The sequence below is a fragment of the Thunnus albacares genome, chromosome 9 (genome assembly GCF_914725855.1).
Source record: "Thunnus albacares chromosome 9, fThuAlb1.1, whole genome shotgun sequence".
Taxonomy (NCBI): Eukaryota; Metazoa; Chordata; class Actinopteri; order Scombriformes; family Scombridae; genus Thunnus; species Thunnus albacares.
Genome location: NC_058114.1, coordinates 26,521,262 through 26,771,357, shown reverse-complemented (window position 1 = coordinate 26,771,357; position 250,096 = coordinate 26,521,262). Strand labels below are relative to the sequence as shown.

Genomic DNA, 250,096 nt, shown 5'->3' with positions numbered 1-250,096 from the left:
TCAACAATCTTTTTCCTACAAAACACAGGAAAGTTAGTTCTGTTTCTATATGAAAAACACATTTTATTGTCGTAATTTGTTGACAAGATTGCCATTATGAAATTTGAACGTGAATTTGTCATCTAACCATATATGGACATATTCATATTCTCTAACTCTCTCAATCATGGATCCTTGTACAGTGGAAATATGAAAGTTTTTATTTTATTGTTACCTCTAGCTCTAGAGAATAACATAAACCTGGTTTTATGAGCATTCAACACAAGTTTAAGATCGTTAAGTGCAGCTTGAAGAACGTCAAAAGAATGTTGATGAGATAACCTGACTCTTAGTCCCATCTATGGGTCAAGCTCCAACAACCCTGGATCCATTACTTTCCATGATGCAGCTAGATGGTGTCTTTCATTAGACCACCACTGCCTGGGGTCAGGGTTAACTCCATGTCGACAGTTTGTAATGTAAGCTTTCTGTTGTAGTCTCCAAGCCCAAGCCAAGATAAATGTAGATTTCACCAGGGTTACTTTTGCTTTTATTTGCAGGTATTCCACACTCCAACCACCACTTAGCCGACCATAACGAAGAGTGGGGGCCTTCAAAGGTAGATGTCCTCTCTGTAGAGCTCTGCAGGAGTCCAGGACCCTCCAGGACACTCTCATTCACCACCGGCTTTGTTTGTGCTTTCACAACAATCCCCTGACAATTATCTCCTTAACATTTACATCTGAACAAAAAGAAAGGAACACAACAAATAATTATGATTAACAGACTTCAAAAGAAATGGGAAAGGAGAGAGAATAATAAAAGTATTTACAGAAAAACAAATAACGGAATAATGTCGGGTTGCCAGTTTGAGCTGTGGAGGATGGGGGAGCCTCATTGTTGATCAGACTTTTGGTATGCACCATGGGCTTACTGGGAAAGTTGTTGATTGACATGTTCTCTTAGGTTTATTTATGAATGTCTTTGATTGACTGGGAAACAATTACATGTGGTGGTAGCTTGTGGGCTCTTGATACACAACGTTCCCAGACTTACTTTCTATTTCAGTCAAGTCAGTATTAATAGGACTGAGGGACGCTGTGGATGCAGCTGCCCTTTTCCTGACTCATACTGTTTTTATTGTCATTATTGCTGCTTTTCACTGGCTTACTGATGGATAATGTAGATATGAATAATGTGCTCGCTGTAAACACTAACAAACACATTCATTTACACCAAGAAACCAAAATAGGCATAAACACAACCCCGGTTCTGCGCATCTTATGATCTAGTCCCTGCCTTGTTGAGGAGATAAAATCACTTTTATCTTCCTTTTTTGCAGCTTGTGTGTTGACATGAAGCTTCAGATGAACAGTGAGGGTGCTCAGTCTGTGCTTCTGTGTTTATATGGAGTTTTAATCTTGTTCATACAGTCAGTGGTTGCCTCCTCGTGTTTGGATGGAGCTCACAGGACTTCTGTATCCACAACACGTTTTTTGGCAGGCGGCAGGTGAACCTCAGAGAACCTTCTCTGCTCACCTCGTTAAGATCAGAAGTGGGGCAGAATGTTTGGATTTTCACAGACAGACAGACATGCCGAAGAAGAAAAAATATTGTGAGCTCAGAAAATGTTTCCAGTAATCGAGGCTGGCTGTTCTACTGAAAGCATTGATGACCTTCCTGTTGTTCAGCCTCTACAATGAGAGGCAAATGAATTATGCATCATTTCCGCACCGCTGAGAAAATAATCCTCCAGTTGGGAATCTGTGATTCACTGCAGCCTGGTGACATTTGGCACATGCTTCTCAAACATCAAGGTTAGCTACAGGTCTATTAAGATTGTTTTATGCTGCAGTAGTTTACTTGCAACAGAAAAGCTATTCTTTCTGTACTTTCCTGGGTCGTACCTCAAATCTTAATACACATTTTGACATTTTGCATTTTTAAAATGTTTCAGTGATTCAGTTATGACTGATTACTGTGACATTTCTTTATCAAGTTGCCTTATTTGAAGTAGAATAAAAATTCATGCACCATTTGAACTTTTTACTTACTTTATCTTTACTTATTTTCTTTTGTTTTAAACAAAACTTTTCATTTTCAATCTTCTAATTTAAAAGTAATATTAATTTTGCGTATAAAACATGTAAACTAATAATTACAGTCCTTTTTGTGTGTATAAATCAAAACAATGTTTCAGTCAAGACCAATTTAGTCAAAGAAAACTTTTACTGTCATCTGCAGTAAGTTATATTTGGCAGTAGGCTCTATTTTTGGACATCCCTGCCCTTCCTCATGCTTACACGAACAGCAGCATCAAAGATCCCAGGTACAGAACAGAGCAGGCAACAATGTCAACAGAAATGACATTGATTAAGTCAGACACAGCAAGTAAAAGAGGAGCAGTGGTGGTGGCAGGTTGCAAGGCGGCTTGCAGAGGAAGCATCAAGGGAAGGCAGACTGAGGTAGATTAAATAATGAGATTTGCCAATTAAATGCATAGAAGGGAATCAGCTGAGCCATCAGCCTGGCTTTAAGATCAGCTGCTATCAGTTGATGTAGGCTGGGTTTGTGAGCTGAGCTTGATTTCGTAGCCTGCTTGAACTAACGCTATGCTCAATTTTTGTGAGGGTATATAGAAATAACATAGTGATATGCAAAGTTCACATTTTCATAGTTTCTAATCCATGCCTTTCAATATGCTGAGCACCTGCACAGTACCAGTAACAACAGGCCCAAAGTTGCTCCACTGAAAGATGCTGATGGTTTTACTGCCAATCTGATACAGTAGCCAAGGTTCAGTTGTTGTGACACTGTCACAGCACCACATTAATCACAGTGGTACTTTCTGCAGGTTGTCACAGCCTGAGGTGGTGTTAGAAATGAAGCAGGTCAGTGTCTTTGTGCCATTTCAGTTTGTGTGCATGATTTGGTCCCATGAGACTTTGATCTTATATCCCGTGTCAATAGAATGAGAAAGCCTTTGTCTAATTCATTATCTAGTGAGGTTTCTTAGGTGTCCTAGTTAGCAAACAGGAAGGAGCTGAAATGTTAGCACAGTTTGTGGTAGAGATACAATACCACTGTCAGGGAAATTCCATTGTATAAGATATGCACGTGCCCATTAAAGCAGATTTATTGAAAGCTTTCTCTGTAAAGAACTCTCAGAGAAGTCTGTTCATGTCAGAGTCATTACCACATACATTCAGCACACAAACGCTCAGCCTCATTAAGGTTTCTTGCCCTACAATCATGATTAACTCGACCAATCAGATAAGATCATCTTGTTCGAGTCAAGTTACTTTCCTAATACTGCACTCATGGGGCTCACTGAACAATAAAACCTAATATAATAAACATTTCCTGTGTTGTATTAAATGAGATGAGAAGAAAAACAATAAGAACTTGGACAAGAAAGAAAGAAAAGTGAAGGAGAAAGGGGGGAGTGAATTATTAAGCCAAGCTTTGGCACGCTTATTGCTTTTGGTACACAGTGTTCCAAACAGACACATCTGGACACTAGTTTACATTTACGGTATCCCTGTTTCTATAAACAGAGGAACAGGACATGTTGGGCACTGGCGTTGCTCTGTGGATTCGCATAAGCTCACAGCTGTATTAACACACTGGCATGTCGGATGAGTGTTTTCTGTGTCATCAACAGTCGATCTTGGAAAACAGAGAAATAATATGAGGAAAGGTATTTTATGGACGCATCTAATGTTCTAAATGACAAAAGTAAACATTCAGACACGAATACTTTTATTGATTAATCTATTATTTCTTAAGATTAGTCAATTCATCTTTAAATATATATTCAAAGCCCAATATAGTTTCCCAAAGCCCAAAGTGACGTCTTCACAGTGCTTATTTTGTTAAACCAACAGTCAAGAATTCAAAAGTTATTAACTTCCAATGATATAAAACAGAGGAAAACAGCAAATCCTCACATTTGAGATGGAACTAGTTACCATTTTTGCTTGATAAACAACTCAAACAATAGTAAATAAAGGTAGTATTTCTAGTCTTTTTTTACAAACATATCTAAGAGGACTTTACAGACTACCTGAATCACAAAATGCTAAAAATACTGTCTCCAAAAATGTTCACACAGGTGACGACCCCGATAACGGCCTCCTCCTTGGCTCGCCTCAACTACCCCAAAATGCACCTGTTCTGCTGCACGGCCACCTTCAGTCAGCGTTAGAGCGACGACAGCACAATAGCCGCATTGTTCTCATTACACAAAGCCGGGAGCAGAAGAGTTCACTGTGACCATCTAATACAGGCAGCCCTGGAAACTGTATCTGCATGTGGGCTTTCATACATGTGTGCAGCCGGTTGAATGCAAATGATCATGTTGAATGACTCAGTGCTCATAATGCAATCAAATGAAGGTGCAGCACTCAAATGGAAAGGGCCATAAATGATATTTATGTAACTTTTAGCCAACTGTTGATTTAAACACTGAGGTTTATGACAGGAGGTCAGAATGTCAGTGGATAATAGTGGCAGTAAGGCTATATAAAGCACTGGCCTAGTTTTTATGTATTTCACCCACATATACACACAGACTTGTTATGCTATCGGGTTGTGGGTGATTCTGGGTAGCCAAAGAGGTTCTGTGACTGTTTGAAATTTCACACAGTGAAAGGAGAATGAACAGTGGCTCTTAATTCAGAACTGAGAGAATCCAATTAAACGTGAGAGAACAATATCTCATTTTGCAGATGTATTAGCACAGTCCTGTTCCTCGAAATGGCCTAAAATGGGTAGTATATCAGACATCTGCTTGCCACACACACACACACACACACACACACACACACACACACACACACACATACTCATACACCATACTCCCTTGCATATTCTCATCTCATCTCTTTAGCAGCTCTAGATTCCTGTGCCGCCCTATTTCCCCTCTGGAGGCTCAGCAGCATCTTGTCCTGATCACGGTCAATAACAATAGATCTGTTTGTATAACTGGATGTCTACAGTGAGCTGGGTTCGTTGCAAAAAGCACTGGAGCTTGACCCACTTTCCAGTCCTGTGAACCGCATTAATTCACTCTGCCAGGTGCTTGAGAGGCTGGATGTCTGCTAAGTGAATGTACTGTACTGCTGCCTCCACACAGCACAGACTTGAACTTGAGATCTGGATAGAAGAGAGGAAACGACCTTCACACTGTTTGTGTTGGATTTGCTACAGTATGTCTGAAACTAAAATATAAAAATACTTGTATACTAATATACTGGCCCTAAATCCCCAAGTTAAAAAAAATCAGTTGTTGATGTTTTGAAACTCAACTGCAGTGGTGGAAAGTAACTAAGTACATTTACTCAAGTGCTGTACTTACGTACAATTTTGAGGTACTTGTACTTTACTTGAGTATTTCCATTTGTTGCTACTTTATACTTCCACTCCACTACATTTCAGAGGGAAATATTGTACTTTCTACTCCACTACATTTATTTGACAGCTTTAGTTACTTTTCAGATGAAGATTTGACACGATGGATAATATAACAAGCTTTTAAAATACAACACATTGTTGATAAAACCAGTGTTTTCCAACCTTTTTGGCTTTTGACGTCTTACTAAAAGCAGTGTGTAGTCGGGGTCACATTTCAGATGTCAATGAGTTGTTAACAGCTCCTCCAAATAGTGGTTTTTCCCTCTAAACTCCTCACATGGTTTCATTTCAATAAATGTTCAAATGATCCAAAGTTTCACCAAAAATCAAAGATTAGTGAAAAAGTCCAAAAATTGAAAACAGATTTCTGTATCAGAACTTTGTTTTTTCTTCTTTCCTCTCCTATTAATCATCTCACAACCCCTCAGATTTATCTGGTGACCCTTTGGAGGGGCATGACCCCTAGGTTGGGAAGCACTGGACTAAATGTATATAAAGTAGTTGAAACTAGCTCCACCTCCAGCAGCTACAACAGTAACATGCTGCTCTAACACTGATGCTCTAATAATCTAATGATGTCATATATAATAATAGTCAGAGGGACCAAACCACTACTTTTACTGCAATACTTTACATCTTGCTGCTAATACTTATGTACTTTTGATTAAGTAGAATTTTCTATACAGGAGTTTTACTTGTAATGGAGTATTTTTACACTTTTGTATTGGCACTTTTACTTAAGTAAAAGATCTGAATACTCCTTCCACCCCTGCTCAACTGTGAACATACATATATTGTTGATGACACATTACTTCTTGGAGTTCTACAGGGACCGAAACATTAGCTGAATGTACTGATTCCGTGAAGGTTTTGAATGCAAAATCATAGCGCAGGAATCTCCATCCTGACAAAATAGTGACGCACCTGCATAATAAATGTGCGAGTCTTTTCTTTTATCCGTGAGAGGCAAAGACATTCCTTAGAAAAAAATCACCTTGACTTTCTGTTGTGCGTCAAAGTATCGAATATATGAATATCTGATGACATTATGTATCTGCGGAAATATCTGCCGCTGAAAAGGAGACTAGCTGCACTGAGAATATTCATGCAGACTCTGCAACACATTGAGTGCATGTATGAACAATATTCCTACAATCATTTCCTGCTATGAAAGGACTTGAAGTCATTTTCAGTATGTGATGTGTGAAGCATTAGGAGGAGACAGCTCTCTCTGTCTCACATGATGCTGTGGTACTCCTTCCCTCAGGAGGTCTGACGCACATCTTTTTCTTTTTTTCATCGTCCCTGCCAATTTTTGCGTAGAGTACAGTGTGTACCCTTCAAGAACACCGACACGTATCCCCCATTATTGCCCCGAGCAGTTTGGCCCGTCAGTTTTCCTCTTCTCACTCTGTGGCGTCCTAATGGCCCAGCTACACCACAACTCCTCCCTGCAGCAGACATAATGTGTTTCTGAGGGCCACGCTGGGGGGAAAGTGTGTAACTGGCAGCCAAGGATTGTCTGCGGTGGGCTGAAGAGGCCGCAGAGAAGAAGAGGAGACATGAACCCTCACGGTTGGGGTAATAGGATGATCACATCAAGGGAAGCAACACCGAAACACAGCGCAGACTTAATGCTTTGATTAATTACCACATTAAAATCCTTAAAATGTCATCTACTCCTTCTCCGCTTCTCCTTTCTGCTTCCTACTAACATGAAATTTTGAACTTCCGTTAACACACACACAGATTAAAATGCCCAGCATCTGTTTTCTCACACGCTCTCTTCCTGTTGAGTGTCCTCACAAAGGACCGACACTGTGCAGAGAATGACCTTGAGAATCTAAAGGGAGATTCATCTCAGTCTGCCTCTGACTCAGGCTCACACATACACATTCATGCGGCGATGTTTTAATTCTTTGTGCAACAGCCTGTGAGCACGCTACGTAATCACTGAACGTACGCCAAAGCATGGGTGTCTGCGCGGGTGTGTATGTGCATATGAACGAACACTCAATCATGAGTGTATATTGTCACAATGAACGTGTTGGAGGATCTCTTTCAAACAACAGCATGTGTGAAGACTGAGGGGGCTTCGGAGAACAACTCATAATAAATTATCCAAAAATCTTCACCGTGAATACACACCATGACCTGAGCACGGATGTCACACTTAAAATAAAACAAAAACTAACTGTGCCGCAGAAAGGTACAGATCGATTATGGGTCATCGAGTGACAGACTTGGCAGAGCAACATCGGTGATTAAGTGTGAATCTCAGGAACAAGGTGAAGACACTCTGTGCAATTATGTTCCCGCTCTACTTTCCCCAAAATGACGGCTTCAAGGCTCCTCTGAGTCAGAGAGCTCACCAGAGGAAAGGAGAAGTAATTCATCAAAGGATTAATGAGCCTTAACACTCTAAAGAAGGAACAGAGCACTTCAGGCTCATAAAAGCACTTTCTGCACATGAAAAAATATTAAAAGAGCAAGCAGTTATTGTCATTTCACAACAGGGCTGTTGGTTTATTCGGTCATCAGTGTGGTATGCCCTTTTTTCACCTTATTTAACCTTATTTAACATCAAGTGACAGAACCTTTAACTACCTCTGTGTTTATTCAAATATGCTTCTCCTGTCATATCTGTCTTCAGTATGCTGATGGACAGTCCTTCAGGTCACACACTCAGATGCAAACACGCCCTTAACATCTTAATCTTGTAATGTTTTCTCATTTCTTTTCTATTGGTTTATGCATGTGTACTTGTGCCTTCACACGTGTGTTCACAGGTGTCTAATCCACCTGTATTCAGGACCATTCCTCCTGTGAAAGATGGTGACAGGAGTGAGCCCGTCTGTCAGTTTGCACACAAAACTTTATTTAGTCTTTAGGCCAGTGGAATGACAGAAAAGCTACCTTGGGGTCAGTTAAAGATGACAGATGCACGGGCAAAGTGTCAAAATAGCCAGATAATAAAGCTGTCAATAAAGCATGATGATAATGATGTGAGGCTGAAGATGTCAAATGAAGGTATTTGGACTGCAAATGAGAGTAAATATTTGGGAGGCTATTTTCTGTGCGCACATACTGTTCCTCTTCTCTTCGTGTTTACTTTTTAATATTCTACTCCAACCTGAATCAGGCTGCACGTGCACAGCAGTAATTTTTTTCAGCCCAGCTCCCTCATTCATCACTGGGCTCTTGTTACTTGCGAGCTGACAAGCTAAACGGGCCAATGTGTCCTGCTGCGGACTGTGAAGAGGGCAGAGAAGAGTGGTGATTACGACAAGTCACATCAGAGTCAGAATCATATCCGAGTCACACTTTTCATTTTTGTTAAGCATATAGACTGGAATTCCACTCCAAGCTATGGCACATTTTTACATGGTACACACAGTACTGCTGCTATAATTTTCAGTATGTGAAGCAAGACTTGGCAGCGGCTCCATCTTGGCCACTCAGTAACCACTTCCACAGAACGGAGCTCCAGCCCAGGCCCACAATCAGCCCTCAAGGAAGCTGTCTGTTTATATTAAACCGTAGAGGCCCGACTCTGAACCTCACTCTACCTCCAGTGTGAGCTCCAGCTCCGTTCAGACTGGGCAATAAAAGCAGGCTAGACAGACAGACAAGGCCCCCGGGGAGAGGGAGGGAGTCTAAATTACCGACAGAGGCCCAAAACCATAAATCTCAACCATTGAACCCCATGTCCTCAACACAATCTGTCCAGTGCAGACTGTCCCTGTCTGTCTGTGAGCCTCTGTCATGCTCGCAATGATTTTATCTCCTTACAGACAGGCTCCCGAGATTTCTTATACAGAAATTTCATTATAAATAAATGTGTGTGTGTTTGTCGCCATGGACGCCTGAGCAATAATGATTCATAAAAATGAGGCTGAAGCTGAAATTGCTTGTCTCAGATATCCAGAGATCCATCTGCCCACATCTCCTTCTCAGTTTGAACAATTATGTGAACTTCATGTTGTTTTAATACAAACAGATAACTTTCTATTCTCTATTGTGGCCCCCCCCCCAACCCAATTTTTATTGTTTAATGGGTGCACTGCTTGACTCATTACGGTTTAGCCTCCAAATGTGTGGTGATGACACAATTATTTACCTTTTGCATGAGGAAGATGCATCAAAATTAATAACTGTTATTACTGAATGTAGCTGTCTGCCTTTCCTTAAGCTGTTTCCATATTTTTCCAATCAGACTAAGAATCAGAATAAGAATAATCGATTCTTATGTAAATGTTGAAAGTAAGAAGCTAAAACCTATATTTACCAAAACACATTGGGATATTTTGGACCGAAAACAAATTACCTAAATTACCAGCATTGTAGAAACATATTTAAATATAATTAGATTTGTTTTGAAAATTGTATTTTTTCTAATGTAAGACTGGTAATTGAGATTAGTCACAGTTTGGCTCGACTGGCTTTATGATGTTGTTAAGCTGCAACCAGAAAAAGACTGTTCTTCCTTCCAACACTATAACACAAACAAATTAAAAAATGTCCTCCTTCCCTCTCGAATCAAAATGTTCCCACTGAAACATAACAAATGTGCATTCAAGTGCAATTTAGAATTTTTTTCACTCAAAAGTTTTGCACGTGAGTAGAAAAAAAACAACTTCTCATTCAGTGAAAACAGGATAATCTTGGAGTTTAAAGTCTTACCTTAAACACACACGTCTATGGTCACATGCACGCCAGACGAAAACACTTCTATCCTCTGTTATTACTGCAACACCTACTGCTGTTTTTCTACCTGTCCCTTATATGCACACATACTGTGCACATATGCACACAGCCATACATGTTAGCACACACACACTGTTTGTGGACTGGCATGTGCACGTCAATCCTCAGAAATGAGAGTGGAAACCAATTATCTAATGTTACGCTTGAGATCAGCACTGGAATGTAAACAAGGTGAACGGGGGGCATGAATGAGAGATGGAGAATCGAGATTTAAATATTTTCCATCATGTTCCCTGCAAACTATGACTACCTGGCTAACTTCACAGTCTAAGAGCGTATGACTGGCATTCCTTGAGGAGGAGGAGGTGGAAGGGGTGGACTGCTATTGTCATTCAGTGCCATAGTACACACCACCCCCCCCTCTCAAAACCACCACTGCACTGCCATCCCCCTACTACTGTTGACATTCAGAGGTATGCAAATGAATGAACATGTTGGAAGGTTTACATTTCAATAGGAAAAAACAACCTCTCTTCCTTTGTATGGGTCAAGAGCTGCTTGTGCCGACAGGCCAATACAATTTCCATCGGTCATTGGAGATGCAAATGTAATTGCAGATATACACAAATATGTGAAGAGATCTGTGAAAAGATCTGCAAATTGATCTGCTTTTCAGAGTTTGCACTGTTTTTGTGCATCTGCAATGAAGTCCAACAACCAGGCATTACACTCCATTGTTTCTTAATTTATGAATAAACATGTGGAGCTGCTACCATTTAAAACCCCACCTGCCAGCTGTTGAGTCCAACTTTGGAGTATTACATGAAGGTTTTTGTGGAGCAGCCACACAGCTTTGAAGTAAGTGCAAGATTAGTAAATCAAAGACAAGAGCTCAATGTAAAATAATTGGTTCCTTATAATCACCTTTGCAGACAATGATTAAAGGCAATGAGCATGATAAGTATCTATCATGATGCTGATAAACATATGACCGTGGGACCTGAGGGCAGCCCCAAACTGCCGCAGTTTCTCTGATATCCCAAATGACTGTCCTTTGTGGGATCAGGCCTGGGGGCAAGCGACGGCTGTATGCCTCTTCTCAGCTCCACTGTAAAAGGCGAGGCCACCTCGGGAAATCAGTCCTCACTTCTGTGTCAACAAGGACATCCTTCTGAGACACCCTCCTCCTCCAGATTTCACCTGCCCCTCGTCCCCTCCGCCATCCCCCAATTAACTCGACATTCCACTGTTTTCAGTGAATACCCTGAATTCTCTCTGACAATTGTCCACACCCCAGCTAAGGATTACCCCCCGTTTTACCCTCTCTAACCACCTATTGTCACCTCTGTGTGAGTGACACTCTGAACCCCAAGTCAGGCCTTGTTCTGCTCTGTTGTAGCTGTAATTGCAGGCCTTCACTCAAAGGTATTTTAATTCACCCCCAGCCCTCCCTCAGGAAAAGTGAAGGAAGCAGTGGCCTGAAGGCACAACTGCACAGACATCAGAGTGGAGTTCATACATAAACATTGTTATAAGACAAGTGATGTTGGATCCCATCTGTAAATATCTGGTGCTTTGACTGCTGCTGTGAGTCACTCAACATTTCTGGGTCTCTTATGTATCAAATGAGTGAATCCTAGCCCTTTATTACAGGTTCAAAACACCTCCACAAGCACCCCCCCTTCACCATTAGCTACCTCGCCTGGTTGCTAGAGGAGGGAATGATGCCTTTTATCTTTCTGTGTTACAAATATGCTGCAGCGTGGGTTTAGATTACAATGGTGACACCTCACTAACATCATTCATTAAAAAAAGCAGGAGCCAGAGCTTCATTTGCACTCAAAAAACGGTGAGCAGTATCAAGTTTAAATGTCATCAAACACAAGTATGCACAGTATTTACCCACTGTTATCAAGAAAACAGGCTATCCCATAATGTTGCTGGGGTGGAGTTCACTGTGGCGGCTGTGATGTGGTTAGAGGGACAGCTGTGTGTGTGTGCACACCTAGCAACCATGCCTGCTCACGAAACCTGGGCACTAATTTCATATTTCAGCGCAGCCGCCTGTCATCAGCACTCTTATCAAAAATACATACCAGAACATAATCACAGAAGGACTGGATGCCAAAATACCTCAGAGCACATGAGCACAAATGAAAGATGGGAGAGGGAGAAGGAGGCATGTGGGGGGTGTGACAGAGAAGGCAGAAAGAAAGTGGGACAAAGACATGATACAGGTTAAATCAGAGCGGTGGGGTGTTGAAAAAAAGCAGCCGCTGAACCAATTTGTCAAGTGAAATATCAGCAAATGTTTTCATCTTCTGCAGTTTCTTCTAAAAATAGATTTCACCGCCCTGTTGCCATTCATGCATTGCACACTGAAATATTGTGTGATTGAATGTATTTCAGAGGTCTCATCACTTCAGCATGTTGAGGACCGATAGCTCTGACATCCAGTCCTTTCTGCATGAGTTCTTGTGAGCTATGTGTGTGTTTGGGGAGGGGGAGGGGGGGGTGCATTTGTACAACATTAGCAGCCATTAACCCCCTGTGTGTGTGTGTGTGTGTGTGTTTGTGTGTGTGTGTGTGTGTGTGTGTGTGTGTGTGTGTGTGTGTGTGTGTGTGTGTGTGTGTGTGTGGACAATTCACAAGTTTAGGGACATGTCTGAGCAGGTCACCAGCTGTAACACAACACTGGGTGGTTGAACAGGATCCATGTGCATCCTATGATTCCACACAAAAAGATATGGTTGAGAAACGTGCAGAAAACATGCAACATGAGTGAGGAAGAAAAATGGGCTCTATTTTTAGGATGATTATGGCATCCATGAGTAATACTCAAGAGATAAAGGCAGACTATTTGTAGTTTATTTATGGGAAGCTAGCATTATAGTATAAGAATATTTTTGTTTTTATGGTGTTTTTTATTGCAATATTTTTTTTAATTTTTTTTTTTATTGTATGACAACAGTCAAGTTACTGTATAGAAAGAACTTCTTTTTTTCCCTCTTCTTCCTAAAAGAAAGTTTTGTCAGGACATCCAGGTAGGGGTCCCACCTGTTGCAGCAGCTTGTGTATAGCTTGCATATCCACGTGTAGGTGGAGGGGGGACACGAGGGAGGGGGGAGGCTGACCAGCGTCCAATCAGATCTGAACGCCTCTCCAGCCCTATAAAAGCCGCGTGCGCTCCTCCTCTGCAGCAGTGCCCGCGGATCCCTCTTCCTCCTCCTTCGTGTATTTTAACTCTACTGAGAGACACAGGACTCACTTCACCGATTTCATCTGAAGATATTGTTCACAAGCTTTAAAAGATTTGAGAAAAGAAGATAGTTTTGTCTTCATTTTGCTTTTTTTTGAACGGAATTGACAAACGGACAGTAAAAAAAAATGCGTCTGATCCAGAACATGACGACCATAGCGGAGTACGCAGCACCTGAATGCTCGGTCCCCAACCGGGTCATTAAAATAGCTGTGATAGGAGGCAGCGGAGTTGGGAAAACAGGTAAGAAAATGAACGGAAGCGTAGTGTCGTAGTTTATTCACAGCTCATCCATAGAGTGATTTATTTTGTTTAATTTTATGCCGTTTAACATCCGATATTTTGTCTTTATTTCAGCGCTCGTAGTGAGATTCTTAACGAGACGCTTCATCGGAGACTATGAGAGAAACGCTGGTGAGTTACGGAGCGATATATATATATATATATATATATTTGTTCAGTAATAAACCGGCTAATTTGTCTCTTCAAGACTGTGAAACTGTCGGTTTTAAAATGGTTTTATTTGGCTTTGTGTGTGCAGGTAACCTCTACTCCAGAGAAGTCCAGGTAGATGGAGAACAAGTGACCATCCAGGTTCAGGACACTCCTGGTGTTGAGGTAAGAGCTCTTTTTTTTTTTCCTTCTCCCCTGAACTCAGACAGAAACTAGACAGATTACAGTTTATGTTCCCACGGCTGACTGTAAGGTAACAGAGCTGACCGGGTTCAACACATGAAAATCTGTTTAAGAGCTGTGGATAATCCAATATAAAGTTAATATAATCTAATTCTCTGACTGTTAAAGTCATCTAAGCTTCTCTTGACTGGGCACCAGTCCAACACCAGTGTGTGTGTGTGTGTGTATACATATTTTTTTTTTGTCCTGCTAGTAGAGCCTTTCAGTCTGGCTGTCTAATCTCCTATTTAGGTTAATGGATGTCTGAGGCCAGGGTAAATGATACCCTGATCTACATCCAGACTCCTCAATCACCCACACCTCTCTGTTCTGGAGGAGTAACCCTATAGCTCTTGTCTGCCTCAGTCAGCATTCCAGTCATTACAAAAGATCAGTTGCATAAAGTTTGGGAATGTTTAATCTGGCATGAATTCACTTCCATTCAGTTTTAGGACAGAAAAGTCTGAATGTGTCTCAAAGGAAGTGCTGTATTTTAATCAGTTTTTCCCTTCTTTCCTTCCCAGATGGCAGATAATGGAATCAGTCTACCTGATCATGTGACCTGCTCCATCCAGTGGGCTGATGCAGTTGTGCTTGCATACTCTGTGACAGACCGCCGCAGCTTCGACCTCATCGATCAGTTGCACCAGCTGGTTGTTCGTGTCGGCGGCGCCAATATGCCCCCGGTCATCCTGCTGGCCAACAAGGCAGACCTGCTGCACCTGAGGCGTGTCGACTCCCAGCAGGGGCCTTTGCTGGCAGGAACGCTGGGCTGCTCTTTCTACGAAGTATCTGCTAGTGAGGACTACAGCCAGGTGCACGGGGCTTTCCACAGGCTGTGCTGCCAGCTAGCCAAGCAGCCGCCGCCCGCCCCCAACTCCTCGCACAACTCTGCCAGCGCTGCCACAGAGAAGAGGCGCTCGCCCCTCATCCCCAGGCCCAAGTCTCCCAACATGCAAGATCTGAAGAGGCGTTTCAAGCAAGCGCTGTCAGCAAAAGTCAGGACTGTCACCTCGGTGTGAGGAGGGTGAGAAAATGACAGTGGTCCAAGGTGGCCGCAGACAGAATGAAAGCATTGAAGGTGGAAGAGAAATGAGGACAGAGAAGATGCTTCTCAACTGATGTCCTGTACCAGTAAGGCTGAAGAAGGCGGCTGTGAGATGAACAGTGGTAGGTTCTGTAAAGCAGGAGGTAGATGAATCTTTACAGAGGTAATGACCTCTAGGTGGACAGGTATCTATCCTTGTCAGACACCATGTATGAGGAGAAGCCGTGAGGAGGTTCATCAACTGTTCAGGAGTAGAAAAGACACCAGAGAACACAGAGGCAGCCGTCTGAGGCCAACTGAATCCCAGACATCCTGCATATAAACTCTGAAACTGTTAATCAAGCTCTCCTGGCAACAGCAGCTCTGAAGGACTCTTCTACTTATTTTTAGCTGTGCTGCCTATTGTGGCTGTTCTTTTTCCAGACTGCCACAACATGGCACCACTAAATGCTGGTATTATTATACCAGACACTTGAGCCAGGGCTCTGTGCAGCAGCATATGTGTGTATGTGTGTACTCAGTCTCTTGTATGTCAATATTTGCAGTATATTTTTTACATGATCCAGAAATATTATTGTGCATGATGGAGTGATGAGTTGAGGGGGAAGGGGGAGGGGGTGGTAGCGGGGCAGCAGACACCGTATGTAGCATGTGGCGGTTATTATCACTGATGCACTTTAAACAGGAATAGTCCAAAAGGGCCTATTGTTATTTATTTGTTGGAAAAATCACATTTTGTTCACAATAAAATGATGATGAATTGGATTATGTCTCTGATTTTTTTTTTTTTTTTTTTTAAATCATTTTGCACGGGTGTATGCACTGCAGGAATGGCTAGAAGCACCATCAAACAAACAGTCAAAGTCTACATGGTGTCCTTGGCTCCTATGACAAACATCACTGCTGCTGTAAAGATGATGACGCACATAGAATAAGACATGAATAAACCATTTTCACTTAAAATGCTTTTATAACAGCAGCGATGATTAGCATGAAGACAACAGAAGCATGACTCTACAGTGGCTTCTCAGGTCTTGCTTCTAAAGCTAAAAACCTGGTGAAGTCCTTGACCCCAGAAAATCAATTTAACGAAAAAGTTGTTGAAATAACCTGAGTGGACAGTGACGGAGGAGTTCATGTTAGTTTTCTCAGAGCTGACCTTGTTTTATTAGGGACTCATCCGAGAATCGCAATCTCCCAGAAGATAAGGAGAAAATGATATTAAGCTCTTTTCCAATTAAGTCTGAACGTGTGTTATTACGTTCAAGATGTGTTTATTTACAATTCAGAACTTAATTAGTGAATTCTGAATATCCAATTTCTTTCTATCAGATATGATAGGGAGCCACAAAACCTGAGGATTTACTGAATTATTTCTCTTGTCTCTCTGTTTGACTAAACGTGGGAGACTCTTGTTACTCAGAAACGATGTAGGTGGCTGAAATTACTGAGCTCTTGCTGAGGTGATTCATGTCAGCGAGAATAAAGAGAGTCCATAGAGCGAGAAGGAAGGGGGAGGGGGGGAGTGCCGGGAAGGTGTAGGCAAGCTCTAGGTGTGACTGAATTATCGTCCGTAGCAGACAGTTATTCTGCTCTTATTTGCCACCATGTGACGTGGCGAGGTGAGAATGGATGCTAACAGAGAGTGTGTATTCTCTCCACCACAACAGCACACCTTCCTCTGTTCACACCTTCACTTGTAATGAGTTCACACATGCGCCCTGCTTTTAATCCTGGTCAAAACGGCTAACAACTGAGTCTGATGTTCTGAAAATGCAAAACAAAAACCACAATCACAAGCATGTGTTTGAAAAGTAGATGATTTTATTAAGATTTGATGCAAGCGTGCGTCGTAGTTCTACACCTGTTGCAAAAACTACAAAGTGGCTTTTGACAAACTTTGGCAGAATAAGAGGGACAATGTCAGTCACACATAAAAACATTAATTTTCTTTATGCTCTCCAAGAAAAATAAGCCCAATAGCGACTATTATATAATCATTTTACAGTTCCCTTCAGAATTAAATCTGACAAGACACATCCACATAAACACACAGGAATGTTTCATCAACATGTTTCTTAATTTGTATAAGGTCTCCATGATTTCCACTTGCAGCTTTTAACAGAGAATGTCATTAATCCAGCCTGACTCACACCTGATGAGGTGCTGAGATGTTTGCCGTGCATGTGTCCTTCCACGTGTGCATGCAAGCATTTCCATGTGATGGCCTCAGACACCGATATCGGGCACCAGTCTTTGGGAGGTGAAGAGCAGGTCGGGGATATCTGTTGGCCTCAGCAGTCTGGTGGACAGAACCAGCACCTGGAGCGGAGCACAAACACGCCCGTTAAGGTTAAAATAGGTCACCGTGTGTAACTCGACACCTCTAAGTGAAGAAGACATGTGAAAATTGGTAATCAGCAAGGTGCATGAATCAGGCGCCTTGGCAACTGCTAAATTTTTATTGGTTACATCTGATTACCTTCGCCAAGGGGACTATGCTTTGTTTTTGTGGCATAACATCTCAAAAACAACCTTTTAGTTGGGGATACATAACCTAAAATCTCTTTTTTGAGTATAAAATACACTTATAGAATGTTAAGAATGAGACAGAAGTTGTGTTTTTACCTAGTTTGGGGGAAAATTATGACTAATGAGTGATATGAGTAACTGTGAGCAGCAGTGAGTTAAAAAGTAATGATGTCAACAAAGAAAAGAGTTTTCATTTATGTCACAGATTGCATCAGTGATGGATTTTAAAACATATTTTGTGGTTGAAGGCTTAATTAATGACCATCATGAGGGCAAAGGGACACTCGCTGTTTCTCTTCTAGTGCATCGCCTGATAAATGTTCCCAGTAATTGCACCATTAGACAGAATTCTGCTGCCTATTTTTACTGCACTGACGGAGCACAAACGTTGAATAACTGGCCTAAATCCCTACTTTCTCACATGCTGCGTAGCAGTTGGCATGGCTGAAAATTAAAAATATAGGAAGGGCGAGCCTTCAAACATCACACTTTCACAAGTATACAGTTGTGAAAGTTTTCTGATCCTATACAGCTATGGTTGTGGTTTGATTAAATTTAGGATTTTAGAAAGAAAGAAAAAGATTAAAAACAACTTGGTTACTGTCACACCTTCATCTGGACTCATTCACAGTGTTTCTTGGTTTTCTTTTTTATTTGTTCATAAGAGATGAGAATTAAGTGATCAGTTTATTAAAATGCTCTTAGTTAATGTGGAACAAGATGTGCATTCAACCACTGTGTGCTGCTGTGATTGTCAATGTCACAGCGTTTAATACAGACTTGCGCCGTGTTGGACGTGCTGCCGAAATCTCACTAGATCCAACCTAAGATTGCTGTCGAGACTCTTACATAAAACGTGACTCAGGAGCTTATTCAGACATGAGGCCCGCATGTCAACGTTTATGCGATGTGATACACGTCTGAAAAGAGATGTTAGAATTCATTGTGACCTCTGTGAATCCCTTTGTTCTGCGCAAATAAGCAGACCTTCGGTACAAACTTTTTACATTCACAAGTCAGGAGGAAGTGAGAGTTTGACACTTAAAGGACAGATTTAAGGTAGAGTATCACCTGAGCTAATGTCAGTGACAATAGATGGAAAGTTAAACAATGGCTCAAGGAGCAAGTGACTGAATTTTGGTGTGGATCCAAGACTTCTTTAAGTGCTTTTTTAAAAACATGTTACAGATTTGAAGTACTTCACTTGAATGAGAAAAAAAAACAACCCATATAGACATACATACACCATGATTTTCTTTTGATAAGTGTATTTTGATGCAGATCTGGACCCAGATGTGGTTAAAAAAAACTTGAGCACTGTTTCACTGCTGTCTAGTTAGAATGAGAAGCACAGTCCTCTTATGTAGTAAAACAGAGCAGCTCTGTTTCTCTGCAGCAGTGTTGCTTTAACACTGGGTCAGCACCTAAAACTGGCGGTGAGTCTGTTTATAGTGGCAGAGGACGTACGTTTCCAAGGAATTCTGCCCAACTAAAATGTGCAGTTTGGTTTCAGTATGTTGTGCATGTACAGTACAAAAAAGTGCCAAAGTTTTAGGCACTAAAAGTGAGGATGCTAACAGAAATAATGCTATAAATGGTTTTTATTTACCCATTAACTTCATACAAAGTGCATAAATCAGAAGGAATGAAATCATTGTCATGCTGCAGAATAAATTTGGCATCAATCAGACACCTCTCTCATGGTATTGCATTAAGAAAAAGAATCTAAACATCTTCAGCAGCTACAACGTTTGCAAAGCACTGTATGTGCTGAGGTCAGTGTGTGTGTGGGCCAGCAGGATATTATATAAGCTTGTCTTTATTCAGTCTCCCTGATTACAGATGGAAGGCTTTGATCCTGACCGAGCCTTTCATTGCCTCTGGCCTCGTTCTCGAAGCCTTTTATTAAGACAAACCCATATTACTCAGCCTGATCTCCCTGTTTGTCCTCCTCTCACCCAGAGAAAACGTATTCATCTGCATGTTTTGCAGTTGGCAGTGTGGATTGCATATATAATCAGCACTTAAACTCCCCCCCCCCTAAACACAAAGGCAGAAAGACACAACATCTCATGTATGAAATTACGGTAATTAATACAAAGATCAGACTGCACCCTCACTTCTACACCTGATGTGAGCCACCTGTGTATGTAGGTCAGCGTTTATGTTCATTCACTCACATTCTTTGCCGCGCCCAGTAAGAAATCTGTCAGTATGAAATCTGTACCAGGCCCAGTATGAAACATGTAGGATTTATTTTAATTTGTAACCTGAATGTGTATTTTAATGATCATTTTACAGTTTGACACATCTACAGGGACAAACATGTTTTTGGAAAAAATTCTAATGAAACAGCAGCAGCAACATGTAGCTTCTGAAATGTATGTTGATGATTCATCCACACATCCACACGCAGTATCTACAATGTTTTCGGTGATAGAGATGGAGAGTCACGCTCCATCACTGTTTTATTGTATATTTTGTGTTTTCATTTGTCAGAATCGAACACTGAACTATCACACTTTGCTTGCTGCAAATTTCCTGCACTGGCTGATTCTAATAAAACAACAGCCTCACACACAACCTTCCACAAAAACTCCATCATCTTTTCTGTCTTTCTAACTCTGATTCACTTTCCTTATTTCCAGGTTGAGGACGTAATATTCTGATCTTTTACTTAAGTAGAAATAGCAAAACCAAGTAATATAATTAAAAGTACTCATGATGCAGGCAGAATGGCCCCTATCAGTGTTATATTATTAGAGATCATAATATATAATTATTACTGATGCATTAACCTGCAAAACAGAATTTGAATGCTGAAGATGGTTGGGGTAGAGCTAATTTGAAATATTTTACACACGTTTGGGTAGATGCATCATACGTTATGAGCTAGTCACATGTTTTGTTTGTCAAATCTTTGCTTATAACGCATAATGGCATAGAAATATAAAGTATCATATTTGAAAAAGCGAATTAAAATACTCAGCTAAGCATTTCCAAGTCAACACAGTACCTGCAAGTCTGGCCAGTATCAAAAGAAATCTAGTCTCAATACTTGTTAGCATGACATAACAAACAGTTAACACATGTAAAATGATCATATCATTTTAGAACCACAAGTTCCATTAAATTAAACGTACAAGTAAACTGAACTTCAATTAAGTTGTATCAAGATAACTTGATATTTTATTGTTTTAGCATTCATTTAAAACAAAGTGATTCTGTTGAGGAGATAACACACAGTAATACTACTTTTACTGCTTGTCTTTGGGCTGAGTAAACCCTGGTGTCTTGCTCCGTTTGGTTTGATCCTAAATGATCCTTTTACTGCTTTCAGAGGAACTTGAGACATGAAAGAACAGTTAAGTCCAGCTCAGACGCAGTGAAATTGTTCTTTTCCCCCCACAGGCCTTTTACTACACACAGTTAGCATTATCCACGAGGAGATCTGAAAGACTTCACCAGCCCCCTTAAAGGGACAGTTTGAGAGATGATCCCTGTGTTTAGGGATTTGATTTGCATTGGGAGAGTGAGAGAATGTGCCAAGATACAAATGAGTAGTTTGTGTTGTCAGATTTATAAATTGTGTACAAATGTTTTTCCTCTTCCATGAGGAGCTGAGCTTTGTACACAAGTAATTGTGAAGTAGGAAATGCAACCACGACTATGTCGACATTTGACATCTGTTGGTCACTTGGTAGTCGCCGCATGTAGTATTTTGTCTACTCACCTGGGTTCCTGGTTTGTGAGTGGTGACAATCTCCTTGATTAGACGAAGCTCTGAGGGCGTGACTCCACCGACCAGGAAGAGGAAGAGCAGAGGGTTGTCGCTGGGATGTGGACGACTCACCTGTGGAGTTGAGATAAGACATTGTGATTGGTCAGTGTATTTTTTAGGTCATGTGAGGTGTTGATTCTTTTTCCTATTATAAAACAGGTTTGTGATAAACAACACTTTGTCCAGGAACATTTAATCATTTCCTCTTCATATAACCATCTGCGGTTGAGTCTGTGTCTTGTGGCTGAGTCACTGCTCAGCTGGACACTTGTGATATTGTGGTGATGCTGATGAGAGTGAACTCCGCCGGGACACAGGTCGCTGCGACTACAAACAAAGCTCAGCAGATGATTCTCACCCTGGTGTTATGATGGCCGACACGTGGTCATGTAAGCAGGTGTACACACACACACACACACACACACACACACACACCTTCATACAACACAAGCAGACACATAAACAACAGCACCACATCACCTGCATGTGGAAGCTCTCACTAAAGATGTGTTTTAACAGCAGGGTGAGGTCTGGTGTATCTGCTGTGCGTGATTGGCTGTCCGGGGGAATAATGGCTGTGTGCTATTGGTTGGTCAGCTGCACTCAGGACACATCCGCAGCCGATGAATACTAACCAAGCAATCAGAGCGGCAGGGGGCGGACCCAAGGCGAGAGTGGCTGTACACGTGAAACACCAGCAGGCTGGGGTGAAGCGTGTCAGGCGTGATTCAACGTGGGTTTCTCGAAAAAATGTGTGAACAAACGTTTTCTCGTGTATTCTGCTCATGTTATGTTTTGTGTTTTCGAGATGGATTCGGCGGCACTTGGTGACTTCTCAGACACACCAGCACCATGTGCAAATAGACCACCACCTGCGTGTTGTTGAAGAGTCTGAACCATGTGCACTGCCATGGGACACACAGGGAAGGAGGGGCTTATGGAAGCGTGTGGAGAGGGGGTGTGAGGGGGTGTGTGCGAGATAAAGTGTAAGTGAGGAGAAGAAAACATTATTCCATGATGAAGTACATCCTCCGGCTTTTTTTAGAGGTGCAACCCACTCGTTTTTTTTGATACATATTATTTAGATTTAAGTGCCTCCGATAAATTTCCATGTTTGTAATGGAAATGGCGTGTTGCCAGTGTTGCTCACATTGTGTGAGAGGATCAGTATATCCTTTATGACTGCTGCCCTGTTCTCCTGATCCACTGTCAGACATCCCAGTCTTCTCACATGTACATTTACTTAAGTAAATACTTTTACTCCATTACATTATCTGACAGCTGTAGCAACTGATTACTTTTCAGATTAAAGTTTTACATAAAAAAACATAAAATATGTTTATACAAAAACAACTGATTGCTAAATATTAAACTAGTGGCTTTCAACCTTTTCGTCTTGTGAGCTTTTGTATAAAATGAGTGTGTAGTTGTGGCTCCTCGTTAAGTTTCCGATGTCTATCAGTTGTTTAGCAGTTCCACCAAAGAGACATTTCCTGCCTAAACTTCTCACATGGTTTCATTTCAATAACTCTTCAAATGAGCCAGTATTTCTCACGCACACACACACACACACACACACACACACACACACACACACACAAATCAAAGATTAGAAAAGAGTCCAAAAACTGAAAACATATTTGTGTAGCCAAACTTTTTTTTTCCTTTCCTCTCCCATTTATCATCTCACGACCCCTCAGATTTGTCTTGTGGTCCTATGGAGGGGCCTGACCCCTAGATTGGAGAACACTGGACTAAACTAGCTAACTGTATATAAAGTAGTTAAAAGTTTGCTCTTCCTCAAGCAGCTGCAACAGTGATATGCTGCGTATACTATATATATTGATGCAGCAGTAACAATCTAATTATGTCATATATAATAATATTTTGGTCACAGAGGCCTATTTTCTGCAAAGAAGTAACTCTACTTTTAATACTTTGAGTAAAATTAGCTGTTAATACTTCAATAATTGCACTTAACTAGGGTTTTCATTGCAGGACTTTGACTTGTAATGGAGTACATTGTTGTATCTGTGTACTTTTTCCAACACTGTGAAAAGGTCACTGCAAGAATTGTAGACAAAGTGGCCTCATCTGCTGAGCAAAATGTTAATGGTTGGATGAATCAGTAGTGCTAGTGAGCAAATAACAAATTGTGCTTCATAAAATGTGAGAAGTCCTGTAAACTTTGGACTTAAAATGTATGTATTAGGTGTAAGGTTGAGAAACTGTGGCTGAATTAACTTTTGAAGGAGCAGGGGTCAGACTGCTAAACAGAGACTAAAAATGGGGCACCAAGCACACACACGTACCCAATTAGTTACAAACAGTTATAGGTGACAGTTTAAGCAGCGGTGCACAAGCTCACAGTGGGTCATAACCCAGAATGCAGGGTCTGCAGAGTGTTTAATGATATAAAGTATGAAGTACACAGAAGGCCCTGTGGTTAAAAATAGATGTTTTATTGGCGTGTCTTATTGCATGACGGGTGTGCACTGTGCTCCTATAGAATACTCTAAATTCAGGTTTATAGGTTTAGTCTGTCTGAGTTGGTGGTTCGTGGGCCAAGTTTCTTAATTTGTGTAAAACCAGGTCATGGTTACACAACCGGTCTTATTCCCCCCCCTGGGTAATCATCAGTTTAAGCAGGCCCAGATGTTGGATAATCAGACTGTGGATAGTGATCTGCTCTGTGGTGGATATACATTACCCACAAGCCCCAAGCTACATGTCTGTTGCACAGAAACATTTGGCCAAAATATGAACATAACCCAAAGATTCAGGTTTCTGGTTTTTGACTCTGAAGATGCAGTGCACGTTGAAACGTTAGTTGTTTGCACCTCTGTAAATTGCTAAAGTGAACTGTGTGCTCCAGTATATTCTTTGGGTGCAGTCTTTGAGAAGTGGCACATTGAACTGTTTGTAACAATTTGTCCTATTCTGAGAGCACCGACCTCTGCCTGTGGAGAAGCTGAAGCGCAAGAGATTCATTCAACTCCAAAAGTTCAGGTCTTTGCATCTCCCCCTGAGGTATTCAAAACATTAAAAAAACAAAACTGTAAAATAATGAATGAATAACTAAATGAATGATTTCACACGTCATGGCAATGGCGGAATAGATGGGGAAGGCTGGATGTATGTGTATGCGGCGGAGGACGTCTCTTATTATTTTTAGGAACATGGCAGGTGAGGAGCTGTTTTTGTCCGGTGCCAATGTTCCTATAATGTATTTAATATTCAACAAGTTTGCAAGACAAATCACCCGTGAAAGCATTGGCAAGGCAACTGTAATCAAGTCACAGATTCAAATATGTCATCCATGGAGTCTTGTGATTGGTTGACTCACTCAACGTGAAAGCATCTTTTGTCAGATGGAGGTAACACTTTCCGTGCTTGTTCCTGCAATGTTACTGCTTTCATTCACAACACAGCCATACTGGCATTTTCCCTGAAATGTTACTAGGTCTTGAGGTGGGAAATTGGTGGTACAGATTTCCCTGAATATCGATCCCTGCTCCCATTCACACATGACCCCATGCAGGAAATGTTCCTGAACATTTCAGGGATAGACTGCATGTGTGAAAGGGGCTTTATACAACAGAAGGTACTGCAAATGTAAAAGTTGTGGTTACATCTTCTGTTGAGCTTAAGAATTTTTGTTCAACTTCTGGATGCCATGATTCTTGGTAAATGCACTGAAGACAGTTTGCAGTGATTGTAGGTGGAAAAACCAAGAAATAAAACATTTTTATTGCTGATCTTTGGCTCCTACTGGCTGGTTGGAGAAAGGGCAAAAGGGGGGCTGCGATCAGTTTAGGGGGGCAGCATGTTAAGCTGTCTCAGTGAAGAAAATTGAGATCCGTAAATGTGAAAAGAAGCAGCTGGCGACTCCATGTGGAGACACGTGGATGTTTGCCCTATAAAATGTGATCCTTGTGCAAAAGTATTGTGTTTTTCTTTCAGAATCAGTAACTGTGTAAACTGACAATGTTTGCTGTGCGTCAAAATCTCAAATGTGTGAGTGAGTGAATTGGCCCACTAAGGTAAACATAGTATACATGCAGACATGGGAAGCTTACTCAGCAAATTGTTAAATTAGGTCAAGTCCAAGCAATGGAAGAAGGCACTTCATTGTCCACAAAGGGTGGCTGGAAAAGGAAGGGTTAAGATGATGTGACAGAGTTGACCCCATTACATATAAAAATGTGTGTCTGAGTGTACATGTGTGTGTGAGCACTGTCTGACCTTCATGAACATGCTGAAGCCGGTCTTGAGCAGGTCGGTGAGGCCTCCGGACATGTGCTCGATGTCGGGGCATTCGTGTCTGTCAGGGTGGAAGACTTCCTCCAATATCTGCCGCAGGAAAGGACGATAGGTGGCCTGGAAAACACACATGAACACGAAAGTTAACACGCAAGACACCTGCACTGACAGGACTTAATTTATGTTTATATACAGGCATGTATCAATTTTACAGTGAAATAAATAATCTTTACATAAATATGTGTGTATGGATGTGATGGAGGAGCTGTTGGTATGTCCTCCTTTTAGTCCCTGCATGTTTGTGTGAATGGCCGTGGGTGTGAGAGACAGTCGAGCTATTAACAGCTCTGCTCGGCTAAACAGGCCGCTGACTTATGAGTCACTTCAGGAAGAGTGTTGCAATCAGGTTTAAAAAAAATTCCTGCATTGTTAGATGTGGCTGAAAACAGAACTTTGGCTCATCATGAGCAAGTGTTAAAGGGGAAAAATCAAATCAAAGTTTCTGGAAAGAGATGTTGCTGCTCAACTCATGGTCCCCAGATGATGAATCCTGATGACTTTGATGATCTCCTGACTTCTCGGACCACCATGTTGTTAACATTCTTGGCTTTTAGTGAGATGTGAAATTTTTATTTGTCCAATACTTATGACTAAATAACTGCAAAATTAATGCCATTCCCATCAGCCTCAGCTGTACTTTGTGTTTAGTGCTAATTAGCAAATGTTAGCATGCTAGCACGCAAAACTGCAGTGGTGAACATGGTAAATATTACACCTGCTAAACATCAGTAATTGTAAGCATGTTGGTATTTAGCTCAAAGCACCAGTGTGCTTAAATGCAGCCTCACAGAACGGCTAGCATGTCTGTCGACTCTTAGTTGTGTTTTCACAACATTGTTGATATTTGAGACATTTGAATACTGAAAGTCAGTCACATTTTGGCTTGTTTTCGATGTAGCTCAGTGTGTATGTGCGATGAAAAACAGTCATATTTTTCCTATGAACACGATCATATGACCTGCCCTGCTTCTCTAAAATGGTAAACAGCACCTGCTTCACTTCTCCATAGTTATGAGCTGCCAAGCTTTCACAATAGGCATAATATTTTATTACTTTGAAATATGCCCTTGAAGGAGATGAACTGCAGAGCTTCAAATAAAGCCTCATAAATGCCTTCTAATATTCTTAGCAGCAACGGGGAGTCAGCTTTTTCTGCCCAGCTACCCAGCACAGAATGAACCATTTATAGACCTCAAAGCTAGCAGATCAAGAATTCAGTTTTTTTTTTGGTTCATGGGAGTGAACTACGCTGTCGTAAAGAACAATAAAGAGTCAGATAGGACTCGGCAGAGCTTTACTTTGAGTCATCTGAATAGCAGAACTTTTAAAACAATCAGGCTGATTATCTTGGAATCATTTTACATGAGTTTACAATTTACTGAAAATGTGAGTGAGGTAAGAAACAAAACTTTTTCTTTTTTGGGATGTTGTCAAAAGATCATCTGAGAAAAGACTGTTGAGTCAGGCAATAAACACAAACACCTACACACACACGCAATGTTGTCCAAATGCTAATGCACCCAGGTGTTTCTGCCCACAAGTATCCTCTCACCTCAATATGGTGTATCAGTATGTATCATTCTTAACAGAAGACTCACAGCCTCCCACTCCTCTGGTCCCTGAGGAGCAGCCAAACTAGGCCTGGGGATATCCTGAATTACATAAACTAACATTTACAGCCAACAACAACACTTTGCTGCATGGGTCAGCCTGCACAAACTAAGCTCGGAGTAAACACATTAATGATTCACCTCCGGCTAAATAACATGTTCGTGCACGCACATACATGACCAACAATATCGCAAGTATAAACGACCGATCCTACCCACAGTCACGCGCACTCCATTTTCATCTGCTTCCCAAAAAGCTAAAAGCAATCCTATTAAATCACCACCACAAACACCCACATGATAAAAACAATATTAGAATTAGTCATATGATAATGCCAGTGCTTAAATATTCCTGTGCACACACACACACACACACACACACACACACGCACGCACACACACACACACACATACACACGTGGGTATCAGTTTCCCCACAGGTTTTCTTGGCATGAGGTGGATGAACAAATTAATTTTCCAAAACAACATGGTGACAACATCGAAAACACACACAGGACAGAGAACAGAACGGGCCGGAATATTTTACTGAGTCAAAATGATAACGAAGTTGTGCTGTGCATCTCATTTTAATCCCTTAAAACAATGTGCCAAGTTTTCATCAGCACAGGCTCTGTGCTTTTTTTCTTTTAAAGGGTGAGTTCACCCAAAATTCTCACTTACCTCTAATGGTATGTAGCCATACAGGTAGTTTTGATCACACACACGCACACACATATGTGAAAATATTAAAACTGCCACAGAAGACGCTGCCGGTAGTTTTCCAATAGGGACGATTTGTTTGGTAGAAAGTTGTTCCAGTGAAAATGGACAGTGCATTCTGTGGGTTATTCACAGTATCTGATTCTGTTAAATGTATTCATGTAATGTATTTTTTTAACAGTATGACTGAAATTCTTTTCACCTCCATTGTAAAAGATAAGGCAGAAATTTGTGACACATATCTCAAAACCTGGGCAAATAAAAACTACAGGCATGTACAGATTCCACTATAGTATATGAGGAAAAAAATATTCTTTTGTAATTTGGATGAACTACCCTTTAATTATTATTTTTTGAGTATTTTATGCCTTTAATTATGTAACACCAGTACAGAGAGGACAGGAAACGAGGAGGCGAGAGATGCAACAGGTCCCCTCCCTGAACTCAGTCTTTCAAAGGAAACAGTACTCACACAGAATGAAATTAAGTAGTTTTTTAAGGAATAGTTTTGGGAACTGCAATTATTGTGCTTGTTTGTGTAACTTGTGTTCTTGCTGAGAGTTAGATAAGAAGATTGGTACCACTCTCGTTTTTGTACATTTAAGGATATGTTGGTTTTCTTTTTAGCCTGGTGCAGTGTCTTTCTGGAGTCTCCGCTGGTTGCCGGGCAACCTCATGGTGATGACAAGACTCCAGTAAGTCACTGGCCTGGACAAGAAAATGACCAAGCAACTATTTCTTTGAATGATTTATAGATGCACAGTGATGCACAGTGCAACTTCTAGATATAGACATTATAGGGAAATATGAGAAAAGATGTTTTTGTAAATTAGGTGAAATTACCGTCTTATGTCATGTTATGTCATGTATGTCTTCCGAAATCATGTTAATGTATCACATGTATGACATTATGTTCCATAATCAGAAGACAAAAATGAACACAGCCAATACTTTACATAGCTTCTATCAAAATGCCAATAAAATGCACTTCTGTAGGTGGAAAATACATCTAGTCAAAGGTGTGTATGCTTTCTATGGTGCAATAATAAGTCAGTAATACATATGTACACTGTATACACAGTCAGACTCGGATGAATCATTTTCTTGTCTCTATGGCTGCATATTGGTTATGCAACTCTTGCCTTGCCTCGTTGTTCTTAACAAAGATTTTATATAAGGGTGAGAATTCTTGCAGCAATAAAATAGCTACCATTAAGTGTTCCTCAGACAAGCAGGAAATGAAGCCCCTCCCCTCCGTTGAGGTCAATACATAGCATTAGACTCCAGCTGTTACAGGCTCCATCACTCAGATTTCATTGATGTATTTTTTCCAAGAAATTTGTCAGCGCTCAGTTACTCACAGCTTGACATGTGCTCAGGAAATGTGCGATTTTCATGCAGCTCTACAGCGAGCACACATGTGACAGTGCAAGCATACAGGAGTGATGCTGTCTGCCGGTTTGATTAATTATGGTTGGAATAAACAGAGCGTGACTGGAGCCAACAGAGAAACTGTGCTGTTCTCATTTATATTACTAAACCCGTTTGCTATTTTCAAGACACTCCTTCACTTAAATGAACTGTGAAAGCTTGATTATTGAAGATAATAGTACTGTGCAAAGTGGTATTCATCCCACATTGACCCATCGCTGTGTTTGACAGGGTCTTATTTCAGGCTTTTTGAGGAACAAAATCAACAATTTACATGACATACAGTAAAAAACCTCTCATTTATGTTTGAACCCAGAGGAGGAGAGCTCGGCGTCGGGGGAAGACATCTTGACCGACAAGTATCGGCTTCATCAGTGGAAGGGGATGCGTGCTGAGTGCAGCTGATGGATTTTTGAGGTTTCTCAAGAACAGGCGGTAGCTGGAAGATATCACGCTGTTCTCCTTTTATATGAAATCATTTTCATAATTCAGCAGAAATGAGGACAGACAGTCCTGTCCTAACAGAAACACAGTGGCGCTCCTCACATGCGTGCACTCACACACCCCGCCTGTACAGTAACAAAGATGTCTACACATTTTGACAAAGCTGACTTTATATGGTGCTCTGCCACTCAATGAGATTGTGAAGTAATAAAAAAGCTGCAGGAAAGCTTTTTGACAATTAAGGGAAAGAACAACAGAAGTAAGTTTAATGCAATCAGTCTCACAGCTGCACAGAGTTCTGGATGATTTTATACTGCTGAAGAAAACTAGGAGGAAAATGGATGAAAGTTAAATGTTGTTATGCTCATATAACAACTTATCATAATACATTTTCAAACATTTCTTTTTATCAAACGTTCCTCCTGAACGCTGGACTCCTCCATTGAAAGCAAAGCTTTGTACCTCATTGCTTAAAGTATGGATCAATGACTTATGTAAGAAGTGGGGAGATGAAAACCCAAATCGACAAATCAACACAGCAATAAAACACAAAAAGGGAAGAAAACAGAGGTCCATCCAAACATCTGCTGTTGTAAAGCTTTTTTTTCAGGCTCGACTCTAGTTCCTAGAATATTTCTTTCACTCTGCTGTCTTCAAAATACTCAGCTAAGAAATAAGTACGACGTGTCTTAAACTTTCGTCGGCTAACCTTTATTTTCTTGCCCTATAATTCTCTGAAAAGCTACCCAATCAAAGTGAAGGACAGTGGGAGTGAAGTCTGTTGATTGTCTGTGAGAAAAGGTAAGAATCTTTCACAAGGACAAAGATGCACAGAGGGGCCCTCCTGAGTTACATAAGCTTCAAGACACAGACAGTTTATGAAGAGGCTCTCACAGTGAACTCCTTCTCTTGTGCTGTTTGCCTGTGTGACGCAAACAGGAAGGCGACAAAAAGAACGCGGGCCAAAGGTCCTCTGCTAAATCTCTGCCTGCCACATCCAGAGTACAGAAACAGGTAAACAGAACATCAGCCATGTGTGACAAACAATTATTCCAAATATTCAGCTTGTCTTAGGTGTGCTGGAGAATATACTCATGTCGTTTGAGCTGCTGTGGTGGTGGATAACAGTTGATGTGTGTGTGTGTGTGTGTGTGTTTTTTTTGATGTTGACACACTTGTCAAAAACTGTTTGTGTGTCTCTGACCTGGTGAACTCCATCGCTGGCGGTGTAGACAGAGCGTAGTTGCTTGAGGTGGTCTCTGGTATGGCTCAGACCTCGGAGGGTCTCGAACATCTCCTCCACTGCAGAGTGGGCTCGTTCTGTGGTCAGCTCTCCGGGATTTGCACAACCTAGCAAACACACACATGCAGGATTACTTAATGATTACTAAATGAAAATCCACTAAGTTTCTTTCTTTCTAACACATGCAAGAAAACATTCGTATCTGCAAAAAAATTGGGCTGTAAGATGAAACATGTTGGCTTTTGTGGGTAATTTTCTCAGCTGGGTGTGCGCTGAAACCAATTATTAAGGTAAACGCTTGGAAGCGAGAGGACAAGAGCTCCTTTATTCGAGGAGAAAACACTGCTGTCTAATCAAAAGCTAAGGTTCCCTCCTTTCTAAAGAAGTGCGGATGGAAGCAAAGAGACTCGCTGTGAAATAAACTTGAAATGGCAGAGCTTAAGATAAGGGGAGAGACACACAGGAGAGACAGTGACAAGAGAGTGGGGGGCTGGAGGGAACAGAGCATAGGAATGTGAGTGAGAGGTAAACAGAGAGAAAGTGAGAGGACAGAGAGATCCTGAAGGAGGATAGAGGATGGCAGCGCCGATGGCAAAGTAGGTCGACTGGCACCTCGCAATTCCCCCTCGAGCTGCTCAGGTATGTGGGAGCCTTCCGTTAACAAGAAGGTCAGCTGTGTTATAGAAGATATAAACACAAAGCTGAAAACTGCATCAGCATGTATATGCATCTTAAGAGGCTCATTACTAACGAGAACATTGATGACTCAACTGTTTATGCTGCAAAAACAGCAAATAAGAAGGCACTTTTTACAACATCGTAGCGTGTCTGTATTTTAAAGGAATAGTTCTATATTTTCAGATTTGATGACAGACTTTACGTGATGGGAACTTTAAGCTTCCTGGATGGAAGCTGGGAACTAGGTGCTGGGATAAGATTACGGGAGCCACTTCCTGTCTTCTGCCTCTCTGGGCTCTGTTGGACCACTTTGTGATATAAGAGGTGTATTACACCACCACAAACACTGCCTATAGGTGTGTTTATTCATTTATTTATTTATTTGTAAGGGACCACGAATGTTGCATTTCATGATTCTAAATTATCTGAAATTATCTGCAGTCCACTGATCACAGTTAAAGCACAAAAGACGTAAAACAATGAAACACATAAGGGTCATGCACAACTTAGCAAAACTTATACCATATTATAAATTAAATGGATGTTAAGCAAACTAACAAAACTACGGCTATACTAGCAGCATTTGGTTATAAACCAAAGTATTGGACAAACTAAAAATCTGTCGTGTTGGTGGTGCTACAGGAAAAGTTGGATCACTGAGGTCATTAGGTTTTATCGTCTTGGACCCATAAATATCTGTACAAAATGCCATGGAAATCCATTCAATAGCAGTTGAGATATTTCCGTCTGGACCAAAGTGTTGGTCTGACTTTGCCATCCATATATCCCTGCTGCTAGCATGGCTAAAAACAGCAAAAGCGGAAAAATATTGTAAAACGCAGAAAAATTGCTTTAAAGCACATTGATAAAAACTAAAATGCAGTGCATCTAAACGGTCTTATGGAATATGTTGCATGTAGAATATAGAATATATTAACAAACTGGGACACGCAGGTCTCTCAGTGACAGGATACTGTATGCCCTGCTCTCAGTAAAAGATAGCAAAAATTGGCGGGAACTCCTCATTAGTCTAATCAAAGACTAATGAGGCTAGACTCAAAAGGTTATGCATGACTTCTGCCACCATGGGGTTACCATCAATCCCTGGAAACTCAATTAAAGCTCTTACTTCGATATTATATAACCACGTATGAGCTCACATGTTACACAGACCTTACTTTGGAAAGAAGTCAAAGGCAGACATATATGTGAGTAATATGTGATTGTTGAAGATAAGATCAACATTCAGGAGACATGTGGTAAAAATCTCCCTTTATGCACACATATACATCACTGGCTTTGCCTGTAACTTGCTGTAAATTGATAGATTGTGAGGTCAGTTATGTCACTCCTAACTCTTCTCCCTCAGGACCGTAAAGACAAGATATGACTTCCACAAGGCTAAAAACTGACTTGCGTAAATACTTTGCTTCATTTGATTTGGCACAACATATATGCTTAGGAATACATCAATGTCAGTGCAGTAAGATGACGTACACTGAACAGCTTGACTTTGTCAGGCGTGTTGTTTGTTCTCTGATAGTTCCTTTTCCTTCTCATATAGATGATATCAAATTCAGCATGGCGAGTCTTTGTTTTGAGTCACTGCCTTCAGGAATGTAAAGTGTCTGGCTTGGTGGTTTGCTCTCCTGTGCTGCTCTGGCTGAGAGGTAAACTTTTGGGGAAAAAACAGCAGGGCTATTTGATGGTGCTGAGCGTGAAGACTCAGTCAGATGTGGGTCTTATCTTTCCAGACGCCCGCAGAGGAGAAAGGCATCCGAGAAAACAAACTAAAGCTGATGTTTGTCTCTGAGCATTTATACTGTCAAAAAATACAAAAAATAAAAGGTAAAATACAACATGCAAATGCGGGAGTAAATTTACATGTTGCATGATCTGACAGTAACCATCTGTTGGTGGGGATGTGTGAATATTCCATGTGTTCGCAGCAGGAGTGCACAGGAGGAGCTGTGCAATAGGAGTGGGTTGGAAATAAGGGCTAGGTAGGAGGAGAAGTGTAAATCTGTTCGAGTGCTTGCGTGTCTGCAGTGAGAGAGCCGGTTGACTTGTTGCCAAAGCATACAGTGCAGTCCAGGGGCTCGGTTTGGAGCTGTGGCAGGCTTGTTGGATGCAGGTCCCCCCACCCCCTCCCGAGGCAATCTGTGGTTGTGATGTTGATCGTGGCAGATCCTGAGCGGGAGCAGGACCAGGTGCTGATCCGGGAACATCCAACTTGGCTGTGAGACTGAACACCTGTGTCTAAAATTCATCTCACGCAACTCTACCACGCCACCACCCACCATATCTGCGCCGCACCACACTCACGCCGCTGTCTGATAGCTCTCACGCAAATATGTGAGCTGAATTCTGTTTTGTTCGAGTCAAGCACATAATAAACTTATTTAACTGCCACCTCACTGTCTCCTCGCATAATTTCTGGTCTTTGTATGATTACAACCTTTGTAAAACTGAAGCACATGATGGGAAATGATGAGTAAGTACATGGCATTTGAACAGCTCTGCATAATGCCATTTACGTCTATAAAAAAATGCATCTACTTCCTGAAACTACTCAGTTTAACAGTCACCAACTTGTTTAGAAAATTACAAAGTAATATCTGACTCAGCACTGCGCTGCCAAGAGAGAGAAAAGGAGGAGAGAGAAAGTACTTTGGTCCTTAAACAGAGAACAATAAGAATCCAGACAGGAAAAGGTTGATTGAGGGTTTTCTAACAGAGCCGGAGGTGAGCAATAGCTACTTAGAGGGGTGTGAGTGCAACTTGTGACGCAAAAAAAATCAACCTGAGAATCACAGACAAATGTGTCACTAATAAATGTAGATGAATAGAGATTAAAACAAAAAAACAACAAATAGTGATATTGACAGTTACTATCTCTCGCATATAACGTTACACAGCAATTGAGCAAACAGAGACTGGATGCACAATGTGTGGAAATAATTAATAAAAAAAAGAAGGAAATCTGGAAGTAAGAAGGCATTTGTCTCTATTACTACTGCCACACTGTTTCTGCTTACAGGAAATATGGCCTTTGCTAAAGAACACAGGGAACATTAAATTAGAAAAACGCAGTCTGTTTCCTCAACAACCCTCAAAACACTGCAACAACTCTCCATCTATGCCTGACCCCACAATCAAAACTAATCGCTCTGTACTTATCGGTGGAATGTAGACAACGAGACTACTTATAAATATCCTGGCGTATTTTGAAACCTGATCAAAAATTCTATTCTGGTCTGAGAAAAGAATGAGGGTCCGTGATTTTTAGAGAAGGAGAAACAGAGAGAGAGAGAGAGAGAGAGAGAGAGAGAGAGAGGGAGCAAAGCACTGATTTTTTTTTTTTTTTTTTTTACAGAGAGTTTATATCAGCCTCGGTAATCCTGTGTGGAATGTTGAGCAGGAAAATCTCACTGCTACTGTATCTCAGGATAAAAGAACAGAGACGGAAGTGGTGGGTTTTCAGTGTTTGTCATGACCCTTTTCCCTTAAATGATGCTAGTTGTCACCATGGCAACCGTGTGATCTCTAGGTCTGGAGGAAGTTACTTCCACGTGGTGCCATCATGAGACTGATATAAGAGGAGTTTAGCTGTACTGCGGAAACACGCACATTAAGGTTTAGAAGAAGCTACAATGAATTTACCTTCAGCTTTTCTTCTTGTCCTCAAGAGCCAAAGCAAACACACAAAGAAGGAAAAATGAAAAAGAAACATTTTGTGCTGCAATATTCAACCTTAAAGGGATAGTTTGCATTTTTTGAAGTGGGGTTGTAAGACTTACTGTATTGTACTTATCCATAGTCAGTGTATTACCTGCAGTAGATGGCAGTCTGCACACCCCAGTTTGGAGAAACAGGCAGAAGTACCGGCACAGAAGCTAAGCAATGTACTGCTGTGGTCAGGACCAGCAGCAAAACAAATTTTAGCCGCCTAAAAAAAGGCCCACTTAAAAAAATTAATATCAGTATAAGTGTACGCCATAAGTAGAATATTTTCTTTGCTTTACCCTGCAGTCAGACAGCCCTTTCTTTTGGCACTGAACTGTAGAACTTCTGTATTCCTACGCATACTGCGCACCGCATTACACCGCATATCAGCTGTTTGGATCAGAAAGTGCTGCTGCAGCGTAATAGAGTGTGCAGCATGCATAGGAATATGAAAGTTCTACGGTCTCTACCTCATACAACCCCACTCCAAAAAATGCAAACTATCACCTTTAACCTAAAATGGATTTGCAGATTAAAATGAACAATAACAGGAGGAAATAGTATAGATGCTTTTTCAGCAATTAGTATGCTCCTTATTGAAATACTCAGTGTGTAACCAGCATATGTGCTGAAAGGTACAGTATACTGAGGATGAGCTGTGGACAAGACGGCATAAATACATTCACATGCATTAAATCCAAACATGTACACAGTGAAGACTGTAAATCAATTCATAACAACAACACAAAGTAGCCTCTGTTCCCTCTTAATACACTCAACATGCAGAACTGTTGTCACTACTTTCATTCTTGCACCCAGTAGAACAACCCAGTAACATGCATCTTTTGCTCAAATCAGGCCAAAACTGTATCACAGAATATTTCATTTAAAAGTTTCCATCTATATACTTCTGCACACTAAATATAGCGTATACTCAAACATGCTTTATGTTTGTTTGCCCTTTTCACAGCTGTGATTTGATGAGTTTGAATGTAGAATTGTAAATTAGAGCATTTGCAGTATATGAATCTGATGACTATCCTGAGGAACCTGTTATGCCATGACGACTTCATACAGCAGGCAGTGACAAAGTTGGATCACGTAAGCACATAAGGTCTGCCATCAAATAATTAGTCAGAAGTCTGTATTCATATCCCAGAAAAACCAAAACATGTGCCTACTATTTTCTTGCCTGTGAATCTGATTAAATTGCCTCATATACTCGGAATGTGTCTATGAACTAAGAATGTCTCTGACGAAAAGCAGTAACACTTTAAGTCCCCCTCCTGTTTTGCTTGTTGTTACTTCACTTTATTTGATGCATTTTTGAGCTTCACTGTGCAGAATGATGTTTGTTTTCACATCCATCTGCTGAAAGTAGAAAGTTTCTCTGTGCTCATTGAAAATCTGAGGCATGTGCATACGAGCAGGATTTGTGACATCACAACTAGTTTGGAGCCAATTCTGATCTATTATTCAATTTACACAAGTGTGATGTGGAAACTTGAAACCTCCAGTGCACAAACACTGAGAATGGACTTAACAGTGAAGTAGGAGACATCTTGTGTCCAGCAGTTAAACTTTTGAAATGAAAAATATTTGCATATTTATACTTTCTGGAACTTTTGATAAAGGTGACGAAGTAGGTGTCATTTGAACAAGATAACTGAACTTTTTTTGTGGAAAAACCATGTCAGACACAATTTATTATTCAAAGTAGAGTATTTTATATACATCTTAAAACACGTCTGGGAGGATCTTTAAGCTTTGTGTCGCTTTGCACTGGTGTTGTCAGCTTGTGATCTCTGCTTCACCAGACTGTTAAACAGCTCCCTCACAGGCTGCTTATGACACCCGGGCAATTGGCCAAAATAACAGTAAACTAATAAGGGCCAGCTAGTGCCAAAGGTGCCGGCAAGGCAAAAAACAAAAGCTGACAGTAGGCCACAGATGATCAACGACAGGCAAGCCGCAGCTGACGGTTGGCTTGCTGTGTCAGCGCTCTAGAAGTTGGGCCCATAGTTTGTCTGAATTCTGGTGATAAGCCTTAATCCTCTCCAGAGTGGCCCGCTTGAGAGAAAACACAAGACCTGTTAATCTGGGCTGCTTCACAGACTCTTTACGAAGTGCAGAACAATACACACACACTAACTCACTTAATAGTTACAACATGCCAGTATCTTAAGCTTCAGTCTTCCGCCGCAGGACTCAGTGTATTCACAGTGGATGTGATTAATCACATGCTGAGGAGGGTGTGGTCTTATGGTGAAAGCTTTTCATGGTTGGAGCGGGCCACAAGTAGCATAACTGTGGAAAACAGAGGGATTTGCGTGTAAAACACTGTCTCCTGAGTGCTTTTATGTCAGCTGAGTGGTTTTGTTAGTGGATGGGCATGCGGGCTGCACAATGGCCTGGCAACAAGGTCCTCAGATGTTACGCTGTCTGCTAACAGGCGTGAGGAGATCAAACAGCAGGCACATAGGACTCACCCACTGAGGGGGAAACACCTTGTAGCCGCCAAAGGGAGTTTCTGTCCGTGTGCGTGGGTTTAATATAATGACTAACGAGAATGGGGGTACACGTGTGTGTTGCTATAAGGAGATCAGAGATCTCTATGTGTGTGTGTTTGCCCTGTGTGTGTGTGTGAAAAAAAGATGGATGAAAGTGGGGACAGTGGCTTAAATCAGAGGGTAATGATCTGCTCAATTAGAGAGTGGTGGCCGCTAATTCTCCCATCTGGAGATTAGGTGGTACGCTCACACACACAGAGATACTAATACGCACACACTCATTGGTGAAATCAAAGCTGCACACAAACCAAATACAAGGCTGTTTGAGAAAAATCTTGGCACTTGTGCAGATACTGTGTATGTGAAAGACAAACATCTTTTAAAAGATTTCACAGGACAACTAATCATCAAATACAGACATCTGATATCTCAATGAGACAAACTAACCTTGTGACTCAAAGGCAAATTATGGCTTTTCATATAAAAAAAAATATGACTCTCTAAGGACTCACATTTTTCCCTCTTTTAATTCAAATACCTCAATCCTCCCAGACAATGGTTGATTCATGACGGCAGTATTAGCTGCCGAAATGAAAACGTTCACTGAAAAAGAAACTCATGCGTCCTTATGCTAACCCAGTGTTGGCTCTTTGATATTGTTCCTCATGATTTGTGTTTCACCTCGCTGTCGTCTGCTATTAGCCGGACTATCAGACTCGCTGAATTTCACTTTGATCTTCTGTAATTACAGTGCGGTATGTTTGTGTGAGTGCGTACGAGTGGGTGACTGTGTGCGAGTGACGCTGTTGTATCATAATTGCGGTGGTTCCAGTGTTTCCAGCGTGGCTTCAAGGTAGATCAGTGAAATCAGGCAATGTGCGCAGAATGCCACCGACTCCAGACAAAGACAAAATTACAACGCTGCACGCAATGCAACATGAGTCCCCTCCTTCACATGAGATGACGAGGGGGGAGCAGGGGGAAAGGAGAGTGTGTGTGTGTGTGTGTGTAACAGTGTGTATTATACTGGGATGTTAAACAAACCCCTTTTCCACATCAGCCCTACTGTGGCTGTCTGGCTGAGTGGATATACAGTATGTTAGCTCTCCCGTTTCATAAATTTCCCTGTAGTTACATAACCACATCCCAGTGGATCACCAGGTGCTTATTCACACGTCTACTGCAAAAATACTCTTCAGTGGATTGATGGAATACATGCACACAGGCTATGCATACAAATGTTGCACTCATACTATTAGTTCATGCATACAAACAAATGTAATGTTCTTAATGCTGTCACCATGGAGATGCTTGTGCTGGATATGTGATACAAAGTAAGGCTCTTCCCAGAATTCCTGGTGACATCAATGAAAAAATGTTGATTTCCAACATATTTTGTACAGTGTTTGCTAAAATTGCATTAAAACACTCGATAATCACAATGGGCTGGATGAGAAACAGTAACGTTGCAGACCATAAAACCAAAACACAGAGCTGAAAGACACTATAAAGCTCCATGGATCAGGCAAACTGTGTAGTCGACTGAATATGTGGATTTGTCACTACCTTTCACTTTAGACAAAGTTGTTCCATATATTAGGTTTGGACATCAGAGGTGGTGACAGATTAAAACTCCTCAAACAACAAGAGTCTCAGAGCCAGTAGTAGCTATTAGGTGGAAGGTGTGGTCCATTAATCACTATTATATATATATATATCTAAATATCTATATTTAGTTGGTCATTTTTATGTTGATGTTCTGGTACCTTTCATGTTTCATGTTGTTTTTATGTCTTTTCTATTTTCAAGAGCCTTTCATATTGAGTTTAATCAGTTAAATCTGTGCATATGTGGCAGTTTAGGACTTCAAAAGCCGGATACATGTCACTTACAAACATGAATGTAAACCATCAACACATACTACTTTTATATATACTACACATACTAATTACTACTTACTGGTTTGGGTTCATTGTGTGTCGAGACATCTTGAAGACGGCAGATGTGCCGATACATGTTGGTGTACTTTTAATGTATTATCTATATATTGTTGATATAAAAATATTGATTAGAGCAGCTTTAAAGGGCCTTACTGGTTTTTCATGTTTTAGCCCATTTACCACAGATTCCATACATTTACATCACAGGTAACCCTTTTGCTAACCAAGCTGCTGTATTTTAGACGTTTATTGCATTTTTCTACCATCGTTTGGGCAACCATTGTTTTTTATTATTTTTTTGTAATGTATAAATCTCTGATCCTTCCATGAGTTGAGTAATCATCACAGTGAAATTCATGTTTCCATTATATTTTGCAAAAGCTACATTATCTTTCTCTGGTAATACAGTGTACACTTGAATTTGTGTCAGTGCGACTAAAATATGATGTAATGGCAGGAAAAATTCAGAAAAAAAAAAACTTGAGACTGTACAGCATGCACTCAATAATGCACATTATAGAGAGCACATGTTTTGTAGTTAAGGAACTAAAACTTGAATACACACTGGTCAAGTCCTTTAAGCAAAGCTCTGAGAAGTGTATGTGCTCTTGTGTACTTAGGGTGTCTGAGTTCACATAGTGTCACAAGGTGCTTATCTGGCCAGTCTGCAGGATTTATGTTTCTGTGGGTGAGAACGTAGTTGACATGGCAACCCGAGACCTTCTCACAGGCTGAAAAGGCTGCTTGCACTGAACGAGCACAGCGAAGCTAATAAAATCTGCTCTCATTGTGTCTGTGTGCATTAAAATGTGTGGAGTACCTGTGCATACACACACATGCATATGCGTATCAGGCATGTTTTGCATTACCAGCGGCAGCTTTTCCTTATATGTGAAATAAGAGAGATTGAACGTTCAGGGAGACGTGATTACATTTGAGGAGCCAATGTTATTTTTTCATGCTATTGGCTGGCTACGACAATGTTATGTAATGATTAAAAAAAAAACAACACCTCTTTATACAGTAACTCTTACGTGACTATGAAAGAATTCAGTGAAGCTGCTGAAAATCACCTTGTCTGCAAAAACAGAAAATTCTGATTTAAAAGATATTTTAGAAGATGTTTTTGAGAAACATATTGCATAATAAAAAGATGCCTCAGTTCCTTGATCTATAACATTACAATTTCAGAGAAAACTGCTAAGAAAACACATTTTCAGTATTGCATTTAAACCTGCTGTGAATCTTATAAAGTCATGTTGCTGAGTCTTCTATTTATACCGGTTGTAAATATTTAAAAACCATGTAAATGACCTTGCATTCAGGAAAGTCCTCTCTGTCCAGTAGGTCAGTCACTGAACTCCGCTGAACCTGGAGAGTGTTGCAACGCAATCATACCTGCATGCGTGTGAAAGAATGTCATTAGCACTGCGATGACTGAATGTGTGTATGCGCCATGCCAGGACAGAGAGAGTGTTTTTTAATTTGGTGAAATATGCTGCGGCTGTGTGCACATGCATGATTAAGCAGTGTGCACACTCCAACAAGTGTGAATGTGTGTGTTTGTGTGTGTCCGAACTGGTAAGGGACAGTTTTCAACACTCCTCAATTCAAGACCATTCCTGAGGCCCGGCGTCAGCCGTGCAGACATCAGGCCATTCCACAGAGAAAAGTGCTCACAGTGTTTCCTTTTTCTAATCTCCCAGCAGGAGCTGGCAGCATTTGAGCTCCTCAAACTGCTGACAAAGACCTTGACTGTAGGACTGTGCTGTGAGATTAGGCATCTCATTTAAACAAGTTACTGTGTACAGACATACCATGAGATAATCATGCTGAGCTGACCAGCTCCCCCTGCTACAGTATACAAAGAAAGATGCTGGGCCATCCAATAATTTTGATGAACTAAAGTAGAGACACTATAAGCAAAAGTAGGGTTATTCTGCCCCCTAAAGGACAACAGAGACAGAGCAGATAGAGAACTATGTACAGCACACAGGGGGTGCAGTAAATGGCAGCTTGCTGAATGAATAGTGTCTCGTCTAGTGTCTGCAACATTGCAATTCCTTCAACAGTTCAAACAGTATAAAACTTTATGACAGTGTATCTGTAATAGGCTAAACCTTTATTAGAGCAGAGAGTATTCTTCTGAGACTAGTAAACATTTTTTTTTTCCACTGACAGGGAGCCCTCTGTTGGTCAAATGCAGAGCAGCACAGAGCAACTGTCCTCTCTGCCTCTGTTCAAACATCCACCTAAACTTAATGGACAATGTAATGTATGTGCGGGGTTACTGTAGCTCAAGTTGTAGAGCCATTAATCGTAAGGTTGCTGGTTTGCTCCCTTGCTCCTCCTGTCCACATGTTTAAGTGTCCATGCAAGACACTGAACTGGGACGAGAGTAGCTTTGAACAAAAGTGTTTGCCAAATAAATGTAGTGTAGTAACGTAAACTAAGGTCCTCAGGTGAAGGAGAGTTTAAATCAGTGTAAATCAATGTGTACTGACAGCACAATCAACAGCACTGGTGTTAGAGGAGGAGGCTGTTTAATAGCGACTGGCTTGTCAGCTTGTACCTGTTTGACAAAGCCAATAAAGTTGGTTCCAGACAGCCAGAACACAAGCAGAAATATGCTTGACACTTTTTAAATTATGTGTCACTGCTGGAAGAAGTGATGACGTGCAGAAAGTTAAAGATAATGAATCAATTCCGCCAGCGTACGATGAGATCGAAGGGTTTTGAGGTTTGAGAGAAAATCTGCAGATACTCTTTGTTTGATAAAGGCCCTGACAATAGTATTTCTCAATCAGCTTCGATATATGAGTGATTGGGTCGTACATGGACAAACAGTTTTCAGCCAAAGTTAGAACGGTTTCGGTTATTTCAAATAAGAGATTTATATATTTGTGCTGTCTTGGTTTCTCCCCGCTGGCTGGAAGTGGGCGAGGCTCACTGGAAAAAAAGATGATGTCTTGGACTTCCGATCAGGATTTTACAACACTTAAATCCAAATCTGATGACATTTATAGTGTTGTTTACTGATGTTGCCAGGCCAATGTCAATCAAATCTAATCAGTACACACCCAAGCCACTGAACTGAGTTATTTAGTGTTGAACTCCTAATAAATAACACCCATTTTTCCCCTAACTTTCACTTTGATTGTTTATTTTGTCATGAATATCTACTATTATAAAGAAATATTTGGGATTTGAAACCAAATTTTCAGGAGCTTTAATTTTATTTACTGCACATTTAACAAATGGTTTTAAGTTACTGATTTTGTTCAGAACTCTCAACATTTACCACAAGTTTTATTTGACTACATATCTCATCTTTATCCTACCATGAGTTCCACACATTATGTAATCATTGAACAAAGAAAGGTTGCTGAAACATCTGCGCTAATGTCTTAACTGTATGTGTTGCAAAATTTTGATTTTTGGTTCTCTTTGAAACCCTATCTTGATTTCTGAACATGAGGTCATTTTCTTAGTAGTCTTTGTAGTTTTCATGGTTACCAGTGTGTCTGTTACATCAACGTCAGCGTTGGTATCTGGTTGACTATCTCAACCAGCGAGACTTCAATAGAACAATGTTTGTGGGGTCAAAAAAAAAGCCTAAAGAAAAGGGAGGTCAGAAACAAGGTTAAATATGAGTAAACAAGGACTTCCTCCCTGAGGGTAAAATCTGCACCTGGACTTCTCATTACTGCTGCGCTCTGAGTCTGCTCAGCACCACAGAGCACATGTGGCCCAGAGGAAACAAGCTCATAGTGCTGCTAGTTTCCAACATTGCATCAAAAACACACAGGCAGAGAGAGTTCTGGGAAAATTTGCTGGCCAGTGGGGGGTTCAATGGATCACCTCCCCAGTTTTCATGAGTAACCATGCCGGTATTGCATTCTGTTAAAGTATCGAGAGTGTTAACAAAAATATGAACACAGCTGCGCACATATACACTCACACTATAAGCTCAGAGAGAGCTGGTTGTATACTGATGCTCACAGAGCTGTTAGAATCAGATTAATACAACGTCCGCTCCATCTTTCCACAGGGAGGAACCAGGATTTATTTATGACTCACTGACACTTTGATCCTCTTCAATTTCACAGCTCAAACCGCTTGTTTGCTTCCCCTCTGCTCTACCTCTGTCACATTCATCTCTTACTATCAGCAAGGATACAAATGGCATGCCTTTTCTGTGCCAGTACATGCTTGTCTCATGTTAATCTTGTGTGCAAGACTAATGCATCTGTCAGATAGAATAACTTATGTTTTAAAGTCAAAAGATAAATGTTTTGGTCGATAACATGCAAAAAAGCAAATAGTCCAGAACTCTTTCTATATCTGCAGTCATGTCTTTCTGTTCTTTTCCTCCATTCCTGCCTCCCTTAGGTCTTCACCTGGGGCCCTAAGGCCCTGTGGAGTTCTGCTATACACTGTAGGGAGCAAGACATTAATCAAAGGGGGAGCACAAGGAGGAAAGCAGGAGAAGAGTGTGGCGGGGATGTCCTGCTCTCCCACCATGTTTTCTCCAACCTCTCCCTCCCTCTCAGGATTTTAAATCTCTCACAGTCTGAGGAATCATCACCCTTGAAGCCCCTCCCCAGTGCAAGTCCCCTAAACACATAAAAACAGCGTGTGTGTCTGAATGCAGACGAAACTCACGCATTTATGACGCAAAAGTTAATTTAGTGTATCCAAAAACATAGGTAAAAAACATTCTTAAAGAAAAAAAAAAAAAAAAAAAAAATCAAACGTGTTGACAGTGCATGTAGTGAGCTGCTTGTGAATAAGAGAGTCACTGTTGGAGGGGAGGTCCGAGGGGGCCAAGTCTTATTTTGACAGTCCCTATGTCCTGGAGAAAATGGCCTCTGTTCTGTTTGTTTTCCAAAGAGAAACATCTGAACATCTGTGGTTGTTCCTCGGAGCAACATGCTGGGCTAGAGTTACAAGCTGCACCGGTGCAAAAGAACGCATAAACACATGTGCTCAGTTGGACACTTAAAGACGCACACACACGCACACACACACACACACACACGTGCACACACACACAATTAAATGAAGGCAGTAATGGGTAAGGAGGAATATTCTCCCATCCACACACACACACACACATACACACACACACACACACACATAAGGAGGGATAATGTTAATCTGAAGATCATGTGCTGTCATATAACTGCTATTATTCTGATGTAATGCAAAATCTGTGTTTCATCATCAGATGGCGTGGAAATACCACTAAGCTTCAAAGGCAGACTGAGGAATGTCGCTTAACTGCACGACTGCTGGGGCACTCTGACCACTGTGAAAGTGTCTCTGGCAGATATAAGCTCCACTCAAGTCTACAGCAATAGCTGGACTGGTAACTTTATTGTCTTCTGGCTCTGGCTGGGGTTCATGTTGTATACGTGTATCGAACCAAGAAATCTGAGGCTCAACAACAACTCTTAAGCAAATATTGTGTAAGCACTAACATATTTCACTTGGCAAGAACATCTGGCCTTTGTCACAGCCCTGCTTCTCTTTCAAAAAAAAAAGAAGAAAAAAAGAGTAGTCTTCAAGAGTTTTGTGCTATGAGAAGTGATATAGTCCAGTAGTGATGGTGCTCTGAAGAATTTCATCTTAACGATGGGAGCAAATGTATTCTCAGAGAAATCCTTCGATCACAGAGAGGAGCTTAACTGGAGTCTGTTTCTATACGATCTTTACTGATGCAGTTCTCGACATGATCACAAGGGTGCACTGTTACACTGCTCACTATCCAGCCTTCACTAACACACACACACACACACACACAACCCCCACTCCTAAACACACTGCTGCCACGACTGAGCTGTTTTCTCTTGTTCTCCTGAGGGAGATCGTCATTTTTTTTTTTTTACTGTGTCCAACTTCTCCATCTCAGATAATACATGGAGGTTGTGAGGCCAGATGTGAGGCACCAACTCTTAACTTGCTAAAAAACACAGTCACTTTCCCTCCTCCTCTGCTCACTCTGTGTTTTCCAGTCCATTTTTAACTTCTACTATTTTGCTATGGTGATGTTTTGTTGTCTTTTGAACCTAATGACATAGTAAAACAAGCACAAAAACAGGAATTTAACTTTCTGTGGAGTTCAGTAATTTTACAGTTTAAATAAATGCTGCTCAAACACACAACATATGCAAGTGAGTATAAATAAGGAGGAGACATAGAACAGTTAAGCTGAGACAAATATATTTGATTCAAACAGAGAAATGTATCTGGTTAAAGCAGTTGTTACTCAGCAGTGCTAAGCTGCTTATCAAACTAACCCACTGACAACAGTTGTATCATTTCATAGCCAGTGTTTGACTTTGTTCTGTTTTATAACTGCAAATCGCATATTTCAGTTGAAGTGTAATAGGCAGTGACACTACCCTTACATGATGCAAGGATTGCTTTGGCTTCCTGGATCTTATTTTTTATTATTCTAGACTTTTATTTCAAAACCACTACTCAAAAGACAATTTACACGGGTCCAATACTTGGATGTGACATGAAAGATTGTTAAAAGTACAGCACTTTTGGCTGGACCGCAACAGTGGGGCCAGCCCTATAAACATGAATGTCCGTGACTGACTGACTGACCGTGTCGCTGAGTGATGAAGTTACATGATTGGTCAGCTGAATGCCGCCCCTTCCTATATCCCAGTGAAATGGAAGTTAGAGAGTCTTTAGCTTTTTTACTGTAACGTATTCCCCAGTGAAACAGAATATTTGAGCGGGGCACAGTTACAAGAGGGATTTAAATCAAATCCTTCGTATTTGATTGGACTGCTAGAAGTGCGCGGGGCTTAGCGAGTTTAGCACGATACGCGGCTGCAGAGAGAAACAGAGCTTCAGAGGACTGTTGGCTCCATACACGCCTAAACCTGTTGTTAGATCAGGAGGATGAAGGAGAGGTGAATGAATTAGACTTCAACCACATTGTTTTGGAAAGTTCTTGCCCACTGATATCTAAATACACATCTCTTCCCATCTCTGCTCATATTGCTCTGTTAGCTACTACGACCCACAAGCGGTCGAGTGTGGTTTTATATGATAGGTGCGGTTAGCTAGTCACATTTGATTGGATGAATTTTTGTAACGCCCCTGAGATCAAGATGAATCATCAAACATTTGAAACTGTTTTACAGAAAGAGGAAAAACAAGTATTTTGATGTAAAAATACTCAAAAATGATTTTTTTTGACATATCATTGGTAGATAACAAGAGATAACTGAACCATTAACAGGGAGACACAGGATTAGAAGTAGGAAAAACTATTTTTCATTACACTGGGTCTTTAAAAGCCCTTAGGCGTTTAATACAGGGTCCAGCCGTATACTAGGTTTTCACCTACTCTTGTTTAAACCACATCTGGGGAGGTGCTGTGCCTCATGCAGAAATTGGGACTTGTAAACTGGTAATGATGGTTGAAAATAGAGGCTTTGCAATCATACTGGACACAGGTTGACATTTGAGAGAGACACTGAGGCATAACAGCAGGACCCAGCCTTTTAACTAAAAAGACGAGGTAAATGGATGACATGAAGGTGGTTAAATCAAACCCCAATGCCACGTTGTTAACTGGTTCAAAATAAGAAACAAACTTCAGGACGTTTTCTAGTTTTTTTCCAGTGAGAAATGCAAATTAATACAACTTTTTAAAATAGACTGTATGCCTATGTTTTAGAAACATACTGCTTTTAATATAGTTAGCATACTTTAGTTCCTGAATCATGTGCATCGTATTGTTTGTCAAGTTATCAGTGTCAGATCAGCACAGACAGCCATGCAAATAGTAAGCATGCTACATGATGTGTCTATGAGACTGGAGTCAGAGGTATTCAGGTGAAAAGAAAGCAACTTTCTCAAGCATTTCAAAGCATCCGTATGCAGAAACTCAGCTCTGCGGTGGAGCAGGGAGTTTTGTTTACTGACAGGTTGGTGAACATGGAGAGATGCAGCATTACAGACTGATACTCTGAAGCTGCTGGTGAGCTACAGTATGTGAAACTCAGTCAGATAAAGATATTTTATCAAGGTGAAAAAAGTGGAACGTCACGTTAAAAAGTACCTTGTGGAGTTTTTGACCATCAGTAGCTCTAGCTAGCAAATATGGATGTAAAACAAACATCAAAACAAACATCAATCAACTGGTTTTTACAAATGTTTCATGAGGAAGTAAATGCATTCAACATGTTTTTCAGGCCTCATAGAAACACACAATGCATTGTGGTGAGTTAAGGGGCTAGTATACTTAGTCAGAACTGCTTGTCGGATGGTCAGATAGCTCTAGAAACCCCCTCACCCCACACCTTTCCAATATTGGATTGTTCTGTAACTTTCCGACATGGATGGTCTGACTTTCACAAACACTTGATGCTGTGACTGGATGGCTGTAAGGAGGTGAGAAAGGAGCCACCGTTTAAACTTCTCTCTTTCTATCACTTTTCACGTGAACAAGTGCAAGACTATAAATGCCTTCCAGGAGAGACTGTCTGAAAAAGTGCGCTATATATATAAATGATATCATGTAAACTATTTGTCTCCAGTATTTGTGCTAAGCTAAGGTAACCGGCTGCTATCTGTAGCTTCATATTTACCATACAGTCATGAGAGTGGTGCTAAACGCCAAATGCCAAACTACAACTTTAAGCATCTCCATGTTCAAAAAACAAACAAAACAAACAAAACAAAAAGTTAGTGTCCTCCAAATCTGCACAGTGATCCACCTCCACTGAATCACACTATCAAGGGACATAATTAAAACAATGCTGTAAAATCTACAAAGGAGCTGTTGGTATACTGCAGAAAGTACACATCAATTCTATTAGAACAAATGAGCAGCAATACACAGAAGAGTAGGACTGATAACATCCTCTGGGAAGAGGAAATGGAGAAAAACAGAATTATTAGATTCTATATATATGTATTGTCTGACTTGTTTGTAAAAAAACAAGTTAGTTACATAAATAGACGCTTTTAAAGGTGCAGTGTGTAGGGCTTAGTGGCATCTAGCAGTTAGGTTGCAGATTGAATCCACCTTCCTTGCCCCTCCCCTTCCGAGTGTGTAGGAGAACCTATAGTGGCCACGAAATTCGCAAAAATGTTAAAGGCCCTCTCTAGAGCCAGTGTTTGGTTTGTCTGTTCTGGGCTACTGTAGAAACATGGCTGGCATGGATGCAACATAGTGGGCTGCATGGACACACTCCCTATGTAGATATAAAGGGCTTGTTCTATGGTAACAAAAACACAACAATTCATATTTTCAGGTGATTATACACTAATTAAAACACACTTATGAATATTATATTCCATTTCTGCCGAGTCTGTTATGCTAGATGGAACTAAATTCTACACACTGCACCTTTGAGGGCCTGTTAATGTCTGTCTGGTGTCATTCTTTAAAGAAATATTTGTGTAGTAATTTCTAAAAGAAACAACCCATCTCTATTTAACTCACTGGATGTCAGTATTAGTAACAAATCACGATGACAGAAAATAAAATTTGTTGCAAATGTGCACTTAAAACTAACCGACCCATCGTGGCCACCTGAGAATATCTGACCCAATAAATTTAATTCTACAACATACTGTTTGCAGGTTTGTTCTTTTCCATTTGTTTATCCAATGAATAATGGAAACTGTTTCAATACTCAGCCAGACACACCATAATACGTCCAACACACCAGCCTCAAAGAGATACGTGCTGCTTGATTTACAAAACACTGCAATCATGTAGGTTCCAAAGAAATCAAAAGCACTTCAAGAGTCAAATCAGTGTGTGAAAGTGCTCAGAAGCCTGATGGCAAATGTTCAATCCCACACACTAAGAAGCATGATAATGTGATGATGTGCGTGGCAGCCCTTACAGCCCTGAGAGTAGCCCGGTTGCTCCGAGCCCACACCACCATGCTAATGAAGAACTGGAGGAGAGGCACAGCTGCAGGCCAACCTCACTGCTGGGGTTATCATTAATGAACTATGGAGCATGGGTGCTGTAATTCATGACAGAATATAAATTTCCTCTTCCAAGGTTATTTGATTTCATGATGAAATTCAGACACTCTAAGGAGCTGTCATATGTGGATGCTACTCCCTGAGATCTGAGCACAACATAAGAAAGGGCCAATCAGTGAGTTAGTATGGTTTAAGCGCAAGATGACTCTGCTAACAGAAATAACACATAAATGTAGCGTAAAATTCAGTTCCCTTTTAAGCTGAACATCAGTTTTGAATACATTACATTTTGATCATTTTAAACCACTTTTGATAAATGAATACATCTCTAAAAAAGAACTTGGTTGCATACCCTCAAGTTTGTCCCAGTTAATGCATAATTTATTGTCTATTTGTTCTACAATACACTGCAGTACACTGCCTGAAGTGATGATATGGAAACTCACTCACAGAGGAATATTTCTAAATATCTACTTTTGAATCGAAACAATTACGATGTTTGAAAATGACTGTCATGGGAGAATTACGGAAAGACAACACACGTGTAAAAAAGACTAACAAAGACTAACTCATGTTAACACGGTTGTTTAAAGGAGAGGTTCACAGTTTTCTGTCTTAAAACAACAGTCACATGCCCAAACGAACACTGAAGCAGGTTTTCTGTCATCATTCCTCCTGTTCATACTGACCATTGGAAGATCCTCTCCAAATGTGCTGACGATGTAAGCCATGAGAGATAAAATACACAGTCTTCGTTTTGAGCAAAATACTTTTAAAAGTTTATCTTTATCTTTTTAGTAAAAAAAAACTCCTTCTTCTCTCCTAAACAGACAGTGTTTTCCTATTCAGCTGCAGTGGAAGGATCATAACAAAAAGAGGGAATTTGGCACTAAAAAGACTTTGACTTGATTTGACTAATTTAGATGAATGACTATTGTTTTAAGACATAGCAGACTTGAAAAATTGTGAACCTTTCCTTTAAGAACAGGAGGACTTTTAAAGGTTCACTGCTCAGGCTGCAGGATCACGTCATTTTCAACAAGAGAATCATCATCTTTTACTTTACTTTAACTTTTTTTTTTTAAAAGCATATGGTCCTTGAATATCATATGCTGGCTTTTGCATTTTGAACGCTGCAGCACCTCACTGCCATTTCGTACCCCTGACCTATTTCAAAAAAAAATCTCCATTTGAGAGTGCAGAAGGTTTTCTGTAAACGTACACCTCCTGAATGAATAAGCACTTCCTGTTTCAGTCAGGGCTGGGGTTCACAGAGGGGGGGTATGACTCTAAAAGATCCCGTTCCTCTCCTTTGCCTTTTCTTTCTCAACTCTGAAAAGAAATAAAATAAATAAAGAACAAAACTACTCAAACAGCAGGATTTTCAGTTCACTTGCAGACTATAATCTCACATACTTATCAAATTATAGAATGGCTTGATTACACAGGCTTTATTGGAGCATACATCAAATTAATAGCCAATTTTACAAGTAGAACAAAAACACTTGGTTCCCGTTAAATCACCTAATGTAAACTATAAATTTCAGTTTCAGAGGAAAAACCTTCCTGGAGATGAAGAAAGATAGAAGAAAACAATGGAAAAAAGGAGGACAGTATGTTTATTTACTGTGCGCTAGCGAGAAGTGCCTCCAAAATGTCCACTGGTGAGGACAGAAACGCTCCCACAACCGCAGTCTGCTTGTACACATGTACACAACACGTCACGCACACACACACACACACACACACATATAAACACAACCATTAGGACGAGAGGAGGACAGATAGAGGAGAGGGTGGTGCAACTGATGAAAAGACATGATTAACCTTTGATCTTCACTCTGTTGTGCGTATGTGTGTGTGTGTATGTGTGCGCGCACATAGGCATGTCAAGGAGAGAGTGAGTGTATATGTGTCTGCTGAATGATAACTGTGCTATGTGCTCGGCTGCTCCCACGGGAGACAGAGATAGATAATGTTGACGATGTTCAGATCCTTTGATAATGACTGCAGGGGATGGAGCGGTGAGGAAGATGTGGAGATTGGTTGGTGGTGCTGTGTATGTTTGTGTTAGTGTTTGTGTGTGTGTGTGTGTGTGTGTGTGTGTGCCTCTGATGGGTTGGTGGTTGTGTAGCCTCTATCCTCTGGTGGTCCTTGGGTGCTGCTGGTCTGAATTACGCGCGTCAGATGAGGGGGTACGGAGGGTCGGACAGGAGAATGTTTGTTTGTGTCTGACCTCCGTAACCAAGCTGACCTGAGACAAAGCATGGGAACGTGCTAGCTTTGTATGTGTACGTATGTAATGTGTATGTCGAAGTGAGAGCGAGAGGAGCTGAGAAAGTGAGCTATGCGGGGAGAAAAAGAGAGAAAACGTGGTCTGTGGGAAAGCAGAAAAGAAGGATTAGTTTCTATACATGCTGGACAATGAGTTGTGTATTTGTGCAAACAAGTTCATGCACGACTGTTTGTTGACTCTACAAAGCTATTACTGCACGGTCAGACCGAGGGAATACACATGTGATTGTGAGAGAGTTGCGGGTTTTCATTTGATACCTGAAAGCCAAATAAACAACTCAGACCTGCCAGATCTGAACCTAGACCAATAAACTCCACTGATATCTGAGACGCTGGGTCTGCTTACTGGCTCATCAGTCAACACACCACAAGGGCATACACACACACACACACACACACACACACACACACACACACAAGACACATCTTAACCTGGATGCTCTTACGCTCACATGCACGGAATATCTATCTTAAACAACACTGTTCCATAAATTCTGTTTTGTTTGGGCGTTTTTTTTGGCTGTGAAGATATTCAGATGACATATTATATGTGAATTTCAGTAAGAAATGACTTGTTTTCAACCACAAAGACATCTTCAATGTCACAAGTCTGTGTGAAGGGTATAAGAGGGGTGGGACGCAACAGAAAGCAGAGATTGAAGCCACATGTTGAGGCACAGCGCTGATCACACAGATACACACACACACACACACACACACACACACACACACACACACACACACACAGATTGATTGATTGATTAATCTGAATGCACAGAAAAGCATGGACAAGTAGACAACAATGTACAGCTCACACTGTGGCACATTAATGGATCGTACACTTAATTTGTTCCCGCTTATCTCTTTGCTTCTTGTACACTCACACACTTAACCGTGACTCACGCTCATCTGCTCATTCAGACACACACTGCTGTGCTGTGGGATGACTCACATCTACACACAGGAGAGTGATGGGGTGTTGGGCTGAGCTCGCGAACTGCAGACTGATGCTGCGGAGAACAAAGAGAAAGAGACAAAGTCTTCATCTCCCAGTCCTAGTTTCTACAAGAGCCTTGTAGTGTAACACATAAAACCCCTTTTGATCTCCCCACTGACAGCTGCTTTTAGGAGTGGAGCAACTTTCTTATGTTGCTCTGAAGGGACAGTAGCAGGTAGAGGGAGGGAGAGGTTGTTTCAGTGTATAATCCCATAGCGAGGAGGAGGACGAGGCTGCAGAGGGATATGAAGAGTTCCACTGAGAAGTGGGTGAAAGCGAAAGATCTCACAGGTTGAGAGGGGGCATCAGGACAACTAAAAACACTGCAGTATACTCACTGCCACAGAACACATGGTGAACAGTTTTCATAGGGACTACTTCTTGGATAGAATGTAGTCCCAATGAACTATGAACTATACTTCCAATGAATAAAGAAATAAAGATTATAATGAAAATGTTCAGAAAAAGGTATGTGAGAGAGGTATGGGGCCACTCAGAGTGCTTGCATGCACTTCACTTTTGGTAATTTTGTGGCCAGACTCGGAAACTTATCATTGCTTGGGTCATGCAGAGTTTAAAATATGACTACACCAGCTCAGATATGCTGCCAACACTTTTTCGACTCTTTTTAAGTTGAATTCACTTCTCTGAACATGTTGAAAATCCAACAGTCATCATGTTGTCTGTGCATAATAGTGTACGATTTTATTTATCACAATGATCCATACATTAACCGTCTGCAGTAAAATATAGGCTAGTATGTAGCATGTTTTGTTTATCTGAAATTAGTTCAGTTCAGTTAGATTTCTGAAGTGAAACATATATTTGATTTTATATGCAAAAATAACTGCTGACAAATTAAATGTTTGCCTGTTTAATCTTCATATTGCATAAAAAGTTACTCTTTAAGTCACTGTTTCTCAAATGAACCTCGACGTCTACTGTTTATCAAATCATGTTGGTGATCAAAGCCACATGTCTACCTGTTTTGTAATTAAAATGTGGACCTCCAGGCGGTTCTTTGGCCAGACTCTCAAAAATGATGACACGGGCAGTCGTTGCCCCCAGTTACCTGGTGTACTGAATGGAGACACCAGGAGAGGTTTGCTTGTGAGGATGGTCTTAAGGGAGTTATTATCTGACAGAGAAGTTTTAATTGATCTGCGGTTTTTCTCTGTCTCCGACACGCCTTTCAGTAGAAACTGTGCAGAATAATGATTCATAACTGACAAGTTTTGTGGTGCATATAAGCACGAGGGGTTTCTGCACTTATTTGGCAACAGTCTGGTGCCGCGTTGACAAAATTTAACCAGTGGATCAGCCGTTTGGTTTGACAGTGCGCGACATCACTCAAATTAGAGACTGTAAATGGAACAGACACTTCCTGAGTTCAGATGGGTGTAAAAAGAGCTTCCAAGGTAAAGGAAAAGAAGTCAGTACAGGTTATCAGCTGTAGCGGATGGCAGAGCTGGCAAGAATTATTCATTAATTTATATGTTGTCATGCTGGCATTAATGACCTAATCAGAATAAAACTTTATTTTCTCTAAAGAACGTAAAATAAAAGTAGAAAGACAAGCAAAACATGAATAAAGGGCTTTGTGTGATTATAGAGGTTTATGAGGCTGTGCCTTAATCAAATAAAGTGATATTAATATATTATACAAATAAGTGATATTAGTAACGTTATAGAACATGTGTGCTGAGCTGTTGAGGCAGAAATCTCATGGATACAGATAACTCAAAACCTTTCCAGATAAAACTGTTTACCACTGAGGAACTGCCCTTTTAACCTGTGAATAAACACGTGTGACATAAACAGTCGGCATGCTCGGGAAACCGCGAGTGAGAGAGGAGTGAACTGTGAGACGAGGTAGTCATTGCAGATAGTGAGAGGGGGTCGAGATAAGGTGCTGAGTCCCACAGACACAGAGGAAGCCTCCTATCACAGGAAGCTCCCCTTTGCAAATGTCAGATCCTCGTAATCACTGCTCTACTTCCTGTTTCAGTCCCCTGAGCTGGACAACATCACACGAGTGCACACAGAGGCTCGTGCAGATACCCGCAACCAAACAAGCTCATACATATACTTACCCATCCAGGCAGGCATCCTACACAAACATCACATCCTGGTGGGGCTGAGGTCCACATCAAAGTGGATTATAGGGTGGGATGAGGCCGGCGCTATGGTGACCACTAGCAGACATACCACTTATTATTTCTGACCTCGATATGTTGACGCCACCCATGGTTTGAGGGAATGTCTAAAAACTATCTGGCTTCTCTCCCTCACTTTCTCACATCGGTCCATTGTCTTAATAATGTTGACATGACCCGTAATTGGAGAGTGTGTGTTTGCCCGCTTACAAAAAATGGGTTAGCATAACACAAATACTCTAACACACTGCGCTTGCTTCAATGTTCTGCCTCGACTCTTGATCGTGCACACTTTTCACACACCCCGGCTCTATGGAAACACACAAACTTAATAATCCTGTCGTTCAAAATACACAACGGGCTAATCCGCTCTCACACATCGCAACAGAGGGCTGTCACGGATGGGTCAGGAACTTCGGTACAGTGTATCACAACTAAAAACATTTATACTACAAGGCTTGCTAGTTTTAGAATTATTCAGATCAAGTTCAATAGAAAGTGTGAAGCAGCTGTACAAGTGTGTGTATAGTGTGAGTGTGTGTGTGTGTGTGTGTGTCAGCCTCTTGACTGGTGCAGTGATGCAAGGAGGCCTAACAGAGGGTGGCTGCTCCCACCTGAGAGACAGATGTTTGTATTATATGCGTGTGTGTGTGTGTGTGTGTCCATGTGTCCACACAGGCAGACAGGAGAGGGCTAAACCTGCCACCCCAGTGTTATAAAATGCACATTAAATGTGTCTAACAGCACTTCAGAATGAAATAACACTCTGTGAGCACTTATCCTGATTATATGATTCTTTTCAAATAATTGACTCATAATTCAACAGGTTGAGCTGTATTTCCTCATAAATTCTCACTGTGTACTACACAATGTGATCCACACCCCAGATATGAATCAGACATCACAGATGCAATGTCACTTTGTCAACACTTAGAGATAAATAAGTGAGTGTTTCATTAAAGGAGAGAGGTTGTGTACAACTGAGACACTGTGGAGTAACTGTGAACACTTCCAGCGGCAATATGTGAGGAGAAAGTCTTGAGAGGGGAGGGAGTCATGGAGGAGAGAACAGGATAAGCAGAAAATTAAAACCATACATCCCCATCCTGGAAATAACACATCCCCTACAGTGGATTTTCTTAGGATTTGCTATCGGAGAGGGAAATTATTGCGCGGCCAAAATAGTGAGTGTTTTTAATGTGAGAGACTTAAGTTTGTGTGTTCTGGGTCAAAGACTGTGGTGTCAAGGACCTGGTGGGTGTAATGGGCGTGGGGGTGCTCTCGCCTTAGGGTTAGGGGCAACAGTTATAAGGGAGGTGTGTGTGTAAATATATATGTGTGAGTTCTAATGTGTTTATTTTCTGGGGGGGGGCTGAATTCATACTAGCCTCACTGCAGCAATCCTTGCAGCAGAAAGTCATTATCACCGTATATACGCCCACACTCTGTGGATGACGGTGATAACGGCAGCGACGGTCCTCTCCGCCAAAACGTTTTTCGCCCCCGTGAGAAACTGCAGAGGAAATGTTAGAACAGACAGTTCATTCATTCCTCCAGCATCTCTCTATGCCCACCAGAGAGAGACATTTACCTGGACTGAAACTGGTCTGAGTCGGATGTGATAGTGCTAAATTCACAGACACAGTGCAGACGGCAAGCAGCTGTCAGCATCAAAGAACCGTTGAATGTGTGTATGTGTGTGTGTGTGCGCGTGAGAAAGAGAGTGTGTAAGAGGCAGCCTCAGAGGACCATGATGCAGACAAAGGTAACAGGAGATAAGATGAAATGATGGAGAGGCAGACAGAAAATGTGATGGGGAAATAGGTTCTACTGATAGCAGGATTTAAATGACAATCTTCTGCAGCAGTCTGTGCTTTATCAGACTGAGTCGACTCAGCACAGCAGGACCACTCATCCACCAGGAGTGGACAAAGTACCTGGAGCACCTTACATTTAGGGCTTGGTATCGAACCTCAATACGTCATGAGTACCGACCAAAATGAGCCTTTGACACTAAATGTCAAATACTGACAGCGGGCACTGAATGCCTGCACAGATTCTTAGTCTTGTTTACAATACTTTGATCAACTAGCAAAGTTCTTGTATGGCTGGTTCGTGTTAGGACAAAATGAAAGAATGAGGCATTCAGGAAGTGTGGTTTATTTGTAACAGATAGCAGAAGAATCTGTTTTGTAGAAAAACAAGTTTATATTTTTCCAAGTATAGCATTAGAAAAGTACCTTTTTGTTACCAAAACTCAAGTATCACATTGGCACTGATATAAAAAACTGTCAAATGAAATCATTGTAACAATCCAACACAATAGCCCTGAAAATCAACTCAGATGTAGTTTTTGGGGCTGTAGTTTGTATTGCAAGCGTTATCTGATTACATGACAAAACTTAATAAGTTACTTTAAAGTTGATAACACGAATCTATTGTGACCTGAACCCTGAACATTACGAACTTTACAAAGACTGTTTATTGCCAAGCGATTGTATTAAACTGCATTACATACAGAAATTGTGTCCACAACCTCTACACCTTAAGGAATGACAGTGGCTTTATATCTACAGTAGTCTGCACAGTCTCATGGTTACTGACTGAAGTCTTGTTAATGTCTTGTTAAGGTAAGGTGGTTTACATCAACCTTTTTCAGAACTGATTACCTAGAAATTAGGTATTTTGTTTTGGACGTTGCAGACTTAAGAGTCATTATTTTTAAAAGGATATGGTTGGCGATTTTCTATATTTTTCTCATTCTCAACAAATCTCATGTGCAGAGGAAAACCAACAAAGGACTGATCTACTAACAAGTATTGTGTGTATCCAAAGCCCGATATCTTATCCCTCTGTGCCGTAGTTCAACACGTCAATGAGCCACACTGTTGACTGGATGACAAGTTCTTTGGCCCCCAAGAATTTGGGCATGTTAGTGTATTTAGAAACGGCTCCAACGACAAATAACAGCGATCATGTTTTAAAACCCCAGAGAGTAGTTCAGAGTACGACAACACATGTGCGGGAACGCGGTTCCGTTTAACGTGCTTTGCTAGCTTGTTGTGCTACATATCACAACGTCTTGACTTTGTCCTGAAGTTCTTTGAGAAATTTACAATGTAATACAAAGTCAAGAGGTTGTGATATCTTGGGTGCTGAGAAGGTGCACCATGGCTTCTGAGATCTGTTGTTTTCTGTCAGTTTCACAGATGAAAATTAAACACAATAGAGATTTTTTGACTAAAATGTTTATTCCATGACTTAACAATTAGATACTGATAGAACTTTTCATTTTTTCCAAGGTTGTGTCTCCACAGATAGAGCAGAAACCAATGTTCTCCAAAAACTGTAATGGCATGATCTACTTGAGGCCATCAAAGTTAAATCGCAAATCTAAGATTACAGGGTGAAAACCACAACCTAAAGAAATTAAATTATATTTTCAAGCCAAAGTAATCACAAGTTTTCAAATACTTGGAGTGTTTCTCATACTTTCCTTAAATGGATTTTCCAAACTAAATTATGTTTGTATATGTCAAAACCAGGATACATGAGTGACACATACGTGAGTCAAGAAGTTCCCTGCATGTAAATGAATCCACTGAAAAACCACAGCTGAGGCGATGTTGCACCATTAAACACCGGAGAGCAACTGGAAATGAGGCACGTAGACCATTAAGCGATTAAGAAAGACATAGCAGGAAAACTCAGTCCAAACATTTCATCTGACTGCCCCCCTCAGTTTGTTGGCCTGCGTCTGGTCAGGCTGGAGGGTCAGCTGAGTAGGAGGAGCATGGAGATAAGCTTATCTCCGACTTTGTTCATCACACCAAGACACCAACAGACGAAACAGAGAGTGACCAGACACCAGGCTGCAAGTAAAGAAACACTCCTTTCTCTTCATTCCTTACTATCTCCTTCTATCTATTGGCCGGACCTCTATAGGGACACTTTGATAACACAGACCATTACCTCCTCATGATTTACGACCACCTAAAGACACTCTGAGTGGAGTATGACATGTATTAAACAAACGAGGGGTACGGTATGGAAGACAAAGGAGCAGAAACTAAAGGGGGAAAATGGGGGTGGAAAAGAAAAATGTGAATTTCTTTGCTTTTCTGCTCGATGAGGGGGTGTAAGAGAAGAGGGGTTGTAAAAAAGAAAAGGAGGAGGAGGCAGGGGAGTAGGAGGCGTTCCTGCTGGCTCAGACCTTGATTAACACCAGGCCTCTTGACAGGAAATGACCCGGCCAGCTCATAGCGCCAGGAGAGCTTCCATCTGGTGTTGAGGCCATAGAGGAATTCTCCACCCAGGAGAACCGAGCAGAAGAACTTAGGACTGAATGGACACATTTCACTTCCAGGGTCTGTAGATTAGTCCAACTGCTTCCCTCCTTGTATTGTATCGTAACCCAGAAACCACCCTTTTCTGTTTCTGTTGTTGTTTGAGGGCGTAAACGCCAAAAGTAGAAGTGAGCTGCAGTCTTTCAATCTAGGCCTCAAAAATAACGACCAGAGCGCAAAATACTTTTGACCGTCAAAGTTTAGATCTGGACATCCAGCGAGACTATGAGGTGAAAGTAGCTTAGAGAGTTGCTCAGATTCAAAGAAGGGAGGAGGAAGTTGCATGGGTTGGGGGTGGGAGGGGCTGGAGAGACAGCGAGGGGACAGTTTGGGGAGGAAAGCGGGTACATTAGGACAGGTCATCTTTCACTGCTGACTGGAATCCTAAACGTAAACAAGTCCTTCCGCACCCACAGATAAAATGCAGATATACCGTAAAAACTAAGTGACGCTGGTAAAAAACAGACTCACATGCACACATGGTCTGCTGCACTTACACACTTACTTATGAATAGTGTTTGAACAAAGGAATTTGTTTTGGTTGCCATCAGACTATAGAAAATGCACAGATTCATATATCGACAAACATATAAATTTTACAAAGAACCTACAAAATACTACAAAGTCCTACTTTAAAGTCTTTATCTGTCAGTCTGAGTGCTGCACAGACTGAAAACCAGCTTATGAATGCAGACAGGGAGGGATGTCCTCCCAGATGAGCCAAGGAGTGTCCCAGCAGGATGAGACAGAGGCGAGCGGGTAGTGTGTGTAGGCTGGACTCCTCCGCTGACCCTCCGTCAAAGGGTCACAGGCTGACCCCCGCCTGCACTGACGCGTGTGCAGGGGCCAGGGGCCGCTGTCTCAGTTAGAGTCCCTCTGGAGCCGGCTTGTATGTGTGTCTGGTATGTATTTCTGCCTTTGCTTCATTGAGCAACTGTGTGTGTGTGTATTTGTGAGTTTGTGTGGGATGGTGATAGTGTCCTTTTTCATTCTACAAGCCCAATTCCCAGCAGAGATATAAGTGCTTACGAGCCTTTTATGATGTGCATTTCCTGTCATAAATAAGAAGCAGAGGAATTCTCTGCTGAGCGTTAACACACTCCATAAAGCAAACAGAGGTGTAAACTACACACTAGGCCAGCTCTGTGAAATCTACCCGACAAACTATGACTATTACTTACTGCACTACTTTGACAGTTGACTGTCAAAGTGACTGAGTGACAATACTACAGGTATCTTCTTACCGCATATAGTTAATTTTGAAGCATTCATAGGACAAAAAGATATGATATGAAGAAATTAAAATATTTCCTACCCAAAGATTTAAAGTCCCTTCCTCTATTGTTTCATTCACAAGTCAAAATGAAATTATCTACTGGCCTGAAGCTGTAAAGTTAAAGATGTTTCACTACTCATCAGAACTTTATAAGTTCTGTTTCAGGTCTGTTTAACTTTATAAGTTTCATTTTCACTTGACACTGGATGAATGAGATGAACCTTGACAAGTTTTCATCGAGTTATAATTACCAAATCTAAACCATCCTCTAAGGGCCACTGGGTGATGTGTGGGAGATTTGATGTGGGTGAGAAAAATGTTGAGGTTTTTCATCAGTTAATGACAGTCCACAGCCTGATACAGCAGAATAACTATTATTGTTAATAATTTGTTCAACTATCCATTCATGCATCTAACAAATTCTTGCAGTTTCAAACCAGCCAATTCATTCTGGGCCACGATCCCTGGTTTCAAGGGCAAGTAAAGGACATCCATGGCTGTATTGTGTGTGTGTGTGCTTTTTAAACAATAGTCAATGAAAAAGTATGTTTTTCAAAACTCTCCAATTGCTCTTAAAAGAAAAGAATTATTTGCACGAGGTCAATTTCATTCTTTTAGTTTGATCAGTCAGAGATTTCACTGACAATGATCCTAGAAGAATTTTACACAGATTAAACTCAGTTAATACTTACATGGTTAAAGTTGGGAATAGATGTACATAGATGTTGGATAAGAAGGTTTAAGATGCACTTAGAAAAAACACATTTACACAAAAATGTACCAAAATGTATACTTTTTAAAGTTTTCTTCTTTTCTTGATAAATAATCTGATAGATCAAGGCTCATCTCATACTCACATGAAAAGAAAATTCATGCTTTAGTCTTTTCATTTGAAGGGGTGACAGGCCCATCAGAGGGCAGTTTTTCACATGTCCAGTATGTTCCAGTTGATCTATATGGCTATGTAACTATTCTGCTTTAAGGTTGTAGCCATTTGTTACCTTTACTACTTGACCACAAATTCTCTAAGTTGCCTGGCTGATCCTGCCTGCCTCGGCATAACTGTAAGAATGGCTCTAAACAAAGTATACTGCCTTTTAAATCTACCTACCATTTCCAGGTGTCTATATTTCTGTCCTGTTATTGCTGCTAAAACTGTCACACCTTTTCTTGGGTTTAACTTGGTAGAACTTTAGTGGAGGAGAAAGCAGAGAGTGGGGAGGATAAAAGGGAACAACGGTACAGTATGGAGACCCTACCACAGCGCTGACTTGGGAGCAGAGTTGGTTGTTAGCGAGTCTGGGGGTCTGATCGCGACTCTGTGTGTGGCCTTGACTGTTAACCAGGCCTGTCTGGCCCGGCAGTGAGGAGCTGATGAGCCTTTGCTAATTAAAGCCTGAGCTCCATGTCATTAGCTTATCTGATGAAGTGAACTAGAGAGAACATCGCCACTGGCTGCATTCTTCACCCTGGGGTCTATAGTTTTCACCTCATATATGTATGTGTGTGTATGTGTCTGTGTGTTTGCGTAACAGAGGAGGAAGTAAAGAAAGACCACCAATTAAAAATAATTGGGACTAATTTCATAAACACAGTGCAACAGGGAAAATATATTTAATCAGGCGCGATCATTAGACCAACTTATGCTCCACTTCCTCCTGCAACCAGCTCGGTGCTTTAGGGTCTGGGAGAGAGGGAATGAAGAAGAAACACAGGGAGGTATAAAAAGTGAAAAAGGGAGAAAGAGAGAGAGAGAGAGAGAGAGAAGAGAGGGATGTGGAAATGGAAAAGGAAATGAAGAAAAACAAAGAGAAGAAAAGTTTGAGAAGTAAGCAGACGTGGAGTTGGTGGCCAGAGTTATGTGTGATCCCTTTCATGTCCCTCGACTGGCCCGTGTTGCCGTGCCAACCCAAACAGCGGCATTGGGGAGGTCCGACTCTCCCACTGCTCCCCTCTTCCTTGCCCCGTGCACACCCCACTGACAGGATGAATAACAAACCCGATGTAAGTCTGAGGCAGACAAACAGCAGAACATGACACGAAAGCACCGCAATTTCAGTTAAATTCACGTCTTTGCTCTAAAAGTTATTTAGCGACCTTCTTCCCTTCTACTGTCACTGCTGGCAGTAAATCACTATCATCACCATCTGGGGACTGGGGATTTCACATTCTCACTACTGGAGCTGTTCGCCCACACACTGACATAAGTATAGACAAACTATGATCCATCATACTGAGCTTGCTCTGTCCTAGGGTGAGGAATTAGGAACATTTGGGTTGGCCTGCTCTCTCTCTCTCAGCCCACTGTACCCCAATGCTGCGAGAAGAGGAGAAAAAAATAGAAAGAAGAGGGAGGTGGTTTGATGCTGCCCCAAAGAAAACTAAGATCCACCAGGGCTGACAGGAAACAAATCCATAAAGTAGTCTGACTTTAACTCTCTTTCGCTCTCTCACCAGCATCAGTGTAGTTATTGCCACAACTGAACGAGGGATTAACAGTAACTGCTTGGAGCTATTTACAACCTGCACACATCACACACACCACCCATGTACACCACAGACTGTCTGGCAGCGGCCAATCAGACCGTAGGTTTCAGGAGAGCAGTGGGTTCCTCATCCAATCCCAACGTTTGTTCTCCCTCTGCGGTGTTGCCCACGACCAATCCGGCTCTTTCCACATGTGGTGTTGGCTGTGGAGCGTTTGGTTTAAGAGCTCGTTTCCCAGTCTGCAATAAGCGCAACCATTTTCTTGGATAAATACTGTTCAACCCTTTAATCAAAGCCATACCCTGAGAAAACAATACACAGACATACTGTAGAGTATGAATGTTCATTTCGCATGCACAGACACCCACAGTAACGACAGAGTAACGACAAATACAAATGTAAAGGCATTAAAAAAAAAGCTTCTTTTTCACTTGAAAACCAGAAACTGTGGTTAACACTTTATATTAGGACATTTCAAGGAGTCTGTTTTGACTACTCTGCTGTCTTCCCCGCTGGAAATACAAGAAAACTGCACATAGCAAAACAAATTTGTGTACTCACTGGGTTAGCTAACTGCTAACACGCTAGCCAGATAGGCTAGCACTAGTTAGCCACAATAACTCTCTGAGCTTCTCTCTATTCTGTCTGCACTGTGCTTTTAACTCCCCCATGTTATTTTATTCACCATTGCACAGTATTTCGTTCAATAAAAAGTAATTGAAGAAGGAAGATAAAGTTCTCCAAGCTTATGAGCTTAATAATCGTCAATTAGTAAGCTTGTTAGCTTAGCTGGGTCGCTGGCAGGACAATATGTTCACACTATTTATTCAAACGATGTGTTTGTACCATCGACTCCAGTCCCATAACTGTCTGCAAACCATTGCTCCTTTGTGGAGCAGTTTATAATTCGACAGAGGAGGTAAACAAGGATGGTGCAACACAGCTAATAAGCTACAACACTTTCCTACATTTTTTCCTACTTTTGCTCTCTGTTCTCTCAAAGGTCAGCACTGTGAAGACAGCTTGATATATTATTCACAGGCACAAATTTGCAGATCAAAATTCACCCAAGTTAAACTTGATGCAAAAAAATTTGAGCAGATTTATTTCACTCCCAAAAGCAAATCCACAGATTGTGGAGATTCCATTGGAATTTATCGACCGTGCCATAAAGGTGCATATCAACCAAAACATGGCCTGCTGATAAAAATGCAGTCAGCCTACTGGAAAACAGTTTCTTTAACGCACTCTATTTGGGACGTTCACCAGCTGTCCGCATTATAAACAATGTTTTAATGGAAGTTTGTTTCTGCACCAAAGAAAACAAAGGTCCACCAGGGCTGACAGGAGACATGTAATATCTACAGTGTAAAGTAGTCTGAGGAACACCAGTTTCCTGAAGATGTTCTTTAATTTAGTTCCCAGAAGGAGGTAGTTAGCGGGGTCGGGTTGTGTTTGCATTAGCCTATCCTGTCCTGCTTACTGTCCTAAACTCACTTGTCCTCACTTCTTCTCTCTGTTTCTGGCATTCTTGCTCATGTATATTGTTCTTGTGTTTCTGCACCCTGTTTGTGCATGCACTGTGTGTATCTGTGTATCCGCAGTGTTTTAGCTAAGCTCCAGTTGCTTACTGTAGCCAGGGGGAACAGAATAGAAGAATTTGTAAAAACATTGTTCTCATGGCGACCAGGTTTCATCCAACGTCTGGTTTCCATTTGAGTCCTTTAATTGGGGAGAATGTCACAATCAATGTTTTGCTCTGGATGCAGAGAGAGACGACCTCCCGCCTCATGTTACCCAAGCCAAGCACTTCATCGGCTGCCATAAAAACTCTTGCACAGACCCTCGTACGTGCACGCTCACACACACACACACACACGCTCAGATTTTAAAAGAAAGGTGCACACACTGCTGAATTCCTCTGAATGGGCGAGACATGCACATGTGCACACACACATCATTTTCTCTGTCTAAAACACACCTGGCACACCATGACAGGGTAATTTCCAATGAAGTGTTTATAACAGAGAGTCAGGTTTTTAACATGAGCCACATCTCTCGGCCTGTGCCTGCCAAGAGGCCCCTCAATCCAAGCTGCACTTAGCCAAGTAGAACAGGAAGAGCGATAGACAGAGTATGAGAAGGAAAAGAGGGAGAGAGAGCGTAAAAATGAGCAAGAGGGATCAACAATCTTTATTAGTGCTTTACATAGATTTACCAACCCTATATATACTATAAGAGCCTATGTGCGATATGAGATGAAAACCCTAACAGCAGTGTATTATTTTAGGGTGTGTGCTAAGGTATGGAGCAGGCCATAACTAAAAGTAGCTCTAATTATGAACTATGTGGCAGGGGAGGAGACCGTGTGTGTACAGGCTCAAGGTTAAAGACGCTATTACTTTGGGAGGTACAGCTGGTTGTGGTGCGGAGGTAGATGGTTAATTCATCTTAAGAGCTGGCCTTGATGTGCTCTACCACACAGTTACCAGCTCAGCTACAAACTCAAGTGCTGCACGGAGGAACAAAGAAACCAGTACAAACACACACTGATGCCTATTAGCACCACACATAAAAGGTCTTTCTATACCTGCACGCTTTACAGGTAATTTAGGGGCTTTAGAGGTTAAAATGGAGGGAATGATGATCTAATTTCTCTATCACACTATTTCTCTTTCACACTTCTGCACATGCATGAAGCTCAGACATTCCCACACTTGACTATTTGTGTAGCTGCTTGGCAAATTGTTTTGGCAGTGCACATTTTGTGTGTGTAGGTGTGTGTGTGTGCGTGCAAGGGGAGCAGGAGAGGGATGGGGTGTGAAGACTTTGATAAAAACCCTCCCATTAACAGGACTGGAGGTAGAGACGGGAAATAAACAATCAGCTGTTTCCACTCTCTCAGGCTAATTTCTCTCCTCTTAGACCACTGGCAAATGTGGCAAACTGAGAATCACTTCTGGAAGTAATCATGAAGTTGAGAACACATTAACTCTCTCTCACCTGTGAGTTTTTGCAGCAAGGGGCTGAGTTCTGTCTCTTGGGTGATGACCAGGGTGAGCGCTCCTATCAGCTCCCTCTCCAGCTTGTCCAACTCCTCCTCGTCCTCCTCGGCATCCCGGTCGGTGGGCTGCGCCTCGTCAGCGAGGGAGTACAGGTAGACCAGCAGGAGGATCAGCTCATCAGGCCCGCACTCTTCCTTCCCAAACCTCGACCCAGAGGCCATGCTGTCCTCGTCTCCACGGGGCTTCATCAAGGGCAGCAGCTGCCTCAGCACGGTGGGGAAATCTGAGTCTCCAAAAGCCTGTGACACCCGCACACAACACACAAACACACAAACACACACATGCATGAAAAACAGGTGGTTAGTCAGAAGATTTTTGCACCTTGTTGCATGTAAAGGTGCAATAAATGAGATTGCCCATAGCATAAATTAAGCAAAGCCTGTATATCTGCAGGGGCTGGATATAGATGTTGATTGAAAGAATAGTTTGACATTTTGGGAAATTATTTAATTTCTTGCTGAGATTTAGATGAGAAGAATGACACCACCCTCATGTCTGTGCAGTAAATATGAATCTACAGCCAGAAGTCATTCGGCTTGGCAACAAGACTGTTAATGGGGAAATCAGGTTTGTTTAATCTGTACAAAAACCAAAGTGAAATGACTTGTGGTGGTTTTATTTGGGTTTCCAGAATGTTATTGTGCCATAACACCCCGTAAAACCACAACATGTAGGTTTCACAATTTGGGTTTTTGTACAAATTAAACAAATGACAATAGCTTCATATTTACCGTATAGACATGAGAGTGATATCGATCTTCTCATTTAACTCTCAGCAAAAAAGCCACTAAGCATATTTCCCAAAAATGTGGAACTATTCCTTTAAAACCAGTTACTTCAAGATGTTTGGCTGTGAAAATGTTTTTTTTCCAAACTACTTTTGTGCTTGTCAATGGAGTATGCTGCTATGTACAAGAAAAAAAGCCCAAAAAGAAGAGTAAACTGCATTATGATGGCAAAGAGTATTTATCATTTGATATCACATAGTCATTAGTCTGTATTCTTACTGGTTGGTATCCTTGTCTCTGCTGTAAAAATACAGTAAGTGTCTAAATTATGAGCACTGTGTGAGTGAGCTCATCGTTCCATTCGCTAATTTTACAGCTCTGCAAATGGTTGAGGTAAAGCTTAATTTTGTTTCATTCTTTTGTTGGATTTGCAGGGGTACTGAACTGCTTTCTCTCTCTCTCTCTCTCTCTCTCTCTCTCTCTCTCTCTATCACACAAACACACACACACATACACACAGATACACACACACACAGTCTGCCAACATTTGGGGCAATGTTTAGGTGCAGTGACCTGTTTTTGTGAGCCTGTCTGAGCAGGTCTGAATAGTCCCACACGATGGTTGAATTCTAGTCCAACATGCTGTAGATCACAGGACCGTTTACAGAACACTGGCCACTCTCATAACAAGGGTGAGCTCATAGACCTATAAAACAAGGGTGTGGAGCTAATCTGTCTGATGAACAGCATGAAAATTGAATGAAAAATAGGGCTGTAGGGGGGTGGGGGGATAGAGGCAATAGGGTCACAGAGTGGAGGGGGAAAGTAAAAAATTAAGTGGGGAAGAACAGGAGTTTAGGGAGATATTACAAGAGGTATTAAGCTTCAAATGATAGTATAAAGGGAATGATTGTTGACAGAGGACAGTATGTTTGTGTCGGATGTAGCTACAAATGCCCCTGTGGATATATTTCATTTTAACGAGGGATTCCTGTGTAAAGAGCTTTGTGTTCCTCTCACCAAGACAAACAGACTCTCTCTGCTCTGAGAATGAGGGGCTTTGGACCTTGTGGTGGGCCCACTGGGGGGATCCTGTGTCTGACCCAGAAGAACTCTTACGCTGAGCCAAAGACGCAATACAATCAGACCCAGAGACGGTGAGCCAAACCCGCAGAGCTGACTGACTGTCCCTCATGAAGCAGTGGCAGTAGAGAGGTCTTTTTGGAAAATGACTGTCCCTTACGGACTGTGTTTACAACACCAGGTCAACTTGGGTAACTCTGTGGACGTCAGTGATTTTCTGGATCGTAAACGCGAAGTTAAACTTAACGTTAAAGTGAAAGTCATTGGTGTGGCATGAGCAGACACCGCCCAAAGTGACATCTGCATCACTTCCCAACCTGCAAGGTATCACGAGAACACACTCATGCTGGTCTGTTCGCTCCAACAAGGCCTCCTCCCCACCTCAGACAGAGCCAACCATTCGCCTCTGGGGGCCGTTCAAACACAATCTCGCCACACATTTTTCTTCTTAAACATTGTGAAATCAAATACCTCTCCAAGTTGCACTCATTCTAACTGCCACATAATGTTAGAGAAATTTCCCTCGCTTGTTTTGCCGGCGGACGGCAGTGAGGAGAGAGAAACAAAGAAAATTAAGGGTTTCTTGTTGAAATGCGAACGGCTAAGTGCTTTCTCTTTCATCTCTCACTTTAGAACAACTTTTGATCTCATACGCTTCTGTCTCTGCATGTCCAGCAGTGTATTCATATGATCTTCCAGGCTCTCAAAGAAGCGTGCCCACTGTCAACAAGTTACATTTTCATTTTGACCAGAGCTGTTGCCATGTAACTTTGGCATCAGAAGCTCTCAGTATGGGTCAGTGGAGAAAGGAGGAGCTGAAAGAAGAGCTCTGGAGGGACTCTCGCACATCATCTGTCAAGAGGTACTTCAGTTAAACCTGCCTAGTGTTACCTCGTGGGCCTCTGAGCACACGAAAAGCATACAGTATGTTCTTAGTTATAGGCTGAGTTGTAGTTCAGTTGTAGTTTTTTTGTCTATTGTTCTTCAACATGTGGTCTTAATTACTGTTTGACAGGTTGCAGGTTGGTTAGCATACAGTAGCTGCCTGGTAGTACAGCAGCTTTATCTCACTGCTGCCTGGCATACAACTAGTATTCATTAAAAGCAGGGCAATGATGCCTGACAAGCCTGTAATGATTTTTACCAACACAATCATCATCATCATCATCATTTCAGTATTTAGAAAAAGCCTGTTTAGATCATTATTGTTATTACATGCATTAAAAGAGCACTCAACCGATTTAGCATTGCACCTCTATTCCTCATATTTATCTGCTTATCTCTAGGCACTCCCTGTTGTTTGTGCTATCTGTTTGGATGCTAACTGAATACCGCATGCAATGACGATAAAGTTAAATCTAATCTAATCTAATAACACTGTCCGGATGGAAAGACTAAAAAAAGTTTCAAAATGGAAGCAGGGTAACCAGATATATTATCTCGACTGCAGAAATTTGGTCGGAGATTCGGGTGTGTTATGCTAGTAGCAGCTAATGTTGCCTCAAGCAGATATCAAGAACAGTTAATAGAGGTCTGGTAACCTCACTTCTTTTTCACTCCACACACCAGATGCTTTTCATTTCAAACTTATGCACCAAAAGCTGTAAGCTAACAAAGTTATTTAGATTTTTATTTGACAGTTTATTGTATTTCTACTCAGTTTTAGCTATTTATTTTAGTCTTTTATATGCTTGGAACAGTGTCTAAAAGACTGCACCTAAATTAAGAAGGCTTAATCTGGATTTGGAAAATTGAATTTGAAATGGTAGCTTAAAGTAAATCTTTGACATTTATTCCACTGAACAATTGTATTTTATTTAATAACCTTGCAACTGCCATCACTAATCTCTTTAAATATCTATTGTTCTGTCAAAAAGATATCTGGTTTGTCTTTTTTGGTTCAAGGCCTCTTTCATCTTTCATCTTTGTATAAATGCACCACAGTATACTTTCCTTAACCGTGTGTGTAAACTGTGAATATGTTTTCACGTGTGAGAGGAGACATGCACTGTAACTGGGTCCCTTCAGGAGATCTATAAAAGCTGCTGTCAGCTGCATGCCATGGCGCCAGAGCAGGAAATGGAGGTCTTTGGTACAGAACTGAGACTGAAGTGAGTGAAGCTGAGTGGGAAGACTGACTAAAGCTCTTTCCAGCACTGCAGCTACACTTAACAATGCCCGACTCACAGCGCTAGCACACAGGCTCACTGGAAAGGTGGTGTACTGTACCTCTGGGAACCGAGGTTTACAGGCTCATGCATCAATAATTTAACGCTTCAGAAGGGGCCCATTCAAGTGCATTTTTCTGCTAATACCTGGTTTATTTAAGGTAACTTTTTAAGGATATCGAGGATATAAGTACTTTCTACATCCCAGCATTTATATAACTTTCTAAAAATCCATCATTGCCCTTATGAAATGTCCACTCTAAAAACAGTGCAGATTTAGGGGTGCTGAACTATAGCATTACTGCAGTAATAACAGGAAGCTAACATTATTATTATACGCCATTACTGAATCCACTAGTCCTGCTGCCATGGCCTAATGTGACCATTACACACAATTATAGAATAACAATGGCATTACTCTATCAAAACAAAGCTAATTTCGGGGCTTGCAATTACTCAAATAAAGCCATTACCTTAGATTACTTGTCAGTTTCTTATTATGACACACTATTTCCCAAAGAAAAGCTAACTTTAGATAAAAATATACAACATAACACCTCTTTGTTCTCGGAATAGGCTCAGCAAATTGACTGATGCTGAATTTGTCGCTGGATTGTTGGTAGAAGACTGAAGCATCGCTGGCTTCTTGCTCAGGCCTTTGCACCAATCATAAGCTCCCCCTTGCATTATGTTCTGGTTTGAATCTGTATGCCAGTGATTGACAGATTACTGTTTGGCAATCCCAACCATCATGGGGTCCATAAAGGCTCAATCTCGCCCAATCACAGAGCCGGGCCAAACTCCGCCCCTGCCCAGCAGAGCCCGAACAGGAAACCAACTCCAGATGCAACCCCTGGAGGAAGGCGAGTATTTCAGATGCAGCACTGCGCGTTAACCAGAACCAGGCCTCACTTGCCTCGCTCCCTGCCTGCACAATGAACCTTTTTCTGGGCTCGACGGCAGGGGGAGGGGCGGGTAATGGAGGTGGGGGTCCTAGTGGGAGCACAAACAAAGTTGGCTATAGGTCAGTTGCTCTAGTCAACCAAAGACACCCTGGCCAGGAGTCAACTTACATGGATGTCAGACGGTTCATCATTACCATAGCAACCAGAAAAAAAAAAACTCATTTGCATTCTTTTGGAAACGCGCACACATGTGCTTCATTTGCAAATATGTAATCACATCCAATTTGCCTTCACAAATAACAACACGCAAAGCTGGAAGAGATAAAAAACAAAAATAAAAAGCATAAATCTTGCAGTTAAAAGAAATCAACTAAACTTTGACTCTGAATTATGTACAGCAAGCTTAATATTGATTTGTAGTAGAACAGCTGGAAAACAAACAAGTATGAATTCAACCTCAAAGAGGCTGGCAGGATTTAGAAAATGTAAACAACACCAAAACTCACAGAGCAATATCACAAAAGGCTTAGACAGACATTTTGTAGATGACAGTGCCTCGTCTGAGCCTGCCAGCGCACTCGCACATGTACAGTATCTCTGCAGGGACACATGCTCATTGTAACCTGCAGTGATGACAGTGATGAATCCTAGAATGGGCTCACCGGAAAATTTCTGTTTATTAAAAGACGGAAATTTGCCTCAAGTTGAGCTGGAATGGAAAAATGAAGTTTATCTCTGGCTCTCTTTTTATACTCATTATTCTGTCTTGTGTGAAAGGTGTGGACAACGTATCCCGTCTTTAACAAGGAGAGAGGAAACGTGATTTTAAACACAAAGAGGAGCAAGTCCGCACACAGGTTCATATATATACTGATGAGAGGAAGATCACCAAGAAGTCAAATCACTCAACTTTGTGCAAAACTAGCTTGCATTTTATCCCCATATATCCGCATTTCTCTCTTGTTCCTTGTCCTTTTTTTTAAGAAAATGAATAATAGATGACTTTGAGAAAGTTTTTGTGTGTGTTTATATATCTGTCTTAACCTGAGGACAAACCGGAAGACTTTGAGAGTTTGCAGGGTACAGTCTCTTTTCAGATTTCTGTTAAGCGGCTGAAACAACAGAATCATGGTCCTGCTATGGAATCAAAACACATTTGCTGTAATTTTCTGCAGCTCAATTACGAGGTGAGGGATTTCGAAACCATACACGCAGCAACCTCAAAATGCCAACTGTGTGAGGTGCACTATTTTATATGATTTGGTCTGTTCCCACGTACACTTCTCTGCCAGATCATCATCCAGGTGATCTGCTGACTAAGCAAAACACTGCTTGAATGCGCAGGGAAAACAGAGCTGGATTTACATTACAACAAATCTATTAATACTCAGTAAATGATGGAATGTACTGAATGTACTCCACAGCCAGACCACTACTCTGTGGCTTGTCCATCAGTCGGTTAACTCTTGCATGTCGGAGAAAACATAGACTTACACATAAATGGCTGGGGAGACAAGTAAGGGGGAAAAAAAATAGAAAAGAAATGGCTACAGATAAGACTGTTTGATTGATTGATTGGACAGATTGCAGTGGATGGAAAAGCTCTTAAAGGTAAGGTGACCCCTGGTCTGGCTCCATCAGCCTGATGCCTGTTGTGTTTGTAGGAACACTGAGACATAAATCTTTCATTTGAAATGAGGCCTGAATTACCACACAGTGTGTGAGGTGGCTCTGTTTTGTTTCTGCCCAGCCGAGCGGCCTGGTCGCAGGTCTACACGCCGGACTGTTGGGAGGGAAATCAATGGACTCCTGCGCACAGAGACACACAGCTGAAGATCAGTTCACTAGAGGAGGGATGGATGTGCAGCTGCCACTCTGTCAATACAAGAAAAAGCTTCCCGCTTTCACCTTTTATCTTCTTCAGTCACCTTCTTTAAACCACTGTCTCCACATTCACACCCATGTATTGAATCTACATTTCTCTTTTTTTTTTTTTTCCCTCTTTGCTCAGCGTGTCAAAGGTTGGCTCGGTGCAAAGCTCGAAGCCTATAATTTAGAAGAGACGTGGGACCGATTCACAGACACAAACACACAGTCCCCGCACCTCGCCCTGTCACCGCCTGCCAGCCACATGCTGGTCACTGCGGCTGGACTCTGTCTGCACGGCACGCGACACCCTGCCTCCTTATCACACTCTGCCTGAGACCCGATACGCTACTCGTTGGAAAAAACGAGTGAGATAGAAATCGTAGGAGCTTTAATATGAAAAACTGTACTAAGGCAGTATACTCCAAGTGTTTGGAAACATAGGGGGATTAATGAGGCTTTATTTTTGCCACATAGGCTGCAACAGATTATGGCGTAATTCACCAGATGAGAGTTGCTCTGCAGCCACAAACCCCAGGGCCATGTAAAACCTCCCGCACTTTTCTCACACTGAGAGAAACTGAATCATACGCATCCATGAGCAGACACACACACACACACAGACACACACAAACACACACCCTCTGATACTGCCAAAGACAGTACATTACATCTACTACTAATTGACTCAGGAGGCTCCAGCAGGGAAAAAACATCCTGAGGTAAACAGACGGTTTCTAGACGAAGCACAATGCAAGAGCCACAATTTATCCGATGGGATTCAAAGCAAAACAATTGGCTTCAACATTGTGCAGTTGCTTTATTTCATTTTTCATCGCAGCCAATCAGAAATACGATACGGGCATGATACAAGAAATCACTTTTCTTTTCTTGTATCTTTTTGTCTTCTTTAAATGAAGAAACGTGTGGTGTGAAAGATTAAAGCGGCCCATCTGATTCCAGTTTCTGTCTCACACATGGAGAGGAGGGCGCGGGGCGGTGGGGGAGGAGGAGGTGGGGGTGTGTGTGTGGGAGGAGGGGGGGTTGGCATTGGCTTGACTGGCTGGAGTTTGGCTTGAATTGCTGGAAGCAGACTGAAGGCAATTTTGTAAGTGTGACCGATTCTTGTTTTGAGCTACTGTGCATAATTAAGGTGATGAAATATGCATTTTGAAGAATATACGTGTATATTTGCATTAGAGGGAAATAAATATTTTATTTTGCATGTGAGACATGTTATCCAGGGCTTGTGGAGACTTTCAAACATTGGGGGGCACTGTTGCACCACGCCAAGTCCAGCAACGGTTGATCCCGGCCTGCACAGATTGAACCGCGTTTGCCTGTCTCTTTCTCTCAAAAACTCCATCCTTCCATCCTGGAGCAGAATTCAATAGACAGGAAATAGTCTGGAGTTGAAGTGCTGGATATTTTTAAACTATTAGCTGTACGTTAGGTGTGTCATGGCTGTGGCATTGTGAATTCTGCATTGCTGACCTCAGCTCTGTCCGTGCCATCATTTCTAACCTGGCAGCATGTCATCACAGGCTGCAGAGCTCTATCGGGGTACTGTCTTAAAGTTTGAATAAAACATGAAATTCATCAGGAAAAACCCCAGAGCTGTGTCACCAACTGATGTACTCAGATTTGCGTCATGACTCTGAGACACAGCTGTTTTGCTCGCTGTCTCTCAAAGGAGGAGGGTTATGTGTATGCGTGTGTTTGTCTCCTATTTTCTTGTGCTACATGTGTGGAGAGGCAGGGCTTCTTCTCTGACCCCCCGCATTAACACAGAGGTCACAGAGGTACCTCTATATTTATGTGAGTACATGTAAATTAAAAAGAGGTAATGTGCACATCTGTGCTAAATTAAAGTGGTGTTAAGCTTTCGCAAGGGAGGACTGTGTATTTAGATGCACATGTGTGAGTGTTTGTGTGTGTGTGTATTTTTTTTTTGGTGTAAATATGGTCCACATCATAATCTGGACTGTCCCGCCAACCTGTATCTCTATCAGAGACACTGACAAACACGCCTACACATGGCTGCTCTTCCCCAAACATTTATAGAACACTCATTACAGACACGGGAAATGGAAAACAACTAATCTCCCTCCATTTCCTCGCAAATGCGCACTTATACACACACCTGGCTGGATTTAGAGATGAATTATGTTCAAAATAGCAAATACTGGAACATGTTAACTAACATCGCATAAACAATAACAACAACAACAAAAAAGAAAAAAAGCAGGAAGAAGAAAAGCAAACAATGAGAAAAAAAAAAGAGAGAGGAGGATGAGGAAAGATAGAGAGGAAAAACAGTAATGAAGTTTGGAATGATGGGAAGGGGATGAAGTGAGACCTCCACTGAGAGATATTATCGGCGCAGTGATGGTGGTGTGAGTGTGCTGGGTCACGTGATGCTCCCCGATGACCACATGTGTGATGTGACTCAGAGCAATGTTCTATTTACCAGTCAATTATGATCGACGTGATTATTTACTGTCTGAGCTGGGGCTAACATAAGGGGTCTCTATGGAAATAGAAATCCCCAAAAAAGATGACATGAAGGCCTGTAGCACACACACGCACGCAGTCCGTGTTTCCATCACTTCAGAGGACATTACATTGACTTACATTCATTTCCTGGAGACTTATCCTAACCTTAACCATAACCACTACTTGCCTAACACTAACCCTTACCGTAACCTAATTAAATAAAGGCAGTTCTGGGTAAGGAGGGATATTCTTCCATCCTTGTTTAACTGGAAACCCCTGCTTCACACAAAAAAGAGACTGGAGTTAGGAAATAGAAGCCGCAGCGAGGGGTAGTGGTGGCTGGGAGAGAAATCTTTAAAAATAAACATTAAGAGGTGAAAAACATGTTTATGTTCTTTCTTTTATTATTTCAATTGTATTATCTATTAGGACCTGAACTTTAAATTTAAAAAAAAGAAAAGGTTTTCACAGATGAAGCCCTGTTGTATGATTACATGTATTATTTTAACACAGTGACTCCTCCCTCAGCGTATCAGAGCGGTGGGCCGTGAAGAGAACGCTCTTTCTGTGAGTAATCTAAGACCTGAGACAGAGGGTGGCATTCTGCGCACACAGCAGTCCTCTGTCACACATAGAAACTAGCGTGCCACTGCTAACACAGGTCGTATGGAGGCACGCTTGTCCCCACCAAAACACTACGAACCCAGTCTGACTGGAGCACACACACACACACACACACACACATACACGCACAGATATACTCGCAACAGAAGCTATATATGTGTGCACTTATGTTTGCTGATGTGTCATGGGGGGAGCTGGACACAACATGCAGGCCAGAATGAAAGAGAGCAAAGATATACAGCGATGCTTTTGCAGACAACATGTCTGCACACTAACACCATTGCCCTGCATGAATTCCATCTGTTATAACACTTTGAATATCAGAGGATTTTACCAGGATCTCCTTTTGGCAATTCATTTGAGCATTGACCCACATTTCAGGGAAGTGGCAATAGATACAAAGAATGACGGGGCAAAGGGAGAGTTAGGAGACGGAGTCAGGATGGAGACAGACAGAGGGATGAGTACATGGCGGATTCCTTTTGCGTGTGAAAAGAAAACACGGTCCTGGTCTGCCGACAACGGTTCGACAAACAGGCTGAAAAAGAACAATACAAACAACAACGCCCAGGGTTTCTACTGCACAAACATTCCCAGAGCCTTAAGCCCACAGCTCAGCTAAAAAACACTACCAGGAAGGGCAACGAGACAAGCTTAAACCATTAATACAGCCTAACACCTCTTTCTTAAAAAAAAAACCCAAACTTTTTCTAGGACCCACTACATCACTCTCCCTATTATTGTCTCACTCTTTCCCAGATTTCTTAACCGACCCAAGTGCCTCCCACTCTCTCCCTCTCATCGCCTTGTTTGTGAAGGCATAACTCTGCTCTGGCAAAAATCACACAGACTCTTAAAACTATCCTGACGTGATAAAAACTCCTCCAAGACTATCATAACTTGGAGAAATAATAACTTATATCTGGGACACAATCAGAATGGCTAGATCTCAAAAGTACTAAGAGTATATAAATCTAATCAAGTAACGGCTCCGCTGAGGTTTTTGAAAGAGAGTCTTGTAAGATTGGGGGCTGATTGGAGGATTGCTACACCAAACCAAAGCAAAAGCAAACTCCATTTCTCTAGCTCATTTCACCCTGTTTCAATCCTCACCTTATCTCCCTGGGGTCTAATGCATCACCTACATTTCCCAGAAGTCTTGGGTCACTAACTGTGATCCCCGCACACATCAAGCATCCTCCTTAACAACCGGAGGGCAACGGGCTTGACGGTGTTTCTCTCGCACTTTCTGACTTGCCTTCTGGGATCATTTCTCTTATGGTGCTAAAATTGCTGAGTTCTCTCTGAGTGTTCAGATTCTCAGTCAACTGGCGGTCTCTAAATGTTGGCGGCTGCTTCCAATGCAATTATCTCCCTGCACCCTTTGGGTCCATACCTCAGCCAGGTCTTGCATTTCAATGAAGACAGCATCATTGACAATCCCTGACCTGTATTCTTAGTTAAAGATGACAGCAGTGCCACGGAGGGTACAACGTTTGCCCGGCCACTCTGATAAGTAATGGTTATGATGTCTGGCAGTAAATCCTCAGACGCCCCCCGCCTGTCCCTTTGTACACCGTGAAAATGTCTCTCTTCCTCATCCTCTCCCATCGTTTCTGTCCTTCCTGAACAGATGGTAAACACATCACTAATGTCTTGTCTGTCTGTTTGTCTATCCTGTGATGCAGCGCAGAGCCTTGCCGCTAAACAAGGACTAAACACATCACACTAGCAGAGAGGTACCGCTTCTCCAAACACCACTAAGACCATGAGAATTACAATGTCATTGTGCGCTTGACAGTCTAAGTGCTAAAGTACCACTTAGCTAATATTATCCATTTATTTTTTAACTTTAGCTTGACCACTGGTTGTTGGAAAAGTCATTTTCCCGTAACTACTGTATACACAAGCCTGCAGTTTAGTCTCACGCCAACAGAGAGGAAGGTTATTTAACAAGGAAACGTATTTAAATAGACAGAAACTGTGGTATAAACAAAGCAACACTTGTTAACGCTTCATTGAATCATACAGTGGTTGAATGTCAGTTTAATGACATATTGAATGATTGGGTGAGATGAAGAGTTTATTGACTTTTATAAAAGTTAACTGATGTGTAGAGATGGATTAGCAAAAAGTCTATACAAGAAGGTGTTTGTAATAGTTTGGCCAACTCCTTTGACATGAATTGGTTCGGACTAAATATTGCAAACAGCTTTCACCATAATGCCATGTAATGCAACATCACCAAACACTACAGCCTCCAAAATGACCGCAGAGCTGATTCAGCACCTCTCCAACACAGTCTCAACACAAACTGAAAGTGATAGGAGTGTAAGATATATTGCAGGGCTGCTGCACTGGTTTAGATTAGATTAGATTAGTTTTAGAGCGGTAAAGTACACCTACTGTAACTGGCGACTCAGTGTAGCTCGGGGAAAAATATTTGATTTTCATCAGTCATGTATAAAATCATTTTATTTTGTAACGTATTATGACACGTGGTGGAATCAGAATGTTGGAACGAAAATGCTTTTTGTTCAACTTTTCAAACGAAATTAATCATAAACAAAGTATGAGCAAAGTCAGCCAACTGCAGCCTGAAATGCAAACTTGCCAAAATAAAAAAATATGGATTCTGCAGTTTAACCTCTGTATTATTATGCTTTAGACAGGATGTGGAGCAGTGGTTAGTGCAGTGTGAATGAGTACATCTGAACTTCTGATCCTCACAGCCAGATGTGCAGTATGCATTTAATATGTCATTTGAGGCAATGCTTCATATTCTCTACAATCTACTCTTATTAACCACAATAAGCAAGCTTATGACACTTTAAACACAAACAGGGCCACCCAAACTGAACTCACACACATCAAATCATACTCGGTATTATTTATTATGCCTTTTAAAAGACACAATATGCAGCATGTAAAAGGCCATAAAAGTCGCCACTGTCATTAGCCTCCCTCTTGCTTAGAAATATGAGAGGAAAAAAGACATTGTTGGTATGATGTTTAGACACACGGCGCTCAGAACACAAGAGACATCACGACTGCAAACATGAAACGGAGAGCACGTAGCATCTTAAAAAACAGAAGAAACAAAACAGAAGAAAAGAAGAAGTGGGGTGGAGAAGATGGGAGAGTTAAGGAGCGGGAGATCGGGAGGAGGGAGGGTGAGGGGGCACATGGCGAGCGTATGAGAAACCTCCTCCTCCTCCAGCCCCTCCATCTCTCCTCTCGCTCATAATTAGCGGTTCGGCGTCGGTGCTCGTTTTGGGTTACTTTCATTCCTTTTCTTATTTCCATGAAAACAGCAGTGGGACAAACAGGCCCACATGTGTCTCCGAGTACACCAGGCTTAGAACAATAGAAGAAGAGAAGTGGGGCATATGAGTTCACTCCAGATGAAAGCTTTAGCGGGAAAACACAGGAATTAGTGAGGTTTTCCCTCACATGTTTTCAAATCAAGTTTTCCTATTGGATAAAATGTAGTGTGGAGGGCTGGAACTGCTTAGTTTTGGCTTATACACCATGACAGGCAGTGGAAACTTTTTGACGAAACTCTGCAGGCCTATCATAATGTACTGTTGTACAGTACAATAACCTACACGTTCAACAAATTCTATGAATTTATATCATATGTTGCTCTTTCTGTGTGCTATATCCAGAAAACACGCTATCAGTCTCTATTTGTCATAATTGCACTAAACATATCCAGTATTTTGGCAACCGTTCTGAGGAATTTCTAACGAATCCATTTGCAAATATTTTGTTGACGCATACATGTTCACATCAGCCGCTCTGGTTTCAGTCTCTTTCAGGATACTTCAGCATGTGGCTACAGTCTTTCTCGCTGCCGTACCAGATGCACCCCTCTGCTCCAGAAAAGACTACAGATATAATGAGACACATTTCCTCAAATCAACACAGGACCAATTGAATTAATGATGAAAGATAAAAGGGTTGGAGGGGGGTGGGGAAAGAGAGACAGACTCTTAAAGGAGAAAAGCTGTAAGAAAAATACATTCAAAACCAAGAGAAAAGAGAAAATACTAATAATATGGAGAGGGTGATAGAAGGACATTTAACTACCTCCAGACCCCAGCAGAGAGCCTGAGGGTATCTCCCCTAATTCTCTGCACCCTGATGTCAATCACATTACGAGGGGAGAGGAGTGGTCCATTCCCTACAACTCCTTCCGCAGATGAGTTTAATTTCTAGCTCATACAAGATGATTCCAAGAACAACAAAAGGCAACCTTGCCAAACACACACAAAAAAAGAAGGGAAGCTGTATGCAGTTTTTTCATCCACATAGCTCCTAACAAATGCAAATACCAGTTCAAGTTGAAAGCTGAGCTCAAAACCAGATACAGCTAATGTTGTCACAACCTATAAACATTTAAAGTTAGAGCAGGCTGGGGTCTGTACGCTCTGGTTGCTTGAATTAAACAAAAGTGTCCTATCCCAACCAATAGGCCCCAATGACTTTGAGATGCTGCTGGACTCGTCCGTGAACTCTTCAAGCGTTTAATCAAATAAAGCCTTCTTTTAAGGCCAAAGGTCCCTGAAAGATCACACAGGTGATGCCATAGGTTTGAGTTGTTATTGCTAGCATGGCATATCCATTTGACACGCTAGTTTCCAAACACTGTCACAGGGTGGCACACTCACTTAGCTGGTAATGAAGACAACACTGACCCCGTCATTGATACACATATGAAACAAATGGTGCCGCACACCTGATCATACACTCAAACCACTTGGATCCAGCCTCTTCAGCTATGTGGTTACACATGGAGCAGTGCCCCGGGGAACTATGGGTAATTAATGACAGAGCGAGGGTAGTAAGAATCTGTCTCTGATTGACCCAGTTTGACCCTCACTGCTTAGTTGCCATAGTGACAGGTCAGTCTCGTTCCCTCTGGGTGACCGGTCGAATCCCTGGGGCGACAAGGTGGTCTGCAGGGTGGGCGTGAGTGAACAGAGGGGTGGGGGTGGAGAAGAGTAGGAGGTGCAGACTGAGGTTTCAGATAGGTACAATTGCATGCTATACCAAAGAGGAGTCCTTGTCCCACCTTTGCTTCATGACCTAAGGGGATCACTCCCACTTCCCCCACTTTACCCCATTCATCTCCATCTACAGATCTTTGCAAGTCTTTGCCCACCCTTAGCAGTAGGGGGCACTACCAATCTACTGTGTCCCCAAATGTGAGTCAGTAGGAAACTTTTCAAAGAAATTCCAAGAGTTCACTGTCCACTGGTTCACAAGGCTGAGCATTCATCATCACTCAACCAAGCAAAGGAAAACTGTCATTCGTCCATCTGCTGCTTTCAAAGCATGCTGACTCTGCGAGGACTAGCATGGACCTGGAACAGCAGAGTTTCTGGTTTGTTACCGGTCGCCGATGTATTCCTCACCCTTAACTGATCAATCACAATGAAATTTTCAATCTGGCTAAAAATGTTCAATCTTGCTCAAAGGGGGTCGATCAGTGTCTAAGGAAGATGCTCAAAGGTCTTGGAATGTTCTTCTGTCTCCATTTCAGATCAGACATACAGACACAAAGACACATGTCCTGTGGCCCGTGACCTTCCCTGGCCTGTGCTCAGCAGGTAGTGACAAATGACCTGATAGTTAATCTGTCCTGAGGTGGAGCTTTTCTGCAGGGAACAGAGAGCTTGTTTGTGACAACAGGAAGTTGAGACACTGTTACCAGAATGGGCACATTAAAGGATGCACATGCATGAATGCATGCATGCACACATGGCCGCTCACACACACACACACACACACACACACACACACACACACACGTAAGCACATCTGGCTATAGTTTCAGATGCAGTATATTGTGGACAAATGGCATATAAACAGTAAGCAGTGGCATGTTAACTGACGGAAAGGGTCGTGTGCCAGTCAGAGGAACATAAAGGTATGAAGTGGTTCGTTGGCCAGCTCTGTCCGGGACACAGGGTCATTGTTGGGTCTCTTGCAACCCCCGCCATCTTACCTAATGGTCAGCTTTTTCTACGGCCTTCCTTGTTAACAATCCGAGGGTGAATGCTGGGCATTGTGGGATTTTCCCCAGTCTGTGGTGTCTTGTTGGAGCATGCTCAAATGAAGTCTGACGCCAGGAGGCCAAGTCAGCAGACCACACTGACCTGATTCACCAGGGATGGAGAGTGTTAGTGGGAGCTCCAAGAGCCCCTCTGATCATGTTCCCTAGACAACCTCACCCAAATACTCTGAGATGACAATGCAGCTCAGTACAACTGAAATTCTGAAATACCAAAAGTGTGCTGGAGTGGAGAAAGCAGTGTGGATGATCTCCAGGAAAGATCAACCATTTCATACTATGGGTTTGGTCTGCGCAAGTGTGAGAAAAACTAGCCTCCTTTGGCAGAAGCTGCAGAGCCCTCGAAAACACATATTCGTGAGAAAAAAAAAAAATCCAGGCCACATGAAAACTCCTCCTGATGTGAAGGGTTTTGACTCCTCAGTTAAACAGCTGCAGTAAACAATAGAGACCAGTACAAAGAGTATCTGCAGATGCACATGTGCAGTGAATGCAACTCTGACTTGACACAGAACGATGCCAAAAGAAAAAGGCCGCTTTAAGTGAAAGAGAAAATATGAAGTGTATGAAACCCTTATGGGCCGATCTTACTCCCTCAGCTTTAACATTCAGAGAGCTGTAGCTTTATAATTTTACAGCTATTAACACCAAAGCAATTCCTATAAAGTTTCAGTTCAGTGGGCTGAGATATAGATTTAGTAGAAAGTTGCTTAGTAGAACATTTAAAGTTCTACTAGTTGTAATTTGCATGTGCTGCATATTACTACTGAGCTGAGAAGTGGAGCCAGTGAGGTTTAATATGAGGCAACTTGATTGAGTCTACTTGTGTTCCTCGATTTTCCAGGGGAGACAGATTGAGCTCAATCATAGCCAGCCGGATGGCGAGGCGATTAAGGATAAGTAATGCAGAAAGCGGAGCGAGCCAAGCACCTAGCTGTCTGAGAGAAAAGAGGTAATGATAACAGGAAGTGAGATGAGTTGGTGTTGCCCTCTGGCCCACCAGCCCATCACCTCTGTTAAAAAGGTCCTTCTTTATAAACAGGCCTCTCTCTGCCTATTAAACAGATAGTACATTAGGCCTGAGCTGTGCAGAACAATGTAAACACAGCCTTCTCAGGGTACCAGCGCTGAGCAAGATGGCGGGGGCCGGGGGGAGCTTAGAATGGGGCTATTCCTGGGTCTTCCTGGGAGTGAACTCCATCACTGCTCATCTCTCCCGCTGTAATCCTCTCCAGCTAAACACAGGAAGGAAGAGATGGGTAAATAACTCACTCTTTTGATAAATCCAACTTTCTTCCAGTTATGTATTTTCCTCTAATTTTAGAAGGCTTGTTATGCTTCAAAATACTGCAACTTGGACATAAACTGAGCACATACTATGCATGTATGTGTATGTTATAGCAAGGCATATGTTTGGAGAACACATATCAGAGATACAGGATAAACATGACATATTTAAAGAGAAGTGCAGGATAAAGTGTAGTTTAAAGAAAAAGGGATGAAGAGAAGATGATAGGAGAGAGACAGAGAGGCCACTTTGTGTAGAGACAGACAGGAGTTGATCCAGAACCTCCTGTGGCTTATTCTGTGAGTGGATCTGTGTTGCTCCAGGGCTACAGAGGGGCTTGATGAGGCAGAATACGGTACAGAAAGCGGATGGATGGGGAGAGGGTCAGTCCAGGTCAGTCCAGATGTGAGACTGTTAAACAGTGGGGAGTTGGAGGAGGTCAGTGCTGGACATCTCAGGGCAGTGCCCCGGAGTCATTCACACCCCTTTGTTACAATCTCCAGCCCTGTGGGGGCTGCAGGGACACAGCCGAGATGGAGAATAAGGGGAATGTCTGGGATGTGGGGGACAGGCTCCATACCCTGGGGAAAGGCCAATTACAGGCTTTAAGCCCCCTGTCTGTCTGTGGCATGCAGCTCAGATAAGATGAAAGTTACTCAGGACCAATATCAACATTTTTCCCTCTGTCGCCATAAGAAATGATACAATCCAGATGTTACATATATAACTGCATGTTAAGTATTCTGGGGATTGGCGTGCCTTCATATGGCTTTATATAACAGGAGAATGACATGGGTTTTTTTTTTTATTGTCAGACTACTGACATACTGCAGAACCACAAGTTTGAGCCTTTACAGGTCAGTATATGTCCAGGAGGGGTCAAGGGATAGAGGTGCAGGGTCATGAGTCTTTAAGACAGCACACACTGACACTGTATTGGGGGGGTTAATGGAGTATGCGGGTCACCAGGCTCCAACCTGAATGTATATTAATTACAACAACAGACATTGACACAAACACTAACAGAGCAAAACATCAGTTTAAAAAAGACCTAGCATACATCAACTAGAATTAGATGTGACACAGCAGCAGAAACTGTGGGTACGCAGTGTTTCTTGTGGGAATACTTGTCAAGAAGTACTTTAGTTTTTTTCTCTTCTTCCTTTATTTTATTTTATTTTATTTTCTGTAGTCAAAGGGTATAGGGTATAAAGAGTAGGTGGGTATAGGCTTTCTTGGTTTTGTTTTGATACTGTAAATACCCTGGACAGAGTTGTTGATATATCTTGTCTGCATTTTCAATGTATGCAAGTATTTAATTTCAGAGTCAATGTTCATTGTACAGTATGAGTTCATTCAGTTTCTTTTGTGTTATGTTGTAAAGTTGGTGGGAGGTTATACTGGTTGTATCAATAAACTAGTTTGGACTTATAGTCCTGTGCATTCCAGTAGATAAGTTAAATAATGAAGGCAAATTACCAGTTCCACTACTGTAAATTAATGTCACGGACACTGGGTTTGGCTTCATAGCTCCATTTCAACATACATATACAGCATTTCTGACTAAAAAACAAACATACTGAAAAAGGCAGAGATAAGGACCAGGCAGGCGGTTTGTGTGACCCATGGGAGAAGGGGACATACAGCCAGCGGAGCTTTCTGTCTGAGCAGCGCTGTGACCAGTAATAACTCGGCGCTTGAATGTTTGCAGAGGCATGCCCTGGTAATCCCAGCAGAGTAAAGCAACAGGCCGGGGTGAGAGAGGTTAGCTCCTCTCTACTGCACTGCTGTCATCACTACCATGTTCAGTGATGTGACAGACTAATCAACAGTAGGCTGCGCTGCAAACTCAAAGACAATACTGGCCTTACAGAATCTTTTACAGAAAACGTAGCATTAACTTTCCACCCCCGAGTCTGCTTGCTCTCTCTGGGAGGGATGTACAGTAGTAGTGTACATGTTTAGATTGGTGAGGTAGAGGCTCTGGCTGGGCCGTTGATGGGAAGGTTAGTGTGCTTGTGATGTTCTGGGAAGTGGAGAAAGAGCGAGTCTGTTGAGTTTCCCCTTGGCTGCACCACCCCCTGTGCAGTGCTGAGCACTTCTAGCATACACATTCTGTAACTGTGGGCTGGACCTGGACCAAGCCTGCTCAATCTGACCCATTCAGACCAAAACCCAGTCACATGCCAGACAGCCAGGGCCCAGAGCCGCAAGGGGGGTTATAGGTGCAGTCCGGGTGGCAGTGCCAGCCAAGAAGATATCTGGCTGTCTCACACAAATAGTAGTACTATATTGAGAAACTCCAACGGTCTCCATAAAGGCAGAATAAACTGTAAATATTACACTGACCACATTTATATCTCAGTCCAACTCACATGTCAACCTCCATAACCACATCTGTACTCCTAACTTAAAACCTCCCAGCTGCAAGACCCTCACAGGTATATTACCTTTCAAGCAAACGTTGCCATTTAAAACCTGCAAAAGCACAGTACATTTACAAGGAGCTTTTTTTAAGTGTAACAGCATATTCAAGCATTACCTCATGAGCAAAACGCTACGTTGCTGCTCGGAAAAGTTGTCTAGGTTCGCAAAGTAGTTATTACACAGTATTTTACTTTGCACAAAACGTGTGCATATCTGTGGGGAAAGGCATGAACTAGGCGAGTCCCTGAACTCAATGGCCCTTTGCCTCAGTTCAACTGCTGCTCACTCCAAGGCCTCAGTGCACCACAGTGGGGTTGAATGAACTCACACTGTCCACCAGCGACGGTGGAGTGTCCAGCTCTGCCTGGTCGTACCCACAGCAGCCCTCACACACTCAGGCAGAGCAAACACAGTCCAACCGCCAGGCAAAGCTAAAAGGCATTTCATCCCGCCATTTTGTAATGTAATTAACTTCCCTCTGTCCATGTTGAGCCAGAGCAAAAACCTCACATAGAAATTAAATAAACAGAGGGGGCACAGAGGACACACAACTCATTTCCCTTAATACCTCAATAAAACTCAGGGCCCGTTTTGATTGCAAACACCAACTCTCACATCGCGCTCAAGGCCTGATTAAGAGATTTGATTCTTGAAGAATGTCATTTTGAACTCCAGCCAAGTGCTAAATATACAACTCTGCTGCTAAATACAACAACAGTCTGTTTTTAACATAGTTGCCATTAGTTTAATGAGGCTCAGTTCTACCTGAGGACACCTCGCCTCAAACGCCTGGTAGTTAGGAGACTGAAACATTAAAAAAAAAAGTGGTGAGAAAGCTGTACTTTGAATTATCCAGGTATATCAGACAACCATGGGGGAGTGGATCAAAGAGTCATGAAGTAAATGGATACTAGAACTATAAGCCCTAAAGTCTTCTTCCTTTATTTAATAAACCAGCAATGGCCCCAGCTGAGGACCAAGGTTTATGAGGTTGTTTTCAAATTCCAATTTGGCATGGGGCACTGCTGCGAGCTTGTTTTATTTTTCCGTGATTTAGTTTAATAAGTTCCTAAATACTCAGCTGTCCTACTGCTTGCTTTACAGCTTCAGGAATATAAAGAGACTCAATGAAAACAGAAAGGTAAGAGAAGGAAGGTGGAAACGGTTTTTAATATTAGCGAGCTCACAGTACGCAGTATATGTATTTTTAAAATATCCATTGATGACTGTTTATGAGCTGAAGTGGGAGACGAATAAGTGACGACTGAAGCTGGTGGCTTTTGATTTATTCGTATACTCCATCTCCCCCTCATCCCCTCTGTCTCCGTCTCTCCATCAGACTTGCCCTCTGACCTTTCCACAGTCAAACACACATGTACATCCGCCTCTGTCCACCCCCGTAAACTAAGACCTCTTCCTCCTCTAAACTCAAAAAGCCACTAAACAACATGATGGAAATCTGGCTTTTCGCAGTGTTTACTGGATCCGAATGTTTTCCCTACAAACACAACTGACCTTGTTTACGAAGGAGAGGGACCTGCGTTTTTTCCTGTCTCTGTCAGTTTAACACAACATTCTGGCCACCATCGAGCGAGCCACAAGCACCCACTTACCTGCTGAGCACAGGCAATAAAATATTTACCGAAGGAAAAGATGTGAAAGAATAACTACAGAGTTAATGACAAATTGCTAGTGAATGTGCTGTTTTTCTGCTTAATTTTGTCAGTGTGTCACCGTTTAGGGTTTCATTTAAAAATGAAATGTGCATTTTTGTAATTTGATTCACATTCCTCAATACCGACGGAGAGATGCTTGAATCTACAATATTGTTCTGGCGTTAAAAGGCTCAAAAAAAGGCTCTGTCGATGTGTCGTAGCTGGCGTGAAATTTTTCAAGTGGTGGATATCCCGTTTTGAAACAATCCTTTTAGTTTTCATCACTTGTAGCACATGTGGATAATAGGTTTTCGTAAGATGAGTACGGACCTGCAGCAGCAGCCTCTCGAAGGCCAGGCAGGCATCCCAGCGGGGAAGGCAGGGGTGGCGCAGAGCCTGGGCCGTGGCCAGGCCCAGCTGGAGCACCCCGCAGTGACTCTCTAGCGCCCCCCAACTGCTCCGAAACAGCTTCATGTAGGTGCACAGCTGCTCGGGGGTCACACGGCCTGAGAGGAGGGAACAAGATACTGTTATCATCTGGGGAGAAGTTTCGAACCCATCACAAATTCATTAATCAGTGTTGGTCAAAGAACAACATACAGTATACTGTATATAATCCACAGCTGGACTAATGGTGTTTTGTGTGCCATCTGTTAAAAACAAATAAAAATGTACAAGGTTTGAAGACACATAAACACACATACAGTAGTTATTCATCCTGGGAAGAGTGGAGCGTGGAAACAGAATAAATAGACAACCTTTTCCCAAGCATAACAGCCTTTTTAATAACTACCACACTCTCAGCTTAGGGCAGAGGCGGAATGACTGATACCAAATCAGATCATAATATTATCTTAATGAGCAAAAACTTCAAGCAGGCTGGGAAAGAAGCAGGAGTGTGTGTGCATGTGTGACACGAAAGTGCCACTCAGGTAATAATAATCTCTATATGTGCAAGCTTTAGGGGGAGACTGTCAGAGAGTTTTCAGTGAAATGTTTATATGAGTCACAAACATCAGTAAGTGTGCGTATGTGTGTGTGTGTGTGTGTGTGTGTGTGTGCATGTAGCAGAGGTGCAGCATTGCTGATAAGAGCTCCTGAGAGGCCGACTTGAGTGTGACTAATAAGTGTAAATCAGAGGGTTTTTTTCTCTGATTATTTATAGAGGCAGCAGAGAGAGAGAGAGAGAGAGGCTGGACTCCTCATACTGTTTAGGACCCTCTGCCTACTCCGAGCCCGTCCCACCAAGATTCACAAAGACACAGGAAGAGCAGCGTAAAGGGTGTAAGGGCTGAGGGGTGTGTGTGTGTGTGTGTAGGGTGGCCTGGAGGTACGAGGGGGCTGTTTTAGGGGTTGGGATAGAGAGGGGCACACATTAACTCCCCATAAAGACTACTTCTTCATGTTGATGTTCTGAACCAGCACCAGATGTGGGAGTATTTCCTGTTGGACTACATGGCCAATGTTTTCTTTAGCGGGGCCAAACACATGACTAGAGGAGCAACAGACAGGCAGAATAAAAAATAGAGTAGAAAGCTAAAGAATACTAAAAACAATACAGATTCATGGCAATTAACAAATGTAAAGACAAAACTTTTTTTTTACTTTATTGTTAAACCGGATGACAAAATCTATGGATGTGAAATGAAAAATGAAAATTGCAGGGAATCATCCAGGGAAGCTTGCAACAAAAACTCATTTTCACAGCAGCTGATGAGTAAACATGACAGTAAAATAGAAATCTTCAAGTCTCCCTGTTGGGAAACATACTTTCCAAGCTGCACTAAAAGAATTGGTGTGTTGTGCAGCACTTATGAGCAAAATGAAGCAAGAGCCTACAAAAGGGAATCAAGTTTCTTGCTGAAATTAAAGCATTTTCAAAGAATAAGCTTCAGTCCAGACAAATTCAGGACTCTGAAAAGCCCTATTGTGAACATATCCAGCCATAAAAATCCTGGCAGTATAACCAAGGTTCACAAAGCTTGATGTGCCAACCATAATTCAACACAGAACCAGGAAATACGTCCATTGCGAGGGCCAAGCATAATTCCGCCTGAGAATAGGCAACCGAGAATGGTTCGCCGTCAGCCAAACATAATCAGAGTTTAAAGCTAGCACAAACCAGGTGAGACTGAGCGAGAAAATGTAAGACATTGGAAAAAACTGAAAAAGAACTTAACACGAGAAAGCCACACAAAAGCCTGTTCTCCATTACACAATCAAACAGCTCTGGCAGAACCTCAGCTCTTATCTATGTCACTAAACTTCCCTCAAAACAATTCTGTGATTCCTCAGGCATCTTGCTGCCAGATGCAAAATCAATCTTAAGGAGAAGATCTGACAGCTGAGTTTTAGTCTCAAACTAGGGTGTTTCTGCAGTAAAAGCGGCACTGGAAAACGTTCTAAGTTTCAGTCTCTCATAAATAAGTCTGTGCATGTAAGAAGACACGGTTCTTGTACCTCAACTTAACTTTTCCATGTCAGCTTTAAGATTTGTGAGACACTGTTTCCATTATATGCCCAACACTACATTTAAATCCATTGTTTTGTGTTTTTCTGTAAATTTTAATACATTTGAAAACATGTTTTTGATTTCTAGTCTTTGAAAACACCAGAAATATTTCATGTTTGTCAAACAGCGCATGTTTAAGCTATCTGTGTCAAGTATTACGCACATGAAATGTTTCTAATGTGGCGTTCATTCAGTTGGGTCAGTTGTTCAGTGGCGCTCTGCGGCTTCATGTATATACAGAGCTGCAGGTTTCTGTCGCTCGGTGGATATCACCTAAGATGGTAGAGAAACCTGAACCTTTAGCCATCTTAATGTTCTTCTGGGTGCATTTATTGCAGGAGCAGCTATAAAACAAATCACATTTTGAGTCTTGTGCTATAAACAGTTTGAGCTGCTGCCCATTTTAGCCCGATGTGTAGAAGTGGCAATTGAGGCTCAGCCATGATCAAAGTAGTGAACAATGCAAAAAGGGCAGGGGCCAACAATGATTTAGTCCGGTTACTGGAAGATGACTTGCACTCTAGGTGCACAGGGTTACTCAGAGGCTAAGTGATGTCTGATGTCAGCATGGAGCTGAGTGGTGGCCTGCCTCAGCAGCTGGACAGCCTCATAAGTAATTCTGCATGGATGGGGGACACAGGAAGGCTGAGAGACTTTTATTTATGCACTCCGAGAGGAGGCAAGTCCTGGAACTTTTATTTGTGGATGTGCACGTTGGGGCCCCTTTCATGACTCTACTGTACAGGGGTGGAGAGAACATGCCACAACAGGGCAGCACACAGATGCACCACCGTGTCACTCAGACTACGTTTAATGTCTGTGTAGAAGACGTTTTTATCTGTGGTTCCGTTTCAATTAAAATGTGCGTTGTGATGTGTGATGTGAGGATTGAAGTATTGAAGTAGTAACAAAGCTGTTCAAAAAAAAAAAGTATTATCTGTATGGATGAGGCATGTGAAGAAAAGTTTTGATTATCAAAAAAATATGATGTGCTTGATCTTGTACTCATGCTGTTTTTTTGTGTGTTGCACGCTTTTTAAACAACAATGTGTTTCTGGAATGACTGGCAGCGGTATAACTGAGGTCCCTCTGGATGTAGCTGTTACTTGAGTTGTGAGTTGTTTGCACATGTGTGAAATTTCCAAACGCAGTTTCAGTTTCATAATGTTGCCATTATTTCATAACTGATTTCTATTACAGTAAATACTGTGGTTTTCGACTGAAATAAATGGCAATGGCCATAGTCATGTCTTATTGCTTGTTGCTCTGCATGTCTGCCTGTGTTTCAAAATGGTTATAATCAGTATTGGTTGGTTGTGTTTTGTTGCCTTGTCTTGTCCGTATAGTTGATATTGTTGCTGTATTATTGTGCACTTTCTTGAGAAAGCTTGTTTTGGCATCTTTTTGTCTTCACTGGCACATTTACAGAAATGTTAATTAATGTGCATTGTCCTTATAAATAAATAAATGAAATGAAATATTTTTATTTGATTTGCTTGTGCAAAGGTGAGATAAAATCTTTAACAACCAAAATATGCAGTACGTCCTAATAAATTACAGAATCATATTCACTGAAGAAGAGAAAAAAAACAAGCAAACATGGATCAATTACTAACTGAAGAACCAAGCTTTTTTTTGCATTTATTTCAGAAAACGCACCGCAATTGTCATGTAACTGAAGATTTAAAAGGAGGAGATGATATGAAAATGAATACTTAATTGAAATAATTGTGATATTTCACTATCTCACACTGCTTGAAATGATGAATGAAATCAATTGTGTGTTTGAGTCTCATTCCACTACGCTGTTAAAAGCCCAGACTGCACCACAGGAAGAAAGGCCCTGTCAACACATCTCATTTACACTGTAGTATCAGAGCACACAATATATACACAAACTGTGTAACATTGTGACACACACAAAATAACAGATAAACGCACGTTTACGGACGATGAAACCAAATCTGTCCTACTAATTCCCTGCTAAGAGCAAAAACACCAAAGATAAACACTTGACTCACAATCACATACATATCCGCACACACACACACACACACACACATGCACAAACACACACACACGCGCACAGCGAGGGAATTTCATCATCCTATTGTGCTATGAGAAACCTGACGGGTCATGCTCGGGCTCTGAGAAATGGATTATTTTCTCTTTCTCTCTGTGGATGATCTTATCCTGTTGAGATGAAAAGAAGCCAAGTTGGGTCAGTGTGTATGTGAGAATGCAGGGCCTGTAGTACACTGGTGGAGTATTTTCTCTACTGATCTGCATAAACCTCCCAGAGTGAGAATGTGCTCGGGTGCGAGTGGAAATTTCTACTCTCCTAGAGTGTGAGTGGGCACCGAGAGAGCAGATAGGTATTAATGCTAAGCGTTTTATGTTACTGGGTTTAGCTTGGTCTCATATGAGCAGACCATGATGGATTGAGAACTCTGCTGGTGGTGCTGGTGGGCAGGATGGGAGCTGTGTGGGGGTGTGCTGGGAGCTCTAAAGGCTTCGTGGAGTTTGGTCGTCAGCCAGTGGGGTATAAAGGTTCAGTGTGTGTGAGGAGTTCGATGGTGCCCCTTCTTTCCCCGCTTTTCTCTTTTTCTCTCTCTCTCTCTCTCTCTCTCTCTCTCTCAGCAAAGACATTAAGTCAACAGACGGTCAGTCAGCAGGCAGCTTTAATGCTACACCTTCTTCATAGTTTCATGCTTTTACTGCCACTCTCAATCGCTTTTGTTCCTTTTTTTTTTCCCCCCGCAGCTCTTTCTCTTGTTGTTGTACATTTTTCTAAATACATCCACAACAAAGCAGCCGTCCAGAATTAGAAGGGTTGCTGTTTAGCACAAATGTGTGAAAGGAAACCACCATGTGCACGCAGATGCTTGGCAAGAGTGTGTGGGGTGCGGGCACATATGTGTGTGTGTGTGTGACCTCCAACATATTACAACCTGCTTGTTAAGAGAGATGACCTTCTTCCCCGCCCCTCCCTTTTAACCCCCCTCTTTCTGCCAGATGCAACCTGCATATTATCCCTGTGTGTGTGTGTGTGTGTGTGTGTGTGTGTGTGTGTTTATGTAAGTGTAGTACATTACCCATTACCTACGTGAGTCAGAGGGTTGCATAAAGGTGAACGTGCGTGAGGGTACTGTATACTTGTGCATGTAATGACTTTTATTTTTGCGTGCCTACACATATTTTTATCCCTCGCTTCAGCCCCCTTTGCTTCATTAACAAACAACAAAAGTTTTCAAAAGCAGCGTGAGTGCGAGCGAGCATGTGTGTGTGTGTGTGTGTGTGTGTGTGTGTGTGTGTGTGAGTGTGTGTCATAGAGCCAACATGTGGTTCAGATTTCCTCTGTGGCCACATGGACAAATACAACGGCAAGGAAGAGAAGTTGTATCTCGGTAGGAGGCGCTATAGTTCTGCAATATTTACACATACTTCTCTCTACGTACATCTAATTCATTTCTACCTGTTATGCTTTTATTTGGTGTAAATCTGTGTTTTTGTTTGACACTGGTAAACAAGATGTGTCTCTTTTTTTCCTCATTGGTTGCTTACCCATACTCATCTTGATTGGCAGCTTCTCCTTGCTGGCTGCTTCCACCAGTTGCCGCCGTACCTCCATCACTCCCTCTTTATGTTTACTGGTCAGCATGGCCTCCCACAGGGACCTTGCTGCAGGCGATCTGATAGGCAGAACAATCAGACAGGTCAGTTTAATCATGAGAAAAACAGCGATTTTCAGCACTAGAGCAACTGTTGCTTTTCTTGTTGTTTGTTCAGAGCTTGCGGGCCTTTGAGTGTAAACACAAAAGGACAACACGGACGTGATTGAGTGCTCGTCTCAGTGATAGAGAGCTGGCTGGTCGGGGAAGGGTGACTCCCCTGTGGGACCCCTCACAGGAAAACGAAAGAAATTAGCGCGAGGAACATTAGGAATGTTCTCAATCCACCTAAAACGTCTGTGCGCCAACATTCCTCTGGACAGATCTGCGCTGTCCTTAGTACATCAGTGGCAATAGAGTCTGGAGACCAAGGCTCCTCTTGATACCATCTCAGTCCCTCGTCTCATTATCTGCTAGGTTATGAAACACACTGATCCGCATCTCTGGTGGGAGACTGAGGACGAGGCATGTGTGTAAGACTATTACCATCTGCCATGAGCAGTGAAAACAGCTTCAATTCTTTCCAACGAAAAAAATCAAAGAGTGTTGCTGAGCTTCATCATCATTAGCCTCACAGAGTCTTATAAAATGGTCCCTGTATCTAAATTCAAGCTACAATCATTTTTTCTATATCTGTCTCTTTCCATCTCTTCTTACATTTCATGCCCCGTTAAAGGCACTGACACTTTGTTGGATGGATGAAAAGGCATCAAAAGCCGGCATCCCTGTCTGTGCCTTTGACAACCGGACTGACAAGCGGACACGATCTCCGCACTCTCAGGAGTGACCAGAAAGTGATGAGGGAAAAGAGACAAAGAGAGAGAAAAGGGGCTACGGACAGAAAGTAGATGAGAGGAGAGGGGAGGTAGGAGGGAGCTCGTTGACAAATCCACTCTGTTTTTCTTTTTTGAAAAACTTTTTTCTTCTCTCGCCTTTTCTCCTTTCTAACTGCTGCCATGTGTTTAATATCAGATGTAATCTGTTCCAGACTTTGGGCTTGGGCTGGATGGGGAGGAGAGGGGCTCACACTGGGACGGCCGCCATCTTCACACTAGAACCAGACACAAAGACCAGCAAACACGACACGGCACTCAGGACAAGAGTCTAATGAAAAGACTAATACAGTAAAAAAAAAAAACAAAACAAAACAACAGATGCAAAAAGATAAATCAAGTATTTCATAACAACCTCTTGGCGTGCTTAAGTTTTGTTTAGGATGTGAAGAAAGCAGTGTATTGCAGCTATTGGTCAAGATCGATGACAGGGTATCGTTTCGGGAAAACACGTCTCTTAATTCATTTGGAAAACACCTACCAATCACTTGATGAAATATTGGAATGGCTACGATTACGAGAATAATTAAGTCATGCATACTCGTCATGGTTGAAATACCAATAGTGTGAACTGACCGGGCCATATGTAAGCAGCCATATGTGTGTGTGTGTGTGTGTGTGTTTGAGGACATGTACACATGCATCTGTATATGTTCGCACACAACCCTGTGCATATGTGTGTGTTCTAAGAAGACTGAGGGCCTCGGTAGAGTGTGGATGAAATATGGTTCTAATTTGGCTCTCTGCCCACCCAGCCCCCCCCCCCCTGCAGGCCCACTCCCCTGACAGTTTCCCTAGGCCATTTGGTCAGACGAAGGCGGGGGTTCGAGCTAGGCTGCGGGGTGAGGGGTGAGGGGTGAGGTTTATACTGGCAGGGTGTGAGACAGGCTCCATAACCAGCCAGGAACCTTGTTGAGTAACTACTATACTATGGAAGGGGATGGGGTGGGGGGGGGACTGGGAATGTGGGACGTGTGTACTTGGCCATCTGTGTGGCTGTGTACGAGTGTAAAGTGCAGAGTGGCTCTCCCTGTTGAAAAAGCTGCTCAGACACAGTCTGAAGGGGGCACTCTTGCACTTGACTTATGTGCATCATGTTGAATGTCCTCTCTGGATTACTTGGACAGGGTGAGTGGGTGTGTTTGGAGAGTGTGGGCGTTTGTGCCCCAACTAAATTCCACTAGATGTGTAATGAGTGTTGTACCATTAAAAGGTAGTTTAGCATCAAATAGTGTAACTTGAAAAAAAAGACGTGTGTACTGCATAGAAGAATGAACATGCATGAGCCCATTAAAGTGATGAAATACCTCTGACCGTCTCCAAGTATTAATGACTGTGGGGGTGAGGAGGGGGATAGTATTCCTGGAAGTGTATGATACAGCAGAAAAGAATGGCTCTAACCGGTCTGACGCAGGATTTCTTAAATTTACTCCTCATCCTGTGGCCCCCTCATCATTTAGTTAAACACACGTGTGTGTGTGTGCACGCATTTCAGTGTTTATTTATCTACTCACACACACACACACACATGCACAGCGTACACCCCAAACTTCAGTATTTATAACATGATTCAGAAGTGAGTCATACTACACACATGTACAATTGATGAAGCCTCTATGATGAATGGCAAAATGTCTTTGAAGGGTCAATTTATTCAAATTACAAAACACATATTTGCTCACTTACCTCTAACAGTATCTAGACATGCAGACAACTTTAGTTTTATTTGACCAGTTTTTGAGATATGAATCTCTGTGATTTCTGCTGCCACTGCAACACAAAAGAGGTGTTTCCGAATTTAGTTTGCGGTGCTCACAGTATTGAAAAATGGAATTTTAAAATTCTGCAGCAACATCTCCTTCCAGAAAGCATCCCCGCTTCTCTGTATAATCCGCTTAACACGCTGTCAACTGCTTTCATGGGCAATGTTTCTCCCGTAGAAGGTAGTTCCAATAAAAAAAATATGAAGTCTGTGTATTATATAGAAGTGAGTGGGATCTTGTTTCTGAAAAGTCATTTCTGAATGCTGTGAGCACCACAAATTCAATTATTTTGTATTGAGGTGGCAGCAGAAATCTCAGGGACAAATCTCTTAAAACCTCTGCAAATACAACTCAAAGTATCTGCGTGGCTAGATACCAGTAGAGGTAAGTCAGAAAATATGTTTTTTTGCTTAGTTGAACGATCCAAGCCTTTAAGACTAAAAGAGCAATAATTAAAATTGCCTTTAACTTTAACTTCTGCCCTATTACTTGACAGCTGAACAACTTCATACTACAGATCACAGCTCAAAAATCTTTGACACCAATACTTGGAGACTGTCATCACATGCATATCTACAAACTACAATACTCTCCATTGCATATTAATGTAATCTTAATGTGAGTTCTTATTAATGTAATCTTAATGTGGAATCTTAAAAAGAGTTCTTCGCTTCACACTCAAAATGTAATCTATAATCTATTTCCCAGTGAAGATGATTCCGGTGATCTTTCTTTTGCAGGCTCACAGTACATCTAACATATACAACCTACTAGAATTGTGCAAGATCAGCCACATTCCTCACCGAGTTAATTTATGGAGTGTGTTTAATGGAGCAAAAACACACCGTCGGTTTCCTGTAAACATCCCATGTAGCACAGGACGTGACACGGGGAGGGAGAGAAAGGGCTGAACCATAACCAGACCTGGCCTTGAGTGTCTGTGTGTCCTGGCAAGAGCGACAAATGACCCAGCAGATTTATGGAGAGGGAAAGAGGGAGAGACTGCTGCAGGAAGTGAGGAGAGGAGGGGAGACACACAGTAAAAATTAAGCACACTAACACAGCTGTACAGAGGAGCTCTCATTGACCAGCCAGGATTCGGTGATGTCAGCCTAATGCTGCGTGACACTATGTTGGATGGATGGGAACGATCGGAAAGATTCCCATGTTAGAGTGTTCACATCACCTCAGGAGGGTTGTATGATAACTGAGTCGGTCATATGAGGGTTTAAAATACTGTGCTTTGGCAAAATGACATTATATCCATTAAATTTGGATTTAACTACATTGAACGACTTTGGCTGACGTGAGGTGTCCATGTTTGCTTGGTTTCCAGTCATGATTACAACCTGGAGGTTGATGTGAATGCAACTGACAGGTTGGAAACTTGTAATTACGATATCTCTGATATAAATTGAACGCGACATTAGGGATGACACCATATATCCTGCTGAAAGAATTGTAAAATACATTATTGTTAACACCCTTTACGATTACAATTTATGTTTTTGAATGAAAAGTTCTGCTCTCAACAACGATGCTAATTGCAAAGACAGAAGGAAATTTCCTTCAAATAACAATAAAAGTGTGTTAAGTAAAAGTATAGAAATTTACAGTGAAAGCTTGGAAAAACATATGGCATATGAATATATATGAAACATATGAAAACATGCACAAAAATGACTTTCTTTTAACAGATTTTCTTTTTTACAGTGTAGAGAGGATAGTAAAATATGGAAGAAGGTGAGAAATGAAAAGATTTGGACGGCGGGGTGACACGGGAGTATCCTCCTCCCTTCATGTGCCTTGGCTAGTTTACCATTTCAAATGAAAGCCAGCAGCAGGGGCTCTTTGAAGGAGTGGGCCCGGAGGATGTAAAGTGCCATCTTTGGTGGAGTTTTATCATTTTACTGAATAAATGTGCGCACTCCTTCCCTGGTAGAAGTGTTCTAGAGTGAAAATCAAATGAAAGTTGTAGACGGCATACGAGACAGAACAGGTTATGTTATCTCAGTCCTGATGGGAACACCGAGTACAAGTAGTTCAGGTGCAAGTAATCTACTTGATTGATGTGCTTTGGGTTTCAGGATGAGATGCCTTCTATACTGGTAGAGAAAACAAAATTAGGAAGTGGGGGAAACAGAGACACAGCATCTGAGATGGACCAGGGGACATATCAGTTCACTGAATCCTAAAATATGCCTAAATCCCAACATCTCCTAAACTTCACTTCACCAGTGAAATCCACTGATATCAACTCTATTTTACGAACAACTGAAGCACTCATTGACCCTTAGGGATGGCTGATAAAAATCAGTGTGATAAATTATTAGATGAAAGCACCCAAACCATCTTTCTCTTGCACAGACAGATGCGCATGGCTCAGAGGGAGAATTGATTCTCTCTTTTGAAAATGATGAGAGAGGGCCTCTAAATTAAATTTATGACTATTTTTTGTTTGATCTTCACTCTACAAGCACAAGTTGATTCTCACTAAGTTACAGGAGGTGCATAGCTACAGTTTCCGATGAGTACAAAGTTTTATTTTGAACATGAAAAAGCAGTTTTCTGTGGGAATGACGACCTGCATGGTGTAATACACAAACACACACGCACACACTGTATAAGCACTGCAATTCATTTTCCACAGACTAATCACCGCAGACTATTTATCATCGGCTGCAGGTTCAACCATGGCAAGAGTGGATCATGGAAACCACTTACTGTGAGAATTACGTTTTCACCGGGATACAATGTAAGGAACCCCATGTTTGGTCAGTATCAATATCCTGCGTTATGCTGCTTGTGTTCCTGTTCAAACAAACTCTCTAATCCTCAAAACATACTCAATAGGCAGGCCTGTATGGGAACTTATACCATACTGTAAATAATAATCAATCAGACTTGTTGCATGGCCTATAAATCACTTGAAAGACTTCATCTTCATTCAACTGTTTGTGCTGCTGCACAATAACATGAACCTCCTCACACCAGCATTTTACTGTCTAAGTATAGAATGGCAAAACAATCTTTATCCTACAAGGAACCACCATAGAATGAACGTGGCCAGTTTTCATACCCCCTCTTTATTCTTGGTGGGGTAAAAACAGGGTTAGCTGTTCTTAGCTGTCTATCATTTGCTCTCTCCTCTCCACACTCCTCTATCTCTGCTTTTCTTTTTTGTTACTTTTCCCATACAGCCTCAAATCAACTAAGTGTGCATGGCTTTTTATTCATGCTCACATTTCCCAGCCGGGACAGAAATAGGTGTTTTCCCTCCTTCCTGGTGGTGTGCATGCAGGATCTGCTGGGCAGATTTGAGGAGATGGCAGCCTCACAGTGTTTTCTCATGGCAGGGTGCGGTCGGTTACTCTGCCTGGCTCACACTCAGCAGCTCCTGAGGCAGACCCAGAGCACCTTGGCCACCCGTACTCGGTTCTGCCCACATGCACACACTCCCACCACAGGATCAAGGTCCAAGACGGCCAGATGACGGGGGTGCAGGGTTCAGTCTGAGACGGAGGGAAACTTAGTGCCCTCTGCCAATGGGGTTCATATGTCTTTCTCAGCATCAAAAGGGCTGTGCAGCCAAGCACAGCAAATTACACAGACTGGGCTGGAAGGTACCTGACCACAAACACACATACACAGACATACATAACAACACTTCCACTGCCACTTTCACTAACCAGCCTTCAACGTACAGTAAATTCTGCATCCTGGCACTATTTAATAGCTGCAAAAGAATGTCATAGTGCGAGAGCGGACTAACATAAAACCCACGCAGGCAGTGTGTACGTGTGTGTGTGCACACCCACCCAAAGTATACTTTCTCCCTGGCAGTGATTACTAGAACCGCAGAGTGAAAGTCAGGTTGTAGGATGAGGAAAATTCACACCGGCTTATGAAAGACAATACGACAGTAATTGCAAAGTAAGTGTGGGGTCTTGCCGGGAGAGCTAGAATCAACAACCACCCACAGAATGTTTAAGACACAGTAATCTATAAAAATATCCTGGAATTACTGAGGGAAATATCATGCAAAAGGTTCAAATTAGGTCCACACCTAATATTTAAAGGTTTGAGCTGGTCTACACAACAAAACCAATCAAAACACACTGCAGTCTGGGCTAAAAATAACTCAACAAATCATAAGTGTATAAACATCCAGTGGGAGGGAACTTATTATATTATAGACAATCAAAACCACACAGAGCCAGTAGGGTCTAATGCTTTGCACAGTTTACATAGTGCAGAGAAAACAAGCTCTTTTAGGAACGTGTTCTTTTTTATCTTTTGCAGATTAAGGCATAAGAACAGTACACCTCTATCAACATGCACTTGCAGAGTCCTGTCTTGAAGATATTATAGTGATTGACATAAACACTGCCTGTGGCGAGCTGTGCACTTGAAGGCAGTTAAATAAAGTGGGAACTCTAGGCTTCTTTCTTGCTGTGCCTCGGCAGCACTTCAATCTCCTAAACATCTGTGATAAGGCTCAACTGGGCCATCTGCTCCGAGATAGCGCAAGCAATAACACTCCTGCTGATCCGGCTGGCCCCGATCATACACAAACTCCATACAAACAGAGCCCCCGCCGCATTGCTTATTACTTTCAGCTACAGCTCGTCTGTTTGTGTCTGAGCACCTGCCAGACCTTGTATACAATATCGGAATCAATCTTCTAAATGTTCTGAGAAAAGGTGTTTGGCTGTGCTTATGGTCAAAAGTTCTTGAGGAATGTTTGCAAGCACTGCTGCTAGGACCATGTCCAGTGCTCGGTCTAAAACCTCGTATTTAACCCTTTGTTTCAGACACCTGGATTCATGATCCAAGTGTCTGGGAGAATTACATTTTTAAAGCAGCATTCAGCATGTAATGTCCACCTACAGAGATTATGCAAATTGTAAAACTCAGAACAAGTAAAGTCATTTAAGATGAGACATGAGACATGCATTTGTGGGTGTATTGTAGGTATCTGCTTGACGTGCCCCAGACTTGAGCCCTGCATCCGAGGGTCAGTGCAACCTGCCCCTGCTGTGCTCACATTATCTGCTACAGTACACACTGTCTAAACAGGACTGACTTGAAAGATCTAAAAGCTGGTTCCATTACAACAGAACCTCCCACCTAGCTCAGAGCAGTCCCTGCAGCATTCAGAGTGTGTACGCCTGTGCATGAACTCAGAGGGGTGAGACAAACTGCATGACAGCTCCGGCCACAAAACTCTTCTTCTCAGTCAAACTCTTTTCCTCCTGCAACCACATGAAGGGGCAGAGCGGGAGTGGAACACATGATGTAGGACTAATCCCTGCCATGTACAACAGCCCCACCACAGGCGCCTGACACGTGCATCTGCACAGCCAAGACTAGAGGCAAGCTTCACTGAACCACTGGCACCTAATGCTGGTCATGTGCCATTCATCCCACTCAGTGGGGGGTTGGCTCTGAGGGGTGAGAGTGTATATTTGTGCATATGTGTGTGTGTGTGTGTGTGTGTGTGTGTGTGTGTGATCAGGTGGGATAAGTCTGTAAAAATGACTATGCATATTGTGGTTATGTCAGTGGACAACATACACAACTATAAACCATTCAGATATGATTAATATTCCAAGGGCAGCTGGGGAATGAAGTCATCGACATGCTCTTCTTTAACTAAACCCATCGTTTAGCCGCCGTCAAATTACAGAAGCTTATTCTGTAATAGAAGAACATATTTAGTAACCTTCATTAGCAGCGGGCATATGAAATAATCCAGTTATCCGTTATTCATACCCACTTATTGTGTGCAAGTTTGCAGGGAGTGGAGCCTTGTGTAATATCAAATTATTTGGAAAAACAGCTGCAAACTACTCAAATGGTTCATTCTGAATGGGCTGTACAGTAATATGCATTTACAATAAGAAAGGGTCCGCTATCTGTGAGGTGATGTACATGTAGCCCATAAATCAGTCATAGGAAGGTAGACGAGCCATGACAGAATGCTTACCTGCAGCTGATATTCAAACAGCTGGAAAAAACAGTATATTATTCAGCCTGTCATTATTATGTGTGTAGGGGGAGTATAATCACTCACATATGTGCTATATACAGGATTGAAATAATTGATCAGCTCATATCATTTTAAAATAATGAACAGCCCAAAAAGAAATGAATCCTATTTGAATGGGATTTATGACTGCAAAACAAATGAAACAAAACGAACCTTAAATTTTGCCCTCTGAAAACATGTTTAATGTCATATTGAGTCTTGGATACAACAGTGAGCCACTATCAGATCTATCCTGCAAAAAACATGCAAATTTTAGTCTCAAACAATGGCTGGAAAGTTTATAGTTTAGATCACTACTAATTGAAGTTATTTCAATCCAAGTTTTTCAGTACTGTGTGTGTATGTGTATAACGCAAATCCACAAGAAAAACAAAAAAGACTATTGCTATAAAATAATACTGAATACTGTGTTCAGGCGAGATGCACTTACTGGGTCTGTGCAAGGCAGCCGGGGGCCAGGGTGGTCTGGGAGTGAGGGGTGCGCTGCAGACTCGTGAGCTCCAGCATGTCCACTTGTACGTCTGTCACATGACCAGGTAAGGGTGTGAGCACAGTCAAAATCTTCTCCACCAGATTGTCACCATGGTGACCGACAGCTCCTGAGAATCAAGAAATGGGGGATTGCTAGATGAACAAACATCTACTTAGTGTGTAGTAACAGTTGTCAATGACATGTTAACATTAATATGAATATGAATAAACCATAAAAATGATGATGATTGCTGTTGTGGTGATGTGTTATAATGGTTTGACACACATGGCTGAAAAAGGGGGGAGATTTCACCTGTAAGGTCCATTGTTCGGTCCACAAAGATGATCGATGCTTTATTAGGGGCTGTCTTCCTTCGGTTTTTAGCTTGAGGGTGACTGGCCAGCTCCCCTGCTATGATCCGGCTCATGGGACCCACAGCAAAGCTCTCTTCCCTGGTGCCTGTGGCTTCAAACATTGAATTTAAAGCTGAAGCCAATGATTTTATTTCAATCTGCAGTTCAGCAGGGAGGGAGTGTATGTCTATATCTATCAGGCTTCCAAATCTCTTCTTCTCTGGCCTTTTAGCATTTATTACCTCCAGGTCAGGTAAGAGCAGGGGGAAAAGGTGTGCAAATGTGGGTGTGAGCAGCAGCTGCTGTGACACAGGGGCGAAGACCACTGGGACATGCATGACTTCAGCCGTGTAGTTCATGTTCCCCATCCACTCGCAAAGCTTTTCTTCAAACTGCTCAAATACAGGGTTCCCTTCCATTTCTGTCGAGACATTGTTGGCGAGGAGGTGAACAGAGTGAGAAACGGTGGTGAAGACAACACAGTACTGGAAGTGACTGAGGGATATGATGTCTTTCATGATGTCGACCGTTCTCCCCTTCAACAAAGTGCTCACCACAAACACTGCCTTTGGCTCATTCACGCTGCAGGCTTCGAAGCTAGAAAACTGTTTTAAATTTCTGGCTCCAGCCTCAAACAAGGCGGTAGCACCACCGCTCCAGTGGAGAGCCTCTGCACACTTGTCATCCATAAAAACGACAGCTTTCTTTACCTTCGACAGCACTTTCTCCCACATATGAAGCGGGAATTGCGAAAATTCCTCCGTCGTCAGCATTTTGTTTAGTGTCAGTGTTAGCTAAATACAGTGAAATCAAAGAAACATCGGAAATATCAGCTGAAGAAGCTCCAACAAACCAAAACAAAACACACGAGTCTCTCAAAGGTGACGTGGCAATCGCGCGTCGCAGCGTAAAAAACGTCACCCAAGCTTTGCCTTGTTGCTATGGCAATTAGCAGCATCCAGAGAACAGTTCTCAGGAAGTGTGACAAAGTGATAACGTTACAGAGATCGTAAACGGTGGATTTGTAGAATATCATACAGGGGGAAAGGGGGAAACATTATTTAAAGCGTATACTCTTTTCATAAAATGTTTTTTTTAAAAATCAATCAGGTCTTTGGTATCAACGGTTACACTGGTCAACCCAGCGCGAGACGGTTTCCGACCAATGACGAGGCTGCATTCATTGCCCCAAAGAAACGGTCTAACTGTCAATTTTACTGACACCTAAAGCCCAATAAAGTTTTCCACTACGCTATTAACTAGCTCTTTGTGTTTCGGTGTACATTTGTTTATAAAAAAAGTAAGCCGTCTTAAATTGAAATGGCTGCTCTGGACTCAAACCCCAAAGACAAAGTTGAAGAAGAGGAAGAAGAAAAAATATATCAGTGTAAGTTAAAACTGGCCAACCGCTGCACGTTGGCTTAGGTTAATTTGTTGTTTCAGAATGAACAGTGGCCAAAGGATGCCATAGGTTTCCAAGTGAATGTAACACAGCATGATGAAGTTTAAGTGTCAAATATAGCCACTAACCTTTATTTGAATTTGCCCTGTGTTTGTTTTAGTGATATATAACATGGACTCTACGGATAACATGGAGGAGGAAGAAGAGGTTTCATCCAGGTATGTAGCGTTACTAACCTATTCGTCCCAATATGGTCCCAATATCTGTTTCCATGCTAGTGCCCCTTTCATATTTAACATAAATAACTCTAAAAAAAATCAAAATAATGTTGTTGACCCACACATGAATGCAACCACCATTTTCTTTTCATAATCATGAAGAAATGATGATGTTATAACGTTTATGATCCTATTAGTTATTTCACTTAATTTTCCAGTTGCCTCTGTAGAACGTCAGTGAGTTCAAAACATGACCCTCGTTCCATATCATGCCCCTCTCTCTTCCCTTGTTGCCTGTCTGATGTCTACTATCAGCTATCTATTAAAGGCAAAAAAATGCCCAAAATTATATCTTACAAAACACACGCACGCACGCACATACACACACACACACACACAGGTCATTAGTGCGAGTGAGCAGTGAACACATTCAGAATGAACTGTGCTGGCATCCTTATTTCCAATTAGAACCAACTGCATTACAGTTATGAAGCATTCAGACATAATACACTTTTCACAGTACAATAATGACAGTAATCATTATAGTTGCACTGTATGCTTGTGACGGCACCCTGTGAGGTGCCTGAAATGTGCAGCCAGTCATGTGGAACATTAAGAAGTATTTTGATGCTCATTAAATCTGCTGCCAGGCGAGCAGCATTTATTTGTGAGCCTGGAAATGTGGATGTAAGCAATCAAACAAATGGAGCACTGCCGATATCTGTGGTCTGCATTCTCCAGCCTCTTTGTCTCAGAGTAAGTGTAGCGTAACCTTGCCAACGTGCACCAAAGCTCCAGCAATAGTTCATTTTTGGTGTGAGGTTAGTCTTTTTTTCCACTTTGATTCCACTTGCAAGGTACTCACAGTTAAGTACAAATGTTGGTTCACTTAAAGGCCTTACACTTGCAGTCAGGATGACCCACCTCAACTGATAACTGTATTGGAAAACTGAGGTTAAATTTTGCCATGATTAGCCTTTTCCAGCAAAACATCAGCCATCTGCAGAAAGAGGTATGCCTATATTCAGGTGTCTTTGTTGTGTTTGCCTTTGTGCCATGCAGTAACTGGCTGTGGAACTGATTTTTTTTTTTTTTTTTATAAAAATGCAATAGCATTTTCTAAAGAATCTGTAAAAGTGGGCACTTACCCTGTGACTGGTCTTGACAAGAGTCATTTGAGTTAAGCACTCAGCTATATATAGCCACACTCACTGTAGAATTGTACCTCCAGTCCTCATTATTATGTACTATGTATCTTGTACTTTGTTACAGCACCTGACAAGTGAACTATTGTACATTTTGGCATTCAAGTGGATTATTATTATTTTCATGTGTTTTTTTTTTGTTTTAATGGGGCAATTTGAAAGCTGTCAAAGATGATGAAGGCAGTGACGATGACACTGCTGGCGAATACAATGATTTTTGTGTAACCAAGCAGCCATGCATACTAGAGTGTAAATATTTACTTTCCATCTCCTGACAAAATAATGTGGAATTTTCCAGCCTTTTATTATGTTTGTTTGCCTGTTGGGCATAATATGAATGTGCATTATTTATCAGGAACCTCCTTCTGTCAAAATGTAGGTTTGAGATGTTTTCATTGTTTCTTTGTGATATATTAGTCTTGTATGTGAAGGCGTCGGTTGAAATTAGGTTATCACCACGTAACCCAGACAACAGTGTTTCCCAGTGTTCAAGTTATTCTTGATGATGGAGATGCTTCTTGTCTTCTTTCAGCCCTGAGCAAACACCTGTGTATTTGGATATTGATAGCAGAAGGAGGCCACATGCAGTTGGTAAGTAGGTGCTTTGCCACACCTTTTGGGGATGGCCAGAAGACAAGACAACACATAACACGCTGCAAGCTCAGAGACACCTTTCGTAATTCATTAAAGAAAAAACTGATAAGCATTCAGGCTCATTTTTATTATTAATAAAGCAATTAACTTACTTTTAGCCTAGACATAGTGCAGCCTAATTCTGTCTTGAGATGAGTGAGTTGACTGTTCAGACAGTCCAGGCACTATTTGACCTTAAAAAAAATTGACTTTTTCACATCCCTAATACTTTCATCATTAATTGACCTTTACACGGAGAATATTGGCTTCATTGCTGCATGTCAGCTCAGTTTAATGATGTCTGATGCTAAAAAAAAATGCCCCATGGCCCTACTACTCAAAATAATAATCCTGTACATTAAAGTCAAGACTGTGAAATGTCTGTTTCAGATATCTTGTACCCTATCAAATGTTTCACAGCTAGTTCTACAAAGAGAGTAGACATGGATGCATTGGACAGTATCCTAGGGGTCCCCGTATTGGAGGTGAACATTGATTCTTTAGAGGAGAAACCCTGGAGGAGAGCTGGTAAGTAGTGGTCTGCAGAAGTAGGTGGTTCTCTATGATGTTCGTGTGTTTTAACTTAACCGGTTCGATGCAACTATTTATTCAGTGATTATACCGTATGAAGACTTTCATTGCCATGTTGTGTTTTGCTTTAAGGTGCTGACATCTCAGATTACTTCAACTACGGCTTTGATGAAGAAAGCTGGAAGGCCTACTGTAAGAAACAGGCCAAACACCGTGCAGCCCATAGAAAGAAGGCCCACACTAAAATTACGGTAAGACAAGATATTACTGATGAAATTAATCAACCATCTCCTCTTTTTGAGAAGACCATAACTTTAATAGGGAAGACATAATCTGTAAACATGAGTCACAATAGATGAGTCAGAGTAGAGTAGGCTGCCATTGCTCTTGTTCTAATTTTAACCAGAAATGGATTGTGAGTAGATTGGAGAGCAGAGGGGGGACTGAGAGCTTGTTTGTTATTCCACTCAGGTCCAGGAGGGGCACAATAGACATGGAAAAGAAGAGCCTTGTTGTTCTTATTCCTGCTCGGACAGCCGATCAGTACTAGCTCCCAGGTTAGTATCATGTCTTCTACCTGCTCTGCTTGTCTGTGTCTATACTGCTCCACACCACATCCCATTCCCTGCTATAGCTTCCAGCTCCGAGCTCCTAGAGAAGCTGGCAGCTGGTTGTTTCTGTTTGTGACACAACAACTATCTGGCTGATGCCATCTGTTTTCTGTGATCCTAAGATGGGCTCAGCATATTAGGGCTGTATTGGCAAGGGAGCACAAAATGTTGATGTAAACAGAGGCGGCTGAAGTGAAATTTCATAGATTTCATAGAGTACTGTGATAGGATTTGTCCAAATAATTGATACAGATCTTCTTGATGATGATTTCAGATATGCATTTACTGTTCTTACTTTTAATCACTCCGTTTTTTCTGATAATAATATCTTACCACTACTTTGTTCTCTATCAGTGGCAGAAAGTTATTAAGTACAGTAACTCAAGCTCTGTACTTAAGGACAGATTTGAGGTATTTGTATTTAACTTGTATTTTATGCGAATTTATACTTTTAAACTGTAGTTTGTACTCCACAAGAATTATTCGACAGCTGTAGTTACCAGTTATTATCAGCTAATAAAATATGATGTATTGTTATAGATTAAAATATAGATTAATATTAATATCACCTCTACCAGCTGCAGCATGAAAATGCTGCTTACATTTTGATACATCAGGAATACCCATACGCAATATTACACTCTGATATGGGCTAAATCTGCTGTCTAAGGAGTACTTTTACTTTTGAGACCGTAACCATACATTTTGCTCCTTACTCTTTCGTACTTCTACTTAAGTATAAAATCTGAATGTTGAACTTTTACATCTACATTTTACTATTAAATATTCTATTGCTATTTGTACTTCAGGAAAATATCTCAATACTTCCTCCACCAAAACCAAAAACCACTGTGTTGAATCCATTTTAATAAACAATCCAATCCATAAATACAGTTTTCTAACACATAGAAAAATAAGAGTTACATAGAAATAGAAAAATTAAACACATTTTACACAAATTATAGGAGACTATAACTGGGCTGTAAAACACCATGAGCCCAGTCTAACAGCCCCGTCTCCCACAGGCTTCAGCCAGGTCTGCTGTTCAAACCTTCCTCTTAAAAGCATCCATTACTGTGAAGAGGACAACATGCACAGCACTAGAGAGCAATTTGACAACACAGAACTAAACCATTTGGTTTGTATACACTGTGCAGCAGATGCTTGTCATGTTAGTAAATAGCATCCAGTCCCAGCATGCATTTTGCTTCTATTTATGGACCAGGTGTTGTATCCCTTTGAGTGCTTTTACCCATACAAAACAGCATGTTTTTCCCGAACTCCCTCCTATTTAGTTTAATGGTTATCAAGGATGCCTGGTGGTGGAGGTCCTGACTATTTGTTGAGGGGGATAAAGTTGACTGATAGGACCAATTAATTAAAGACCTGTCCCTTGATGATGTTCCCCTCCCTCTGCAAGGTTGCCCTTCAGGGGAGGTCATGTGGATCTGAGCGTTACGTTGCTTTCATGTATCTCCCTCTTCCTTATTGATAGAGCTGGATCAGGAAGTCATAGCATGCCAGAGCCAAATCGACACACTCTATTATCCAGTCGATGATGTTTTCAAACAGGCTTTGATACAGCAGCTGTTATGTTCTGACAGTCTGGAAACGTGATTCTTGCTGTATTTGTCGATCTGGGTGTGATGCTCTCCTTTGGTGTTGCTTACTGCGCTTAATAGCTGTCCTTTGGGATGTAAATGAGATTTAGTCACAATTTTCCCACAATTTTATAATGTTGTTGTTGTTGTATCAGAATGTAGGAGTAATTGTGTGCTCTATTTCTGTAAAGCCATAGTGTTAAAAATTTTATTTGGCGTGTATTTCAAAGCTGAAGTGAGCAGAAGAGAGATTAAAAACCTCCAAGCACTTCCCTACTGAATTGCCAATAGATGTAGTTGTAATCCCTTTTTTATGTATATTTTTCTCTACTGTTGATTAAGTCCTAGTGACAGATAGGGGTTAGTGTTCCATCTGTGTGTGTGTGTGGTACGCATGCTTGATGGTTGGGGATTGGGGGGGGGGAGGTTAGAACTGTAAAGGGCTGTTTTGTGAAGACAGCCAGATGACCCAGTTAAGGAGGTTTAATGCATTAATGGACCTGCAGGGGGTTGTTGTAGCAACATGAGGAGTGAGATTAAGACAAAGTCCTGCTTTAAAAAATGTTATATAAGTACATCAAACCCACATGTAGGTGTCATTTAAGGTATATATGAAAAAAGACTTAGAGACTTTGAGACTTGACTGTCATTTTCAATCATTGTTTCAAGATATTGCAAGAGCATGATGTGTTTGTCAAGTGTCGGTCGTATTGCCTGATCAATAGAGTGTCAAGTGCTGCCATTGAGGTGACTGGAGGACAACCTGGATCCAGCAGCAGGGTGAAAGTGTCTCCAAGTCTCAGTAATGAAGAAGGCAATGCTCAGGTAGTGTGTGTGTCTGTGTGCGTGTGTGTTCATGAGTGTGAGAGAGAGGGAAAGACACAGACACTAAAACTGTTAATGACTATATTTACATTGCAGGTGGTTACTGAGATGTCCCCCGAGGAGAATAGATTTACTTCTTTTCAACAACCTCCTTCACTCAGTTTCACCCCCATCTTTCCATATACCCCTCCACCACGTAAGTTACCCCACCACTGGGGAAATGCAACACACTCAAACAACACTCATTTACAATATCCCTACACCTGATAGACAAATATCTTGCACATGCCTTTCCTCATCTGATGCTACGATCATAAATGGATGAATTGTGTTTTAAGATGCTGGGGGAGTATTAGCTGAACACTGAGATTTTCAGGTGGAAGAGGCCCAAGGAGAACCCCCTGTGGGCCGCATCACACATCATGCAGCTGCACAAATGACTAATGGCAATCTGGGCAAGTGTGTGTTTGTGAAGCTGCAACACATGTCATAATAAATAATCCTGTGGAGTTGAAGGACAGAGGTGAACATTGTTGATTGTGTGTGTGTGTGTGTGTGTGTGTGTGTTTGTGTGTATGCATGCATGAGTTTGAAGACACTGCATGGATATATGTCTTTGTGCAGGCAGGTGTCTATAGTACCATGCAGGTGTGAGTCCATCAGTGCTGTCAGTCTTTAGACTTCCTGTTGGCCTTTTGTAGTGAATCAGATAGAAATCCAGGAAGGCTCCATGGCCCAAGCACACAGCAGAGCACATGCCATATCTTCATCTTCAAAGGTTCCAAAATAGAAATGCTGGCTTAGACCCCCTTCTTACCCCTCACACACCCCCTGTGAGCCCCATACTGCCTGGCGAACCCGTGCCAGAGCTGCTAATACAACCAAAATATCAAACATCCTGCCGACTGCAGCTTTGAACAGTCAACTCCAGCTTTGAAGTGTATTTGCGTATCTTTTATCTAGGCCACTCCCCTTTCTGTAAGTTATAGGCCTTGCCTCCTTTTGTGATGCAAATGTGTAACATGATAAAAATAGCCCCTGGAAAAAAGTGCTTGGCCAGCAGATTGTGGCACAAGAAATGTGCTGAACAGACCGACCGTGGGGAACGGGACAGAGGGAAAGAGGGGGCTGCTTTTTTTTTTTTTTTTCTTCTAATTTTTTTGTTTGTTTTTCAGTGAGGTCACATTAGATGCCAAGCGTGTTTGATAGGAGCTGATTTTGGAGTGGAACTCTGCCATTGCAGGGTTGTACTTGTGTCATCTATCAGTGCAGCACAGTGCACAGCCAAGGTTAGGCTGTCTACTGCTCTGCGCTGTACTTTATACAGCCGGTTAGTAGGTCACTACAGTCAGTGTAGCAACAGAGCTTGGATGTGAGTGTCCTTTCATTTGGCACTGATACATCGATTGAAGATAATAACTGAGCAGATGTGCAGTTCTTTCTGAATTGACCGTACCATTACCACATGCCCTCCAATCAGAGCTACTGATGTGAACCACTGACCTCAACAGCACTTACAATTGAATCAAAAAGAGTAGAAAAAAAGAGAAACAACAATACCAATAAGATTTAGAGGTCCATTTTTAAAAAAAAGTATTGCATTTAAGTTCCTGGCTTTGTTGTCATTTCTAAGGAAACATAATTTGAGTGCAGATTTTTTTACTTTTTTCATCAGTCAATCAAGTCTGCACCCACTATATAGGTTTAGAGTTGAGAAAGGCAACTTTTTTTTTTATGTCTATGCTCTTTACGGGTGGCAGGGCAAAAACAGGACACTGTCACTGCAAGAGAGATATTGTGTACATCTGTCTGTGCGGAGTGCTGTGTCTGAGACTGTGGGAAACAGTAGCCTTTACCTAAGAAAAGAAAACTCTGGCCCATACTGTAGTGTACAACAGCAGCATGTGGTCTTATGTGAAATATCAACTCCATCTAAAACCCTCCAGCCTGTAGCTCTGTGAAACATTAGCATGAGAGAGAAAGCCACGCAAGCACAATCGGCGGCAATTAGCCCACAGCCATTAGCTCTCTCATATGCTGCCAAGCATGGAACTCCAGCCCTCATCAAACACTCACTTGAGATCACCGCAGGTAGAAACAATTACTCACTCACGCTAACATTGATGGCATGTGTGTGTGTGTGTGTGGACGAGCTGGTGTTTACTGCTGGTGCATGTGTGTCTGTTTGTGTGTGCAGCATGCACTACATAGCATTCCTTAAACACAGTTACAGTTAGTAGTAGACATTCAGTTTTTAATCACTTGTTAATACATACTTACACCATTTTTTACATGGTATTTCATTCTGTGAACTTTGTATTGTGTCAGTGATTTCATCTATTTGTTGAAATGAATTCTTGTCACAGGTGTTTGTGTCCATGCAGCACACTCTATGTCCATTAAGAAACACACCATTTTCTTTTGGTTTATTTAACAGACATTTTGCCTGAAGGTCCTCAACACTTGACCTCGGGCTTCCCTCTATCTGTTGGATGTTTCTCTGTGTGTGTATGTGTGTGTGTTCATGTTCAGCTCTGCTCTTCCCTTGGATGTCCAAGTGTCTGAGGTATCAAAGGCCTTGCTGGGTCCTTCCTCCATAGTGAGTAGTTCAGGCCCTCTCAACTCAGTGGGACTTGTATTTGAAAGGGAAGGAAGATGTTCTACGTTTCACTGACAAAGCAGGGGAGCTCCATGCTCTTTTTATATATTCAAGCTTGAACTTCCAAGAGCTCTTATTATTCTTCCTCCTGTTTCAACCATTTTTGTGTTCTTTATGTAGTTGAAAACTGCTCTGAGCCACTCTCACATTAGGGGTCTTTTTGGAAAAAAAGAAGGGGATGGTATCCAGATGTGAATGTGTGTTTGTGCCTCGACTCTTCAAAGGAATCCCTATATGTGTGTATGGGTGTGCGCGCAATGTGTAGTCAGTGCAGCCCATGTGTGTGATTCAGAACTGATTGTGTTGCTTGGTCACGTAAAATTTGAGCATTATAACAAGTGGGACCATTAACTGTGCACCCAAGCGTTTGACTTGTTCTGTTTTATTGATGGGGGGGAAGGCAAGTATTGTAGGACTTGAATTTTGTTGCTCTGACATTTTGAGGCTGATCTTATTTCTCTACCTTAAAAGTAGTAACACCATAAATTATTATGTTATGTTGTTGGTTATGGGTAATGTGTTTTTAATCTTTGGCCCGTGTCCCTGTGTTTTGTTCCACATATTAATGTTGGCACATTGATCTTCCCACATTTAACATGTCTCCCTTGTATTCTCATGTTCTGTAGTGGCTTGTGCCTGCTCTGTCTCATGTTGTGTTTTACTCTGTTGGCTGTCATTCAGAAATGCATTTAGTTTGTGTTTTGTTATAGGTCTACACAAGACAATTGATCCAAACTTCAGCATTATGAGAACATTTCATCATGTGATTCTGATTACAACATTTTTGCATTTAGAAGTATACATTATTGTTTCTTGAGAATCTGTTACATTTGTTCTTCTTGATGCTCACAGATGTGTAGTCTTGCTTCAGTAGTTCACATGGATTTTTATGCCTAATCAAAATCATTGTTTCCATTTTTATTTTTGTTTACACTCCAAATAATTTAAGCACACAAAAATGATTGTTGTGTGTTTTTGATGTCTGTCTACTCCCTCCCCAGTCCAACAGTGAGTTGGCAGTGAAAATAACTCTAGTGTACTGTAATTAGGCATTCAAAACAAACAACAGTGTCTTTCTAGTTATGACAAAATGGGGTAACTTGCCATGCTTGTCAAAATGGTCTCTACATACACTCCTTACCAAATAATGGTGCTACCATTTACTTGTTTTCCAACAGCCATTACAGTAAAAGAAGACAATAGATTTAGCTTTTTTTCTATTTTTCTTATTATAATTGTGGACAACAAACCTTTAGAAAAACAGTGTGGATGGAAGACAATTGAATCATAATAGATTTAATGTTTTTGTTACTCTGTACAGGTTTCCTCTTCCTACAAGAAGGCCCTTCTCTCTTCAACATTGCTGCTTTGGACAGGTGAGTCCATGATTTTGTCATTGTGTGTTTGTGGTACCACAGAGCTCCACATGTGGTGGCAGCAGTATAGGAGCAGGAGACACTGCAGGTGGGACATTGTCAGGGAAAGTGTACACCTGCCTCTATTCAAGGAGGTTTGACTCAGGTGCAAGCACAGGTAAGAAACAAATTCAGCAAAAATGTGGGAGAAAAAGAAGGAAAACATTAGTCAGAGAATAGTCCATAAGTCATTAATAAAAGCTACATTTGTGCTGAAAATCTAAAACAAAGTAATTGCTGCTGGAAGAAGGTGCCTGATATCTGAGTCAGACCCGGTGGTTTTCATTTGACACCAAAGGATAACCCATTTAAGTTTATTGACATTACTGCTTTTTATTCTGAGCTGGATGTGTTTTATCTCTGTACACTGTGCACTGTTGCTGATCTTGCAGCTGGACCAATGGCCAAATAAGGCAGAAAGCAAGACAGCAACGTTGTTTGTGCCTCCAGTCTCCTGTTTATCAGTATCCAAGGCATCCCCCAGTCCTCCCCTCTGATATATGTCACAACCTGTCTGCAAACTCCCACATTTCAGCTCTAATTTACACTACTTAGATTACAAGTGGACCATGTTGTACCCCAGCCTCTCCTGCATTTTCTTACATAGCCCTACATGCAGCTTCACTTCAGTTTTGTTTGTTGCTATGCTTGTTTCCCTTGGATGTTGACTGTATCCAGCCTGTCTCAATCCATCTCTCTGTTTGTCTGTCTCTCTAGCTTCCTGCCCCTTCATCTTTTTCTCTTTTCTCAATCCTACGCTTTCCCTTTCTCCTAATTTGCTGTGTCTATGTGTGCCTGAATTCACTCTGTACTCTGTCCTAAAAGATGGATTCTCTCACATCTCAGTCCATCTGCCAAATCCTCACATCCTTCAGGGACTTTCTGTTCCTATGAACTCTGCCAACCATCTCCCGTACGCTTTATGAATCATTTCCTTTTCAACTTTTCTCTAACACACACATGTGCAGTGTCTACATAGATAGTCCCTGCCTCACTGTTGCTGCCTAGCTTTTCCCCAGGGAATATTAGAAACAGCAGGTATTTCTGGCATAATCTGTGCCCTGGCTTCCTATATTGTGTGGCGGGCCAAGGACCCATGGGGCTCCCAACGTCCATATTTAGTATTTGAACATTTTTGTTAATTTCCCATTTATATGCCTTTATAGGGAGATTAGTAGTACTGCATTGCTGAAGAACTTCGGGGTTTCAGTCTCTCTCATTCTCACATTCAGCATCAATCTAATCTGTTAGTGTTTTCATGCAACCTATAAGCTCAACAATGAGCACAATCATCACAGGCTGAACATATCAAACCAGAGAGGGATGCATACAAGAGAGGATCACTTACCATTACAACTATCACTTACTATACAAAAGTGGCATTTCTTCATAAAAAATAAAAAAAAAGAGAGAGAAATAACTAAAGCAATGCCACAAAAGACATTAACTCCATACTCTAATATTAAAGCACAATGTTGGAAACAATGACAAACCAAAAACATGTGAAAATTCAGCTCGAGTTTATTTTAATAACTGTACTTCACTTATGTGATTTTTTTTTTAGTTCCATCGTTTGATTTAAATCTGACTTCTAGTTATATTTGCTTATATGTGGTCCAATGCTATCCAGATGCCAATGACATTGTTCCATAAAGTATCCTTATAAAACTAAAGATAGTAACATCTAGATGTATAGAACAATACTACAGATTGTGATAATGCCTAAAATTTTCTATATCTCCCACATTTGGTGTGCATCACAGATTTATTCTTGATTCTGCTTTGTGGAGCAACAAGGCCTCTCTTTGACAGACAAAGACACAAAGCCATAATATATATTGTTTACCACTAAAGGTGCTATTCTTGCATTTTAATGACGTTAGAATCATCAGTGTTTATGTTGATGAAACACAGAGGCCACAAGGTGAGAGGCACTGAGCAGTGTAAAATGCTTTGATGAACCATTAAGCATATAGTTATTACCCTCCTGTTAGTGCCTTGCCAGCAGCCACATGCTCACTCACCCAGACTCACTCCTCCATTCACTCATTCTGTCTCCATTCACAAACAATCCTCTATCTATCTCCATGTCTCTGTTATACCAAAAATAAAATACAATACAGAGAAAGCTGGCCATGGCAGTGCTGACATAGCACAGGGAATGATGGACCTGCTTACGATGGGATTTATTGTGCAGTGTTTTTGGATCGCACCTGGCGGGAAGTATCTCCAATGGATGAGCTTCATACACACCCAATTCACCTTCAGAAGTTTTCAGTTGGAAACGGGTGTGGGTCCAAGCCATGTGGTGATGAAGAAATACACATTTGGGCTGTGCAGACTTGCTAATCGTCTGCCCCCTCCTCATTTGGCCCCTTGATCTTCTCATTTGCAAACTGTGTCTGAAACCTAACCTGAAAGCACCCCCCCTTGTCTCGTCTGATCACTGACTTACAATACCCATTGATAACTACCATGTACATACGGTCTGATCACTGCTTTTGTTTTACTGCATAAAAGTGCTTCCCTGTCATTGCTCTGGGTCAGCTCACGGGCTCAGATACTTTCTGTGTCTGTGGGTTCACCAGTGTGCCGGCATGCTTCATTAAACTCACACCACTACAGCAAACTTCTGAACTGGACTTGAATGATTTTCTATAACAGTGGACAGGCAAGATCCAGATAGTATCAGTAATATGCCCTCTATCCTTTCCTCATGGGTTGGCGAGCACACACTGCACCTTGACAATGAGCCAGTCACTTCAAACACTTGGAAAACACAGCTGTGCATTTGGAAGTACTTTGATCATATTGCAGGCCCATTCACTTTTTTTTTACTCATTGATTCATCTGTAAATTTGTTTTCTCACCCGGTTTCCTTTCACATTTCTTAAAATGAATGACCTTAGGCATTACATAAAGTTGAATGACACTCAGGAAAACAGTCTGCCAGGAACAAGAGAGTTTGTAAGAGTTTGTATATTTTTCAGGTATTCTAGATGCAAAACTCTCTCATTTCTCTCATATTATAACTTCTGTATTGATTATTGTTGTGGTTTATCTTCGGGTGATTTGGTGTAATCTGTTGTTAAAACTCTTCAAATTTTTTTATTATGAAACCCTTTCAATTTCCATCATATAAATTCAAAATTGACAATATTGACAACCATTTACAGTGTCTATTTATTTACACTTTAGATTACATGTGTGGGATCTTTATTTACAGTCTAGGGGTCATTTAGATTTTATGTGTTAGATGACATATTTTTAATTCTTCCTTTTCAGTGGACTTTCTAAAGGCTTTGATGATCCCTCAACTTCACTATACCCATATTCATCAGGTACAAGTCTATTTCTTTCATAAAACTGGCTTCAGACCATGTGCTGTATATACTATGCCATCATGGTTTTATAAACACTCAACAAAGAATGAATGAATGTTGCTCTTTGACAATCTGGGGACAATCTGGACAAACATTTGTTTCAGGACAATGAAAATATGTGGTTTGGTCTTAAGGACTCATGGGCCTTTTATACAGATCAATGTACATTTACAACCATTTAAAGATTTGATTTGACTGTTTCAGCACAGCTTTTCTAGATTTTATGTATTTTCTTTTATTTTCAATAGAAAACACATTTAGTAACTGCCCTAAATATTCTGTTTGAACCTCATCAGCATGTGTATGTCCCCAATATGCTGTTTGAAAGACTGTTATTGTTGAAGTGCTGCCCTCAGAAGTTACATTAATCATACACAAGCATTGTTTCTGAAGGATTCTTTAATAGAAAAACATGGCATAAATATGTGGCAGGTGCTGCTCTGAATACAGTGACTTGGAAGAAGCTTAATTTACACACTGAGTAAATTAAGACTGATGCAGTTGCCAGCTGCTGTTTATGGATGTCTCCAGTCATCTGTCTGGCATGGCTCTGTTCTTTCTCTTAGGTGTATCATCTGCAATACCAGGGAGTAGGGCCTCAAGCGCTGAAATGATTGACACTGCCAAGGCCTGGGAATGCCACATATGGCAGGATATGGAGGAAAAATATGACAAGGACAGCAACAGACACAAAGAACATGGCCATGATAAAGACAGCAAAAGAGGCAGAGATAGAGAAAGACAGAGCTGTCCTTCACACAACAGGTGGGTTACAGTGACTTGAAGTTATATGTATATTCATGATCAGGTGGTGTATACCCTAGATCCATAATTTAACTTATGTAGTGTAATTGTCAAGTCTGTTTCCATTTTGTATAAGATGTTAATCAAATACAAGACACACTGTGCTGTTTTCCTTTACACTTCTATCCTTCCACCTCATGCTTTCCACTTTCTCTGTCTCTGTGTTAGATGATTACAAATGTCTGCTGAGCAGCTTTGGTCTTCTGGATCAGGCAACATATAGTATTTTGGTTCTGGTCCAGAACTGCAGTCTATTTTGGCCTTTTTCAATATGTGTGCATTTGAAGCATATGTGTACAGCAAGCACGTTTTGCAGAAGAGTGATTGAAAACATGGGAGAAAAGACAAAAACAGAACAAAGAGGGGGAGGAGTTCAGAGAATGGTGTTGGCACCCGAACTGCGTAATATTTTAGCATGTGATGGCAATTTCTGTAGGAGCCGGTCCTAATTGGCAGAGAACCAAAACCCTGAGCTCACGTAGGCAGGAAAATGTTTGATTCAGAAATGTATTGCTTTTGAGTTACCTCGCACTGATTGTATCGGTCTGAGAATAACTTATAACTTCTGTTTATATCCTACTGTAACATGTAGCCCAGATGTTAGTTTTGTGTGGCGTTACAAAATCAATCGTCCAAGAAATGCGTATGAATTTACCTAGATTGTTTCCATATAAAATGGGAGAGGGGATTGTGCTATGAGTTTGTGAGGGGTGCCTCTCTCATAGCTGATAGCTATAATATAAACTGCTCTGACAGTTATGAGAGCATACACAGCTATTGTTAAGAAATGCACACTAATGCAAAAGAGCATAAGACTATTGTGACAGAAATCAAGATTATTGCATGACCAGGAGAAATTATTGCCAGCATATGCAGAACTATTTTAGTTGTTTCTGGTGCAGTGAGGTGGGCCAGGGTGCATTCTAGATGAGTGAATAACTCACTGTATTTGCCAGCCACTGTCAGGAAATAAATGAGTATACACTCTCCTGCATGGAGCTTGGGCATTTCCTCCCTGTGCCTCACGAATGATAAGAGCCAATCTGATTTCCACTCCAAATTTCACGTAGTGCCCTACTACCCTACAGTCTGACAACCAGAGTACTGCCGTATGTGTACTCAAACACTCATGCTCACATGCATGCACAAGCCAAATCCTGCCCTACATTTCCTCTGCACACTCAGGGTTGACCACTAGCCAGATGTCTATTTAATTATTATCAACTGAGGCAGCTGCCAACTATAATACACACAGACACATCTCCTCCTACTCACATACTCCTCAGCTGACCCGAGGCTCGTGAGAGGGTGACTGTGACATTTTGCTGTGACAGAGCATTTCTCACCAAAGCATGTACATGTTAGGCATCAGAAGTGCTCTTGCCATTGCCCTTGACCAAGGCACTGGCCTCAGATCTGGAGTCGGGCCCCAGGCGTTAGGCTGCGATTGCCTAATGCCCTTGAATAGTTAAAACTACAAATACATACATTTGATTTTATATTTGGACTTAAATATAATTTGTCAGTCTGTGTCTGTGGGTGCAAAAGCTGTGATGCAGTTGATGACAATTAATTCCTCTGTCAGCTAATGTTAATTAACTTGCATGAAAATAAGTGCAAAATAGCAAGAATGGCAAACTGAAGTATCTCTTTCTGTATGTGCTCTCTTAAAATATCCTCATATGCTGTTCAGCTTTTCAGCACTTCTACTTAAAGTGGTGAGCTTTTGCTTGAGTATTTGTGTGCGTAAGATGTGGATTCAGGTTTGTACATAAAGCTCAGAACAGTCTTGTGGGTCAAATGAGGGAAGTGGGACATGGGGACAGCTGGGAAGCTGTGGGCTAACTTCAGAAGATAGGAAGTACAGGATTCACATGTGTGTGACAGACGCACAGGGAGTGCACAGGAGATTTAGCTATTCACACCACAGATTTGTTCTAATGTCACAGTCACAAAGGACTATTGCTGTGGCACAGAGTCCAATGTGTGTGGCTCACACCTTCTGGGCTCTGTTGACATGTGTGCCCTACATTCAAGTCACATGATCAGGCTTCACACTGTGCGTGTCACACACACGCTCATATGTAAAGGTTATGTGTTTTCTGTTGCATTGATTTATGACTGTGCTCAAGACTATTTTTAGAATGGAACCGGAGGGAATCATTGTTGCTGTGTGTGTGGGTTGTGTGTGAGAGAGAAACAGAAGGAGCCTTGCATCGCCTTGATGCTAGTCCCTCGTATTGTTTGTTGGTGTGGTCAGTGGGGGTGTTTTTTTCGCAAATTTGGCCTGATGATATAGGAGCTGTGCTTGGTAGCCCACATGTCTTATGTTGAGTCACACACAGGCACAGTGTTGCAGGGTAGCCCTCTAAGCATGAGCTACTGGTTATCAGCTGTGGTTATGACCGCATGCCCTGGATTTACCACTAATAGATTCCATGAGGTAAATGCTCACATTTACCAGAGTGATACTCTGTATGTTTCTGTCTCTCCCCCTGCATCCAACACCCTATCCTTTTTTTAGTGGGTGCAAGCTGAATAACTGATTAGCCATTTGGTCAACACTTGCCCTCTGACTGTAAATCATATTTTTGGATGATAAATGTAGCTCTTGTATTTCCAGCTGGCACTGCCTAAGAATCTCTCACCATCTCTTTCATGTGCGCATATGCCCAAGACAACACGCAATATCCACTTTTTGTCTTGTTTCTTACACATGGCATCAGTTCACACGTTCAAAGAGACACAAATCTAGTTTAAATGCCATTTGGCTAGTTTGATCATTGGTTGACAGAAAAGCTCGCACACAGAATCCTGTGAGTTCACTGGATAATAATTGACTGATGAGGTCCCAGTGTGATAAGGAAATTAAAATGATAATTGTCTTCATGCTTAAACTTACACTAAAAGCTTCATTAGAAAATGCTGTTAGGCTGGTTTCATTGTTAACAAAGAGTTTAGCTGACTCCAAATATGGAACAGCAACTGATAATTGAAAAAAGGCAGCTGTAATACAATGCAATGAAACCAAATTAGGGCATTGCTAATTCAGAACAGCAAAAGCATGACAATAACATTTTACAGCCTCAAACAAATTTGCACTAGTCAACAATAACAGCCTCATTCAATTTGCATTAATGCACAATAGAGTGATTTCTTTTTTCTTCCTTAGCTGAATATATTTAGAAGAACATTTCCATAAGTTTCGTAAGTACTGCCTGTGTTTTGGCTAGAATCCTCTTGGTAACTTTGAAGGCAGCCTTGTGATTCATTAACAGCCCTGTCTCTCTTCTAGGTTTTGTTTTAGATTTAGGAGGCACTAGCGCAGTGCCTCTTCAAAACGTTCCTGTTCGGAAAGGGCCGATTTGTTTGGCCTCCAGCTGCTACTTCAACGCACAGAAAAATTAATACAGTTGGTTTGAGGTGAGAATGAATATTTACACCAACAACATGAAAGAAACTAACATCCTATTATTTATAGATAATATAAATAATAAGTACTCTAATAGTAAATAAATGTTCTTTTCTCATTTCAAGTAAAATAAGGACTGCATTCAAAAAGAAAATACATAACAGAGAGCTTTTAATAAAATGTGCATCTTAAAATAAAGTGGATCAATCATATTGGGTTCTTAGATCGTTTATTTTCTGTGCCTTCAGTTCAGATTTGAGTGGGTATGTTCAAAAGATTTGTGCTTTGTTTCATAGTGTCACTTCACAATCACCACGGTCTCAGAACATGTGAGACATACTGGTTTTGAACTGCCTGTGGGAAGAGTGTAAGAGTGTCCATTCTTGATTAAAAGCTCTGTTTTCGCTGTCTACTTTTCTCTTTGTAGAGCACGCCATGTGAAATTACTTTTCTGTCTCTGTCTCTCTAATTTCTCTGACTGTAGTCTCTCATGAGCCTGCACTCCACACTGCGCTTCCTTGGGTCCTCAGCAATACACCCGCCGAGTGTGAAGTTGATCGGATGAACGGTTATAGAGAAAATCGAATATTGGCTGCCAGCTGAGGTAGAGAGAGAGAGAGAGAGAGAGAGAGAGAGCAAGACAGCCAAAGCAATAACCTTTTAAACAGTAATGAAACTAAGACTATTATAACATGTAAAACATTATGATGTTGCTGTTTCTGTATAGATACAGAAACGACACCTGATTGGTTGCTGTATGTTGCAGCTGTGTGTCTGTGCGTCCGCCATATTGGAGAAGTCAAGATCCGCTAGTAAATGAATGCAGCACCAGAGACAGTTTAGAAATTAGTAATTTCCTGTATCAGTGTCATGTGAGTTTTGCCACTGTACTGCCCCTTTAGGAGACTAGCGGCAGGTCCTGAGTCTCTTTGTGTTGTTTTCATATTTTCATTTTGTTGTTTTGATATAGAGCATCTTTGGCAGTGCTGGTATTTACGCCGGTATTTGCGGCCCTCATATTGGAGAAGTCAAGATCCACTAAATGTTTTCTCTTAATGCTATCTTTAACATTTCTCATCCAAACAACTTCACACTCGACACTACACTTCCTTAGGTCCCCAGCAATACAAGTGTGAAGTAGATCGGATGAACAGTTGTCGAGAAAAGTGAAGAACAGACAAACACACACACATACACACACACACACAGAAACTCCTTCCTTTATAGTTATAATTATAGATATAACATGATCCAAATTGTTTCTAGGAGATAAAATTGCCACTTTCCTTCTACCATAGGCAAACAAGGGTACGGTAAAATCTGCCAGTTTCTTGATTTTCCCTAGCTGCTTTTGTGCCTGATGCCACTTTTATCCTGGCTTCAGGGTCTGTCTTAGGGTCTATACATTCTTCCACCCACATCTGTTTTTATTTTTCCTCTACCCTACATACTTAGCCCTCAATGTGAAATACTTTCTGTTTTTATGCCACAACTACACTCATGAAACACATTTATTTACAGGGCCAATCTTTGGGCCTGTACATCCTCTTTTCCTTCCATCATGTGCCATTAACAGCCAGCAACACTTGCTCACAAGCTGAGGTTAAAGCTCCCTTCTCAAGGGCAATGGTTATCTTTTACAAGATATGTTTGTTTCTCACAGCTGCAGTTTCCACTTTTTGACCTGAGCCCCCAATTTTGTTCGATTTTATACTCAGCCTCCCACGGAAATATTGTCTTCTAAGAGATTGGCTTCTGGCGAAAACTGATTGGCATCGGTGTCACAACAACAGTCCCCTCAAAAACATATTCAATAAGATAGCACAGTATAATGGACCAAAACAAACAAGGAAAATACTGTATTAGTGTAGGGAAAAAGTTTTGGTTACTATCCTCCCATAGTGAGACCAGATAAACAGGGGTTGGGTTTTTATATGTGACAGAAAATAAAGGTTTAGTTTTATGAAAATCTTTTTGAAACAAAAATTTTTTGTTTCTTCAGTAAACAATGCTGCCTCTTCACATAAATGTTGGTTTCCTTGTTGACATGCATGGAGAGAAAAACAAACAAAATAAGTGCCTGAAATTTTTGGCATAGTGGGTGTACAGTTGCTCTTAGATAACCTTCCACCATGGGATGTGTCAAAGTTACCAAATAAGGTCACATTAGTAGAATATACATATAAATTGGCAGTAATATGTAAATATCAAGAATGATTATGGCAGAATGGAATAGTACTTTTGAACAAGAGAGAGGAGACAGAGGGAGCAACAGAAAAGCCACATTAGATTACATTATGTTATTTGGGTTATATTCTTGTTTTAAAAATGCCATTTTATAATCCTCAGAGAACAAACCCTTGCCTTTACAGAAAAACTGTCTTATTGCTGACTCTAAAGCTCTGCCACACTAGCCCAGGTGGGTTTCTTTTGGCAATCAAATTCTCCACCATAACCCAGCTAAAATAATAACATCTCCTGCTCCATGAGTCATTCGACATTTAATCCTGCCTCCCCACTCCCGGCTGCTATTTATTTTTGTGGATATTACTTTCATTTTAATTGTGTCAATCATAAATAGTGTTTCTTATCTGTGGTAAGATTCACTGAATCATGTTGGTTTCTCACATAAGTGACTGTAAGGATGAAGTGGACAAAATCGCACAGCGGTAGGCCCGGGCATCTCATGAAATCTGTGATACTGGTCGCCCTGACAGGCCTGGGCACTAATGATGAATAAAATCATGAAATGTGAAAACAAATCCTGAGGCTCCCATGCTATAATATACTCTAGTTCCTTGAACACTATCTCCTTGGGAACCATTTGTCAGTGTTCTTGGTGTTATGTGAGGTGGTTGTTTCTGTGTTAAAGCTAATGGCTTTGAGCAAGAACAAATATGGGCCTTGGGTCCTAATCCCTGCTGCTAACAGAAGAGCTGTCTCCAAATATTGAATATATTTAGCTTTGTACTTGCGAAAAGTCTGCCCCTTAAGGCTCTCTCTCTTTTCTGTGTTGAGCGAGTGAATGGTAATAATTACTCCAGCCATGGGTGAGTTGAGGGTCTGCATTAGTGGTGCAGTATGTGTACTTTTCCTACACACTTTTTAAAGTAAAATTATACCTTTATAGAGGCAGAGAGAAATGCTATTAGTGTCATGACTCTTAAAGGTCAGGTTGATTATTCTGAAATTGAAAACTGCAAGTTGTGCTGAGGTATCTTGTGTTGAGGCAAACGAGAGGGAAAACTGTCGTAGTTTTATACATTACAGATTGCCCCTCAGCAGTCAGGAAGGTTTTCTCTTCAATCTAACAAACAATTCTACAATATCATCTGTACTTTGTGTATTTTATATGGGCCATAAAGGCTACTGTTCTATAGCAGGAGCCTCTCCCACTCATTATGACCATCCATTCTCAACCAGCATCACCTCCCTGCAAAGATGTGTGTGCTGTGTAGTATATTGAGAAACTGCAGGGAAAGACTGCAAGGAACAAGAACAACAAATACTGATGTTGCTTTTGAGAGGAGAGGACAACTTTCTATAAAAGCCAGTACAATTTACAATATACAACATAATCTAGACAAAACATAGTTGTATTTACTACATAGTTATTTAATTTCCATTATGTAGAAGCAGGCAGAGTGGATCTGAGCAGAGCTGAGTCTGACGAAGGCATCTTTACTGAGCTGTATGTCTTGTACACTAACTGTGGAAAAGTATACATAACTGATCAACTGAAACATAATGAACTGAGAGCCAAGCAGTGGTAATGTGTAATGATTTTATTGTGAATCCCATTGTGAAGAGACACTGTGTTGCAGCCTACCAGCCTCTGCCTACTAGATATGCCTTCCAAAGTAGGCGGCTACCGAAATGGGACACAAAACCAGTGGTTCCCAGACTTTTTTAAACCATGGCACCCACCTCTTCATAGTGGTATGTTTTATTTGACTGTGTTGAGGGCTGATTTTTTTTTCTGATTTAAAAAAATAAACGTGAGGTCACTCAGTTACATTGGATAACATACTTAGGAGTTTTTAGTCACATTTGCTTAAGTTTCACTTGTCAGACTCTTCATTAGTCAGATATGTATCCCATTTGGTCCAATACTCTTCTCCCTTATCTTTCTGTAATATCAAACTGAATGTCATGCTGTAAATGCTGTTTATAATATCTATCCAATGATTCAGGGTGGGAAGCTCATTAAGAAGCCAGCGTCTTGTAATCGCCTTCTTGCTTACTACTATGAGGATTTTTAGTAAATATTTGTCTCTGATATCCAATTCCTTAGATATGTTTCCTAAGTAGAAAGAGAGACAAGTGAACTCAATACCAAATCCTAATATACTCTTAGTAGCGGCTTGAACATCAGCCCAGAACAGCTGCAAGATGGGACAAGACCAAAAGATATGAGTGTGATCTGCCATATTGTGTACAGCATTGGTCCTCAAGTTTTTTTAATTTAATTTTTGGGGTTATGAAAAACCTCACACAGTACATCCAGTAAAGGTCTCTCCAACTTTGTTAGTTTGTAGTGGTCTTCTGGGTTTGGATGATGAGAGTCCATTCCTTCGAAAGGATTTCAATGTCTCTTTCCCACTTTTCTGCTTTATGTACACTGTTGAGTTGTTCCTCATGAATAATACGTTTAGATACAGGTCCCCAATAATCCATCTGGTGGGTTCCAAGTTGTGTTGGGCCATCCCTCCTTCTCCCCTAAAATTGTAAATTTTTTGTAATTTTATTTTTAAAATTGTTTTCAAGTTCCTGTGAGGGATTAAAATTGAAGACCAAGGCTTGGGTTTGATAATCTGCCTTACATTGTTAGGAGATCCTTGAGTAGTGGTATAGTTGATGCTGGTTTTTTCAAAGCGACAACAACATCGTCTGCATACAGACATATCTTGTGGCCTGTACCTCTTATTGTGATACCCTCAAGGGCTGTCTTCTGTCCTATCCATTGAGCTAATGGTTCAATGCATAAGTTGAAGAGTCCTAGACTAGCCAGGCACCCCTCGCGGCATCCTCGTTGTAGGTGTATAGTCTTGGATAGATGAACATCTTTATTCTAGCAGTTAGGGATGTGTATAGAGAGACTTCCCTCCAAGATGGGGGCAGAACTCCCTCTTTTAGAACGTGGTTGAACCACTCAAGGAGTAAGGGTGTTAGTTGCTCTCTCATTGACTTGTACCACTCAGCTGGGAACCCATTGCCACCTGATGATTTGCCTGCTTTCAGACTAGAGACTGCTTTATAAATTTCCTCAATAGATGTCTCTTTTGTGAGTTCATCGTTATGTAATTTTCCGATAGAGGAGAGATCTAACTTTTTTAGAAATTGTTCTATTTTATATGCCTCTGCTTTATTCGATGGAGTGTAAAGGATTTTGTAATATGTTTCAAACGCTTTTTGAATGCCATCCAGTTTACATGTTATTTTGTTAGATTCAGGGTCTCTTATTTTATGAATAGTATTTTCAGCTTTGTTTGCGTAATCTCTAAGATAGCAGCTTTGTTGCTTTTGAACCTGTCTCATAATATTTTTGCCTCATGTACCAGAACTTTCTCTCTAACTCTCCACTATGAATTTTGTAATTTTCCTGTTTAATTAGTCTCATCTGTTGCAGCAGGGTTTTTCTACTTACTATATAATTGCTTTAAGTTTATTTTGTGAGTCTATCAGTCTTTTGGCTTTTATTTTATAAAGGTAGTCATTGATATAATTTTACCTCTGAGAACTGCTTTTGCAGCATTCAATAATGTCACTGGGTTCACCTATCCATTATCATTGTTCTTAAATTATATTTGTAGTTCTTTTTTTATCATTCATTTGAATCCTTGATTATTCAGTATACTTGTTTTTAGTCTCCATAGTGTATTTTTGCGCTTGCAAACCATATGTAACTTTAAGTACAGATCTGGGGCCAGATGAATAAAACTCTGCGTAGATTCATGACTTAAACTGTGTATGGCGTACACATGGTATTTGTGTGTACGCATCATTTATGCATCTGGCCCCAGAATGGTCTGAAAAGGGTCCCTTGTAAAAAAACATTCTTTTAATCTGTTTTTCATTGTTATATGAAATTTTAAAAAATCTATTCTTAAATTTACATTATGGCGGGCAGAATAAAAGGTGTATTCTCTATCTGGTGTATGGAAATCTCACCATATATCTATCAACCCTAAATCCTGTAATCTTTTCTTTACCCAGATTTCTATGTGAGTTCTTTTCCTCTTTTGGCTAGTTGTATTTAATATGGGGGTTAAGGATCATATTTAAATTCCCTGCACAAATGAGGACACCAAAGGTTTCACAGGTAATTAGGTCAAATATTTTTTTGAAAAATGCCTTATTGCTCCCAGAAGGGGCATATATATTGAATAAAGGCACCTCTCTGTGCTCCAGTTCACCCTTGACAATTATAAATCTACCCTCCTTATCCTTAATCTCTGGTATTAATTTAAAATTAGTTGAGTTTGAAATCAAAATTGCAACCCCACATTTGTGCCCTCTTTTATAAGAGGAATAGTATGTATTTCTGAATCCCATTTTCGTAAGCTTTTCGTGTTCAAAGGGTGTTATGTAGGTGTGTTTCTTGCCAAAATACATTTGTTATTTCTTCATTTTTACTTTAGTGTTCACCTTTTCCCTTTTGATTGGTCTAGAAAGCCCATTTACATTGACAACTTGACATTCCCTATTACACATTGTCTACAGTTATGACACATTTCAATTCTTGTTCAGTCCATTCTAAGGCCCCAAAACATAATACCAACATAACACAGCAAAAATATAAAGACAGCAATAACCATAATAGAAGTTAGAAAATTGGGCTTCCAACATGGAGGTTCAAATGGCACCTCTGAAATGGGGGTATATTCCAACCACTAGGTGGGGCGCTAGATTAATAACAAACTGTTAATGGTTCAGTGGTGGCTTGCCCCGTATTAACTGGTATTTTATGAAAATTATTTGTTCATATAAGGTTTACTATTAATCTGTCCCGGAGATTAACAAAAATCTCTCAGACCATCCCAGGTCTTAGCAATTACAGGGAAAATTCCAACTAACCAATGTTAATATTGTGATTTAAGTAAAAGTATTCAGACATTAACGTTAAGGTCTGCAGGGCCTAGCCTTATGCATTACACAATCAAACATTTATAGTCAGCTAAGATTAATTTATCACTCCTGGTTTTACAATCCAAAAACAAAAAAGAATGGAGGAGGGTGAGGGATGAGGTAAAGGAGCCCAGTTCTCTTGATCATCAACGCGTGTAGTATCCTCCTCTTGAGTGCGCCTTTGAAATCCTTGCAGTTTCTCATGGATGCTTTGTTCATATCTCATCTTATCTCTGTGATGGTTGCTTTTCACATTCTCCCACGGTAGGTGAGTAAAAGTGCCCATCGTCTCCTTGGTCCGACAGACGTAGGGCACTGGAAGACCTTTAGCGTGTAGATCTTCAGCTTGTTCCGTTTTGTGGTATGTAACAGACCCCTCATTCAGAAATATGCACATCCTTGTTAATGCTTGTTAACGGGATTTGGAAGCATATTCCTCTTTCTTTTAACACTTTCTTGATTAGGATGTATTGCTTTAATTTGGACAACACTTTAGTTGCATAATCATGAGCATGACAGATCTTGGTGTTACATTATCTGGGGGCCTCATGCCTACAGCTCTGTGTGTCTGCTCGATACCCAAATCCTTCTTTGGTCCGATGTCCTCACTCAATTTGGTCTTGATGAGGTTTTCCACAAATTTGATCAGGTAGGTACCTTCTGCTATTTCTCTTACACCATACAGCCTAATGTGATTCCTGTGTGACTGTCCTTCTAGTTCCATTATTTGGCTTGTAGAATGTGTTGTGTTTTCAAGAGGGAGGTCATTGCATCTTTTGCATTTGTGCCCCATGTCTCCATATCCTGGATACGTTGTTCGGCTTCTTCTAGCCTTTGGGCTGTGAGGTCAATTTTTCTTATTGTCTCCTCGATCTTCTGATTAATGTCAGCCCTCAACTTGTTCAATTATTTCTTAATGTCTGTTTGAAAGTTATTTTGAAAATCACACAGTTGTTTTGTGATATCACTTCTGAGCTCTTGCATTTCGGTAGTCATATCTTTCAACACTTCACAGTATTGACTTTGGTAGTCAATTTCCTCCTAGCTTGGTAGCTCTTCTTTATGACTTAGAATGACCCTTATCCTTTCCCCCTTCCATCTTCCAACTTGTTTAGGTCGATTTTAGTTTTAATAACTCGTTGAATTTAGGGGATTTAGCTAACCAGTAGGAACCTAACTTTTTCACAGCCATCAACAATTCTATGCCACTGGAAGTCCCAGCAAATTTATTACATTTTGATATGTTTGAAAACGTAACACAAATGTAGTTAATATATTATTGCCTTAATGGTGAAAGGGTATTAAAAATATACAGTAAAAAGTTGGAAATTAATCCTAATCCTGGGTGTTCCAACCAACATTACACTATTTGATTTCAGTGATCAGCCCCTCCTCTGTGGTGAAAGGTGCATGTCTCCCAGTGAAAACAGCATGTTCTCTCCACTGTCCCACTGCCCCTTTGCATGATATAAATTTGCAACCATGTTTTCAGAGGTCATCTGAGGGGAGAAAAGGTGTGGAGGCAGGACTAATAAGTCTTGGTGTCTCACAGGACTGCAGGTCCTACGGTAAATAATGGATTTTTCTCTTAGCTCAGAGGATACTGCAGCATGGCTGTTTGGCTTTAATAGAAAGGGCAGGCTTTGACACTAGTGTTGGGTTCTTTGTTACTGAAAGTCTAGGCCAGGGGGGGAGGCTACAAAAGCTCAGCCAGGCAAACAGCAGCCACTGTGGTTAAGGTCGTAGTCCCTCGAGTTCTGTCTTATCTCTCTCTTACTGGTGAAGTTGAAAAAAGGCCAGCAGTCTCATTCCTTTGGGCCATGAGTTCTTTTTCCCTTTGTATTATTTCCCAATGAAAAAAACCTGCAGTTTCATCAACAGCAAATGGAAAAAATACATTGCATGTGTGTATGGTATTTTTCAGCTGGGAGGAGAGAATGAGGCACTGGGACACTGTGGAGCGAGGGCACAAACGCCACAGTCTTGAGCGATTCAGTGTAGAAAAAGAAGAACGGCACAGAGAGAGGAGACATAGAGACACAAGCGAGGGAAGGAAAAAATTATCATGCAGGTGTAACAGACACGCACACTCACATACTCCTCAAGAAAAAAAAGAAAGATGACAGAATTGAAATGTGATTGTTTGTCATCTGTGTTCTCAACAGCAGCAGCAGGAGTAGGAGGGATGATGGTGAGATCAGGGACAGTCAAGGTAGACACAAACACAAAAAAGCCAAGAGAAATAAGAAGAATAAGGAGTCTAACAAGATGTTCTCCACTGACTAAGAGAGGAAATTGAATCTGACTTTCAGTCTCCCAGTCAGAGGAAGTGCCCTGTGGCCCCTTACAATATTGAATGTCATATCAGAAAATTGGAACTCAGTTTTATTAGAGAAAGTAAAAAGAAAAAGTTGTGTATGTAGTCTATACAATGTGTTAATGTGGCATCACCTTTTAATGTTGTTTTTGTTGTATTGCAGAAAGGCTTTTAAGTAAGTTTTCTCACACCACTTTCTTTTTCAAATGACTTTATTGATTATTTAACCAAATGTACCATCAGATATACTACACAGGCCGAAGCGTGACAGACAGAACCGCAGTAGATAGGCCCCAGACCATCTACTGCTACACAGAAACCAAGTCAGTGTTTTTCTTAAAAGTAAGAAAATTAGTAAGGCCTCCACAATGTCACCTAATTAAATATTATTTTTTAACATGTTATGAACACATTGATCCTTTATTTTTTATATTTTTTATCCTTGCCAGTGGTTTGATAATTTAGCCATAGCTTCTGAAATAAAATAAAATAAAAAAAAAACCTCAACACAGACTACTACTTGGCAACGTGTCCTCTGGTCACAGATGAAGACGACAACCACTGTCAGTACAAACAGAATGGAGCCTATAAGGCCATACCACAAACAAACAAAAGAAACGTATTACAAGTGCTTGGATCAGTACTTTTTTAGACACCCAACATTTACAGTAAAGAAATGTGAGTCCAACTTAACGCATACCCTAATATATAACTACTGGAATTGGCAACGTGTTGTGTCTTCTCTCGATACTCCCCACCCCACTCACTGGATGCTGTGCAAGAGAATGACCATGTCCTCTTAACAGATAACGCCCAACATCCTAGTTAGAAGAGGCTCAGGCCTGGATCCTCCCAGTCCAGCATTCTTGGAGGGGCAAGTTGAACTCTGGTAACAATCCAGTCTTATGTTTGTCCCTCTCCAAACTCCTGGCAAAGTCTCAGCTGTCCATCAGAAGTTAGATATCCATACAGCTACAGCACTATTCTAAGCTTCTCCCACACAGCAAGCTTAGGGTGGTCAGCCAGTCTAAAGCTCTGCCTTCCACATTCCTTGGTCAGTGCCACTGAAGCAGCGCTTGATGGCTTGGAGCACTGCTACAGCAGGCTGCCCGGCCAGGACACGATGGTCAGGGTGATTCTGCCTCGAAGCTCTTTCAGAAGACGCACCAATGCTGTGTGGGTCATTCCCCATGTACTGTTTCCATTCACCTCAAGTAAGATGTCCCCACACCTACACAAACAGAGAGAAATGGATAACTGTATGACTTACAGAACCAAGAAATTATTTGGTGGATATAACCAAAGAAATAAGTGATATGCATAGGCTGAATACCTTATCCTGCCATCATTGTAGGCCGGTGTCCCCTCCACAATGGAACGGATAAAAAAGGATTGATTGCAGTTGACCTCCTCCTGACCTCCTACGATACTGAATCCCAGACTGCCCGAAGTGCTCCGCCGCAGGACAATGTCTTTGCAGCAGTAGAGATGCCTGCATGAGCCAAGGGAGAGATTAAAAATACTAATCTCTCAACTGCATCTTTACATTATATATACTGTACATTATATTCACCATATAGTACCAAATGTACGTGCAGTAGCTACACTAGATTGCTGAAACCAGCCCCACTCAGAAGACAAAGGCCTAGGAATGAAGGTGTGACTTTCACAGGAGATGTGAAGCAATAAGAAGAGTGGGACTTCTATATCAGTTGCAGACAGATAGCCCAGGACTGAGTGAAAATTATATTCAAATCCTTTTAGTTGCATCACTGGCCTTGTCTACATTCCCATGGTGACTCAGTACTTGTTTCATCACCTAATCAATTCACTGTTTGAGGAGAAACACATTTTTATTTCACTTTATTTTATAAAAGCAGGAGCAGCAGTTGTTTATTGCTGTCAGTGCACCGCTGTCTTCCTGACAACACATTGTTGTAAGATAAATTCTTGTGCTACAATCCGAGAGAGAAAGTTTTCAAACCTCAGAAGTTCTACTGATATAATAGTGGTGAAAATTTCAGCTAAAAAGTTAGTTTTGAAAGTATAATGAGCTTTCTCTTCCCAGCTGGCTCTGTCAAAATTTCAGCTGGCACCATCTGGCGCGGGGTCAAAGGGACTGGGTGTGACGGTAGGACAGTGTGGAAATTATCCTGCGCTCAGAAAAGAGAAAATATATACAGAGTGGATACAGGGACACCAGGGTGCTCACCTGGGTAGCTGCAGCCATGACACCCACAGTGGGGAGTAATCATCATTGGGCAGTGGGCTCTTGGTGCTATCTGTTGGTGAGGGTGTGAGACAGGGTGGCAATGTGCACTCTTGCAGACTTTCATCGGGAGGACGCATCTCCAAGACCTTGAGCACAACGGGAGAGGAGGTGTTCTTCAAGTTGGCCACGGCCTCGCCTCGCGTCACCCCCGTCAAATCCACCCCGTTCACGTTTAGCAAGATGTCACCTGCAGGGGAGGAAGTGGACAGCACAGCTCATCCTCTGCCCAGGGTTGCTGCCCTGATAGTAGCTTTTCAAAAGACCTCATAGGACAGGGACTCATCATCTGTCTATTTAATATTCAGCAGCCTCCCTGCTAGAACACAAAGGGATGGAAACCAAGCGCCACCTGTGCTTTAAAAAGCCTCCCAGTGATGAAAGTGGTGCAAAGAAAAACAGACGGCACGGTCCAGCTTGCTAGCAAGCAACTCAAAGGACACATTTGCCCTGTGAGGATATGTAAATGCAAATGAATAGGCTATTACAATACACAAACATGTTTCATAAGCACACAAACAAAGACAGCTGCTGCTGCTCAGTCCCATATGAATACAGTAATGTGCACCTTGAACCATGCACAGGACAAACAAACTCAATTGAGTTCTTTACTGTATGCTACTGTTGTGCTGCATCACAACATTTCTCTCATTCCTCTCATAAACAGCCCCAGGCAGGGGGGATTGAGTGTAATGACAAGCTTAATGTAGTTATGCTTTAAGATGGATATGCTGGAATCAGCAGTTGAGCCTCACATCTCTCACTCCCTTGCCTTCAACTGCATTATAGGATATAAAGACTGCTGCTATGACATCAGTTATTTGTGTGCTGCTTCATGTTTTGCTCTATTTCAGAGCTGACTGATTTCATAAAATGAAATAATTAAGTACTCCACAGATCCTCATCTGGAACACGATAAGTCCTGAGCGCTGCTATGCAAATGTTTGTGTTTGTATCGCTGTTTAAGCCAATTTGTGGAGCACTGAACCACAGCAGCACCACTGAGTTTTCTGCTGGATGAATAACCTTCATAATGAAACAAGTGTTCATCAATCACCCTGTCTGTTACATACGAAGTATTCATCACCAAAGCCTTATCCACCACAGTCGGCCTGCCATAATGCGAGCTCCACTGCTTTGCACAACAGTAGACGACAACCAGACAAAACAAATACTCCATCTAAACTAAATGAGTAATTATTTGTACAAAAGCGCTAAATATGGCATTCCTTGTAATAAAAGTAGTAATATTCTGATACTATTAGGTGGTAAGAGAGAGAGATTTCACTTTACCTTTGCGGATGGAGCCCTCCTGTCCCACCACTCCATCGGGGTCCACGTTTGTGACATAGATGGGGAGGTCCCACCCTCGGCTGGACATGCCCCCTGCCACCGTCATACCCAGGGAGTCGTAGGGCTCCTTGGTCAGAGTAACTGTCTTTTCATAGCATGCAGGCTTCTGACAAGAGTCCTTCACAGAAAATAGAAGACAAATAGAAAATAGTTGCAGTGGAGCATAAATTAATAATGAATGGAAATTTTAAAAACAACAGTGCTTGAACTGTTTTTATGTCCCACTTCCATGGTAGTGGACACAAAAACGTGCAAGACAAACCTGATGTTGTCGTAGTGGCATTTTGGGTGTACTCACATTCTTATTAACACAATAACTCAAGACCAAACATGATATAAACTTAATTGTTACATCAAAGGCACCTTCTATAGACTACATGATCTAATTAGATTCTGGAGCAGCAAATTAGCATATTAATAAGGACTGTTTTCTCTGGGACCTGTGATAGTTCCTTAATGATAGGAGGATTCAAATGAATACCACCCATGCTGTGCTATATGAACAAGAGTCCAATGACATAGACATAGCTGTTAATTAATGGATGACCTCGTTAGCGTAAGTGTTAATGTATAATATACGGTGGTTATTAGGGTAGGACATTAGGCTAAAGTGCATCTTCATTCTGTGTTTATGTTGGATATAGAGAAATTGATTTATTCACAGATGTGTGACATGCGACTTGGTTTGGTGAGCGAGGCGGTGTGTGGGATGAAGTGAATGAGATTTTATTTATTGTGAGTTTGCTTGTGAGTCAGATGGGAGACAGCGAGGGAGAGTAGTGTAGTAATGAATAACACATGGACACATTGAGGTTGATGGGATGTAGCTTGTGTTGCGTCGCTAATGTGCTGCATTCACACATTTCTGCTGTGCTCGCAGGAGGAGATCACTTGTGGTCACATGACTGACCTCGGGGCACAGCACTGACACTGCTTCCTACCAACAGAATATGCTGCAGCTGTGTACTGTACATTAATGTGTGGTGTACTTTGTATGTCAATATGTACACGATAATGAAGAGCAGATGATATACAAAAAAGACAATAGGGTTTTGGGGTATTTTGTTTGATAGAGACTCTTCTTTTCTCAAAATGTATATGTAGTGTTTTGGACGGTGATCTATGAAAGTCTACTTTATGGATGTTTTTAAACCAAATTCACATCAAATCAAAAATTAAGGGAAGACCTGTCTAACTGATTATTATTAGTTATCTCCAGCTTCAGTAAGGAACTTGTGGAAATCTTCTAGGGAAGGATATCGGAAGCTGCTGCCTGCTGTACTGCTTGAATGACATGCTCAGCTTTGATGGGAGAATAATACGTCCATGGATCATTTGCACCTGAAAGGGAATATTTATCATGGGAAGAGGAGACATAGAGAGGTACTATAAAGATAAAATGGGAAGAGGAGTTGGGAACACAAATAACAGATGAAGAATGGAAACAGATGTTTAATGAAACACAAAACTACCAATTCCTTATTTTGGAAAGAATTTGTTTAGAAAATAAATATATTTCTTGACCCCAGAAATGATTTATAAATATAAACAAAGATTAAGCTCTGAGTACTGGAGGAACTGTGGTGAAAGCAATTTAAATTATTTACATGTATTATATTTATGCAAAATATTAAATACATATTGTTTAGACGTTTTTAAGTTTGTAGAAGAAGTTTTGAAAACAACTTTGTGTTTAAAAGCAGAGAATATTATACTGGGAAAACCTCCAACTGGTCTAAGTGAGGATGAAAATGATTTATTTAAGAATCCTGAGAAACACAGCACTGAAGCAAATAACAAAGGGGTGGTAAAAAAACAAACCCCCAGATTTAACAAAATGGAAAAGCATGATTCAAGAAGTGCAATTTATGGAGAAAGTGACTCACAAAATCAGGAATATGGAAGTATATCAGAGGGTCAATCACCAGCTTGTCCTCTCTTTTCCAAATAGACGACTATGTTAATGAATATCTGACAGCTTCCTGTAATTGGCATGTATGCTTGGGCGTGCATACATACACATATATACAGTATGTATCTCTGTGTGAATGTATATGTATGGGTAAATGCATATATATACACACACTCACACACACATATATATACACACATACCCTTATGTATATATGAATGTATTTAATGAACATGAATGTGTGCAGTACCCAACCTGTTTGTCTCCCTGTTTTTTGTTTTTTTTTGTTGTTTTTTATTACTTTGTTTTGTTTTGTTATTAATTTAAAAATTCTTTATCATGAATTGATCATTTGGAAGCAGCTAAGCTGCACATATAAAAATAGTTTTGAAAAAAGTAAAGTATAAAAAAAACGGAAGGGGAGACAGAGGAACAAAGCTCCTCTGGGGTGTATTGGCGCTGTACATGTCACCTGTGTGTGTGTGTGTGTGTGTGTGTGTGTGTCTGTGTGTGTGTGCTGCTCACCAGCAGTGTTTGCTCTATATCCACAGGGGAATATGGTGGGGGACCATCCATGGCCCAAGGATCTTCTTGTAGGATGTCTGGGGTAGGCAGGCAGATCTGACGAGACACTATGAAATGGACACGCTCCTCACTTGCCTAGAGAGCATAAGGAGACAACAGAAAGTTTTCACATATGAAGGCAATAGACATTTTTCAAAACTGGCCATAAAATAACTGTTATTAAAGAGGTGGTTCACCCAAATTATGTAATGGAATTCAATTTGTTCTGCTCACAGCATCTAAAAGTAACTCTGAATTATATTTCTGTAATGTCATTTTCAATGCTGTGAGCACCAAATATGAGATTTTATTGACCTCTATTGTGTTGGGGTGGAAGCAGAAATCTTTTAAAGGCAGAGCTCTCGTGGGGTTTTTTTGTAATTTGGGTGAACTGACCCTTCAAGAAACATTTGTAGGAAAACCATGATTGTTTTCCTGTGAGTTCATTGCCACCCAGTAGTAACATACTTTGTAAATCTCCTCTCTCTGTGACTTGAACTCCAATGACTGATCTTCCAGCCCAGCTACCCTCATTCACACATTTGCATGCAAGTGGTCCAATAGACACACAGACTAACTGGCTGCTTCCCTCTCCCTCCTCCAGACACACAGACTAACCGGCTGCTTCCCTCGCCCCCCTCCTCTGTCATTCCTCTGAGATTTCCACTGGTCTCTGTAGCACAGAGCTGACTCCTGAATTAGCCAGTCCAGCCCATTATTGCCTTAATTGGACTAATTTAATTTCTTCCCTGCCAGTTCTTAATCTCTGCCAGAAAGTGCCTGCTCTGAGAGGCCATCTTGGCTCCACAGAGACCCAGAAGAGCCAGTCAGACTGCTCAAACAGGAACACCGGGCCCAGAGACCCTGCACAGTCAGCCACAAACACACTGCAATTAACCATGATTAACCACAAACACAGCACCATTGACTGGCATCAACCAGGAACTAGAGGCAGCCTCATGGCCCAGTCCGTCAGGGAATCACCACAATTAAATACTATTAACTGCAGTGAACACAGACACAACAGCACAGCAAAACAATTAGCCTGAATCACTACAATTATCTTTAATACCTCAGGGACCCTGAGTAAGAACAGAACACAGTTGTTTATCGTCTATAACAACATATCAACTAATTATACTGTCACCACTTTTTTATAAATGACCTGCTATCTTAAATTAACGTTAAGACTTTTCCTTAACCCCTGCTGACTGACCTGGATAAGCAGAGCAGCATGTTCTGGTGCTCCATAGCGTAAATCGTGCCCGTTGATGGCGAGAACGCGGTCGCCGACACACAACTGTCCGTCACGTGCTGCCAGGCCTCCCTCCAGCAGGTGAAAGATATAGACTCCATGCTCCTCCGGCCGCCTCACTAGCTTAATGCCCAGCTGTTCTTCTGGAGTGCTTTTATTCAGGACCACATGGATGCTGTCATCCCTCAAGGGGTGGTGAGGCAGGCCGTGAGACAGGTGGCCCCCGGCAACATCGTGGCCATGCCCGTGGCCGTGTGGGTGGTTGTGCGAATGTGAGCGGTAGCGGTGGCGCTGTTCTCTGAGGACGGTTAGCCGGAGGAGTTGGCAGGGCTGTTTGAGGGTTGCCACGGCGTAGCAGTGGGGTACATTGCTGATGTCAATGCCATTTACCTGAGAGGGCAACAGAGGAAATTATCACTTTGATCACTGCTTTCTGACATGTCGTATTACCGTAACTGTTACTGTGATACCTTCAGAATCATGTCTCCAGGCAGCAAGCGTCCATCGCGAGCAATGACACCTTCTCTGTAGATATCCTGGATGAGGATGCGCACCAAGGGGGTCTCGTTGCCGCCGACAATGCTGATGGCCAGTGGTTCTGAGGCATCCACCCGTGTGATCTTAATACTGGTAAGTTCACCGTCAGGGATCAGGTGATGGAGCTGAGGAAGAGCCAGCACTACAGGAGAAGGTAGGGAGAGGAAAAAAGGCTGAGTTTTGACAAGAAAAAAAAATATTTTGAGCAACAGCCAAATACAACAGGAGAGGAAGTGGGGGAAGGGAACGAGGAGGGAGACAGAGAGTGTTGCGGAGGGAAAGAAAGACACATTGAGGGAGAACGAGTGGTAGACCGTGGTGGACAAGTTCAGCCGTGGAACCAGCTGTCTCTACTCCCTCAGGTTACTTAAACAAACTTGTACAAGCCAAGAGGGAAAATTTACTTGGCTGATTATCCTGCTCGATGTTTGTATCATTAGTCACATACATCTGTACCAAGTATGCTTGGGAAAACCCTCATTTTCAAATTTCCACAAAGTTATTACTTGGGCGGGGAAGCAAGTAGAGTTATAATACACAACATTTTACACATATTCCAACTGCTGCGCTGTGAAAATATGAATCAAAACAAGGACTTTTTTTTCTAGCACTGTTTCATAAATTGTTTTCTTTGAAACAAGTAAAATAAATCTGCCCAGGGTAAAATCCTTTATCCATATCTGTCAAGAAAATATGATTGAAAATTAAAATTTGCATTGGTAGCAGATTTTTTTTCACTTGTTTTCACTTCAATCCAACCAACATATATTATTCTGCCACTGCAATAAATAAATTACTTGGCCAAATTATGTATGCAAACAAACCTTATTGTAAACCGTAATATTTCTCATAAAAAAATGATTTTGGTTGCTAGTTTTATCTGATTCTATTGTGCAAGCTCCCCTCCCATCATGCTCAGTAGGGAAGGGTATCAAGAACTGGAACTAAATTGGTTCTGGTTCCTGACTGATCAGTACTAAAACATTGCTCCTGGACAAATGGTGCAGCTATCGGTATGCATGTAATGTTAATTCATTCTAATCTTCCAACCAATCGATTGGTTGAAGAGTAGTTAGAATTCCAGTTGACAAAGATTTTCTTTGGTTGACTACAGTCCTAGTTGTTATAAAAATAAGTCTGTAGTTATTGACTCAGGACAAAGCATTAGTTTTAAGCACTTCTAATTTAACTCATGTTCATAAATAAATAACTGTTTTCACGTCATTTCATGTCATATCTATTCTTTTCACAAATTATGCAGAGTAGTATCAATAAGAGTATCGATAAGTATCCGTATCAATAAGCAGTATCGGTATTGATATCGGTATCGATAAAATCCTAATGATAGCCATCCCTAATGCCCAGTGGTGAGCTCCATTTAGCAGCAGAATGACACATCCTGGACTGGACCATGTAGACGTGGGTGGGGATATTTTGTGACTATTTTGGCCAACAGCCGTGGCCAGTAAATGACGGAGAACACGTATTCTTTATTTTATTTCCTTTTCTTTGGTTATGAAAAATGTCTCTTGTCTGCCTTTCCCCATTCCTCAGTGCGCTGTCTCCCTCTGTGTCTCTAGCTCCGTAGCCTCACTCCTCCGTTCTACTCACGCTGCGCTTTCTCCATTCCAAAGTCAATATTTTGTCTTTATCGCAGCAGATTGCTTCAAGGGTGGAGAGCACGTTAACACAGAGACCTGCAGCTATTATGTAACCACTCTTTCTCTCCATCACACACTCTTTCAACCTCTGTCCTTCTTCATCTCGTCATTTCCCTTTTTTTTCAACCACTCCTCCGTCCATGGGGACACCACTATCCTTTTATTTGTTTTCTTATCTGTGTTGTTTTTTTTCTGTATTTGCTCTTCCCCCCATTTGTTCTCTATGGATCCATCCCTACTTCACTCTCCATCCCCTCCGTCTATCTTTGTCTCTCCAGCGGCAGGCAATGAATATTTAATCTATTCTCTCAGCCTCCTCGGTGATGGCCTCAGAGAATAATCTAGTCCCCGATCATTCGTCATCCCTCAGTCTTACACAATGCCACATTCCTTCTCCTCTTCCCATCACGCTGCAGTTATACTTCAACATTATGCACTCTTATAGTTGACTACATTCCCTGTGCTGCACTATCGCCAGGGTCAGGCTGCAGATATAACATTAAAGATCACTGGAGCACATTTTCTTTACTACATAACATCTTATGGATCTATCATGTCAAGAACACAGCTCTCTCTGCGGACTGCTCCATCAAGTTGGTGCAAACCTGTTGACCCTGACTGTGTCGGAGGAAGAAGAAGAAGAGGAGGGGATGAAGAATGAGAAGACTGGGAGGAGGGGGTTGAGATAAAAGAAAGGAAGAACAGGAGGTGGAGAAGGGAGAGAAGACGTCATCAGCCTCTTCTTCAGTGACCTCCTGCATCCCACCCTGGCCAAAGTGCCTCAGGCTACCACTCTCCCTCCTCATCTGTCTCTAGTGATGCACCAGTGGACTTATGCAATCTGCAGCTAAATTATTAAAGAAACATATGCTACTGTTACACTGGGCTCCCAGCCGTGTCACCCTCCTCGTACAGCTGAGAGAACATTGCAAATACACCCACATGGAGACACACACATGCACACACTGAGCACTTTCTCTGGAACCCTCTTCAGGGTATCATTAAAAGCGTACAGCAGCGGCATCATGCAATCAAGACACAATGCACAATACACGCTCAAGTATAGACATAGAAACAAGAAACAAAGAGATCGATATATAGACCCTGATCCATACCTTCCTGTGGCACACTGGAATTCCTTGCATTGTCTCTTTCTTCAGATGTTTCATTGCTCACTGCGTTGCCACTCTTGGTCCTCCTCAGGACACTGAATGCCCGGTTCAGCCTCCGGAAGGAGCGACTCCTCACTGAAGAACGGTCAAAATTTCTGACTGCAAGGAAGACAGGGGAGAAAGAGAGGCTTTATAGATTACCTCACCCTCAACATGCCCAGACATGCCTGAATCTGCCTCCTCACAACCAATCAAATGGCTTCCTCATGGTTTAGTGGATATTTAGACTGAAAATAGAGATGCATGAAAACACAAAAAGGTCTGTTTTGGTACCGATGAGAAGATAAGATATAAATAAGATATTATCCAGGCGGTCCAGTTTGAATAATACATCCGTGAGTTTTAACAGCGCACAGTAGTTTATAACACTATGATGACATGATTTTACAGCTCTCATTTTCCCTCCATCTCAATTTGATTATAGTAAGGGCAATTAGAATTATGCTATTCTTGAAGAATCTGACTGGCTATTGCACTGTATTGCTGGGTGAAGTTTCACTGCATTTAAGGTATCCTGCGGGGTTTTTGACCACTAGTAGTGCTATGGAGCAATGTTTTTACAAGAGGGTCCCTGTTTTACTATTGTGCACATGCAACAACATAATACACATTACTGCCACTGGTTCCATGCTTATCAAGAGTTGGTGGTGAGTACCAATCAGACCAGTGCTCTCTGTGTCCCAAATTTACAATCTGTATGCCTCCCTGTGAGGAAATGATTTTATGTAAAGTAACAAACTGAGCCTGCTGGATACTGATCCAGTGTTTGCGATGAGTGCACTCCTAGTAAAGACGGATGTAAACAATGCAGGGTTCAAATATTTTTAAAGTTTGATTTGATTTGTTTTACGAGGAAGGAAACACATTCAACATGTTTGTTGTATCATCATTGATACACACAATTTTTGGGTGAGCAGTACTGAATGTAAACAAAACTTTGCAGTGGTCTCACTGAGATGATGGATGGAAATGAGGATGCTGTGTTTTCTGCCTCCAGTCCATCCTTTTCTTCTGAGTTTCATTTGTGTAACTTTTTTCAACAAGCCCAAATAATGCATCTTGTTGTGGATAGAGGAGCTGCTGTCAACTGGTGGCCTTTCAATTAATAAACTCAATCTGTGCTGAGTATAGTTACATGGTTGCGTAACAACAGCAGTGATGTAACACACGGTGGACTCCAGTCCATGTCCGAAAGAGAGGGGTTCAAACCATCCCACAGAGACTCTTGTCTGGTACTTGGCTTTTCTTAGAAGAAGACAGACAGGCTACAGGAACTTGCAGTGAAAAGGCAGCATCACCAGCCTGGCTGCACCGAGCACAGGGCAGCAAGCCTCTGCAGCGCCCCTCCCTCCCTCTGCGGGCCTGGGGAGATGCAAGGGCTCTTGACAGCCACATTATTCTTTAAAAGCGCCAGCCGCTTCTGGAGCTGACAGCTTGTTCAGCATTAGTGGCGCTGGTGGTGGTGGTGGTGGTGGTGGGCGCTCAGCCGGCCAGACCTAAAGTGCTGGTGCAGCGTCATTTGGTGTCCCCACTGCCTGTTTGCTCACATGCAGCGGGAACACCTCCAGTGGGGGATTCAGGGGCAGAGAGGAACACTCGTGACTTCTTTGTGGTTTCACAGGTGGAGAATTAGAGGGAGAGCGGAGATCATGTCATTGGGCATTAACACACACTTGCTTTGGCTATATTTAACCTACCTCTACTTTAATTTATCCTTGACTGCATAATGTACCTGCCCTTTCAGTGACTTTCTCATCTAACTGTTTCTCTACTGTTTTCCACAAAGAGAGATTTTATGGATTGGTGAAAAAAAGAAGGCAGTGGAGCTAATTGGCTAATAGGATTTCTATCAGTGACCATTAGGGAGAACAAAGACTGTATACGAGGTTGAACGAGCACCTGAGTTTTACATTGTAAGTCTGCAGGTGTAAATGTATGTTTGAACATAGTTACAGGCATCTGGTTTTGACTGGGAGACTATGTAACTGTGACTAGAAAACTTTCTACTCTATTGATTTTCAATCTGTCATTCTGGCACACACTCCTGCAAGCTCTCTTTCTCACTCAGATAACTTCAGGGTAACGTCATGCAGGAATGAACATGACCACATACAAACACAAACATCCGTTCGCCCACTCACACTCACTCTTCTTGCTGCTGCTGCGAGCAGCCAAGCTGGTTGTGCTGCCTGACTGGCTGTTGTCCTCCATGCTGGGGTCGAAAGCAGGGTTGACCAGACCGGGTTCATCTGACAGGAGGGCCACCGCGGCGGAGGTGGGGCCGTCATTGGGCAGTGTGGCAATGGTGAGTTCTGATGTGCTGTCAGTGCATTCACCCTCCTGTGAACGTCGCTTCCTGTCTGCTGAGAGCCCATAGTGAGAGGCTCCTTTACACCTGCACATATGAAAAACAAGGGTCAAAAGGTCAGTCTCAATCTCAGATTACACAGTCAGCTGTGGTGCGATTAACACTAGACATGCTGAAGTGGTGGCATTGATGATCTGACGTAGCATGCTCTTAAACTTTGATTCATTTTAATAAAACAAACAGTTTTGGAATAAACTACATGTTGAAGCAGTCAGCAATAAACAGCATCGCTTATCACTATAGAGTGAAAGTCAACAAATTCATGTTAACATCTAATGAAAAGGTCAGAATCTCAAGAATAATGTGAGCAGATTTCTGCATCTCCTCCAGCCCGGGGCATTCTGCACACTGACCTCTATCTTCTACTTTGGGACCGCCTCATACAAAGACAGCTTATCTGACCTTAACACACAGACAGCAACTCTCTACAATACCACATACACATTAGGCCACAACAACAAATGTTGTTGCTGAATATATTTTCTGGCGTTCTCACTTAAAATTCACACAGTAGCTCTCAGAGAATGTTCCAGAAATGTCATATTTACTCTCATATGGAAAAAAAATAAAATCTCTCCCCTTTTCTGTTGCTTGCACAACGTCTTTGTGACAGGATCTGTAATCACATGTAGGATGGGTTTTCTCTGTGGCAGTGAGTGCAAGCATCCCTGACAGATGATTGAATACAAATGTAAGAAAACAGCCATTACAGAGGAGAGAGGACGGGTAAGTGACGCAACATTTGAATATAAAACAGAGACTGGCTGGTTGTTGCTTTTCTCGAAAACAAATCTAATTCCTAAGTTCCAGATGTCTTCTCCCTGTCAACAACACCACAATACATTACCACAGTCTCTCTCTCTCGCACACACACATACACAGATACACACCGGGGTGCACATATTATGCTACATGCCATAAACAGCTTTTTGCACTGACATTATTAAATTGGGAATGTTTGTGTGTGAATTAAAGATATTCCTACAGAGTATGGTATTGTATTGTTGGAGAATTTTCCTCCATCTGTAAGCCATAAAGGCTTTGAGCTGACACTTCATCTGAGGCAGGAATAACACTGGCTTGTCTCTCCGGCTGTCTCTGCGGAGCCATCAGCACAAACATTAACTGGGTTTTAATGAGCTGGATCAAACCCAGGCTCCGCTTCAACAGTAGCTCAGAAAAACAAGAGAAGCGGCACTGTTCTCCTGTGCTATAAGATGGGCTGAGCAAATCGAGTCAAACAGGAGGGGTTAAGTAAAAGCAAGGTGAAATGGTGGCCATCATTGCAGAGCCACAAAAGAAACAAGATTACATGCTGGTGAGCTATTTGATCCTAGGGAGGCCATTGCCCCCCTTGGGGCACCACATCACTGGAAGCAGCATTTTGTCTCAATAAGAGAGCTGTCTGAGCTAGTCGTGCACTCTGTCCATATTTCCCAGAGAAAATCATTTCATCTTGAAGTGGGTTCTATATCTCACTTGTAGCCATGAGTCAGACTCTCAGTTAGCTACAGCATTACACCAAACTGAAGTACCTATTGATCCTATTGAGCCTGCACTCTGTGACATAACACTGCAATACAGTCCATGCGTCTCTGCATGTGTGTGTATCTGTACCTGTGTGTGGGTAGTGCCACCGTGAGTTATTCTTGTACATTCAGTTAGTAAATTGAATGCTATCAAGCATGTCCGTGCAGCAACATAGCACTTAACTGAGTGAAGTGGTTGAATAGAGCAATATTTCAATCAACAGCAGAGGAGAAGGCAGCGCTGCAGTCTTGAGGGGGCAGAAGCTTTCTTCGTGTCACTCACTACCAATTAGAAGAATTAAAGCTGCATGCAGCTTGAAAATACTACTGGTACTCACATTGCTGCCTTCAAGTGGCACTAAAAGAATTTGTTGTAAAGAATAGTAGCTCCCCAAACAAATACTGTACCTGGATACAAAAACAAATGTGTGAATGTGGCAGAATTACCAATCTGTGGTCAATATACAACTTTCCTCATGTTTTCACTACAGTAAAAATCACAGGGTATCTAGTGTGGCCTTTTTAAAGTCCAACTGGAATCACATTGTGTCAATGTGTTTTTTAAAATGTATTGTTAATGCTTTTTATCATTTAAAAAAAAGGAAAAAAAATGCTCCTTTTGTCTCAGTGGCTGGACAGGTGTGTCGGTGTCTGCGTTTGATTGACAGCAGCAGGCAGGCTGGGCCCTGGCAGGGGAACGAGACAAAGTAAACAAACTTAAGCTGTAGCTTACAAGCCACAGGCAGATAGTCTTTTATTAGCAGTGGTATTGAAGAGTAAGTACCACTCCAGCATCTAAATGAACCAAAGTGACATTTGCAGGTATACTAACATGCTGTTTAATGTGCTGCAGCTGAGCATCTAATTAGCTGTCTGAATGTTTGTTTGGTGGCTTGTTCAACAAGCTAAGGTGCATTTCTCCCTTTTGTATTGTGATTTTTTTCTCAGAGAACACAGGACAAGTGATTTACAGAACAAATATTTACGCTGTAAAAATATGCTACAATATTATCTACTAAAGTGACAAAGTTACACACTTGCATTGTCATCTGACCAAATAACCACACTCCAACATACAGATAGATATAACAACCTCTTAACTAAAAACAAGACAGATTCCAGCTTTAATTGTCCTTATTTTTACACAATTTAGTGCTGCTGTGACCATTCCTGTGTAACAATGTCCTTGTTAATTTTAATTCCTCCCAGCTGGTGTTAATATCTTCATCTATATGTGCATTCAATCCCTACCAAAGCTTCACATAGCAGTAATGGTTATAGTTGGGCCAGCCAAGTGTTGGAGTTTTCCCATTGGCCGTTGCTCTCTCAAAATGAATAGGTGTGAACAGTTTCATTTACATCATCGGGGGCGAGTGCAGCCATTCTCAGTGCAATCCCAAAATAAGTTTTTAAAACACCCCTTTACCGACTGAAGCATCTCACATGGAGGCTCCGACACTGACAGGAGCACCAACCCGCAGATACAAACAGAAGCGACAGATCCATTTTACCAGCCTGCATGGTGGCTAACAGATACTTACCATAGCTAGCATCGTTAGCATAGCCATGCCATGCTGTGTGTGTAAAAATAAGGTGTAGCCACAGGGTTTCTGGTTTAACAGCACCGTGCTGGGCAGGTGACAGGTGTGTTTACAATATTGGTGTGCTCTGAAAGACGTCGCAGGGCGGATATAAAGTCACACAGCTGATGGACTGTTAGCCTAGCATGCTAATCCTACGTAAACATATGGATGAGACTATTATGTTTACAGACACCCACAGAGTGAAAAAGATGAAAGAGCAGGGGTAGTTAACAGATAATTAGTGTTTCAAATCAAACATCCCAAGATATGAGTGGAAAGTATGACCTAGTCTTGTTTAAACATCACTGCATATTTCAAATGAAGACATTTTTGTCTCAATATTCTTTGTTTTCTCTTCATTAGATCTCACACACACACACACACACACACACACACACACACACACACACACACACAGACGTCTTTAGGTATTAGATTTTTGGTCCAAGCTGTCTATATGGAACTGAAGACAACCTTGGAACAACATGGGTAGTGGAAAATTTAAACCACAGTCAGTCAGTGGAGATGGGCAAATACTGTTGAATACCTGTTCATTCAGTTATATAAATTCTACAGACCACCCAGCAAAGTGTAGGCTACCTCTAAATGCACACTACACATAAAATTTTAGTGCCTACATGACTGTGGAAGATCTTAAGGGGTGCATTTCTAGACCTTGTACTGTGCTCAGATAAAGAGGATGAAATCCAAAGAAAAATATATTTAGAGCCGTCACAGGAAACAACAGAAACAAGTAATACTTTTTGATAAGTCACAAAAACATAGAAGCCATCACAACAGAGTCTCTGAGACAGCGGCACACAGCCATTGTTTAGTGTGTGACTGGTTTATTAAAGGCTTTGTCTCCCGTTAATTAAAATCTCCTTCCTCTGAGGGATAAGAGGTGCCTTAAAACCATAGCCATATCTCAGCTGCTTAGAGCTTTAATATCTGAGTTTTTATGTTAAGGCCACAGTCTGTGCTGTCCTGAGGTTAAAGGCAGGGAAGCATGACAGAAACCCCTTGTCTCACTCACCAGGGTGGTCCTGGAGCTTTTAGAGCCAAGGTAAGCGAGGGAGTTATGTCTGCACACCGGTGAAGTGTAGTGCATAGAGGGACGTATGCTTGCAAAGACATCCACATACATTCACTTTCCCTCCTTATTTTCTCTCCCTTGTAAACAAACATCCATCGGTGTATGATGAGTGAACTTTGAGTGTTTCTGCAAAGCTATCATTTACTTATAAAACACTGAGCTTAGAGGATGCTCATTAGCACTGCTGCATTTGTGTCTCGGTCAGCACAGCCGCAGTTATCACATCATCTCTCTAAACCTCGGGATCTGTGGCGAGATAAGGCGCGAAGACACTAAAACATCCTCAATGCTGCCCTCCTTTCCCTTATCCTCTTTTAGCCCCCCACCCCCCCGGCCGTCTCCAGCGCAATAACAATTACCCATGATGCTGCCGGTGACATGGAGGTTGTGCAGGAGCGCCCTGGCTGTGACACAAACAGCCCTGTTCTTGAGATGTGAAATAAACACCAGCTCACGACTCATCAAAGCCTGTGAGATTCTCCAATCCTCTTTAGGGGTGAGTGGATTATCCTTCCTAACCCAAATACTCTCTCCGCTCCCTGACTGCCACGGACAATCGTGTTGGGCCACACTCCACATACAGCGCAAATTACCTCGGCTGAGGTGACAATTCTCGGTCAGGCAGTCAGATACAGAAAATAGGCTGTGTCTCAATGCATATTTTCTCACGCTGAGGCCGTGCAATCACGCAAATGGCTTGGCATTTAAAGCCTTATTTATTCACAAAGTCATCCTGTGTTTGTGAGGGTACCTCCAGCTAACCTGTATATGCACACAATATGGCTGATTTCGTTTTATTGAACTCCTCTTTCTCTTCTTTCTACCTCCTTATTAATCTGGAAGCAACGGTGAGCAGTTGTTCCTGACAAGCTCTGACTCCGGCAGCCAACTTTCTGATGCTTTTGATAATATACCAGCGAAACCTGACATGTAAGAAACTGAGAGAAAGAAAAGAATCTGCCGTTGCACTGTGAGCCAGGAGGTAGCCTGCAGGTTTTTCTCACTGAAGAATGTGTGGAATACAATAAGCGAAAGGCTTCCTTGTGTGACGGAATGTGAGAGAAGCTTAAGACTGACAACATTTGTGTGTTGAGTTTATTCTTGGAGCACTAATGAATATAGGAATGCAGCTGCCGCAATAATCAGTGACTTCTTAGTCCCTCTGATCAGTTTAGAACATGGAAACACCCTTGTCTCTGCGATATTGTGAACTAAAAAGATACATTTTTCTTTGACCAGCGGCCTGTGGACAAAGAACTAAACAAAATTTACCAAAAAATTCAAAATCGTACAAATCGGAAGAAAAGCCGGGAACACACTCTATGCCCTTCTCCACCAAATTTCCTGTCACTCTCACTATGAAGTTAAACAACGCTAAGAAAACAACAATCTTTAAATTCTGGGGATATTTTATGGCTCCTGGCTTGACTCGGAATCTACTCCAGCTGATTCAGGGATGGACCTCCTGAGAGAAAACTGTTTACCCATAATAGCTTTTGGCTGAGACACTTTAAAACACACTGAGCTGAAAAAAAAAAAATACAGGGCTCTGGGGAAGCACCTGTGGCCATAAGCTTGTGACACACACACTCATACACATGCATACACAAAGCAGCCAAATAAGAATGCTGGTGCAGTGTGGGGAGGGGTGGTGGTCATTAATTGAATTTATGTTGATAAAGCTGTGAACATTTTTCCTTTTGATTAGATTAGTATATCAATTGCTCCTTTATCACGCGCTTGGGCCACATGCCAAAGGCATAAAGTAAAGTTTGATTGGGATGGAATGGACAGAATGATAGATAGATACATAGAGAGAGAGAGAGAGAGAGGAGAGCGACATGAAGACAGACAGAGTAATCCGGTTAATGATGAACTGGAGGAGTGTTGATCAGAGGATGCGCTGGTGTGTTGATTGGATCCGCCTGCTGCGAGGGGTAATCCCATCTGCTGCATGAGGAGGGGGTGAGACCGCAGCTAGAGGGGAGTCTCTGCTGTGGGAGGGAATTTTTTTCTAAGCTTGTTTCCAAAGACAGATCTGCTAAATTGAGGTAGGAGGCGAGGCACTGTTTGGGTGTGACTTCTTACAGCCTTTGAAGAGCTGTAATGCATACAGAAAGCAAAAGTGAACCTGTATAGCAGCCCCCGCAGCAGATAAATCCTCTCTTTGTGTTTGAACTTTCCATTGTGCTCCTGTGCAGTGAGCGGTGGCTCGTCACGTTTGGGATGCTCGGTGCATCCGTGTGTTTACGAGCGCGGAGACGAGGCCTCCCAGCCAGCGCCGTGTCAGTCGAGTCAGCCTGTTAGAAACAGCCCAAACTCTGAGTCATGGTTTTTCACCCAATCAATATGTACAATCATCAGTCGAGCCCTGACCTCATGATCAGGCTGGAAGGACATTTATGCAGCGTTTATTGTGTCAGTGTCTGGTTTCAACCAAGAAGGCAATCTCACACTCTTTCTGTCAAACGGGGAGGAAGAGCACGGGAAGTACTAGAGCTGATTTATTCTCTGTTCTCTGGCTGAACTGGATCGCAGTTTACTAATGCACCTTACGTACTGTATGTCCAACCCACCAGTGGCTGTTTTCCAGTCCTGCAGTGAATTATTATGTGTACATTTCTCTCACTGAAGTGCAGACAACTCCTGTAATCCCCCTCCGCACCACAGTACATGATCATAGAGAATCCCCACTAGGCTGCTGTCCCACATTGCTCTTGGCACCTTTTAGCCTATATTTCTCACTCTATGCCACACTAGCCCTTGGCAGTGTCCTGGTTCCTCTACCTCCACGTGCCATGGTACAACTGCCTGAAATGCAGCCAGCACTGGTCAGCCCAACCCAAAGCCCTGGCACTCCTTAGGGCACTGTTCACGTGAGAGATTAACTCCGCACTGCTCTCCTCTCTGCTGTCAGTTACACTCTGCTGGCTCCCCACTCCGAAGGCCGCTCATATGGAACCTCGCCCGCAGATTAGCCTGCTGCAGACAGGAGACTGTAGAAAATATTCCATGTTAAACACGTCAAGCCTCAAAGACGCTTAATACCAGCCAGTCGGAGGCAAAGGTTAACAGACACCTATTTTCACAATACACCCATCTCCAGTGATATAGCTAAGAAAAGTAGGGCACTTGATGTAAGTGATTCAGCACAGATATGAAAGCGCACCGCATTGCGGAAAACAAATATCATATATTTAAGTTTAGCTGAAATGCATTCATTATAAAACACAAGGTACCAAGCTCAATCCCATCTTTAAAGCTCCTCTGCATGCCGACACTAATACCTGCTCACCTTGCCGCATTTCTGCTTGAACGGAGAGACATCTGACAGGAAGGCTCTGCTAAAGTAAACACTCTGACCCGCTACTCACTTCTGTTCATGAATAAATGAATACATGCATAATTAATCTGTTCTTTTGCGACTGTGTATTTACACAGGTGTCGCTCACACTTCATTTATACTGTACATAGTCAAATGTGTGTTTCGGTGTGTTGTTCCGTGCATATTTGTTTTATGTGAAGTGTGATACGTAAAGAGAGATTTATGCATTTGTCTGTCTGTTTGTGATCAGTATGTGTCCTTGCCCCATGTTCTGTTTCGTGTCTGATTGTGTGAGCAGTGTGCGCCGCTTAACACTTGTGTTTCTTGTAGATTTTGTCCACCCATGCATATAAATGCTGCCACGGTGGATTCACTGAATGTGCTTCATACTGTAAATCCCACAAGAAAATAATTAAGGTGATTTAGTATTATCTCCTTTTAGAGAGCTGTGCAAGTTGTGCAGGAGGGTAGGAAGTAGGCTGTTAGCCTGATTTTTTATCTCTCATCTATTCTCCCCCCGGCCTTCCCTGTGTTTCTGGCCTGCTAGATACAATGAGACAGGGAGAGCTGCCTCACTACTGAACAGGGATTAATATTTAATCCAAACAAAAGTCTAATTAGTGAAGCCTGCCCCACACTTGGAGTGGACAGGAGGCAGAAGAGGGCATGGCATGGCGCGCTGCCTTTGACTGGCATAAACAAATGACTGGTATTGTTCAGATCCAGCGAGTGCGTGGCGGCCGGGTGGCTAATCCTGTTAGGATGCGTCCATGCTGAAGATGTCCGGAGCACTGGGAGTGCGCACAGCTCTTGATGATCAAACACCTCCTAGATGAGGGCTGAAAAGACGGAAGCTAAGCTAATCATAGTGTTTAAGACATCTCAGCCCAGAACCAGAAATGAACTCAGATTAATCATTAATGCTCTACAGCACTGCACTGTGATTAGCAGGGGAGGCCATGTGGGTTGGGGAGGGGTGGGGGGTAAACAAGGTCTGTGTGTGTATGTGTCTTAGGAAGTAAAATCACAATCTCAGTGCGCTCCTGTGTGTGTGTGTGTGTGTGTGCTTTGTATTGGCTGGTGCTGACAGAGTAAAATGGCAGTAACCATATTAAGCATTTCATCACAGAGAAACATTTACTCTCCCGCTGCATTGTTAGTTCCATCTACACCCCGCGTATAGCCAATATCGTCTGTATACAAGAGTGTGTACGTGCATTTATGTGTGAGCAAGACAGATTGCAGCCACTCTCATTTTTTCCCACGCAATATAAACTCACTGTAGTAATCACCGAAATTGAAAGACATCAGAGAAGGAAGAGGGGAGGGAGAGAGACGAGCGGAGAGAGGGAGCAGGCAGAGGCGGTGGTCACACAGGGGGGAGCGGGAGGCTGCTCCTGTCAACGGTATGGATAAAGACAAATGGTGTGCCACCGCTCTCTAGCCAGGCGGAAAAACACCACGTCCACGTTTGTCTGCTCCTGGTTTCTCTCTCTGTCATGTCATAATCAGCAAAAAACCTCACTGTCACAAGCGCACACTCAAACACACACACACACACACAAAGCTGTCTGACTGTCAATATTTCTCACTCGGAGGAAAATCTGAGCGTTTTATCTACAAACCACCCCTCACATGACCCACATGCTGGGCGTGCTGGGTGCCATCACCATGGCAGCTGTATGTATGGCCAGATGGAAGGCAAGCGCAGGAAGTGACCTTATACCCCCCTGTCTCCTCTCATCTCCTCTCTCCTCTCTCCTCTCTGCTGTACTTCCCTGAACTGCTTATCCACTTCACTTCCACTCTTTTTTTGCATTGCTCCTTTCCTTCTCCTCCTCCCGGTTCTTTCTGCATATAATCAAATGTGAGGATTTCATCTCTGCTAACTCTCTTCCTCCAACATATTCTGTCCTACGTCGCCCTTCTTTCCTTTTCTCTCCCTCCTCTTTGGCATCCATGGCTGCCCAATACCACGGGCTCTTGGTGTCTGCAGGAGCTAAAGCCCCACTCAGTGGAGAGAGCATACAATGAAATGAGGGGATTTGTGAGGTGCTCTATTGTTCCATGTATTCATGCAGCATAATGGGACATTTCCGTCCGACTGGAGAGTGGAGCAGTAGCCCAGCTCGGGGATCAGAGAGCCCCGGCTTCACATGGAGCTTCTGAATATAGTCAACATTAACTCCCACACAATGAGAGTCTGAGGGCCAGAAAACACAGTCTGAGATAGAGGAGCCAAGACAGCGTGATGTATAGTGTAGCGTATAAAGATGACAGTCATATTTTGTTTGCTGTTTTGTTGACTTCTGCTGATTATTCATCAAAGTCAATTTTCAAGCAAAAATGCCAAACATTTGCTGGTTCACGATTTTCAAATGTAGGAATTTTCTGCTTTTCTTTATTTATAATCGCTGTAAATCTTATATTTTGGAGTGTTTGGACAAAACAAGCTATTTGAAGACAGCAGCTTGAGTTGTGTGAAACTGTGATGCCCACTTCTTACTATTTTTTTTTTTTTTGGATAAATGATTCATTGATAAATTGAAAGAAATACTAGACAGAACAGCTGATAATGAATATAATCATTAGATGCAGCCCTACTGTTGACACACACACATAATGAATATGACACCAGATAAGAGGTTTGTTTCCATGGTGTCGCAATTCAACAACTAAACCTGACATACTGCTGTTTGTTAACGATGAAATAGTAATTAAAGGTAATGTTGTGAAAACGTGCACTAACAGGTGTGTTTTTATGTTACTATACGTAATTGTTTTGCTTTTAATGCTGATTATGTTTACATTAACGATAATAAAGATTATATACATTCAAAACACTCTATATATATTGAACAGATGCGATATGAGAGGGAAGAGGAGAGTAGCCAGCTGTGAATTTTTAAAGCTGAGGTGAAAGTCTTTTCCACAAACACAGCGTTGCCACATCTGTCCGTATGCTCAGCGAGACTCACGTACACACAGGGTTTAAAGCCTACAGCTGTGAGCAAATGCGTGCTGACATTTTGCTCAGATCAATACAGTAGTCACAGACACACTCACACATGCTGCCGAAGAGAGAGAGTGGAAGAGAGAGAGAGAGAGACATGCCATGCTGCAGTGCCGCTCTGTAGCATCCAAACTGTCCTGGACAGCACAAAGCCTTACCTGCTAGCACTACTGCATCCCACTACCACAGCAACCAATGACCACAGCATCAGGGAGCAATTCTGTGGTCATTTTCACTCCACAGAAGCACACTTGAACTCTTATGGTGACAATCCAAATGTAAACACAGTGCTTTACAGACAAATATGCATGAACGTACTGCATGAAAACACAAACAAGTCCCTGCTATCAGTCACAGAAATGCAGAATAACATTAACAGCATGGAGTGTTGATGGATGGGGAGGAGATGGGGTGATGTGGGTGAAAGGATGCAGGAGGAGGCTGAGTGTTGTACTCACAGCTCAGAATAGAGGATGTGCAGGTTGCCCAAATTGTCTGTGTAGTTGGCCGGGCTGAGCCAGGGCAGGACCAGCAGCAACAGAGCCTTCATGGTCAACGCTCGGCTCTTTCCCTCCTCTTTTTCCCCTTTCTTGCCCCTTTCTCTCCTCTCTGCGCTGAAGCTCTCTCGTCTTCTATTCCCCCCTCCTCCCCCTCCTCCTCCTCCACCTCCAATTCTCCAAACCTGGCCGTGCTGACCCCCCTATAGCTCGCCTGCCTTCCCTCTCCAGAGGCGCCCTCAGATCAGAAATTAATCCTTCACTTCCTACTTTTTCAGCCTCTCTCTGTCCCTCTGTCTTCCTCCCCTCTCTCTATATCTTTGTCTCTGTGAGCTTGGCAGTTTCTTCCTCTGCCTCAGGCTGGCTGCCTGGTCATCTCAGCTGCAGAGGCAAACGGGCCAGTTGCCAGAGGTTGAAGACGGAGCGGAGGAGGAAGAAGCAGCAGAAGCAGGTGCAGAGGAGAAGTCCCGTTGTGGCACAGGAGGAAGAGGAGAAAGTGCAAGAAGAAGAGGAAGGAGACCCATGCAAAGGTGGCACATTTGGAATACAATTTGAGATGTGCAGCCCCTTAATCTGCTCTGGGCAGTGGCGAGTTGTAAGAGGATTTGCGCTCGTATGCGTGTGTGTGCATGTCTGCCTCTCTCGGTGTGTGCGTATGCGTGTGTGCGCGCGTGTGTATGTCAGAGAGAACAGCGCAGGCTGTGACTTATACTGCAGCAGAAACCACTGAGGGGGGAGATGGAGCAGACCAAACTAAGACAGGAGGGGGGGAGATACCTGGTGCTGCTCTGATTGGCTCTGCCTTCCCACCATCTCACACACCCGCACACATGCACACACTCAAACATATACACACACGTACAACCTCTGCATTCACCTCCCCCTGCCTGCACATACGTTGGCCCGTGAAGGGGAGGATAGAGAGGAGGGAGAGAATATGTTGTTGTCCAAACCCTCACCCCTCCTCTCCAACGATGGACTGCTCCCTGTGCAGCAGATTGGTCTGATCACTCAACAGAATCTGCCTACATGTGTGGAAAGAAAAAAAAAGACAGAGCATGACCAAAACACGCCGGCAAATCAATAATCTTTGCAGGGATGGGAGCTTGTTATTCTGAGTGACATGGAAGAAAACGACATGGATGAAAAAAATTGATTTTTTTAACTGAACCACTGTCTGAATACACATTTCATTCATTCATTCATACGTTCATTCATACATCCATTCAAATTTCAGAGGGAAATATAAAAGGAGGATAGATAACGCACAATACCAAAGGTTAAACCCTTCTGTCATCACATCCTATTTCGATTGGTTGTGCAGGGATCTAGGAGAGCACTTACAGACGGGAAGTGACTGGGGGAGACGTGTGTGTTGATGGACTGGGTTAGATGTTAGGTGTTGACTTGAAGGTGTGATGTGATTGTGAATACAAAAGCAAGGTACGCTTCAACTGGAAACTGCAATGAGGTTGTTTAAGGCGAGTACAAGATTTCTTTTTCTCTGTCATCCGTTTCTATCTTTTTCATCTCTCCTGTAATCTCACTTCCATCCTTCTCTGTCTTTTTCTGTGGTAAACACAAAGCAAGAGAGCAAGAGAGTGGCTAAAGAATGCACTCCTAATCTATTTCCATTCTGACCTGTCAAATCTCACCCTCAGTCCCTTTTGCTTTTTCTTTTGTTTCTTTCCAGATGCAGTCAAGTCTTGAAATCACACTTTTTTTTTCAGCATGATACAACGTTCTACTTTTCCTGACCTTTATCTTCATCTTCTCATTTGCCTTCTTGCTTTTCTGTCCTTGTTTTCCTCTACTTACCTTTTTCCCCCCACAGTTATCCGATTTTCATAGCACTGAGCTGTCTGCTACCCCAGAGAAAGACACTTAACTAGTGTAAATACCCTGTCTGAATGAATATTTCATGGGTGGAGGCAGGCATGCTGAATTTTTTTGTGTGTGTGTGTGTGTCTGTGTGTCTGTGTGTGTCTGTGCATACTGAGGCATAAGTTGTCCTGCGGTATTTGAACAGTACGCACAGCAACGAGACCACAGGGCACGCAGGAAATGGAAATGTAATTGGATTGTGACAGGATGCAGTTTGTGAACAGAAACCAGTCTGCCCCACAGGAGTCGTTTCATACACTACCACATTAACTCACACTCACAAAAACAAGATCATAACATACACAATACAAATACTCCAGCCCCATTATTCCTTTCCATTCCTCACTCACAACAGCCAATTCTTTATACTGATGTGAAGTCAAAGCAGGGTTGTTATTTGGCTACGTGTATGATGCTATTAAACCTCAAACAAAGCAACAAATGTGGGGTTCGTTTCCATGATACAGCACATTTTAGTCTTGAAATTTTTCCCCAAGCAAGAAATGTGTTATGACAGTAAATTGACGGCCTGCCTAGACTTGAATGTAATATCAGTTGAAGAAAAATATGTCATTGATGCTTTAGAAATGAAGCCAGACTACATCAGAAATAATAATACATAAAGGCTGCAATAAGGTATTGAGGTCTCTCTATACAAACATACACAAAGGAAGGTCACATACAGAAGTAACAAGGAAACGTAAATGGAATAAAATTACCGTAACTACAAGGAATGCTCATTCCTTTTCTAAATATTCACACAACCTTTGAAGAATTCCTCTGTGAGCTTAAAAGTATATTTGAAAAGAAGTACATTTTCACAAAAAACAAGAGGAAGAAAAAAAAAAGAAAAAAACTATTGTGCTCAAGGCAGAACATCAGTAAAACATACACTTGGAGCTCTGGGTAAATTAATTTGGCTTATATAAAAAATATAAGAGTGAGAGGCTTGTAAAAAAAAAAAAAACTGTTCTAAGCATTACTGGCAGTGCATGCACATGCAGCTACATGCGTAATCGGATAAAGAAGAGAAATTACCTGAGCGGGCGGGAAGTCCCTGGCTGACTTCTGTGCGAGCCCTTACAGGACAACATCACAAAGCCAACAAAAAAAAGTAATGCCACTGATCAAACGCTTAGGATTTTGCTCTTGATTGCTCTAGTTGTGTCCAGAGTGACAATTTCCTCATCCAAAGGCCAATAAAGGTCATGAATGATTAGAGGAGTGTGACCAGATGGCATGGCTGTCTCAGTCATTACAACTCCTGACCTGTTGCCAGATTCTGGCATATGGCCAGTGACAGTGTCCTCTACCGTCACGGGCACCAAAATATCAACAGATATGGTGGTGTCATATGCAGGAAACAAACTTGTATGTGAAACCGTTGATGGCCTTCTTGATCTTATTTCTATGACAGTCATGTTTAGCTTTTGTCATATTTGAGAGAACCTAAACCAGCAGGCACAGCTGGCATAATACAAATTTAGACAGTGGTGGAAAGTAGCTAAGTACATTTACTCAAGTACTGTACTTAAATACAATTTTGAGGTACTTGTACTTTACTTGAGTATTTCCATTTGTTGCTACTTTATACTTCCACTCTGCTACATTTCAGAGGGAAATATTGTACTTTCTACTCCACTACATTTATCTGACAGCTTTAGTTACTTTTCAGATGAAGGTTTGACACAAAGGATAATATAACAAGCTTTTAAAATACAACACATTGTTAAAGATGAAACCAGTGGTTTCCAACCTTTTGACGTCTTACAAAAAGCAGTGTGTAGTCGGGGTCACATTTCAGATAGATTTCAGTCTATGAGTTGTTAACAGCTCCACCAAATAGTGATTTTTCACTCTAAACTTCTCACATGGTTTCATTTCAATAAATGTTCAAATGATTCGATATTTCACCAGAAATCAAAGAGTGGAGTTCAGTTGGCTGCAATCTGCAACCTCACTGCTAGATGCCACTAAATCCTACACACTGGTCCTTTAAGTAGGATTTTTCATGCAGGACTTTTACTTGTAATGGAGTATTTTGTACACAGCTGTATTGGTACTTTTACATAAGTAAAGGATGTGAATATTTCTTCCACCCCTGCATTTAGAGAATTACACAAAATATAGACAAACAAAAATGATTTCTGTCTCTTTACTTCCCCCTTGTAGCTATCTGAGAGCTAATACGCCCTTTAGCTGTGGTCTGCTGTGCACCTGTGTTGAATTAAATCATTACCTTGATTGTCTTGCATATAAGCCTACATCCACATTATGGGCCTTAATGCTCAATTCCAATTTTTTAGTCAGAGCAGATCTTTTTGCGTTGATGGTTCACATTCAGGTTTGTCTGTAACATGTATCCAGCTCCGGTGTGAACACCACTGAGGTCCTAAACTGTCACACAACTGAAATGTGGACACATGTGTACAAGAATAACAACAATAATGTCATTTGTGCAATAGCCAAATCATAAACATGGATGACATGGCTGCGCTAGCATACATGTCCAGGATTATTTGTTGTGGAGGTTGGCAGACAATACAGATGATGAGGATGACAATGAGAACAAGAAGGCGAAATGTTTATTTTTACCAAGCTATGAGGTGCCAACACTGAATGATGATGACAGGCAATATGCACATGCACGTGAGATGTTAAAAAAACCATTGAATTCCGATCTGACTGTTCTGACAGTGGCCACATTGCCATAGATCAGTTATGAATCAGATCCAGGACCACATATGCAAGTGGACCAGATCTGATATGAAAAAAATCAGATTTGGGCTACTGCAGCGTGTGATGTGAACATAGCCTAAGTATTGCAGTATTAACACTATCAATACAAGGCCTACATGGCCAAAATGTGTCAGCAATGATATTTTAATGAATCATGAATCTCAACAGATGCTGACTGCTTTGATTGTGTGCCACCTTTTATTACATTTGAGCTGATTTGTATTTTTTGAGTTCAAGCACCCAATTGGAACGCACACTTGCTGCTTCTTTTGCAGACAAAATGTATGTTTTACAGATTCTGCAATGACAAACATTTCAGAAATACATGCATCTCAAGGACCTGCTCACATTTAGTGACTTGAACTTTCTACATAGTTCATGATCAAATCTTAACACATACATAAAACATACGACAAAAGGTAAACTGACTGCACTGCTTAAACAGTAGCCATAATTTCTGAACAGTATTGAAAGAAGCGAACACAAGAGAAATGTTGAAATGGGTATTTCACTGAAACCCTTTCACATCCTTGCACACAGTGTAGAGCCGTCTCTCTGGACATGGCCTCTCACCTCCGCAGATAACACCTTCTAACTATGGGAGAGCAGCTGAATCCTTCAGGGACACGGCCTCAGAGCTCCACACCTCATTATAACATTCACACTACATGAAGGAAAAGACTGGGAAACAATGGAGCAATGCAGAGAAAGGGATGGAACGAAAGATGGAGTAAGAAAGAAGGTGCAAAAGGAGTAGAAGCAGAGGAAACGGGAGTGGGTGTGTAGGCGGCGGGTGGTGGAGAAAGAAAATACGTTTTTATAGAGTGCGTGATGAATAGGAAATGCAGATATGCTGCTTGTGTATGAGATGTGTGGCGAGATGCACTAATTATCATCAGAGGCCTTTGGACTAGGGGAGTGTTAATGAGCATTAATGAAAACAGACCCACACTGAGAGAAACCAAAGTACAGCCTTTTAATGATATATAAACACAGAAGCTGGGCCTAGTTTAGATGAAAGCCTGGTTGGAGGAAGAACTTTCCCCTTTGGGGCTGGAGCTGTGGGTTAATGACAACGGGCAGAAGAGGGTGGGAATCTTAGAGTGAGTGTTTACAGCACGTCATTGCAGCTTTTACTGGATAGCAAGAATCAAGGGTAAATAGGAGAGAAAGAAATGAAATGCTTACTGGTTTTATATAAGAGCACTGCTTATATCTTAGTTTCTTTAATGTTAAATACACAGTTTAAGGCCTGTAAATGTCTCAAGATGCACACTGCTTCCACTATGTGAGGCTGGTAAAAGCGGTGTTGAGATAAACTACACTGTGTTTCTACCATCCTACCTGCTCTTGATGTGGTCTTCCATTTCACCACGGGCCATTATTTCAGTGCAATGGTCAGTGAAGGGGCAAGCCACGGTCAGCTTGTCCAGCAGCTTGTGCACCAGCAGGCTAGGCTTCCTGCAGCTCTGGAGCATGAGGGGCGCACGGCACACGGGGCAGAAGTCGCTCTCCAGCAGGAAGCTGGTGAGACACTCCTGGCAATAGGTATGTCCACAGGGCGTGTCCAGGGGTCTGATGAGCGGTTGCAGGCAGATGTGACAGACGAGGTCGTCGTCCACCTCATCTTTGTAGATGTACTCGTGGTTTTCCTCCAGCTGGTGGCTGTGGCCGCATGACGCACACAGATCAGGAGGCGGAGACAACAGTCCATATTCTGTTGGGGAAAGAGGTGGTGCTGATGCTTCAGCCATCGCCAAGGCAAGTTCAAGCTGTCCACTGTCTCTCTGGATATTCATCTGGAGTGGAGGACTCGGGATGTCTTGTTGGATCCAGTGGGGAGGTCATTAGCAGCAGACATCTGTGGGGAACTTTGTAAGGAAAAGAAACATAGTGTAAGACAGGGAGACAGCAGTCACGGTTATCATGTCAAGTAAACAGGGCGTGAAAATATTCATAAGCTTTTTTTATGGAGCAGAGACAGAGAGAATGCTGGGATTCTTTGTTTTTCTTTCACACACACATGAACAACAGCAGCATGATGTGTGCAGCAGTCCTACACACTTTTTTTCTTTTCTCAGTTTATTTGATCCCCCCGCCCCCCCTCCAGCACAGAGAAGTCATATCGAACTACTGAGATTTCTTCTCTGGATGTAGGAATATCAATACCATTCATCTCAGCGGCAAGTGCAGAGACAGATAGACACAGATAAGTCTCCAGCACTCACTGTCTGTACTGCGTGACAAACACACATTACTGTTAATCCGCTGTGGGATGTGACATGATTTCAAACATGCCAGTTTGGTTTTTTTTTCATTTTCTTTATTGCCACACTGGTTTACACTGTGTTGACACTGCGAGCGTGCCAGTGTACACGTCATATCCAAAACAGGCAGGCTCCTTGAGCACATGGACGCGAACAGATGGGCTCAGTCAGACACACGTCACCTTGGCAACGGCCATCTTGTTGGCGCTCCACTTGCTTTGTTTCTGGACCCACTATTGAGTAACTTGAGTCACTAATGAGACACTACATATCGTTAAAAAACAACAACAACAACAGAACTTTGTTTGGAGTCTACAACATACAAATGTAATCCAAGTGCTAGTTCTGTTTTAATTGGACACATTCCCATGCTCTTGTGCTAAATAGTGTAATAAACAATAGACTTTGATGTGCATCTTAATATGCTAATGCATACAAATGCTGCACGGCACATGTATAACAGCAGAGTTGTCAAAACAAACAGCCACACAGTGTGAGAATGGAGCATGGCGAGTTGTGACTGCCATAAAAGCTCAGTGTCTTTGGTGTTTCTGGGAGGGGACGACTAATAAGTAGAGGCTGAGCAGTCTTAACAAAGATGAACTTTCCCACAGCGAGCTGCAGTGACACGGCTGATTCATCACACACTGTGGCACCTGCTGCGTCTGAGGTCTGGCCTGATCTATGGAGCAGAGCACTTTCATCACAACACAGGAAAAGCGAGAGACAGAAAGGGAGAGAGAGAGAGAGCAAATACCTGCCAGCAGGAGCAGAAAATGAAAAAAAAAAAGTGATTCAAAGCTAAAGAAAATGAAAAATGAAGGTGGTTTGATATTCTCTGCAGCTCCTGATCTGAACAGGATAAGATAATCTTCTTAACTTTGTTCTCTTCTCTCTCCTGGGAAACTTTGGTGTTAAAAGAGACAAAGATAACTACACACTAACAATAAGAATATTGCAACAGGATTGGAATGTACTCCTATTTAGTAGCCTGAAACAAAATGGATGACATCTTCAGCGCCCAGATACTTACAGACTAGCAGGAACAGTTTAACCATAATAATCTGAGTTTGGAATGACAGTAACAGGCTTTCTGTACACAAATGCATGTACCTACAGGCAAAGCCATGCACGTGGACATACACACACACACACACACACACACACGCATGTGCATGCTTCTACACACCCACTCGTAAAGACGAGCACTTTCAGAGAACACACCCATGCCTGCAGAGCATCAACACTCCCCAACTCATTCCTGATCTTTGAAGTTACACTGCCATGACAGTCCTGTTGTACTGCTGCTCTCCACCCAATACCAGTGAATCTTAACGCATACATACTTCTAGTTTTTATTAGAAGACGAGGCTGGTGACTTTCTATATTTTTCTTATTGTCGACAGATCTCATGTGCAGAGCCAAACCAACAATGAACTCATCCTACTTCCAAGTATTGTGTGTGTGTGTCCAAAGCCTGATATATTCCTCCAAAAACTATTAAAAAACACCACAATGAGTCACATCGCTGGGTGACATGTTCCATCACCCCGAAAGCAATGGTTGCTATAGTTTGTTTAGAAATGGCTCCAGAGTGTAATAACAGTGGTCACGTCTCAAGAGAGTAGTTCTGTGTAAGGCGGACGCCACCGCACATGTGCGGGAACACGGTTCTGTTTACAGTGCTTTGCAAGCTTGTTGTGTTACATATCACAACCTCTTGACTTTGTCCTGAAGTTCTTTGAGAAATTTACAGCACAGCATGCACAGTGGTGTCTGCCGTACAAGAAACTTCTCTCCTGAGACTGAAGGCTGGATTGCTGTTATTACTCTTTGGAGCCGTTTCAAAACAAACTACTATAACCATTATCTTCGGGGCAAAGCAGCATGTCACCCAGTGCAAAGGTGTGGCTCATTGATGTGTTTTAACAGTTTTTGGACAACAATGAAGGTCTACAGCACAGAGAAATAAGATATATCAGGCTTTGGATACACACACAATACTTGTAAGTAAGATCAGTTCATTGTTGGTTTGGCTTTGCACATGAGATTTTTTGACAATAAGAAAAATCTAGAGAATCAGCCTTAACCTTTAATAGCTACTTCTGCAGGCAAATATACAAACAAGCATATGAAATGTGAGGTTTTTAGTTTGGTTGCAAAGCAATCTTTCTTTTCACTTTCAATTTTTGATCACAAAGTGAAAGAAAAAGCTGTGTAGATTGTAAATACAACACCATGGTCATGTCAAGTCTTGGTTCAATAGGTTCTCCCTTTTCAACTTTTGAGAGCCAGAAGATTTGTTTGTTTAAGATAGCCTATACCTTCTTCCTCCCACATTGCACATTTTATGTAAATAGGACTGTTTATACACTCTGGGGTTACTTTCCTGTGATCTGAGATGACTGGACGAGTTAATAATGATATAAGGCTTTGCTATGTCAGCTCCTTTTCCTAACGATTGATTCTGAAAAACAACCCAACGACAAGAGAAGTGTGTCTGTGTCAGCACTCTCACTGTCCACACTGAATCACACTGAAACACACTGAAACACACTGAAAGCAAGCATGTTGCTATGTACATATCCACTCCTCACATTCACAAGGACAAATCAAATCATATCTGTATCAGTCAAACACACCCTCGGAGCAAAAGGCTAATTCTGCCAAATCAGATAAACCTCTGCATGTGCGCTGGATAAAATGTGACACAGCCTTCTTTTGCATAACATCATTGTTAATCATTGCAGATTTTATTTTATGCACTGCAACGCACTGAACTGTGCTGACGTGAGGAAATTCATGTCATAGTTTTATTTTAACTAACGCAGAGAACACCTGGTTATTGTAGTTGTGACAGGTGCGGTCTCTCATTGTCAAAACCATAAACTGCTCAGTGATTCATATAGAAAAGAAACTAATCTCAGTTTCATGGTATTGAGGCCCACACTCACCAACACAATTACAGCTCAGAGTGGGAGTGCTGAACAAGACGTTACTCATCAACATATCAATTCATCATCAGATCATAAAAAAATCTTGAAATAGTACCGACTATCAGGGTAGCCCGCTGCTCCAAGCAGCTCAATAGACACAGCCCTGACAAATGAACATGAGGCAGCCTGGAGTTTGGCACAATAGGCTGTTCTGTCCAGACATGTCTCTGAAATGGAGAGAATTCCAGCAAGCCTTTCTTTTTTCATGCTCTTATGACATCTGCTTAAGTACATATAAAAAAAAACGAAGAGTGGAATAAAAGTAGTATAAATCAGTATTTCTATATAACTGGACAAACGAATGACTGAAATGTCTGTATGAATAATTAGGACCTAAATTACAGTGTTAATAAGTGTTCAACTATGCACACTAACAGCAATCTTATCATGAGTCAGGTTCTCCTACCTGTATGTTAAATATAATGGCGGTTATGTAGCATATTACAGTAAAAATACATTACTGGTTTAGAGTTCAGATGAAACGGCATTTCGAGAGAATCTAACTTCCGCATCGTGACGTATTTTCGAGTGAAACAGGACAGACAGACGGGACATAACGTTGGGAGGTGCCGTTAAAAGTTGAAGATTGATCGATAAGTGGATGTCATAATATTATAGGTTGCATAAACACACATCATATTTTGTTTTACAGAAAGAAACAGAATTTTAATATAAGAATACAAGAAATGGATTTGGTGCACAATACAACCGGGAATATGATCTTAAAGGGTTAAAAAGGCATTTTTTATTTCATCTCGACTTTAAGCTTGCTCATTAAGAGCAGGACACACAGATACTATTACATAACACACCACAACTTAATATTTTAAAAGTCTTTCAAATCTAGCACATCTAGTTCCATTTAGAGCGAACATATGGGATGTGGAGCATCAGAGCAGCATAATTCCTGCCCTTTCAATAACCCTTGTCATCAGGCCTATGTACATGTATGTGTATGTTTGTGCTCTCTGAGTTCATAGCTATCTCCACGGTGAGACTGAGCCAGGCCTGACACCTCAGTCTGGGAGAACAGCTGCAGGCAGATGTGAAGCTCTGTGAAGTGTCTCTAATATCAGAATGGCTGACTGGGTCAGCACAGATTGTACTGAACACCAACTGAGACACTAAGATCAGCAATCACACACATAGGTAACAGCAAATCTAAACATCTATCTCTCACACACGTGTGAAGTTAACACACAGGGATTGAGTGCAAATAAATTCCATGCAAATGACACAGAGCAGCAACAGGCACTGGAACAATGTTTTACGACTTCTAACTAAGTTAAAGTTTAACTATTGAAGTATTTAAGAAAAGTAACAAAGCTACCTATCATAAAAAAGCCTTTGATTTTGTGCTTGAAGTAGAGAAAGTATAATACTTACTCCATGAGCGACGTTCACTTTCAGTAGTGCAGCTCACCTGAACAGGTAAATCCTCACAGAGGGTGTAACATTAGACCATTCCAAGAGGAGGTGGAGGGGAAGGAAGGGAAAGGAGAATTAAATGACTCAGAGAAGAGGACTTTGTCCCGGTCACTGAGCCTGCCGATTGGCTGTCGGTCTTCAGTGGAGAAATTTTATCCGACTGTTGGTCTTGAGGGAATTCTCCGACCCAAAATGAGGAAGACTGCTGCTGTGTGAGCTCAGTACCTGCTCACCTCTAACAGGCCAAGGTGATCAGGAAGTGAGACAGCAGAGAGGCGGAGCCAGAGAAAAAGTAAACAAGAGAACTGTCCAAACCTGCTCTGAGAGTTCGGGAGAAACTAGAATTTCCTATAAATTTGAGGGGCCTTAGGAAACAAAAGAATAGGTGGTTATGAGAGGCAGTTGAGACATTTTTCAAAAGTGTACCAATAACAAACAGGTTTTTTTTGTAATGAAATATTGAAATGTATTGCAAAAGGGCACCAGCAGCTTGAGCTACAAATTCTGACGGGACCCCCTCTATAACACAATAAAAATTTAATAACCCACTAAAACATTTCATACATCTACAGGATTGATTTCCTGCAGACCATTTACGTAAACACAAGGACTGCGCTATGTTCTTTAAACAGGAAGCCCATAATCTAAGTAAATGACAACATGTCTCATAGGATTAGGTAATGTTACCATGTACAGCAAGTATTTTGAAAACTATGTACCATACAGACATTATAATAGTTGTTGCTTGTATAGGGCCTTCTTTTGTGTTGTGGTTTCTCTTCTCTCTGACAATAGCTGCTTTATGTGCGTGTGACCCCGGCTTTGTACAAAAACAGTTGTTATCCTCGTTTTCAGATGTGGTTTCCCTCTCGGCTTCTCTTACCTCAGCTCTTTAAACCCTGAGACTGCGAGCCACAGGTGCTCCAGACAAACACAACTGCAGACACAAAATGACAGTTCTTGATGAGTCACTCTGTGACGCAAGCAGATCTGAATCACAAGTTATCCAATATGTAGGGAATCTTTAAAGCACTTACAGTCGTACCTATATTTGAGTCACATCTATATGATCATACACTACCTATATTGCCTCTTTGTCAGTATCTGTTATGTGTGCAGAATATAAATGTGCAGAATATAAACACAGTCTACAGTTACTCAGCCACAGAATATCAATGACTCAAGTGTATCCATCATCAAAATGCAGGAAAATTAAATGAAACCTGCTAAATATGTGTTAATTGCTAGTTAACATCAGGTTTAATGCACACTAATATAATCAGTATCTAATATGATACTTTTTAGCCATGATAGCAGCATAGCTCTATCACTTTGGGTCAGACTGAAATACCTATCGGATCAATTGTCATTAAACTTATTACAGATATTCATTGTCCTCATGAAGCCTACTGACTTTGGTGATCTCTCTTTCATCTAGTGCCAATATCAGATCAACATTTCATTGTGTCTAGTGCTTATTAGCAAATGTTAGCATGCTAACACATTAAACAAAGATGGGTAACATTGTGGACTTTATACCTGCAAAACATCAGCATGTTAGCATTGTCACTGTAAGCATGCTAATGTTAGCATTTAGCTCAAAGCTAAATGCACAGAAGTACAGCCTCACAGAGCCTCTAGCATGGCATATGATTAAATGACAAAATGAGGACATTTATTTAAAAAATGACAGGAGAAACCTGTCCAGTAACTTTATGAAATATTTGTGTAATTTGCAGGCGATTTTTACATTTGCCAGACAGTCATCAATCATAACACACGCAGCCTTAAGGTTGTTTTGTTTTTCCCATTTTCATTTCCAAGTAAATTTGATATCAGTTTCAGCTCACATATCAATCACAACTCTCCTGCACCAAGTGTTCTGTAGACAGGAACAGAAACTCTTGATTGTCTGTATTATGTTTCTTTACATTTGGAGAGTCAGAGGTATCTGTAAGTTGTATATCTTCCCATTCACTGAACAATCAGACCGAGTACAGTCTATTCACTGGATGAGTGAAGGTTGATGAACACAAAAATTGCAGAGCAGTTCCTGGTGACCTTTACAGCTGTCACATCCCTCCCACTTCCTCTCCACTCAGTCTCTTCTCGTGTTTGTCTTCTCAACAACTAATACAGCATGTTATGCTAAATGGTTGGAAATGCTTTTTATTTGCTAAATTATATGGTGTGCATTGCTACAGTGATTCAAAGATTTTGGGTTTCTTGAACTCTTAAGTTCTCTTTGAAGTATTGAGTTGAACCTGCATCCTGTTTCATTTCTGCTGAGTCCTCAGCTCCCTGCTGCTGGAGTTTATCTAAACACTGTGGTGCAGGTGAAACCAATCTCCCCCCGTCTTTTTAGGACACTTCCTTTCCTTTCTTTTATTTCTCTCACACTTTGCTGCTCCCTCTATCTCTTCTCAGCTTAGCTGTGCTTCACATTTCTCTGACACACTTTCCTCTAAGTCCTTGGCAATGATTTGAATTCAGATGGCAGATGAGAATATTTAAAAAAAAGTGGGCAATACAAAGACATGATACTTTCCTTATAACTCACTTTTTTGAAATACCCTTCATCGGTTTCTTTCTCTATTCATTCTCATGCGGCAGAGAAAGGTCGGTCATCCCTCTTCTTTCCACACAGCATCCATATTTCATGGTACCAATGCAAATGCCCTTCGTACCTGTAGCATGAATATTGAAGAGGCAAATGGCAGAAGGAAGGTCATCAAATAGACACAAGCGAGACGACTCCGCCATCACCACAGAGATGGCCTCCTTGTTGTCCTTCTAATGTGATCATTCAGCACTGACTGTGTGTAGATGCATGTGTTTGTGCGTCGTGAGCCAAGAGAAAAGCAAGGTTTGTCAAACACAAAAGCAATACATGATTTTAAGCTTTTCTCCTTTGCCTATTCTTAAAGGGCAATGATTTAGCTTCAAACAGCCCTCACCAACTATACTTAGATAAAATACTACCTTGAGACCTTGCTGCACTCAATAATCTTATTGGACTATGATTCAGTATAAATGTAACCATTATACTATATTTTTACTACCTCTATTAAGCTGGATGATGTCTGCATTTTAGTAAGTAATTCAGCACTGGATTTTTCTTAATGGACATATAATTTTTTTTTTGTGATTCTGAGTTCCATATTTACAACATTAAACAAGAAAAGGGTTGTAGGAGTATTAAAGGGAAATTCTTGCATCTGTTAACCAAAAGTAAAAGCGGTATTTGTGTTTACCAAAAGTAAACGGGGAAAGTAGTCGCCTAAAAATCCCTGTTGCTATTGTAATGACATGCATAACATAGTGGATTGACTTACCTGCCATGATCATGTGTACGCACTGGTTTGTTTATGTTAGTATGAGGGTGTGGTTCACTTTCAGTTTAGCTTGGTGTGTGTAATTTGTGCACATTAGAAAAGCTGGAGTAAGCGTGAGCATATGGTTTGTGTCTGCAAGTTTCTAAGCATGACCAGTCCCACAATCTGCAGTTTTTATTGACTGAAACTATACAATAAAGGGAGTTGTCTAATTGGCTAACTGATCTACAACTTCTATGTATGTTTTCTGGAAAGCTCACATTCCTTCCCTGGAAAATTGTGTTTCCCAAATCTTTACAATGGAATTTGGTGAGTAAGTCATCATCATCATTCCTAACAGACAAAAATATGAGAGTATAATCCACTTTAACAAATACCAGAATTTCCTGTTTTTTGAAGCATTACACTAGACTTCCCCAGATAGCCTACGGAAGTGGGCCACTTCAGGCAATGATGCGGCACTGCCGGCCTTCTTCTGGCCCAGACAAAATGGATGTGAGCCAGAAATGGCCCACATGTAAAATAGCAAACATGGCCCCAATATCCCAAATCAAATGTGGGCCTTTTTTGGTGAAGATGTGTGTATTCTGGATGTGAGCCAGTTCTGGTTTATCTGGTTTGTTCTTGTTTGACATATGGCTTGTGGCCCAGATCCGGGAAACAGGAGCGGACTGCTCAAGTGCCATCATTCCACGCGGTATGTGGGCCGGATGAAAGTGCCGAAAGTGCCGAAAGTGTTGGGTGTGGGCTGGATCTGGGCCACAGCAATTTTGCTATCTGGGTCTACAGTGGCTCTAACTGTAAACTTGATTCATTATTATCTGTATTTCTGTATCTCTGTGATGAAATGTGGTTATTTTTAGATTTAGCTTGTTGAGGTTTAGCCCAACTGGTTGGGTACAGAAGACAAACAAAGGTAATGCTTTTAGACTCGGTCCCTGTGTCATATTCTGTGTAATTATTCAACAATCAGAATGAGAAACACTTGTCATGCATTTCAACCTGTCTGCACTGCAGGCCATTGAAACACGACAGTCCTTTTTCCTCTATCTGGTTTACCCCCATACCACTTCTAATCCCGCCTTTTCTTTTTCTTCTCTCTTCATTCTGTTGTACCTCTTCTCATTTTATTCAATATCAGAAAAAAAGTAGTGCTGTTTCACTTTGTGTTTTTTTCTCATGAATGAATTTCCTGAGTCAAACACTTTCAATTTCTCCTGATAATCTTCAGCCACCTAATTCAAAGTGGCATCTGAAATACACAAGTGCTCCTGTCTGATATTGTTTCCCTCACCCTTCACTCGTAACAGTAATAGAATGTGGCTTTCCATCATTGCGGGAGCCACACGTACTAACACATGTGCTTCACTTTCACATTTATACACACAAAAAAGCGACGCATCAGACAGGAGCTCATCCATTAGTCTCTGCCTTGACACCACTGGCCCACTGCCACCAACCCAAACCCCACCCTCCTCTAACACTGTTCAGTCTGGAGCCACACACTGAGACAAGACATCAAAAAGGAAGGATGAATTTTGGAGCGTTTTCATCTAAGTGTTGCAGTTCTCTTTTATCACTGCTGGTCTCATTTGCACAAAAAGGCATGGTGATAAAGTAGGGCAGTCGATTTTAATTTCCTCAGCTCTGACAAAATAATATGAGGGAATAATGACATATTCAATAAGTCATTAGTCTAGTGTCAAAAGGGGCTCCACTTTTGACTCAGGGAAAAGTGCCTTGCATGGGTGTATGTGTGCAGAAACATGCATGCGTGTCTGACAGCTGCTCTATAAGCAGTAATCACTGGTGTGAATATCACTCAAAGTGCATGGGATGGATAGTCTTATTTGTTATGCTATTCGCTAAATGTCACAGTGACACCAAGCCAGATTGTAACAAAAGAGGGAGACATTTGTACATGTGGGACAAGAGGGACAGATGCTGAGCAGAATACGGAATCAGAAGCAAAGAAGAGACAAATGAAAGAGGGCACAGATAGAGAGAGAGAGAGAGAGCAAGCGAGAGAGAGCGAGAGAGACAGTTTTCAGAGTCGAGTCGGTGGTCTGAGTCTCAGGGGGGAAGCAGAGCGTTGCTGTTCCAGCAGGTAACACAGCTAACGCCAGCCAGCAAATGAAGATGAATGCGCTTAATCTCTCGGCTGCCAAAACTACACCTTAGCATTGAGACACACACACACACTCACAAGGCAGACACCTAAAGGACTCCACACACACATTAACCATCAATCAAACTTTCAATGCTAAAATGTTTACATTCATTTCAATGCTTTCTTCCTCTCAGTGAATAAAAAGCCTGGATGTATGCGTGTGTGTATATGTATTTGTATGTGTGTACTGAAGTGTGTGTGTCGAAGGAAAACTAGAGCAGGGCCACAGATGCTAGACAGCAGGACAGTCTCATTATCCCAGTCCAGTGTGAGAGGCTACCAGCAACCCCTGACAACCACGTATGTCACTCAGAAGTTGCCTTTCGTAACAGCAGATCAGCCTGATTGGCTGCGCTGAGTGTAACAGGAGGAGGCTTATTAAAATGTCTTATAGATTAAGTAGAAAAGTTTTGTTTCTAGGTGACTGAATAAAGCGTGTGAGGGAACATGTAGCATACAATACTTCTTTTGATCTTTCCAGGGCTTTAACAAATTCAGGTAAACTGCAAAGATCAGTCACTCCATTTGTTGAAACCCTGATATCTCTGCCATATGACAGTCCGTGACAAGCCCTCAATCTCCCAGCAGGACCTCCTTGCCTCTGAAGAGCTTTGAAAACTCGCTCAGTCCACTGAGAATAGACGACAAGCGGTGAGTGTTCATGCTGTAATTTTCCGTGACATTTACATCAGGATCTGTGGAGGCCGCTTCCCCATATCACCTTAACGTCTCCTCCTACCAGGAAAACCCTCACCTGAGAAATGTCATTTCATCCATTCCAATTCCCACTCTGTCCATCTTTCATGATGTTAGTAATGGTTATGCAACCATGTCAGGTTACAGCATACAATAAAAAAGAGGCCTGTTATGGCCAATGTTGGTTTTGCTCCAATCATTTCGTATTATTTTGGAGTGATTAAATTGGGCTTATGATGCAACAGTCCAGATGACCAGGACTTACAAGAATGTGAACAGACGGATTCATTCATCACGGTCGTAATCCTCTCATCCTTTTATTAGACAGTCACTCCACTCCGCTGCCATGCAACCCTGCATCAACATGCATGAGCACCTAGCATGACACAGTGATGATACAAGATGATGCAGTAAACCGCAAAACCTGTCAAAGAAGACGCAATTCTGAGGGCCTGTTTCTGTTTAGTGTTTCTGAAAGCAACATCATTTTGGGAAGGACTTTTCAGCGCTGAATGAATTAAGCTTTATAAATATTCACAAATCTCTCCTCCTCTCCCTCTACCCTACTGTGATCACTTAGCTGCTCGTCCAAAAAGCCTTAGATCTTTGCAGGCGCTAACTTCCATAGGGGCTCTAAAAACTTATTAGTACAGTGAAATCCAACATGTTTATTTGTTGAGAGAAATATTAATGTATTCAGAATGAGACATGAAACCTTGCCGGGAACATGCCATAGAAAATCACATTAATATAAAATCATAAGTGTAATTATTCTGTCTGGGTGTTCTGTCATCCAGTGGTGACGGTCATTATTTCTGTCCATCTGTTGCCATGGAAATATGTTTCTAATTTCATGCCTCTTTGCATGATCTTCGTGCTTGTTGGTGCCACACTGATACCTGGTGCAGGTTTGTTTTCTGCTCCTCTGTTTTCTGACCAATTGTTTTGCATGTCTGCGAAGCTTTGCTACTGCTGCAGTATTTCTGTGCTGTATTGATTTTCACTGTACACTGCTTGTCTCTCCATGTTGCTATATAGGAGTCTGATGTGTTGCTCTGGCTGTTGTCCTCACTGCTCCAGTCACAGCAGCTGCTCTGATCTTAAGCTGGCCACCAGTGGCTAACTCAGTCTTTGATGTGAGGCATCTTGATGGCTCTCATTCAGCCTCAGGGCTCTATTTTACAGCTTCATTTTGACCCGGACACCAGCTATGTCAAAGAATACTGAAAAAGTAATGATGTCATACAGCACCTGTATGTAAGACAGTACTGTAGCATCTGTATCTGTATTACTAAAATATACACTGCTTTGAATACTAGCATTACTACTACTATTACGAATTGGCTCAGTATTAAGTTTTACTGTTATTTACTAGATGCAAACTATGCTTATATTAAGTGCTTTCTTTGACAAAATCATGTAATTAAGGCAGGGGCCAACATACTATTATGCTCCTACTGTATGTGATAGGGATGTGCAGAGAGCCCAGTATTTGTATTTGTATCTATTTGTTGAGACAACAAAATTATTTGTATTTGTGTTTGTATTTGAATAAGAGTAGAAATAGGTGTAAAAATACAGTTTTTTATTTCTATTACATTTTTAATTTTAGGATATTCAAGTCTTGAAGTAAGTATTAATAAATAAACTATCTTACGAAGGAGGTCCCCACACCGGGTCTTGAACTGGAGTCTCCCAGATCATAGATGGCTGTGCTGACTACTGAGCTAAAATGACTGCATTGCTAACGAGCAGACAGACCTCTACCTATTTATATACCCATAACACAGATACAGCACAGCGTGTAACGTGTAGGGAAGAACTTCAAAGGCGATTCTTGCTTTTCACTTTTCATTTATTGCCTACTTTTTTTACAAACTAACTTTGTGGAAAGGAGAAAGGGAACAACACGTTATGGAGAGTCCCTTGGTTCCTTGGGAGCACTTTGCATGTGTTAGTAGCTCAGCTTTATCTTTGGGGAACACCCCCAACTCTGGGAGTGATGTCCAAATAAGGAAATGTTCATCATGCAGCAGGTGGATGTGACTCCCCTCATTAAGACCTGCTGATACACGTAACAGCGGAGCAGAGGAGAGAGACTGAGATAGCGATCTAACTGACCTGCGCGCTGGTATTTGACATGTTTTTTTTACTTCCCGAACACAAATACGTTTTAAAATATTTGTACAAAATAAATGTTCGTAAAAAGCCCACTATTTATGCTGTGCCGAATAACGTATTTGTATTCGGGCACACCCCTAGTCTGTGACAGTAATAAAATCTCACCTAATCAGACCTGATAGAACAATATGTGAGCCAACATATAATTTTTTCCAGTTTTATTTGAGACAGAAATAAGAATGAATGAACTGTATGAGGCATTCAGATCCTTTACTTAAAGTGGCCATAATCAATATTTTTCATAATAAGAATGTACCAAATGACGTGTAATGTGTAATGTTGAATTATCAGCCACTCTGCAGCACCCCTCGGCTTTACAGTGCTTTGTAGTGACTTTTAGGTCATTGTTTAGTGTCTGATCCACAACTTTACAGTTTTGGTTCACTCTCACCGTTCTCCTGGTGTCATTGGCTGCAGCAGGCAGCTGTTTTCAGAGAAAAAGCTCTAAAAACCCACTGTACGCTACTTGCTCACCACCAAATGGCAAACAGACACCGTTAACGCCTAGCTGGTAAATAAATGGAGCATTTAGCAGCTAAAAAGCCAGATATTTCCCTCAGGAGTTGGTTAAGAGAAAACACAGAGCTAAAGGAGAGTGAATATTGCGCTTACATTTCCCAGGTGGACAGAAACACGACTCCACATGAATGATAATGTTGCTCTTGTACTGATGGATGTGGAAATTAGCAACTATTTGCTAACACTTTCAACATATCAACTTAAAAGGTGATGATATGTTAGTGTTGTGTTCACAACTTGTTTCCGCTGAACCAAAGTGGCCAAAAAAATCTGTCAATGCAGATTTAACAAAGAATAGCAAAACAAGACTGTAGAAATGCTCAGTTACAAGCAAAAGTCCTGCAATTATTTATGTAAAAGTATGGAAGTGTTAGTAGAGAAATGACTTGAATCAAAGTAAAAGGGTTTGTTATAGAGGAAAATGGCTCCGTGTATAAAATAACTATCATATAACAAATATAACACTGTAACAAGACTGAGAGTTTACAGCTTGGCAGCTCAAGGTTAAATGCTAACATTAGCATGATAACATGCTCACAATGACAATGCTAATATACTGATGTTTAGTAAGTATAAAGTTGACCATGTACACTTTCTTAGTTTAGCGTGTTAGCATGCTAACATTGACTAATTAGCACTAAACCAGCCCGTTCTCACAAAACCCCCCCAACAGTATAGGTCTAAAATTCAGGCCAGCAACGACCTGTTTACACCATCTAGTGACCGTGGTAATTATGACCCGGGGAAGTGATGCAGTTCAGATGACGTCAGTATAAGGTGACTTGATGATGTGATTTGATAAGATGATTTTGCTTTGTTAGGAGGAGGCGGGTTGGGTGGTTGGCTAGATACATAGTGGAATTTGCTACAGACACTTGCCTCCAGCCGCGAGTGTCATGCTTCCAACCATGAGACATTTTTAAAAAAAACGTAACTATTTACTGTTGCCACAATGATTAAGTTTGCGTAACTTTAAGGAAGTATAAACCACATTTCAAGTGATCATTTTAATCCAAACCATGATCTTTCCCAAACCTGGTTTTTGTACCTAAACCTAACCAGACCTTAACCACAGCGTTGTCACACCATAAAACATAACTACTTTAATAGTGATTTGTAATGGTTTTGGAAAGCCGGTGTGCATTACTGCAGCTGCTAGATGGCATAAACATAACTGTAGGTTGTTTTTGCTGGCCTGAATTTTAGACCTATACTATAATTTTCTTTATGAGGATGTGTTGCAGCAAACACAAAGTACAGCTGAGGCATTGGGAATGTCATTTTCCAAGTATTTAACAATTCGACAAATTGAAATTTTGACCCGACTGTCTTGCTAGATGAAAAGTCAGGCAATCACCCAAATAATTACAATTAACTCTGAGGGGAACATGAATGTCTGTACAAAATTTCATGGCAATCCATCCAATAGCTGTAGAGATATTTCTGTCTGGACCAGAGTGGTGGACGGCATTTCAATCCAAACTGCTAGTGTGGCTAAAAATGGAACATGATTAAATTTACAAATGGACTATAGGACTATATTACATATTATGATGTAAAAGTGTTCATGACAACGTGTCCACCCCCTGTCAGCTTCAAACAACGCTAGACCTCTCTGAGGACGATCTACAAGCTATATTACTGTGATGTTTGCTTTAATTCAGCTTTCATGTAGAATTCTTGCCCTCTTTTCTTCAGAGTACAACACACAGCTTTTTCACAGGCTTTTGCAACAATGTGTCTTTGTTTTCTTGGTTGTCCCTTGCAGTGTATGCAGTGTTACCACTATCTGCAAGACACACAGAGAATGTACAGTTAGATATAGCTGCTTGAATATCTTATTAGATAAGATATTCAAGCAGCACTGCCAAGCTTCTGAGAAAAGCTTAGCAGAAACAGGGTCAGAGTCAGATAAAGAATAACAGTATTTGAATCTGAAGTTATTATGATGCGTGGGAGACTGAGGAGGAAAGCTGCTGTGTAAAAAGTAAAAGAGAGCTTTCACATCACAAAGTAGGAAAAGAGCCGACATGGCTGATAAAGGGAGGCAGAAAGGATGGCGAGAACTGAAGGCTTTTAAGCCATCTTGCAAAATGAGTGGTTCACCGAATAGAGAAGGGAGAAAGGAGATGGACAGATGAATGTGAGGAAAACTGAGCCAGAGATTAATGGACGTGTGTAAAATGAGACTCTTCCACTAGCAGGAGAGGGCCAGGAGTGACACTTAGGTCACACTTGGAGCTGTGCCTCTCCCTCTCCCTATGTCCTCCCTCTCCGCTGCTCTTTCTAACACCAGCTCCTTTCATCCCTCTCCTCCTCATCCCTCACCCTCTGGTCCCCTCCCTCCCTCGACCTCCCCTGCGGCTGTCCTGTGACGTTAAGCAGACGTGGAGGTTAGCATCACTGAGAGGATGGAGGGGAAGGCACGAAGGGGGGGCTGAGGATGGGCGGGGGCTCGGACATAAATAGAAACTGACCTATTATGAACATGCACTGGCGGACACAGTTAGCAAACATTAACAAACACACTTCTGTATTTAGCAAAGGTTGCATACAGCATTAACATAATCTGTTTTTGTGTTTTCTTGTTTTCATAGGAGGATTAAAATTAAATGCCAACTACTGTAAGCTTGACGGAGTATGATGTGCCTGGTGATTCAGGAAACTGATGTCCTTTCTTCAGATTGCTACTCTTTTGCCAGTCTCCCTCTCCGACAAGTAGAAGTGTAATTAGACATCTCAGGTTTGCCCTGCATGGCTGAGCTGTGCTGCTCTATCTGCCAGCAGTCCTGTGCAACAAAGTGACGGAGCAAGGTTGGTACAGAACAAAACCATTTAGCCAAACCACTGGCAGACAAGACGAGAAAGGACACACACACACTCATGAAGAGGTAAGAAGTTGCGTCTGATGGATAAATGAGGAACAGAATTAAATTTTCAGCTGTTTCATGTTTTTTAAACCATCCCGTGTTAAATTGGAATTTAAAGTGGTCTATTAATCTCAAAGCAGGTGAAACAGTGTGTGAGTCAATAACAACGGGGTCCTTGGACTAGTGGTAATCCCATTTAGGTGGCCCCTAATCCTGTGGTATAGATGGCCTGAGCTGGGTGGACTGTTCTACATGCTAATGACGGAGCGTATTGACTGTGGCGGAGGCCTATTTTTAAACTGAAATTGTTACATAATTAAGAGTGGATCGATAAGTCAATTGAAGGAGAAAGAGGAACAGTGGCATAGCCCACATATAAACATGTTAACAACCCCCAGAGGAGCTGTGTGCACATACTCTCTTTTTATCACCATAAACACACTCCTCTCTCTCACACACACTATGCAGAACTCCCTGCTTATTAGTATTATGCACTGAACAGACAGAAATGAGGGATAACTATTCACTGGCTGTTCATGGCAACACAAGAAGGATAAGTGTCCTCAGACTAACAAAAGGGAAGCAGTGAACTGGTGAGTTAATAAGGATTCTGTACATGGGAAATTCTCTTTTGTCATTTCTATTACAAGAAAAAAGCATCTGGGTTTAGTCAGTATGCATATTATGCTAAATTATTCAAATTAAAGCGATGAGCAGCTCCCGTTTGTGCTGTGTAGTACTCTCTTTGAAAACAGAGTGTTATTGACAGTGTTATTCCAGTCAAACTGACAACAAAATGCTTATGTAAGAGTGCTCGTGGTGAAAAAGTAGCAAATTACAGACAGTTGTAACACGGTTAGTTAGAGGTGCACTATTGATCCAAGTTGCTCTACTGTAAGTAAAGCTTCGTTGAGGTTTCTAGAGCAACCTGCTTTATGTGTGCAGTAAAAATGGATTTGAGTTGCTATGAGCCTAATGATGCAGCCCGGCTGTCTATGCAACAATATCCATTTAGCTAATACACTGCATGGCCTTTAGCATGTTCACCTTACAGACACACCAGAAGAATTTCAAATAAGAGTGCATGTAGAATGTATTTCCACAAGTGTACACACACAGCTCATGTGTTGTTCACATTGTACAGATACAACAGCTGGATGGTCTTCAATACTCAGCAAATACTGAGCTCTCACATACATGGAGCAATCAGAAAATGCCAACATTTGCAGCTGAAAGCTAATTGGTGGAGCTAGGATTAGCCGTACTGAATGTTTGATACTGGATCAACACGTTTAAACCCCAATCATATATACATGTTACATAAACCAGCTGGTGAGTTTGTGATAACGTATATCAGCTCAGTTAGAGTTGCCACCCCTAAAAAGTGATGGAGTTAGGACAAAGTGGTAGTGTACTACTGCTGCTGCCGCTGCTGCTGGAGTCATCAAGATGCAACTACAGCCAGCACACAGTATTTAGCCCTAATGAGCCTCTGACTTTGAGGCACATCAATGAGGCGCCTCATTCATAATAAAGAGCTTCAGTCCCGCGGGCAGAAACTAAATGAACTGGGACCGAATGCAGGCAAACAGTTTAGCCTGCTCCCTCAGCTCTGTGAGCATCGGCTGTGATAATTAACCACGCAGCTAAACACGGAGGGATCTGATCACACTGTAGGTAGCAAACAACTGGAGATACACATGCGCTGGTTACATGTGAACATCTGACACAGTAAATTTGGGTCGGCAGATAATGATCTTCTCCATCTGACATCATGACAAGCCTGTGAGTCAAACTGGGACAGAGTCAGGTTTAAAAGATTTTTAAAAAAAGAAACTCTTGCCTCGTCGTCATGCCTGTGAGTACGAAACAACTGATTACATCTCACCATCAAGCAGAGGATTCAACCCTCTAGACCCAAGAAATAATAACCTAACAGAAGACTTGTGGGAAATAAAGTCAGGATTAATTAAATGCAGAGCAATTTCAAAAATTATCTTACACAACAGACAACTTATATACAATGCCCTGTGGATCCCAAAATAAATTCAACGTTTTGTCACGCACTCTCTCCAAATCCTCCGAGAAATGATCAATGGATCAACTCTGCAATTCTAATACCCGGAACAAAGCACACAGGGGGATTAGCAGTGTTTATCATCATTATCCTAATAGTCCCCGTCCAAATGAAATGAATTCTGGGAACAAACTCCGGCCGCTGAATGCTTGAACGTGGGCATACGCCACTGAAGAGGCCATCACTAACACCTCAGAAGCAGCCATGATGGATGGCATCCGTACAGGTCAGCGCTGACTGTGATTGATCAGCCTCTGAGGCCAACGATCTGAGTCACAACCAACGTGACAGAGATGAGGGCTGACGTACGTGGAGGAGCGAGAGAGGTGCACGACAAAGCATTCAACACACAAACAGTCGCATGAAAATGTGTGTTTTAAATGCCTTGTTTATTCCACCTTTCTTTACTTCTATTCATGTCCAGTGCTTGGTTGTGTAACATAATTACAGCGCCACTTTGGCCAGGACTCTCTTGAAAATGAGATTTCAATTGCAGGAGACCATTCAGATTAAATGAAGGTCAAATAAGACATAATTGAATAAATGCATAATAACAAAAAAGCTATTCATGTTACTCAGCTTGTAAACAGCTTACATAATGTAGGTTACAGTCCTACAGATTTCTGCTCACCGTCTTTATAACACTGCATAGACATTACTTACCTCTATGGCCTTTTCAGGAGACATTTGACAGCGTCCATAACCAGCCAGTGCAGACTGTATTGCTCCAGGGCTGCACTGCTGCTGAATAAACTACCACCAAATGTTACTCTACCAAAGTCACAAAGTTGCAGACACAGGCACATGCTTCTTCCATAAATGTGAGTCCTCAGTGACTGTATCCAAACGGATAACAACTAGAACCGAGCAGTAGGGAAACATAATGTCAGTGGCCTTGGTCTCTGTCGACACCAGTTCAAAGTCAATGGAACAGTTAACATGGGATTTACATTTACATTTAGTGATCCAAGGTTATGTATGAAAATTTTCATGAAATAAAACCCTTCATTTGATACTTTTTATGGTTGGTATTTTTTCAGCAACAACTATTCAATGTATTTTCACTAGAAGTTTCCATTGTTAGTGGTGGAGTCTGCCTTTCCCACGCTGGATTCAAACTGACTTCATACACATGAAGGAAACAATGGAGCATGTAATTCAGTGTTACTGTTTGTAATTTTATCTCATTGATATCAGTCTCACTGTTTACTGTTTACGCTCCCGAAGCCAATTCAGAGCTGTATTAAGTTACTGCTAATGCAAACTAAACATTTCCCATTGCAGCTGCTTCACATTAAATGTTTTCACTTGTCGAAACGCCGTATGGCTTTTATTATAAAGCAGTTACAGGAAACACAGTGTAAATGTCACTGAGGTTAGTGCTGCATTTTTCATCAGAGGATAATTTTACCAGGGATCAATGGAACAAGATGAAGCAGCCCTTTTCACTGCCCCTGTTACTGTTGTTGTGTGGAAAACTACTTGGCAGAATGAAATCAGATCTTCTTTACCAAAACAGCATGAGTTTGTTTGACTGCACTGTAAACAGATACACCTCAAGTGTTTGCTGTCCCCAGAGTTCTGGGACGTGTAGTATTAAACCATGCCGGCTCACGAAACTCAGATCAAACTATTAAACTAGGCAGTACTGATCAAATATGAATCAAGATTCTGTTACTGCATTGCCTATTTCTCGCCTCAAGTGTTTTCAGAAACATACTTTAGTGTACTGTTTAGCTGTAAAATGAGATCGCTGTACTGCAGCTGCCACATTGAAAATGACAAAAACTAAGCACCTTCCAATTCGCAGTATGTCACCCAACCGCCGGAGCGTTCAGTGGTCTGGTGCATCCAGATGCATCCTTGCCGGAGTCTGTGTGTCTGCACCATTAGATTCAGTACATATTATCTACAGACATTATATGCTGTACACTGTACAACATTAGAATTTTTCTTGACTTTTATAACTACTGTATGCACATATAAAACCTTACAAGAGCAATCCAGACCTTTTCTTTCTTCACTCCACTTTACATTCACACCCACCTGAGCAATTTACTGCTGTGACTAAGAATCTGAAACTTTCTGCCTACCTTGACTTACTAATTGACCACATTGTGGTGTTCATGGAAATAAGGTAAAATTGCTCAGCTCTTGAAATGGCAAACCTGCTGTGGTTACTGTTATTTTGTTCCTGCAATTTGATGTAAGTACAAATTATCAAAGGTTTCATTTCTGGGAACATCTCAGTATGAGTATTACATGAATCAGAGTTGAAACAAGTTTAACTGTGGCCCTGGTTGTACCCTACTGTGATGCCTTGATGTGTTAACGACATAACACATACAATCACTCAGTGCACCCCCTGCTTATGCATGAAAGGATAAAAATGTAATGAAGTGATTGTGATATATTGTGAAATATTATGTTTAATTAATCAATATGACATCAGTTGCATCTTAAAAAATCACTTTGAATGGATGTGTGTTGTTGGACAAGCCTCAGACTGCTGGAGTTTGCTTATGTGAGGCGTTAGCATATAAGACACATATACACATAGTACAACTCTATTTGTTCATTGATTTACAGAATCAGTTCCCCAAAATAAAACTATGTCAAATGGAGCCTTTGTAACAGCAAACATTGCAATTACTGTATAACCAGCAATTAAGACAATTCATCACCAGTTAGATAATGTCTTCACATGGGTAATTAAAGAAAACAGTCATTTAAACTTGCACATAAAAAACTCAGAAAAGTCAAACACAGGCAGTGAGGAGAAGAGCAGCCCATGCAAATTTACTGAGAGCGTGTGCTTGATGTTGGTTTCTCTGCTTAGAGAAGGATTAACCCATTAGGGGGCCATGAGACAAAAATGAGCCGTGGGCCCCAATTAAGACCCCCACCAAATCCCATCGTCGAGTCAGTTTGGTTGTAATGTGATTAAATGCAAATGTATTTGATAATATGCAATATGTAAACATATCAACAGTTCCAGTCATAAAGGCATTAAAACTCTATTTCAACATAGGGGCCCTCTACAAGACAGGGCCTAAAGATAAAGAAAAAAAAAAGTGTAGTTCTAAGGCTCTTACGATTTCATTTTATAAAGTGCTAATTACCAGCAACTTTATTTATACTTAGTGGATTCTTTATACACTCCATGCTAATTACATTCGAACACACATTCCTGTGTGACCCAGCTGCTGTGACCCAGTACACTACTGTTCTGGTATCGTAAACTTCCTCTGTCAGGATGATCTAGAACATTGGGGACACAACTGCTTTAAAAATCCTGTCCAGAGGCTGAGAGATTCAGGTCAGGTCTGCAGACGGAACAAGGAGGTCTGAAATCTGAAACACACTGGCCTCAAAAAACAAAAAGAGAAACTCAGGTTATAAACCAGTAATAAACCAGTCAGGATCATGATTGCAAAATCGTTTATTCCAGCAGGTACCCTGCACTGATTTTTCACATATCATTTTCTCATATCATACACACTATGATGAGCCAGCACATACCAGGCAAAAGTCTGGAAACACTTTCCCATTCACTTGAGTGAGAAAGTGTGTTCAAACTTTTGCCTGGTACTGTTGATGTACTGTTTATACTGTATGACACGTGCACATATGAACTCCTCCCTCTTCCTCTGCTCGACCGCACCAGCGATTGGTTATCATGTAATTATCTTGACATTTAAGCTAGCGCACAAAAGGCCCCTTCCCATTTCTATATCCACACAAGTGTTTGATTCACTTGATTAACCCTGAGTGGAGGACATTGTGCCTTCACAGGAGGTGGTTCAAATAAATAGAGTTATGCAAAGAGAAATGCACAATTACAGTCAGGTCTCTGTGGCCACTAAGGCCTGAAATAGTATGAACTAGGCAGCAGTGAGAGATTTATGGAGCTCAGAGCCCTCACCTTCCTCCGGGCTGGGAGCGCAGAGTGAGGCTCAGACGAAGGGCTCGTCACTGGGATGATGCTCGCTCAGGCCCGAGGGACCATTATGTATCAACAGTGATACTGGGGGTTCATTAGGCTGTAGGCAATTATTATTGTATATATATTTATGTGTATATCTAATATATAATCAGCCCTCAAAGGCGTGTGTGCGCCCTTAGTTAGTGTGATTCTGCCCAACAAAGTATGTGCTACTTTACTGTCTTTTTAAAATAAAATTTGTGCTACCCCTCTGACGCCACAGTATGAATTATTCTATTCTTTTTTCGTCTGGCTTTTATCTCAGTGAGACATATGAATCACCCTGGGCCCGTGTCCCCCAGCGAGTGTGTTTTTATCTGTCTGTTGTTCTTACTTTTCCTGAAATTTCTTCCTCTCTCCAGTGGTCTCTAATCTCTCTCATCAGTGTTCTCGCTCTCTTTCTTCCTCCGAGTCATTGTCATCCCCCTAAATCCGAGCACTGGTGGAAGCAGTAGGTATTTCGGGGCTGCCTCTCCCCTCTCCTTCTTCAAATGTCATCCTCCCATGTTGTCACGTGGCATTTGGAGCGAGTCCTCCGGGGCTGTGCTGTTTGAAGTATTGATTGAAGTGCCCTCGTCCCCTGAGTGCCATTACGTAACAGAGATGCAAAAAATCCACAAAGTCACTGAGAGAGAGGGACAGAGAGAGCGTGAAGACAGATAGAGGAAAGCCTGGAGGGAAAGGAAGAAGTGTAAAGGGAGCACAAAAGAGATGGACGGAGGAGAATGAGATAGAGGCACTGCAGAGGGGTGGAGAATTGTCAACTGTGGATGAGAGGGAGGCCATCACCGAATCTGTGACTCATCCATCAGAGAATGGTGGACAAGTGTCATAGATCAAGCAGTTCATGGCTGAAAATAGGCCAGTGAAGGAAGCTATCTTTACTCCATCATTATGGTTGTGTCTTATCATGGGATCATAGAGATTCTTGATGTGTTGCACAGAGACACAGAAGGAGAGCATGTGTCCCTGCAGAAAGAGATGAGGAAAGAGAAAGTTGGCTAAGTTTCTCAGAGGGATATAAATTGTTTTTACTCATCACAAGTGCAACAAAGTACAACAGAAAGAATCAATAATGTGATAGTTGAGAGTTTATTGTATCAAAAAATGTTTAGTTACTGCTGCACAATTTAGACTCCTCCAAAGTTACTTGCTGGCTCTTTTTTTGCATTTTGCATTCACGACAATACAAGCAGCATTAACTTTTTCCTAATGCTTATGGGTACAGAGGACATACCATGTAGTTCAATTTACCTAGTTTAGTTATGTTTTAGTCTATGAGATTTGCAGATAATAATTATAAAAAGATAAACTAATGGCAGACTGGAGCATCATGTTAGACGGAGGGGTGGGGGGGGGCTCCCATCGGTTTGTTTTGCAGGGTCACATGATGTTAAGAAATCATGTAAGTTTTGGTTGAGTCATGATCTCAATCCTCAGACACAAACAAGCTTTAGAAACTCATGGAAGGATAGGGAGAGAAAACAGCATACAAACAGAGTGGATGAGTGTAAAAACCAAACGCACATTCACACACACACACGTGCGAGCACACACATAAACAGGAAGGATGGTCGTTGTTACACAAGGTCTTCGTTTGACACGCAGGACTCCCCACCATGATGTACGACCCCTCTTCAAAGGTGTCAGAGATTAACGTTGCTGTGAGGACAGACTCAATATGTGACCTTTGATCCAAGACAGACCCTTGAACCGCATATTATTCTGCTGGTGCTTCAGGATGGGCATACATGTGTGTGAGAGTTCTCACAAGTGTCTCTCTCAGTTCTCACCATTATTTTTTGTGTTCCATTGACCGTTAACAATCTGCATCACTGTGGTGAAAGATTGCTCGCTCTCGCCTTGTTTCCACTGATGAATCATCCGCCCACTATTGATATTTTAGTGATTCAGAGATTTGGGTTCTGTCCTGCCCACAACTTGTTATTAGAGGAAGAAATTATGTGTTTTGGAAATCATTTCCTCTGCCTTGTTTATTTTCTTTTGTCGGAACATCTTGTTCTGCATTTTGCCTTTGAATAAAAGATACCAATAACTTTGGTAAACTTCCTTAAGCTAACAGTATGCCAGCCAAAACAGCTTCAGTGTCTTCTCCAACCTACACAGTCGGTATCCTACTCTCTCCTCCCTCTCCTTATAACTGTAGACTTGCACTACTTCTCTCCAAAGATTTCTCTTATTATTTTCTCTCCATCCCAGCATGATCTTTCAATTCTGGCCCCACTTACTGTACAGTAAGTCTTCTGATTGTCTCTGGTGGTCTGCAGATTGAAGAGAAGAAACATCTCTGTGTTCTTGCCTCTCTGTCTCATTTTTTGCCGGGTCTTTCCCCCTGCTTTTATCTTAACAATGTCTTGTTGGCCTGCTGTCTCTCCTCCAAACAGAGAGCAGACCTTTCTCATAATTAACTCCAGTGACTTTCTGCTACCCAGAACCACTTCTGTGCCAGCCAGCAGAACACACAAGGACTGGGGTAGTTCGTCTATCAAGACATTTGTAGGATGAAATAAAAAGAGAAAGTCTACAGTAGACCTAAGATTGACTGTAGGTAAATATCATTGTGATTAAGCTCCTCTATGATGGCTACATGACAGAAAGCCATCAATGAGAATTTGTTAAAGGGTCCTGTAAAAGCCTCTCCACATGGGCAGTAAGACTGATTCATCTGCCTTCGTGTCTGACTTTCTCTGGAGGAAGAACAAAAGAGCTGCTTCCATTTATAGGGCTTTTAGAGCAGCCCACTATCTAATTTTACCTCTGGAAATATCAGCAATTACCTAGATGCCATTCATGATGGAAGCTGGACTCTTCTGTGTTTCTGTAGCTTTGGGGTTTTTAACAAAGTTGCAATCAAGCTGTCCTGTGACAGCCATGGGTAGAGGTACTGTAGGTGACAGCTTATATGAATCCCACACGTCCCGTCTCTTCATGATTGTCATTAGTGACCCATATGTGTGAATCACACCTCTATCACGAGTGAGCAGCTGTCAGCTTATTTTTTTACCTGGCTGCTGCTGCAAAATAACACACTAGTATTAGAGCGCACCAATTTCCAGAAAATGTAATTCACAAAGTGGTCTGCCTAATAATGTAATGTTCACTGGTTATTACCCAGGATTGAGCCTCTCTCTTTGAACTCCTCATCATTATCGTCTCCGTATCATTGTGTCTTTAAGCCACCTCCTGCTGATCTCAGAGATAGGATGTGCTAGCCAGCACTCCCATCTATCACAGAACACTTACATAACATCCCCGCCTCCCATATGTATATATGCAACAACGCGCTCATGACAGAACGGGGAGGAAGGGTGTCAGGGCTGACGCCGAGGGACATTTTCATGAGTGTCAGGACTCACTTTGAAGATTAAGAGTTGAGCCATGCACATAGGAGACTGGAGCTACTGCAGTGCGACTCCACAGGAGGAACTCAAGGCCATCAGCTGAATACTCAGCACACACTGGGAAACACACGTGGGTGTTTGTTCATGACTGAATATTAACAAGTGGCTTAAATGTTTAAATCTAAGAACTATCATCCAAATGCAACAAAAGTATTGTGCTGTCCGTGCTTGTTGCTAAGCAATACGCGACTGACACCTGCAGATTTAAGCCTGTCCATCAGTTTTTCCACCTTTCATTTTATTTGGCCCAAACAAAACTGCTTCTTTAAACATAAAGGATTTACTGAATGAATTACTGAAACGCATCCACACATGCACATCCACATAAACACACCTATGTGAGGTCAGCCGGTTGACTCTGTATGGGGCTGACTCGGCTGACCTCGCGGCTCACGGGTTACCATCCATCACAGTCCATCATGCCCAAGGTGAGTGTTTGTGATCAGGCGGCACACAGGGCCACAGAGACAACCAACCGTAGAGAGCCTCAGCTGTGAGGTCAGGGGTCGGAGGTCACGCCTGTTCCCACAGTAGCAGAGGGGGCTTGTCTCTGTTCACTGTCACCTCATCAACACATGCATGGCGTTTGACCCCCATGAATTATTGAGATGGAGTAATCCTGGTTTCCATAAACATAAATGGAAGAAAGCCTTGTAAACACAATTTCCTAAGCAGATTAATTCCAATTTGAAAATTGTAACAGTGTGTGTTGCGGCAGCTCTGTAAGCTAACATGAATTACTGAAGTCATCCAAAGTGCAAAGATTGTTATTTTTAGTATGAGGATGACACTGTTTCAATCTCTGACACCATTCAATCTAATAAGTCACTGTAATGACTGAATGGCTAATTAGCCCCCTAATTGACTGTCTAAATTACCAAAACTCTGAGTTTCTGAGACTTTCTGTACAGACGATAGACCAAAGATGGTGTCACTCTACAGTAAAACTTCAGACTGCAAAATCCTCCTGGTCCAGCTCTAACTCTGGACTATCTCATGGGAATTGTGATGTGAGCATGATAGAGTCTGACAGATGTTTTCAGTGAGTTGGGACCCCAGTAAATGTTTTAAATACTCTTGAGCAGGGTAAGCTGCTGTTGGCTTGGAGGAGCAGCAGCGGTCACTGTCTCATGGGAGAGTCTGCAGGGCTAAGCTATAGAAAGTGTCAGAGCCAATGTTGAGGGAAACCACTCTAAAAGACAAGGGCATTAAAGAAGAGGGGCCCAAAGCGGGCCTGCAGAGGTGTTCTTTATTTCTGTCCCTCTTCTAGTCTCTTCCTCCTCCTGTCCTCATCATCACAACAGTGAGCTGAAGTTAAACCGCAAATTCGCGGTTCTGTTCTAGAAGTAAGAAAACCGCATTCAAACTATTTATCACATCGACATTTGTGATAATGCAATTACATAAAAAAAATCAGGCTTGGAACATATTTTTTAAAAGGTTAACTAATATTGTTTATTCAGTGCTTGTGTTTTTAGCGGCCAAAAATCATTTTCCTTAAAGATCCCATCCAGACATTTTTTAGGGCATATAAAAATCCTCTGCTTGGAATAATAAATTGTATCTGACATGTTTTGTCGACAAAAAAATGTTCAGTTACTACATTAAAAATCCTTAAAATGACATCTACTCCTTCTCCCTCATAAAAATCCAGAATCTATATGCAAATATGTTTCATTCCAAAAGTTTTACTGCTGGATACAAGATCTCCTACCTCACTGTACTGGAGGTTTCAAGTTTCTACATTACACTCATGTAAGTTGTATACTGGCCCTTGTTTGGCTCCAAACTAGTTGTTATATCTCAAATCAAGCTTAAACCCAGATTTAAGGTGAGCACAGAGAAACTTTCCACTTTCAGCAGATGAATATAAAAACAGCCTTCTAGGGTCAACCTCTGCACATACATCATTCTGCAGAGTGAAGCTCAAACATCCAGCTGAAAGAACAAGAAGAAAAACACATTTTTGACTGGAAGGGGACTTAATGTAACCAGTTTAACAAAAGAGGTGAGTCCTTGGGCGAGTGGGAGGGCTGTGGCAAGTTCAGACACGTCTGTGTTACCAGCACAACAGGGAGGAGAAAACAGTGTGGATGTTTGTAGAAAGCAGATATTACGGCTAAAATGTTCAAAAACAGCTTTAGAAGAGAGCTTTGTGGATATTATGGATATAGACAAAAACCAAGTCACAGTGCAAACGCTAGTAAAGTCTTGTGAGAGCTGTGGTTTGTTTGTTTGCTAACATATTTAACTTTGAACTTTTAATGGCAAATTCTGTAGCGGATGCCAATTTATCCTTCCCCAGGACCAGGTGTGACCTTTTCAGAAAGGCTGATTAAAGAAATGCTCAATGGGAGATTGAGAAATAACTTAGGATCTAAATTGCTCCAGTCTTCATTTTCCAAAGTACAAACCAAAATTGTAAAAAAAAAACCCTAACTAAAACCTGTGCTGTATGAATAAATGGTTCATTTTCTCCAATGCGATCACAGCACCGGAGGTTATTCTTCAGGGAATTGTTTTTCTGAATTAAATGATATGCTTATCTTCAGTATGTATGGAGTCTTCACACATCTTTATTGCATTATAATAAAATGACCATGAAATCCTATTTCACATTATCAGGCTGTTTGTCGCCTCAATTTCCTCGTTTGCCTGAAATTGGCTTCTCAGTAGCATTTGGGACATTTTTCAGAACATGGTATCTCAGTTTCTCAGGGTGCATACATGCATGGCCAGCAGTGAGCGGCATTGTGGCAATCAAGGAGCAGGGAAGTTGTAATAAAAACAAGTTTAGAAATCAGCGAGAAAGAAACATCGGCTAAACTAGACACGGGCAGATAAGAACATTGGCTACAGGGATACCGACTGCCTCAGCTACAGGCTAGACGCAATTGCAATGTGGACAGCTCATCAAGATGAGTGACAAGTGTCGGGGCACCACCTCAACCTCCTTAGTCACAGAGGGCAGGGCTAACAATATACTCGCTGCCTCAAGAAGAAAAGTTTTCTTGTTTGTTCGTGTGTTTCTTTCAAGGTGTATATTTCTTTTTTTTTTTCTTTGTCCTGATCTCCATGCCCCTGCTTTCACCCTCTCATCCACATACAAACTGTCTGGTTACAAACTATAGTTGCAGCTGAGGAGAGAGCATCTATCATCCCCATCAGTTGAGAGAACTCCAGGACTGTTATTACTTTGAGCCAAGCCATTAAGCTTTTACCCCGGAGCGATCGATGGCAGATGCTGGAGGGGTTGTTTATCTTTTGTCTTCTTATCAGAGCGGCAAGGAGAGGTGGGGGCATAGAGAGGGGGTTGAGGGAGAGATACAAGAGGAAAAGTAAAAAAAAGGAAGGGGAGAACACCTTGTTCCAGTAGAAGCAACAGCTTTAGAGTTGCACTTATAATTCAGGGCACAGTCTATATGCCGCCTTTTGATTCGCCAGGATTCATGTGAGGAGCTTGACACTTCTGATGTGGGAGATCAGTGATTAGGCAAGGTTATGTGAAAGGCTCACAGCCTACTGGGGAATGAATCAGTATGATAATCAGATGATCTGAAAGTCCTGGTTCATACCATTAAGCTCACCAACGGCCAGATTATGCAACACTCAAAGTCTACCTGTGTGTTTTTGTGGTTTAATGTTTTATCTGACGCAAACTCTTCATTAAGGCAGCTCCACTCTGCTGTTTTTGGCTGTGATTCACATCAGCAGACTCAAAGGCAACGTGAATGACGGCTAGAAGGTGACTTATGAAAAAGGTGGGAGGCATATACGCCAGAGAAACTGCTTTTCCAAACTCTGAGATGTGTGAGAAATCCTGATGAAAGCTGCATGAGTGCTCCACTAACGAGGAAGATGGGCCGAGCATGAAGCAGAACGATGAAAAACAGCTGTCTGTAGGAGATCTTTCCCTCCCTTTTCTCTCTCCTTCTCTCTCCCTCTCTCTCTCTGTCTGTCTGTCTCCTTCTTGTAAACACACTCACACACATACACAAACTTTCCCCCCCCCACGCTCCTTCCCCTTTCCTTTCATCAATAATAACTTCAAAGCCCTCTTGTTAAAATGTATTAATTTCTCCTCATAAATAAAGCGAAAACACACACAGTGAACTGGAATGAGGGTTAATTAATCTTCATGATTATGAGATGTGTTTTTCATCCCGGCTTATTTTCTAAATCTATTTATTCACCTGCCTCTATCCCTTCAGTCCAGGTCCTCAATTAATGCTCTCATTCATCCACGTTTCCTCCCAGACGTTCTCTTTTCTCCCTCTCTCTCTCTGTCTCCCTCGCCTCATTTGATTCAGCACTGACTTCATTATAATTACCCAGTTGATTCCGCATACAGGTGTGAGCAAAGATGACTTTCAAATCATGTTTTCTTAGTGTCTGGAGATGGTTTTGTTTATCTGACACAGCAAATCTTGTCTCCCAGGTTGGCTGGTGACATTTAAACCATATAAACCTGATACACAGTATGATTCTGAAACATATAAACACTTTGACAGAAATTATAATTCTGTGTTTTTACTCTCCTTTGTCAATCAGAGTTGTAAGCTTCCAATAAAACAATGTATGTGTACATGCATGTGGCATGTCAGACACTAACTGGATGTGGTGTTTGCAGAGTTGAGTGTACATTTTGGTTTGCATGGAAGGTGTGAATCACGTTCTGTTTACCTGGCTAGAAAAGGGCTGGTGTGTGCCTGTTGAAAGGGTCCATTGATAGGCCTGAAGCCTGGGCATTTCCTGCTGAGCTGCTGCTGACAGCGTTAACTGTGCTTTGGGGAGCTCTCTGTCAGCAGCTTCTAATCTCCATAAACCAGCAGCTTGAAGAAGCCCTCGGTATCAACAGTTTTTAGAGGTGGCTCGAGGTCAGTATGAAGGTGAGGCAGGTGTCTTTCCACTGGAAGTATTTTTCCATCTTGCAGTTTGAGTTAAAGTCACGACAAGCAATTTATCCAGCCCCTAATGACAGGCTTCACAATGCTCTGCCTGTCTGTGATTTTTCATATTAGGACATGTTGAGTGTGTTGTATATGTCAGGCTTTTACCATGATCGCTCACCAAAGGCAAAGAAAGAAGCAAGCTGCATTCAAAATATCAGTTTTTTAAAAAGTATTTTGTAGTCATTTCAACCCATATAGGTCTATTTCACCACTGAAAGGTTCTGAAAGAGATGGTAGAGTAATTTAATAGTTAAAAATGTTGGGGAATATGCCTTCCACATTCTCGTCAAGAGTCAGATGAGGAGATTATTACCACTCTCATGTTTATACGCTAAATACTGCCGGCTGCCACTTAGCTTAGGTTAGCAGAAAGGAAACAGGGGAAAACATGTTATGCTCTGTTCAAAGGTTACAAAATCTGCTTTTCAGCACTTCTTGAACTTAATACTTCACACATTTTATCTCATCTGTTTAATTTGTACAAAAAGTGTAAAAATGCCACATTGTGGTTTTGTAGGGGGTTTTGTGAGGATCTGTTTCTTGGCTGGGAACAGTCACTTCCTGTTGATAGACAAGAAAGTAAATAAATGTTTTTCAAAAAAAAAAAAGTCAAATGATTTCTTTAAACAGTTGACCAGAACCATGTTTGAGGTGTTCTGCTCTGTGGTTTTGATAGTCACCTGCCAGCTGCCAGTAATTTCCATGTCCATGGTATGAATAGCTGTGACTGAGAGACCACCTGAAGTCAGTTTTCAGATGGTCATTTTATGTTTCCCAACTTTATGAGTTGAAGAGGATCATCTATGCTCCATCAAACAACTGCCTAAGGATACACTGGGCAGCTTTATCTCTCAAATTCAGGCAAAAGAAATGCTGCATTTCTTCTCCTTTTTAAGGACACCCACATTATAACGTTCATAGAGACTTCTGACGTTTCATCCCCTGAGTAGTGACACAGCCAGTTCCTGTTTATTTTGTTTTTGTTTTGAGACTCAGTCATGCCATACCTGCCCACTAGGCATCCTTAAACGTTGCCTGCCTCTGTTATATCACCTGACTGCTCCTATGATCAGCCACCTGCCTGCACAGCTGCTGCTCATTTGCTCATTAGCTCCCTAGGATATAGAGAGGGCAGTTAGCATTGTAGTTTGCCAGATTGTTTATGTTGCCTAGGAGAGCTGCTGTAGTGGTTTAGTCCTTCTTGCTTGCCTCTACCTGTTGCCTGTTCTGACTGCCTGTTGCCTACATCCAACCTGATTTGTGAGTTTGTGTTTGCCTGCCTTTGACCAGCTGTAAGCCAGACATTTTATAGAGTAAACATCATTTTGACCACACCTGCGAGTCTGCTCTGGGGCCTAAGCTCAGCCATACCACACACACACAAACCCACACAGAACTACTACATATGGGGACTACTGTTTATTGAGCTTTTCCTCTTGAGCCTAATAAAATCCTACCGTTGGAAGACACCTTAGGGCCTTTAGTTGGATCCATTTTCAATGGTCAGGCACAAAATGTTTGCCAACACTGAAGCACTCTGGTAAACATTCATTTGGCGTTTAAGTCCTGTGAAATGATCTAGGTGTTGTTTTTGGACGCTGTGTACCACAAGAAATATGAAACACAAAAATGACACCCTCGTGACTCATGTAGATCTGAAGAGTTTTTTTATTAGGTGGTGGGGGTCCATGCTCTGCCTGGGAAAAAGTTCTTAATGTATATATTTTTTAATATACAGAATATAAAGCCTAAAACCCCACAATATCTAATTTACAATTATGTAATGTAAAGAAAAATAGAAAATCCAGAAACCTATGTTTTTTGTAAATAAATAACTAAAATGAATAACTGATCATCAAAATTGTAGGAGATTGACTGTTTTAGCTGTTTGTATTGATTCCAAAAGGTATTTTGATCTAAAGACAGGAAAATCAATGGCAGCCTGTTGAGAGACATGGAGCACAATTTGATTGGGTTATTGACGAGCTTGAGTATTGTAACTCTACAAGGTAAAACATACAGCCAGAGAGGTGAATTCAGAGGCCTCCAACCTACAGTGAAGGGTGGGGAGGGGGAGTCATAGCGGAGGAGGAGAGGTCAGCCATGTGTGTGCAGCTGAGCCTCTTCCACATAATAACCTGTATGACTGCTGTTATGATCTCCATGTGTTTAGATGATTAAATCCAGTTCAAAATGCTGACCTTTTACACACTGAGATAAATATAGTAGTCCACACACATCTGTGGAAACCTACAGTTCCAGAGCGAGCCATGTGCATGTTTGCAAATACAGAGCAGGCTATTTTTGGCTTTCTTGTTTAATAAGTATTTCATTTTCATTTTCATGCAAATGCATTTATTCATTCTACGACACCAGCCTTATCTACAAGTCACCTTCATGTTTGGATAATACATACTAACTATATTCATATACTTTTTTTTCTGTTGCTGTTTAAATGTCTGTATTTTCCAGTAGAACAATTTCAGTTTCATCTTATCCTCTTATATCTTAAATCAGTTTTCTTATCACCTCTTCTTAATACCACAGCTCTGATGATTCCCATCACCACGTGTGTTTCATCATAATCAGTTCAACTGACACCGGCATGCTGTGAGCTCAGTTGACCTCTCTGACTTACTCTGGATTGGTAAAAATGATAAAAAGTGACTAAAGTTAATTTCCGGCAAGTTGAAGTATTCCCTGTGGCACTTGGACTTTATCGAGCAAAGTGATGACGAGAACACTGGACATCAGCACTGTTTGGGTACCTTCGTCAGTCGTACAGAGACACACAGGTAATATACTAAAACTATCCCAATTTTTGAAGGTAAGAGATGATGCAATTTGATGCAATAGCAATTTTTAGAGTGCAATACTTTTGTGAGGAAAGAGTTCCTACCAGTGAATAGTAACTGAGGTGATATTATTGCATTTGTGATGAGTGACAAAAGAGAAAATACATGTTTATGAGTATTAAAGAGGTAGTTTGACACTTATTTACTTTCTTGCTGAGAGTAAGATGAAAAGATTGATACCACTCTTATGTTTGGACGGCAAATATGAAGCTTCAGTCAGCAGCGACTTAGCTTAGCTTGGCCCACAGATTGGAAACAGAGGGAAACGGCTAGCCTGGCTCCGTCCAAAAGTAACAAAATCTGCCTACTAGCACTTCTAAAACTCACTAATTAACATATTATATCCTTGTTTGTTTAATCCATACAAAAACCGATGTGTAAAAACCAACATGTTGCGGTTTTACGGGGAATATCTTGGCCAGGCACAGTAACTGCCTGGAGTGTCTGCTGGTTGTCTGGCCAGGCTAACTGCTACCTCCCTTTTTCCAGTCATGTACTACACAAGCAGTCACAGGCAAACAAACTATTCAATCTATAAAATGAGAGTTTCCCCTGACTGTAACTTTGTGGGGAATGCTTCATGTCCAATATCAGCTTAAAATGTTGCCCAGTGTACGAGGTCTGGAGTGTAGGTAGGTCTGTGGTCAGAGTAGCACCACAGTGAAGATGGTGGTCTGCCACATTTTTCATGGTATTGCCACAGCTTGCCACCTTGGCGTTGCACTCTCAGGAACAGCTGTGTCCTGAGTGCCAGCTGAAATACCTGTCAGATAACCCAGAGTTCACCCGCGCTGACCACTGACACACTCCTGCCGGCTGTCCACCCTGTCACTCTCTATGACCTTTATCACTTATCACCAGTCTGGCCCCGGCATATACACATGGAAAGACATAAACACCTCAAACACATACAGATGGCCTCTCAGAAGACCATATGCCCACATGTATAAACTTAAAATCAGCAACACTTGCTCTTGTATATTCTCCCAGTTCTAATTCATGTTGAATGATGCTCTTTGATCACACTGGTGTTTTACGAACCATTCACTATCTCTGCTTTATTTTCACGGTATTAAATGGCATGGAGGATGACTATGAATGCTTCCTGGCTTAATCATTCAGAATGTGCAGGTGAATACATTGAAGCGATTAGTGTTAATATGGGGTTGTGCGCTGCATCACTCGGCTGTCCGATAATAGGAGAGCTGCATTCAAAGCATTTCGTCCCTAAAAGGATCAAGATTGTCTCTGATCCATCGCAGAACCTCAGCAGGTCTCTGTCTGCTCATTTGCTCATTACACTATACAGGGTGATGGGGGGGGTGGCGGATATTTGTGGGTGTCGTTGCATGAGTTGATGTGTGTGCGTGTTTTGTTCTCAGCAAAGTTATTAATAATGTACTTCTGCAGCCAGCAGCCACCTAATTACTACAACCCATAGACCTGGGAGAAATGTTACACACACACACACACACGCACAAAGTCTGGGCATGTTTCACCACTTAATAAGCATTACATAACTGTGAAAGTTAGAGGAGTGGAGGATATACTTCAATAAATTGTAGTGCTTTTTTACTTTTCCTTTTTTTATATAGACTGATATCAAGTTCATGTCATTTATGATTACCAGTTTCTGACTTGCAATGAACTCAAAATTATGATTGAGAAAGCTGAAAGCTCCGATACATACAACTTATCTAAGTATCTGAAAAAGCAAACAAACATGGGTGGCATATACCACCCAAAGTCCCTGGTGCAATTTAAATAAAATCAAAATTAATGGTTATAGTGTGATATTGATATTGGTGTGATACAGTGTTGCTTAACCCTCACATGGCCAACTCTGGAATCATATATATTGCATTTTGTAAACATGGGAATCTTTCCTATTGCTACCTTCCATCTCAAATGGTTTATATACAGTACATGTACGTTTTCTTTTTTTTTTTTTTACAAACTATTGTAGAAATTGTTAATTAAGTCTCAAAATGTTGATACTGAACTTATCAGTAAAGCCACTAAAGCACTATTTAACTTCTTTATGGTCATGTTTTGCCACTCACAAATCTTAAGTTAAGGGAAAGATCATGGTCTTGGTTAAATATTGACTGTAAGCACGAGGCAGGTCATGCCAGTGAAGATGATCCTGGCAGCAGTTAAAGGGCGGGTACATCATTTTTGAGTTTTTGAGACTTTTATATCATTCTGTAGCTTCACATTAGTGTTCCATATGTATTCAAATCTGAAAATTCAATTTTTGGTTGAAGTACATATGTTTTAGTGTCAAAATGCTATCTTCCCAAGCCCTTCTAAAAACGTTGTCCCACGTGAGCTGACGTAGGTTTCTGCATGATGACGTTGCTACATACAAACCGATATAAACCCCCGAACCCCTCTAGCCAGTAGCCACAGGGAGCACTCACTGTTGCTGCTGTTCTGCTAAACGTGCTAACAGATATACAGATACATACAGACGGAGCACTCACTGTTGCTGCTGCTCAAAGTTAAGAAAATAAACTCTGAGCTCTCCTACCAACAGTAAACGGCTCCGGATCAGAGGTGAATCCGGTGTGACTCTTGGGTGTAACTAGTCCTGAAGCGCCGGCTCTTCTCCCGGCTCTCTCCTCCAGAGCTCCCGGCACTCAGCAGCTGTCTGTCCCTGTGAATTTTAGGAAGACATTGTCAGTGAACTGCATGTGTGTGTGTTTGTTTGTGTGTGTGTGTGTGTGGGGGGGGGGGGGGGGGGGGGGCATCAGCGCTCTGGCTCTCATCCACATCACTGCTTTTTACTAATGGCTGAGTGGGCGTTTCCATTTGAAAAACCTGAAGAGGAACGCAGGTGGAGTCGTCCTTTAAGTTTCCTTTCAAACACAACTGGAAATACAAATGAATATCCTGGTGGCTCAATCATCTCAGGCATCTGTGTGCAGCAGAGGGTCATAGATGCAGATTTTTATTCCAACAACAACCACAGTAGGTCATTTCTGTCATTAGTCCTTCTCTCTGGATTGTGTGTGATGAGTGAAATTCCCTGAGGATGGCCACCCCCAAATGTGAAAGCTATTTTTGGCACATTCCCGCTCTGGATCTCCTGCACTCTACAGTATAATAAACAGTATACCCAAAGTAAGAGCAGATATTACTGCACTATACTTGTTTTAGCTTCATGTGTGGGTCAAGTAAATCTTACCACAGCAGCTTTACTGTCACCGCCTGATAATAAGATTTAAAACTTTCAGAGGAAATATGAGAAACGTGACTGCCCAAAAGACACAATACACACATGCACATACTGTGTTCATACACACACACTGTATGTGAATACATACAACATACTCCTCTGTGTTTGAATAAGCCGACTAGTTTTGCCCGTAGTGGTGGTGGGCTTTAGATAAGAATGTCAGTAATCTCAGCTCTTCTTATCATGCTGGTACAATAACATGACCCTAATCCTACACTGCAGTAAATACATTCTTTAAACCTATATTTGTACTGCATCAAATCTGTGAACCATCGAGTTCTCTTATCACATCATGTCTGCCCCCTGAGGACCTCAGTTTCTTGTCTTTTCTGTGACTAGGACTTTTGGAAAATGCAGCCACCGTGTCATTCTTTGCTTCGGGGCATCGCTATATGCATGGCAGCCTTATCCGATATTTCATCATCTTGCCAACTTGTTCCTGCTACCTTTTACCTGCTTTCTTCGACCCGGTTACAAGAAAATAAGTTGAGTTCAGAACATTTTTGACATCAGAAAAAAATGACCATTGATGCTATGACTGAAGTTGTGCTCTGCAGGTTAACCTCGCAGCTCACTCTATATACAAAGGATGCATATGTGTGTTTTTACACCTGTGTAGATATTAAAAGGATTCCCGGCAGCAAGATAAATTATTAGAGTTGAGCTAGTCTGCATTTGAAAGCTGACCTGCTGTCTGGTCAGTTATAATTTCTGCTCTGTAAGGGCTTGAAAACAGCTCCCTCCTACTCAGTCTGTGTCCCTTATCCATTTGCTCCCCCCCAACCCCCCCACCACCACGCTCTCTCCTTCCTCCCTCTTTCCTCTCAGATGTGTGCTTCAAAGTGCGTCACAGATCCGACTGTTTATTCCCAGCCTTCCTCCAGGCGTCTCTCCTCCTGAGCATCACTTTCATTTGCCACAGCAACTCTGATGGCTTGTCAACTCTGCCACACGTCCTGACACATACTGTACGTGCACACTAATACACATGCAAAAAAAGGAAAACAGACAGTACCTGCAAATGATGCAATAGCACATGTGCTCACCTAGCTGTACATATTCCTGGATTTAGCAATGCGCAAATATGCAGAATGGGCAAAGGCATGGGGAGGTGGGGGGGGTGAAAGAGAAAAACTGCACACACAATAAAATGTGTTCACATCTGCAGCTGTACTTATCATGGCTTTAAAGCAGTCTTTGCAATTTGCTTATTCTGTTCGGCACAGTGCCCTGTGCACAGCTGAATGCATTAATTACATATGCCATGTTATAGATCCACTGTCTAACCCTGCTGATTGCTTTCACCCACCACATGTCAAACTTAATTGCAATTGTTAACCTTAAAGTTGCTCTCATAAATGAAATTGACAATCTGTCAGGTTCGATTAACTTGTGTAATAGAATGGACTGTGTAATTTCCTTTTTTTTTTTTTTTTACCTCAGCACACCTTCCACATTTCACATGACCGGCATGCAACCACCGTGTACAGACAGTCCATTTAATGATTAATAATTTGGACTTTTTTTCAAGTTTAGCCGAGCCGTAAAGCTGAGACAGCAGAGTGTAAAGGTCCTCTTCTTAAACACATGTCAAATATTCATGATCCTTTTTCCTGAGTGGTGTCTTGTGACCAGCAGCTCTGAAGGTCTGAATATAGCACCAGTGATCTAGGGATGCTGCATTGCGTAATAAGGTCCAGAGTGTAATCATTTTCATGATTGAATAATTTATAACAAATGTTACACAACATGCAGAATGTCTCATGTAATAAATTCAGATTTTTTTTCATTCATTCAGAGTCACACGCCCGTGTTGAGCCGTAACAGTTCGGATGGTGCTTTCACATTTTCGCACACATTTTTTCACTTTAGCGAAGAAAAGCCACAGTATAAATCGCAAATGTTTTAGGGAAGGCACTGTTGCTCCCATGAGTAGATCCAGTGCACGAGAAGAAAGCTGGATTGATGGAACTGTTTCACGCACCCTCGCTCACAGCAATACATGAATAATGTAAAAAATTATGCAACAACAGGGTTCAATATGCAGATCAATTACAGCAAAACTTGGAGGGAAATAGTTTCAATCAATAGAGGAAAACAAAAGAACATAGCCCTGTTACTCTAATAATTTATAACAGAAATGGCCTTTCTATCTCTGGCTGACTCTCTATCCGATCCTCTATTTCACTCTGAGTCTGAGCTCTGACAGGCGATGGAAATATTGAAAAAGGCTCAGTGTTAAAAAATGTAAAAACAGGAAGGAACCCCTCAGGGTGCTGAAGACAGATATGAGCAGCCATCTAACTCATAGTCCTGGCCAGAGCTGACAGAATAGTAGGACACCGTGATATGATGTACAGCACATTACAAAGAGACAAAAAGACTAACTGGTGACATGAAATATGGGAGTCTGTATGGCATGCCAAAAGTTACTGCTGCACTTCCATATGGACAAATAACTGATGGTATGTGTTTGATAAAGTTCCTTATGAACAAAACCTCATGTTTTATGGACACCGTAAAGACATCAATAGAGAATAACGGCGTCATTTAAAGTTACAGACTTTTTACAGAGCTTCAGTCTACAGCTCAACTTTACATTTCTCTCTACTATTATAATGTATTCAAAAAGTAATTAGATTTGTGGAAATTAACTTGTTTTTGTCATTTTAAGTCACAAATTTATGCTGGTAAACCAAGCTTGAAATTGACTGCTATTCTGCTAGCAAAAACCCTCTAAATAAAAAGACATGGGTGTGATAATAAAGTTTGTAAGGCGACATATTTTATAAAGGATTATTTTCTGGCAGAACTTTCATTTGTTCCTGAGGGTGTCACGTAACTGACAATAACCAGAGTATGATATAATGAGCAGGCTGATGTGAAAATACTCAATTCGTGGATGAAATGATGATAAAAGAGACTAACTTCGACACAGCCAAATTTACGACTGCATAGTTACCGAGACGGATTATCTAGCTCAGGCAATATTCAATGCGATGGAATTTGATTTTTATATTCGTATAAAAAATAATGCCTGAAAATGGTTTCTGCTTTTGGTAGGAAAATGAGTTCTAATATCTCCGGTTATGCTCACTGCTTACAGACACCATCGGGAAATAACAGAGTCTGCGTTCCTGGCACCAGAGCTATTTTTAAGTTGTTTGGGGAAAGTCCAAGTCATGTGTCAAGTCCTTGGGCAAATCCAAATCAATTCACAAGTCTTTAGAAGTGTTTAAGGTTACTGTAAAATGCCATGGCACTCAAACAGTTTCCTTCCAGACCCGTATTAATGGTGCTTTTTACATTAACACTAATGTTTTCCATCCATCGTCATAGCAAAACTTAAAGTTATTTGAAAAATGCAATCAATGACTATTACAACCCTCTCTGCCCAGTCTGCCTGTGGCTTCAATTTGTGTGGCTGCTCTGTTGTTTCTGCAGGTACTGGAGGTGGGTGTGGGGCTCTGGGTGCCAGTGCCTCTTCAAAAACCCTTTGTAGTGCAGTTGCTGGGGTGCTCTCCTTCCTGAGACACCTTTTGGCTTTTGGGTTGACATTTTGATTTGCTTTTCTGCACCCTACAACACTACTTTCATACACTATTCCACTCATGCACTCACCTGCACTACTGATTTCACTGACTACACATGTCATTGTTAGGTTTTTCTCTCTTAGGTTACTTTCTTTTTTTAAATAAATTGGTTATTAATTGGCTTTGTTGTGTGCGTCTCCCTTTGTCATGACCGTGCGGCCCGGTTCGTGACAATGACTCATTATATATTATTGAAAAAGTAATTGCATAACTTTACTTATTATTCATCATAAAAAGTAGTTACTTATAACATTACTTTAGTTAGTCAGCTCAGCTCCATCAAAGGTCAACAACCTCAAAGCCTCCACACATCATATCCTCTGTTTTTAACACAAGTAGAAATAGAAAATGACACATTGTGGTTAAACAAGCAGCCAGTTTACATGTTGGAGGTATTTTCTGACCATTGACAGCTAGTTTTAAGGTTAGCCCCAGATGTCCCATCCACACAATGAGGCTGCACAGTTCACACACCCTCCAACTCTGAACAAAACCAGCTGATTCCTGAAAGTAGACTTACCAGTGCCGGATGTTAGCAAGCCAGCTAAGAATACCACAACTTCCATGTTGGGAGCCTCCCCACACCTACAGCCCCTGTGCCAAGCTAACATGTCAGGCATCAGACAAATGTGTCAACTGAACACAGAGACCAAACTAATATCAACCATCCTTCAGTAAGACCCCCAAATTATAGAAGTTTTAGAGCTTTACTGGGATTAGTAACGTTATGTAGGCCTACTGAATTTCAAATCATAATCCCTTAAACTGCTCTTGCTTGTCCCTTTCAGAATTATTCATCATTTATTCAGGATTTGATCAGTCTCACATCCAAGTATCAAAGTCTAGTGCTTTACCTGGCACAAGCTTTAGAAAAACCGTATGGCATAAACCACCACACACATAAAGACATAGAAAAAAGAAACATCATCCACCTGCACATCCATCTCGACCTTATACTGCACTGAATGTCTGATTGTTGTTATCAAAAGAAGATTGTATTTACAGCAAGGCCTGTGTAATGGGCCGAAGGGAGGACTGAGCCTGCAGCTTCTCACTCATCCGGGCGGTGTCGTCTTTGGAGACGGAGGGGAGTGTGCCCAGTCAGCCGTGGCCTGAAAACCGGCTCTGAGGTTGTGATGTCGTTGAGAGTATTGTATCGTTACAGTGACTGATCCCTGAGGTTTCCATCTATCTCACTCCCTAGATTTGTGCACGCATGTAAGTGTAGCACAGGTTTAAATGCAAAAAATATATCAGAATCAACTTTAATACTCATGCAGGCTCACTGTATTAGTCAGATGAATGCACATATAGACTGATGATAAATAATGCTGCTGATAACCGTGGATTAATGATTAGTCAATCTTTATGTTATTGGAATCACATCTAAGGGAACATTGATATTAATGAGCAGACATCCCAGTTAGCTGCTAATGCATATCACATGGACCATACTGCAGCATGCTTCCTGCACTAATGGCTCATAGCTCTCTTTTATCTCAGCTGTGGCCGTGATCCAGATGATGTAACATCTCAATTGAAATATCATCACGGGGGGAAAGCCAAGCATCGAAAAAAAAAAAAAAACAGGGAGCAGCATCCCCCAAAACAAACCTTAAATATTAATTCAGCGATGCCACTTACGTAAGCCTCAGCACCAGTGGGAAGGAGGCAGACACGTGTGCACGAGGAGAGTGGGAGACATTTGATTTTACAAATGCTGCTATATATTCTCTTCTAGCTTGAAATGTCTGACTCATAACGATCAGATCTCTCCATTCTTACTTTTTTCCCTCCCTTTGACACTGTTTTATTGTGTATTTTAAAGGCAGTGACAGTAAAAAAAAACATTCCCCTCAATAGTCTGTGAGAATGTCAGGTGTTTTAATTATAGCATTGGACAAGGGCAACCAGAAACACAGTGCAGAGATAACGATAGCAAATGAGACACTATTTATTGGGAAGGTGAGGCAGAGGACTTATCACAGGAAACAGTTAATCTTTCTCAAGACAGAAAAGGTTACCTAGAATCTGCAGATGTCTCAAATATTTACATAAGGTGTGCTTAGACATTCAATCTCTCTTTGCTCCTTGTTTCCTTTCCTTCTGCTCTGTGAAATAGTTTACGTCCTTCCTCTGAGGTGAAACACTGGGGGAACCTTCTAAACACTTTTATTAGACGTATAAAGGGAACCTAAATATTTGCGTAAGGGGATGGGCAAGAGGCTGATGTATCACTCTAGGAAGAAACCTGCAGAGGGCACAAAAATGAAACTGACTATACCAACATTTTGCTGTTACTCTTTCCTTATTGATATCTTTTGCTATTTGAAACACTTGTAATAACATTACTTTTTCAGTGTTGCTGAATCTGTCCCTATCTGATGGAGTGGAAATGGAGACTAGGCTAAATGTGGCACGATCTGCAGTCAATTTATGCCAACACAAAGCAATGCACAAAATCTCCCTCTTGCCTTCCTTCAGTCGCTTAAATACCTCTGTAGTAATCTTGTTTAATCAGCTACTCATTATTTTATCATCACTACTTAGCATGGTCCCTCCTACACAAAGCAAAGAGAAGGAAATTGGGATTCTAAAGATAACAGCAGCCTGCGTTTACCAGTTCAGCTGTGGTAATGGATACACTGCCATCTGCACCTCAGGGATAATTTGATTTGCCCTGACATGGTAAATTACCCTGCTACAGCCTGTCCATTTTATTTGCTAATTCAATTCAGTGTCACTTAACACCCAGAGTCCTGCCTTCGACAGGGCCCCAGAGGCACAGAGAGGCTGGTTTACTGTAGGCGCTTGCCTGGGTTGGTGTGCCAAGCCGGGCTCTGGTGAGTGGAGATGAGTGGGGTGTGGCGGGGGCGGCCGGCCACCGAACTTCGCAACACTCTGACCATCATGACCTTGCCATGGAGGGAAAAGAAAGCACCACAACTGCAGAAATACATGCTGACTTCATTTTGTGGTGCCAAGGGCAGTTGAACTTGGCTAGCCACAGTCCTCAACCTCACACATGAACACACAAATTCACACGTGCATATACTGTGCACAATTGTGACTATAATTCAGCTCATGATACCAGGTTAAAGAGATAAAGGTTCTTTCACTGCCCCACCCTCCTCCCACAGTGAAGAAGTATTTTGAAGTCTCTGATTACTTCAGACACTGGCACTGATGAAAGGCCTTCATATATTCCATTAAACCTCACTATAATTCATCCTCCCGACATAGATATCCTCAGGGAAGAGATCTAAGATAACTCTCCATTTACATTTTCCGAGTGGTTGATAAAAATAAAGATGTTTTCAGTGACTGCTGACCTTGTTTTTCCCACCACAAATGATACTTTATGACCAAGCTATGTCAAGTTTGGTCCCTCTGCATAAATATGCAGAGTTTCACTATGTTTCGCTAAGAAACCATTTTCTCTCTATAAACTTTCATGTTGACATGGATTTTTACAGTTTTATATATTTTAACAATGATTCTCCACCGAGTGACTAAGATGCTCCGGCCAAAAGTTTCTTTTTAAGTGGGGACAAGAGTCTTGTTGCTTTTTTCTCCTCTTTCACCAAATTTTTGTGTTCTGTCTTTTATTGTTGATGTTTTTTGAACCCAAAGCGCACTCCTCTGAGCTTTCCAGTAGACTAATATTTGTCTTTCCACCTCCTCCCTCTCTGTGAACATCTGGACTGGAGCTTTGCAGAAACACAAACTTCCTCGGCCAGCCTTTTGTATCTTTTCATGATTGCATACATAACCATCCATAGTTTACTGTGACCATAAACATTCCCCTCTGGCCACCAAACACATGGCCACTCAACTGACTGGCAATTTCTGTCAATAGCAATATTTATGGAAAAGAAGATGTAGCACTCTGTCAGCCATCTTTCTGCTGTGGTGTGGCGGCAGGACATGAATTTATAGTGGAAATTTAACAAACTGAACACAATTAAACAATCCAAAGCAATTTGATCATATTGCAATGATGCCAAATAACCCTGACATCATTAACAAAGCAATAACAAAGGTCTGGTATTGTAATGAATCCAGACAAAGTAGAATTTATCACCAGATGAAATTTATCAAGACGTGTATTTGCAGCATTTTGTCCAAGATATGGCCAGAAAATCTGCTATGCATCATCATAAAATGTACAGGAGGGACAATTTCAGCAGTGAAAGGTTTGATTGCATACAACTGCTGATTATCAGGTAAATCAATAAATCCTCTGAATAGCTCACTGGGAAGTCTGACTTTAAAAGCTTTTCTTTGGAAGCTTTATCCCTTGATTTTGATAGCATGGTGCGTAGGGGGTTGATGTGTCTGGGGCCCTTGGGAGTAATCTGATTGGTCTGAGCACCGAGGAGGAAATGAAAAACACCCGAGTCTTTATTTTGTGGCATGTTTTTTTTTTTCCTGCTGTAGTGCTTCCATGGTTGATGTGGTGATAAGAGAAATGAAGAGGGAGGAACAGAAATGAGTAGGAGCTGGTTGTGAATGTTCTTGCACTATCAATCTGTGCGTGTGTGTAGGTCCATGCACACCTGTCTACGAGTCTGCATGTCACCAAGTCAAACAGCCTTAAGTTTGGTCCAATTTCCTTCGTGGGATGGAAGTCGTTACAGCTCTGGCTCACTGATCTGATTGAAGTCTTTTAGTCACAATGGGCTGGTGTGACTTCGTCTGAGGCACAGTAAGCAGAAGCCGGGTCGGTAATCAGGTAGAATTCAGGAGGGAAGATGTGTTCAATCAGGCACATACCAGCTACAGTCTGCAGGTCGCGAGACTGTGAATTTCATGAGCAGCTCCGTGTATGCTGTTGTCAATCACAGACAGACATACAGAATACATGGATGAGAGTGTGCATGCACGTATAGATATATATATATAGGCAGAGAGATATACATATACTGTGCCAATCTGATGGTGCAGGAAATAGCTTCTCTGTAGATGGCAGTGTAGCACAGAGTTACAACTGCTCTGTGTGTGTGTGTGTGTGTGTGTGTGTGTGCCCCTTCACATATGCAAGCCCCTGATAACAAAGATAAATCCCTTTAATGGAAGAATCCCACTTTTTCCGGAAATAGCAGCACTCTAGCTCACCATATATAGTTCACTTTTACATAAATGTAGAAAATGCAGAACGCTCATACAAATAATTTACTTAACTTGATCTGATTTATGACCCTTGTGTGGTGTTCGTCTTTTTGTTATTCACCTAATGTTCAACCCACAACAAAAGTGCTATTCATTTTATGTGATAAAATATGATTTTTGTTAAAAAAAAAAAAAAAAAAAAATTATAATCAAGACATGGGTGGAATAAATCATGTTTATCATGAATAAATATAAATGAAACAAGGTTTTCATCACTATTGATGTTTATTGCTTTGAAATAAACAAATTGGAAAGAAAAATTTTACATATCAATGGCCAAAGTGCAAAACCTCCTATCTGCAGAATTTTCTGATTGGCAGATTTCACTTTGGATAATGAGAACAAGGAAGGCTGCTCATATTCAGTCTGTCTGCAAGATAATCCTGCCCTTCGTTGTGACAGAAAAGTCACACAACAAAACAAAAACACAACGTAGAGTCCCTGGGTGTGTAGAGAGGCTACAGCATGAGTGAGTTACACAATCACTGAACATTCATTTCCAGTGGACAAGGAAGCAAATACACTGAATTTAAGGAATTCTGACCCTAGTATACTACAATGTAGTAACTATTACATTTACTACATCTTTTTACCTGAAAACAAACTTCATTTTATTTTTAATTCAATTTTTATTATTAACTTAATTTAGAGCATCGTTTTGTAGAACCTCTTCCAACTTCTAAAAGCTCCTTTCTGCACTTTGCGAGGCATTAATATCTAGTTGGTATTGTTAACACATAATATAATAATATAGTCCAAAAACAGTGTATTATGTGTTGGGTATCCTCAACAAATAGCATTCTGCAAGAAAGCAAGTTTTTTTTAGTTTTTTCAAAAAAGTGCATTTTTCAGATAGGAGGTTTTGCTTTTTGGCCATCAATATAGTATTTTATTGAAATGATAAATGAGCCCCATTGAACACATATTCATGCCAGTCTACACAACACATGTGAGACAGAGTTTTACTGTGTTTGCGTTGCAAATGTATTTCTTGCACTTGATGTATGTATATTGTGTCTTCCTGTCCTTTTTGGGTCCACACACATTGCAGCGATTCCTTTTGTTACTACCAGCTGGAGACTAGAATAATGAAAACACTTCTAAAATCATTTCTAAGGCCTTCTGAGCAGAGAATCTTTTTGCCATATAGATCGATTGTTAGAGAGAGCCACACACGCAAAGCTATTTATTTGTTGTGCCCCGCCCCAATTTGCAGCTGGGATAGAGTGAGAAAAAACCAAATGTTTAGAATGTTTTCCACAGTACAGAGGGTAAAGTGTGTAGGAGTATGTGGGAGCAGATTATTGGTTATTGGTGCTTGAAATGTAACAATGTTGCAACCTTGACTGTGTGTGTATGTGTGTGTAGTAGAGTGTAAAGAGTGCAGGAGCAACAAGAGCAGAAAGGTTCTTGGTGCTATGCTGTAACCTTGTGTTGTGCATGTTGTCCACAGAGAAGCTGGCAAGTGATTTCTGATTTTGAAAAGAAAAAGGGAAGGGGGAAGGGTGGATAGGGGGATGGTGCTGGTACTAATTTTGGGACATATGGCAATGAAATGATGAAGAGGGTTGTATTCAATCTATGAAATATGCTGCAAATCTAAAGGCACACACACACACACACACTCACTAACAGCAGGCCCAGGTGGGGGAAGCCAGAGTGAAGGTACACAGCAAACCTTTTTCCTTCATTTTTACCGTGTTTACTTGTTTTCACCTACAATTCCCACACTTTTATTACCCTCGGGTCCAATTGACCTGAGCACCACATATGTATTATAAATGTTTAGGGAGGTGCACAGTGTGCACTCAATGGAAATATGTTCTTTTACATGTTCTTCATAAAACGATGAGCCAAGGCCAATGAGTCTCAGGTTGAAAAAATAATTCATAGCATCATTTTTCTTTTAGGAAACATTGAAAACAGGTCCCGCAGACCAGAACACCACACAAGGGTTAAAAGAATCGAGATACAGGAGCATTTGTGCATGTGTGTTTTAGGAGACGACTGATGGAAACTGCAGATTCCTCCTCATCCGCCACATAGGGCTGTCAGGAAAACAAGCCAGCTCTTTCAGCAAGAATAAACCAAGTCCTGCATTCATTTGCATTCATGTTTCCAGTAAATATATTCCTCTGTATTCCACAGACAGAGACATCTCTGTGAGGAGTGTGCTCAAGAGTGGCCACAAGCAGCGAGACGGGTGCAGGAAAGGGATGAAACAGAATAAAGGACTAGATTAGAACCGAATTGGCAACGGAAATAGTAAATTTAGCAGATATGGTATTGATAAGGGAGAGGAGGCTGCATGTGAGGAATGCTGCCAGGAAGGGCTTTGACACATATCAGAGTGTTGTGAAGGGAGAGGAGGAAAGAGAGGAATGACTTTATGTTGAAAGAAGGAGACGGATGTGACCCGGCGGTTAGTCATGTCCCTCGTGGGGTACCGGGGGGCCGGCGGCAGCGTCTCTTGCTCTCGCTTTTTCCTCCTCGTTCTCTCTTTCTGTCAGGCCCTGTGCACTCTTGTCCTCTGCTCTCCTTCAACATCTGGAGTCTGTTTAGCATCATCAACGCCAGAGCCCCCGCCATGACACTTCTCCTAAAAATGCCTAGGATGAGGACTTTTCGGAGGGTAAAAGGAACAAACAGTCCAACGAGAATGTCCCTTTGCAAGTGATTTTTGTAAAGACTTCCATTTATTTTAGTGAAATCTCCTTTCCTGTGGCTCTACACTACAAGTCTCAATTTGTCCTTGCTGCTCAACAGACCACTCCACTCTTACTTCAAACTGCTAAATCATGTTTGACTAAATGCTTTGACATTTTCATTGGAAGTAAATATTTTGCTGTAATGAAAAACACTTCCAGGAAGGTATGGCTCATTATCAGATGCTTTGATGAATCACTGGTCAATTAACGACAAGATTCCAGTGTTTGCAGATGCAGTGATACTGAACCTCAAATACTGTACTGTATGTTGAGCCTGGTCGTTCCTGCTGGTTGACAACATTGAGTCACATTTAATTGGAAGTTTTACATAAGCCTTGAACCACAGCCTATTTGTAGGTATGAATCTATGTGTGTGTGTGTGTTCGATGTTTACATGGAGCTGTTACAGTCCCCCTGTGGCTACAGGATTAGTGGTTAGCAAACACCTCTGTGAAAGTGTTTAACATCAGGGCCACGCTGACGGATCTTCACGCCGGTCAGTCAGCAGATGAGCACACCATTCATTTTCTGTTGTCAGAGAGATGACCTCTGTGTCCCGGGCCATCTCCCTTACGCCTGTTCATGGGAAACAATCCTCCACCAGGCTGGAGGATGGCGGTCTGGGGGTCTAAAGTGTGTGATCTGGTCAACAGCTCAAAGCAGTAAAAGAGGGGCATTGGGGTTGGGGAAGGTGATAGGGCTTGGTCTGTAGATTTTGGATTTTGGGGCGCTGACAACTGTAAAATGCATTATTGAGTTCATATGAGGCATACGTGTGCCGTGTGTGCCAAAATGCCTGATGTGTTATGCTTTGAGTTGAGATGTGTTTTGTGGCAGATTATGCAATGAGAGGAATGGGTGTGCAGTCTAATAAGGACCTCTTGGGTGCACCGTACATTATGTGCAAACAGCTGCAGTTTGTGTGTATGCATGTGTGTGTGTGTGTGTGTGTGTGTGTGTGTGTGTGTGTGTAGCACATTGAGGTTTGGCTGTGGGGGTCCACATGGGAGAGGGCGGGAGTTCCTGGGCACCAGGCCTTTAACAGTAAAACATTTCAGAGGCTGTCCGTCACAAACCTAATGACTTCAGCAGACAGAGCCTGGATTTTGGCTTTTCCCCACGGCCGACACCAACAGCCATAAAACACTGCATGTTTGGAATGCAGAACATGGATCCTGCGGACGAGAACAGCAACACAGAGATCACACACAAACCAGAAAACACTGCAGCTCACACAACGAGGTGCTCAAAGCTATATTCATATAGGAAGTGCTGTTATTTTGAGCAGCGGACTGTGATGTTTGTTTGCACGCACTCATTGCACAAACTTAAGCATGCGTGCAAGAGTTTGCATTACACTGGTAATGTCACGATGCAGAGCGATGTGCATCCCGCTCCAGAGAGTCAGGATACTGAATGATTCATAGAGCGGTGTAAGTGACAGTGTTTACAGCAGGTCATACCAACAGACCAGTCCTCCTGACCTTTAACCTCTGACCTATAGAGACTAAAGAAAGGGTTAGTTTACAAAATCAGGAGACAGAGAAAAACCACAGAACTGAGCATCAGTGGCACGTCATTGAACTGAGAGGGTAGAGGATGATATTGATATAAACAGTATATATAAGACATATTGCGAAAGTCTACAAATAAAGCGGATATTAAACTTTGAGAAAGTGAGAACAAGAAGCTAAAAAGATTATGTTTGTATGAATCAAGACAGGTACAGAGGTAAAAAATACAATGAAACATTGTTAGCTCTCCAACAAACCATGTCAAATTCCCCAGCATGTGTCCATTAAAGTCCCTTATCTTGGCCCTCCTCCTTCACACAGGGTAGAGGTGGAGTTAGGTTACTAAGCTGACCTCCCACATGGAACCAACAGACAGCAGAGGTGGTGGCGCTGTTTTAAGAAATGTTAAATACCTGGATTTTCACCCACTGAACTGATAGTAAAGAAAGAGGGAGCTCTGCAAATACACAGGCAAGCTTAAACACTTCAAGTTATATTTTATAATTTGATCATCTCTATTTACAGAGGATGTCATCCAAATGCTCCTAGTTCTGAACATAAAAAAGATACGAAGAAGTCATTACCAACTGGAAATGAGATTCTCTGCGAGAGCGATGGGTTTAATCTCACTGCAGGCCGAACGACAGGTCAGGCTGATGGAAGAAATGACAGAGATTATTCTGGGTGCCACAGAGGTCATTGTCATTTGAAGCTGGTCCCCGTCCACTGTGATAGGTCACCTCCCCAGGAGCCACCGCAGGCACACAGCCCAACACTGTCACCATGGAAACCCGACGGCCGTGCGGGGGATTAGACATGATGAGCTGTCACCAGGTCTGAAATGAATACAATGGTTATAAGAAAGTGGACTGTCACTGGTAGAGGGAGAATGGCTATCTGGGGGCCAGGTGTCATGACAGTCTCATTAGGAGTGAGTGTGGGGTTATTGTCTTGTTACAGTTAGATGTATGTTTTGAAGGCTTTGTGATGGATTTCACACAGCAAACTTTGTTATCATTATAACTTACTTCTAACACTCAACATCAACTTTGTCAGACAGCTTTTTTTTTTCAGGGCTCAGTCCTTTTATTTAAAGGTTAATGGATCATGTATTACACGATGAAACAAGTTTCTGAAATGAAATATCTTGTGCCCCACCTAAAATTTGAGAGACATGTTTAAATGGTGAGCACAGCTGCAAAAGCAAAATTACGTACATACATTTAGACTCACTAGAGACAGTTTTTATACTTCAAATAGTTGAATGATTTCCATGATCTTTTGACATTTAATTTATTGTGTAACGTCATGATCACAAGCAACAATCAAGCATCTTAAGATGATATATAATGGTGCAATTAAAGTTTTAGGTTGGAAACTGATACTGTAAGATCTTACCACTGCCATATTCTCAAGAAACCAAATATGTGTATTTGTATAAAGGCCCACCAAGGATCTGCAAACTAGCTTAGGCTTTAAATGCTGTAGTATATGGGACTGGTTCGTTCTCTATACTCGTCCCCATAAAGATAAACATTAAATAAAAAAATACAACTTTTAGCATGTTAAAGGGAACTTCGGTATCAGACACTCATAATAACAATCTGAGCCTGTCAGTGGCAAAAACAAGCACTTTTAGTGGATGCACATTGACAGGCGCTGTTGCCCCAAAGGATTACGTTGCAGCCCGTTTTGCGGCTGCTGGCTGCAGCGCTCTCGCTAAATACTGACCAGTTTCAAAAATTGTTCTTCCCATTAGTCACTTAGGCACAAAATGATGGGAAAATATGGTCCAGGTTGAAAATGACCAGAGTTTCCCTTTAATTGCTAATTACAGCTGTTTTGTCAAGCTCAAAATTATATTAAATGCAATCCAGAACACACTCTCAAATACAAAAAAGACCCCCCCAAAAAAAGCAAAAGGAAGTCATACATAATCTAATATGAAAGTAATTTTACAGGGCTTAAATTAGCAGAGTAATATTGTGTGATTATGTGTAATTCATATTTCCATTCATGCTTTACACTTGAAACTAGGAAGTTTGCCAGTTGCGGCTAAAAAAGTCTCATCAGCAAGAAAGCTTTAACTTGCTTTACTTTAAAGGCCTTCTTTTTTTTTTAAAGTAACATCCTCAGTTATATCCTGCATTTAATCCCCTTCCTCTCATTTGCCTTGCGGACATGTTGAACGTTTTGTTTTCAGAAGAAAATTGCTACAAATGTTTGTTTTGCTCACAAAAACCTCGCTTATAAAATGGAGTGTGTGAGAAAGCAATGCTCTGCTGACATGCAGATCAGGCGTCACAATGGCTGTTTTTCTTAGTGAGACTCGCTGAATGAAGGGCCCCGAGGTACAACCCCCAGGTTAAAAAAGACATCACATTGTCATTGGACTGGTAAATGAAATTCTATTGGTTCCCTCTAAGAAACAATTTAACGATTCACTGACCACACTCCTCACTGAGCCAACAAAAAACACTGCAGCTGAAGTCTCTCAGCTATAAACAAGTGAGGGAAATGCAAAATGCAAAACCACAACAACAGAAATATAATATCAACCAAGGCCAAATTCATAATTGCTAGTCTTTTCAGAGCCATGGTTGACAGTTCGGGTACATCATGTTTATTGATACCACAAATAAAGGTGAATCACATTCCTTGTGTTTCCACATAAGTCAGATAGAGGGCAGTGTTTGTCTTTTCAAACCGAGTTGCTCTCAGGAAGCACAGGGCAGATATGAACTCCTGGATAAACAGGGATCAAGGGGATGGAAGATGGTCAACTATTAGTCATTTTTAAAACAATAGATAAAAAAGGAAATGATTGAAAATGTTCTCTGAGGTGCTTTGGTTTCCACCTATTTGTAAAATCTTTATGGTAATCATGAGAATAACTTATAATGACTGCTCATAGTACTGCACAGAGCTGGGTGGAGTTTCTAACTCTTCTTTTTGTGGTTTGCAGCTCTACAGTACTTCGTTGACTCTAACAATGATTACTTGCTGTAATTGGTGCTCTTATACTTTTGTCTCCTTTAAAGAGCGGTATTGAGAGCATCTTAAGAATAGTCTTGAGTGCATCTGTCTCTCTTGAGGAGTTAAGAGTGGTGTGTTTTTTTGTAAGCCACCTCATTTACTCTGAGAGTGTGCGTCTCCTGTGAACTCTCTGCTAGCGCCCAAACCCATTGAGAACAATGCTCTCCTCTGACTTTGATCTAGAACTAACATGGAAATAACAGAGGTTTGACCGAGACCTGCACAAACACAGGGAGAAAGGATTGTTCCACTTCAAATGTGGGATATGGAAAGACTGTCCCTGTTGACATGTCGTGCTCTGGAGCCCCATCAGATGTGGCTTTGATTTGGTGTTGCTGATTTTTTATTTATGTTGGACTTTTCTTCAAACGGTGTCGCTGATCAATGACATAGTGTTTTGTTGAAGTAGTGACAAGAAAGCTGAAACCGTTGTAGCGTTTATTTGTGAGCACAGATGAGCTCAAGCTATTGTTGTTAAGTTTTGCCTCTAAGTTAAAAAAAAACGGGCATAGCTCAGCGTTGGGTCAGGCAACGCACGATGGGTGTCACCTTCAAATGACCTCAACTGACAACCAAATCCCCTTACTGCATCCCTGCGAACAGATTAGCAATCAAATCCCCCTCTGTGTGCCACCTTGCTTCTTTCTCTGACAAGACAAATGTGTGACCGTGACAGCCGGTGACATAATAGGGTTTTGCATGTCTCTGAGCTGAAGTGTATGAAGTGTGTGTGTGTGTGTGTGTGTGCGTGTGTGTGTGTGTGTGCCTGGTTTCCTGCTGTAGGTGGGTAAGATTACTGCTCGTGTCTTCACTGGATAGAGTCGCTAGTCTTTTGATGTGTCAGCCAGACGTCCAGAAGAACTCCACTGAGTGATTTATGAAGGTGCTGGAACACACACACACACACAAACACACACTCGTTACCTCCCAACAGAGAGTCACAGTAGTAGACAGGACGCAGGCCAGGCTTGTGTTGTCGGATGGTGCAGACTAAACAGTAAACAGACACCTCACTGGGCAGAGTCAAAGTTTACATCATTGCCTGGCTGAATGGCCTAAGACTCAAACAAAATAGCTGAAACAAACAAAATCTCACAGATTTTCCACACGCAACATGATTAAGTCCCTCATACTCAAAGAAAAAAAAAAGAAATGTTTTTCCACTGTTATTTATAAACATGAGTATTTGGACTGTGTAATTACAAAGAAATGTGTCATACAAGAGTAATGTCATAAACTCATTGCACAGTGACACAATCTGTAAGCTCTAAGTGTATGTCTTGTGTAATTGTGTTCAGTTTATCTGTAATTCTTGTGTGATGTCTGTCAGTGGAGTCTTTGTGGTGTGGACTGTATAATAGGAGGATCTGGCTTCATAATGGGACCCTCTCTATGGGCCCTGGCCCACTGCCAGTAACCCCAAATGCCTCTTACTGGCTGTTGGTTTAGCCGTTGATCCCTGGAAGTGGCAGTGGAGGATCATAGCTTTATTGGTGCTCATATAAATCACAGGATATGGTTGGTTTTACTGTGGTTGATCTTTTTTACATCTCTACAATGGGCTCGGACTCTCTAACAAAGCTGAGATGCTTTTTCCCCATTCTCAAAATAGCCCTCTGTCTTCAGATAAGTCTGTAAGCCGGCAGGCCACAACACACATTTATATATTTATTGTCTTTTTTCTTGACTCTTTAATGTTACGTTACAGTCTCAGTCTTACATATAGCAGTCCCCCTAAACAAAGTCTCTTCCAGTATCCCTCTTATCTATTCATGTGCTAACCTCCTACTCACAGTCACAGACAGACAGGCAGGCGGGCACAGACACAGAGGAGCTGCGATTATAGCTGTTGGGGTTCATGGTCTCCAATCAGAAGCAGAAGTGAACATGTTAGTTGCAGCCAAGGAAAGCCTATGTGACATGAACATGGGGAATGATTTTTGTTCATAGACTGCTCCTTTTTTTTTTTTGAGGAGCTTTCATGTGTGTGTTTTCTAAGTTGAAAGTGCTTATTGTGACAGTCAGATTGGCATTTCAGAGGGCCAGAGCAGAGCCAGAAAGTTTTTAAAAGTGCCTTAGATAATACAGAAATAGTGTCACCATTGCATTGTTTGTCTTTAAGACTAACTTCTAAAACTCTTTAAAACATGTTACTGTAGGTAGGTGGAATATCATATCAGTTGCCTAACTGAGATTAAAAATCTCTTTTACAGGAGTGTCCCAGCCAAGATATCAGAACCATGTCGAATATAAAACATAGAAATTAAAAACATATAACACAGACTTATGATGAATTAGATACATACTGTTAGATGATAAAGTAAGATTCATAAAATAACAGCAATTCCATAATAATTAATATAAACATTAAAATTCTTAAACATGTAAAACAGAAGAGTAAAATCCTAAAAGATGATACTGATGATCTCAACATAGCCTACTATTCTAATAAATAGTTTAGAAACACTGACAGCTTGATCAGTACACACCTTAGGAACAAAGAGAAGATATAAGTTCCCGAAAGTGTAAGCAGTAGTTCCAAGCATTATTTGGTAAAACCAAATTACATAAATAAGGATGGAGTAAGATGACCTTAAGCCCACCCTATTATACAAAACCCAATTATGGGTACAGACAGCAGATTTTCTAATAAACCTCACAAACCTATTTGTGAATAAGGTCTCCATAATCCCAAAGCTGTAAGTCCTGTCTCCATTAGTCTTTGTCAAAGCAGAGACTAATAAACCAATGTGACGCATAAAAGCAAAAAATAATGTTTCTATATTTTTGCTGTATATTTTAGTAAAAAACTCCCAACATTTGTATGAGCATAACAAAATCCATTGTGTTCAGCCCACAGCACATGGGCCTAAAGTAGGCCTCAATTTCCATACTTGGGAAAATGAAAAAAAAAAATCCCCAACTTAAAATTTCATCACTGAAAAACTGTAGCAGAGGTTCACATCTAAAATGGGAGATATCATCCCATCTCCTCTCCTCAGGCCCACAGGCTTATCCCGCTTGTAGAGCTGTTTCGCTGTGTGAGGGCGGCAGATACACCACCCACAGCCCCACCCTCGCTGTAATGAAAAGTGTTATGAATGTATGTGTCTTAATTCTCTTCTACTAATGTCTGTGGGTGGCAAAATTAGGGTGGGCTGTGCAGAGGCCACTTAAATAGAAAACCGTGTCCAGTTTAACCGAGCTGCTCTAAGCCGATTTTTTAAGGTCACATTGGCACCAATGGGGGATTAGTTTGGTTCAGATCAATGTCTGATTGGGATCTTTCTCTCTACCATTGCCTCCCTCTGTCCTGGGAGAATGCAGCCAAAGTCTTGCGATTTGTACTTGGGGAGAAGAAAGGCTCTCCCCTCCCATGGAGGACAAAGACACACATTAGCTCAGTTTTGCTGTTTTTTCTCCTCCAGCAGTAAAGCTCCCAGCCAAAAGGATCAAACGTATGAAGACATGACCAGTGATGGCACCCCACTGCAGCTGCTGTAGCTACTGTTCCGCTGGATATGTGTGTGTCCAATACATGTATACATGTGTGTGCATTTTCTTGTGCGTGTGTTATGTAAAGGAAAATAAATTAACAGGTGGCTTCAGCAGTGGATGCATGCATATGTTGTGAATGTATGTAAACACATTTGGGCTTGTGAATTTTGTCTGTGTAAGGGACTGCCTCTGAACAAGTGGCGTCCACATTAGTGGAATGTTTGTCATGTTTCCCACGACAGTTTAAGATAACCTCCAGTATGGTCAATGCCATTCACTCAAAAACCTCAATCAATCAAACCCTACTATAAAAACCCTACAATCAAGCCAGTAACCAGAATGTTTAGATTAATTCTTAACAGCAACCTGAAGGTATGAAAAACAGGATACTGCTGGTTTGAGCTTCCTGCAAATCCAATATCAAGAGATGGCTTAAATGTACCAAATTTTTATTATTCATGCTTTTAATTCATATATAGGCTAAAGGAAAAAGCTTGCCATTTTGGGAAATATGTTTAGCTAGAGCCAGCGGCTGGTTAGGTTAGCTTAGCCCAAAGACTGGAAACGGCTGCTAGCTGCTAGCTGTCTAAGGGTAAACAAACTGCTAACAGTACCTCTAAACCTCACTAATCAACATGTTATATCTTGTTTGTTTGATCTGCTCAGTATACAGTGTACTTGACATGTTGTGGTCACATGGGTGGTTGTGCTGGACTATTTCTTGGCCAGGTGCAGTTATTTACCATAGGATTTTGTCACTTCTGGACAGAGCTAAGTTAGCTGTTTTTCCCCTTTCCTTTGTGCTAAGCTAAGCTAACTGCCTTCTGGCTCTAGCTTCATATTTAGCATACAGCCATAACAGTGGTATTAATCTTCTAACTCTTGGTATGAAAGTGAATAGGCATATTTCCCTAAATGTCAAACTATTCCATTAAATAGCTAGCTCAGTCAAAGGTCACTTTGAAAAAGTAATGAAATATTCACATAAAAGAAGGGAATTAAAAGTATTTTAGCCAGTGATAACCACAGTACAGTAGCTCCACTGGTGTAATCACGGTTGGGTAGCATTCTTGTGCAAAAACTTGGCACTAGCTATTGAAAAAGAATGAATATGCTTACAGCTGAACCTTCCAGTCACAAGTTTAGTTTTTTATTCTAATTTACAGCTGTATCCATATTTTGGAGCTGCAGTGCAGGTGAGGTACAAATATTGTAAATGGACAAGGCCCTTATATCGTAAGTATTGATATTGATTTTATGTTGGATGTATAAGAATAGCACAGAAAGTAGCTGGGGACATTAACCATAAACATTTATCAGCAATATTTTTACCAAACCACGGCCTTGCTTGGGAAAACACTTGGATGAGGACACAACTATTGTAGCCTGTGGTGTAAAGATTACAACACACTTAACGTGTTGAAAGTCTTTCGTGTAAGCTGTCATCAGAGATGAGCTATGATCAGGGTGTTTTTTCAAAACTTTGGTAAACCCATATTTATTCAGACAAAAGGTTACAGTTCATCAGCAGGCATAACCGTGCAGAGATAATTGCTGGTGTACATGGAGTGTGAAATGTTTCTTTGTTCATCTATATCTCTCATTGCAGCTCAGGGTATCATTATCCAATCAAAGAGGAGACCAATGAAACAAACAGACAGACCATAATTGACGACAAAACTGCATAGTAATCTGTAATTCTATCTGTTCTGCAACCAAAACCAGTGTCATTATTTAAAGAAAAGAGCAAATATGAAATGTGTAAGGTAATTTCTCTTTTTCTTTTCTCTGTATACAATTATATGATTTATGCTGGCACAACAGGCCAGGCATAAACATACTGGTTTACACAAACACTTTCCCAGCAAAAACTGAAAATAAGCACAAAAAGAAATGCAAATATCAAGACTGAATATTTGATAGGTATGTCAACATGAATAAAATTGGCTCTTGGCCCTTTTGAAATTAATTGTCTTTTTTTTAAACATCAGAATCTTTCTCAAATGATGACTAAATCAAAATAGCATTCCCAGTTTTTAGCATTTTCATTTGAAAAACATTTTGAAAGTGCATTGTCCCTGCACATTTGAATAATTGTTATCCGCTGACACAACAGCCTCAAGTGACTTCCTACAAGTGTACTACAAGAGTCTTGAGCCTACTTCGACCGCTGCTCACAGAATGGACACTCCTCCCCTTTCGTTAAAGGCCATTGAGAGCCTCAGCAGCTGGGAGTGTTTGTCTCCTTGTAGTACACTGGTGAGGGTTAGTTAAATTAGGGTCACAGGTCAGAGGCCAACCCCAGCTCTGGTGTAGAATAGGTTTAATTGACACAGAGCCAACCACCTCAGGCAGTCACCTGTAACATTAGTCTTGTGGAGCCAAACGTAATGACAAGAGTACACGTCTCCAGACAGCTACTTCAAATTTTCAAATGTCTGCAGCAAAATAAAAAGGTAACAGAGCTTAGCTTTCAATTCACTTTTTCATCATTCAAACTTGGTTTATCAGTTAATCATTTAAAGGGGGCATAAAATGTTTCTTGTGATTTTCTGTCATTTATATACTGTTATAATGTCAGATATCTATGTTAAATATGGCATGAGTTCCAAAACCTGAGCTGAATGTATGTAAAAATACCACCTTGAAGTCAAAAGCCAGGGCTTCAGCTTGCTCTGAACACTCCATTTGCAGATACTTCTGAAGTTACTTCTACTCCCTGATTGAACTGACATCAGATCATTCATGCATGCCCACAAATTGCTGTCTGTTCCGTGGACTCTGTTGCTAAGGTTGTTGTGTTGTCCACTCACATATTTTGGATCGGATTCCGGCTTGAATATGTACAGATGTGTTTGAGAAGTTTCTATTTTGAGTAAAGAACGAAGTGAAGTCTGACTACTATTACTGTATTGTTTGTTTACATAGTCTTTGGAGCTAACCAATCAAAACAGAGTGAGGTCATGGGCGGGGGATCTTAAAGAGACAGGGGCTAAAACGGCCTGTTTCAGACAGAGGCTGAACTGAAAGGCTGAATAAAGGGCCAGTAGAAGATAAATAAGGACATTTTTGAACTGTAAATCATGCAAAGATATTTCAGTCGAACTCCAGAATATAAATATAGACCTGGAAATGTGCGTGATATGTCCTCTTTAAGACGCACAAAAACTCTGCCTTAATAAACTAGACAGTTGAATAGTTTAAGTCAGTCCTACTGTAATGATCATGTGGCCATAAAACATTGTTAAAGGAGTGTGTCAGTTCTTTTTTTTGGAACAGACACAGTAAACCTTAAGAAACCTATGATTTCATGAAACTGAGAAAGCCCATGAGGATACATTGCTAATGATTAGGGTTAAGTGTTGTAGTTTCCCCTGGTAACTCAGTGTTTGTGTCTCTAATGTTGCCCATTGCACTAAGCCTCACTAACGGCAACCCAAATGATACACACAGCTGCTAGAAGTGGGAGCTTTCCCTGAAACAGCAGCCTCTGCTGGAGGCAAATCTGTGACTGTCTAATTATGTTAAGCGCCGACATAGATGAAATGGTCTGAGAGGTCATTATGCGGGAATACTTTTCACACAGCTGCGGGGCAGGGACAGATGTGTGTGTTTGTGCTTCTGTGGGTGAATTTGAGAGAAAGTTACAGAGAGGGAAAGATGAGGCAGAGTAAACAAATCATACACTTTAATAGAATGAAAGAAATGGAAGAGAAAAAGTTCTAAAGGATCTAAAAGTATGATACTGTAAAACTCTTTCAGAGCACACAAGGTAACCACAGTCCTGTGGTTAATATAGACAAGGAAGGATTCAAGGTGCAAAATCTTTGTCTTAAATCAGTATGATCATGCATTTGTCCTAAAACCATGTATTATAAATGTGATGCAATGCTCCATAAATGTAGGAGCATTATATCACAGAAACATAAACTGAGACCAACACCTTCTATGTATCAGTTTATCGTTTGGTTCATCAACAAGAAACATCATCAGAACCACCAGAACATGACCTCATAAATCTGTTTGGTTTCCTCATGACTGAAACCAAGTTTAGTCTACAGGATAATATCTTATAAACGGTTAAACAATTTAAACCTGAACCTGTTGACACAGAACATTCAGTTCAGTACAAAACTGGTTTCTGTACAGTACACCCTATAAAGCAAATGATTACAGTCAGTTCAGTACAGCCTATGTCTTAGTTTAAGTTCTTCCAAGAAAGGTTGACAGTATCAGTTGTGGACTGTTGCAAAATCATGCTAGCCAGATTTGCCTAGCCTGTATGTATTTGGTATCGCAGACACAAATACAAAGCCAGAGCTGGAAGAGCCTCAATTAGCATTAAGATCCCTGTTTGTGAGTGGTTTTCCAGTGAACTACGCCAATACAGGATAGAGTGCATTGGACAGCTGTGTGTCAACAACTGCAGTCAGGTAATTTTATGTCCTTGGAAACAGCAATACTGATTCCAAACTCAGGGGATCGACCAAAACCAAGTACTGATCTGATAGCAGCTCTAAGCTAATGTAATTACAGGTCACTTTTTAACTATAAGTGGAGACGTTCATCCAACAACATGCTTTTAGGTTTTTAGAAAATTGAATCTATATTATTTAGAACGTTTATGAAATTGTGTCATTACAAAGCATAAACCTCATAACGACAGATACACCATTACATTCTGGATATAATTATAGCAGGGTTTAATCAGGATCTTGTCTAATGGATGCAACATATAGCTGCTGTAGGATTACTGGTGTTGGTACAGACCCAACAAACATGACACAACTGCTGTAAGCTGTGGTGATCCACAGAGCCAACTCACTGCCCTGTGTCCACACAGAAAAGGCTTCCCTCTGAATAATTACATGTATGTACATCTCCTCTCCAAATAACCTCGGTCTCACCCAGCCAGCGGCTCCTCACATCTCCGAAGGCATTGGAACAAATTTCCAAACAGACGTTGTTTGGATAAACTAACCACATATTGGGAATGTAAATGGTTACTTTCTCACCTGAAAAAATATTTAGACTTAATAAAGTGACATAATAATGGTCCTACATCAAAAATTACAACAGCTTTTAGCCTGGCTCAAAATCTCTGCCATTGCTGCCAGTTGCTCGGGGCAGCGCTACTTCTTTATCCTCTCATGTTAGACTGAGGGAAGAGTGGATGCTATAGTGACTCACTATCGCCTCTTGAAGTACAAAATGGTATTACTAGACAGGATGGGCCGGGGCTATTCTTACATATAGCACCTTTAAGGTTTGGTTAAATTGGTTAAAAGAAACAGGATGTTAGTGGTGTATAAATCAGACACCTTGTTCACCAAACCATACAACTCAAGTGTTTTAAGACTGCACAGGAATATGGCCCTATGAAATATGCTTTTTAAAATAAATTAAAAAAATTTTTTTTCTCTGTGTACCAAAAATATACTGAGTTTTCAGTACTATTATGTGCCTCATTTGGTGTACTGGCTGCTGGGCACAATTTATTCCCGCTTTCTTACTGAGGAAAAAAAAACATGTTTGTTTTACTCATGGGTTAGGTTTTGGGTAAGATTGACAGTGCACCTGTGGGCTGCCAATGAAGGACTGACCCTGAAAAAGAGAGGGGGAAGAAGAGGGGGAGTGGCTGCCCGAGAGGTTCCTCAGCTCTGCAAACCACTTCAGTTCTCACTTGAGTGCCTCTCTTTGGGCCTTAACCCACACGGACCCCCACCTAACCGCTTCAGATTGAAATTCCTCCACTCGGCAAGACCCTGTGCTCCCCTCCTCCCCCAGCGCTCGGCACACACCAAGGGGCATTCAAAACGCATTAACACCAAATCAATGGGAAACAGTGAAAAAAGCAAAAAAGAGGAAAAAAGAAAGGGAAAAATCTCCTTAGCAACATAATCTAGACGGCCTGACGAGAGGAGAAGTGAAAAGAAAAGAAAAAGAGAGGGGTGGTGGAGCAGTTTAGGGAGGGAAGAAGAACTGAGCACAAAGGCTGGGCACACAGACAGCAACAAAATTGAAAATTAACACAGAAGAAACTGTTCCCTTTTTCATGGAAGCACAATCAGCTACATTAAACCCCAGCCAGGCCCCTCCTCCTCGCCTGGTCCTCCTTCGCCTGTGGATGGAGCCTGCGACGGGACTTTGCCCTGTTTCAGAGAAAATTTAACCCAAAGAAAAGTTGTTTTTTTTTCAAGTTTAGGTTGCATGTCATCAAATAAACATGTTTTAAGTTACATTCAATTTCTCCCAATAAAACACATTTTAAAGATAATTATTTGCATTTTATCCCTTTTTTTGATTCCATTTTACACTATTAACCATTAAGTCATGCATAGCAATCTCTACCGTCTTGAATGCTTACTGCATTAATCAATCTTACAGTAAAATATGGCTGTATTTGCTTTCTTATTACGAATGAAAAAACATTTTTTAAATGAGAGCAAGACTGAAACCGTCCTATAAATCCTCCTATGAATGTGTTTGCAGACCTGCATGTCCACAAACACTCGTTGGAGATTTAAGTTGTCTCGTCTAGCCTTTAGACAAACACTTTAGTCTGGCTTAATGAACTCAGGGTCTGTGTCTGCGGTAGGACAATGCAAAAGTCCCTGAGAGAGACTGCGAGTCTATGTGTGCAGTGAGAGTAGAGACATTGGATGGTGAATTCAGTCTGACTGAACTGAAACAACAAAAAAAAAAAAGGCAAAAAAAAAAAAAAAAAGTTTAATGTCGTTATGTGAAAAAACAGAATTCACCTAATTCCACAGGGAGGCTGTTGAGTTTATCTGCTACAATTATTACGTTGTGTTAATTTGTGTATATTGTAGGGCAATTAGCATGGAGCAGAAACTCTGGCCACCAGCAGCCCTGTAAATGACCTCTGACCTCCACTACATGATCAGCCCATTGAGAGGAGGGCCTGCTTTAATTAGGAGGTCATTAAGAGCCAACCTCAACACACCATGAGACCACATAAAGCCAGCACTCACTCCCACCTGCAATCACAAAATCTGCACTCCAACTTGCATTCAAACACAGCCGACTGCTCCAAAAAACTACACATCTAGTTTCAAAGATTTCAGTCCGAGTTTGTTTTTATCTGTGCAACCTAAAATGTTTACTTTGTCATCTATTGAAAATAATATGCTTGGCTTTACCAATATTAAATTTCTTTTGTCAGTCTAAGAATTATAATTTTATATTTGAGCAGTACAGATAAAAATCCAAAACTAAGAACATGTACAAATAAACCCAAAATAGAGTTTCCTGCTTTTTCTTAATTTCTTCACTAAAGAAGCAACTTTGTATGTGATTGGCTGAAAGGTAAAAAGAAGGTTACACTGTGACCATGCTGCCTAATATGAAATATAGGGGAAGTGAAACTAAAAACTATGAAAGGCGGGTGAGCAACAGAGAGGAGAACAGAGTCTAAAGAGGTGAAACAAAGTCAGATAGAGTATAAAGGTGGAGAAAATAGATGACAAGGGAAAGAGTGATTCCGCAGCCCTTTTATTCAAGCCTCTGATTTCACACTCGCACAAAGAGCTTTGGGGACGTTTCATCCTTTTCACATTTCTTCTGCATTTATTCAGTGTTATTCTGCAGTGCAGTGTCTCCTATATGGGAGAGGGAGCGCTGCCCGGAGAGGAGTCAACTCCATTCACAGCTTTATAAATCACCTCAGCATGTGCAGACCGTGGCCAATCGGCCAATTACGCCCCCCTGACACACCGGGGCTGATAAAGAAGGCCCAGGACAATGGGATCACAGGCCAGATAAACGACCCTTTAATGAAGTCGCCCACAAAACAGGCCAAAACCGCGCGCCCCACTTACGTATTCCATCATGCCGTTGCCCTCACATTTCCTCTTGCTCAGCCGCCACGGCAGGCACAGCTGGGGAGAGGGAGACAGAGAGAAAGAGAGGCAGAGTAAGAGAAAAAGGGGAGAAAAATGACTCTGTGCTCTGACACTGCTAAGCCCCCCACCCAAGGCCCCTTTCAGACTTTTGGCCGAACAAAAGCATCTGTTGCCATACTGTGCCGCTCAGACCCCCCTTAACACACACATACTCAAGCTGGGTAAGGAGCCTCGCAGGAGCTAAAAAAGGCAGCACTGGGCCGTATGCAGCTGAGGCTGCTCACCTTGTGGCACAACCTATTGTGCGCCCCATTCCAGGAGCTTCTCCATCCATCTTTGTGTCTCAGGGACAAATAGAGAAAGACAGAGAGAGAGAGAGGGAGAGAGAAAGAGTGAGAGAGAGAAACTTTGTATGACAGAGTGAGAGACTGAGAGAGAGGGGCACAAGACTGCAGCTGCAGGATGAATAGGAGAGGGAATGAAGGGATGAGGTGGGAGTGAGAGAGAGAAGGGGGCAGCTGCAGGGTGGTCCCACCCCTCCGTTCCTCCACCTCTAGAGTGTTGTTTGGCTTCTCTTAGGATTCAGAACACAAACAGCTTAGTCGTCATGCTACTCGCTCTGAACGCAAACTGTTAGACTGCTGAAGGAACAGATAGGGGTGAGAGAGAGAGAAGAGAAGAATGTGCACAGAGAAGCAAAGGTGTATTGTTTACCTACTGTACATGTAAACCATCTGAGAGAGAGGAGGAGAGATTATCAGTTATTAACACCTTGGCATCCAGTCTCCTGAAGTAGCTTAAAGATTGTTAAAATAATCTTTCCCACACTGTCTGACAGAATACTATACTCTATATTCTGAATTTGTTCCAGCTTCTCACTGAAGATAATAATATGTTTACACTAAGTGAAATATTTAAACCAAACATTTTTTGTGGTTGCACCATTCCATCAAACGGAAATACTCTAGATGTTTGTGCATCATTTTATGCACATGATGCCAAAATCCAGCCTGACATATTTGGTATCTTTGGAAGCTAAAATTCAAAATATTTCACTGCAAAGCGTGAGTTTGTTATGACTGACTACTGCTTAAAGGATAGGTTCACAGTTTTTCAATTCTGTCTTAAAACAATAGTCAGGTGCCAATATGAACACTGAAACATGTTTTGTGCACTGTCATCATTCCTCCTGTTCATACTGACCATTAAGAGATCCCTTCTTAATGCACTTACAATGTAAGTGGTGGGGGACAAAATCCACGGTTTTCGTTTCGAGAAAACTATTTTCACAACTTGATCTGAAGATAATATGAGGCTTCAGCCATCCAGGTTAGACAAATGAAGTGGATATCTCCCCAAATTTGTCTTTTTAGTACAAAATTTTCTCTTTCCATTTCTCTGGATAGTGTTTCTTTGTTGAGCTGCAGTGGAGCGATTGTAAGAAAAAGGGAAATTTGTGCTAAAATGGCTCTTACTTTGGAAGATATTCACTTGATTTGACTAATCTGGACAGCTGAAGTCTCATATTAGCTTTAAATAAACTTTTGAATAAATTATTGAACAAAGAGAGGGCTGTGGATTTTGTCCCGTTACACTGGAAGCACATTTAGAAGGAATCTTTTAATAGCCAGTATGAATAGGAGGAATAATTACAGAGGGCAAAACCTGTTTCAATGGTCATGTGGGCACCTGACATTAGTTTTAAGACAGATTTAAAAAATTGTGAACCTATCCTGGGACAGATGAATAAATGTTACTTGGTCATACCTGTAATGATTATTAATCAATCACATCTTAATTAGAGAAATTATATTTTTGGTGCTTTACATTGTTCAACTCAAGCAATATATTCATAGTCCTTTATTTCATAGCTCATTATTCTGGATCTACACATGCCCAATCTTGGAAAGAGAGCACATAATCCAAAATCTATTTAAACACCCATTTGATGAATTCTAAAATGCATCGTCACAAAGCTGAAAAAATGGCTGCTTTTCTTAAATTAACATTTTGGAGATATTTACATTACATTGACAAAAAGCTACATAACAAAACAACAAAAACAAATAAGGTTAAACGAACAAAAAAACAACAACAGAATGTTCATATTAAGGATGGTAGCAAACTACAGGTCTAACAGCAGGTTAGGTGTTTGCTTTTGAAAAAAACTGAATCCACTATAAATGAGAGAGTTTTGGCAGTTTGGTGGAAGAATAAGCTGATGATTGCCACAGCTGCAGGTGCAGAAAGGGTGTCACCAAGTTCAAATCCCTCCTCCCATCCCTCCCCTCACCCTCAGCGGTTGCCTCCCTGGAGGGGAGCCGCAGTGTCCAGCGGGCGTCCTCTCTGTCATTGGACACCACAGTCCAAACCTCCAACCTTCCACCTCCTTATGCTAAATATCTCACCCAGACCCACTTCATTTTACTTTGTATATATAACCTTGCTCCTGAAGAATTTAGTAGATTTCAATGAAAGATACCTCTTTTTGATAAAGTACCTTTGACTAAAATCCTCATGAAGCCTTTTTAGGGAAGATCCTCCACTGAGGTTTTTCTGATTTATATGTAGATCAGGTCTCATCCAAAGATGCTCCTACAGTATCATCACTGTAGAGATATCTTTTCTTCATCCACGCAGACATCTCTCACTCACACTTAAAACACATTTACTCTCTCGGGTATTGTCATGCTTCAGAATGAGACTTTTAAGAGTGTGTTTAGCATTCAGGTTTGGTCATTCATTCCGCCTGTCTCAGCCAAGAAATCTTTGTTTGGCCGCTCCTCTTCAAACCTTGGAGTGTCAGGAGGGGCGGGGGGATCGATTTGATTCTAATCGGACCATGAAAAGAACATGATCTAACTACTTTCAGACCGAAGTATATTTAGGCCCACTCCTCTTTACACTCTCCCTCTCTCCATCGTCCCCCCCACTTCAGTGCGGGCACAATGAAGCTGGCCAATTTAAAAAGCTTTGAATGTTTCGTCAATGACTTTGTGAATACAAGGGAGAGAGATTTGGGGAGGGAAAGAGGGAGAGAGGGAGTGAGGAAAGCAGGAAAAAAAGGGGGAAATGGAGGAAAAAAAGGCCAAGGAGCAGACATAAAAATTCCAAGAGTTGTTTAAGCGTGGGTGGGTTCATTTGCATGACAGCACCATGTGAATAAGACTGACCTCTTGGACCGCCCCAGTGCTAGGCCGAGCTGCAGCCTGACGTGCAGGCTTTGACCCAGCTCATTGACTCTGAATGGATACTCTGTCAAAGGGAGGGACCTTGCAGCTCTCAGCCGGACAGGCATCTGCAGACCTCCTGTTTGACACCCAGCTACCTCAATTTCCATCACCACCACTATCACAGAGAGGCGTGCACACGCACACACACACACACACACACAAACACACACACACACACACACACACATACATACACACACACACATTTACCAAACCATAGGCAGATCTCCAAAACTCTCTTATCGCCAACCCCCAGGCCTGCAAGAAGAATCACAAACAGGGAGAAGATGTGAATACAGAGAAGTAAACATCCATAGAAAACGCTAAAACAATGTAATTTGCAAGGACCTTTCTTTACTTTTTCAGAGAACACACACACACACGCACACGCGCACACAGACACGACAGGTGCAGCAAAGCTCTTGCACGTGCAGACCCATCAACACGCTTCACTTGATGGCTCTATGATTTACTGCAACAGGCAGGTGAGAGGACATAGAGTGGACCAGGGGGGCAGCTGAGTGATGTAGCCTGCATACAAATCTGAGTTACTGCCCCGGACTCCCCCTCGACTCCATACAAAGTTGTGACTCTGTGCAAACACAAAGCTCAGACAGCTTACAAACACTCGCTCCATTTATCTGGCCAGCACAGAGCTGGGACGATGCAGACAGGAGCTCTTGGCCCTGACCTCAGCTGTCTAGATGCGTTCAAAAGGAAGCCCACTGCACTTGGAAATGCAAACAGTGTGAAGCAAACACTTGTTAAATTTCTATAAATTCATTTACTTTCAAAGAAAAAGACCAGTAAAGACATTCAGCGCGATGGAGCTTTCAGTATGTGGCACTCAATGGCCGATAGTAAACAGGGTGGTGCAGTTTTTTACTAACTTTGGTTCTGTTTTGATTGTTGGAGAGTAATTTTACAAAAAAAACATAAATTACATCACTCTAAATGCCAACTGTATTTCTTAAAAAACACCCAAATCAGCCCAATCAAGCAACTTTTTCAACAATTTGTAGTTCAAAAGCTTATTACATGACATGCAGAGTACAAAACAACTCCTAATGTATTTTCATTAATGCAAATCATGTTACTGTGGATTAAATGGCCAGTGTATGTTTTTAAGGTCATGAACAAGGTTTTAGTTATGTGGTTACTGTAAAATCTGGACTTTTTAAGTTAAATATTTTTTGCTATATATGCTTGTTTATTATTTGTTTAATATATTGTTTTTGTGTTTTATTATTATTATTATTGTTATTATAAAATACCATCTGGTACAGGTTTGATGTTGTGGAATGTGTACACTTTAAATATTGGGCTATTTCAGAGAGAGTTATTGGATGTTGTTCATTCATCGTCACAAAACATGATGATTTTTTGATGAGGTAAATACAATCTGCCTATACAGGTAATAGCAGAAAGTTAAATTGGAAAGAAATTATAACTTGTAATCTTCCATCCCCAAGCTTTGACCACACACACACACACACACACACACACACACACACACACACACGCACACAACCGTATCTAATACTGACAGTAGAAATTAATTCATATTTTATTCTAAATATTTTCTGAAATTCCTGTCCTGCCTCACAATTTGTACTAATGCATGAGAGAAAAAGAATAGAACCCATTCACTTTTAATATTTAAGTTTTACTTCTAACAACACTGTACACCAATAAGAAAATACATTTATTTAGAATATATATAAAACTGAACAACTCACACATTTTCTGTATTTGACTGCTCTTCATTAGCTTAAACAATAGATCTAGAAAAACACAGGTGTTACTAATGACATTAAGGATGGCTCCATTATATTCAGGTGTCCCAGTAAAATACAGCAGTGAGCCAGTATGCATAATACCAGGACCCTGACACTAAAGCAGCTAAATGGAATTCAACCTCATTAAGTTTATTATTTACATCTGCACTTTTTCTACTGTAACATGTCAGAGTTTTTTTGTGAAAAGACATAATATGCAAAATGTGTCCAAAAATGTTGCATATTCATAAAAATGTAGTATTAGTGTAGAATTAAATTAATCTACAATCTTTAAAAATATACCAAACCACTTTTATTACAACCAAACAGCAGCATAATTGGACAGTAAGTTAATTAAGGTAACAGTAATTCACTAATTAATACATTAACTGGAACACTTATTTTATCTAAACCTGGTCACTTTTTAGATTACATTCATTTATCCAGTTTTATTTATTTACATCTTTATCGAATTATTTGTCTGCTTGTTTGTTTTCTAATGGATGTTTTATTTAGAAGAAATCACAATGGTTCACTTAAACAATGTGAAAATCGGTTGATGTGTGGTTTCACTTTTATTTTTCTGAAACTGTTGAAAAGAGGTAAGATGCAGATGTTTAAGGCATAACATGTCCATATGTTAATTTTGCAGTACTGCTGTGCTTCATCACATTTTTTTTGCATGTGATATGGAATTGTGAAGAAATATCAACAGCTCAAAATGGGATTACAGCATTCTCTACTTAGTTTTGCATTTTTAAACAGATTCATAAGAATTTCTGTAAATATCACACTTTCAAAAAGCGACAGACCTCTCGGCTCTGTTCCTCTGGAGGGCGGCTCTGTGCTGCTGTTGCTGCTACGCCTGTTGACTCACTGAGCTGGAGGTTGGATGCAGCTGCCCACCAAACTCCAGCCAGTTCATGTGATGCCCCAAACTACCTACCACACAATTAGCTGCCTGTTGTATAATAAGCTCTGCAGGGCTTAAAACACTTCATGAATTTCACTGCTATTAATCCTTGTGATGCCCTCGATCTTGATTCCCAGTTGTTGGGCGAATGTGTTTAAAATAAAAAGAGAGAAAGAAAAAGGCATGCAGTAGAAATGATATTCTGCTTTGGTAAAGCACTTCTTTCTATGTGTGTCTATCTGAGACTATGAACAGTAACACAAATGCCAGCTGGTCAAGGAAAAACACAGATACTGCACATACACTCTACTTTTCATGCAATTACAAATAGTTTGCAAATGTGGTCAACATAGTGACCTTTACAGATACTTGAAGCAGGCAGTTTCACAATTTGTTGTTGTCTTGTCATTAGAACTTTTCGGAAATTGTTCTGAGTCATGCTCTTAAATTAACCACCTCATGATGATCAGATAATAATAAAAGTTAGAGATAAAAGTACAGCCAGCACATAGGGTCTATCTAAAAAGTTTCAGAACTTCACCTTTGCTGTTGTGAGATATTTGGTTTACTAAAACAGGATCTTCGTCTTGTCACAAAAACACATTTGAAGCACGACTGATAGAGTAGTGAACAACTGTTTTGGTGAAAATTTATCTCCTACACGTGTCGAAAGCTTATAGCTTTTTTTAAAATCTGGGAATTTCATGAGAACACGGTTGCTGTTCTCTTCAGGAAATTACAGTAAACGACTGCCTGTTGCTGCCTTCTGCCAATTAATATATACTGTATATAAATCTGATAATCCTTTCTAAGTGACATAAAAAGAATCACATGTCTTGACGGGAGGGAACACTGCAAAATACGAGGAGGATTTCAATTACATTGGCTTGTGCTAGAACAGTGGAATGAATATAAATGAACACTGAAATGCCAACAGCTGTAACGATGATGAAAACAAAAACAGAGGAAAAATCAGATCGATGCGTTCTTTATTGTCCAAATGAGCAGAACAAGGCAGTCTCAGAGTCAGCCTGACAGACTCTCCACCTTCTCTTAAACTTCAGCATGACTTCCCAAGAAAAATCCCATCAGAAGAATACTTGATGCATAATAGACAGAAAAATGTGGATATCATCTCAATTAAGAAACGTGCTAGAATCCATATTTGTGTGAAAACCGCTAGTTGACCTCAAACGCAGGGACAAACTGGAATGAGGTTGGAGCGACAAGCTGCCTGAGACACTAACAGACAACAGTGAAAATCAACATAATGACAGAATCTAGTTAACATGACACTTTTCCAAATCAATATTAAATCTGAAGAGAGAAAGAAATGGAAAAATACATCTCACCCTCATCCTAACCCTAATCCTAACCCTAATTCAATCTTTAAGCATAAAATTAGAAAGAAAAACTAGTGCCATGCCTTATAATTGCTTTTGGGAGTCATTTTTTTGCCTCACCTAACCCAATCTTTAAGCAGTCGAAAGCCTTGATCCGCTCTGTCTGGCATTCTCTAAACTTTTCAAGAATAGTTGAGAACAGCAAACTTCACTTGAAAGAGAAGGATGCTAATTAAAACCAGAAAACTGCAGGTACCTGGATTTGTTTCCTACACGCTGATTGGATTAAAGATGTAATTCAGTGGAAGCTGTTACTGGAGAAGTTCAAACATCCCGTCAGACGGGATTGACAGGTATAAGGTGCCGATAACATGCGGATGAAACATTTTGATTTGTTTGCTTCTTCACAGTCTGATAAACAGAGGACAGAGGGATTGCAGCCCATGTCTATTCATGTCCCGGCCGGCGACAAAAGATAGGGCCTGCATGGACACACATTCCAGTCTGCTTCCGCTCCAGCACACAAGCTCAATCCCAGGGATTTCCCCTTTCAAACGGGAGAAAAAGGGCTACAATATCACCTCCTTTAGATTGAGGGAGAGACTGCTTGGGGTAACTGGGTGGAGGGACTCCTGTCATTCACTCTTTGAAACATTTCCTGATTTAAGTTTCACGGGAAGTCAGAAACCTCTCTGTTGTGAGCAGAGGAGGGGCGAGAACCTTGTCCATGGAGAGGCTGACTGGTTTCCATAAATAGACACAGCTGCTTTTAATTTGTGAGTTTTTATGAAATAATGAGTGTAAGAAATTTTCTGCATTCTGTGTCGATGAGCGTGAGTTCAGACAAAGTCTAAAGGCATCACCCTGAACCCAAATAATTTTGGTAAAAAGCCAATCATTAACGAACATAAAACAGCATCTTGATCTTCCTGGAAACCAGTGAGGGAGCACGATAATGAGTCCTTACAGCTGATAAGTCCTGCAGTGAGAACAGTCTGGAGATGCACCACAAAGTGACCGACGGAATAGCTTCTTATTACAATAAGGATGAAAATTCAGCACTATTTGACAACTCAAGCAAGAAAAGATTGAAATAAGGGCTGTTCTGTGTTGTGCGGCTTATTTCGTCTCCGTAATTGCATTTGCTTAGTCTTTTGGAAACAACAAAGGAGGCAGAGGGAGGAACAGGGCTCTGACAAGAAGCTTTAATAAAGACATTTCTCTGGGAACCTAACCGTGATCGGCGTCGCTATCGGTCGGTGTTTATCTCATTTTCGAGACTCGTTAATTGTGTGCACTATCAAACGCGGACACATACACATGCTGCTGTGTGTGCGCGTCGAGTGTGGACATCCAGACACTCGTTGGCGCAGGGGCACACTTCAGTCTGGAGTGTCTGGTCTGAGCAGCTCTGTGAGACTGAGAACCGTCTCCCTAATTAGAGGGAGCCTGGTGCAGGACATCTCTATAGGCCATCAACAGGGCCCTCGCTGGCTTTGTTCAGCAGCCTCTTCTTCCACTGAGGCTGTCACTTTACTTTTCTATAGGATTGAGGGCCACTCTCTCAAATGGTGTTCCCTATCACAGTAACACTTTGTGCATATTTTCAAGAATATATGTGCAACACTACAATCTTGAAAGTGAGATATTATAAGTCCTATATGGAAGAGAGAAGCTCCCAATCTATTTTCTTCAATGTAATTTAAGTTATTGATCTTGACTGTTGAATTGGAAGAGCTCATAAACTCCTGGTGAGACACATTAAAAGGAGACTGCTTTCCTTTGTTTATCTGGCTAAGTTGTCACAGCGTTTTAAGATGTAATTATTTCCAACTCATTTTTGCATAGAAACCTAATTATTCACTGAGATATAAATTAGATTCCACATTCATGGAGACCATGAAGCCCCTAACTCCTGCAGGATGCTATTCACTGCAAACCTTTTTCTCCCCGCTCCCCTTTTCTCTGGAAGCTATGAGATGGAGACTAGCCACTGCAGCTGCTATTCACATGAACGAGATAATTGTTAATGAAAAGTCATTGCGTGGCATTATGTTGTCCACGGGAGCATTGTTCATTTTCCCCCCATCGCCATTGAGATCTATATGGCAGAGCAGAGTGTTTCCTTTGAGTTTTGGTATTCAGGATCTGTTGCCTGGTAACTAATAAAGGGGCAAATCATCCACTGTATTGGCCAAGATGGGCCGCAGACTGGCCCTGCACAACAATGCAAGGTTTGTAAAAAGGCGTTGATACAAGTTAATGACGCTTGTTCAACAAAACATTAATGGACTTCTTCACGGTATAATATGGCATGGGATGCGATGTGAATGAGAGGGGGGAACTTTAGCACTACACTTTAACAAGTTTGTGTGTTTTTACTACTGGGAGGAGCTGGAAACACACACACACACACACACACACACACACACACACACACACACACACACACACACACACACACACACACACACACACACACACACACACACACACACACACACCTTTCTTTCCTCTCTGTGCTGCACATGCATGCAAGCAGATACACAAACACACTGTTAGTTACTGTTTTCCCTACACTAACCAACTTATGACCAAAAATCAACTTTTCTTTTATCCCCCTATTTGAATTTAATTTTCATTGCATTGAATAGGCCAGTGATTAATTGCCCATCAACATGATTTGAAAGGGGGTGAATAGTGGAGGGTGACTGCTGCACTATAAAGTAAAAGGCGCACAACGTTGGAGAGAAAGAAGAGGCAAGTGAGAGGTGGGGCCCTGAGAGCTTTATACATTTCTGAAATTCTTTTTAATCGGACGTTTAAACAGGAGTGATATTGCAGCAGCCCCGTTTCTCGCACCGGCTTCTTAACCAAAGCAGACAAAAAACTGCAGCCCTGTCACCCCGAGCAGAATAAAGGGAATCAAAGGATTTTTCCCTTAAATGGACTAATTTTCTCCTTGAATTATGAAAGTAATGGCTAGGTAACAGCCTGTGCTCAGTACCCGACGGCTTAATGCTTCCTAAATCCTTCCACGTGGCTCCACTAGTCCTGGCAATTAGGCCTCATTATAGCCTCATAAAGGATCTCATTTGTGGGATTACTTAATAGACAATGAAATTTTATCGTGCAGAATTATGGAAAAATAATATTAGAGCTCGCATGGTGTGATGAGGGCGCGCGCCACGCATCATTCCGCTTGGTTTGCTCTCTCTCTCCATCTCTCTCCCTCTCTCTCTCTCTCTCTTGTTTGAGACTGTTATCTTTACCATAACAACTCTGTGTGTCTTCCTTGTCAAACACTGGCTTCACTTTATTATAGCAATTATTGTCTGTGTGACAGACGCGTTGGTTTTTATCATTATGAAGGTTGAATTTTAAATACTTTCAAATTCTCTCAAAGACGCATTTAAACTCACAGTTCAATAAGAGCTGTCGTTGCCTTTCTGTATTATCTCGTGATTTTGCACAGTGGATTCTTTTAAGGGAAAAAGTGCACTAAAACCAATAGAAGTGACTTCTACAACTCGGGACACAACTTGTGGACTATACATGTGCGTTTTCTGAAGTCAGAGGAGAAAATGACATGTTGTATTGGACCTGAACCGTTTGCACCACAAGCCTACTGACGGCTCGCCTCTGTCTGCGGGTCCGAGGCGTTACTTGGCAGATGAAAGCAGAAGCTAAACCTACCGGTGACCCGCCTGGGGATCAAACTCGCTAATTATTGTCACAAGATGAGGGATTAGCGCATTTCTGAAATAGCTGCCTGTTTACCCCCGCACAGACCAACCATTATAAACACTTTCTAATTGAATCCTAATCGCCATCAAATAACCACAGCCCAGACTCTCCATCAGTTCATAATTCTTTAATTGTTGGAAGTGAAACCTTGGCCAACCGGATTCAAAGTATGATTAGGCTGCAAGGCAATTAGTGCTTATAGGGTCGCGTGCACGATTCCGTCAATAGCATTTACAAAATATAAATGACTATAGAATAAAAGGTAGGTCTGGATAAAGTCCATCATATATCTATGCTTTAGTGCATGGTCAAACGACCTATTTGGTCGTTTAATTAGGACATGTTGATTGATTTCAGTGTTGAATTGGAAAAAGTAATAATGATTCAATCACATGTATTCAACTCTGGTTATTCTATCATAGATGCAGAAGTCATAGGATAGACTGTAGACTAGTTTTTATACTGACTTGCTCTATTAGGTTATTATTTTAACCGTTGGTAATTTATGTTATTTATGTAATGCATGTTTAACCTTATTGAAGTGTTACTTGGTGATCAGAGTTTATACAATTTCACAAATGTGTTACTGCAGATTGATTTCTGACCAGTTTCTTAAAAATAATCACATAAATCAATTTTCCACCCCCAAAATGCAATTTTTAGCAGCATGTTTGTGAGAATTTATTTTTAAAAGTTTTAATACTTTTTTGTTTCAAGAATGATGGGTCAACTACTGAATAATACTGGAGAGAGCCAGTGACACTTAGTTGTGAACAAATAAATAAATAAAATATTTTAAAAAATCTGAGACGGGTTACATGTTTCTAGTGTCCAAGACTTTCTAAATTCGGGGATAAAAAGAGTAAATCTGCAAGTTGTGATTGGAGGCCCGGGGAGACATCACGTGGTTTGGGTCGTTGACAGTATAAACCCTTGGAGCCGGGTGCGCACGTGGGTGACGCTGCAGGGCCAACCCTCTTCGGGGTCCCTTTTGTTGAACCATCAAACATAAGCACCTTTGGAGATCCCGAGGGGTTCAGATGAGAAACAGCTATCATCTTGCGCAAGGAGCGACCACTTATCAGCGGTTCAACCATGTCGAGGTCTTTTTACGTTGATTCTTTAATAATCAAGGATACTGTGCGACCTGGACCAGCTGAGCATCCAGGACAAGACTTCCTTATTCCCATCAGCATGCACTCCCCGAGCGTAATGACGGTCACCGCTCCGGTGTGTCCATCCAGGAAAAACGGGACTTTCTGTGTTTGCCCGCTGTGCGTCACGTCCCACATCCACTCTTCCCGCAGCGGCATCCCCATGCTGAAGAGTCATTTTCCAGGAGCAGAGGCACAGTACTGTCAGAGAATAGCGCATCAGCAGTCTCCAGCGCTCGCGCACCCTGGACATACACCTGTCTGCACGCCCACCTTCAGCGTCACAGATCCCAGGAGATACCACTGTCTAACTATTGGTAAGCCACCTGTTTGCTACAGTCTCAACTCATACTACGACTGATCGGCACCTGTTCGATTAGTCTTAAAACATTTCATGACGCATTTTCAGGCAATTTGTTGGATCATCGATCGGCTTTTACGCACGATGATTTACGCGCGATATTTTGTGTTATTGCATCCATGATTGAGTTAAGACTTACAGCGACGGTAAGAAACTAAACGTCTGACTTTTTTTCCCCCAGGCGCCTCCGAGAGTAGCCACATACAGAATGGCAAGAGGATGCGCACGGCTTTCACAAGCACACAACTCTTGGAACTGGAAAGGGAGTTTTCCACAAACATGTACCTGTCAAGACTCAGAAGAATCGAAATCGCCACGTATTTGAACCTGTCAGAGAAACAGGTGAAAATCTGGTTTCAGAACCGCCGGGTGAAGCACAAGAAGGAGGGGAAAGCCACCCAAAGGAGCGCACACAGCGGTTGCAAGTGCACAACCGGCCACACAGACTATTCAAGGTCAGAGGATGAGGAGTCTCTATCTCCGGCCTCTGCTTCGGAAGAGAAAGAGGTGTCAACTATCTGAGAGCTACACGACTCCCAGTTCCCACTGCTGGCACTTACTCTGCCCTACAGTTATGGGTCATGGCATCACGCAACCTCTGGGCCTGCATGAAGTATGAGAAGAAATGTTGAAAACGTCAGTTGCTCTTCACTTCGTGTTCATCCTCCCGTTAAATTAAAGGAAAAAAATGTGAATATATGTTTTAAACATCGTCGTGAAATATTTGGAAACATGACCTACTGTATCCCATAATGGACTTTTGTATTTTGATCCCTTCAGGGTTCTCACCTAAATACCCAAGTCTTAGATAATGATTCCCAGTAAATGTTTTCAACTATTGCCCGGTATCCCACCACTGTCAGTGATGCTGTGTGGTAATAGAAATAGTATAGGCCTAACCTGTGTGGAACCTGTACACAAGAATTTGTAAACTATGTATATCTGTATTTATTGTAATAAACATGACGAGCTGAACTAAGATTGTCAGTGTATTTTCATTTTAAATGCCTCCTCCTTCTGGGATCAATAAGGTACTCAAATATTAAAATGAAGACCTAATACTGCCAATATTGATTACTTTTTTATTACTTCAATTAAAAAAAATGCCTTTTGCATGATTCGAAATTAAGATATTTCAATTAAAATGAGCCATAGAAATAGACTGCTTTCATTATTTCATTTCAACATTTACATAAAAGCTGCACAGACTATAATGCATTATGCTGAGAAACTGGTTGTAATGGAGCACCAGTCCTAGCTGTATTGATGACAAAAGTAGACTCCTCTGTATAAAGCAATCTAGTCAAAAAGGACTTAATGCAGTACATATGGGGGATTTCACACACCGTTCAATATAATACAATCCAGTTAAACACCACCACTAACTACAGCCTTAAAAATGATAAGCAAAGCTGAATCAATTTGTCTGACAACCAAAAATTAACTTTCACAGAGGAAGCTTTAATTGCAGGACTGTTTCAGTGGATTTCAATACATTGCACAGAGTCTCTATTTCTCTGGCTTCCTGTAAAATCTCAGGAGTTTTGCATAAGTGCGCATCAATGAATGAAGTTATCCTCCACTACAGATTTTACGACACAACCTTTAAAACTCTTTTCTATCACTTGCCAGTTATTATTATTGTTAAGATGTCATTTCTAAGCTATCGGTGCTATGTTTAATAGATTCGATGTTCTCTGTGCGTATTTTATTTAAAACACACGCAGCAGAGCGCCATTTACATGATAGGCCTATAAGCTATTTAATTCAAAATGGATGGGGTGAGCTATATGAAAGTGTAGCTGTAATTTCTCATTAGATCTGACCACAAAAGGGTACCCGATAACGCCCCTGGGGAGCAGCCAATAGTCCATTAATGTTCGCTTTTGAAAAGATTTTGGTTGTCCAAAGCGAGTTTAATTGCGTTTTCGGTCCCACGTTGGTTGATTATGCTGCTATTGCTTCAAACCACAGAACAAGGATATATAGAAGTGGGCAAAGGCTTTGACAGGTTAGATTGTCCTGCCTTGGGACTCGCATTTAGCCGGAGACCCCCGACGGCTGTGTGCTCAGAGAGCTTTGAGAGACAGCTACAGGGTTCCTCCGAGCGACAGAGAACGATTTAGTCACTGTTTCATTAGGCACTATTTGAACCTTTCAACTTATGGTGAATTAAAGGGGCATGCTCAAATGGAAAGACTCTGAGGAGGGATTATGTGGGAGGGGCCACTGGAAATTAGCTGACGCCTAATTTAACTCGATTCTGTCAGAGTTTGGGATACATTCCTAATTGAGAGGGGAAGCAGGTGAAGTTTTGGTCCCACGCAGACCCATTCAGAGCGGGAATAAATGGTCCCCTTTCACATCCCGCTGGTGATCATATATTATTGGGGGGAAAGCCACCTAATGAATATATACTGAAGTTCCTATTAATCGAATTAGAGTTCCCTTGCAGGTGTGAAAGACCAATGCAGCATTTAAAGCGATTAACAATAGAATAAACCGCAGTTTTGAGAGAGTCCCCCCCCCCTTTTGAGCCCGTGACCTCAGACTGTAAGGCGGCTATAATGGACTGAAACTCATTTGGAGAATAGATCTGTTTGTTCAGGTCAAATGGCTATCTCTCTCCAAACTGTCAAATCACTGAAAACTGTCATCACATTTCTTTATCTAATATAAATAAAATAAAATAAAATAAAATAATGCAAGGTAGAGAAGTGGAATTTAAATGTCAGATGAAAGGTACTCTAAATATATACCTACTAATGCACAGAGAAACGAGACCACTTCAAACACGTCAGGCCTCGGCCACCATTGAAAATGTGGCAATTACGCATGACAAAAGACAATTAATAAGAGCGCTTTTGAGCCGGTTGCAGCTGCTGTCTCATGCGGAGAGATAGAGGCTAGAAGAAGCTGAAGTGCCAGTGTGGAGAAAGGGGGAAACAGCGTCGTCTTTCCCTGAAGAGATGTCCACTTTATTTATGAGTCATCTTCCATAAATGTGGCCTATAACTCATCTGAATCCCGAGTGACCGACACATCAGGGAGGATGAAGAGTCCTAAAAGAACATGCTTCTCCTCTAAATTGTGTCAAATAACATTATCTCAGTCTTCTAGGAGCTTAGTTTTTGTCATGACCATTTTTACATCTTTAACCCTTTTTACAAACTCTGTCTACAGTTAAACGTGCATCTTAAACGATGATGATGGTCTATCGTTATCAGGCCAGAGAATCAGAACTTCATTGGAAAATTGACACATTTGACATTTAAGCTCTTGGATTTGGTATTTAGTGAATTTTAATGGGAGGTGGTGGTGATGGGGGAGAGGGGTGGTCATTTGAGACTATTCTGTTATAGTGTTGAGGGGCTAATCTAAGTGTGTGTATTAGGGGGTGTTAATTAATCATAATGTGACCTTGAAATCTAAAAGTCAAGTGGGTACATCCACCTTTGCATAAACAAGTCAGGTACATCCACTAACAGAGAGAAGCGGGGCCAGGGGAGCAATAGAAAACAGATTTATTTGTGTTGATACTGAAAATTTAATTAAGTTTGTTTTGTTGTCTTTTATATGATCACCCAATAATATTTTATGACATCCCTCTTCGTAATTGATATGGTTTGGGTGATTTCTGAAAGCTTAAAATGTGTTTAGTATGCCAGTTAATGTGCCATGAGTGTCTTTAAAAACTATTTGTGGCAATGACAAAATGCTATACATGCATAATTCCTCCATTTATATATATTTTTTCATTAATAAAAACTCACCTATAGTTAATGGCTGGTTCATTCATGAGTGCTCAGAGAGCCTTTGAGGCCGTTTGAGTTTCTCTTCAGTCCCTGCACTGCTTCAGGGAGGCCCAAGCTGTTGATAAAATAAAGGTAGGATAATTTTATTTATTTGTTTATCTATCGATCTATGAATTCATTACATGGACAAATAAAGTCAGTTGGTTGAGAGGCGATCACTGCTCAGACTTAAGACACATTTCAGCACGCTGGACAGCTCCAGCGGGGACCGCCGCCCGAAGGCCACCACAGTCATCTTCAAAGGGCTCATCACTCTGTGACTAACAGACAGCCTGTGTCCAGTGTCAACGTGTGTTTAGGCCAGCTATGTTGTATCTCAGTCAGACCTGAAAGTCGGAAAATGACATGAAGGTATTTTCTGAGTTAAACTTTTTGATAACAACAACTTTTAGACAACAACAAAAGTGGATATTTCTGGAGTACGTAGAGCTCCAAGTGCACATTTTTATTTGAAAGTGTAAAGAGTAATGAACACTTCAGTTTTTAGACGCTAGACATGTAAAGGTGCCGTTACTGTCGGATGGATTTTTGCCTAGTTTTGAAACAGGAAAGGTTAACTTTATGTCGAAATCAGCATCTCAATCTGTTAGTTGTTTTTTTTAAAGGGTTTGTTTTTTAAATCACGGTTCCATTTTTTCTCTGTACGCATTGAACGAAGGGTACAGTGTAGACTACTAATTTTAATACTGTTTGCCATTTTTTCTAAGCCCCCTGGTGGACAGATGGAGGAAGGCAGGGCAGGTCACTTCAAAAGAGGATGAATAATGTTGGCAGGGCAGCATCCCTAGGGGATGAAGGGCAAACATCCTGACTGTTTAAGATTATAAAGATCTTGAGAGATATATGTCTCCATTCAGCTCCATCTTTCAGCTAAGAGTCTCCAATCACCATAGTCAACTTCTCAATGATATTTATTTGCAATAGTTTGAAGATTACGGTGCTGATAGACAAGTTAATTGATTATAAATGTTATGTTGCCTTATTTAATGTTGACTGTTTTCAAAATAATAAATACAGATGTTTCAGCAGACTTTCCAAATGGCCTAAAACCGCCCATAGAGGAGTTTTTTTTTTTTTTTTTTCTTTTTTAAGGGGAAAAGGATTCGCAGAAAATCCCTCAAAAGTGAGAATCTCAGCCAGTTTGAGGTAAGCTTGCCTTTCCGAAGTTGAGATCCTTTTGTTTGGAGAACAAGGACACTGTTCTTTTCGGCAACATGTGGAAGTAATTGCGCCAAGCGGCTGGAGCTAGGAGGGGGTGAGTCTCGGCCCCGGGGCTCTGCAGAGACACCGGCCTGATGCCCCTCTTCTGTGCCCAGAGATAGGTGATTCACAGGGGCCCATTATTCTCCTCTTTCCCGTTAGAAGAGCCTCGGGGTAAAGGGGGCTGGGGGTACAAATGATGCAGAGCTCAGTAACCAGCTGACGCATGTATGCCAGTAAACAGGGGTCTCGCTCGTTTTGTGTGCAGTGCAGAAAAGAACTACTCTAAAATTTAAGGGAGAAGAGGGTGTAGTGTGTGTGTGTGTGTGTGTGTGTGTGTGTGTGCGTGCGTGTGTGTGTGTATGTATCTCTCTCTCTCTCTCTCTGTGTGTGTGTGTGTGTGTGTGTGTGTGTATGTGTGTGTGTGTGTGTGTGTGTAAAAGAGAGAGAGAGAGAGAGAGAGAGAGGCCTGTGATATGATGGTGTTGGAGCGCCCTCTATGAGTTTAGCGCTCCACTGTTCCCAGTTTCTGACTGATGAACTGTATCTATTCACTGCTGCCATGCATCATGCAAGTAAGCAATATAACATAAGTGTTTTTTTTATAGTAATCTGGTGAAGACGCTTGTTGAGGAGAATCGCTGACAATCACAGCTACAAAACATGAACATTTGAGCGGCAGAAGCAAAATAATTCCTCAAACACACATTAAACCTACTTTTGTCTTCCAAAAGTTCTCGCATCCATATAAAACAGTGAAAATGTCATTCCTTCCCCTCATTTCGGCGGGGACATTCGTCTAAATTTTCCGCGAAAAGTCTCTAACTTTGAGAAGGGGTCCAGCTCTAGAGGAGAGAGGGGGGTGGGGGGTGTCATTTCCTGAGAGTTATTTACTTTGAGCCAGATGATTACTTTTTTTCTGGACGGGGGTGGAGGGGAGGAGGGTGGACTGTAACATTGAATCAGTTACAGGTCGCTGTAGCTGCAGCGCAGTTGTGAGGGCGGTCGTGGATGCAGACAGAGGGTCGCACATATGCTCTCACAGCGCAGGATCTCTGAGGATTATTGCCGCTGCAAAGGACCCTTACTGCGCCTTTTGGAGCGACCAATTCACTGTGGATATACTTACACGAAAGGAATATAAAGAGGGGATTACTAAAGGTAATTGAAAGGTTGTTGGGATCCAAAAGATGATTGAATCTTGTTTTTTCTGAGGTGTTCTAAAAGTTTTGCGGTGTTTTTTAATCGAGTGAAACGCGGGAATATATATATATATAGATCTAGTAGGAGTTTAATTGCAGACTTAATTAATTCTTCAGATTGTTACATTATCGTCTGCTTTTCTCATTTTACATGAGAGTTCTGTAAACGTCTCTTTAAAACTTTTATTCACTAATAGTGAATGCTGCGCTGCCCTGCGAGTTGTATGCAACTTCTGCATTAGGCAATGCATTGTTTTTTAGATTTAGATTTCTGTACCCCAGTGCACCATATGGTCTCACCCCTGGACGCAGAGCGGGGGAGATGTCGCTGACTCGGCTGGATAAAAGCGCTCGATTTCGGCCTCACAGCTGGAGGTGTCACCTCGAAGACTGAAGGCACCATTGTGGGATACTGGCTGGCATTTAATGGGAAACACATTGGAAATTGTACATCATGTTGTTTTCTCGTTTGCCCATGGAATGTGTGGAATTAAAATGGAAAATCGGCACTAGAGGGACAGGAATGAAGCTTCAGAGCTGCAGCTGAATGGATTCAAGTGAAGAAGGACTGAGTGTGTTTTGGAGCCACGACGCATTCTTCATTAACCACCGACCGTGCTGTGTCACCAAAGGGATTTTGGATAGGAATACTGTCTGTAGTGAGATTTCCTCAAATATTAAGACAAAGAAAATATTCAAAACTTGTTTTAAAGCGCATCGATGCTTACTGGACGATTCTCAATTCGTGTGTCTCCTCACAATAATATCCACGGAAATTGAAGTGAATCATTTAACCATCCGTGGGGGGCAGAAAGTTGAGCCATTATCAGCTGTTGCTCAAATGGATCCTGCCCAGTAGAGCGATACATTTGCTATCTGGCACATTTGTTGACTCGCTTTGTGAGAGTGTGTGTGTGTGAGGGGGGGGGGGGGGGGGGGGGGATAAAAAAAAAAAGCAGGACATGCGAGCAGTCTGCCACTGTAGAGTTAAGATTTACGCACAGTGGCCCCAGGATCCTCGCAAAGTCAAGGCAAAACATTCTCATTGAAATTGTTTGAGACAAGGCGTGTGCACAAACACGTCAAAACTGATTGGCAATTTTGTCAGCTGATTCCCACGCCGATATGTACTTTTGTGTGGAGTGGGTCCACTAATTACAGAGTTGGGTTGCCCATGGATAATTTAGACCGTTTCGGATGCGTATAGAGCGGACAGCCACAGGAAGCTTTGTGAGGGCCAACAGCTCATTGTTTGGAGACACTTTCCATAAGACATTTAAGTTAAATAATTCCTGTGGAAGGGAGTTGCTTTTCAAAAGAACAGCTACAGCCTCTTATGAAAAGGAAGCTTTTTCGTTTTATAAGCCTAGACTGCGTGGCCCCTGATCCAGCATCAGACAGACAGACAGACCAGGGGAATGTCCGTTGGAGAGCTCCGTGACAAAACTAAACAGAACCATGTCGGACTAGAGAATGTCTTAATTAGTCATCATGTAGACATTTAGTTAAAAATGGTTGGCCAGGCAAGACAAGAATTGAATTAAACTAAACTAATTGCAAACTATATCTTCTCACTTCTGTCAAGGCTCACAAATCCCTGTTTAGTAAGTCAAAACGATGAAAAGAGGAACTTTTCTTCAATTAGACGAAATGAAAAACTTGAGAAAAGCGGATGAGAAAGCGGGAGAAGATCGGAGGGAAGCTCGGTGCCTTCAAAATGTGGACTGTGTCTCCCTCTACCGACACTCCTCAAGCGCACTTTGGAACACCCTGTAGCCTTGTGGATTCACCAAATGCAGGGCGAAGAGCAGCCTGACGCATGAGCCACAAAGAGCAATTCATGTAATCCTGCAATGAATTTTACATGATATAGTTTCAGTACTGAGGTGATGTGGGAGACCACATTACACTGCTGTTAGATTCCAAAGATCACTCTTTGGGTCTTTATAGGATTATAAGGCTACAGCGTGGTTACTGGTGTCAGTGTGTCTGCATATGTGCTAGGCTTGACAGACCATTAAGAAGTCACTAAGTCATGGATTTATTGATGAAATAGTAATGTTATCGAAATGAACAAAATGAGGAGACAGTGCTATCTTATCAGAAAGAGCTTGAAAAAGAGTGTTTAACTTACTTGTTGATTAAATAACTCACTTTTTTTGTCTTTATAGGCCAGAACATCCATAATCATGGATGGGGTGAGGATGTATGTCGTCTTTGGGGTTATCTTGGTGGTTACAGGTAAGTTTACAGCACAGTAGAATTCATAATATAGATGTTTTTCCTTATTTTTTTTTGGCAGGCCCACTAATGTTTAGAACACTGTCTTGCAGTTTCCTCCGAATTGTCGCCACCAACGATTATTTCCAACGAGCAAGAGTTTATCCTGAAGCCAAATTCCCTGTTCAACATAAGCTGCACCGGTAAAAGAAATGTGGTTTGGGCTGAACCACTGCCGAAAAACACCTACGTTTATCCAGGATACCAAACGGCAACGCTCTTAATTGACAACGCAACTGTTGCAAACACCCGCTACTATATGTGCACATATGAAACCCAGGAGGGTGAACTGGAGGCTGAACCGGAAGACAATGAGGCCGGAATATATGTCTTTGTTCCAGGTGAATTTTTTTGGTTTGTTTTTTCATATCCACTGTGTATGACAAATTAAAGGAACGTGGAGTAAAAATGCTAATTTAAGTTTGTCTTAAAACTTAGTCAGGTGCCTAAATGAACACTGACATGTTTTTCTTGCTGTAATCATTACTCCTGTTCATGCTGACCATTAAGAGATCCCCTCATAATGCACTTTCAGTGTAAGTGATGGGAGACAAAATCCACAGTGCTTCTGTGCAAAAGTGTATTTAAAAGTGTATTTGAAGCTAATATAAGGCTTCAGCTGTCCAAATGAATCAAATCAAGTCAATGTCTATCAAAGTTACTGTCTTTTTAATGCCAAATTCCCTTTCTTTGTTTCGATCCTTCCACTGCATCTGAACAGGAAAACAATTTCCGCTGAGACACACATTTTTTTTTACTAAAAAGACAGTAACTGTGGAAGATATCAACTTTATTTGACTATCTTGGATGGCTGCCTCATATCATCTTCAGATAAACTTTTAAATACTTTTTTTCCTCAAAACGAGGACTGTGGATTTTATCCCTCATTACTTAAATTGTCAGCGTATGTGGAGGAGATCTTCTAATGGTCAGTATCAACAGGAGGAATGATTACAGCAAGCAAAACCTGTTAAAATGTTCATCTGGGCTCCTGACTGTTGTTTTAAGACAGACTTGAAAAATTGTTAAACCTATCCTTTAAGTATAAGCATGAAAAATAAGTATACAAAGGATTATAAATCTCACTTTTCAATCAAACCAACTCCCATAACATAGTTTGACCTCATTCATCTGTTTGCACACCTAGATCCCCGGGCTCCATTTGTTCCCGAGACCCCTGATAACTTGGTTGTCCCCATGCACATGACTGGAGTCACCATCTCCTGCCGTGTGTCTGACCCCAACTCTCACGTCATCCTGAGGAGTGTACCCAGCGGACAGGACATGCTTGCCTTCTACGACAACAAGATGGGCTTCTTTGGAAGCCTCTCCCCCGGGCAGTATCAGTGTGAAACCACTGTGGACGGGCAGACAGTCACAAGTGTTATTTACACTGTAGAGAACGAGGGTAAGTCCATACAAACGTGCATGTAGTGGGGACATTTTCTACATTTAGTGTGATATTGTCTTAAACTCTATGGGTGGATTGTCACTGAATCTATCGGGATTAAATGAAACGAACAAATTAGAAGAAGTAAGAGTCAAGCTGCTATTGTGCTTTTCTTCACAAAAAGCACTAAAGTGATAGGATGAGGAAAATAAATACTGCACAGCTGGAAACACTCCCCAAGTCTGTTTACCATGAGAGGGCTGCAGGGTGATCTCACTGCATTTGAGCCATGACATTATGTCATTATCACGGGGGGGTGGGGAGGATGACTTATCACGCCTGTTTTCACTCTACGTGTGTGTGTGTGGGTGTGTGTGTGTGTGTGAGTAATGATGACCTACTAAGCCATCACTCGGTGATAAATGACTTCATGGTAATCAAGTTGTCACTATCTTGGGACCTTTTGAAATGACAGTGCTGATATCTGCTCTCTAGTGGTCCCTCTAGACTCGGTGGAGGTGGAGGACTTCGATGTGGATGTAAGAGCCAGTGAGGAGACAGTGAGAGCAGGGCAGCCTTTCAGCATTACCTGCACCGTTCCTGCTGGACTGGACTTTAAGCAGCAGTGGCTCCATCCTAAAAAACAGGCAAGATTCAACACCGTGCTAGTCATACATTTCCCTTTTTTTCTGTGCCCTTTTAAAAAAAAAAATCAATTCAGTCTCCTCTATAGCTTAATGCTTAATCTGCTTCAACTCCTCAGGCTTTGCTCCTGTCCTTCTTGCACTATTTCCTTCAATCCCTTG

The 250,096-nt window shown here is 41.5% G+C and overlaps 6 protein-coding genes and 2 long non-coding RNA genes across 14 annotated transcripts in view; 5 read left to right on the top strand and 3 right to left on the bottom strand.

The window, feature by feature from the left end:
• The first annotated feature begins 13,281 nt into the window (after positions 1–13,281).
• rasl11b (RAS-like, family 11, member B) lies at positions 13,282–15,848 on the top strand. Its single transcript, XM_044361440.1, has 4 exons — positions 13,282–13,603; positions 13,718–13,774; positions 13,902–13,978; positions 14,560–15,848. The coding sequence occupies exons 1-4, from the start codon at positions 13,489–13,491 to the stop codon at positions 15,055–15,057; spliced, it is 747 nt and encodes a 248-aa protein (XP_044217375.1). The 5' UTR covers positions 13,282–13,488; the 3' UTR covers positions 15,058–15,848.
• Positions 15,849–16,885: 1,037 nt separating this feature from the next.
• scfd2 (sec1 family domain containing 2) lies at positions 16,886–104,497 on the bottom strand. The gene is made up of 9 exons (XM_044362772.1): positions 103,553–104,497; positions 103,199–103,367; positions 94,014–94,141; positions 88,268–88,443; positions 66,557–66,857; positions 31,129–31,274; positions 25,642–25,776; positions 21,349–21,468; positions 16,886–17,405 (listed from the first exon to the last, which is right to left on the bottom strand). Exons 1-9 carry the CDS (start codon positions 104,364–104,366, stop codon positions 17,313–17,315), a joined length of 2,082 nt encoding a protein of 693 aa, XP_044218707.1. The 5' UTR covers positions 104,367–104,497; the 3' UTR covers positions 16,886–17,312.
• A 153-nt stretch (positions 104,498–104,650) lies between these two features.
• On the top strand, positions 104,651–132,079 carry fip1l1a (FIP1 like 1a (S. cerevisiae)). Of its 3 annotated transcripts, none has more exons than XM_044362770.1 (13): positions 104,651–104,980; positions 105,156–105,213; positions 106,951–107,009; positions 107,472–107,579; positions 107,715–107,833; positions 108,054–108,139; positions 110,520–110,619; positions 110,716–110,815; positions 114,600–114,654; positions 117,979–118,034; positions 118,643–118,841; positions 131,345–131,491; positions 131,589–132,079. In XM_044362770.1, exons 1-13 carry the CDS (start codon positions 104,914–104,916, stop codon positions 131,704–131,706), a joined length of 1,272 nt encoding a protein of 423 aa, XP_044218705.1. In that variant the 5' UTR covers positions 104,651–104,913; the 3' UTR covers positions 131,707–132,079. The 3 variants fall into 3 exon arrangements, with proteins under 3 accessions (XP_044218705.1, XP_044218706.1, XP_044218704.1); XM_044362769.1 differs by having other exon boundaries at positions 104,652–104,980; positions 131,586–132,079; XM_044362771.1 differs by lacking the exons at positions 131,345–131,491; positions 131,589–132,079 and adding an exon at positions 122,176–122,293.
• On the bottom strand, positions 131,932–167,662 carry lnx1 (ligand of numb-protein X 1). Of its 4 annotated transcripts, none has more exons than XM_044362764.1 (11): positions 167,144–167,662; positions 161,839–162,365; positions 144,602–144,855; positions 142,404–142,559; positions 139,561–139,769; positions 139,052–139,480; positions 137,797–137,931; positions 135,300–135,477; positions 133,950–134,196; positions 133,071–133,229; positions 131,932–132,968 (listed from the first exon to the last, which is right to left on the bottom strand). In XM_044362764.1, the coding sequence occupies exons 2-11, from the start codon at positions 162,291–162,293 to the stop codon at positions 132,833–132,835; spliced, it is 2,358 nt and encodes a 785-aa protein (XP_044218699.1). In that variant the 5' UTR covers positions 162,294–162,365; positions 167,144–167,662; the 3' UTR covers positions 131,932–132,832. The 4 variants fall into 4 exon arrangements, with proteins under 4 accessions (XP_044218699.1, XP_044218700.1, XP_044218701.1 ...); XM_044362765.1 differs by having other exon boundaries at positions 144,608–144,855; XM_044362766.1 differs by lacking the exons at positions 161,839–162,365; positions 167,144–167,662 and adding an exon at positions 155,833–155,974.
• A 26,903-nt stretch (positions 167,663–194,565) lies between these two features.
• Positions 194,566–219,103, top strand: LOC122989164. Of its 2 annotated transcripts, XR_006404965.1 has the most exons (4): positions 194,566–194,652; positions 195,940–196,187; positions 216,295–216,394; positions 218,940–219,103. It is a non-coding gene; the product is annotated as an uncharacterized LOC122989164 (long non-coding RNA). The 2 variants fall into 2 exon arrangements; XR_006404966.1 differs by lacking the exon at positions 216,295–216,394.
• A 19,616-nt stretch (positions 219,104–238,719) lies between these two features.
• On the top strand, positions 238,720–240,378 carry gsx2 (GS homeobox 2). Its single transcript, XM_044361796.1, has 2 exons — positions 238,720–239,359; positions 239,585–240,378. Exons 1-2 carry the CDS (start codon positions 238,984–238,986, stop codon positions 239,923–239,925), a joined length of 717 nt encoding a protein of 238 aa, XP_044217731.1. The 5' UTR covers positions 238,720–238,983; the 3' UTR covers positions 239,926–240,378.
• A 2,902-nt stretch (positions 240,379–243,280) lies between these two features.
• LOC122988789 lies at positions 243,281–247,841 on the bottom strand. The gene is made up of 2 exons (XR_006404884.1): positions 247,755–247,841; positions 243,281–243,544 (listed from the first exon to the last, which is right to left on the bottom strand). It is a non-coding gene; the product is annotated as an uncharacterized LOC122988789 (long non-coding RNA).
• The window catches only part of pdgfra (platelet-derived growth factor receptor, alpha polypeptide), a 15,838-nt gene continuing 13,517 nt past the window's right edge, over positions 247,776–250,096 (top strand). The window contains exons 1-4 of the mRNA XM_044361402.1: positions 247,776–247,861; positions 247,954–248,241; positions 249,048–249,308; positions 249,786–249,937. Of these exons, the coding sequence (XP_044217337.1) occupies positions 247,810–247,861; positions 247,954–248,241; positions 249,048–249,308; positions 249,786–249,937 (753 nt within the window). The 5' untranslated portion in view covers positions 247,776–247,809. The remainder of the gene's footprint in view (positions 247,862–247,953; positions 248,242–249,047; positions 249,309–249,785; positions 249,938–250,096) is intronic.

Bases quoted from the DNA above. Each gene is read 5' to 3' on its own strand.
- scfd2 (XM_044362772.1), bottom strand. From the start codon at position 104,366: ATGCTGACGACGGAGGAATTTTCGCAATTCCCGCTTCATATGTGGGAG. The intron at 88,444-94,013 runs GTAAGCAACCAA...CCCTCCTCTCAG, and splicing joins GCCAATCAAGATGAGTATGG to GCCGTGTGACCCCCGAGCAG. The intron at 31,275-66,556 runs GTGAGAGAGAGT...TGTGTTTGCTAG, and splicing joins CTTGCTGCAAAAACTCACAG to GTTGTGCAAATCCCGGAGAG.
- fip1l1a (XM_044362769.1), top strand. From the start codon at position 104,914: ATGGCTGCTCTGGACTCAAACCCCAAAGACAAAGTTGAAGAAGAGGAA. The intron at 105,214-106,950 runs GTATGTAGCGTT...GTCTTCTTTCAG, and splicing joins GAAGAAGAGGTTTCATCCAG to CCCTGAGCAAACACCTGTGT. The intron at 118,842-131,344 runs GTGGGTTACAGT...GGTATTTTTCAG, and splicing joins AGCTGTCCTTCACACAACAG to CTGGGAGGAGAGAATGAGGC.
- rasl11b (XM_044361440.1), top strand. From the start codon at position 13,489: ATGCGTCTGATCCAGAACATGACGACCATAGCGGAGTACGCAGCACCT. The intron at 13,604-13,717 runs GTAAGAAAATGA...TCTTTATTTCAG, and splicing joins CAGCGGAGTTGGGAAAACAG to CGCTCGTAGTGAGATTCTTA. The intron at 13,979-14,559 runs GTAAGAGCTCTT...TTTCCTTCCCAG, and splicing joins AGGACACTCCTGGTGTTGAG to ATGGCAGATAATGGAATCAG.
- gsx2 (XM_044361796.1), top strand. From the start codon at position 238,984: ATGTCGAGGTCTTTTTACGTTGATTCTTTAATAATCAAGGATACTGTG. The intron at 239,360-239,584 runs GTAAGCCACCTG...TTTTTCCCCCAG, and splicing joins ATACCACTGTCTAACTATTG to GCGCCTCCGAGAGTAGCCAC.
- lnx1 (XM_044362764.1), bottom strand. From the start codon at position 162,293: ATGAATATCCAGAGAGACAGTGGACAGCTTGAACTTGCCTTGGCGATG. The intron at 134,197-135,299 runs GTAAAGTGAAAT...CCTCCCCTGCAG, and splicing joins GGAGGGCTCCATCCGCAAAG to GTGACATCTTGCTAAACGTG. The intron at 133,230-133,949 runs GTGAGCACCCTG...TGGCTCATGCAG, and splicing joins TCATGGCTGCAGCTACCCAG to GCATCTCTACTGCTGCAAAG.